The sequence below is a fragment of the Macrosteles quadrilineatus genome, unplaced genomic scaffold (assembly GCF_028750875.1).
Source record: "Macrosteles quadrilineatus isolate MER2022 unplaced genomic scaffold, UCM_ALF_1.0 Scaffold_8__2_contigs__length_117827958, whole genome shotgun sequence".
Lineage (NCBI taxonomy): Eukaryota > Metazoa > Arthropoda > Insecta > Hemiptera > Cicadellidae > Macrosteles > Macrosteles quadrilineatus.
In genome coordinates, this window is record NW_026542601.1 from 67,079,002 (window position 1) to 67,367,359 (window position 288,358).

The 288,358-nt window shown below is 34.2% G+C and overlaps 6 protein-coding genes and 1 long non-coding RNA gene across 9 annotated transcripts; 5 read left to right on the forward strand and 2 right to left on the reverse strand.

Moving 5' to 3' along the window:
- Positions 1–1,247: 1,247 nt before the first annotated feature.
- On the forward strand, positions 1,248–8,723 carry LOC129000956 (E3 ubiquitin-protein ligase siah-1-like). The gene is made up of 3 exons (XM_054428053.1): positions 1,248–1,555; positions 4,905–5,093; positions 7,270–8,723. Exons 1-3 carry the CDS (start codon positions 1,541–1,543, stop codon positions 8,038–8,040), a joined length of 975 nt encoding a protein of 324 aa, XP_054284028.1. The 5' UTR covers positions 1,248–1,540; the 3' UTR covers positions 8,041–8,723.
- Positions 8,724–21,936: 13,213 nt separating this feature from the next.
- Positions 21,937–154,361, forward strand: LOC128999692 (cardioacceleratory peptide receptor-like). The gene is made up of 7 exons (XM_054426319.1): positions 21,937–22,023; positions 109,893–110,028; positions 113,277–113,380; positions 134,343–134,436; positions 151,253–151,510; positions 152,067–152,162; positions 152,666–154,361. Exons 1-7 carry the CDS (start codon positions 21,949–21,951, stop codon positions 152,842–152,844), a joined length of 942 nt encoding a protein of 313 aa, XP_054282294.1. The 5' UTR covers positions 21,937–21,948; the 3' UTR covers positions 152,845–154,361.
- Positions 154,362–155,022: 661 nt separating this feature from the next.
- Positions 155,023–208,620, reverse strand: LOC128999268 (retinoic acid receptor RXR-alpha-B-like). Of its 3 annotated transcripts, none has more exons than XM_054425665.1 (9): positions 208,246–208,620; positions 170,156–170,279; positions 167,289–167,435; positions 164,293–164,458; positions 162,904–163,056; positions 162,260–162,371; positions 161,309–161,533; positions 159,582–159,766; positions 155,023–158,452 (listed from the first exon to the last, which is right to left on the reverse strand). In XM_054425665.1, the coding sequence occupies exons 1-9, from the start codon at positions 208,268–208,270 to the stop codon at positions 158,378–158,380; spliced, it is 1,212 nt and encodes a 403-aa protein (XP_054281640.1). In that variant the 5' UTR covers positions 208,271–208,620; the 3' UTR covers positions 155,023–158,377. The 3 variants fall into 3 exon arrangements, with proteins under 3 accessions (XP_054281640.1, XP_054281639.1, XP_054281638.1); XM_054425664.1 differs by lacking the exon at positions 208,246–208,620 and adding an exon at positions 200,852–201,006 and having other exon boundaries at positions 162,904–163,044; XM_054425663.1 differs by lacking the exon at positions 208,246–208,620 and adding an exon at positions 200,852–201,006.
- An 18,406-nt stretch (positions 208,621–227,026) lies between these two features.
- LOC129000445 (uncharacterized) lies at positions 227,027–248,107 on the forward strand. Its single transcript, XM_054427409.1, has 13 exons — positions 227,027–227,063; positions 227,284–227,412; positions 227,861–228,022; positions 230,306–230,541; positions 230,828–230,946; positions 231,383–232,301; positions 235,053–235,275; positions 237,812–237,864; positions 238,805–238,996; positions 242,397–242,483; positions 243,869–244,128; positions 244,443–244,586; positions 245,413–248,107. The coding sequence occupies exons 2-13, from the start codon at positions 227,294–227,296 to the stop codon at positions 245,548–245,550; spliced, it is 2,652 nt and encodes an 883-aa protein (XP_054283384.1). The 5' UTR covers positions 227,027–227,063; positions 227,284–227,293; the 3' UTR covers positions 245,551–248,107.
- A 6,117-nt stretch (positions 248,108–254,224) lies between these two features.
- On the reverse strand, positions 254,225–255,351 carry LOC128999646 (uncharacterized). The gene is made up of 2 exons (XM_054426258.1): positions 255,040–255,351; positions 254,225–254,383 (listed from the first exon to the last, which is right to left on the reverse strand). The coding sequence occupies exons 1-2, from the start codon at positions 255,320–255,322 to the stop codon at positions 254,232–254,234; spliced, it is 435 nt and encodes a 144-aa protein (XP_054282233.1). The 5' UTR covers positions 255,323–255,351; the 3' UTR covers positions 254,225–254,231.
- A 2,919-nt stretch (positions 255,352–258,270) lies between these two features.
- LOC129001793 (uncharacterized) lies at positions 258,271–260,014 on the forward strand. The gene is made up of 2 exons (XR_008491495.1): positions 258,271–258,550; positions 259,868–260,014. It is a non-coding gene; the product is annotated as an uncharacterized LOC129001793 (long non-coding RNA).
- Positions 260,015–270,084: 10,070 nt separating this feature from the next.
- LOC129000168 (G-patch domain and KOW motifs-containing protein-like) lies at positions 270,085–278,236 on the forward strand. Its single transcript, XM_054427107.1, has 2 exons — positions 270,085–271,819; positions 278,036–278,236. Exon 1 carries the CDS (start codon positions 270,253–270,255, stop codon positions 271,795–271,797), a length of 1,545 nt encoding a protein of 514 aa, XP_054283082.1. The 5' UTR covers positions 270,085–270,252; the 3' UTR covers positions 271,798–271,819; positions 278,036–278,236.
- Positions 278,237–288,358: the final 10,122 nt, after the last annotated feature.

The window sequence follows — 288,358 nt, forward strand, 5'->3', positions numbered from 1 at the left end:
TTCAGTACAGTACAGTGTGCAGTTCATTACACACGTATTGAACGATAGGCCTATGCATATATATGTATTTATTATTTATACATTAGCATGTTTTGACCAATTTTTGTTCGGCAGGAAGTTCTCAATATCCAGAGTTTTCAATTCAGTATCAGTTAAAATACTACGGTTAGGCCTAATACACTTCACTTTCTTTAAAACTGATTCTTGAGTTTGTTTTCTTTGAGCCAACCGCTTGCGGTTCTCGGCTCCACTTCCACTAGGGTTTTTATGAATTTTTTCACTGTTTATAGGCCTACTTGTATCAACACTTCTATTCATTTATTCCTGGTTCACTAACTGCAGTGTGAATGTCAACACTGACTAGTGACTGTCTCAGGTTAGGTTGTGTTGATTTGACGACTGTGCAGGAGGCACAAGCACAACAGGACAACCTACTGGCGCCCATAGATATAATTGCGGGCGCCGCGCGGTTAGTTGTAGGGGTAGGTGTCGCGATGATTGGTGGGAGGGAGAGTGGTAGGGGCACGTCACCAGCTGTAGTCTACAGGCCTACCACCCTACCTTTGAAAGTGAATAGTGAGTGTGTCCTGTTCATACTGCTGCCTCCCTTTCCCTGAATACACAAAGGCATAATCTGAAGAAGTATTTTCAATTTTGTTGTATTTATTTACTTTTACAGTAACTGGGAAAATCACTTAACTACAAGTTAAAATCACCCATTTTATTTTTGAAGTCCAGGCCGATCAAAACCAATTTTTTTTAGTGCAGGCGGTGGTTGGGGGCGCCACCCAACCATCGGCGCCCCTGGGCATATGCCCAGTCTGCCCGTTTATAAAAGTGGGCCTGATTTATATACTGTAACATCATCCGGCGAACTGAGACCAAACACCTAGTACAGACAGCACAAAATCAATAAATAAATAAGTATTTCTTTCTTATGACATGACTAATAATCTCAATGATATGGCATATTTGCTTATGATAACTCCTATCAGTTTTGTTTGCAGTTGTCAGATTTGGTGGAGTTTGGAAAAGTGCTTTGGAGAGCCGTGTATCAGCGTTATAATGTTATAGCTCAGTGGTATCAGCATCAGCCGGTCACCGCCTTCTTGACTATCACAACACAATGACTACGATTACCATTGACGATTGACGAATGATGACATAGGCATAGGCAACATTTTCAAAACACTGAACACTGAAAACAGCTATACCATAGATAAAACATAAAGTCTATGGCTATACCTACAAAATTGCCTCTTTTCGACTCTGCTAAAGATAATGTAGGAAGTCAAGTACCTACAAAATTAGTCAAGCGGTTTACTTGTTAGTTTCTAGTTCCGTGTTATTAGGTATACCATTTTAACTTTAACAACTAAAAGGTAGTGAGAAGTATAGCTGATTTGCGTATGCTAGAAGTGTTAAAACTATTTTTTTATTCACAAACACTTTCATCACGTTCTTTTGAGTCTGAAGATTTTCGACATTCTGTTATTTTCAAAGCAGTAAGTTTAGCAGGGGAATCGTGGATGGATACAAAATGAGTGAACATAGGGTTAGTATCATTACACTTTATTCAGAGCATGTTATCATAGATAAAACATACTCCTATCTTAACTTTTACTCTTTGTCAGTAATTTGTAATTAATGTTCATTGATTTAAAATAAGTTAGGCTAGTCCCTACTTAGTTTCAACTTTTTATACATATGACAAAAGTTAGTAGCCTAATGCAGTGTGGTTTTTTTCTAAAATCTTATAGACCTATTAGCCAAATAAAAGTGGCATAAACCATACAATTGTTAAAATCTTAAAGATTAAGCTTACAATCTGATTTGTTTATTTTAGAGACCTAGGTTTCAACGATGTAATGTTATCATCAGTCCTTTTCTACTAACGCTCACCGGTGAGTGCTGGCATCATCAAGATTCCATTCAATTCCTGCGCAGCAGCACAACGGGAAGAACGGGTGCCGTACTTACTTCTGGCAAGCTTAGAAATCTACTTTTTCTCGTGTGTTTTTCCCTCCAATTGTCAATACAATGGGACCGGCTACCGTTCCAAGCAGTGCTGCTATCTGTGGGTGTTTTAAGGAAGTACGTTGACCCTCGTCGTAATGCATCACATCACTGCGCGTTATTTGCTACTCGTCAGACCGAAATATTTGTCTGTCAAACGGGTTCGCTTGACGCTGCGCCGCACTGGGGCTAGCCTGCCATTTGGCGGGCCGCAGCAAACGTTTTTAAAACTGTTACTCTTTCATCTCTTACTTGAGATATTGTCGAATTGATAAACATTACACAAACTTTGGACAAAAACCCAGATAAAAAAGAACTTCTCTCTACATAAAATTGTGCCAAAGCCGTCACTTACCAACCTGGTACTAGGCTGGGTTACAGGGTGTCTACCAGTCGGGAATTCCGGGAAATTCGGGAAAAAGTCGGGGATTTTGAAAGGTCGGGAAATGTCGTGAAAAAGTCATGAATTTCGGCCGAAAGTCGGGAATAATCTAACCTTTCAAAATTATGGATGAACGGGTCCCAAAACTTTAAAAAAAATTCTGGATCCTATATTCCTGATCATTGGGACGGGATTACATTTGAGGGGTGTGGGATGAATCGAAAATGCATCGGAATTCCAATTTGATTCAGTGATGATCAAAATAACGATTTGAATTATGGGCATTCAGTATCCATTCGTTATTGAATCAGTATCCAAAAACGTTTTTGAATCAGCATCCATACATTATGGAATCAGTATCTATATATGGTATTGAATCAGTATCCATACGTTATTGAATCAGTATCCAAAAACGTTTTTGAATCAGTATCCATACGTTATTGAGTCAGTATCTATATACGGTATTGAATCAGTATCCATATACGTTTTTGAATCAGTATCCATACGTTATTGAATCAGTATCCAAATACGTTTTTGAATCAGTATCCATACGTTATTGAATCAGTATCTATATACGGTATTGAATCAGTATCCATATACGTTTTTGAATCAGTATCCATACATTTTTGAGTCAGTATCTATATACGTTATTGAATCAGTATCCAAATACATTTTTGAATCAGTACGTTTTTGAATCAGTATCCATACGTTATTGAATCAGTATCTATATACGGTATTGAATCAGTATCCATATACGTTTTTGAATCAGTATCCATACATTTTTGAGTCAGTATCTATATACGTTATCGAATCAGTATCCAAATACATTTTTGAATCAGTATCCATACGTTTTTTAATCAGAATCCATACGTTTTTGAATCAGTATCCCTATACGTTATTGGATCATTATCCAAATACCTTTTTGAATCAGTGTCCATACGTTATTGAATCAGTATCCGTATACGTAGTTGACTGTTACATTGATAGTGTTACTTTGACTATCAGTATCCATATAACTTATTGACATTATTCAAATGATTGACATTAATTATATAAGTTATTCACTGAGGCATTGCTTAGCCATACAAGTTATTGCCATCCACGTACATGGCATACACTGAGACATTGCTTAGCCATACAGGTTATTGCCATCCACGTATATGGCATACACTGAGACATTGCTTAGCCATACAAGTTATTGCCATCCACGTACATGGCATACACTGAGACATTGCTTAGCCATACAAGTTATTGCCATCCACGTACATGGCATACACTGAGACATTGCTTAGCCATACGGGTTAAAATTACCATCCAAGTACATGGCATACACTGAGACATTGCTTAGCCATACGGGTTATTACCATCCAAGTACATGGCATACACTGAGACATTGCTTCGCCATACAGGTTATTGCCATCCAAGTACATGGCATACACTGAGACATTGTTTCGCTATACCGGTTATTGCCATACAAGAAGTTATGTATACCTTGTAGTTCTGATTCTATCCTCTTATTTTATCAATGTAAACCAATTGAAAGAGTCAGTATTTAAATCTTACAGAGGGTTTTATTTGTTTACACCCAAACATATCTTTATTTATAAAAACAATAAAATAAAATAGGTAACATGCTTAACAACATGATGCTGCAAGTAAAAATTATGAAATAGGCAAGAAGCTCACTGATATTTCCAGAAATACTGGTTCTTCTAATGTATGATTTAAAACAGATATTTTACTCCACTGAAGAGTATGAATAGAAAAATTCCTTGTTGCTTCGAATCGAGTAACATCAACATTTTTTTTAATCGAATAGTTGCTTTGAATTGAAATGTTTTGCTGCTTCACACACCCCTACATTTAATACAGGATTTTCTCGGCATGTGATTTGTTTCGATCGTCAGTGATTTCGCTGCGTCGCGAGTGACCGCGAGACGGAAAAAGGTGTAGTAACATGGAGAATGGACCGAGTTTTTGGTCGGGATTTATATAAAAATAGTAATGAAAAGTCGGGAAAAAGTCGGGAATTCCATTTGAGAAATCTGGTAGACACCCTGGGGTAAGTTAGGTACAGTTCTGAAACAATTTTATAGTTGCAACTTTGGAATTTTATCTATATAATTAATACGCTACATGAAACTTTGTCAGTTGAACTCCTCCGCCATTTCTTAACCGATTTTATCCATTGACGTCTCATTGGAAAGAGCGTGTCGCGTAAATTTGCAAACTGGCCTTACATTTTTGAAAAAGTCCCTTGGGCTCTGCCCCAGTGGCTTTTAAAGTTCCCATGTTATCCTTATGAAGAACATAATTGTTTAAATTTTGATCAGCTGTATTTAGGCCTATAATTTAATTCCTGTTCTTTGCAATTGCTCGATTTCGAGCAATGTGTTTACTAGTAGTTATTTAGTTTGTCTTACTACTTCATTCCTCTGAAGCCTATTAGCTTAGATCTAACACCTCCTTCATCTCGAATGTTATGCTTAAGTTTACTTTAAACCAGGTACCGGTGCAAGTTCCTCCGAGACCACATTTTTCCCGAGGAGGTGGAAGAGGACGTCAACCACCCAAGAGTTCCGGATGTAGACCACCTCCCAATGTTCATAATTCATCTTCAGTGCAGCCACCATCTACAACGATTGGACGACACAAAGAGCCCCGGCCTCCCAAAATTGTGACCAACTCTCCACCTGTAAGTGTGTAATTTGACTCGACGTTCTGTACCCACGAGCACATTAAGCGTCCACATGCACAGAAGGCCTTGGAACAGTTCCTGGGATAACAGCTATTTGTGTAATAGCTTCACTGTATATCTTTATTGGACCTGTTTAGATAGCTGTTTCTTTCAGCAGTTGCAGTTGCGAACTCTGCATTGACTGCATTATGATTTTGTAAAGGTAAAGGTGTTTATTCTTTACTGTTTGTTTACTTTTGACTTGAGCTGCTTAAGTGCTGTGAGTGTGCTGAAGCTGATTTGTTATTAGGTATTGACAATTAAATGTATTGCATGCATGAATTATTTATGAAGTTTTAAATGTTCACTCAAACCTATATTTTTCGGATTCCTCAAGAGTGATTATTAATAGGTTAGGTTGAGTTGTGTGTGAATTTGTTAGATTGCAGTTTTGGTAGTGGTAGGTCTAGGTTAATTTTAATTAAGTTAGTTGGGCCTTTCAGTTGATTTTAGTTATAATTTATTGCCTTTGAAAAAGTTAAATTAATAACTTATCTATTTATAAGAGTAGGCCCAAGTTTACCTTAGACCCACCACTACCAACACCAAAACTGCAATCTAACAAATTCACACACAAACCCAACCCAACGTAACCTAACCTCTCTTCTTGAGGATTCCGAAAAATACAGTTTAAGTGAACATTTAAAACTTCATAAATAATTCATGCACGCAAAACATTTAATTGTCAATACCTAATAACAAATCAGCTTCAGCACACTCACAACATTTTAATTTTCATAATCATAACACATTTTCAAGCAGCTCAAGTCAAAAGCAAACAAACAGTAAATAATAAACACCTTTACTTTTACAAAATCTTAATGCAGTCAATGCAGAGTTCGCAACTTCAACTGCTGAAAGAAACAGCTATCTAAACAGGTCCAATAAAGATATACAGTGAAGCTATTACACAAATAGCTGTTATCCCAGGAACTGTTCCACGGCCTTCTGTGCATGTGGAAGCTGAGGTGCTCGTGGGTACAGAACGTTGAGTTGTAATTTGTGCAGATTTTACACAGGTACTTCTGTAAATGTATAACTTAGTTTAGTTAGACCAGCAAAACAAAATATAAGCTACCTCCTGTTGTAGCTGTGAGAATTGTTTTGTAAACTAATTCGGGTTTACATGTGACTGCATTTCACATGACTTTTTACACTCTAAAAATAAATGTTGAAGCAGGCTGTAATAAGCCAAGAGCGTATGTTGGAGCATTGGCTCATCGTATTGAATAGATTATAACTTGAAGATATATTTATATTAGACAAGCCTGATCAGTAAGCAAATAGACCTTGGGAAATTGAATATGAAAACAAACTTATTAATATAGCCTAAGTGAAAGCTGTCCTCATCAATGACCTGGAATCCCCAATTTTACAAGCCTAGGTATTTTTATGGGAAATTATCGATAAGCTTAAGACAAGTTTACAAAGTGAACCAATCAGAGATCTGAAACATACAAAATTCACACATTTGATAGCTGTTGCGAAGAGCCACAGGACCATGGTTTGCATGTAGCACGTGCCATGATCTCAAAAGATGTGTGCGCCCCCTTCCCTTCATTGGCAGAGATTTTTTCTCTTCCTCCAAAAAAACTGAAACTTCTTCCGCTTCTGGGCCGAGCCTACTGAGCCGATTTACTAAATCTGCCGAGACACGTCACACAACACGATGTTTTGGAACACTATAGCGACAGTATTACTAAGCAACCATCACTAACACGCTCCAAGCGCAGACAGTAATTGTTTTAGCATAGCCTATGGCGTTTAGTTTAAGCTGCAAAGTAGTAGAAGTTGTAGAGGTTTAGCAATAATGAAAGGAGTTGTAGCAGCCTGAGTATTGCAAATATCAATAAAGTTACTCTCCTGTGACAAACGTTGACAAGTTCTTGTTGATGTGGAGTCATCAAGTAAAGAGCTACTTGAGCTGGTGGTAGGAGATGTTGTTTAACCAACAAGGTTGGAAGTCAAATTGATGAGAACCCAAACCAATAGGTAAACTAAACTGTTTGAAAATTATTCTACTTTGAATTTTGTATTTGGAGCACTAACCTTGTAAAGCTAGAATACACCACTGAGATTATCACAACAATGTCTTAAAGCTATACAATTTTATGAATTGACCTATCTGTTGCAGAATCTGTACGATAGCTCTGAGCTTCTGGAGGCATTGAAAGGGATCCAGCAAACAGCCCAGTGCTGCTCATGCCACAAACTATTGGTGTCTGCCAGGAGCTGTGCCAGCGGCCATGGCATTTGCTCTAACTGCAGGAACAAATGCCACAAAGTGTGTCCGCTATGCGACTCCTTCATTCCGAACTGCAAACCTGTCATGCTCAACAGCATAATCAAATTGCTCCCGAGAAAATGCAACTACAGTAACAAAGGTTGTGAACACATGGCCCTAGCTAGTGACCAGGACCACGAGATGTTTTGTCGTTTCCGTAACGTTTCTTGCCGCTTCCCATCTTGTGGTACAAAGTGCATGGCCAAAGATTTGCTTCGTCATCTGGAGGATACGCATGGTAAGAATATTATACGAACAGCTTCCCACAACAGCATTATGATAGGTTTTGATGCCAGTATTGAAAGAAAAGGTTTTGCAGCTATTGTCGCATTCAACAATATTATCTGGCAGCATACAAAGTGTGGAAGAAATCGGGTGCTCCAGTTGTATCAGTACGTTCCAATGGAAAAACCGAAAGTGAAGTTTTCGGTAACTGTCAATTTTTATACCCCTGAACGTAGTTTTTCTGCCAAAACACCTATTCACATTGACAAGTTTGACCCAGAGCATTTGTTTAAAGATAAAGAAACGTTCTGTCTACCTAAAACATTCGCAGCTTCTTTCAGTCAGTTCTATGCTGGAGTAAACTACAATTTCAAAATAATCAAGGAGGATTTGTAAATCTATAAATGCACAAAACTGGTGAAACCTCGTGTAAGCTCTGTTAAGTCGCAAGCAGTCTCTTCATTATTATCTTACAACTTTAACATTAACAGACCAGTTAAAAAGTACAGTCATGTTATCTTGCCCCTTACTCTGGCAAAAAGGTTATGCACTAAAAAAATAATATAGGCTAATAATAGCATCTTGTAAGATTGTTACCTTCGATTTCATAGTATGGTTAGTAATAAAAGGTGCAGTCATGTTATCTTGCGCCTTACTCTGGCAAAAAAGCTATGCAGTCTAGGTATAGGCTAATAATAACATATTGTAAGATTGTTACCGGTAGGTACCTTTGATTTCATCATATGGTTTTATTATCTTTAATTTTGTGGAACAAGTTTTCAACCAAGAAACTTGTGATGCAACTGTGCTTGTGTCGATTCACTGTTAAGTAGGTAATGTTTAGTGGTTTACAATCAACTGTTTAATTTATCTCTAGAGATTAATGTTCATAAAACCAAAATAGAAGTTTCTCTTTTGTGCTGTGTCATTGAATTTTCAAAAAAGAAATGATGATATTAGGTATAGTGTTAAGGGTATTCATTGTGTTCGTTTTTATGTAGGATTAAGCAAAATGAATACTACTTTGTAAAGAGAACCTTTTTTATAATGTTACATGTGTGAATCTTATTTCAATAAAGTTAAACGTACATAGCCTGAAAGCCTTATTTTGGAAGCAACCATTTTCAATATTACATATTTGAAGCTTATTTTAATAAACTTCAAAGTACCTAAAAGCTTGTTGAGCGCATTGAACTGCAGTGTTACAATGATCACAATTTATAGTTCTACAATTCTTAAAAAAGAACTCTGAAAGAATAATTTGAGCCGCATTGTTTGAATCACTTGGCTCCAACTCAACCACATTCCTTTTTGATTTACTCGTCCCAGCCTCTAGTCACACCTGATTAAAATTGGCAAACCTACAACTATAAAAGTGTTCTGCTCATTTTAAAATGTTATTTAATAATTTCTTGATCAGCATTGTATGTGTTATTCAATTTTTTTTGTTATTAAATAAAAAATCTGTATAGTAAGACTTAAGACATATTTACACTAATACTGTTAACTCCCAATACGGTATATACATAAAAGATGGTAAGTGGAGATCAATTTAGATTGGACAATCATCATCTATCAGACCTAATAAGCGAATGACGTCCAATCGTAATCGATTACCACTTACCATCTTTTATGTATATCTACCGTCTTGTGAGTTAACAGTATAAGTGTAAATTTATGTTTGAAAAGTTTTTAGATGTATTTTTGTTTACTTACTGAAAATTTTATTCTAAATTGTCATACAAAAATAATTAATAGTTAACTATGTGGATTCTAAGCCAAGCTTCAATTCACTCATGAACCTAGAAGTAAAGCGTCTAGGGAGTATGTTTAATCAAAGTTTCTATTGTAACACTTAACAATATTTGGTCCTTGAAATAAAATCCCAAAAGTGTGGACTTACGACAGTTTGAAATCAAGATTACAGCTGTCCTTGGTAATCATAAATTATCTGATATACATGTAAATGAAAAAAATTTGAAAACAATATTTTATGAATTCTATCATTATAGCACTCGCAATATAGATTAATTAAAAATATGGTTCTCTAACAGGTTTTCAATACTCACTTAAAATTTAAAATTTAAATTAATTTAAATTAAAATTTACACATTGATACAATCCCAATAGGCGTAATTAACAATCTTCTTAAATCCAATAGACAATCTTCTTTCACGTAATTTGAAGCAAAACCACCAGGTTGATCTGAGTTGTACTTTGCTTTTATGAATTTCTATTTGCAACCAAATTATTTATTAGTATAACTGGATAAAAAACATTGCCACATCAACATAGGGTAGGTATTGAATCACATTTAGGATTTTTCTTAGCTTATGCTTATTAAAGAGAATCAGAGAATGTCTGAATGTCTGTTCAGAGAAACCAGAAATTATGAAACAGCCGAAAACGGAGGAACGCAGGACCAGGTAGCTGCTGTGTGGACAAAGAAAATATAACTATTTCCTCTGAATCTCTTCTCTAAAACTACGGTAAATTTTTGCCAGCATCAGATGTTGTCTCGACAATAATCCGTGATCGTGGTACAATCTAGATCTTGGCAAAAGTTTGATCATATCCCGCGATCGAGTCAAAATTAAGAGCATCTTTCATTCACATGACTTCAAAGACATCATCATAGTCAACTGTGATCACAGTAATATCTATATGTTCTCCCGCAGACGAAAAGACACCATTATCGCTTCTGTGATGTGGCAATATGTTGACACTCCCCAGCGGTCACGAAGGCCAAAGACATTACCATCGCCTCACATGATCAGGGTAAATCAAATCAAAATCAACTTTATTAGGCTACTACAAAATTTACAGTTTCATAAAATATTAAGAATACTTAAAAAAGTAGCCTACTGCGTAAGACATACACACTCACCTGTAGTCGTGAAGACATCATCATCAGCTCTTTAGATTGTGGTTTTTAAAATCTCTATATTTCCCAGCGGTCGGGAAAGAAATCACCATCTCATCTCGTGATCGTGCCAATAACTTGACCACCCCCAGTGCCGGATTTACCACTAGGCCGATTAGGCCGCGGCCTAGGGCCGCAAGCAAAAGGGGGCCGCAGAGGATTGGGAAAAACATTTTTTAGATAAAATTAATAAAAAATAATTTATTTTAAACCATCAGTTTGCCGCGATCACAGGTGACCATAATGATGTCTCCGCGGACCGAGGGAGACGTTCATGATTTAGCCGCGGCCGCGGGTGACGGGAATGTGTCCTTATGATCGCAGCCCGCTGGAGACGTTCACGAATTAAATGCTGTATCGAGTTGTCAATGATGATGTCCCCGTGATTGCGGCCCGTGTGCGGGAGATGTTCACGATTTCGCCGCGGTCACAAGTGTCGATGATAATGTCCCCGTGATTGCGGCCCACGGGAGATGTTTTTTTTTTCATTCTTTATTTTGTAATTTCATTAAGAATAATACAATGGCGTCATGTTAACAATTTCGCCGCGGCTGGGGGTGTCAATGTGGATGTTCCCGTGGTGGCTTACCGAGCGGGATGTTTAAGATTTCGGCACGGCCGCGGGTGACAATGATGAAGTCGTCATGATCGCAGTCAACGGGAGAGGTTTTTTAACACGACTTTGCCGCGATCGCAAGTTTCAATTATGATGTCCCCGTGATTGCGGCCCGCGGGAGATGTTCACGATAAATATGATGGCTTTGACTTGGTTTAGGAGAGATGTCCACGATTTCATCCAGGATCACGGGTGTCGATGATGATGTCCCCTTGATGTATAGGAGATAGTCACTATTACTTCCGCGATCGCAAGGAATTTTCACCTCAGGGGGAGGGCCGCTCAAGTAATTTGGCCTAGGGCCACAAGTACAGTTCAGCCGTCTATCTGTGCGCGCGGGCCGGTGGTCAGGTTGCATGGCGGGAGGGTGGGAGGGGGCTCTTTTCTAAAAACATTGGTTACCCCAAAACGGCAACGGGAAGTTGAGGCAGCCCAAACTGGCCTGAAGGTGTAATTTTGTTAGTGACGCTTCCGTGTACGACCTAGTACAATTTTGAATTATGTAAATTTTACTTAGGAAATACGAGGTCATGGTCCTATATTATTAACAGTGACATAGCAATCATTTCTGTTTTTGTTACATTCCAATTGGACATATTATGCGGTTTTTACAGCAACAATAAACGGTAAACTATTCACATTACATATTTTCTCAATTGTTAGTTTTAACGATGTCAATAAGGATATTACCTTATTAAAATGTTGAAAAAAGGAATAACCCAGCACAAGTTTGTGTTTATTAACAACACACCAATCGCTATGATGTTTGAAAATATATTCTAGAGCAGTGTTAAAATTGGTCATGTTATGGTGAATCCGTAATATTTACCATATTAAATAATTTATAAAAACTTTTTTGTTATTCTTATTAACTTGACCTTTAGCTATACAAACATGGAATAACAAGGCAGCACAGTTTTAGTAAAATTAAAATATTTTTATGAGGTACCAAAGCCCTTCTAAAGTGCATATTAAAGGTGAATATGAATGAAGTTCGAGTGCAAAATTAGTTGTGAATTACTATTGGGTTGGTGGAAATGAGCGAACAATGCCCTCAGTCGCCCCTACCGTAGGTTTTCTGCAAGGATAGTAGCGAAGGGCTCGCGCGCACAGATAGACGGCTGAACTGTACCCTAAATCCGGCACTGAACCCCCAGTCACAAAGACATCACCATCACGTCTGTGATCATGGCAGTATCTTTACATTCTTCCCGGTCGTAAAGAAATCATCATCACCTCCCGTGATCGTGGCAATGTCTCGACTTTTTCCTGCGGTCACGGAGACACCATAGTTGCCTTCCATAATCAGGACAAAATCTTCTCATTCCCCTGTGGTCGGGGATACATCATAATCGTATCCCACAATCGTGACAAAATTAAGAACTTCTCTTGCGATCACGAAGACATCATGTTGTTGCGACAAACAATGTTAATCATGTATAAAAAAATTCTATAAGGGTTAATGGGACATTCATTTAACAAAATGATTGTTAGGGTTATTTAAAAAAAACCTTTATAAATTATCAATGACGGTAATTGTGAAAAAATCCCCTCAAAAATCCCAGTGATGTGAGTACGCTGCTGTCAACCCCTCTGGGCACCCTTGGGTCATCAATACTTAAAGTTATCTTACTAAATTATGCCAAAAATGCATTTTAAATTAGACAATAATTTCTTATTGGACAGAAGGAAGCTATAATTTTATCTTCATGGTTGGGTAAGTCTATATTTAATGTATAAAAAATTATGATAAATACAGTTTATTGAATGATAAAAAATCTAGAATATTACTCGACTCCAGAGTTTAAAGTTTACTTTGGTTCTTTCTAAACGATATAATCGGATGTATAAAAAAATAAACATGCACAGGATATCTTCAAAAAACAATTGCTTCCCCCTAATATTTTGATTAAAAATATAGCAATTTAATCATTGTTAATCACATTTAACTTTCTTTCCCAATATAGTATGTAGAAAGTATAGTTACCTCAAGTTTGAGTTTTTTTTTTAGGGTGTTTTCGAGTTTGTTTAATATATAAAATGTATAAATCTGTTTTGGATCACCCTGAACCCAAAAAGTGGTTTTTGAAGTGATATCTGTCCGTGTGTGTGTCCATTATGTATGGATGTGTACAGAGCTATATACCACACCTGTAGTCCGAGTTTGATGTAATTAGGTATGTAGTGTAGGTACTAATCCATGGTATCTTCAGGTATTTTTTAATTTAAATTTTTTTTATGGTGATTTTCCCAGAAACCCCTATAAAATAATGAAAAGTCCCAATTTTCTCAAAAACGGCCAAAACAATTTTGATTTAATTTTAGAATGTTATAATCCTTTTAATTCTAAACAAAATGGCACAACTCCCATTTTTGTAAAATTCAAAAGTTATTGTAACTTATGTTATTTCCCCATAAAACCCATATAATAAAAAATACCCCCGCCGCAGCAAACCTGCAGACTAAGCGAATTTCTATTTGCCTGATTGGATTTACACTAAAATGTCTCCTTAAAAATATCACATTTATCCCTATTTAGAATCAGTTTAACACATACTTAGGTTTGCTGCAACAGGGAGGGTAAAAGTGTTTTTTATGTAAAATGTTAATAGTTAGTAAGAAATAAAAATATTTTCCAAATTTGGGCAAAATATTTTAATAAACAAGCAAACTACAACAGTTTACTTATTCTCCATATGAATAACATGGGAATTTTAAATTTTAAATTTTTTGTAATTTTCTCCGTAACCATTAGGCGCATTATAATGCTTCAATATACTAAATTATTTGTTTTTTAAGCCCTACAAAATAGTTTAGAAAGAAATTGCAAAATTTGATGTTTTTTGGGTCAAAAATCAAAAAAACCCTTTTTTACCCCATAAACCCCCGTTCCCATGGTCCGATTATGCTGGTTCGCGAACTCGTTTGAATAAACGTAAGTTTACACGTTTGTACCAAATTCATCAAAATCGGATCATTTTTGCTCGAGTTATCGCGCTAACGGACACATATATATATATATAAATATATATATAGATATATAAATATATATATAGATATATATATATATATATATATATATGAATTTGAACGGATGGTATTTTTGGCCTCTAGGGACATCAAAACGAAAAAAAAATCGGTCCCGGGTCCAGGTCTTACCATGAGTACTACGGTAATAGCTTATTCCCTATATGGGAAATTCGCTAAAATCAATATCTTTAAAATTTGTCTGTTGTGGTTCTTATAATTCTTAACAAAATAGTACAAACTGCTAAAAAAACACATTTCATTTCAAAAGCATTGCAACTTTTGTGATTTTCCCTGTAAAAATCACAGTGAACATGAACAAGAACAACGCTTGTGAACAACGTTTGGATGGGAGTAACTGTGATTTTTAACTGTTAACTGTGATTGCTGGGGCCCATTTCATAATAAACTACAAGTTACAAGTTACAACTTGTAACTTGTTATTTCCATTAGATTTGCATTGGGCAATCAGCTGATTTACTAATAATATTAGTTTGTACTTTATTATGAAATGGGCCCCAGATGACGTTTATTTAATTATTGTTACATCTATAATATTAAAACGAAACAGTGTTTTTTTATTCCACGATTTTGAATCAACCACTCGACGGATTTTCATGATTTTTGTGTTGAAAGAAAGATAATTTTGAGAACTAGGGAATGTCGAAGCCATAATTTTAGTTTAGGGTCCCAGTTTTTTAGAAATTAAGTTTTAATTTTCAAAAAGTCTAGCAGCCGACGCTAAGATTCTAAACTATAGTCTGTCTAAAATAATTGTGCGGTTGGAATTCAACATATGATTTCCCTATCATGGCAAATCTCCCACTCATTTACCCTTTTCTACACTGAAATCCCCGTAGCAATCATCTGTTTTATATTGCAGACAGGTTTTTTAGGAAGCATTTGTTTATTATGATTGAACTACACATATAATAAAACTATAAGATTTATTTTAACAATGAATAATCTACGTATCAATTTTTATTTCACTAGTTATAATGTAAGTTTTGTTATAATATAATATACATAATCCTGGACAAACATTTATGCTTTTGATGGATTGTTTAAAATACATTTTCAGTTCTGGTAATTTAACTAGGTCTATACATTATTAAATTGGTTAATATCGTGGTGAACTGGTTTCAAAATTCTAAAGCGATTCTTCACTTCTTGATTTAGTTATTATTTTAATACCGTCGGTAATAGGGACTTTGTTAATGTCTCTAGCGAAGCCATAAGGTCAGATCAGGATGAAAACCATTGGGTTATCCAGTTTATGCCTGAATAATCAGTGTACAACATTAAACTCGCTAGGTAAATGACAAGTGGGAGCATTCAATTTTCTTTTACTGAGGATAAACTAACATAACAAATTGATCATACTTGAATGAACGAGTTATGTTTGGAGATACACACAAATTAAACCATTTGTATGTAACAGCTATATTAAAGTTTTTGAATTTTTGATTGTTTACTAATTGTATAAATATTTCAAATCCTTAATAATAAAAGGCCAATATGCCTTAGTACACACCAAATAGAAAACAAAACTCGTAAAAACATTTAAATTTAATTTGATTTTTAAAACATATATTAAACCACAAAATGAACACAATGATGTACATTTAACAAATGTTAGTTGTAATGTGGACGTTAACTAAGTACTGGAGACGTTCCATTACATCATTCACTCTCATAACTGGAAAATAGATATTCACCATCATCTTCGCTTAAGCCATCAGAGTCAGTGTCATCCTGCAGATTTATAATAAATGTTTTTTTTTTATAATTGTACACTCTAAAAATTGTGTTTTTAGTTTGAACTATAATGTCTTGGCACCTTTTGGCCATTTATAATTAACACTAATCAGTTAAACACAGACTGAATAATATTAAACTGCACAAAATACCATCAGAATAATCACAATGTTGTTTACTACTAAAATGTAAACAAAGTGACAACTGTTGTAAAATTATAAACAGTATGTATCAGCTGTAGGCTAATATGTTGTGGTGGCAGGGGCCAGGGAGAAAACAGGGTAAAACAAATTTGTCCTTCAACCGCACATTAAATTCAGACAGAGTATAGCTATTGGCATAAAATAATTTGCTTAACATAACAGCTGTAAACATTAAGCTTTTGTGTCACAAATTCAGCATTTGGATAAAAATGTAAAGACATACTTAGGGTTGACTTATTTATACTATGTGTAATGCTAATCATTGATACGTTAAATTCTTATGTAAGAGGACGACAGATGAATTAAATATACATAGTAAAATACTAGGATGTTCAAATTATTTTTTAAAGCAATCTTTGTAACCTTCGATTTGTTTTAGAGCAATATAATTTGTTTTAACTAACAGCTGGTTAAATATAAACTATGGGACTATGATGTTATTTTATTTACTCTTATTTTGTCATTGATTATAGGAAATAAGTAAGATTAGTAGAGATAATTATAGCCTACTACAGTTTAAACCACGGTTTTAACCAACATTAATTAAACCACAGTACAAATCGAGGCTCTGTACACGAGTCTTAATAAAAAAGGATAAATGCAAATTATTTTTCTGCTACACTTTTCAAGGAAAGATTAGAAAAATAACAAGGTTTACATGTTTTAATTCTTCATGGTAGCTTTTTGTTTACAATTAATGTTTGTCTGCTTTAACTTTGTTTGGATTAGGCCCGGAAATATTGATGTCATAAAAAAGAAGATAAAGAATAATCAGGAATCACGATTTTAAATTACCACCACAACGTCAGCCGGGTTTTATACATAGATAAACAGATGGATGACATAGATTGAACACAACGTCAACATTGACCTAGGATACTGCAATTAGACAAACCATCCTTTTATGAAATCGTGTTCAGTTGTGGTTACGTTTGGGGGCGCCTATATCAGCGCCCCCAAACGTGAAAATATCACTTTTATTTCAATGAATATATTGTAGTTTAAATTAACTAATATGGGAAATTACGATGTACATTTATTCAATGAGGAGAGGATGGGCAATTATCAAGGATAGAACTGATAACGGTATGGATAATAAACATTGACAATTACGTCATTAACTTTACTACCGTGTTTACTTTTTATATTCCTGCTACATATGACCAGATCTTTTTTCAAATGAATGTTATTTGAGCCAAACAGCTGTTTCAAAACAAACTTTTATTGTTTTTACTTTTCTTTGTTTACGCTTATTTATTTAGCAATTAATGCAGTGAAATTGATATAAAGGATAGGTGTGACGATTAGTTTTGATGTTAGGACACCAAAGTTAAATTATGTGTACTGTGAATTTTATTGGATATTATCGTTTTATTTTAGGTTTTTTCTATTCAGACCTACTGGAAATTATGTATAGTAGTTGTATTGTGGTGATATGGAAGAAGCAGGTATGCTATGGGAGGTGGTATCGTTGACTAGGTCTATACACTTCTCAATTGACTATTACTCTCTCTACTGTAGACTACTTATAATCAGTGTGCGTCTGTGCGAATTGGCTGCAAATCTCACTTCATCGCTTTTCACATCGTAAAAATTGCAGAATTGCTATTTTATTGTAAAATTATCGGATTTAAAATGCATATCGGATAGGCCTATGATGGAATAAAACATATTTGGTCACACAACATTTGATGACAAGATGATTTTTCACATTAAAACTGCAAGAAACTTTGTCTTTATATGTGTAAACTAACCGATCTGAATTGTACACGATTTTAACTGACTACTGAATTCCCGTACGTAGGACGGGCTTATACCTCGTCTATAATATTAAAACGAAAGTGTGTTTTTTTATTTCACGATTCTGAATCAACCACTCGATGGATTTTCATGATTTTTGTGTTGAAAGAAAGATAATTTTGAGAACTAGGGAATGTCGAAGCCATAATTTTAGTTTAGGGTCCCAGTTTTTTAGAAATTAAGTTTTAATTTTTAAAAAGTCTAGCAGCCGACGCTAGCAATTTAATGTATTTTCAATGCTGGTTTAACTAACAGCTGGTTTATAACTGTCATTGAAATGTTTATGTTACGAGTTGTTTGTTTACAAAAATATTGTTCGTTTGTGTTTGCCTACATACTATTTCACTTTAAAATGTAGGTAGTTTTCCTATACCTTGAAGGATCTGCGTTATCAGGAAATGTGTTATTTTGAACTAAACATCTCAAACACTTTCGTTTAATCAAGTTTTGTCGTAAATGCAATCTGTGTAAGTATTTAGTTTATGCATTCCAAATTTCAACTCATATTTGGGAAATATTTGTTCAGCAGTTTATCGCTTAATTGTTTAAGATATAAGTGGTTTACGTGTTAATACTTCTTTTTCTGTATGTTTGAATGTGAGTATGTCGGCATACTAACATTTTTGTTAGTAATTAAAGTGTCAATCGGTGTAGTAGGTATCTATAAAACTGTTAAATATACTGCAGGGTGCAGCAGAAACAAAAGTCGACTCATACCATACAAACTATCCCCGTAGTACTGGATGATTCAGAAACTTGGGCACTGACCAAAGAACCGAAAAACCTTAATGCTGGGTTAGATAATAAAGTGCAGAAAAAATATACAGACCAGTTCAAGATAACGGCCCTGAGGTCGAAATAAAAAAAGAAAAGAGATCTAAGAGAAATGTGTTAACACACAAATATAGGGATGCTTTCCAGAAGTAGGTAAAGCTTGGATGGACAGGCTCTGCATAAACTTTTAAAAAGTATATTCCAAGGAGCACCACACGATAGACGGGAAATATCAAGTTATGAAATGCATACTCAGACTGGGATCTAAATTTTGAAGAGGCAGGTGATAGAAGAGAATCCTCATAAAAGTTTCAGTGGTCACGGAGGTAAGATAAGGTGTACGGTAAGTACATAAGTAGTACACTACAGTATGCAATTAGAGGTGGCATGTAGCTACTCTACTTAAAACCAGTGTGAATCGGTCACCAATCTCACTTCCAAGATTTTTCAAATCGACACAAATGCTGTTTTGTGGTAAAATTATCGGATTTAAAATGCATATTGCCATATTTTAGGTCTGTATTCGAATGGAATAAATAGGTGGTTACGTTACATTTGTTTATGGTGATCTTACCCATTAAAACTGAGAGAATTTGTGTCTATGAAACCATTGACTAACTATGTAAACTAGATGTTATGAATTAGGTATTCCGTTTTAGTTGACAACTCGATTCCCGTACGTAGGACGGGCCACCAGCTCGTAACTATTAAACATAATTTTTGTTTATGCTCATCAAGGAGAAGTACATTACATTTCCCATAATCTAATGTCTATACCAAAACCTAGTGATAATTAATACATTTTAACAATGAATGTCACAAAATAAGTGTGAGAACCAACTCAGGCAGGACCTTGGGTGACGTATTTGAGGAGAGAACAGTTAATATAACCCAGTTCCGCATTACAAATGAGCCTGTGGTCGGCTAAATATACCCACCCATTAAGCCTGATTCACTGTCACTTATTTCGGACGGATCTGCCCGCCTCGGCGACTCGTAGCAATTCCTCATCCCTCTAACAGTCTCGGGATGAAATTCGTCAGATTCATCCCGCGAAATCTGTGTTTTATGACAGTTTGATCTACAGGGAAACTAATGAAAAAGGCACAGCGTTGGCAAGACGAATTCTTTATAAAAAATGCAATATTGTTCGTGTGTGTTCTGTTAGGATGAACATGGAACCTTAATACACAGTTTATAAATAAATCTAATCTCTATTAATCATTAAGTGACAAGAGTTACAATAGATTTCGTAAAAAAATAAAAATACCATACAAATAACTCAAAACATGACTAGGCTTACAGCATGAATGACATTGAATATTCATTTCAAAGGTTTCCAGACAGTAAATAAAAGTTAAACATTCTATTCAAAGGTTTACAGACTAATAACAAAGAATCAGTTCAAACGATCACACTAATTGACAAGGATTTAATTTTGTAACTAAGTTAACTTTAAATAAATCAATGCACAAGTAAACTGATGTATATTTAATTATGACCAATTTTAGTATACAAAATTTATTACCTAGAACCAAAACAATTCAATGCGGTAATTTTTCAAATCGAACTTATCGTTTAAACTCCTATTTGAACTGCAGTACTGCAGACTTATCGTTCAAATTCCAATCTATATATCTAATTCCGTAAGCCCAAAATTTTACAATGAAATTGCGAGCTAACAGGAGGCCGTAGAAAACTGGGAGAGGTGTCATTTTAAAGGTCTGGGCATGAAATTTTGGGGAAAATTATTCATTTTTCTTAATCGTGCACCAAAAAGTTGCTACGGAACAAAATAATTCACATTTAAATAGCATGGGAATCTAGGTCATGTCTGCTTTGTTTACTTTAAAACATGTGGTTTAACTTTATTTAAAGCATATGGTAATATGTAGTACGTAATATCAATACTGTAAGATGTGTACTGTTTATAAAGCTGAAATAAACTTTTTCCCAAATTTAAGGGTCTGGATTTAATGAAGTACGATTGGTTGTGTAGGTATATCTGAAATAAGTGTAAAGATAGAAATATTTTCTGGAGTAGGCAAAGGGATCATATTTTTCATGCCAAAAATTAAACTAATATATACAGCTCCTAATATGCCGTTTAAGTTTACAAGGATTCAATGCCTATAGTAAATAGCTTTCACTATTATTATACATAAAGTGCAAGGCCAAACCTTCACAAAAGTTTGGCATTTATTTGAAAAAAACCAGTGTTAACATACACAAATGTTAAGCGATCATTCAAGGTAGGGTAACCCATGAGACTAATACATGTAATTTATACAAAATAGTTACTAGAATATACATATAGGGGCTATTGCCCCTACAAGCCACTAGTAAATTGTATTTCACAAAATCAATACAATTTCTTTAGTTAGGCCTATAAAACAAAAAAATTCAAATCATTTAAATTATTGAGTTTTTAGATTTGAAATGAACAGCTATATGCGTTTTAGGTCTCGAAAATTAATCGTGACTAGTCCAAACTTGGTTAGTTCGCGTAGAGACGTGTGTCTACACTCCAAACTTGGTTAGTTCGCGTAGAGACGTGTGTCTACACTCCAAACTTGGTTAGTTCGCGTAGAGACGTGTGTCTACACTCCAAACTTAACTGCGCTAGTGTGCGTTGTGACACGTGGTTACTGAACAAACTTCTCTAGTTTGCGTCGTGACGCGTGTCTACGGTCCAAACTTGGCTAGTTTGCACCGCGACGCGTGTCTACGGTCCAAACTTGGCTAGTTTGCACCGCGACGCGTGTCTACGGTCCAAACTTGGCTAGTTTGCGCCGCGACGCGTGTCTACAGTCCAAACTTGGCTAGTTTGCGCCGCGACGCGTGTCTACGGTCCAAACTTGGCTAGTTTGCGCCGTGACGCGTGTCTACGGTCCAAACTTGGCTAGTTTGCGCCGCGACGCGTGTCTACAGTCCAAACTTGGCCAGTTTGCGTCGTGACGCGTGTCTACAGTCCAAACTTGGCTAGTTTGCGCCGCGACGCGTGTCTACAGTCCAAACTTGGCTAGTTTGCGTCGTGACACGTGTCTACAGTCCAAACTTGGCTAGTTTGCACCGCGACGCGTGTCTACAGTCCAAACTTGGCTAGTTTGCGCCGCGACGCGTGTCTATAGTCCGACGCACGCAACGCAGTGTCGCGGCGCGTCGTCTGTTCTCAGTCCGCGTCGCGACGCGCGCTCGTCGTCATGGGTCGCAACTGCTCCGGCTGGGTCTGCGTCAACGACAACGAAACTGACATAAATTCCTTCTACTTCTATGAGGTTGGTTGAACTGTAAAATACAGAACCATACTTGTTTCTTACATTCTCAATCAATTATTCTTTTCTACTATATAAATAATTTATATTTATATTTTTGTAAATACAATTAGTTTGGACAGGTACAAACATTTTAGCTCTATAATGAATTGTAAAGGTATGCTGCATTAATATTTAATTTTCAAAATTGTTTAGCGAAATTATGAACGTGCAATATTTTTCCTGAAACATGTTGAGTAATGAAGTATATAATTTAAACCTACAGTCGTTTAACACTAGGGTATTTACGGAAAACGCTGTCTACATTTCTACGTTTCTTTTGATTGGGATTTGAATGAAATGGTGATTTTCCACCGTCGATTAACGGAGCAAGTACCGTATTAATACTGTAACATAAAACTCGAGCAGTATGATTGCAGTTTCAAAATGTTTATTAAATGTAAATAAGCAGCCACGGATGGAATCTTATGTCAAATCCATACATCGTCTCTTTTAGAAATTTTTATTAGCCTTACTGTCTTTACTTTTTTTATTTGCAAGTTAATAAACGAATAAATTATTCGGAATAAAAAAAAAACTTAAATGTTAATTGTTACTTAACAACTGGTTTAAAAATATAATAATACTTGTAATAATAATAAATTAGACCTATCTGTTGAAGGTTAGCTGTTGTACACATTTTTGTATGGAAAGTAATTTGCAAACCTATAATCGTTGCTCCAAACAATTTGAGTTAGACAACTTTTCGCCTGTTGAAGGTGGTTTTTAGTTTAACCTTTGACTATTACAATGGTTTAGCGATCAAAACTTATTGTGATATAACCAAATCAAAATTGATCTAAAAATATTAAAAAGGAATATATGAAAAAGTCTAAATAAAATAGCTTAAATATGAAGTCATGATTTATTTTTTGTGCAATGCATTTTTATAAATTACAGCATTGTTAATGAATACTAGTAACTTTAAACGAAAATAAATCAGTGGAGTATAGCGTCAAAACACGTATCCTAACAAACAGGGTTCATAACAAAAAAATTTACTTTTTAAAAGTATCTTACTAATATTATAAATCTGAAAGTTTGTGAGTTTGTGTGTGTGTTTGTGTGTGTGTGTGTGTTGCTCAATCACGCATTAACTACTGGACGGATTGGGCTGAAATTTGGCATGATGATAGCTCACATTCCCGATTAACATTAAAGCATATTATTATCCCAAAAATCCTTTCGGGCTCCGCCCCAGTGGCTCTGTAGTTCCCCATGTTAACCTTAAAGGAATCAATGAATCTTAACAGCTGTTTCAATTAAACAAGTTGGTTCTGTTCTATGATGTTCAATAGCATAAAAGTTACAAGGATTACCAACAGGGTGCAGCACTATTTTTTTTTTTATTTATGACAACAGCTAATTTCCAACCAAAAGGTGAGTGAGCGTAGCGAACGAACTTCAACTAGGACGTGAATGAGCCATGCGAATACTTATGAAGTTAAACGGGGCAAAGCCCGCGGGTACAGCTAGTACAGAATAAACATATTTCTTGGTAATTTGTTATCTATCAGAATTGAATTTTGTAAGACGTTATTTTTTAGCATTATTATATTTAATATACTGTTATAATTTTCAAATTGCTTCCGCTGACGCTCTTTTATTCTACGAAATTCTACAATTCTATAACGAGACATGTATACTACAATAGTCAGTATTGTACAAGCAGGTTTACAGATGTTCTATCAAAGAATACACCATTTTGGGATACAGTAAACTGAATCTGAAATAACCTTGAAAATGACACGGTTTTTAAAACAAACTATAAGGAATACAAAGTTAAAATTGGCACAAGTCTTAATATATAACACTAAAATTATAAAATGCGATTCTATTAATTCATGCACATCTGGGAACCATCAATGCTGGTGGTATGTAAATGACCTATCAGCTAGTCGTGAATTATTTTTATTTAACTATGGATATACGCCATATCATTATAACAACAAAAGCTTTAATTAAAAAAGTATTAGTACTGTAACCACATCGATTGATGATAGTTATCCTCGTTATAAAAGAAAAAATAAATAAGAAATATTATAACAAACGCCTTCAGAAAAAGATTTAAAACATGGGAAGTGCATGAAGCATTGACATAGCATTGTCTTTCTTCTAACGGATAAGCACTAGAAGAGTAAACAAACAAAGCGATGATTCTCGATCCAACAATTAGATATCAAATCAACCTAATGAAGTGAATAAGGAAAAGAAAAAAGGTTTGAATCAACGTTTGAATATTTCAAGCAACATTTCAAAATTTCAAAAATGAAGGGAATTGGATTGTTTATTGGTTATAGAGGAACATTATCAAAATTTGTTGTGAACTTTTGGAAACAATATGATTTGGACAGATCCTTTTTGAAAATTATTATCCATGAAACATTTAGAGGTTCTTGAACTATAATGAGAAATAATTTATATGGCAAACATCAAAATTAATCAGTCCTATAGGTGTTATAATCCTTCAATATTATAAGTGTTTTTTTCTGTGTCATTGGCAACCTAATTTTTTTAGGCAGTCGTGTTCATTTTTATAAATTAATTTTTTTTTCTCTACAGTATTACATTATTTTACAGTAACCATTAGATTCATAGCTTATACGTTCACCAAAGAGTTAGATAGACTAGACGATAAGATTTATTTGTGTATTTTGTTTAAACAAATATAGTTTTACAACATATTAGCATCTACCTTTTTGTACCATATTAAATCAACGTTTCTACATCAAAATCTGTTTTACATGATATTTGTTGCGTATAAATTTCCAAATGTTTTATTTACTACCCAAAAATTTACATATGAAAAACTGATTCCACAAGATATTTCTCAGCTATCAACAAAATAGTTTGATACTTAACTAAATTATATCAAAAGTTGTATTGAGCTTACACTATGACGGTAATCGGAGTACTTCAACTTGCTTCGACTTAACCACTTGGTCTGCCAATGAAGTTTAAATGGTCTGTTCCCATCCCTTCTTCATTTATATCTTTGGTTATGAGATTGGTAAACTTGTCAATTAAATGGCCACACTCTTAGTTAACAAACAATTTTCGGAATTTTCTTAATTCAATGGAACATATACATTGTGCACAGTTAAGTACCGTATGCTGATATAGGTAAAATTCATCACACAGCAAATATGGTTAAATAATAATTGTTGATAAAAAAATAATATTATTTGATAAACATAATAACAACAAAAAATTATACCAGTCTACGACTGTATCATGACAAAAACCAATATGGTACAACGGTTTTATTGTGACTACGCTAATAGTTTCTGACAAAAACTTATTTGTATTTTACCATCTATCTTTAATGTGTTACCCCCAGCTTTTTGTAATTCAAACCATCACCTCCCAAAGGACGGCTTGTCTAAGACGTTTTCTTTCGAGTATTAGATATAAAAGAGACAATTTAAAGTAAATAAAAACCAATTTGTAGTTAATTCAGGTAAAAGTTAAAATATTTGTTGCAGAGAAACAATCAACTAAAAAAAACCAATACGTATCTGGATAAGCTTTGGAATTAATTCAGTTTTTAAATGTAGGCCTATTTTTGAAAAAAAGTTGAACCACGCACACCAAAAGTAAATTGTTAAAAGAGTCTATAAGATTCGATCTCGCTATCTACTAGTAGGCTCTCGTGGGAATTCGAAAATGTCCTGTTTTAAGGAATCCTTTCTCCTGAGACCACTCTTTTCTTGTGAAGCCTGAAACAAAACAACATTTATCTATTTTTCTCGCAAATGTTCATGAAATTACAAAGCAAAGAGTAAATTTAATGTATTTAACGCTACTGTTTTAATTTACAGAAATACAGCAGTAAAACCAACCAATTAACTATTAACCTAAACAAATAAGTTTTAACGATTGAGATAGGACATTTTTAAGTCCATTAGGAAAGTTTTTGCCTGAATTAATCATCCGTATTCAAATAAGATGCTGAATGACTGCATAAATAAAACCTAACGACTCTACAATAGTTGAAGATTTATTCTAAGGCAGGTGGGTATAATCACTGCTACGTTCAAATGCAATTTAGACTACTTTGTCCACAAAACGTTTCCATCTAATTTTTGTCACAATCAATGTTTACATACTTATATTAAATGTAAAAAAATATTCCGAATTCAGGGTCAAATTGATCCAAAGTAAAAAAAATGGAGTGAAAAGAAGATGAACCCGTTTACAGAGGGTGCATATTAAAGTATAAGTTTAAAAATTATAAATAATTAATTTTATGATTCTGGATCATCAAAATGAAGATAAATTTACATTTAATGTTTAACTTAAATAAAACAGTGTCACAGTACCTAAATAAATCACGTATAATATTAGCTCAACCACTAACTATAAAACCGCATCAAAGAAGTCGTTTCATAAATGGAACATAAATATGACGTTTGAAGCAACGCAGACTCCAGACGCTCCAGACAAATGCAATTCCTACGAATTAAGTTTACGGTTGACCGTGTTTAGACTTGATAACCGACTTGATGAACATTACTAAAAATTATAAACTTTATCGTACTTGTTACTCATATGGTAGGAGCTGAGAAAGTTGAGCTTTATACAAAGAACATCTACGACGGTTAAAAATCCGAAAAAATATCTTTGTACAAGTCTTCTTTCGCTACTTCCCAATCAGTAATCTGCTTCATGCCAGGGAACGCACTTTTGGATATCTCTTTAGTATCAGACGGTACAAAAGGAGGTGCTACTTTCCTGTTTAGGAGAGCAAGCCAGTTTATCTCTCCAAACCAAGGGTGGTTCTTCACGTCTTCTACGCCAGATTTCAAATTCCCAATCCTTTTTGTAACATCGCTTTGCAGCAGGTTTTCAATCAAGTGTTTCAAATCTTTATCGAAATCTTTTGGCATGTCGTACTTCACAATAATAATGTTTGTGTAGGTGGCGTGTTCGTTGATGCCCAAGAACGGGGTTTTACCGCAGGACATTTCATACATGAAGACTCCCAAGGCCCACCAATCCACACCCATCCCGTAACCTTGACCCAATATGATTTCAGGTGCTATATAGTCAGGAGTTCCACAAAATGTGTAAGTCCTCTGAGGAACTAATTTTGACAAACCGAAGTCTGTTAGTTTGATGTACCCGAAATGATCCAGCAAGATGTTCTCAGGCTTAAGGTCTCTATAGATGATTCCACATTTGTGCAAATACTCGAAAGTTAAGATTACTTGAGCAGCGTAAAACTTGGATTCATTATCACTGAATTTGCCACATTGAGTCATCCGGACGAAGAGTTCTCCGCCGCTGATGAAGGGAAGGAAGAAGTAAATGTTCGAATTGTCCTGGGAGAAGTTCAGCAAGCTGATGGTGAAAGGACAATTGAGGCTCTGGAGAATTAGCTTCTCGTTCAAAGCCTTCTTGACATAGTTTCGCTCCACTAGGTTCTTCTTGCTCAGCACTTTCATGGCGTAGAACGTTCCAAACTGCCTGTACCTCACGAGAAGCACAGTTCCGAAAGCGCCAGCGCCAATCTGGTAGAGAAATGTAAAGTGCTCTACTTGCAGTTGGCGAGGAAACGGGTTGGAGAAGTAGTGCGCAAACCTTTTTGATTCATCAGTCAAGTATTCCTTGTAGTCCTGAATGTCCAAGGGGCCGTACAGGGGAAGCTTCTTCCGACTGAGGGCGTCAACATCTGGCTGTATCAACGGCATTTTGCTTGTTGTTCATCTCAACTCCTGTTTACCAACGAACTCAACCTAACGGTGAATTTTGAAACAAGAGTTTAGTCTGCCAAAAATCTAGTTGACTTATTCTATAAACATAAATAAACGAAAATGTGCTTTTAAAAAATGACACTAATCATATGTTTGTATATAATACCAACATGACAGAAATTAAATGTTTATACCAATACGAAACGAAATCATTATACTAACAAATTATTATAACCTACCAGAATATTTGTGAATTCCTATAAATTATTTTGGTGTACGATCTATGTTGGAAGGTTTGTAAATCTTTACTCATTTTAAGATAGTTTTGAACTCTCAAACCTCCGATTAAATTTAACCGATGCAATGCAGCTTGTAAAATCTATTATATTATTAGAGTGATACAATCAAATTTTATGTAAACGGTTAAGGTCATTTACCAAATAAAAATATAGGCATATGGCACATCAAAATGAAGCTTAGAGTGTGTAGATTTGCCGAAAAGTATTGAATGGACGAATTACCTAAGGGCTCTGCCCCACAGGACGGTTTCCAAAGGGCCTGGCATGCTTCCATTGTTTAAATGATTTAATTTAATTTAGTTAATGAAACAGCTGGTCAGTACAATGAACTGGCATTTGTTTATTTACTCGAAAAAGATGTTTGTGACGCTTGATGTAGATTGAGGAGGGTTATATTTGGTTTTAAAGTTAGGTAGTATACGTTTTGTAAAGTATTGTTCAAAGTTTAATTTTTTAATTTATATAGTAAGCTACATGTGAAGAAGCTTGACTAAAATTGAAGGATTATGGTAAAACATGTCATTCATGATGCATCAATATGAAGAAATTGATGCTAATGCTACACTAAGGTATGTTGTCATATTCTTATGGATCTATTAGCATCAAAAGTAGGGGTTTGAAAGTAAGTAGTTTTACGCTTCTAAATCAGTTTATATTTTCAAGCTAAATCATAGAGTTGCTGTATTTTAAAACACATCAGCACCACTTTAATAGCTCTAGGTCACATTTTCTTCCCTTTGCAAAGCACGGGTATAGCAGCTTGTAATGAAATAATTTGATACCACTTATGACTCCGGTTGGCATTGTTGGTCGAATTAATGTGGACTAGATATTTATATTATTTTTGTATGGCCCTAAGAGTGTCCTAGGGAATCAATTAATATCCATATCATAAATCAAATATATGCCTACTCCCTTTTACATTTAATACAATTAAGGATAACCCAAAAAAAGATGGTAGGGCGTCTTTTTGTTGTGAATATGAAGAGGGTTAATAATATGATGTAGCCTATGATAAGAAGTGCACTTACAGTATGTAAACTCATAAAAAAAACAGTGAAGCAATAATATTAATATTGTTTTCATTCAAATTATAATTGTTTTTTTTTTCTCAGGTGTCTTAGTCAATTTCACATAATTACCCTACTACTAAATATGCTTAAAACTTTGTTACTATACCGACCACATCAAATATCGACTTCCAAATAAGATTTTATTTAGTTTAAATAACAAAATCTCATTAACCTAACCTAACCTAACCACCCTTAGGTTAGGTTAGGTTAAGTTATAAGTTATTATAGGTTAAGTTAGGTGTGATCGGTAATAATACCAAAGTACCAAAAAGTTCTATAAAGGGTATCCAAATAACTGACACAATAACCATAAAAACTATCACTGATCACAAAAATTAATTTAAAAGACTATTTGAATTGATTTTCTAGAAAATCTCTGCATTTGACTGATGATGGCCAAGTTGAATAAGACAGGCCCTGGACCTCGTCTACGGTCTAATACTTGAAACCTTGTAAATTGGTTCTCTTCCAGATTGAAATTCCAAGAGCAGTTTTTCATTGTATGGATGCCAATAAAAGATTATTCAACTGTAGTTTTGAAAATTAGTTTGACATAAGATTGGGTGCAATCCCCGATCCTTTTCAATTATTACGCTAACAAGAAATGCCATGAAAAGAAAGGATGCTATGGTTGATTTATGCTATAGTTTATGCTATGGTTCACGGAAACGATAAGATAGATACTGAGATAGATTTTCAAACTCGTGCTGTACTTTGGAAAGTTCAAAGGAGAAGAGTACTGTACTTTTGAACAAAATAATTATCTGAAAAACCAAGAATTTATTAATGTTTCAATTACTGAGTCAAATGTTAATCAAAACAAAAAAAATTAACTTTTTATAAATAGGAATTGAACGCATACCAATTAATTTAAAATGGTGTGAGTAAATGTGAGCTATAATACAAAGAAATGCCCTTACCACGGCAAACCTGCAAACTAGGCGAATTGCTATTTACCTGATTGGACTTTAACACAATTATTCCCCTAAAATAACAGATTATTTCCTATTAAAATAACCTTAGTTTTACTTAGTTTATACTTAGGTTTGCTGCTACATACAATACAGGGCAATTATTACAAATATAAATTTGATTTGGTAAAGTCGACTGAGAAATAACTAGTAGTACGCTTATTCTGCGCGTAACGGGATGAGTGAACATGAGCGCAGTAATGAAAGAGTCCACCCACACCAAGCCTACTTACCGGTGTCACTGGTGAACACAATGTTATTTGTATGGGCAAATCAGCCAAATCTTAGTCAACAACAATCCTAACTTCTCATCCATTAATTAACCAAAGTCATTGGTAATATACGTAATGGATTTCCAACAGTTATCGATAGGAGGTAAATCCATCGTTCCTGTACAACATGTCTTTTGATTAAATGAAGCCCATTTCCATATTAGTTATGAGGCCTATCATAAACAAAACTAAGCCAAACTGAACTAATCTAACTTAACATAATTGCCAAAGCACGATGTAAGGAATCTCCTAAAAAATATCGTATGGCTTACTATGATGATTGAAAACAACGATATCGTAATTATATCATCTAAAAATGATTAAAAATCCAATATATGTTTATCTAACTAATGAAGGGTCCCCACACTCCCGACTGCTCACCTTGACTACTTCCATCACCACTTCCTACGTCGTGGACCTGTTTCCCTCCCTTCCTTTAGCATTTTATTATTGCAGATCCATTAATCTAACTGTTACAAAGGGTTCCCACACTCCGGACTGCTCACCTTGACTAATTCCTTCACCACTTCCTACGTCGTGGACCTGTTTCTCTCCCTTCCTATGGCATTTTAGTATTGCAGGTACATTAACCTAACTGTCACAAAGGGTCCCCACACTCCGGACTGCTCGCCTTGACTACTTCCATCACCACTTCCTACGTCGTGGACATGTTTCCCTCCCTTCCTATGGCATTTTAGTATTGCAAGTACATTAATCTAACTGTCACAACGGGTTCCCACACTCCGGACTGCTCACCTTGACTACTTCCTTCACCACTTCCTACGTCGTGGACCTGTTTCCCTCCCTTCCTTTAGCATTTTACTATGGCAGATCCATTAATCTAACTGTCACAAAGGGTTCCCACACTCCGGACTGCTCGCCTTGACTACTTCCATCACCACTTCCTACGTCGTGGACATGTTTACCTCCCTTCCTATGGCATTTTAGTATTGCAGGTACATTAACCTAACTGTCACAAAAGGTCCCCACACTCCGGACTGCTCGCCTTGACTACTTCCATCACCTACTTCCTACGTCGTGGACATGTTTCCCTCCCTTCCTATGACATTTTAGTATTGCAGGTACATTAACCTAACTGTCACAAAGGGTCCCCACACTCAGGACTGCTCACCTTGACTACTTCCATCACCACTTCCTACGTCGTGGACATGTTTCCCTCCCTTCCTATGACATTTTAGTATTTCAGGTACATTAACCTAACTGTCACAAAGGGTCCCAACACTCCGGACTGCTCACCTTGACTACTTCCATCACCACTTCCTACGTCGTGGACATGTTTCCCTCCCTTCCTATGACATTTTAGTATTGCAGGTACATTAACCTAACTGTCACAAAGGGTTCCCACGCTCCGGAATGGTCGCCTCGACTACTTCCTTCACCACTTCCTATGTCGTGGACCTGTTTCTCTCCCTTCCCATTGCGTTTTTAGAATTGTAGATCCATTATTATAACTGTCACAAAGGCTTTCCACACTCCGGACTGCTCGCCTTGACTACTTCCATCACCTACTTCCTACGTCGTGGACATGTTTCCCTCCCTTCCTATGACATTTTAGTATTGCAGGTACATTAACCTAACTGTCACAAAGGGTCCCCACACTCAGGACTGCTCACCTTGACTACTTCCATCACCACTTCCTACGTCGTGGACATGTTTCCCTCCCTTCCTATGACATTTTAGTATTTCAGGTACATTAACCTAACTGTCACAAAGGGTCCCAACACTCCGGACTGCTCACCTTGACTACTTCCATCACCACTTCCTACGTCGTGGACATGTTTCCCTCCCTTCCTATGACATTTTAGTATTGCAGGTACATTAACCTAACTGTCACAAAGGGTTCCCACGCTCCGGAATGGTCGCCTCGACTACTTCCTTCACCACTTCCTATGTCGTGGACCTGTTTCTCTCCCTTCCCATTGCGTTTTTAGAATTGTAGATCCATTATTATAACTGTCACAAAGGCTTTCCACACTCCGGAGCGCTCGCCTTGACTACTGCCTTCACTACTTCCTACATCGTAGACCTGTTTCCTTCTCTTTCCATAGCATTTAAGTATTACAGATATATTAATTTAACAGTCACAAACGATTTCCACATTCCGCTCTGCTCACCTTTCTGCTTCCTTTACCACTCTCTACGTCGTGGACCTGTTCCCCCCCCCCCCCCCTTCGCATAGCAGTTTAGTATAACCACAGAAAACGTACTACGTTTTCTGTGGTATAACTAACATCTTTGAATATTTAATATTCAATGCCAACATTAAATTGAATACTGTAAAAAGCTGCTTTGTTCTAAATATATACATATATATTTTTAATTTAAAGGTGAATTTTAATACTGAATATAAACGGTATATAGCTGCCGATTAATATTGTAAAGTTCAATTTATTATTCAGAAAGTTGTGAAATGTAATTAACTTAAACAACATTATTCTGAAACCTGTGAAATTATAATTATATATATTCATAGACGTCAAACTGTTTACTCCATGAATGAAATAGCTTAGAGTAAAAGTCGTTCTCTCTGTCTTAAGTAGACAACAAAATTGTTGGTCGCAAAACGTAAACAAATAAGAAGAAGAAGAAGGTAGCTCCTAATGTTATTCTTATGGGACAAATTTAAAAATGTTTCTAAAGGTTGTTATAATTACTACTGAACGGAATCGTCTAGAATTTTAATGAGGTCTTCCCACTGGTGTCATAATTATTTGTGCAAAATTTGAACGCTATAAGTGCAACGGTTCTTGAGTTTTTGGTGCGAACACACTCACAGACAACTTTTCTCCGACTCCGCTATACACGATACATAGATTCGTTCACTTCGTTCACTCATCTATTATAAAAATGTCACAGTGCTGTGCAAACCTCCGTATCAGTGTTTTTCCTACACAAAGTTTAATAAGGTTATATCGGAAGACGCACTACAAAGATTTCAAGAAAAGACTACAATAATTTATTGTAAATTGTGTATAAATAAATAAATAAAAGGTAATATCTTTAACTAGATTCATTTATATTGTTATTCGTTATCCAAGCACATCCACATCCGGAAGATCAAGCGAGTGAACCAAGATTAAAAGTAAGTGAAGCATGTAATACAGTCGCTTCCTGTGTCTACATGCACATCTCAGTTTTTAATGTCTTACATACTGAATTGAAATAATCCACTCGATTGGATGTTAGTTGGTTATTATTGTGATTACAAATCTTTTTGATTCTATAGATTGTTACTATTTCAGTATATTTTTGCGAACTATTTTTGGTTTTACAATTTAGGCTTATCAATACTGTTTTAATGTGGGACAGCTATCAATATCTTGAATTAACAATGATTATAGTTTGATGTATATATGCTCCTTAAAACAAGCCTACTTTACAAAGAACCACATAATATTTCAAGTAAACTATTTAAGAGAAGGGTTTCTTGGGTTTTAATTCATATTTGCTATTACCATATGGATTTAATAAAATAATTGTACAAAATTCACAAGAAAGTCACAAAGTATTTAAATAAATCAATCAAGATCATTATACGTTTCAAACCATATTGTACGTATGGAACGATCCAAGATGAAGCTTTTTCTTTTGGCACAGTGAGATCTGACTCGACAATTTCTGACATGGGTCCGAATTATTCTACTCATTTTGGGTAGAATGTAGTTTGAGTTTTGGCGAATCTTCATGTAGGCTACTTCTATTTTTCTTATAATACAAATTTAAATAATGTTTTGTTCCAGTAATTTGAAATGAAGGAAGAGATTGATAACTTTCATAGAAAATAAACAAATTAAAATAATTGTAAATTTCTAGTTTTATAACAATGGAATCATTTGTTTTTGAACTGTTGCCAACGTAATGCATAGAAATAAAATATTTCTAAATTCAAAACTATTTAAAAAAAACTTTATGTACAATAGGTACGCATCATCCAAAATACTCCAAAACACTCACAGGCCCGCATGCCCAATTATAGTAATGTTAAACCTACCTGCACCTGTTTTTAGGTTATCTATGGATAAACTATCTACTTATGCATGTTGATTTACATTATTCTACTTAACTGTTACCGTGTTGACCTACTCAATTTGACTTTAGTTGTATAAATTTAAACATGCGTCTGTACTAAATTCTTCAACTGTTGACTGACATAGTGAGGCCTAAGTAGTTATTCCTTAATCGATAACTATTTTTGGTACTTTCCTGTTAAAGGGAACATTCATTATTATCGATGATTTTTTCTCGATATATCGATATTTTTATTTTCCGATCCATTGCAAATTGACAACAACTAACCGATCTTGTTTAGGCTAAAATATTCTAAGCTAACCTAACATAACCAACCAAACTTGCTGGACCATTAAAAATTCCGTTTGGGTTTGATAATAGAAAAGGCAAGTTAAACACGTAATTTTTTAATGTTATAGCAAGTTTGGTTAGTTATGTTAGGTTATTTTTTTTAGAACAGTTTCATTTAATTATTGTCTGTTGATACTGAACAATATTTATCGCGTAGTTGTCAGCTGATATGTTTCAATTAGTTAATATCGATATATCGAGAAAAAATCATCGATAATAATGAATGTTCCCTTTAACAGGAAAGTACCCTATTTTTAAACATATCATGGCTCTATATTAAAATATGTATTCATCATTAGATTTCAGAAGTGCAGTCACTTACCATAATTATAACAATGTTGATTATATCATTCTGTAGATTATGAATTAACAGCTTAATACATGTCAGGATCTAAATCCGTTGGCTGCTCACATACGTTGATGATGATTATTATAGTACAATATATAATGTACCGTATCGTATAAATTTTATAGTAATGGTTAACTAATTGTTTAATAGACAATGAATACTCAGTGATTATAACATATGTTTATACAATTGTTTCATAACATATGTTAACAAGTAATATTAATTTTCTGCAGGATATTACAACTTGTAAAAGCTCAGAAACATTGGGCCTTTCCCAAGCGAAAGCGTCGTGCGGAAAAAGTCGTAAATTCTGATTGCCAAAACTAACCTATATGAGGGGAACGACCTGAGCCTACAATCATATGTTTCTCATTGTTGTCTTAACCGAAAGTAAAAAAAATATTGTAAAAGATTACAAAGGAAAGATTTTAAGATTTTACAATATTTTTTGTTGTTCATCAAAATGAATTAAAACATTCGAGTAGTATCCAATCTAATTGAGAGGTTAAAAATACCTTATATGAATCGTGAGAGGTTAAAAATACCTTACACGAACCGCATTGATATTAATTAGAAGGTAGGCTTAATATATGAACTTATTGGATTGCACAACATCAACTTCTCAGTGTGATGTGTCGTTTAATCAGTCGCAATTGAAGAAAACTGCCAATGCCTGGTGAGCAATTGACCTACCTCAACAAAGACTATTCTAGGAAAAACAATTTGTTGATATATGTTTCTACATTACACATATTACTGTATAGTTTGTGTTATTTACGTTTATGGTTAGACAAATAAATTAACTTATTTTGTGGCTATGTGATTATGATGATTACGTTAAAATAAGAGTTCAAAAAGTTTCTTAATCACGTGCTAAAATATTTTGGATTAAATTACAAATTAACTTCTAAAGCTGGAGATACATTTTACAGAAAAAAATATTTTCTTCTAAAAACAAATCCGATTTTTTTTTAGATCTGCAGTGAGATTACAAGATGATCCCCAAACACGGGATTATTACATAGCTTAGGATTGGTTTTTCTATTTTTGGAATTGTTCGCAACAGAAATTAATTGTTTATTACTTTAATTCTTTTAGTAGCTTCACTTAAATTTACCATATATTGTAAGCAATAATCAATGACTAGAAGCTAATCCTGTATTATCTATCGATCTCTATGCTGTAGTAATAATATAGATCGCTATTATCCAGAATAGTTTACATTTAGGCAAAACTGCTGATTACCAAAACACAATTTTGCTAAAAGTGTTGTTCAAAAGATAATCCTACGATTTTATAGCCAAAAAGAGTTTGTAGGAACAATGGGTTTGCTAGTTCCCCTGGAGAAATAGCCAACGAGGAGTTGACCAATTGTTAGGTTGCAATTGTCATTTCACCAACAACACTTGTATGTAATGGTCAGCCACCTCGGAGAATGTGTGGTTGCGGCTATGAACTGTTGTGACTTGAAGTCGTTGGAAGAACATCTAGCTGTTTCTTACAGTATACAGCTTCCCTTCTGTTATAACAGTACAAAACAATTACTCCAAACATTTTGAAGGATATGTAGCACATATTATTCATCGAACCAATGTTATAAGCCCAGCAAAGTATAGCATATATTAAAAAAATCTTTTGGTGGAACTCTTTTATTCACAGATTTTTTCGCATGAGAGATCATACATTTTATAGAATAGTTTTTTGTATAACTGTGGCTCGCGCGTAAACATTTCTCTCGTGTGCAGTATTACACATTATATTTTCCTACAGTTATCATCTATATAAATAATACCCCCGCCGCAGCAAACCTGCAGACTAAGCGAATTTCCATTTCCCTGAATGGATTTACACTAAAATGTCTCCTTAAAATTATCACATTTATTCCCTATTTAAATAGAATCAGTTTAAAACATACTTAGGTTTGCTGCAACAGGGAGGGTAAAAGTGTTTTTTATGTAAAATGTTAATAGTTAGTAAGAAATAAAAACATTTTCCAAATTTGTGCAAAATATGTTTATAAACAAGCAAACTACAACAGTTTACTTATTCTCCATAAGAATAACATGGGAATTTTAAATTTACAATTTTTTTGAATTTTCTCCGTAACCGTTAGGCGCATTATAACGCTTCGATATACTAAATTATTTGTTTTTTTAAGCTCTACAAAATAGTTTCAAAAGAAATTGCAAAATTTTATGTTTTTTGGGTCAAAAATGGGAAAAACCCATTTTTTCCCCATAAAAGCCCCCATAAACCCCCGTTCCCATGGTCCGATCATGCTGGTTCGCGAACTCGTTCGAATAAACGTAGGTTTACACGTTTGTACCAAATTTCATCAAAATCGGATCATTTTTGCTCGAGTTATCGCGCTAACGGACACATATATATATATATATATATATATATATATATATATATATATATATATATATATATATATATATATATATAAATATATATATATATATATGAATTTGAACGGATGGTGTTTTTGACCTCTAGGGACCTCAAAACGAAAAAAAAAATCGGTCCCGGGTCCAGGTCTTACCGTGAGTACTACGGTAATAGCTTATTCCCTATATGGGAAATTCGCTAAAATTAGAGTTTTGTCTGTACTTTGCTCAGAATTATATACTTTTAGGTTATTTTTACGTGTTATACATTAAAGAAGCAGAAACGAGTCTTATCTCTATTTCTGTCTGTCTGTCTGTCTGTCTGTCTTTCCCTTTGTCTGTAACACTCAAGATGGCATTTTACGCAATCTTCTCCGTGAAAACCAGAGTACCTATCAAGATCCAAGTCATTTTAATGTATTCACTGGATTGGCGAGAGTGTCTTTAGTGATTTAAATATAGCCTCACTACTTAGTAAATAAAATTACGGACGTTCAAAAATGCAGTTTTGTGCGATTTTTGTCAAATTTTCGTTCAATTTTTATCACATAATCGTCTATGAAATAACGAACAGCTGTTCGGATCAAGATTATTTTTCTAGCTGTTGTTTACAAATACCGCAACCATTTCGAATCACGTTTTGAAAGCAAATCCCAACCAAGTGAGATTAAACACGTTTTTCTTACATAACGGATTTAATTAATCGCAAGTGCAATAATATAGTCTAATAGTGTAACCGTAAATGAAATTAAATAACTAGACATCGTCCAAATCGGAACCAGAAATTCTTTGAGTATAAAATGTTTCTTGAGTTTTGACAACCAGAAAGAAGGCCTTGAATCAGTGTTGTATAGGGCTGGACACTGAAATGATCGTCGCCAATAGCTTACAAAAAAGGTTTCCACTCATTGACGGCACTTCAATGGCGGTTGTGTAAAGTGTAAAGTAAAAAATCACAACTGCAGTGGATGATTGTAATAGAGGTTTAACAGAGGAAGTGCTAAACTCGCTTTTCCAATGTGTCACTTTCTGTTTCTACTCACCGTGTGATGCAATCGCTGGACCATACAGCCAATAGGCCCATAGCTCATAGCTTGGGTACGTAAGCCTACATATTTATTCATAACAACTTTTTTGACGACGATCCTTGATACCGGTACTTTTCCATAGAATACATGGCCTACCTACTTAAGAAATATAATTACAAATGACCAAAAACCTAACATTGTGTGATTTTCGTCACATTTCCTTCTAATGTTAATAGATATACTAATCATTGTTTAGAGAATGCGTAATCTATTAAATAACAAAAAGTTGTTTGGGTAAGGTTGTTTTTTTTTTCAAACTGACACCGATAAGTTTACGCTATAACTTTTTACGAGAAAATCCAAAAGCAAGAGATCAATAACCTCGGGACTAGATATTAATGTATTTAATTGGTCGGATGTACTATAGTTCTTAGGTAGGTTCTTACGTAGGTACTGGTTCTTTTCCTTTTTAGAACCGTTGGTAGCTGCTAGAATCATTTTTACGTAGGTACCAACACATCACTGTAGTTTACAAATTAGTTATCGTTGGTGTTGCACCTTATTTATTAGAGCCGTCCGTATTCAATTTAAGTGATGTCTTAACTCTGTATAAGTTTTGCTTTTTCTGTCTGGATTCCAAATCTTAGCTTACCCGGTATGCTAAGAAAATGATAACCTATTTGAGTAGGCTAAAACATTTGTTGGGCAAACCATCATGAATTGTTTACGCCTTTATATTGTTTATGTATCAATAGTTCGTGGCCTTTTTTGGATTGTTGTGTGTATGTCTGTTGGTAACGCATTAATGTCCTTATTTCTCAGTGTTTCACGGAATGGACAAGAGCACCTTTGATACTGAAAATGTCAACCGGAATAAAGTGTTAAATGAGGATGGGTGAGGTTGAGGTAGTACTTTAAATACGTTTAAGTTAACCGATGTGGAAAGTAACTTTCAATTATAGGCCTACTTTAGGGCTACGCTTCATGGATCTATAAAACATTTTTTAGTTTAATCATTGGACATATGGACCATAACGAACCGGGTGACATTTAATTGCAAAGCATTTATTTTGGCTTGAACTGTCAGATACTGTATTTGCGAAGGTTTATATATAATAGTTTTGCGAGCATATCTGCAAATATGCAAACTAACTGCTGTTCTTAATCTTAATATAAGAAGGTTTCAACTGACTACTAAAAGATCCCCGTGCGTAGAACGGGCACACAGCTAGTAAAGCATATAATTTAATAATTAGTCTTTCAAACATTATACAACATGTTTTTGGGTTAGGTTAAATTCAAGCGTTGAACGCAATGGGAAACGCTGCACCAGCTGATCGTCATTGTAGTATCTTTAAGTGTTGCCAACTTATTTTCAAGCGTACACGTATTACGTGCCTAATAAAAGTATACTATTTTGTGTTGTTTGGTTGGAATACTGGAGTTCGGAAAAATGAGTGTGTCAAAGAAATGAGTGTGGCAAAAGTAAGTTAAATCAGTGCAAGTAAACCCACTTTGTAACTGTAGGAAAATATAGATTTTAACTCAACTACAGGGTTACGACATTACCTATGAATGGCAACCTCTACTTTGTGCTGAACCCCTTTACGGTAGCGATTAACGGGATTATGTACTCGGGCCCTATGAAAGAAGACTTTCGCTCTAACCAGTACATTTTAATGTTTATGTTTAACATATTTAGGGGCAAATGTTTAAACTCAAAAGCAAATCGAAAACGCATGGACAATTATAAATCAATGTTTCGGAACAAACCATAATACTGTAGTTGCAAACAAAAAAAGCAATACAAACTTTAAACCAAACACACAACATATAAAGTAATGTTTAATGTCTATGGACTCCATATTTGTTTTGTCTGTAAACACGACTGCTACAACACTTAGTTTCCAGAATATAACAAGTTACTGTTTTTGCTGGAGTTGGTTGTTGAAAGTTTGATTGAGTTACAGAGTGAATTTACAACTGAGGAATTCTAAGTGGAAGCTTCCATATCTCAATGACAAACTGCCATCGAAATAACCAGGCTAACAATCTAACCATGTAACTGTACGGTTCGGCTAGTTCACACTTTTATGGCTACATTGCTACGTTATATGCTAGTCTATTATGAGTTTTTATGATGAAGGTTTTGTTCAAGATTAGTCCTGTTACAACAAATGGTCTTACTACGCGGATGCTCAGTTTCTTTATTGAATTTTTATCCTAAACGATTAGTTACAATAAAATAATTGAAACTGTCAAAATAAAAAATACAGAATAAAATGTACATTGTTTTCACTCTTTGTATAATTAACTTCTTATTTATCGAGTGCTTAACGTTGATGCTACAAGGAACAAAAAACATTAATTTATTGAGTAAAGAAGCATTCTACGTTTAGATCATTCTTGTTGACGTATGATATGAGACAACTTATGAGTAACCCATAGCGTAGAATACATAGTGTTGAATGCTAAATTATTTGTATTTTTAAGCGTTATTGAATGATAAAAACTTATGAACTTTTTTGTTGTTGTGGATGGTAAAAAAGAAAACTCCGCAAGAAAGAAATAATGTGAATTTCAAAGATTTCTGCAGTTTGTCTAGGTCATAATGAAAGACAATGGAAGGATAACTATTGTGGATTGCTATTTTTTACGAAATCTGGCTGAGAATGAACGGATGAAAGCACTTATCGCAACATCAGAAGAATTAAGACAGCTTAAGTGTCCTTATCTTTCGAAACGCCCCTTAGAGATCCATTGTTAGTATTTATTATCATTAGGCCGCCCAAAATCGTTATCTCTTAGAATTAACTTATTTGGACCAAAACAGGCTAAACTTTGATGTGATTTTTTTAGAATTTTCAAAAAATACAAATATCCTCCTGCCTTATGAATCAAAATAAGTCAGTATACGGTTCTAAATTTATTTTTAGAAAATAGTATAAATGACAAAATTAGAAAATTTGGCAAATGTGTCTCCGATCACGATTTGAAACGAAAATTAAAACCCTTCTATTCAATAAATTTACCCCTTTTCTGGGTATCAAAGAGAACCATGAATTAGTATTCGCATTATAATTCAAGTTTTGACGATCCTTCATAAAATTCTCTATATATTTAGTGGAAAATTGTGTTTTGAAATAAGCTTTTATTTTAATTCAAAATAACCTTTTACATATTTTACTAATAGGTTGAAGCTAGAGCAGTTACCTATGTATAACAATGTCTCATATTCTAAGAATACCACCGTAAAACCCTTCAACATTTTTTTGTGTATACAGCTTATTTTAATGCATGTTCTTCTCATAATTTCCTATCAAGTCGTTGTTATTTTACTTTCACTACAAATCTAGTTAACTGTAAATTAAATGAAACTGAACAGTGGTTTACAATTAAAATTCCAATATAAACGCAATGCTGTTTAACAGAGTAGCAATTTCCATAGCAAAGTTTAATCTCACATCTTGTAAGTTAAAATACCGAACATTTATCAATATCAGAAAGAAATATTGTGTTTCAAACAACAACCAACCCTCATCGCAAAACTTGACCAATATCATGGACGGCTGACTTCAATATGTTCCCTGGAATCTACATCTATTGTACTTCTCAATGATTATAAATAGCACTGATGTTTCAATAATAGGATTTGATATGTTATGATGTTGGATATTTGACTTAAATAGTCATAAAATGGAAAAGTGGAATTCTTATTTTTAATCATATTTATGATCGAACGAATAGTGTTTTTGGCCTCTGGGGACGATAAAATGAAAAAAGTATATCGGTCCCGGGCCACCTACGGTAATAGCTACTTCCCTATAGGGAAATTCGCTAATAAAAACGTTTTCTAATTGCATTTACATTCTAAAACCATCATAAATTACAAGGTTTTCAAAAATAAATGTTAAAACAATACTTAAAAATTGCAAATTGGAAAAAATGTAGAATTCATATTTTTTATGTCACAAGAAAATAGTTTAAATTATCATTTTAATGTAATATGACAAGACGAACAAAACACCTTTAAAACACGGTTAGTATAGTATCTTTGACTATAGTATGTAGCTCTTTACAACACCTCCACATACAGTATAAACAAACGTTAAAAAGTATGCCTTTATAAGGACATTCTTTGGAATTTTTTGTTAAATTCTTCATCAAAAACTAAATAAACCTTTTTGGGAAAATGGGTACCGGTAGTTGAATGTTTTGTAGAGAATGAAATTAAATGGAGATTATAAGAGGAGAAAAAAAATGAACACACTTTTGGGATAGGAGAACAAGCACTGTTTTATTTACTTTTTGATACACAACATGTGTTAGCAATAGAGAATAATTTAATTTTTAAGAACACATGTTAGTTGCAAGGAAAAGAGATGTACATTAAATAAAACATAGAGTGTTAAATAATATGAATGGTTAAAGTTTACTGAACAGTAGTATAAAATGGAAACTTATCATTACCACACCACCACATTCATATAAACAAACATTAAAAGATACGCCTATATGAGGACATTCTTTGAAATTGTTTGCTAAAATTTTCATCAAAAAATATATTAAACCTTTTCGGGAATGTGGGAAGTATTGAATAGAAATTGATCACAAAACTTAGCATTCGTGGAAAACTAGACTTCTAAGTACTAAATGTCCTCATATTTATGTTCAGCTTTAATTTTTATCTTACAAAATTATATAGCTAACTCATTTGATTAAATTGGAAAATATAAAAATTGCAAAGTAAATAAAACGTTGTATGATAGAACACATTATAGAAGTAAGCATGATTCTGAACAGTTGATTAAGCGTTTGTTTTAAAACAGTGTATACCTTGTTTTCTATTTTGAAAACAACTTTTGATATATTTGGCCCGTCTTTGAACAAAACCTTCCATTTACTGATGGAAATGATTTGTTCTGTCTGAAAACTTATATCGGATTCACTTTCACAAACATTCATTTACTTATTTGTTGTAGATTGTAAAAAACCTTTAAGTGAAATCTTTGTTTTTACATTAAAAAAGACACGATTGAAACAGTTTAGTAGTTAACAGATTTTAAATAACTTTAATTAATCCTGATAGGCTAAAAAAATGACGAAAGTAAAATAATTCATTTAACTTTTCCGTCCAAATTGCCACGATAAAATCCAAGAAAATGTATAAATTAGTTCAATTTTAATGCAAGTGTTATGTAGTGAAAAGACACAGTTAAAAGTAAAACAAAAACAGAAGACAGACTTGTGTATGTAGTATATAAAGCTATTTTTTATTCAAAGTTTTTCATTATTGGAAATTTAAGAGTGTTAAAAGTTTAATGAAATGTCATAATCCGAGGTATCTAATTTTCTACTACAACTGTTCAATACATTTCTGACAGTAAATCTCATCGATATTTGTCATTTGTCCCCTATTCGTTCAGTTCCAAAATGCTTCTATCTCTCATCAGTTATTTAGGCCCTTTTGGACTGGCAAACCAAGAGTGTTAAAAGTTTAATGAAATGTCATAATCCGAGGTATCTAATTTTCTACTACACCTGTTATTGAACTATATGGCCTTAGTCATTAACAAAACTACAAGATCGTGCAGCTCATCGTACACTACTGTAGTATGTAGTACTGTAGTAGTGCTGTATTGACATTTCTGGCGGTAAATCTCATCGATATTTGTCATTTGTCCCCTATTCGTTCAGTTCCAAAATATTGCTACTCCCATCAGTTATTGAAGCCTTTTCGGACTGACAAACCAGGTAAAACTAGATGAGCACAACAATATTTTCTTGAATCTATCCATGTTTCTTAAATCATCACTGTGTGTCTTGGCTGGATGATGGAGGGCCAAGGGTTATTGATCCTGTAGTTTTGCATTTTACTGTCTCAATAAAATGAATCAATTCGTCGCCACGGGCCAGATTACTGCGATCATCTGTTGGCTTTACACTCAAATAAATATATTTTATTGAGCTAAAATTGACAATAAACATTGCGTTAGCTAAGTCATGGTACAAACATTCAGTGTTAAAATGATTCAGTTTTTCTTTATTACTGCTTATCGTACATTTATAGTGATCTCTCACGATGGTTTTTTTTTGTATTTTTAGTGTTTAAGTGTTTCTTAGCAAACAGGGTCGATTTAGTATCTATATAGTCTATAATATAGACTATAGATAATAGGCTTAGTGCGTGGACATTTACTTTTGAATAACTATAGATTGGAAACAGAAGTCATCCAAAACATTTAGATCAATCCATTGAGCTCTTAGATTGTTCATTGAATTAACAATGCATATTTTTGTCTCCTAATGTTAGCAACAAAATAATTCAAATTCGAATCCAACAAACTATTTTTGGACATAAACACACAGGATAAGTATATGGATAAGTAAAGTAACAATTATGTTATTCAGTTATGGGTCAAAGACCACCACAAAGCTTTGGGTTTGCCTGTGTAGAAAAAACAATTTGCATTGCCTTCCGCTATACCATTTGTTATAAGTAACGAAGCAACTGATTTCGTATGATGCCTCCTTAAAAGTTAGTTTTCGAAGGCCCAAAACTGGACGCAGCTGTCTTTGATAATTGGGCTTTTATAAATGATCCTAGTAAATAATGAAACAGCTGGTCTTCAGTAACAAAGCTACACAAGGCCTCTCACATCACTTTACTCTGATCTTTCACTCGTATTAGGGTTAAAATATGCACCTAAATTCGTGCCCCCATTTCAAAAAAATGATAATATATAATCTCGTGACAAAAAAACTGTATTTTAAACTTATACGAGAGGTCGTCCAGTGGTCGAAACTCGACCAAAAATATGTAATGTACTCACTTATCTATTTTCACCCCACACTGTAAATAAAACATGTGATTGGAGTTTCCTCCATTTGTTTTGATTTTCTGTTTATATTTCGTTGTTATTTCGTAACCAGCATAGCAACGCATAAGATCCATGTTAATTTTTTCAAATTTTTAAACTCATTTTTTGTGCTTATCTTTGAGCCTATTTAAATTTATAAAGGGATTCTGCACACCTACAGGAAAATAGCTTTCCAACGGTATGCGTAGATTTTCCCTACGATGCACACGAGCTGAGAAAAAAGGTTTTAAAGAAACATGCTTGCCTATTAATATATAGATAGATACACAAAAATATATATAAAATGAGACACTGGTACGTATCTTGTAATCTTGTATTGCCTGTCAATCCATTCAGTATCACTCTAAGTATTCAAAGGAATGACTCAAGTGATTTTTGAGTCACTAAAATGTGACTTGAGTCATTGATCCCAGGTTATGGCGAGTCACCATACTCATATAACAAGACACATCGTCGGGTGCTTCCTCTCTATTTATATTCAGCAAAACAATTCACGTCATATTTAATGTGCTCATAAATTTGGAGACCAATCCCATCAGGTCGAGGTTTACGATTTGAAGCTCATTTGAAAAGATCTATTGTCGTGAAGAATTGACTTAACAGAGGACTTCTATCTCATGTTAAAATTTGATAACGGTTTATTGTGAATCTTTTTGGGAAGATAAAATATTGAATCGGAAAAATCTGGTGTTTTGTGTAGAAATCGAAATCCAATACAATGATTATTATCTTGTGTTTTTGCTTTTCTGTTGGAAATGGTGTAAGCTTAGGTAATTTAAAGGATTGACGAAATTGAGTAGTAAAACGAAAGTTTTAAGACGGTTTAGGATAAAAAAAATTGATTTCATCATCAGGGGGTGGACTTGGAAGAAAATTAGGTTAACTTATTAGTACCGGGAAATTCAGTATCCAAAACAATAAGTATTTGAGGAGTAAAAATAACTGTCAAGTTTAATACGCGATCACAACAGTTAAAGTCAAGGACTTGAGGTATCTCTGAACCTGAAGAAGGAGTAAGATTCCAGATAGCGAAACGTTATAATCATGGTTTTAATGAATTTACCGTCCCCTGAAAGTTCTTGCGGGGTTAACGATTTTGATTCAATCTTTGTTTCCCATGCTAGATAAAAAGAAATAGTTTATTTTTTCATACCTTACAAATCGTAAAACGATCAAGAATAACCTCAAGATTGGCTTTAGCTAATCAAAACAATAGAAAATCTACTTGTATATCTGTGTATATTTAATCTCCCATAAAACGACGTAAACAAACTCTAGCTCAACTACGTAGCACGATTGCTGGTCACTTGTATGACCTGTAAACTCAAATAAAATGTTATAGTTGTAGAACAACTGGAGATTGGAGCTGTGGTACATCAGTCATAGTCACCCCAACACTCGAGGGTCCATTTACTGATCAAACATGGCTGATCCTGCCCAGATCAACTTACCAGGACCAATTAATCAATATGATCAAACCTGGTTCTTACACAGACTGTTATATGATCATTAAAGGATTTACTTAGAAAAATTCAACTAAAAAGGTAAAATTCATCTGATTTGATTATACTTTATTCAGTAAGGGGTTTTCTATTACACCCTTTTTTAAGCTGTCTTACTTTTAACCCATTTTCACAGTTGAGGTGTCATTTTAAAGCTTATGAACCATCGCACCTGCAAATGGTAATGAAAAATGTAGTTTTTTAGGAATTCCCCCCCCCCTTGGGTTTCAAATATTTATAGAGACCAATTTCAAAGATCCAGTGTTGGTGAGTCAGATTTCTTTACAGTTTATAAGAAATTTCTTTCAGACGAAACAGTTTATAAAAATAGATTTTAAATAGGCTACTATTTTTATAATTTTAACCTGATTAAGGAAGGTAAATCACTCTTCAATCTTATCAGTTTGAATCTAAATCTTTCAAAATTAAATGGGTAAATTGTATAACTTTGTACCTTTAGTTTTGAATCCTTAAATAGGGCAATTCGTGCATGGGTAATAATGCAAACAGTCAAATAATAAAGTGTTGAAACCTAAATCTCATGTTTAAGACGTCAACTATTTGCTCATAAGAATGGTTCATTGTCACTACCTTTAAATGCTCTAACTCTGTTGTTTTAAACGAGCTATTTGTCTATTTCAATTTAAGTTAAGTAAGTATTTATTCAATGTAAAGTGCCAATGGCACACAAACTTTGGCAAAACAATTTAGTATAGTACTTGAATTGAACCAAGTTCTAAAAAATCTTATTTGAAACAGAATCTAATGGACTAAATTAGAACGAGAGATATGGTTCAGTAATAGATCAAATAGCTACTGTAAGCCCTCCCTTCCTGTGTATAAGACAATCAGACCAGAACGGTGTATGTAGACTTCGACTAGATTTGTGCATTGTAAAATCTTTGGTTGTATAATTTTTTTTGGGATTTGTGACAAACAAATTTTTTCTTTAGTTTTATAAGTAGCTTAAATTAAGCAACACGAAATTGTACTACTAGTAAGTATACCTGTTTAAATTGTATAAATTATGTATGTATTTTTTAGGGTCTATATATTTTAGTATATAGTCTATACGTTAATGCATAACTTAACCAAGCAAAAGAATTGGTTACAAACTCCTGAATTATACCCAAGCATAAAATCGATTTTTTTCTACCTCACCAAACTTTGTTGAAACTTGGAGGTGGTACGGAGTAAGCAAAACAGTCAAATCCTGTATCACTCTCAACTTAAAATTATTAATAAAAAAAAAAATCGAAATTTTTAATAGATAAATTTGGTTTTCCTTTATCGCTTAAATACTTAATAAAAACCATTGCAAGTAGTCGATTCACTTTTTTAACCATCTCTATATCGACATACTAATAGGATTAGCTTTAATTTTAATTTAAGTGGTCTGGTAGACTTAAAATATGTTGTTTATACAGCTAATAGATAAAACAAATGATCAATAAGTTACATTACAAAGAACAAAATAACGTAAACGATAATGCTTGAATAAAAAAAAACTAAAACACTTTTTTAAAATAACATAAAAAGTATTAACACTAATCATAAATTGGCAATACCTATAGAAAATACTACGCTTGACTTCATCAGCATAACACTTTTTAAAATCAATAATTGCCATAGATCAAACAATTCAAAATCTTACTCAACATTGTGAGGCAAATACTGAACAATAATTATATTTAATACGACCATTCATTGTCGGATCATTCCAAAGGCGTTCTCGTGGAAGATTTGATTCTTCTCCAAGACGAGCAGAAGCGAGAAGTAGTTGGATAGGTCCAGATCTCCAAACTCAACGCAATCAAAAGACGCGTAAACCCGGGATCTCCTCGATATGTTTATTTTATGATAGCATTTAACTGCCGAGACGAGATGTGTCGTGCGTCGAACATACGAAAATCCTGATTAACTCCAGTTTACATTATCCTTTTGAATGAGGATGGAAATGTTATTTAAAGTAACATTTTGGATTAGTATTTCAAAAGTACATATTATTATTATCAATGGTCATAACTATTTTAATGCACCTAAATGGTCTGGTTAACATATACAATACATGAACGAGTTGTGGATATTTATAGGCATGCACTGTGGATGAGATACTCAATGGTGTGGACTATCCACAGTATTATCCTGATAATTAGACCAATTCGTTAATACCAAGGAAACATATGATTAAGATTCCACCATAAACTGTAGGTCCCTTAGCTGCCATTAGCTATGGGTTATTAGTTAACAGCTGTGTTAAGGAACATGTCAGCCTTAGTCACTAACAAAACTACAAGATCGCACCACTCATCCTACAACTCATCCTTCACTCAAATTTGGGTTAAAATACGCACATAGTGGCGTCTCCATCTTAAATGATTGATAATTGATTATTTTGCTGGTAACATAAAACCCTTTCGGACCTAAAACACTATTCTAATTAATTTTCCCGAGACAGCAATACCAATACTTAATTAAGTATGAAAGATAAATCTAAATTTCTTTAAAAATTTATCGTTGGCAAAACTGTTTTGGAAAATCATATAATTGGGGAAGTTCAAGATAAAATTGAATTAATAATGAGAAACTAAAACAAAAATCTGAAAAAAACTGATCCACTTAAAATTCTAAAATACTGAAACAATCTTATTCCACCTACTAATGCAGTCATGTGTACCATTTTTTTAAGTAGCCTACTAAACACGAATGTCTGGCTTATCACAGCTATTTAAATACTAACAATACCGTATTGTCCTTTCTTTTAACCAACAGCTGTCAATATTGATCCTAATTCACTCATATGTAATCTTCCCCAACTCACTTCTCAAATGCCAAGGCGGCAATGGTGAGATACTCCAGTCTTGGCCAAGTTATTTATCTTGTTGTTCTCGGTTTTGTATTTTACTGCATCAATAAAATGAGTCGATGTCGGCGTTAGAGACGGCGCTGCAGTAACAATACTGACTGACTTTATACGCACTTTTATTGAATTCACTTCATATTTCACTGTCGTCAGAAACATGGTTTATGAGTGAATCTCTTTGTATTTTGTGAAGAGGTTTTGATGAGATTGGATACTGTTTGAATGTGGTTAATTTGTTATTTCTTTCTCTATAGCTAAGGGGAGGTCCCACTGAAAATTGTAAAAAATCTCGAAAAAGTGGAATTTAGTTTTTTGTACTCAAATTTTATTTAGATCTTCCTCTATAAGAAAATCACAACAACTTGGTGTAAACCAGTTGATGTGTCTGGCTTGGGTGGAAGTTGACGAAATTACAGTACATTGTATAGTTAATTGCACACAACACCTGTTTTGCTACTCTTAACATTAGTATAGAGGAGGAGGACACGTTTTTTTCTTTTATTTTGGTTAAAAATGGGCATATCGTGTTACAATATATATATGTTAACAGCAATGGCAAGATACATATAACAAAAAAATTAATTAGAAGAAAGTAGAAAAAACTATGAGTTAGTTTACAAAAAATGCTAAGGCTCAAAATGTATTAGAGATACGCAGTCAAACTTTGCATGCTTGCTCTTTACATATACAGAGACAAAGTTATGCATGGGCGTTCAATTATTTAAAGTATATTTTATCATTTTATTTTTTCATATTATGGAAAACATTAAATATTTTTTTTTATTTTTGAAAAAAAAACTAAAGAGATAATATAAGAAGAGATCAATTCAAACCAATGGATAACTTTGTTTGCAATTGTATATTCTTTAAAATGACACTTCAATCATGTTTCTACTGTCTATAGTTACAAAGCCTTAGCGATTCTAGTGAAAGCCTGCAAGTTTCGTAAAAAGTGGGAGGGGGAGGGTTGGTGGTTGACAAGTGTTAAAAAAGGGTTACATTGTTTCAAGTAGAGTTGATATAGATAATAAAGATTAATTTTTTCTCAAAATAATACCTAGCTAAGAATTTAGAATTTTCAGTGGAACCTCCCCTTAAATTGTGGTTTTTTTTTAATTTAAGGTGTGAAATAATGGTAAAATTCAATTACTTTTCACTAAGGTATATTTATAGTTTCACAATAAAATCGCATGTATACAATGTAAGAATATTTTTAGAAACATTAGACTAAGGAAGAATAACTAATAAATTAACAAATGTGATGTCTTCAATGTTGTTGGTTCATTCAACTAAATGTTTCATAAACATATCTTATTTGATAAATAGATAACTAACTAATAGACGTTTGACAAAACTAATAAACTAAGATGAAACAACATACGAAACTAACATAGTAGTTAGTTTGTAGTTAACTTATTACTTTATTAGTTCCACTTAGTTTGGATGTAACATCAATTTGTTAGTTCAATTCTTAAAACGTCCTATTAATAAACAGAAACTATGAAAAAATATGGCTTATTTACTTATTTATGACTTTTTACTTAATTATCGAATTCTAGAAAACATTGTCTCACTTGTACAACGAATTGAAGAATAAATTTTTGCTAGCAACAAAACTGTTCAACATTTCTTTGCAGACAGACTATCGACTAGAATGTGATTCAACTGTTTAATACCGAGATATAAATTGAACCCGGCAAAAGAATCCAATAATCCCTATGCTAATGTGGCTCAGCAATATCTGAGCGACTTTTGTTTCTATTCGTTGGCTAAGTTGTAGCATTGTTGACTAGTTAATGGTTGTAGATACTAGAAAATACCAGGAAAACAGCTATATCATATTTATATACATTTAAAAAATTGTGTAATTTTTTCGTGATTTTGCGAATAGTTACAGTAGAAATGTAATTAATTTCTTTTAGAATAAATCAATACATGTTTTATTCGTAGTACCTTTGTTGTATATTGCCATTATTACGTTGCCACAAAATTTGAAATAAATGAATTAACAACTTACAATCCAGAACAATTTCATTACTTGGTTCTTATGATTTTTTATCACAAACCCTAAGCAAGTATATAGAAAATAACGGGTATTCATATAATATCCATATTAATTTGAGATGGGGACGCCACCTTGGTGCGTTATAACCCAATATGAGTGAAGGATGGGTGTAGAATGGTGTGATGCTTTGTGTAGCTTTGTTAACTAAATAAGATCAGCTGTTTAATTAGCCAGGACCAATTGTTAAAAGCCCCAATGACAGCTGGGCCCAGTTCCAAACCTTCAAAAAGCTATACACTTTTTTCAGGATTGAACCGATGAAATTTATTACCAAATTTAAAAGGTACTGAAATCATCAAATAAAAACGATAAGCATTAAACTCATAAAAAAATGGAAATTGAAAAAAAATATTTAAATAAAATAAAATAGTGATTTAGGTTACTGTGAAAAGGCGAAGCTGATTATTCCCGTTTGATCTTTGGTTTGTATTTTTCTTGCTAAAATAGCGCGAAAGTGAGCCTATTTACTTAGCAATTAACGTATAGTGCCATTGAAATAATCTTTTTAAGTTTATAATTTAAATAAGTTTATATTTTACTTTAGATCACAATTAATAATCTACTAATTAACGTATTGATTGTAATCAGTTAACGTAAGATAGTAAATAGTAAGGTACAAGTGATGATTTAGTAACTAGCAGCATTGAACTAGGAACCACGATAAAATTTTGTGTTCTAAACTCAATACTCAAGATAAGGTCATCTGAACCTCAGTCGCGTACCGATATTAAATGGATTGGAAAAGGCTTTCCTTTATTTTCCATTTGACGAATTTCCATTTAGGTGATGAACGTCAGCATTTCGATACTTTTTTACCTTTAAAAATTTATCAACACTATGCAATTGCATAGTACATAATTACATAATAATTACATGAACAAGAATCGCCAAATTTGCATCCGTTTGTAGTATCTCATGTTTGTACAGGCTCATGAAGTTAAGGTGAGAATGGTTATCAAGTCATGTTTGTCCTACAAATATGAGAAAAACCCTAGGCAGTCAAGATATTAATCAATGAAACTATAAATACGATTTCTACTTAATTTATTAAATGATTTTAAGTATCGTTAAATTAGAATTCAGAGATTATTTTGCCATAGTAATTATCCAAAATATAGAGCTTCCTTCAATTCTTGTCTTTTAGGTTTTCCTATTTTTGTTAGGTGATGGTATCAGCAACTAGATGTGTTCATTTCACTTATAATGAGGTACTTCTTAAGAATAATAATTCATGTGAAATCGAAATCGTAATATTAAAATTTTTCTAGCAAACAATAAGGCAATCGGAAATAATTTCTCCCAGTTCAAGAAGAAGGACAAGAATGTAAGAAAACAGGATTGAAGCGATTGAAGTAACAATGAATTCCAAGTTAGATAGGTCCGGGTGATCTCGGACGCATGAAGAGAAAGGATCTCCATTCCATCCATATGTTTATTTTACAGCCCGCATTTACTACGCTATCTGGAGAAATTGAAAATATTATGAGTTGTAATAACTTTCAACTTCTGTACAAGGTTCACAATTCGGGTTTACGGTGAAGAAGTAATCTCTATGTTATACCCTCCCTATGTGTTAGGGTATAATACAGTGTTGTAGTTGTTTACCTATTTTCGAGGTTTAGAAAGTCGTATTTTTACTCCTCTATAGGACAATGTGAACAAAAGAAATACTTTAACTAAATATGACTAAATATGAAATATGAACTAGTATTAAAGTAAGTGTGGCTTTTAACACAGAAGCCTCAATCACTGGGTTCTTTTGCATATGGACTAAACCATTGATTGAATACCTGGTTGGAGTTAAGGTTATATTTCCTGTTATAAATTTAAAGAAAAAAAAGCAAAGCTTGTCGACAATCGAACTACATTTTATCTGAAATTTAATTTATTTCTCACCTTCAAGTGAAATGGAGTCAAATCTTCTCTAAGATAAGAGAGATAGGGAAGGATCAGAACATTTCATCACTAGCACCTGAAGTGAATCTTTTTGACCCGAGGTCAAGTTTTACGATCAAGGCGAAGCCGAAGTCGGAAAATGAGCGAGGTTTAAAAAGACACTTTTTTAAGAGCTAGGATTATACTAGGACGCTGGTGTCCGAGAGGCCAGCGTCCGGGACGCTAGCGGGGCATTAAATCAAATGGGGGCGATTATACTATGGATGCTAGCGTCGGATGCTAAAAAAAGCCACCGAAAGCTCGAAGTTATTACCGTAGGTGGCTTGGTAAAACCTAGGCCCGGGACCAATTTACTTTTTCATTTTGATGTCCCCAGAGGCCAAAAACATCATCCGTTCGTATAGATTTAAATATTATATATATATATGTCTGTTAATGAGCTTAAAACAAATAATTTAGTACCTATATTTAAGTGTTTTGTACTGTTATTAGTTATGGAGAAAATTAAAAAAGAGTATATTAAAAATTGCCATGTTTTTCTTATAGGAAATGTTGTTAAGTGTTGGAATTTGCTTGTGTATGGATATATTTCGATTAAACTTGGCCAATTTGTTTTATACTAAGCTAATAATACAGTATTTTACTCAAAAACACACTTTATTAGCCCCCTTCAAGCATAAAACCTTGGTACTCGTTAAACCTAATGTTATTTAATGCTACAAAAAGTGACTAAACATTGAAATAAAATGGCAATCCGAGAGGCTAGCATCCCACCCTTCACCTTAAAACCAAATTTCTTCAAAATAGAACAAAAATACTCCAGTTATCGCGTTTACAGACATATATATATATATAATATTTAAATCTATACCAACGGATGGTGTTTTTGGCCTCTGGGGACATCAAAATGAAAAAGTAAATCGGTCCCAGGCCTAGGTCTTACCATGCCACCTACGGTAATAACTTCGAGCTTTCGGTGGCTTTTTTTAGCATCCGACGCTAGCATCCATAGTATAATCGCCCACATTTGATTTAATGCCCCGCTAGCGTCCCGGACGCTGGCCTCTCGGACGCCAGCGTCCTAGTATAATCCTTGCCTTACGATTGTGTTACAGTACATTGATTATACATACCATCGATATGTCGAGCGATTGGCAACAATTAATAGCCTTACCTAAAAATCAATCGATAAATAATTTTAATCAATATGAATGCCACAATCGAAATTTACAACTATTTACAACAGCCGATTTTTACCCCCTTGGGACTAAAAATTATGTTTACTCCCTAGAGAGTAAAAATACTTCTCTAGACCCGCAACGCATCCATTAAAAGCAGATGTTTTTGCTGCAGTATGACGAAAAAAATATTATTGCAACAAAAATTAAAACATTAAACAAAACCCGAACTACAATCTTCTGAGGATACGTTATACCGATTGATAGAATGACTTTCTAACAATTTCTAGTATTGGACTTTGCTGCAGTCAAGTGGGAGTTACTATTTACTTGTAAGACTATCAATGACCTCCAATGACTCAGTCAGGTCCGTTTATCAAAGGTTAAGCTGAGAAAATCCGAGTCGTCGGGTAGTCGTAAAAGCAATAAAGCGGTGTAACCCGAGCTCTAATTGGTCCGTTTACAAGATTCTTATCTGTGATCTCAGTTTCCCAAACGTCTAAAATATACTGGGTATAACCATGGATATTAGCCAATTGTATTTACATTGTTTTGAAACTGAATTAATTATTAATTCCGATTTTTAATTTAAAGAATTTTAATTTGAATGTTACGCAATTGTGTAAAAATGTTTACACTTTTAAACTAATTTGATGAATAAAGGAGGACGTGGATATACAGGTAGCATTTATCAAGTTTATTAGTACTAGCTCAGAGTAATAGTCATGAACTGGTGAAGTTGGTGAGTCGGTGGCTCAGTCGGTATCGTCACGGACTCTCGGGCCCAAGGCAGCGATGTCGTGGGTTCGGATCCTGGTCACTGTCGCAAACATTGGCTCACTCCTTGCTTTGCTGGATAAGTTCCACGCATGGGCAGTTAGTCTATGTGGACGGGCAAATGCAAAGTTAAAAGAGGCCGCGATTTAAAAAAAAGTTTAAAATTTAGTAAGTTTCAATCTACAAATTTACGTATATGACGGTTTAACTACATGAGTTTAATAATAATGATATAATAATTTAGGCTATATTTTAAATTTCACATCCCCAACGGTGTGATAACAGTTTGCATTACAAGATCTTTTTCCACGAATTTTGATTGAAGTGATCTGAAGAAAAATTTAAATTTTAAAACAGCATAGCTTAATAAAGGTTAATAAAGGTAATCCAACTCCAACTAGATTCAAACTTGGACGTAAAAGAAGCCCGAAAAGTTCCAAACAAGAAAATACTGCGGCAGGTTGGTCCGTAAATTGTGTTGTTAAATAACTTCCTGAACAGAAACTACATCCCAACATGTGCTGTAAGAGCGGAAGTTAAGCAATTCTTTACTTTAATTTTTTTTCATCATTTTTATAAAGAGGACTATAATCTAATTTTCGCTTATATTAATTACTAAAATATGAACAAAATACTGTTCAAATGTATTTCAGTGTGTAAAAACTATAGAAAACAACATTTTAGTACTGTTTTGTGAGCTGAAAATATACTTATGAATCATTTTTGCATTACCAAAATATAAACATAACACTGTTTAATAAACATATAAATAGAATAACATTTTGTTATATGTACGTATATGTACAGTTGAAATTCCCAAAACCCATTGATCTTCAACACATAAAGTTAAGTTTTAACTTAAAGCTGGTAGGGAAAAGCAAAAAACTCCATACGTGATTAAATGTTTACTAGTGAGAGTATTTTTCTTCATTTTCCTCAGAGTACAATACAATCTTGAACTGATTATTAACCGAATCATTGTCAATAAATTGACATTTGAAATAAGTTCCAAAACTCAATGACGTAATAAATTACCATTTTATAAAATGATAGTGAACGAGTAATCAATAAGTCACACTAACCTTCTTTTAATCTATCCATATTTGATATAAAACCTTCATACTACAATTTTTGATGGGAACGCTGCAGGGGGAAATGTAACCATTGGAGGAATGTAAGTGAAATATAAGCAAAGAATAAAAATGTAGAACATAGATGCTCCGTGTAGATTTGTTGGTAACAGCTAAATTTTCTTCTAAATATAGGCCTAAGTAAACTATAAGGATATGATGATTTAAAATCATGTTTAAAACTTAAATTTACGTTTATTTTCCAATCCCCTACATAAAGCCTGGTAAAACATGTTAATGATGTTTGCAATCACCGCATGTGATGGCATGTCAGTTAAACAGATAACGACATTCACCACAACACGGAAAGGGAGGATGTCAACCCATCGATCCTAACTACTTCATTAAATGTTTGTGTACTTTAAGCTAATACAATTTAACTGTTTTTATTACATACTGGGGCTGTACCCGTGCTTCACAACGGAAAAATTCCGTTTCGAAGGATGGCTGTCCCATTATCATAACATATCTTGATAGCCTAGTTAATACTATCTCTTGGTCGATACAGCAAGGATTATAGAAACTTTTTTTACTTCCATAATCAACAATATAGTTTTAGAAAAATAATCAATGACAAAGTTTATTAAATAGACCTACCACATATAGTTGTGTAAAATATTATATTTAATTTGTTTCGATCAGCTGTCTGAAATTGTGAAATAGGCTTTATTGACAGTTCTGATTGTTTACATTGAAATGTCAACGCAAAGGTAAACATTGTGAATTTCCTCATGCTTCCATGGAGATAAATTAATATTTACTTTTTAAAACCAACCTCACCTCAAAATTTTGGATATCCAAGGGCTCCTACACCGAGAGGAACCCAGAGAAGTGAATAGGCCTAAGACATTCATGAGATAATGTATGTTAAGACATATTTCAAATTTAAGATATGTGGACCATCTTCGTGCTTAATTTTGGCTGTATCGTTTTAGTATTTTAGTCGTGGTAGCTGCACAGACAGATAGACAGATAGACAGACAGACACCACCTCAATTGTATAATAGTATAGATATATTATGAAGCTTTTGTCAATTAACTTATATTTACAGCTATGTTGTGTTAAGAACATGTTTTATTCCTTCTTTTATATTATTTAAAATTTTAGTGAATTACATATAGGTAAGTAGCTATTACAATGGTTCCATAGTCCGGGGTCGATTTACTTTTTATTTTGACGTCCCCAGAGGCCAAAAACACTAATCGTTCAAAATGTTAAGTGCCTGTGTCTGTGAACTCGATTTACTCGAGTCATTTTAGTCCGATTTTAATGAAATTTTGGTTTAAGGTATGGGCAGTGTGAATAAACTAGAATGAGTTCGCGAACCAGCATGATTGGACCACGAGAACTGGGATTAACGGGGTAAAAATTAATTTTCCCCTTTTAACACTCAAAAGTAAAAAAAATGTATTTCTTCCTCACATATGTTGAAGAGCTTAAAAACAAATAATTTAGTAAATTAGAGTGCTTTATACGGTTATTGATCACGGAGAAAATTTAAAAAGTTGTAAATTAAGATTTCCTTGTTATTATTATGGAGGATAGTAAGTAAACTGAAGTAATTTGCTTGTTTATGCAATTATTTGGTTGTTTATGTTAATACTAGCTGTGTACCCGTTCTACGCACGGGGACCTTATAATATTCAGTTGAAACCTTCTTATATAACGAACAGCAGTTGGTTTGCATATTTTAAGATATGCTGGCCAAACTATTATACATAGCTTCATTTTATGTTGTTTTTTGTTGTTCCGGATCGGTATGACAATCAATAAAAGGTTAAATTACCTCTGTGTCTGCCGGTCGATCCTATAACGGTAGGCTTACTTTTATTTTTACTATCTGATCTCGTTTGCATGGCTCAATCACGTCCTGGTTGAAGTTCGTTCGCTACGCTCACTCACCTGTATGTTGGAGCTCGTTCGCTGCGCTCACTTTCCTTCAGGTTAGCTCGTTCGCTACGCTCACTTGCCTTCAGGTTAGCTCGTTCGCTACGCTCACTCGCCTCCAGGTTGCAAATTAGCTGTTGTCATAAATGTAAAAGAAATAATAGTGCTAGTGCTGCACCCTGTTGGTAATCCTTGTAACTTTAATGCTATTGAACATCACAGAACAGAACCAACTTGTTTAATTGAAACAGCTGTTAAGATTCAATAATTTCATTTCTCATAAGGTTAACATGGGCTTCCAGAAATTCCACGTCAAAAATCGACAAAAACTTGATTTTCAAGGGTTTACTGTTAAATATCTAACTGTCTCATATTCGATGAAATACGTCTAAAACCATCTCATATATGTATAGTATTTGGAAAATAAGTTTCAGGCGGGACAGTGCTATAGTTATTGAGGAGTAGTTGTAATAAAGTGCGTATTTTAGCGTTACCAAGAGAATGACAGATAGACAGACAGACAGACAGACAGACAGACAGACAGAAATTGAGATAAGGTTTGATTCGGTTTCTCTGACCTATGAAATGTAAAAATAACCAAAAAGTTCATTATTCTAAGCAATGTACAGACAAAACTCTAATTTTATTTATATAGATTGAGATCAAACTTGGAAAATTAATTTATTTATTAAATACTGAGCTGCTAATATTTTGCTAAAAAAACAAATTTCATTACCCTCCGTAACAAAATCTAGGTTAAACGTAATCTATATATTTAATACGCTAGGCATACTTTACTTTACTTTTTACTTTTATTTGAAATGGCGACCATACAAAGTAGGTATTTTAAGCCAAGTATGAATGGAGATTAGTATTTTTTTCATAATTGTTTTGGAGCGGTGGTGCTACCGATCACCATGTCCAAGGTGTCGTTAGAAAGGTCTTAGCATGTATTTTTGCCATCAAACAAAAAAAACTTTGGAATTACATCAGGGCTCTGCCCCAGTGGCCTTCAAGGTTCCTACGTTATTCTTAGGGAGAAAATGTTTGTTTACATTTGAACAGATGAATACTGGAAATTGACACTTATATTAATTTTGAAACAGCTGGTTATACTAAAAATGGAGACATGTGCTATAAGGATTTATTAGATTACTTGAACAGAGTTTATTTACCCAAAACCAAATATAACCAAAAAACGTTCAACATAATTGAGCTTTTATTGATTTTGTATATAAAGACGTAAGTGTTAATTATGCACATTATTTCTGGAAGTTATTCTGAAACGTAAGATGTTTGTCTATTATTTTTAACCATCTACACTATTTGCTGCGTATTAGATGCGAATGACAAAAACAACTCCTCCAGGGTAGTGTTTGATGCCGTAAAGTCTGCCACAATTTGGTGATCTTTTTTGAACTGTAACAAGCTAGAGAATAGTTGACTGAGCAAGATGTCTGGATTGAGAATGGTGTAGTGGATCAACGTGTCGTGCTCGTCTTTTACAACGTTGTCAGGGAACAAGAGATCAAAGTCCCGCTTGAGTAACTCAACGTCCTCCGGATTGTGTTCTCCCAGTTTTAGAAGTACGGAGAAACCATTGCCAAACCTGGTCTTGAGGTACTCCACGTTCCCGATGCACTTCATCCTCCCTGCTACCATTATTGTGAGCCTGGTACATAGAGCTTCACACTCGTCCATGCTGTGTGACGTCAGCACTATTGCTTGCCCTTGCTCCTGCAAGCCCTTTATGACGGTCCATAGCTTCCTCCTTGACGCCGGATCAACACCGGTGGTTGGTTCGTCCAGAAACACGACTTCTGGCGACCCTATCAGTGCCATCGCCGTGCCTAACTTGCGTTTGGTCCCTCCAGAGTATGAACCGCATCGCTTCTCTGCGTGTTCGAGGATTCCCATCATGCCTAGCCAGGTCTCCACAGCGTTCTTTGTTTCCGACGACGGAATACCTCGTATCTTCGCAATAATCTGCAGGATCTCCCGACCAGTAAGGGAAGGCAAAATGGCATCATGCTGGGGACAGTATCCGACTGACGTCATGTACTGCCTTCTGTCTGTCTTTATACTGAACGAATTAGCGAACGCGTCTCCTCTGTCTGGGATGACTTCTGCAGTCAGCATTTTGAATGTTGTAGATTTTCCCGCTCCGTTCACTCCTAATAGGCCAAAGCATTCCCCTTTTAATACTAAGAAGCTTACTTTATCCACGGCTTTTGGTCCTCGTGAATACTTCTTTTCCAAACCTTCAACTCGCAACGGCGTATCTTTGTTCTCGTACTTGTGAGCTTCTACTCTTAGAGTTTCCCGCTTAACGTCTTCATCTGCATCGGTTGGTGGAGAAAGGTCAGCCTCCCCACATGTAAGTATCATTCTGATATTACTTATCAGTCCACAGGTTACCAACAAAACAATTAAAGGATAAATTAGAGATGCACATAAAAGGAAAATGAGGTATAAAAGGATTCCAGATTGATCATCCTTATTTGGCATTCTTAACACATCAGATACGTCTTTAGGACACAGTTCGTCTTTGCACACTCTGCAAAATTCTTCAAGTACAATTGCCTTCAATATGAATCTTAGACACAATAGTGTAGCCGAAACTGGATTTAAGCAAAGAACGCTCACAACCAGAATAAAAATGGGGAGGCCAAACAGCATTAATATCCCAGTACTCACTAGTAACGCTGGAAACACCCCCAAGCAAATCATTAGAACGTTGTATATGGCGAGACTTGACCCTTGGCTGTCAAAAACGAAAGAATATAAATACATCAGAGGGATCGCAGCTAATCCTTGAAGGAGGAACACTAAGAAAAGTAAACAAAACCATGTGAAACGCATTAATGTAATCCTCGGCCCGAATATTGAAAATATTATCAAAATCAAAATTGCCGAGGTAAAATACACACAAAAATCAAATGTCCAGTTTACAAACCAATAGACTGTTGGAGAGAGACCCGCTAGAAACTGTTGATGTTTAAACCCTGTTGTTCTGTCTTCGATGATAAAACTTAACAGCTCACTCAGTAAAATAGTAAATCCTATTGATAAAAGTATTAGGTAAGGGTATATTATCAGGATCTCCAAGGCAACCTCATTAGTCTTTTCCTTATTGCAAATTTTTGTCTCCGTATTGACGTAAGGATAATTGACAGCTTGAATTAGTCCACTTCTGTTTGTTTTGTTCTGCAATAAAATGTTCGAGAGAAAGTTGATAGCGATTGCAGGAGCGTGTTGTTTCCTTCCAGCGTGATGTCTTATGACGACAAATCCGTCTGTAAATGTTAATGCAAATAAAACTTTCCGAACGTATTCATAATTGTTCTCGGTAGTTTCTTTGGACAAATAATCGTCAAGTGCAGATGTGTCTGAGAAGACCATAACTTTTCCAGACAAAGATTGGGCTATTTTTACACCAATATCAACCATGCCTTTGAAACGTTGATTATCGTACGCCAACAGAACTAAGGAGTTTGGGTATAACCTCAGATTAATTAGTAGTTCTTTTTGTTTTTCATATGTGTATCGTTCTATCTGAGTAAATACTGCAAAGGATATTAGAACGAACAAAATAAAACACAGTTTAAAAAGAAAAGAAAATATGTGTCTTTTAACATAGATAATTCTTTTTTCGTATAGAGCACTGATCTGTTGACGAATAAGGTCGATCCCCTGCAGTCTCTCATGTTCGTCCATTTTAAATGTTTTGGACACGGACTGTTCGGATTTTTCCGTGTTCAAAACGTCTCCCATTGGCAAGGAAGCTACCTTTAGAAACACATCCTCCAAAGAAGCGCACGTTACTGTTATAGCTGTAATATGTAAACTACTTTTTTGTTTCTCCAATGCGGTGAACAAGGCTGGAAATTTATCGACATTTTCCTCTTTGGTGATATAATTCACTTGAATTTTTGACACGACCTTAACATGGGTATTCGGGATGTTTTGTTTAACCACATTAGAGATGTTATGGACATGTGCTTTGTGTGATTTTAATACGTGGATTTGATAGCCTGTGCCGAAGAGTTTCTTTAGGAATAACGAGGTTCCGCAGCAAACAACTCTGCCACGGTCCATGATCGCTATCCGGTCTCCCAACACATCAGCTTCCTCCATGAAATGAGTAGTGATCAACACAGTTCTCTCCCCTCTCATCCTTAGAATTATGTCCCAGAGCGACCGCCTGGTCTGTGGGTCGAGTCCGGAAGTAGGTTCGTCTAAGATTACCACCTTCGGATTTCCTGCGAGAGCTATTGCAAGGCACAATCTTCGCTGCATGCCTCCTGAAAGTTTGGAACCCCAAGTTTCAGCTTTATCTAACATACTCAGACTGTATAACAGACTCTTGCCACTTTTTTTAGATCCCAAGTATGACATACCCTTTAGCATTCCAAAAAACATTAAATGTTCTAAGATAGTTAGTTTTGAAAAGTATAAGTTTTTTTGAGGACACAGACCGAGGTTTTCTCTGAATTTACTTTTGTTTACTGTTATGTTTTCACCCTCAAACATGATCACCCCTTTGGAAGCAGCTGTCATCCCTGTGATCATAGACATTGTGGTTGTTTTCCCTGCCCCATTGTGTCCTAGAAGGACCATTATTTCCCCCTGGTAAATGTCCAAATCCACTTTGTCCACAGCGACAGTTTTGTTATAAATCCCAAATGTTTTGCGCAATCCACGAAGCGCAATACCAGTCTTAACGTTTTCCCCAACAGGTTCGAAGTTTTCCGGGGATTCGTGTACTATTTCACTATAATCTAAGACATCTTTCTCCGATAAACGTTCTCTTATCCATTTGTACACAAAGTTATACGACTTTGGTACACCGTAAGGCCCTGGGTATATAGCGTCTAAATATATGAGTAACATTGTGTGCAACATTGTACTTACAATAAACGAAACCATCGAACCTCCCACTGATGTCTTGAACTTTGTATATCCTTGAGTAAATACACAACTCCACGTCCATTTTTCACCGTACATTTGGAATGACACCAGCGAACTCAGTGCCCAGCAAAGGTTCGGTATAGGAAATAAACTCAAGATTAGCTCCACGAACGAAGTAATGTTCTCTGGTTTATTAATGACCATGATAAATAACAGTAGGTGCAACACAAACCATCCTACTAAGCTAGCGGTTAGAGCCACATTAGTTTTGTAGAACAGACAACTAACAGCAAAAAGCACCACGATGAGGTTAATAGTGAACAGCAAAAACAAAATAAACACAACCAACCCACCAGCACTAATGAAAATTGGTTTCCAAGCCGTCATAATGAGGGTAACTACTAGAATTACCGGCAGTTGAACCATCATACCGTAGATAAACCAATGAAACCAGATCATCCAAGAATCTACTCCCATTATCTTAGTCAGCTCTTTGGTACCACATTCCTTCTCTTCGACCACATCTTTGATCACTGACACCAAAAGGAACAAATAAGCAAACACTAAGAACACAAATAAAACGTTTGTCACAATGAAAAGATCTTGTTCCTTTGATGGAAGAGGGCTAAAGAACAACTCTAACCGGTTTGAAACACTTGCGTTTTGGAGTATTGCTTGGTCCAAGACAATTTGAGTACCTAAGAAGACTGGTGCGTAAGGATAATTCCTTGTGGAAATATCATTGTCTATTGTATTTGTCACCATTTTTGGATCAGTTGTTCTTATTTTGTATCTGTAAATGTCTCTTGGAGGATCTATTGAAGAAAATACAATGCCTATATCTCTTTCAAATAAATCAGATGAATAATTTACAGATCTACTCCTCAGCCACTGGTCGAGTTCACTTTCAGTGGTCTTGGACTCTTTTCTGATTGATATTGGACCAAGGTTCTTGATTTGCTGGACCACGTTTTCAATGATCCCACGCGAGATATTGTTCTGTGGAGCGTAGGCGACTTCAAGATGTGTGAGACGGGCAAAGAAGAAAGAATAATGTGATTTTAAGGAGATCTCATTACTTTTAACCTGGTTTCCGGATGACACCATATCCTCAATGTAAATTAAAATGATCATCATTAATATAGGGATGGCTAGTTCTAACAAAGACACGATCCAACCTCGTCTTCGTAGTATTTGACACTTCCAGCAAAGAACTACTAACCTTTTACAAAATGTTGTCATTTTAAAAATGTATTTTTGATTTTGAAATTTACAATCTCATACTAGTTTTATAAATACAAACAACAAAAACAAAATAAAGCTTAACCACAATCATCTGTTAATAGTTTCAAGCTATGGAAAACGTATGATGACTTTTTGGTCTCGGTACTTTGGTTTAAGCATAGATTAAATAGTAAGGAGTCTCTCAGCTTTACAATTCTTGTGGATCGTTCATAAATTGAATTACGTTTCTGTCATGTTTATTCAGCTTTCATGTCATTTGACTAATTAGAAAGTGTTAGTTCTGAGCCATATAGCATAGTAAATCCTATGCTAAAATAACATAAAGCACAAAACGAAACGGGCTTCCGATTGTACAATAGGAAGAGAAGTTTATTTGCACTGCGTGTCAATGGATTTAACTAATTACAATTTATAATTCGAGTTGTCTATCAAGTTAAATGGAAATGAAGTTAAATTCTTATACAAATTATGCTTTATCTAGGCCTAGATTTGGAAAAAAATACTTGATTTATTCAAACCCTATGACTATATCGTGACTAATGTATAAAACTATTATGCACTACATGCATCCTTCATATAGTGTGACACAAGAAATTCTTAGGGTTCTGTTGCAGAAAACGTGTATTTGTTTTTGTAAAAGGTGGTACACGTATAGTAGATAAATAATTGTTGAAATCTGAAACATTTGATTGTTTTAAATATACTCGATGAGGATTGTGCTAATCTGTGCGGAATGATTCATAAATTATGCAATACAAACTGTGAAGTGCTCATTCACTTGGCTGCCCACGCTTTTTAACTTTCAGATATTTGGTTCGTTTTCCTTTCTGTTCTGGAACCAGTAGGCTGAAGAAATATTAATGAGATGTTCCTCTCGCGCACCATTGTACACTCCACTGTAGAATTATCACTGAAAGAAAACTACTTCTGATTTCATAGAATATAACTATAATAACATTTTATAATTTCTTAAGATGAATATTGTGGTGAGTCTAAATTTCCAGTTTAACCATCTAACGGTTTAACGATTTAGGGTACATCACTGGACTGCTTACATTAAATTCTTTCTCAATCCAGAAAATGAGTTAAATGATGTTTCTTATACCTTTAGCATTACACTATGATACATTAATACTCTTCTAAAACGCATAAAATATAATGTTTATCCCAAACCTTAGAATTTCGAGTCAAGTAATTACATCTTATATAATACCAAAAGTAGCTTACAATTAAACCTTCGTGCCAAATACTTAATGGAATGTTATTTAAGGCGGAGTTAAGCTGCTAAGAGTAATATTTTCTCTGTCATTAACAGAAAATGAGAAAGTGCAGCGATGCAAAATGATCGTAACGAAGTACCGAAATAACTCGCCCTCATTTATCAACCTTATCATAATTGTTCATCACCTAAAGTAGGAACTGTTGAAAACTTTCCACAGAGCAGAAAAGTCGCTCCATGTAGAATGTTTACTGAAATAAAAGATTAAAATAGTGACACCCTAATGTATTAACCGTACAATACGTCAATTGTATCGTGGAAGGTAACTGATAAATTATTATGATTTCTTCAATTTTAAAAATTTACTTTTCATCCGGCTACTACATTAACATTTAGTTAGAGTGCCATAACAATAATGCCTTTGAACACGGATTATAAATTAAGACGATAGTAAAAATTGTTATTAATGCACTGTCAAACGGTTATCAAATCTTCGTCCGAATTAAAATGAAATAATGAAATGAACGATTGAAATGTAATCTATATTCTAAGCGTTATGTGCAAGAGGTTAGATGTGATTTCAACCCGAAGTGCATTGTGCAAGATGTGATCAGTGCATTGTGCAAGATGTGATCTCTGCTAGAAGTGCAATATGCAAGATGTAATCTTTGATAGGAGTGCAATATGCTAGTTGTAATCCCTGGTAAGAGTGCAATATACAAGATGTAATCTCTGATAGGAGTGTAATATACGAGATGTAATCCCTGATAGGAGTGCGATATGCAATATATTATAGTCCCTGATAGGAGTGTAATATGCAATATGTAATCCCTGTTAGGAGTTCATTCTGCAAGATGTAATCCCTGCTAGGAGTGTAATGTGCAAGTTGTGATCCCTAATAGGAGTGTAATATACAAGATTTAATCCCGGCTAGGAGTGCATTGTGCAATATGTGATTGCTGTCCGTATAGTGTAATGTGCAAGATTCTATCCCTGCGAGAAGTGCATTGTGCAATAGGTGATTGCTGTCCGTATAGTTTAATGTGCAAGATGTAATCCCTGCGAGAAGTGCATTGTGCAAGATGTGATTGCTGTCCTAGGTGCAACATTGGTTCGATTGTCCCGGGCAACAAGCCAATCCTGCCCTAGTCCCGTTAATTGGAACAAGAGTAATGCTGTAGAATACCCAATCCAACCCCAGTCTTAGTTGGGTACTTTTAAAGGAACACTCAGTCTAACAAATAAAAAAAATTTCTTTAATGCAACTGGTATAATATTTTCATCTAACCCATAACCCTAATTTATTTATAATACGTAACGTTTTTTTTAAGATTTGGTGTGTTAGTATCAAAACATAGATGAGTGTAGTTATAATTTACACATTGTAATATAAAGGGTCCTGCTTTGTTCCAAATGTTTTTTTAAATAATTTTGTAGACGGATTCTAGTAAGTTAAATTTGACATTTCAGTTTCTATTTTATCTTATTTTACTACAATCTAAAAATGCGGTTAACAAATTTGTGCATTTTAAAACTTCAGTTTTAGCCTATCTTGACATAGATTTCCACGGTAAAATCAAAGCTTGGACCATTTATATGAGCACGTCCACTACACATGTTGTTGGGTGTAGAGTCCACCAGAATAATGATAAGGAGCGAGGCTTCCGACAGTAAAATTATAGATTTGCATGATTTATGAATAAAAAAATATTAGATTTTTACCAAGCATAATGCTGTCAACTGACGTGCTTTGACATCACTGTTATTATGTCAGAACTGTGCACTTATATTCGCAATGCAAGATCTGCTACTGCGATTAGCAGGACAATTTTAAGTGTTGAGGCAAACCAAACTCTCAGTGAACGAATATTACTATCATGCAATTTGCTCATGTTTAGTGTTACTCCCTTTTAGGGTGTTTAAATTAAACATATCCATATCAATCATAACAAAGATCGACTAAAAGTGAAATATTGGCCTTTACACGACAAATTTCAAAATTTATTTTGTTAAAGTGTTACAGTACACAGTAGTGTGTTACAGTAGTGTTACAAGTGTCACAGGGAATTAATTGTCGTCAAACTGATAGATATGGGCGCTGTTGTCAAGCGAGGGAATATTAAGGCGAATCTTGAGATTGCGCAGCTGTTTTGCTACTGTTTTGCAACAGTAGTTTTCATAACCAATCTTCTCCCACATGTCAAAGAAAACAAAATAAACATAAACATTTAATCGACCCAAAATTTCTCGTAGTCTAAATTCAAGTAAACAATTCACCACGATGGTTGTGATAGTGGACGCTTGCAGAAGAGAGAGTGATTTCCAAGAGGCGAGGCCATGGTGGGAGCCACCTTACGTCGTCTATGGCTTCAGCAACCCAGCGGTCAAGTACAGACTGGAACTGTTGATGGGGTCCTATGTGGTCCGCGCCACAGATAAAACCTATATGTTGACACTGGGCCATCGGATGCGGGAAGACTTCGAAGATACAGTGCGCAAAAGGATCAAAGACAGAGCTCAGGCAGAAGTGGATCGTGAAAAAGTGTTGATTCTGGAGGGAAGGATGCCACCTGAGAAAGCGCCTAAGGAGTTATCCAACCACCCTGTCTTCAGGATAACTCTCCTGGCTAAACGAATGATCGAGGAAAAGAAACTCAAGGAGGAAATGGCAAAGAGGCCAAAGAAGTTGAAGATATTCGACTACAGTTTACTGGATGGAATGGAAGAAGAGGTCGTAGAAGATACGGAAATGACCAGCTGCATCGACGAGGAGGAAAGTGACGAAGAGCGGATGAGAAAATTAGCAGACATGGAGGAGTATTTGGCGGAAGAAGAGGTTTTTACGGACGAAGATTATTTAAGGATTAAGTATGAAGATCCTTTAGTTGAAGAGTTGATGCAAGTGGAGGCTGTGGATGATATGTATGAAGTGGCTGAGGAGATAGTTGGACAGCTGACTGGCAAGAGATGTGGTGGACTGGTTAAGTCATAAGGTAATGACTGATGTAACATAGCTTAGGTATTAAAATTCGTAAAACATATTTAGACTTTGTTTAATAAGTTACTTAAAAGTATGCTCGATTTGAATCTTAAACAACAGGTAGGTTTAAATCAATTAATAGATAGAAATTAACACAGATCCTCTTCTGTAATAGGAGGTGACATGCTTGTTTGAAATGGCGATTTCATTCAACATGAGATAACTGTAAATGTAGTAATCCCGAGACGGAATGACTGAGAACGTTAAACAAATTTTCTGCACAACTTTACAAACGGTTAGTGTACATTTGTTTAGTTACATCAACATTAAAACTCTAGACTCTAGATAATGCTCTGAAAATAATTCTGCTCATTAAATTCTGTTCTCGTGAATTTGTCCTACTATTTAAACACCTACAAGGCAATAGTGTTGGTTCTGTCAGTGGGATGGCTTTAGGCCTATAGAGCATGGATTTACCAATAATGCAATTGCGTAGGTTGAAAGTGAATTAGATAAAGTCATAATGAAATTACATATAGGCTAGGCACTTTTTAAATTCAAGCGTGAGTTTAATTGTAGTCAATTATTTGAGATAGTTTTTTTTATTTATATTTTTAATAATTAAAATCTCGTATCTCAAGTTGCTGAAAAGTCATCCTCAGAAACAACATATTTTGAACCGCTCCCGTTCACGAGAATAAGATATGAAACTATTTAGAGCATCACGAAATTTACGCCTGATAAAAGTTTATCCTGACAAAACTACGGTGCCATAACTTTTAAACTTTGTGAGCCGCTTAATCCAAATGTATATAGAAAGGGGGCGGGGGCAGCGTCTGGGAAAATGGAAGGGTTTCTGAAAAAGAATCAAGGCCGCAAACCCTCCCCTTGATTAAGACAATTCAATTCCCCAAAGATATTGAACTCCCACGCTATTGACTTAAATACAATAACTTCAACAAGCTTACTTGTACTATAGTCAAAATATAGATATTTACTATTTAATTTTAATTTGATATTGACTATCTTCCAATATACTGAGGATAGTTTTGTATTTGATTATAAACTAAACTTTAACTTAGATTTATGGCTTTTTGTAGTCATATTATGAGACAGGATTAGATTTTTCATGTATAAGAATTCATAAACACATTAGGATTGGCGGACAAAGTCACATTTTGAGTTATTTCTTTCAAAACCCCATCTTTTATCACTAGAAATATTTCTAACGCATTTTATAGTTCCTTTGCCAATTTTTGCAAAACTTTAATAACCACAAGACTTGGTTCATATCATGCAGTACATCCATTATAAACTAGGTTCTCGTTTACTAAAATAGCTGTTCATACTGAACTTCGTATTAAATAACAATATATCTTGCTTAGACTACCTAAGCTGTGCCTTTGAAGGCAAGACTTAGCTGGATTGGGCTGACGTTGGTTTTAAGTGCTTTAAACTCAATTTATCAGATGTGGTAGTGATATATAATTTGTCGTGGTAAACTAATTAACTTAATTAATTGGTTTTCGACTAATGTTATGGTATTTTTATTGGTTACGGTGAAACAGATAGTTATGTTATCATATAGGTTTCGAAATATAAAAAACCCCTGATAGAAACTAAACTGCTGATTAGGCCAATGTTGTTAATAGCGTGAGTAATTCTATAGACACTTATTTATATTAATCTGTTTACGAGTGTAATATAACAACAAATCGAGCTTACGCTTAATATTATTCGGTTATCCTATAGTTATTTTTCTTGCGTTTTGTTGTTTCATATCGCTGTTTTTCACTAACTTATTTACTCAAAAAGTTAAGTTGTCACGCAGAAATTATGAACTTTATACTATTAAAAATTGTAAATCCAATGAATAAATAAATAAACGATCTCTAAGGGTTGTCTTAAATTAAGTGTTATATAGGTTTTTGGGATTTCCAATAATTTTCATGGGTTGTTTTTTATACGGTTCTAGATTCATTAGATTTATTCATTTACTTGGCTTTTTTAAAAAAAACTTTCAAAACTTTTTAGTTATCCTCATTACTTTATAAGTTAATTTATGCATTCAGTTTACAGTTACATTGTCTCATTAAATTTGTTGGAAGTGACTTTAAAACATGGTTTTGGATTCCTCAAAGTGCAAATATTCAAACTACGTGTGTTTCATTCAATGCGAACCCACTTGAAAGAAATACATTAGACTCGGAGCTACTGAAAAACAGACCAGTCATGAGGCTTCGTGCGTTGATTTGTAATGTGAGTTTGTTCGGTGTCTACAATGTAAGCTGGAGATATGTTTTACTAAAATGTCTCTTCCAGGCGTTTACTGCAGTGACGTATTGAAGGATTTAGTCTATTGTTATAACAATGGCGTTTCCTTTTAGGCAGATTATCAAATGGAGACAGCTGGTTTTATCCTGAAGATTGGGGACAAATCGGTGTCTTCTGACACTATTCATATATATTTTATCGTAGAATGTAGATGTTTACAGGAGATAAATATCAATAAAAGGTGTTAAAATGATCGAATTGTTCATTAATTGTTTTTTCTCACGCTTAGAATTTATCCTTGTAAATATACACTCCTCAAGTTTTTAATACCTTACCAATTATTAAAAGAAATAATATATTTCATCACTATGATCTAAAGAGACTCGTTTCAGTCCAAGCTTGAGTTTAAAAAAACAGCAAGACCAAAAATACACTTTTGTTCCTTGTGTGAACTATATTTTTTTGTCATATTGCAACATTCTTTAAGCTAAATAATTCACAAAACGTGAATTTTGTACATTCTTTTTATAAATTAGCTCCTAAAATAGTTCCCTTCTTGTTTTGCTATTTGACGTTACAATATCAATTATTTCGCCAACACTAACACATTCAATTATGATTTTTTTCAAATGCCGATCAAAGGGGTACCGAACGTATTTTTGCAAAATACATTATGACACGAAGAAAATAGTAAATAAATAGTAAATAGCAAGAAAATAGTATATATTATGGTGGGGATTTTCTTCAAAGATTGACATACGATGATTAATCATCTATAAAGAAAACCTCTCAATATATTTCCATATAAGATTGCCAAAAGACTGTTTAATAGTTAGTATATAAACAGTCATATGTTTTTCAATTGTTTTGTTAAAATCAGTAATTAGTTTAGTGTGTTGTTTTGTTGAATGAAATAAAGAAGATGGTTTTGCTAACATTTATTTTGTTATTTTTTAATGTTTGATATTAAGCAATCGTCCGTGATATCAAAGTAATTGAATCACGCATAGCCACAACTTCAATATCAGGAAACTAAATGGAAACGGATGAATGTTAAAATGTTATTATTCTCGACTCCAGCTGATCATTTTTCACTCGTAAGAAATAAGGACTAGTTTAGCTTCCCAATGCATGAAAACAGCAATTTTTGATGAAGTATGACCTGATTGGGCAGTTATGTATTATAATTTCCTCCGCGTACACTAACACACATTCATATTTCAATTACTGAAATTCGTTTATTAATTCGTCTGAATGTGCGTGAGATATAGTCCAGGACCTGACTAGGGTTCTGTGTGCATGTCGTGTATAGTGAATTTTGCTTTTGCATTTCAATATAGGTGTCTTAGGAAGTGTTTTCCACTCGGGTGTCAAGTTCGCACCTGGTACGTTTTCGAGCTATGACGTCATCAAAATGGCGGCCATTGATTTTTTTAAATCGTATATTTCGCAAACTATTTGTCGGATCGGAATGAACTTTTTTTTGTTTGAAAGATAATTTTAAATGCTATCTGTTTTACATTTACACATTTGTTGTATGTTTAGTACATTCTTCGTAATTTTGCAAAAACCTGTATTTTTAAATATTTTTGAGTTATTTTTGTTTGTAACGTTTTATTGATACAATGTATCAAAAACCACCAATGAAAGAAGTTGTAGAACATTTAAAAATCTTTTCAAAAATACCAAATTCGATATGTTTTACTCAAAAGATTACGCCAAGAAACTAGATAAATCTCATAAAAACACCTATTTTGGCGCAAAAACGCCTATTAGTCCGGCATCTAGGGCAGTTCGCAAGTCTTATAAAGACAGTTTCGCCATTCAATGTTGATGTATGTGTCTAAATAAGTGTTTTCAACTCGGGTGTCACGTCTGCACCCATTGCAGTTTCCGGTTATGACGTCATTAAAATGGCGGAAAGGGCTATATTAAAAATAACGATATTTTACATACCATGTATCGAATCGGAATGAACCTTTTTTTGTTTGAAAGATAAGTTTACATGCTATCTTTCTTACATTTACACTTTTGTTTTATGTTTAGTACATATTTCGTAATTTTGCAAAAACCTATATTTTTAAACATTTTTGTGTTATTTTTGTCGATAACGTTTTATTGATACAATATATCAGAAATAACTTAAAGACAAAGTTGTAGCACGTTAAAAGAGCTTTACAAAAGTACCAAATTCGATATGCTTTACTCAAAAGATCACGTCAAGAAACTAGAAAATCGTACAAAACAACCTAATTTTGCGCAAAAACGCATACAAATCCGACATCGATGGCTGTGTACGAGTCATATATAGACAGTTTTACCATTCAATGTTGATGTATGTGTCTAAAGAAGTGTTTTTAACTCGGGTGTCACGTCTGGACCCACTGCAGTTTCCGGTTATGATGTCTTTTGTAAACATATTTATATTTTAATTAAATTCTTAAATTTCATTCATGCTCATATTTTTAAAATTCGTATTAGGCCCATTTAAAACAATTATATTAATCCGAAGTAAATCAAATATTACAATTTTCTAATACAAAGAGACATGTTGAATGGCACCGACGAGTCTACAAGTATCATATTCAAGGTCCCGGGCAATGGACGCACAACCTGACGTCTACAGTGAACTGCTGATCGAAGTGGCAGCCAATCACAGCATTGAGCACCAAAGGGATCATCTATGATTGGACACTGTAGGCGTGGTTAATTAGAATGATGGGAAATCTCAAAAAAAAGGAAGGGACAGGAGGAGCAAGATGGGATGAGTCTGGAAGAAGATTTGCGAGGCTTAGGACGGGGTCGGATCGAGCAGGCCCCAAATTATATCAGGATTGGTAACATCTGCCACCTGAATACGTCCTAGGCCAAACTACTTCACCTACTCAGCCCACGCCGAGAGAAGAGGTTCCAGGGGGTCGTCATCCACCATCGAGGACCAGGATCAACCACCGAGTCATCTGCCAACGGAGACAAGGGGAGGCCTGGACATCACGAGACGTCACCTCGGGGAATTCATCTACCCTCAAGATCTTCTCCTCGGTATGTCAAAATTCAATTATAATTCCCAGGACAACAAATTTTAGAAGAAAGAAGATAAATTTAAATTATATAAAAAAGGGCCTAAGTTAAGTAACTACAATTCATTCAAACTAAACCTAACTAAAAATAAAATTGAAAACCTAAATAAATTGATGATATAAAACAAAATAAACAATTATAAATAAATAATTTACTGCTAAACAAAACAACAACAATATAGCCTTAAAGGTTATACCTGTAAAATAATGTATTTAATATAATTAAGTTCTCATTTAGTATTTCGTTTTCAAACTACTATTTTTGATACTTTGCTAAATTGTGAATAGTCTTTGTTTGCAAAGTGTATTAATTTTATAGAATTTCATATTAGGATTGTGTATTAAGTTTTGTGAACTGGACTTTGGCCAAATGGCAAAGATGTAGATTAATAACATTTATGAATATCCATATATTTATATAAAAGGGTTTAATTAATTAAGAAAGAGTCATTTTACATTGGTATTATATCTATCACTTTTAATCTTATATGTGTTCAATTCTCTTATCTTGATACTGGGGCCCCAAAAATGTTTAATTCCTTTGGTTAATACGTAATTTGGTTTATTGATCATCATATATATATATATATATATATAATGTGTTTTAAAGGGTTACATACATTAGACTAAATAATTAAATAAAATTTAGTAACTCATACAATGGTGTCAGTTCAATCAGTTCCTGAGTATTCTCACATATACCAAGCGAGTATACTGAGCTTAGTTGTAGTCATTTTGTATTTTTCACATTTAAAGTAAAAGAAAACCTTCAACAGTTTACATGGTGGAGGCTGCCGATTTGATTTAATTATCAACAATGATTGGACTGGCACAGATGACTTATGCATGATAAAATAAGTGTTGTATGATTAATATGTTTTAAGAGAGAGACAATTGCACAATAGCATAGTATTAATTTTTGAATTAGCAATGCGACAAAACCGTTTATATACTTAGATTAAGTTAGGACTTTGTCAGGTTATCTATAAACAAGATATAAAATACCTTAGGGAATTTATAAACGATCAAATAGGCAATTAACACAAACCGTTGATAGCAAAATATAAATACAGTAATAACATAAAAAATACACATTTTGTTTTAATTAAATTGCAGTCAAGTAACTAATCATATATAACATACTCTGTTTAGGAATTTTTAAACATAAAAAATGAAATGCCATTAACAGAAGTTGATCTACCCCCAGACATATATAGGGTTAAAAAGGAGCAATTACAGATTATTTTGTCAAAATTTAACATAAAATATAGGGATGAGGACCTTGTAGCGGAATTGAGACCCATTGTAGCTGACCTTAAAGCTTTTGTAAAAAATAATTGGTCTGAAGAGAAAAAGTTTATTTTGAAGAAACTTTTAAGTAAAAGATGTCTTTCGGAAGCTGAACTGTTAAAACACCCTTTATTGAATCGCATTCACAAATTCATCAGTGATAGGGAAAACTTGTATGACACACCAGCTAGTGACAGTGAGGAGGACGAAAATTACGAGGACATTGACATAGCATCAGAGGACTTAGGAGAGATCCAATTAGCCGGCACATCTTTAAACGTACATTTACCACAACCCTTAAACAATACGGTTTGTTATGTAAATCAGCCACCATTAACAAACAACATGACACAACCCAAAGAAAATTTACCATTAATTTCTGCTGGTACATACCACGGTCTAGTCACGGAAAACCCAAGCGATTTCATAGACAAATATGAAATCGCAGCGCAATCAAACAATTGGCAGGAAACGTCAAAATTAAATTTATTCCCAGCCCACTTAGCGGGAACTGCACTCACTTGGTACCAACACTACACGAAAGGGAGATTAATTAATAGTTGGGATGAACTTAAAAACACCTTTATAAGTACATTTACACCCGTTGCGCAAGCACAAACACTTCAAAACATTTTGGATAAAAAAGTACAAGGGCAGGATCAGCCGGTGCTGACGTATTACTTAGAAGTACTAACACTATGTAAACGGCATGACCCCGAAATGTCAGAGAAAAGGATAGCTCAATACATTATACAAGGTCTACGACCTGAATTTTGTGACAGGGTTTTGTCCGAAACGTGTGAAACATTAGAACAACTAGAACAAAGCTTAAGAAAAATTGAACTACAACTTCAAATCAAATTAGTTAATAGGGAAAAGTACAATAGAGCAGAAAGAGAGGGATTAATTCGAGGGGACACTGACAGTAGGGAACAAATAAACAATTTACAAGAAGAGATTAGGTCCTTAACTCAAATAGTATCCAACATGACTATGGCAGGAACACCACGAAGACAAGTACAACCAGACTTTTATCCACAAATACAGCAACAACAAAGATCATTTCCCAACAACAATGGAAGAGAACACAGCTTCAGAAGTTCAGCGATCTACAGACCTAGACAACAACATGGAACGCCTGCAGAGTGGAATCCGCAACACAACGTACACAGAGGAGCAAATCAGCTGTTCCAGAGTTCACGGAGTTCACCGACTACCTCCGTTCATAGACAGCCAGCGCCACACTACTACAACTACGGGACACATCAACCACCAACTACATACATGAGAAGAGATAATGTATATTGTAGTATCTGCAGAAGGAACAACCACAAAACCCAGGACTGCAGATACAGGAACCACAACGATAGGAATAACAGTTCACCTACAACAACTAGGTACTGCGACCACTGTAGAATGACTAATCACAGCAGAGAACAATGTTTTAGACTAAATCCCACCCACAATAGGCCAAAAAACGCGTAAAATGGGGAGTTCCTTATACTAACTACACAAGGCAACCTCCCCAGCCGTTTAGCATAAAACCTACACACAGTAACACATACAAACAGTTGTATATAACCAATTATGATAGTGAATTTCCCACCTTAAATGAAGCTAGATATAGGAAAAAGTATAAACGTAGATGTTTTACTCAACCTACGGGACAGGAAAATAACTATGGATTTTCCAGAGTAACTGTACATAATACAAACTTTTGTAAATATCAGACAAGGAAGATACGAGACCATAGTAATGGTTTCTCTTCACCAAAACCTAGAAAACCCCATGAGCAGAAGACTAATGAAGACAGGAATGTAGAAGAAGAACTGACTTCAAGAGAAGAGCAGGAAGACAGGAAAGTTGAAGAAAAAGAGCTAATAGAAGAAGATAAGAAGAACATTTGCATAGAGCTAAATGAACAAGAAACCAAACACATGATCCATAGCTGTGATATTTCCCTATAGTACAGGCAAAATAGATTAAAATTCACCAAAAAAACAAAAAAAATAGTTCAGGGATGAAACTTTGGTTTTAACTTCGTTTTACCAATAGAAGTCAAGATCCGATGAGTCCCTAACAGTCCCGATGGGGGAACATGGTTTTTAGGGGGTGGGGAGGGGGAATTTTTATATAATTCATTACTCACGATTTGAAGTCATTTAGGGAGTCGTTTTTAAGGTTTGTACACACGGTGAATCGATAGGAACCATATTTAGGTTGATAGAACCACCTCCATAAGAGATTTAGCATATTGGTACATGTTTAGTTGTTATTTTTTCTAAGAGGGGTAGGGGGAATTTTAAATAATTTATGATTTTTGACTTATGACTTGTTGGGTGTCGTTTCCAATGGATTTCTACATGCCAAATAGAATGGAACCACTATTTTGTCGATATAACTACATTATTAACAGATTTGGAGCGCTATCTGACTGAAATAAAATAAATGTTTGTGCACAAAATTAATATTATTCAATATTTAAACATAAAACTTAAAACTATTATCTAAACATCAAGTATTTATTGAATGAGTTTATTTTTACAATAAATTCAATTTTCCCCATTATAAATAATACCCCCCCGCAGCAAACCTGCAGACCAAGCGAATTTCCATTTATCTGGCAGGATTTCTACTAAAATTTGTCCTTAAAACTGTCAGATTTATTTCCTATTTAATTAACATTATTTTAAATTAATAATTAGGTTTGCTGCTACAGGAACGTAATGGGGATTGTTTTTATTAAAATGTTGATAACTTAGTATGAAATAAACAAAATTGCTAAGTTTGGTTTAAATATATCCACAAACAAGTTTATTTATCTACAACAGTTTATTTATTTTCCATTAGAATAACATGAGAATTACTGGTAACATGCAGTATCATGTTACATTTAAATTTTTGTCACAATTGACTTTTTAAATTTTTTAAATTTAAATTTTTTTTATTATCTCCTTAACCGTTAGGCGTACAACAAGGCATATACTAAATTATTAAATCTTTTAAGCTCTAGAAAGTGGTTTTGAAAGAAATTGTGAAATTCTTTGTTGATGGGGTCAAAAATGGCGAAACCCAATTTTCTCCCCACAAAAGTCTCCATAAACCCATACTACATTGTAATACATTGACATTAAATCAAGGTTTAAACCATGTTTTATGATTTAAAGTTCAAGTAAATATCTATTAACCTTTGCGTAGCCCCTACAAAGTTTGTATATATGTTTTATATGTTTTGTACATATGTATACTGTTTTTATATCCTTCAGCAAGTCAAAGGAACATTCTAAGTTACAACGAGGTTTTTAGCGAATTTCCCATATAGTGAATAAACTATTACCGTAGGTTTCATGGTAAGACCCGGGACCAATTTACATTTTTGTTTTGAGGTCCCCAGAAGTCAAAAACACCATCCTTTCAAATTCATATACATATGTGTCCGTTTAGCGTGATAACTCGAGCACAAATTATCCAATTTTGATGTCATTTGGTACAAACGTGTAAACCTAAATTTATTCTAACGAGTTTGCGAACCAGCATGATTGGACTATGGGAACAGGGGTTTATGGGGATTTTTATGGGGAGAAAATTGGGTTTTCCCATTTTGACCTCATCAACAAAGAATTTCACAATTTCTTTCCAAACCACTTTCTAGAGCTTAAAAGGTTAAATAGTTTATTATATGGCCTGGTTGTACGCCTAACGGTTCAAATCAAATCAAATCAAATGATCTTTATTCACTTTATACATTTTACATACCTACATGAATAGTGTCAACGCATACAAAATTGGTTATACAACTTAATCTAAAAGACTTAACAATACAATTTTACAGTACAATTATTTTAGAATGTATAGCTAATTCATTTTTGATTTAGAAACTCATCTATACTATAAGGAGCCAGATTAATTAAGAATGATTTTAATTTCTTTAAAAAATTGGGTTTGTTTTGATCTTTTTTTAGTATGGCAGGCAAACTTCTTATGAATAAATTGTCGATATACGAAGGTTTCATTTTTGAAAGTTTCAGCCGATGATGACTTTTTACAGTAAGATTTTTCCACCTTGTGTTGTATTTATTGGATACTTCAGTGTTTTTATCTTTATAAACGTGCTGAATAGTTTTAAAAATATACAAACCATACACTGTAAAAATTTTCATTCCATCATTACATTGAAAAAAAATTACTTTAATTTTTTTTTATTAAATAAGGTTCTTTTTATTTACGTTTCATTTATTTACTTTCCGTAAAAATTAAAGTAATATTTCACCGACTTCTTATCCTTAAGGATTCTTATCCTTTAAGGTTAAGGAGATAATTAAAAAAAATGTAAATTTAAAATTCCCATGTTATTCTAATGAAAAATAAATAAACTGTTGTAGTTCGCTTGTTTGTGGATATATTTAAATTTAAACCAAACTTGGCAATTTTGTTTATTTTATACTAAGCTATCAACATTTTAATAAAAACAACCCCTATTACCTCCCCTGTAGCAGCAAACCTAATGACTCATTAAAATTAATGTTATTTAAATAGAAAATAAATAGTAATCCTGTCAGGTAAATGAAAATTTGCTTGTTCTGCAGGTTTGCTGCGAGGGGGTATTTTATTATAATAGGAAAAATTAAATTTATTGTAAAAATAAACTCATTCAATTAATACTTGATGTTAAGTTAGTTGTTTTATTTTTTATGTTTAAATATTAAATAATTAATTTTGTGCACAAACATTTATTTTATTTAAGATAGCACTCCAAATCTGTTAACAATGTAGTTATATCGACAAAATAGTGGTTCCATTCTATTTGGCATGTAGAAATCCATTGGAAACGACACCCAACAAGTCATAAGTCAAAAATCATAAATTATTTAAAATTCCCCCTACCCCTCTTAGAAAAAATAACAACTAAACATGTACCAATATGCTAAATCTCTTATGGAGGTGGTTCTATCAACCTAAATATGGTTCCTATCGATTCACCGTGTATACAAACCTTAAAAACGACTTCCTAAATGACTTCAAATCGTGAATAATGAATTATATAAAAATTCCCCCTCCCCACCCCCTAAAAACCATGTTCCCCCATCGGGACTGTTAGGGACTCATCGGATCTTGACTTCTATTGGTAAAACGAAGTTAAAACCAAAGTTTCATCCATGAACTAATTTTTTCATTTTTATTTAGTATTTTTCCTGTACTACTAGTCTCAGACGGAAGGATACACAAGCCAAGGAAAAAGGAGAATTTAGGGAGAAGAGAACTACATGATACTCTTTTTAAGATACAACAGACGGAAGATAAGAGACTAGCAGTGTTAACACTTAATGCTAGGTTAATCCAAAATCCTAACAAAGTAATTAACTGTATTGTAGACACAGGCTCAAATATAAGTTTGATTAACTTGTTAACGGGAAATAAAATTGAGACCGAAAAGCTACCAACTGTAGTTTCAGCAAACGACTCTCCTATAAATATTATAGGAACAACAGAGATTGCGTTAGAAATAGACAACATAATTATCAGAGACAAATTTTATGTAACACCTGATACCAACAGTGAAATAATCTTAGGTAATAAATTCCTAAATAAAAACCGAGTTGAACTAAACTTTGACTCCAAAGAAATCATCATGAACTTAGGTGGATATAAGCATAGGATAAAAATGCAAAAACAGTGGTTAATTCAAATTGAATCTATTAACACTAATGCAATAGTTCCTAAAAGTAAAATAACTGACATTAGAACTGAAGAGGATATGGTGATTGCACCTCATCAACATAGGAAAATTAAATTAAATGTTGAAGTAAATGACAAAACATATTTTGAGTCAGAAAAATCTTTAAAGGAAAAAAAGAAATGTCACGCATATTTAATTGATAAAGATAATGATGGTAATAGATATATAAACCTATACAATGCATCAAACTTTCCCAAACACATTAATGCAAACACTCTACTTGGCTACCTCACTGAGGAAATAAATACTAAAGTTACGTGTGCTAAAATAAAACATGAATCCCAAACGGATCCCAATAAACGGCAATTATTTGATAAAGATGGTATACCGTTTAACATATCACCCCATCTCACGGTAGAACAGCACAATAAAGTAATAGACTTATTACAAAATTATAAGACAATGTTCACTACAAAAATTGAAGATTTAGAACCAGCTAATTTGCCACCAGTAGCTTTAGAAACAGTTCCCAATTACAAAGCGGTAAACTCACCCCCATATAAACAAAGTACTCAAGAAAGACACGAACTTAACCAACTTTTGGACCAACTACTAAAAGCGGACATTTTAGAGGAATGTCCCGACTACTATGAAAACTCTTCACCCGTATTTATTACAAGAAATAAAGATAAATCGCCAAGACTTGTAGGAGATATGCGTAAAGTTAATAACATATTAAAGAACTGCGTATATCCAACTCCATCAGTTAACCTAGTCTTAAATTGCCTAAACAAAGCCAACACATTTACAAAATTAGATCTCAAAGGAGCATTTCATCAATTGTTAGTAAGAGAAGAGGATCGAAATTTACTAGCTATAAAAACTCAAGACAGGCTTTTAAGATATCAAAGATTGACAATGGGACTTAAAGTTTCAACAGCTTTATTCAGTAAGGCATTACTGGCATTATTAAACAAACACTTGTACAACAAAGTTATAGCTTATATAGATGATGTGATAGTTTATGGGACAACTTTCGATCAAGAAATAGAGAATTTAGCAACTATTTTAGAAATTTTACATAAGGCAAATTTAAAGCTTAACACACAAAAATGCAAGTTTTTATTTGAAAAGGTAGACATATTAGGATATACCGTGTCTAAAGAAGGAATTTTACCGCAAGAATCTACGGTTAAAGCCATCCAGGAATTTAAAAGGCCAGACTGCATAAGACGCGTACGTCAATTTCTAGGAGCGTCATCATTCTTTAGGAAACATATTAAGAACTATGCTCAAATAACGTTACCCCTTACAGAACTAATAAAACAATCAAATCAAAATTTGCCTTTTGAATGGAAAGATGATTGCGAAAAAGCTTTCAATGAAATCAAAAAAATTTTAACAAATCCACCAATCCTTTCACATTTTAGGGAAGATTGGGAAACAGTAATATTTGTTGACAGCTCATTGTTTGCACTTGGTGCTTGCATGCTACAAATTAACCCTGAAAATAATCAAATGCATCCTATTGCATATCTATCCAGAAAATACACTGACACTGAGAAGAGGTACACTAACGCGGAAAGAGAAATGCTAGCTCTAAGTTACGCGGTTAACTACTGGAGAGAATTCACTTTAGGTAGACAAACTACAGTTTTCACCGACTGTCAAGCACTCATACATTACAAAAATTTCAAGAACACTTCTTCACGCCTAAATCGTTTAGCTCTTTCTTTGGTCGATTACGACATCATTGTAAAATATAAACAAGGAACTTCAAATTTATTAGCAGACAGTCTTTCAAGAAACCCACCCGAGGAAATAGTAGATCAGGGATTAATTGAACTAACTTTAAATACACAAGAAATTAAAACCGAAAACTTTGAAGAACTTCAAGCAAAAGATCCCTATTTAAAACAAATTAAGTTAGCTAAAATATCACCAGATTCAGTTCCCAAGAAAATAAGACATGAATCCAGGAAGTATGTAGAGCGAGATAACATATTGTATTACAAGCATTTTAACGGAAGTAACACTGAACATTTATTAGCAATACCCCAGGAGAAGGTTAACGACATATTGAAAACTTTTCATGATAACATTTTCTCAGGAGGACATTTTTCAAATTTCAAAACTGCAAAGAAAATCAAATCTCGTTATTATTGGCCTAACATGAATCAAGACATTGAACACTACACAAAAACATGTGAACAATGTCAGTTAAGGCGATCTCCCACGTATAAGCAATATGGTAAATTAAATCCCCAAATACCTCCAATAACACCATTTGAAAGGATTATTATAGACTTTTTAGGGCCAATAACGCAAAGTCATGGATACAAATACATTTTAATCATTACAGACCCTACCACTAGAATGGTTTACACGCGTGCAACACGAGCCGCGGATTGTAAAACCGTAGCTAAAGTACTGCTAGATCTGTTTTGTTTATATGGTGTGCCAAAAATCATAACCCACGACCAGGGAACACACTTCATGGGACAAGTTCTTAAACAGTTGTTACAAAGTTTAGGGATTGAGCAAAAAGCTAGCCCGCCCTATGCACAAAGAGTTCAAGGTTTAACCGAAAGAGCCAATTTAGTTATTAAAACAGCAATTTCCCACTACATTGAGGAAAATCCACACAATTGGTCCGACATTTTGAAGTATGTTACATTTGCCTATAATACTACCATAAACAAGAGCACAGGTTACACGCCCTTTTACTTAAACTTTGCACGGGAAGCTAGACATCCATCTGATTACATCTATACACACGAAGATCAGGACACGGACATCATAAAAGAAATCAAACTAATTCACAAAATTAGGACAGAGGTTCCCAAAATCTTAGAAAAGGCCCAAAATAAGCAAAAATCTTTCTTTGATCAAAATAAAAGAGATTTAGAGCCAGGGGATGAGATATTAATTAAATATCCTACTGATCACACAAAGAAATATAGCAAATTTCAAAACTGTTTCAAGGGGCCATATCACATTACCGGGAAGATAAATGATTTGACCTACATGGTAGCTCTAGAAAAAAGAGGTAGATTGTGTGAAGAGCCAGTGCATGTACAAAATATTAAGCCGTTTCATAGAAGATAAATACAAATTATTAACGTTTAACCCTCACTAGCATCTTTATTAAGCTTGTAAATAATCATCATGTTAGGAGAGAAAGGAAAATATTATTTAATTTGCAATAAATTCTGAAGAGTATTATAATTCACAGCGTCATATTTAATAACGACACATATAAAAATGTTTAATTAAGTCATAAATAGAAGTTACTGTTCAAGAATTTATAAATAAAATACGTGACATTACGAGAGGAATGCATTTATCAACTCATAGCAATTATAAAACAATCAGCATAAACGAGAAGAACAATAGCCTACCCATCGTGTGAATATCCAATTGATACACAAGAAACAACACAGCAAGAAACACGAAACCAGAGACACAAACAATAAGAAATCAAATAACGCACATAACTTCACACGCGACGCGGAACAAACATCTCACTGAGTTCTCAAGCTTGGACGACAAAGACAGCAGCTTCATGACTCCAGCAGAAAGATGATATCAAGCAGACTCAGCATCTAGGTGCATTGCCTTTGTACGCAATCTCATTCAAACATTGTGAGATTGTATCTTTTCCGAGTAAAAAAACTTAACATCACCACTTCTATATGAAATAGATCAAAAATATTCTCCAATTTATATTCGAACTAAAGATACTATAAAATTCAAAATAATTTTATGACTATTACATCTTGCGAAGATATCTAGTCTAAGCGCGCAGTCTAGATGCTTCATGACATTTAATAGGGTATAAAAAGAAAGAGTGATTAATTACAGATATAAACAATCAAACATACAAATGGAAAGCTGTTCAATACACAAATACAATTAATTAATATGTTAATTTACACCAAGCTTTTAAGTAACATCTACTCGTATTAAGAAAATGGAAATTATCAAACAACAAACTTGATCTACTTATTAGCACAAATTTACACAATGAGTACTGATAGGATCTCCTCTCGATCGTAATTTTAATTATGGAATATATGGTTCTTATTCAATCCATTACAATTCAAATCATGTAAACCAGTGGAGCAACAAGAGGCTACACAACAGGCTGACACCGCACGGTAGCACAATCCAATGGACGATGCGAAGACATCTTCGAGTAACTGGGGCACTAAAGATAATTTTTCGGGGACGAAAAATTTTCCCGAGCAGGGGAGTGTAAACATATTTATATTTTAATTAAATTCTTAAATTTCATTCATGCTCATATTTTTAAAATTCGTATTAGGCCCATTTAAAACAATTATATTAATCCGAAGTAAATCAAATATTACAATTTTCTAATACAAAGAGACATGTTGAATGGCACCGACGAGTCTACAAGTATCATATTCAAGGTCCCGGGCAATGGACGCACAACCTGACGTCTACAGTGAACTGCTGATCGAAGTGGCAGCCAATCACAGCATTGAGCACCAAAGGGATCATCTATGATTGGACACTGTAGGCGTGGTTAATTAGAATGATGGGAAATCTCAAAAAAAAGGAAGGGACAGGAGGAGCAAGATTGGATGAGTCTGGAAGAAGATTTGCGAGGCTTAGGACGGGGTCGGATCGAGCAGGCCCCAAATTATATCAGGATTGGTAACATCTGCCACCTGAATACGTCCTAGGCCAAACTACTTCACCTACTCAGCCCACGCCGAGAGAAGAGGTTCCAGGGGGTCGTCATCCACCATCGAGGACCAGGATCAACCACCGAGTCATCTGCCAACGGAGACAAGGGGAGGCCTGGACATCACGAGACGTCACCTCGGGGAATTCATCTACCCTCAAGATCTTCTCCTCGGTATGTCAAAATTCAATTATAATTCCCAGGACAACAAATTTTAGAAGAAAGAAGATAAATTTAAATTATATAAAAAAGGGCCTAAGTTAAGTAACTACAATTCATTCAAACTAAACCTAACTAAAAATAAAATTGAAAACCTAAATAAATTGATGATATAAAACAAAATAAACAATTATAAATAAATAATTTACTGCTAAACAAAACAACAACAATATAGCCTTAAAGGTTATACCTGTAAAATAATGTATTTAATATAATTAAGTTCTCATTTAGTATTTCGTTTTCAAACTACTATTTTTGATACTTTGCTAAATTGTGAATAGTCTTTGTTTGCAAAGTGTATTAATTTTATAGAATTTCATATTAGGATTGTGTATTAAGTTTTGTGAACTGGACTTTGGCCAAATGGCAAAGATGTAGATTAATAACATTTATGAATATCCATATATTTATATAAAAGGGTTTAATTAATTAAGAAAGAGTCATTTTACATTGGTATTATATCTATCACTTTTAATCTTATATGTGTTCAATTCTCTTATCTTGATACTGGGGCCCCAAAAATGTTTAATTCCTTTGGTTAATACGTAATTTGGTTTATTGATCATCATATATATATAATGTGTTTTAAAGGGTTACATACATTAGACTAAATAATTAAATAAAATTTAGTAACTCATACAATGGTGTCAGTTCAATCAGTTCCTGAGTATTCTCACATATACCAAGCGAGTATACTGAGCTTAGTTGTAGTCATTTTGTATTTTTCACATTTAAAGTAAAAGAAAACCTTCAACAGTTTACACTTTAAAATTGCTACATGTTACGATTTCACCAGCTATTTTACTTAAAATAAGACCATTACCCTCTTTTAAGCAAATAAAAGCACAACAAATCAATGTAATTAGTCCATAGGAATGTTTCCACTATATAAATACCCCCGGTGCAGCAATCCTGCAAAAATTAACATTGTTTGAGTTGTTAATACAATGTTAATTTAAAAGATTAATTGAAAATCAATCCAGGCAAATGGAAATTCACTTAGTCGACAGGATTGCTGCACCGGGGGTATTTATATAGTGGAAACATTCCTATGGACTAATTACATTGATTTGTTGTGCTTTTATTTGCTTAAAAGAGGGTAATGGTCTTATTTTAAGTAAAATAGCTGGTGAAATCGTAACATGTAGCAATTTTAAAGACATCATAACCGGAAACTGCAGTGGGTCCAGACGTGACACCCGAGTTAAAAACACTTCTTTAGACACATACATCAACATTGAATGGTAAAACTGTCTATATATGACTCGTACACAGCCATCGATGTCGGATTTGTATGCGTTTTTGCGCAAAATTAGGTTGTTTTGTACGATTTTCTAGTTTCTTGACGTGATCTTTTGAGTAAAGCATATCGAATTTGGTACTTTTGTAAAGCTCTTTTAACGTGCTACAACTTTGTCTTTAAGTTATTTCTGATATATTGTATCAATAAAACGTTATCGACAAAAATAACACAAAAATGTTTAAAAATATAGGTTTTTGCAAAATTACGAAATATGTACTAAACATAAAACAAAAGTGTAAATGTAAGAAAGATAGCATGTAAACTTATCTTTCAAACAAAAAAAAAGTTCACTCCGATCCGATACATGGTATGTAAAATATCGTTATTTTTAATATAGCCCTTTCCGCCATTTTAATGACGTCATAACCGGAAACTGCAATGGGTGCAGACGTGACACCCGAGTTGAAAACACTTATTTAGACACATACATCAACATTGAATGGCGAAACTGTCTTTATAAGACTTGCGAACTGCCCTAGATGCCGGACTAATAGGCGTTTTTGCGCCAAAATAGGTGTTTTTATGAGATTTATCTAGTTTCTCGGCGTAATCTTTTGAGTAAAACATACCGAATTTGGTATTTTTGTAAAGCTTTTTAAATGTTCTACAACTTTTTTCATTGGTGGTTTTTGATAAATTGTATCAATAAAACGTTACAAACAAAAATAACTCAAAAATATTTAAAAATACAGGTTTTTGCAAAATTACGAAGAATGTACTAAACATACAACAAATGTGTAAACGTAAAACAGATAGCATTTAAAATTATCTTTCAAACAAAAAAAAGTTCATTCCGATCCGACAAATAGTTTGCGAAATATACGATTTAAAAAAATCAATGGCCGCCATTTTGATGACGTCATAGTTCGAAAACGTACCAGGTGCGAACTTGACACCCGAGTGGAAAACACTTCCTAAGACACCTATATTGAAATGCAAAAGCAAAATTCTCTATACACGACATGCACACAGAACCCTAGTCAGGTGGATAGGTTCATCCGGGTGGGTCCCACTTCTATACCTGCCTCCTTTTGGTAAACCCTGATGGCCTGGCAGTGATGTTGGGTCTGACGGGCAAACGAAGTAGATCGGGTGCTGGGTCCGAGCCCGCCAGGGGTATCTGGGGATCTATCGCTCTGGTTATCTCTGGTTTCCCAGCAATGGGTAAGGCCTCGATCGGGCAGCGGTGTAAATGGGAGGTTGGGGTTCCCCCCGTCAGCGTGCTGATGGTCCCCTTCCTCCTGGCTATTGATGGCGGGTTCTGCCTGTCAGGGATTAGATAGGTCCCGAGTGTTGCTTGCACTAAATGCGTCGGGGCGCTCTACTATGGACCTCTAGGTTCCGACCTAGTGGAACCCAGGTGGAGTGACGCTTAAACAAGCAGCCGGAATCCCTGGTTAGGATTGAGGGGCAACCCTCTTTCCGAAGGGTCTGCTTCGGCAGCCGGCGAGCCTGATGACCTTAAGTCATCCGCCCATGATGTGCTAAAGGTTGATGCGTAAGCTTCGGCCTACATCATGGGGCCCGGGTATGTCCTGAAGGATAGGTACCGGGTAAGCAGTCAGGGGGCTTCGGCTCTCATGACAACAAATGTAAATGTAAATGTAATGTAAATGTAAATGTAGAACCCTAGTCAGGTCCTGGACTAATATGTGTTTCAGTGAAATTCAATCAAACAAAATTATGAACGCGAACCAATTTTTATAAACTTTTATATTTAATGACACTGTGGCATAATTGTCAATTGGGACTAATTTCTTACGCTAAACAGTGGACGAACGTTACCTACTAGATAGAATATAGACTAGACTCACTCTTATGTAGTCGTATCACAGGTTAGTGCAGTAATAGATGTGTCAAACCTATAACAATGTACAGCTGAAATCATTGACTCTATTTGATTCTTCCCCACCATAAGGGAAAATTACTACTTTAGTCCAACAATGAGTGTATTGAAAACAATGTTTATTGCTGCAGTGTGGCGAATAAAACTATTTTACTTTAAAAGCATTGAGGAACAATTATTGACGTTGTCAGGGAGTGTCAGACAACATTTACTGTGCAGAAGTGTGAGAGGCAGATTGTGTTTCTATAGTAGTTAATGGCTTTGTTACTATGTTAAGGTGCAAAACAAGTACAGAATAAGTCCTATTTCCAAATGTTTTGTTTTTTAAATAAGCCTTTTTTGCTTAGCCACGTCAACGTTTCATCCATATTTGGACGCGTAAAACTATAAATATAAACTTTATGGCTAGTTATTTATCCCTAAGCTATATATCCTTTGGATATTACAATCTAGAAGGATAATAAATGTATTGTTTCAATAGGATATTGTATAAATTGTACAGCTTATTGCAATATTGGACATATTTATCCAAGTTAAACCAATGGAAATCTGTTTAGATTAACCATAACTAAAAAAACCAGATTAAATCTAATATTAATTAATACAATTGTTACAATAAGATTTTTTTTTCATTTTGCTTGCAAGGGTAAAAAAAGTTTTCAGATTTCAAAACTATGCTACCAAAATAACTACACACCTTTTTTTATTGTAAAAACGTTATCGGTGTTCATAAGTTATTCTAACATTGAATGAACATAATTTTATCTTGATGGAGATTTTACGAAGTAATTTTCTTTGTAAAAGAACGTTCGGTTATGTATCGCGTTAACAGATAAACGTCAAAATCAAGTAAATAAAACACTGTATGGGTTGGTCAGCTAGATTTCGCACTGGAAAAAAGTTTGAAAGGATAAGGAACCCAAGTAACAGCCGTCCAAACGAGGCCATCCACAGTCGCCCCATTCACAAAAAGTATCGTTGCCTTTGTGGCTGGGCATTGCCCGAAGTCGTTTCACCGCTTTGTTCTCTAGGCAAATCCTTTTCTCCAAAAAACTGGAATCGACCCAATTCAAGAACATTGGGAACAATAAATGCTAATAAGGGAGAAAAATTAATATGTAAATGTAACTAAAAATAATACATCCGTTGATTTTTCACATTGTCCGTTAACATATAAACTGTTTTATCAGTAACAGAAATATTAAATATGTAAGTAAGCTCACTGTATGAATACGATTTGTTACTATGTCGGATAACAATCATGATCGTTTTAATGTTATTTTTCATGGTCCATTTAATTGAAACCCTATTATTTTGGATAACAATATCAAAACTTTTGGTAAGTTGCTAAATAATTCTTACAACGACTTTCTTAAAGGCAATCTTGGAATAGTTGACAACAATAACGTTTTTATGATGAATCTCATAGGTTATTTGGGAACGAGATTTGAATTACTATCATCTTGAAATTCTTGAAACATTTCCAGTTGTCATTGTAAGTTGTTAGTTTGAAGGTAATATCATAATAAGATGGCAATGCAGGTTAGAAGTAAACCTTTTTCCAGATCCAAATAACATAAGACTGAGTTTGTACAGTATTGCATATATTTATTGCGGTGTTTTGCATACTAATACAATTTATAGGCCTATCAATAAAATATAGTTTCTGGTTAATATGATTCAACCGTAAATCGGAAAGGTCATTTCTAGACCTTAGTCACTAACAAGACTACAAGATCACGCCACACATCCTCAGACATTCATACTTGGCTTAAAATACCTACTTTGTATGGTCGCCAATGAAAAGAATTCAAAGTGTAGACAAGAATGATCCTAGTACATTACCTCAAATAGTTCGGTTTACAAACTAATTTTTGACCGTTGTCAACTAGGTAAAGTTACGTTGTGTTACAATAGTATACGTATTAGTCTGCACTGTCTAATATTAACCAATTCAACTATTTCAACTTACCTTTCTATCTATTGACAATTTTTGCGTCATTTTTGCACACTCCACATAAATTACAAACATCTAATATCTACTAAATGTGAACAAATTATAAGTTTCTATTGGTAATATGAAAGGAAGAGGTTGAAAGTTTCAACAACTCTTGCTAAAGACCACAGATGGACGATCTGTTGGCGTTGTGCCCAGGAGTCTGCTAACTGCACTTAGCCGTGCACTTTGTTGCAGAGTTAGTTCCAGAAACTTGTATAAAGGGTTCATTAAACTCTCCCACTGGTCTCATTGTGTTAATTAGATTACAATTCATTTGGCTCCGATGTTTTTCTTTCAAAGATTGAAGCAAATTCAACTGTGGGTGTTAGACTGTAAAGTGGCGTTAGATTTGTTGAGCTGAAGATACTAAGGTAGAAGATTTACTAAACCATTAATGTAAGAAATTCTATTTTTGTTCAGCTCTAAACTTTAAAGATTTTTCTAAATTTTTAAAATTTAAAATTTTTTAACTTGAAAATTTTTAATTTTTTTATCTTTCAAACCTTTTTTAATTTTTCTATCTTTTAGTTTATTTTTTATTTTTAACTTTTATGAGTTTAAAAGCTATAATGTTTTGTGTTTTGTGTATTTGTCAGTCAAATACACTGTCACCTTAATGTATTACACAATGATGAGTTGTAAAATTTCAAATACGCAAGAGTGGGTGGCATGTACCATACATATTACGTTATTCATAAAACTTCAACTATAGAAGTAGAAAAGATATATCTGAACAACTTCTTCATAAAACTGACGTTTGTTGTACTCAGTGATTTTTCAGTCAAGATAGACGTTTCACTTTAAGAGTAGTAGGAGAAATTCTTTTTAATCACTTGCATTTATTAGAATAGTTTTGAGGCCAAACATACAATTAAAGGTCTTTTGTAGATCGATTAATTTCCACCCAGATTATACCATAGAGACTTTGTTTATGTTTTCGTAATGGAATTTTTTTAATTCATGTAATTATTAAAATTCTGTTCTTCACTAAGTAATTTTATTAAATTTTTTAATTCAAATATGTATAAAATATCTGTTATGTAATGTAATAATTGGATTTTTAAAAATTTGGTTTTTAGTGCATACAAATTTAACGTCCAACATATTTGACTTTTGATTTTGTGGTCAACTCATAAATGGACCAGAACCCAATTTAATTTGTTTGCCTAATTAATAACTCTAATAATTTATTTGACAACGTACAGATAAACAGTAGTTGAAAATAAATCGGTAAATACTGTGATATCGAATATTCTCTCAGTAATATCAAGCAGAAACGTTCTAAAAGCAACGTCAATCGTATATTACACCAACATTGCACCAATACATGGGTTCTGACCAATATATGGACTTGCACCGACATTAGATCTGACAGTTGACCACTTCTCAGAAGGAACTTACATCTGGTATTGACACCTGTCTGAACCTCATGTGTAGGATATCTACCTCACCTTCGTCTCATGTGATGTGAGGTCTCAAAATAGTCAGTTGGGATACTTTTTATCGAAGAATAGTAGTTTACGCAACGATTGCGTTAAGTGAGTCTTTACGACACGAGTAGAAAATTTAAGGCACGAGCCTTGGCGAGTGCCTTAAAAACTTCTACGAGTGTCGTAAAGACTATTAACGCGAGTTGCGTACACTACTTTACCTACGACCGTTTTTTAATTACTATCAATCTGGATTTAATTACTAACAATCACTACTGATAATTTTTTAGAGAGGTTATGTTTTCGTGTACTGTCATTGCCACTGAAAGTGATGCAACGACTTGTTGTATAATCAGCTGATTTCCTGTAATTACGTGTTTGTTAAACTTTGTTAAATATTACATTGCTAGCAGCATTCTTACCATAAATAATATTGTATCAGGTACAATTCGGCAAATATTTCATTTATTTTTGGACTTCAACCAACTTAATTAAGAATACGCGAGTATCAACATGAACAAGTCGGATCAACAATTAAATTGATCAGCTGATTAGTTGACGTTCGAAGCATTACAATTTTAATTCTTTTCTCTCAATACTTGAACCTCATTGGTCCGTTACCTGTGTGGATATGAGAAAACTATGCGGATATGAAATGAAACTATGCGGATATGAAAGTAAACAGCTGTAAAGTGAAACTTTTCAATTCTAAGAACTGGACTGAAATGGCTACTTTAAAAAACGGTCGTAGGTAAATTACTTTTTCCTACAGTCACCCAACAAAGTTGGCTTCCTTGTACTGTTTATATTACAGAAAGCTGCTAATTGCTGCATATTTATACTTTGTCGTACGGTTTATACTTTGCCGTACATCAGGATTCCAACGAAACAACACAAAACAGCGTGGTTCTATTATGCACGTAATCCGTGTACGCTTGGAAATAGGTTGGCAACACTTAAAGATAATAATACTATGAGCAGCTGATTGGCTGTTATAACTACGATTTAACCTGTCATTTCGTGTTTATAGTTTCGGCATTTCTGAACTTACTGGACTTTTCTTTTAAACGTTTTTAAAACATTCCTACGATCTTAATAAACATGAAAATACCTTTAAAGCATTTTTTTTAGGCGCGGAAACCACTTGAAATTACAAAAACATACGTAACTATATTCTCAAAACGCGGAGCACATTTCTTACCGAGGAAAAATAGCGGAGTGATACGGACCACGGGTACTACTTTCTCTAGGGCACCATTTGTGTTGCCAGTTGAACCTAAAAACGTGTTGTATAGTGTTTGAAAGACTAATTATTTATATGCTTTATAGTGACTATAGGAAAAATATAATGTGTAACACGAGTGAAAAGGCCTTTGCTGCACTCGAGATCATTCCGCATTGCTCTCGTATGCAGCAAAGTGCCACTTTCACCACTAGTTACACAAATAACTATTTCTATAGAACATTTTGTACAGATTTTTCTTTGAATGAAGCAAATAGATAATAGTGGTTCATTAATTTGAAGCAAAATTGAAGGTTGAGTATAGATATTTTTGCGTAACTAATGCAATCATTGACTATAGATAACTTGGGTACCTGCGTTACTGGGTGTATACAGTGATCACTTAAAAATCTAAAGGAACTGTAATTAGTGTAATTTGAGTTACGCTAACTACTATTCCAAAGGATAACTAATTAAGTTTGAAAGTAAAATGGACCTATCCTACGCTTGTACATCTTATAAAGTGTTTTGACTATAGTTTCGGAAGGCAAGCGAATTCCTAACGTTTCAGGGGGTTTAAATCACATTAATTTACCTACTTACCATATCTAATTTACCTTATATTTCACATAGATTAAATAACGTAAAAACATTGTAAATAAAATAAAAATACATTAAAACTAAACACGAGTATTTATCTGACCGAAGCCTCCAAGCTAGTCTGGAAAAATCAAAATACGATCGCTCAAAACCAAAAGGTTTAGAACTGAGAAAGGTCAGTAGCTTTTTGGTGGTTTCTAGCCTTACTTTACTACTCTTAACCTCAGTGGTTCTTCAGTGGTTGCCATAATTGTTATCATAACGAACACAACTAAACTGTTTAGTTATTTCATACCGGATAACAGAAAAATGTCCGTTGAATGAAATTGTGAGAAAAGGAGAAAAATAGAATGAGAGTTAGGAGGGATTACATTGTCGTCTCGCACCCTACTCTGTGACGGAAATAAAACGTACTCCATGGCGTCACTACACGATGACGTCATGTCTAAACCTCCAACACCTCACGTAATGTCTAACACAATGTCAACTAAATAAAAAACCTATTAAACATTATTGTTGTTTCTCAACATTATATTGTTTTAGTATTTAATCCAATCAATTTTTTCATTGATTGGCCTATAAACCGATCTTGTGCTTTAGAGTATAAATTACGAGTAAATCATTATATTGATAATAATAAAAGGCTCTATTGAATCTATATATTGAAAATATAGTGTGATATTAGTTTCAAACTGTTCAAAATATCACTTGAAGCATATTTTGATACCACATAACATTAGATGGATGTAAAGGCTAAGTATTTTCAATTTATATTGTTTAAACAAGTTGTATATAATTTTATATTTCGTACTTAAAAAAGTTTTATGTAACCAATTTTCTATTCACGCCGTGGTTATACAATTACTTTTAAACTTGTAGAATACATCCTTAAAATAACAAATTTTCTGTTAACATAATGCATTACGTTTTATCATTAAGACGTGTACAAAATAATGTGGATAAGTGGTCTAAACTAGGTATTCTTTCCATTATTGCGTAATAGTCTATTTTCCCATGTCGGGATAAGTGGAAACGCTTAAAAAGCCATTCGCTGGTGTTCCAACCCTAATTTGTACTATAAAAGGCTAATCCGTTCGAAATATACACAAAAAACGTTATAATAAATTATTCAATTCATTAGACTAACAGATTTGCAGACTGAAAATATTTGAACAACGTGGGTCGGTGTTTTCTGGTAAAAATATTTGCCCAAAACAAGTCTATCTGTAACCGCAATCAGATGGCGAGTAAAATATCCCTCGTATAAATTCGAGAACGTATGTCTCTTTGCTTTGTAAATCATCTTTACTGCCCTCCTGCCTACTCTCAAATCTCGACTTGAATAAGTATTTCAACACATCCTTACTTTAAAAAGAATTTCTGTTAGTTTAAAATGGACGTATTTTAGGCATTTAGTCTTATTTGACTACCTGAGGTTTGGTAGTTGTTTCGGATCTTATTTTTATAAGAATTTTATTAAATATCTAGCATGTTTCTGATAATTTTTCAAATTAAATTTCTTATTTAACATTTCGAATCATAATGTTCAAAAATATACTTACACTTTGACAATATATAGGTGTAATGAGGAGTAACATTTTTTAACAAAAAATATTCCTCTGATATTGTAAATACTTGTGATTTTTTTGTTTTTAAAAACTCAACTATAATGTGTTTACAGTTTTATTTGTTTGAAATCAAAGCTTTTCTTCGTTTATTAATATATTTGTTGTGTAAAAGCATATTTTGATTGCCATCAAGGTGAATTTGTTTATTTATTTGTACTAGAGGTCGTTCAGTGGTCGAAACTCGACCAAAATATGTAATGTATAGACTTCTCTACTTTCACCCCATACTGTAAATAAAACATGTGATTGGAGTTTCTTCCATTTTTGTTTTGATTTTCTGTTTATATTCGTCACTAGCATGGCAACCCATAAGATCAATGTTAATTTTTACAAAATTTTTAATTAATTTGTGTGCTTATTTTTGAGCCTATTTTAATTTATAAAGGAATTCTGCACATCTACAGGAAAATATCTTTCTAACAGTATGCGTAGATTTCCCTGCGATGCACACTAGCTGAGAAAAAAGGGTTTAAAGAAACATGCTTGCCTACTAATATATAGATTTGTGTTATATTTAAAACCTTAAACTCTTACAAAAGTAAGACGTTTATAATTGAAATCAGCTATTTTAAATTAGGATTTTCAACCTAAACCTCATCATCTGATGGATGGATGGAAGTCTAATACGTGGATAATTAAATATATCTATATATTTGATTGCAACATCATCTAATTAATCATTAAAATACAACGTGTGGCTCCAAGGAGATTTATATTAGATGGTTGTAGAAGTATAAGGCAGGATATCGTTTGTATCTTGGCACCTTCCCAGCGAAGTCAAGACGCCGTGACGATCGGAAATATTTTACATGAGAATAGTCCAGAATAAAGCAGTCTTACCACCTTCCTGGCAAACGAAAGCATTTGAATATGTTTACAAATTGTTGTCAGATAAGTATATTTTACAGAAAAAAATTCCAATTGGTATATTGAAAAAGTAAATCATCATGAATAAACGACAAATTAATCCTTGACAAAATATCTGACGCGAATAGTTTTAAGCGAAACATTACTTGAGACAGAAATATACATTGACTTTTTTATTTATTACTACTAAAATAAAGTTTCATAGCGTCGGTTTATTTTGATAGTAAAATACATAAAGTAGATAATACTAATATGGGCGGACTAAATTCTCTGTTAGAACAACATAACCTATATATTAATAGGCAAGTATGTTTCTTTCAAACCACAACACAGGGAAAATTTACGCATACTGTTAGAATGCATTTTTCTACAGATGAGCAGAATCTCTTTGTGAATTGAAATAGGCTTAAAAATAAGCACAAAGAAATGAATTTTAAATATGAAAAAGATTAACATGGGCCTTATGGGTTGTCATGCTGGTGACGAAATAACAAAGAAATATAAACAGAAAATAAAAAAAAAATAAAAAAATTCCGATCTTGTGTTTTATTTACAGTGTGGGGTGAAAACAGAGAAGCCTGTTTATTACATATTTTTGGTCGAGTTTTCAAACACTGGACGACCTCTAGTTGTTATTATTGTATAATTAAATTAGATATATTCATTTAAGATACTCAATCAGATAAATCTCTGTATTTTAATTAAAACTTACCAAACTTACCAAACTTTCCTCAAAGTTGATTTAAAATCTTTAAATGTTCTCGGTACATTTTAGCACAATACTACTTCCTAAATATTATGAAATAATATTTATGAGGACCAAAGATTCATTACTATTCCTTAATAATAAATAAAAAAAATGAAATACCTGGGTAGCTAAGTGCTTATAAGTAAAAGCACTTACAGCTTATAAGTAAAAGCAATTTAACCATCTGTAGGTCGACAGTTCGATTCTGGGAAACGTCAGAAGTTTTTTGGTGGTTCGAAACTGCACCAACCTGCCCTTGACCATTGGGCTTTTATAAAGGGGTCCTGGTTATGAAAAGCTAGCTGCTCTTAGCCCGTAACAAAGCTACACTAACATCTCACTAAGCATTCATTAATATAAAGGAAGATTAGTAAGGTAAACTATTCCTTGTTATCGTATCCATTTCATAATTTTGTAGTTTTTGCATGTTTTAGTAAAAAGGTACACATATAGCCAAATTAGTATTTCGTATTTGATTGATGACCATTATTCTTTTATTTTTAATTTGATTTATATACAAAAGTACAAATCAAACCGAAAAAAAACGGCAAATTAAATGCATCAATTGTGCACTGTACATTTAATTCAAACTTTGCTGAAGTTTTTAATTTACCGATGTTTCTACTACGGTTGACCAATGGAGGGTCAGTTTTGTAGGCAGGCACATTATAACTGGCCACTTAAAAATAAACAAACATCTAGTCCGAGTTTAACCAAATGAATGACTCTCTATTTTATACCACCGCTTATTTATAGATCTCGGACACATTTTTTACAAGGCAGAAGTAATGAATTCCATGTGTATCTACACCTACTCCGTCTAGTTCTGTTTGTATTTTCGTTTCTGACTAAATGTTGGCATTCCGCGCGTTCTACAAATTTATAGATCAGTTGTTGAGGATTTAATTTTTTGAGGTAATACATTTCAGTTTTATACGTTTATTCTTAACTAGATATTTTTTACTGTTTTTAGCGAATTTCCCTATAGGGAAGTAGCTATTACCGTAGGTCTCATGGTAACACTTAGGCCCGGGACCGATTTACTTTTTCATATTGATGTCCCCAGAGGCCAAAAACACCATTCGTTCAAATTTTTATATATGTATATATATATATATGTGTCCGTAAACACGATAACTTGAGTAATTTTTATCCGATTTTGATGAAATTTGGTTTAAAGGTGTAAGGCGGAATAAACTTGAATGAGTTCGCGATCCAGCATGATCGGACCAGGGTCAGGAACAGGGTTTTATGGGGTAAAAATTGGTTTTTCTCACTTTTGACCCTCAAAACACAAAATTTCCCATTTTTCCTCTAAACCTTCTTAAAGAGCTTAAAAAAAAAACAAACAATTCAGTATATCAAAGTGTTTTGTACGGTTATTGGTTACGGAGAAAACTAAAAAAATGGTCAATTTAAAATTCCCATGTTATTCTTATGGAGAATATTGTAAAATGTTGTAGTTTGCTTGTTTATGGATATCTTTTGATCAAACTTGGCAAATATATTCATTTTATACTAAGCAATAATTATTTTACTTAAAACACACACTTTATTAGTTTCCTTGTAGCAGCAAACCGAGGTACTCGTTAAACCTAATGTTATTTAAATAGATCAATTGAAAATCAATTCAGCCAAATGGAAATTCGCTAAGACGGCAGGTTTGCTGCGGCAGAAGTATTTTTAATTGTTCATATGATAATTATTTTTTTTTATTGGTTTCTTGTTTTATTATTTACATTGATATGCAATGTTTAGTTATATTTGTTTTTTTACAAAGTATTAATAACGTCAAAAAATTTTCTTCACATTTAGACTACCTTAAACTAGGCTACATTCAGTTACAGGTAAAGTCGATATTTTTGTGACCTGTATAATTTTCAATTACTTTGCTATTTTTTTTATCGTGCTATAGTTGTAAACTAATATGCATATGTATATACCATATATATTATGGATGATGTAATAACATCTCTATAATCTACAAAAAATTGCATTTATTTTGTGTAATGCAATCGCATTATTACTTGAAGTATGCAACTAATGCTGAATTTTTCACTTTAAGAGTATTTTAACTGCCATTAAACGTACTTAGTATTAATTTTTTTTTATTACAATGTTAAATATATGTACAAAGGTTCATCAATTTATTTCGTAATCTTCTTTATTCTTTAGTTTAAAATAAAGAATGAACTATTGTTTAACTCAAGAGATTACGTAAAACTTAAGTAACCAACGTGAAAGGATACGATCGTCGGGTTTTTTATATACTGTACTACTCTGCTGTCTCGTCCTTAGATATATGATATACTTAAGCCTTTGATGTCTTATATTTAATAAAAAAACTTGGGTTTTGAGCGAAATTCAAAACAACGATTAAAACTTATAACATTTATTTTTAACTTAAACGTCACCTTTTTAATATAAATCTTTCATCCATCTTAAGACATTTGCAAAATGCAAAACCTGGTGACAGAGCAAGACAATGTTTCTAGGACGAACAAAATCAAACGGAGCAGAATGCCATTAGATGTAATACAAGTAACATAGAGCCCAGGTCGGCGCCAAGATGTACTCTAGTGTTCAGATATGCACGATGCAGTCGTGTATGCATTTGTATGCAAACTAAAATGCAGGATTTCCTACAATGGCATACAAAACTAAAATTGTAATATAGGAACGAAAATTGCAAAACCAGGCGTTTAATGCGTAGAAATTTGAAATAAAACTGAAAGCAAACTATAAAGTTAAATGGGGCGAATTTTGTTATCTGACAACATAACAAATATTAAATACTGCACTGTATTTGTGCCTGCTCTTGCCGTCTGCTGAATTTTTATTTCAGGATTAGTGTTGCCTACAGTATCATTTTGAGGCTCCTGATTGGCTGAGGGAACATCATTACCGCGACGATACGGTTGATGCCATCGGCCTCGGTGGGGTAATGGATAGAGTGCTGGGCTGATGATCCGAAGGCCCCGGGTTCGAATTCCTCCCGTAGCTCTATTTTTTGTATTGGATTTTTTTCATTATCAACAAGTTTGGTTGGTTTGGTTAGGTTATGACGGTTTAATTTTATAATTAAACATTATGAAATTGAATTTGACCCATTTATAGTTTCATTTTATGAACAGAAATATTTTTTTCGGTTAAACCTTCATTTGATTTTTTATTATAAGCAAGTATGGTTAGTTTGGTTAGGTTATGATAGTTTAATTTTAGAATAAAAAAATTATAAAATAGGATTTGAGGCATTTATAATTTTATTTTATGAACAGAACTATTTTTTCGATTAACAAACCTTCATTAGATTTTTTCATCGTCAGCACGTTTGGTTGGTTAGGTTAGGTTATGACGGTTTAATTTCATAATAAAAAAATATAAAATTGAATTTGTGGCATTTATAATTTTATTCTATGAACAAAAATAATTTTTCAATTACTAAACCTTCGTTATAGTCAATCAGAAGCCTCTAAATGACACTGTTGGCAAAATTAATCCTGAAAAACAAATTGTGCTTCCCGTCTGGTCAGAACAGCTGATTTACCCTCAATATCTCAATGACATAATAAATCAATGAACACCTTATATTTTATTTAATATTTCATTTTCCATTCATCTATTTCCAGGATTTTAATATATAAATTGTTCACTGTTAAAAATTACAGAAAATCAAGCTTTTTGAACAATGATATGGATTGATAAAAACACATTGACAAAGTATTGTATTGTTGAAATAGTGTTTATAACTTAACTTGTGGCAAAGAATATTGATCCTAGTATGTCTTGATCGAGTAAAAAACTTATAAAAGTTGTTTTATCGTTTTAATAAACCTCAGTAAACACTCGCCAATTGAAAAACAAATACCATAATACAATTTAACTTTTTAGAGACAATAACCATAATTAAATTTCTAAACACTTATGCTGTGATATTTACATAAGAACCTTTTCATAACCACAAGTCACAATAGTTGCTCTATTTGTGTCTAATTTAGACATAAGAGGTCAACATTTACACCACAAGCATTTCACATCTGGTCTTCATATAGTTTATGATTGTAGCTGATTTTAACTGTGATACATGAACCAACCAGTGGTTCTTGTCGTCCTAAATTCGGGTTTTGGAAATGAACATGTCTCTTAAACAAGCCCAAGAAGACACTATGGCTTGGTTTGAAGTGACTTATGTGTGTGGATATTTTGACCTTAGTTTATATAGTAATGCATTATGTGATCCACTATCCTTATTTTAGTCAATGTCTACTTTATTTTCCGATGGTTGAAAAGTAATTCCTAGTTAAATATTACCAAACAGTCATTTATATTCAAATAATTTCAAGGGTTTCCTTAGTCCATACTATTCTATTTAGTGTTTAACTTTTTATTATTCTAGAGGTTAAATATATTGTTGCCAATGTAATTCTTGGTCTTCTGAACGGCGACCGGTAAATGATAAAAGAAAATGCTCGCATTGCACACAAAGGTCCATTTACAAGTGATATACTAGTGTGTGTAACATGTGGTATGCGGTGAGTTAGGGTGAATAACTGCGGATTTGGGCAAGGTCCTGGCCCAATATCTTACGGCCGTAATTCTAGGCCAATAAATTGTTACAATTACTCAAGGCGAAATTATTTATTAGGGTGGTGGTTTATATAATGTACTACATAAATCTATATTGATTCGTAGACTACTATATTACCCCTTATATTATTTTATAATTTAATTCGTAACAAATATTGAAATTTTCGGTTGCTAATACAAATTTTCTTTAACTATAGTGACGAATCTAAAAAGTAGTTTTTATTGTTTGAAATTAATTTAGGAATTTATCCTCAGTAGTCTTCTCAAAAATGTTGTTAGTATAGTATCTAAAATGATATGAAAGTCATAATTTTATTTTGTATCAACAGCATTTGCGTAAAGGCAAATCATTGAATGATGATCTATATTCGCATTATATTGGAAGGGGTTTTACAAGACATTCCTGTTAGTCTTTAATATTCAAATAGCTACTGAACATTTTAATCACATTTTACCTGTTTCTTTTATCCTCAGACATGCAATTTTTACTGTTAATATGATAAGGGACTTATTAGTCTCTCTTTCTATTTCATTAGATTCTAGCTCATTATTAATAGATACCACATTGATTTTTGAACACTTGATAAATGATCTTAAGAAAATTAAGATCTTAAGAGGCTTTTGTTCAAGCAATGAGAAGTTCATTAATAAAATATTTTTATAAAGTCCGTTATCAGCAAATATTAAGTAACGGTGTTTTATCCAGACTAAACCAGTAAATAGCAAAAACTATTGAACAAATTAAGGGAAAACGCCAAAAATACTAAATAAGATTCTTGATATTCCTGCTCAAGATACATAAATATCCGGTTCCAATTGTCGGAAACTAAGATAGTATTGTTGCAGTCCTTATGTTCTCCAAGGGATAGCAATATTAAACTATACCATGTTACTAGCAGACTGCCATGTGTAGCCGATGTTATCTTTCTAGTTCTGTGTCCAGTATACCAAATCAGATATTGTTGTTCAAACATACCTACATTATAAATAGTTAATTTTTTTAATTTAATATCAGTAAAAAAGCTATGGAAGTATTTTTTTATAAAGAAAACCTTAAAAAAAGTTATATAAAGTATAATAAATCAGAGTAGCAATACTTATAACTTAGAAAATCAATATTTTGTTCATATGTTCACTAAGTCATAACTGTAATGTTGAAGGATTGAACACAAGGAAGAATAAAATCCGCAAATATATTTCAACTCTCATTTTGAATTGTGGGACAAGATGAGTTGAGTTGATAAAAGTGATAAAACGGGGTGAGTTACCCTCTCACTTCATTAAGATTAGTTTATATCTCTGTTTTCTGGCAAATATTGCAAGTCGTATAAAGTATTCTTGTCAAAAACTTCAGTTTTTTATATAAAATAATATACATATACTTACTATGTACCAAATATGCTACTTAGATGTTCATTATAATTTAATTTCAACCAAAGTGATGTCAAAAATCCTAGAAAAATACAAGTACATTGATATTGTAGCATTTTATATTTTGTATTTTTTGTCACAGCTGATGACCGACTTACCCTGGCCAATCAAATTGTCTCCTTTCCTTACAGGATCTTGCAAACTATTTAAATTTCTGTTTTAATTGACAAAATTGAATTGACATGATATTTCATGATTGAGCAGAGCTAAAAAAATACTAACATGAATTTGTTTATGAACTGTGACAAAAAATACAAAATATAAAATGCAACAATATAAAAAAAATTTCCATGTCTTAAAAACGAGTTTTATGATAAAAATTGACTATTTTTACAATGTGAAACGTATATTTAGAAAATTTAGATCATTTTAAAAAGATCAAGCATTGTGTATGCTGTACAATAAATACCACTCCAATATAGATGAGTTAAATAGCTCAAAAAACATATTTTGATTATTTCAAACCATATTAAATAGTAAATAATAGGATTTTTACTAGAAAATGTGGTATACAGTATAACGCTTGATAATCTAAAATAAAAGTGTGTCTGGATTTTAATCACTTATTATTTTCAACCTATAACAATTGCATTTATGTAGTGTATTCAGAAGTATTTAAGTGCTAAAAGCCATTGTTAGCCCTTTAAGAATGTGAAGGTGATTCCGTTGCAGAATGGGGAACTGTTATTTTGGTAAAACCCTAATACTATAAACCTTTACTATTATACTTGAAAATTTAACAACAAAAACACTATGATGGCCAGTGACAATTTTATTATTGGTTCTAATATTAATGCAACTGTAGTAAAATAAATCTATTTCATTCCCTGTCTTTATAATTTTAATTCCAAGTAAAGAATAGACCCTATGTTTAGGCTTACACACAGATAAAATATAATAGTGACGATCTAATCACTGTGTTGGACATACATGTTGGACATGCAATAATTAATTCAAATAGACTATATTAGTTTTTCAACTGGTCATGATGTATTAAAAGTTTATTTGGAAACTCCCAGAAATAATCATTCAATGACCAACAGTCTTGAGTCATATGGCTTTTAATATGGAGTACTTCAAAGCATAAAATATTTCTATTGTGTTAGCGGCCTAAGATATATTTTTTGTTTTGGCTAGAACGAATAGTTAATGATATTCTATAAACTATCAGGTTATGAAATTACCATATAATAACAACAAATATCTGTTATATTTGATAATTAGTAACACATTATATAATCTAATTTGATAATCTAAAAAGGGCTTAATTAGCTAATTTATAAAAACTGTAAGCAGTGGCTTTCATGATAGAAGTTCTCGACTTGAATCACTGGACCGGCTGCTCTCCTATAAGAAATGTTTGGAAAATCAATCAAGAGAATAGGTTTGATTACAAATAGTTCAACTAAAGTTGTCGAGTGAACAAATTATGAATAGCTAGGTTAATTAAGGGCAGACTCATAACGACTAAATTGTTTACCAAACTGTAATTGATTCAGATAGCTCAATAAAGTATCACAAATTATTTTTCCTACAGTCACCTGACAAAGCATGCTTCCTTGCACTGATTTGCACTTATTATAGCACGCAAAGTAGCTAATTGCCGCATTTACTTACTTTTGCCACACTCATTTTACTTTGTCGCACTCTATTATTCCTTTAACAGACTACGATTAGCTGGTGCGGCGTTTCACTGACTTTGAGTATGGACACTACGACTAAGATTGATACTACTGTTCCGTGTTAAAATTCTATTGTTGTTCACACTTGAATTTAACCTAACCTAAAACGTGTTGTTGAGTGTTTGAAAGACTTATTATTTATATACTATATAGTAACTGTAGGAAATAACTAGTCTGTAAGCAGTGTGAATCCCTTGTGCCCACAACACAAAATAAACAATAGGCAACGCTATTTTGTACATTTAAAATCATTGTTATCTCAAAACCAAACGTTTAGGAAACCTTGGAATGATTTAGGCCCACTTACCTCCACGAATTGCGAGTGTAATGGCGGAATTATACGACTATTACCAATTCAAACTGAGACACACTGCGGTGACGGTAGTTATAACCAGATAGAATTGATCAATTATTTATTTCAGTTATGTTGGCTAACCTTAGTTACGTAATGGATTAGAGTTTTGTTTAAGCTACAAAGAAACATTTGATTACAGTATGATACTTAAATAGATACAAAGACATTTGATTCAAAAACAGGATCAATACTTATTTTGGGTTACGTTTAGTGGTTGTAGTGCTCGCCTAGTAATCTAAAGGTCACCAGTTCAATCATCAGAAAAGTGTTTAGCTTTTTGTTGGTTCGAAACTGGACTCAGCTTTCCTTGATCATTGGGCTTTCAATAAATGGTCCGCACTACTGAAACAGCTGATCTTAGTCAGTAACAAAGCTACACAAAGCATCTCACTCCATTTACACTCATACTTCACTCTAGTTTGGGCTCAAATACTCACATCGGTGACGTCCCCATCTTAAATGAATATGAATATGCATGTCATACCTTTTAAAAATATTTCTAGATACAGTATTATTTTCAATTTTTACTCCTCACTAAAACAGTATTGCCATCGAAGAAACCCTACTTTTTAGAAGAACAACCTGTAATTTTGTTTCTATATAAGTATTAAAACGGGAATGCTTATAAATAAAACGCTTCACCCTGTTTGACTTCACAAGTATTAGGTACTTAAGAAATAAAATTATAAACGTCCAAAAACCCAACGTTGTGTGATTTTTGTCACATTTCCTTATAATGTTAATATATATACCAGCAACCATTGTTTAGAGAATACGTAATCTATTAAATAACAGAACGTTATGTTGTATAAGGGTTTTTTTTTTCAAACTGACACCGGTAAGTTTACATTAAGAGTTGTGTACAAATAAAGCAATTAATGGGAAATAACTTTGATTGCCGATAACTTTTTTACGAGAAAATCCAAAACCAAGAGATCAATAACCTTGATTAACGCATATAATTGGTCGGCTGTACTACAGTTCTTAACTATAAACGTTGGTTTTTGGTACGGTACTGGTTCTTTTCCTTTTAACCTTTAGTAGCAGCAAGAATCATTTTTACGTACCAACACATTACAGTAATTTACAAATTAGTTATCGTTGGTGTTGCACCTTATTTATTACAGGCGTAGGCCTATTCAATTTAATTGATGTCTTAACTGTATAATTTTTGCTTTTTCTGTCTGGATTCCAAAATGTTATGCTAAGAAAACTATAACGCATTTTAGTAAAACATTTATTCAGCAAACCATCATGAATTGTTCAAACACTTTGAACGTTGTTTATGTATCAATAGTTCGTGGCCTATTTTGGTAATTTTTATTACAAATTACCAATCTAAATCGTCTATAGTAGGCCTACTGTACTTCATTTCATATAGCAAACCGATTCTGATAGCATTTCGACAGAATTTCGAGTCATCTCCGGTCCAAGCAAATATAAATTGTTATGATCAAATTTTATGGCATTAACAAAGATTTCAAGTACTAATTTTATATGTACCTTTTTATGCTTAAAGCGTAGCAGATTCCCTAATTAAGTTCGGTATTTTTGTGTGTATGTATGATGGTAACGCATTAATGTCCTTGTTTCTCAATGTTTCACGGAAAGGATAAGAGCGCCTTGATAATGAAAATGTCAACCCGAATAAAGTGTTAAATTAAGAGGTTGAGGTAGTACCGTAAATACTTTTAACCATTATGTTATAGTCCTTTAAATTCTGAACAAAATTGTACAAATCCCATTTCCGTATATTTACTCTCACCGCTTACACATGATAAAGGTTGTTGACAAACTTATGGGAGAAAGTATGTGTCAGAATGCTGATACCGTTTATTTAGTTTAATCATTGGATATAACATATGGACCAACAAGATCCGAGTGACATTTAATTGCGAAGCATTAGTTTTGGCTTGAAACTGTCAGATACTGTATTTGCGAAGGAATAGTTTTGTCAGCATATCTGAAAGTATGCAAACCAACTGCTGTGCTTTATATAAGAAGGTTTTAACTGACTATATGATAAGATCCCCGTGCGTAGAACGGGCACACATCTAGTAAGGTAATAAATTGAAAGAATAACATACAAATAAGTACAGCTGAGGTATTTTTAACATTATGTATATGAAAATTTCCCTTTAGAAAGGAATTACGGCCTTAAAGGGCAATTGTTGAAATAATGGATAGTTTTGGGCAAGGTTTCTCGTCATGACGATAATTTTAAGTACAGTACAGTATATGGTTTATGGGTGTATGACTTGCAGTTTTCTCAAAAGTTCATGGGTACTTTGGGATTTATATATAGATTTTTAATAGGTAAAATTATTTCGTTTGATTTATGTTAAGATTTATGTAGCTCAAAAATTACGAAACATGTCTTACACACCTAAATAAAATAACATAGATTGCTAAGGAAGAACAAGAGTTGCATGCACTAGTTTTACCTATGTTATTCTATTTACTCACAACATCCAGACGAGACACAAGACTATTGTGTAGAGTTTAAGGGGTTACTCGTAACATCCCAAATTGAATCTTAGGTTTATCAACATGCGGTACGATAAGAGAATAAACAATAAACACGGACTTTTATAGCTCACTTATAGCAGACGGCTGGTCAGTTTAGCCTAGGATAAACAATTAAGGGTTTTCTCATTGCGCCAGATATAAAGCTAAAATTACCCTTAGCTTACATCGCAGTCTGTTTTCTTGGTTGAACGAGTAGTTTTTCTAATAAACTATAATCTTTCATCTATCAAATTATTACATTTTGACTTTATTATATTTCCAAAGATACAAAACAATGTAAGCACAAAACATGTATACAAAGAAAATAAAAACGTAAAATAACTATTCTTTGAAATGAATGTCTTTTATGGTGACCTTATTATTATAACTATATGAATCACGTCTTACATATTTCTTATGATTACTTTTTCATTTTTAAATATTGTAAAAAAATGTTTATTAAAATGCAAGCTGTAAAGGTATCAGATATTGTCTAAGATATAACTACAGCCGAGTAGTGCATTTTTGTAAATAAATAAATAAATACTTTACCAAAACAATGTTTAAAAAACAATGGTTTCAAATGTTAGTATAAGTTTATCACCATAATAAGTTAATATATAGTTACCAAGCCTAACTGTTAATCAAAACTCTTCTGAGCGTCCAATAAACGTTAACAAGTTCAAATAAGGCGACTGTTAATTATTCTATTGTCCTCAGTTTCTAATTGAAGAAATAAACGATTAAGTGAATTTCTTTGAAGTGAAGAGTAAATCAAGTAGAACTTTCAGCAATTCAAAATGTGGTTGGGTATTGTAAAATAAATTTAGTAGTGTATACAAATTATCTAATATATTTGTTCTATAAAATTATAGGGAGGAATTACCTTATAGTATGTCTCTTGTAAATGTCCTACAATTTGAATTCAAGCCCTCTTATGTAGACCATTTAGACAAACTTTTCTCCTAGATATTCTGACCACACCAGAGCGATAGCCCCGACACCAGAGGATGTTCAAGATGTATAATTAATACTAGAGGTCGTAAAGTGGTCGAAAACTCGACCAAAAATATGTAATGTACATACTGTTTTATTTTCACAAATAAAACATGTGATTGGAATTTCTTCTGTTTTGATTTTCTGTTTATATTACGTCACTAGCCTATGTATTTTTTTATTTCTTATCAATTTTTTGTGTTTACTTTTTACCCTATTTTCATTTATAAAAGGATTCTGCAAATCTACAGGAAAATATCTTTCCAACAAAATGCGTAGATTTTCCCTGCGATGCACACGAGCTGAAACATAATAGCCTTTTAATAGGATGGTAACAATATGTTTTGCCTATGTGTTTAACAAACTTGTTATATGTTTCAGACGGAGCAGTTCGTGATACTATGGTTGTTGTTCGCGCTGATAGTTCTGGGAAACTCAGCAGTGATCGTGGCGTTGCAGTGTGGCAATCGCAAGAAGTCGAGGATGAACTTCTTCATCATGCAACTGGCAGTGGCAGGCAAGTCTTCCAAAACGTTTCCTACACTTTCGTTTAAGAAAGGTAGCATTTTTTTCATTGTGTGAATTCTACATTCTATCGACAGTAAATTTTATATTTTATAAATTCCTGATTTGCTATCATGTTGTTACCATCAGTAACTACTACAAACAAGGTAAATATAGTAGCTAGTCAAGTAAATTGATCTTGCAACACACAATTGCTCGCATGTTTTAATCGAAAGTCCTTCTAAGCTTAGTTAAGAATGCCAGGGTGCAGAATATGGTGAATATAGAGTTTAAAATGGAACAGGTTGTCTGTGAATAAAATTTAAAAAAAGATGTATGATTATAATTTAAAAACATTAACCTTTTTAAGTTTCACAAAATAATTCCACGTTTTTTCACTGTACTTCAGATAGAGTATTATTGTAGTCTTCACAATAGATTTTATATGTCAAGGGTCCAAGAAATGTTGTTTACAGTAATAGTTACTTTTCCTTAAAAAAAGTTGTGAAAAATAAACTTCTTGTAACTAGTACTTTGCACCCATATCTTAAATTCCAATTTTATAACGCTTCATACCACAAATCCTACGGCATTAGTGGTGACATCAAAAACAAGAAATATGAAAACCCAACTTGTAAGTCAACTTATCTGCCAAAACCAACATCGAGATGACCCTGCGCTCCATTAATCATCCAAAGTCTTTGTAAAGAAACAGGAGCCACGGAGTCTGAGGTTATCAATACATAGCAAATACAAAGAATACAGCCAAAATACATTCAACTCACGGGTGTATTGTATTTCAAATGTATTTCGATCGGACTCGGTTCTATTTGTAGTCAATTCGTCCGTGACTCCACTGTCTAGAGTATAGACTGTCGATTTGTCGGATAAAATACAGTTTGTGTAAGTCGGTGCAGTCTCTGTACATGTATTGGAAATGTGATCAGACTTGAAGAAGTAAAAGTGATCAAGGTTCGGATTTGTACAGACAAAACTTGCCAAGTTGTTGTTCATTAGATGCAGATTATCGGATGTAGAGTTACTGATTGCTTTGATAATTTGTATGTTTTTGCTTATTTTTACATGATATAAGTTATGAAAAAGGTTCATAAGGTTTGAAATAATATAATTAAATGTATATAACAATATTGTATATTTCGTACCTAGGGCCGAAAATTTTGGTCCGTGGTACGAGCAATATTTTTCACCACACTATAACCTATTACCACTATCCACAACAATACTAATGCACACTGATAGTCAACACAACTGCAACTTTAAGGTTTTGTGAAGAAATTATTTGAAGAATCAGCAAAAAAAATAATAAATAGTTGCTAGACAGTAATGACAATAAAACAGTTCTATTGCAATGCTGATACTGATTGTGTATTTAATATGCATTCATGTTTTATGAAAGCAAGCGGACAGCTGATTTTGCGGCCCTAGGGATGTAAAAACCTGCTCGGTCTCCAAATAACTATGACAGCTGGCATGGCCAGCAAAACGTAACTTTCAGCCACCAATTAACGTATGTAAAACAGCTAAAAACATCATAATTTGGTGATAAATATTGTTTTCACCACACTATCATGTTTTTGGCTGTATTACATACGTTAATTGGTGGCCGAAAGTTACGTTTTGCTGGCGATGCCAGCTGTCCATAATTTGGGGACCGAGCAGGTTTTTACAGGCCGGGGCCGCAAAATCAGCTGTCCGCTTACTTACTTAAAACATGAATGCATTTTAAATACACAATCAAAATCCATAGCATTGAAATAGAATTGTGTTATTGTCACCGTTGCCTAGCAACTATTTATTTTTATTTTTGCTGATTCCTCAAATTATTTCTTCACATAACCTTAAAGTTGTAGTTGTGTTGACTATCAGTGTGCATTATTATAGTGGTGAATAGTGGTAATAGGGTAAAGTGTGGTGAAAAATAGTGTTCGTACCACGGACCGAAATGGTTTTGCAGCTCTCGATCGATTTAAGTTCTCGACTTCGTCTCGAACTTAAAAACTATCTCGAGCCGGCAAAACCTCATTTTCGGCCCTAGGTACGAAATATACTATTATGTTTCAACACGTACGTAATAGTATTGCGATAAATCAATAATGATTGATAGACTAGATGGCCAAATAGAATGTACGTACATTCAGCTCCTCACTTTAAAACATTTTCGACCTTCTTCTTAATGGACATTTTAATACCTTAAGCTAATGAATGCGAAACAAATTTTAAATGCACAATCAAATCCACACTATACTCTTTACTGTTTCATACTTTGTTAAAATGTATAAAATTGTGGATATAAAAAATTGTGATGTCGAGAGTAGCCTACACATTCTTTTGGGAAATATATCATTATTGTTATTTTTTTCTTTTCAATAAATCCTGACCTAGAAGAAGATTTCGAGACAAAAAATAGTTGCTCTTTGTTTGAGACTCAAAACACTTTGACCTTTCCTTTTGATTATCTTCACCCTTAACGCCGTATCCTGTTTGAAACGAAGATCCAATCAGCGTCCGGTGGAGCTTAACTTGTTTACAGTGCTTAAGTCTAACTTTCATGTTAATCTCAAACTTGCTGTTATATCTATGTTAAAATTGCTCTACTATTTTAAAAAATTATAATTATTTCAATCACGTCGACTAAAAAGCAACATAATGCTTATCCGATAGGTGGTTTGGTTGAATGATTGTTTTTTGAGTGGGAAGATTTATGTAAATCGGTGTTTTGGCCATAAATATAACGTCGTACATACAACGTTACGTTGAAATACTGTCCGGGTACAAGGGGGGGGGGTATGTTTGTGAATATGTATACATTTACATGTTAATTGGTACACCAAAATTTAACAGAAAATTAGGTACTAAGGCTTCGAAGGTCACTGACACCAACACTAACACTAAAACTTGATCTTCAGGGTTCGACTGCGCCACAGTTAGCTTGATGACTTATAGCTTTCTGCAACGAGGATTGTCATAGTTTATGTCTGTGACGCGGTCAAACCCTAATTTATCTGGATATGTTCGTAAGTACATAAATATGCGCATTGATATATTCCTAGGTACGTGGATATGTTGGTACGAGGATATGTGTTGCATATGGTGCTCTCCGAATTTTAAACGTGATTATTATGGAGAATTGTATGCTATAGTATATGTTTTCCTTTATTTTTATTGATTTGGTCTATAATCCAAAAAATTAGATACCGTATAATTACAATAGTTTACAAACAACACGTGTTCTGTTGCCAGATCTGCTGGTAGGAGTGCTGAGTGTGTTGACGGACATAGTATGGCGGAGCACGGTGGCATGGAACGCTGGCAACATTGCCTGCAAAGTGATACGATTTTCGCAGGTGAGTAGAGGTACCAACTGATTAAAACTAAAATTTCTACTTACACTTATACATATTGTAGCGAGTCAACATTTTAACCTCAAAATATTTGTGCATCACCTACAATAAACTTCTAACCAAGACTTGATTCCGTAGTACGGACCTTGAGAAAGGAATTACAAAGGTTAATTGCGTGGACAAAAATGCGTGAACATTTTTAGTATCAAAATTTTTACCCTAAAGAATTTTTTTAAGTCGCGTTGAAAAGCTTGAAATCCAGATAAATATCTGGTGTTTGAAATCGTAGATTTGATGGACGTCATTAACTATCGCAATGAAAGAAACTACTCAAAGTACCATTCAAAATAAGAAAATCCATTTTTAACAAAAGAATGTTTTCTTATTACCAAATTATAATTTTAAAAATCGTACGTAATACATTCAGAGACCGTCAATGTTAAAGGATAAACTTAAAACTCAGACAACCTGTGAGTATGAATAATAGTAAATTCTCGGTGGTGTGAGTAATAAAAAAAAAACATTTTGTGAATATGTCTTCAAGAAATCTAAGTTCTGTTAAGCAGTAACCACCTTTTTGCCCATCACGATGGGAAATGTTTGCAATAACTTGCTAAATAACCTCGACTCACAATGAACATAAAACATAAACTTAATTGTAACTAAATGTGATAATTCAAAGAAAAATACTTTGTCTCTGAGCCATCTCGAGTGTCATCATTGTTAATTTTCGTCTCAGATATTTTTTGGCGCGTTTCCAGCCACCATAACTCTAGCGGGGGTGATAAAATCTTTCAAAACACATGAAAACATCTTGTGACTTTGAAATATTTATTTCTTTTAGCATAATTTTTGGCATTTTCCATCTCGTCATGAATCAAACTTGACATAGTAGTGTTACTGTCGTTTTCTTATAAGTGAGGCATAGATTTTATTTTAGTATCATAATCTACAATAAATATATACATGCTTTAAATAGGGTCATTGAGATCATAGTTTTTTTTAACTTACTTTGAATACTGAAGTTTAATACTCTAACAAACATGTGACCTATTTTAATTAGAAAAGGCAATTCAATTTAATATGCAATATGCAATTAAATGTTAATATTGACTATAGAATATCATAAATATTATGTTCTTGTTATTTACATGTTTAGTCTGGTGTTTATAATGTAAGTAGATCCATGCGAATACAATATAACACATCTCCCAACACACTTAATGATAACGTTTAAAACATAAATAATATTCTATAATACATTAGGAAACTATTGGAAGTCAAAGAATAAGAAACATATCCCCGATAAGTTTCAGCAGATTCTTAGTGAACTTGTTAATCTATTTTCACCCTTTCTTTAAATAATACCAAACTTTTATTAGATTGTACAAAAATAATATCTTAAACGCGAGTGCTAAAATTTAGTTAAAATGCAATGACACAAATAAAATACTATTAATAAATGTGTTTGACTACTGCGATCAGTAGGCATGGCGTGTGGGTTTGTAATTCATTGGTCTTCAGTGTTACCCTTATAGCATTCTTGTTATCTGTTAGCGATAACGTTGTCACATTCATATCAACACCAACACCTCACTAAACGGTCAACAATAAGTCTTAGGGTTCGTGCTTGTAGCCTATAGTGTTACAATGACTTTATTGTGGCAATTAAAAACATAAACTTCTGTTATCTTACGGTTTAACTGTAGGTTTCGACAATAGTATACTTCCTCATAAGAAGATTGAACATCCCCAGTTCAGCTTGAAACCAACCAATTGGAATAAAATTGCATAAGATCGAAATAAGGGTGCTCATTTTTTATAGTAATTTTAATTGCAAAAACATTTAAAATTAATTGTAGAAACTTTCACACTATCGCTTTCATACAGTTTTAAGAGTTAAAAAGATAGGCTGGTGGTTAATAATGAGTGAAATCTCAGAGTAATAAAACAAAATTTGTTTTTTTTAGTACTTTTGTTTGTTACAAAACTAAAACAAATTATTGTTTTGTTTTAAAAACAAAAATTTTGTTTTATTACTCTGAGGTAAAATTAATTAGATTCATAAATTTTTAATCAAACTGGTATCCATAAATCGCTATGTTTTTTTTCATTCACGATTTTGTTGTTGTTATTTTGTTGTTATTATGTTGATCCTCCTTTACATCCTGATGAATCAGAATTAAATGAGACTTGAGGGTATTTTTACATATGTATTTACTATAACTGTAGAGTTTACGTTTGTATAGTGACCGAACGCCTGGTATAAGTATATATAAAGTTAATTCACCTGCTTAAGTTCATCATCAGTGATCTTTAGTAAATAATAATTCAATAAATAAAGTCTGCTGAATAATAGTAAATTTTGTAGTATCATCAACATGAGAATTTTCTTTTGTGTATTGTGTACGAGAGTCTCTGAAACAATTTAATGTTGGGAAAATTACATCAACTATCTACCTAACCACACTCGAATTCGAGCAACAACTACCCTACAAATAAAACAAACATTGACCATCAAGAAACTTGTTAACATGGAGGACGATGTTTGGCACTTTGCCGCAAACAATTATGGTACAGGCGAAAACAAGCGACAAAACTCGTTAAATAACAAACAGATTACGAACCGCGTTTGATTCATTACCTTTTCCATTATTTTCCTCGAGAGCGTAAACAACTGAGCTCGTTTAGTTTATAATTTTTGTTTAGTCAGTGGTTAGAATTTTGTGTTTCAATGGTCTAGAAAGCGTGAATTAACATTATGTTTGACAAAAGACAAAAGAATACTGATTTTCTTTTATATTGCGGTCAGTATAATGATCGAAAGTATCTTTAGAATCCATTGAACATAAAATTATTACAATAACGTTTCTTATTTTTTAGATTCCTAGAATGTCGATGTTTAAATAAATGGCTCTGTCGTTAGAATGTTTAAATAAATGAATAGCGAGTGCAATATAAACTAACAAAACAGGCTCCATTTAACTAATCCATCGATATTTATTTCTTACGAACTGGATATTGGAGTAGCTCGTCTCTAAACTCAAAATTACCTTTTCAATCCGATATATTCTTTACCATTAGCGTAAAGAGTGTATTGTAAGTTCTGGAATTAAATACGAATAGTAAAATGTTGAGTACACCAATTTAAATTTTTTATTTAAAAAAAGTAGATATAATACTTGTTTTTATTCCTCTAGGATCTAGCCAGGAATTCCTTTCCACATTACTTCAGATAAGTTCCAAAGGGTATTATAACTTGGATAAAATCCATTGGTAATTGGAGGGATTTGAACCAGGGGCTTCGGGGACCGAAGTCCCGCGCTATACTACTTGACAAGCTCCCTCGCCCTAGTTTCTGTGTACTGAGATTCCCCGAAATTCAACTCTGATCCAAATTAATGTCTATATCAAAGTCGAGAAATTTTTTCAATTTTTTAACGTCCCACGTTTTCTAGTCCACAACATTTTTCACTAAACATTGCCTACCACAGTACTTCTGATCGTGCAGCTAAGTGTAGAATATTTTAATTAAACATTGTCCAAGGCACCGTTTTACGACATAAAATAAGCGGTCTGACTGAAGTTGCAGCTAATATGCTAGTATTTACTGCACATACAGTAGGTAATCTTAGCTGCATGCAGTCTTATCAAGGGTTTTAAAAGTAGTTTTCTATATTGTGTCATAAAAGATAACTTTGTGAGTTGAGAGGAAAGTGGTAGGGGCCTACATGATGATAGTGTACTTTTAAATCTACTGTCTAGGTTTGATATCTCATAGTTTTCCAAAACATCAACATGAATCCTATATTTATATATATATTTGTATTTTCCGTATTTTATTGGTTTTTGTTTTTTACTTGGGAGGAGTAGTTTTACCTGATTCTTTTTCATTATTGAACAAAAACTATAAAATTTACCGTTTAGAAAAAAAAAATCATTAGGCTATAATACAATTATTTAATGTTTGGGAAACTGTACGGTAAATCTTATTACAATACTACTATGAAAAATCAACGTTTAACAATAACTACCTACTTCTTCAGAGGAATAAACAGCAAAATCTATTCCGAAATCAAAACAAACAAAGTACGTGAAGAAAAATACTGCAGTTTATTTCCAAAAATATTTAATGAGATACCAACATTATATTAGGTGGGGAAGTGTAAATAAATACATGTACGTTTACTAGTAGACTGCATGAGGTAATGTAGGATGTTCAACATCGACAGAGTGATGTCTAATGTATGCTAACAGTGATGGCGGCCATTTAGTTCACGTTGCACATCATTAGGAACATTTTATCAACTCACACGTTCGCCAATGTTGCGATATTTGAATATTAACACCTAAACTCATCTAGTTTGTTCTTCAACGTAATCTGTGAAGTAAAACTTTTACCTATGTTATATGACGTAACTTTCAAGGTTTATCGCAAAGTATAAAAATTATAATTTGAGAAGGTTGTTTTGATTGAATTATCTAATTAAAAGCATATTACAATTTCATGTGAATTTCAAAGTAAGTATAAAACATGTTAATTAAAGACGCGATTTTGCATTGATTAAACACGTTTACAAACTACAGTATTTAATACAAAGTCTCCCTCTACGTGCTAACGTGGCGTACATTACGTTCAGTATTTAATCCTAATGAGTTCTTTAAACTATTTTACCAAACATTAATGAGATTCAGTAGTGCCAACCTACACAGATGTTTACGTAAATCAACAGTTGGTCTGGTTTGGAGTTTTGTAGCTAATGGCCTAAGTAGAAACGCCAGTTTTACATGATGTAGTATGCAGTTTAAAAACCGAGTTGATTAGAGCCAAGCAACCAAATAGTTTTAACTGTTCTCGTCTTAAAAACATGATATTTTTTATAATTACTTAAACACTAAACATTTACAATAATTACAATACTTCACTAAATATATTTTAAAGGTTTCTTTTAAATATTCTATTCTGTGTCGTAACTACTGAAAATACATATTGTGTTTACAACAGCTCTAAGTAAACTGTCTTGTATATTTTATTATATGGTTTACGAGCAAACCTTACTCTTTAGAGGTCAAATTATCTGCCACTGTTAAATATATGAATATTAAATAAATAAATGAATATTATGCATAACTAGCTGTTACCCACCGGCTTCGCCCCATTTGACTTCATAAGTATTGATAAAACTATTGATTGGTTAAGTTAAGCTGTAATAAACAAAACAGAATACAGTAATTAGAAAAAATAATTACACCTCATTTAAATAAGGCAATACATTGAAAGAATAACAAACAAATAAGTACAGATGATTACGAACATTTATATACAAATAATAAACATAAACAAGTATATGATTTATGGGGGTGTGACTTGTGGTTTTCTCAAAATTTCATGGGTACTTTGGGATTTATGTATGGATTCAGAGCCCCTAACACATGCTGTAATTGTTTTTATTTCACGTTTAAAAACAAACACAGAAGATTACTACTTAGACATAATGTTCTTGTGCAACCTAACGGAACTAACTCTGCACCATAACCAGGTATTTCCACCATTTCCAACATTATGCTATTTTTACCCCGAGCATTGTTAGAGTGTAGCATCGCTAGTAGGAGGAATGTTGAGCGTGTAGTTTGTCCGCGTGGAGCCCAGCCAAGACAGGCTTCACACATTTAACATCTCGTTAAAGTCTTTACATCTCTATATCACTCACACTCACACACGCGGTTTATGGCTCATTGTATTGCCAGTGTTGCAGTTGTTATGTGTGTGATTGAGGTATCTGCTAGAAACTTATTGTTACGAGGTTTGCAGTTCAAATCAGTTTACAGGTCCTTTTTGATTAAATCATAACCACGACAAACAAAAACTAAACTAATTTTTGAAACAACGATTTCCATTTGTAAATTATTCTTACAAATCTTCGGTTTTATTCACTTTAATTGCATAAAGAGATTGGAATTTTTCACTTGCCTAAGTTAATATACTATTTTGGTATACTATTCTGAAACGGGAGTTCGGCTGGTCAAGTTGGTATAATGTGTCATTACTATATTTCGGATCCAAGTTCAAACCCAATTAATCACCAATGGTTTAACCACGTGTTAATAATGTGTTCGGGTGTTTCCGAACCCTCCTTATGCTGTAGCTCCACCTAATCTAAAACTAAAAAATTACAGGCCTATCAGACAAGAATGAATTTCACTGCATTACTTCCCTAAATTGTAATTTTAATTTAGTCCTGTATACTATCAGTTGACATTTTAACGCATCTTTCATAATACTTTCGTAGTCGTAGTTACTTAACTTTATAAAGGTATTTCTGATCTAAACTATATGGTAAAATAATTATAATATACAGAAATTCACTATCAACTAAAAAAACACTTCAGAAAATCACCGGCTAATATATTTTTTTCTAAAGTGTACAATCTCTATATCAATCCCGCTTTATACATCCAATGACAATAAGGGACATCATATTTTTAATAAGCTTTATATTTGTTATAATTAGCAAATTTATAAAATCCAAACCATGCAATTTAAGTTATTACAAAAACCAAGGATTCGTTTGAATAATGTACAAATGAGAATTATTGTTTCAAATAGTATATAAGACAATGTTTTTCCTTATTTATACCATTTTTCGTTTCAATCAACAACTATCATAAAATAATCAAACATATTGTGACTTTATCAATGCCAACTTAGGAAAACTTGCCACGATTATTGACACCTCGGTGAGGAACGATTAGACACCTGCATCAACTCAGAAAGTGAATTAAATAGGATTAAAACTATATAAGCCAAGTGTTAAGCGGTTTCACAATACTAACATTTAATTACGATAAATAAGAATTAAGTCAATCCACCGACACCGAGTACAGCCCGGTTAGCTACACTGCCACAGTTGCGAAGTAATGATAGAGTCAGATGCAAGTGGCAGATTTAAGACCTTGTTATTTAAGCTCTGTTTCTTATCAGCTCCGCCCTCGCAAAACACGAGATATTGGACAAAGGCAGGGTGAATGGCTTGTATCATCGTTATTGTTCTGTTACTTGCCTCAATTTGCTTGGATTTCTGAATTGAGTAGCATTAGGGGTGTCAAATTTGGTTAATTGGGGTAGTGCTATGAGCGTTAAACCTGATTTTCTATGAGTTAACCAGTTAATAATATACATTTAAGTACATTATAGCCATATAGCTTAGGTCCAACATTCTAACAAGTACATCGTTCGACACTTTAAAACATGTTGTCATTATAAGTAGTTAGGTCTAAAATATAAGTTTAAAAACCCAGTTTTAACTAACATAGGTTGATTCATTCAAATTAGGAAGAATTGAAATTTTTTAAATCAATATTATAAATAATTCACGTTTTTTGGCTATTCATTAATAGAAGAGGCTAATCTCACTCTGAAAATAAAATTGATATTGTTAGCAAACCTATTTTTATTCAGACCAAGATGTTATCTAAGGCAATTAATTGAATTATTTCTACTATGTATTCATATTAGTTTCGATTGTATTCCATCATCTATACAAACTGTTATAACCATGCGGCCATGTCGAGCCAGATGGTCCCCCACTACTGTTAGTTACTGGTTTACTTAGCATAACTGTAACCAATGCTGCATGTTACACTTTTAATTTGCACACATAAAACACACTGGCTTGCAAATTGTAGTTCTAATTGTGTAATTTACAATTTTTGGTTTTAATCTCTTTTAACATATAACGTACATGTAACAGTCTTTGTTGAATTATTTTCTCTACATTACAAGTTTAATATCTTTCTTCTTTATTTTTTTTTCATTTTCTTCTTTGATGCTAATTTTATATGGTAGCCCTATTTTCAAGGTTCTTTTACAAGTCTCACGTGACGTTTTTCATAAAGTTTGAGTGATAAATAACCCAATCGCAAAATCGATCTTAACATTTTACGTATCTTGAAAACGTTATACAGTAGGTTTTTTTTTATTATTTTACAGTATAATATTGTTGTAGCTTAATGCAAATGAAAGCGAATGGAAATATTGATGAAGCTATGAAAATAATGGTACAAAGCCAAAAGAACGCCTACAGAAAATAGTTTTCGTTATAAATATGCCAATGATTTAATAATTAATCAGTAAATATACCTTAAGTGATTCAATGTTCTTTGTCTTGAGAGGTGCAGTTTGATATTTTTAAGCACTGTATGTTTCTTTTTTATTTAATGCATGTATCTTTTATCTGGAAAATAATGATATATGCTTTCGTATATAGGTTATAGTTTTATAACACTTATCAAAATGTTACTAAATACAAATCTACGTTTTCCCTTAAATTAAAAAAATAAAAAATACCATTGTATGAAAACGGTATTTCTGAACAAAATAATTAACATAACCATATGTTTACGATTCTAATAATATAGCTCACTTTGTGAAAATTAAGATCTTGGAATTTTAATTGTTTACTCCATCTAACCATACTATTGTTCAATGTTCTTGTTTTGTTGTCCCATTTGACATCCACTCGCGGATTTCTGCCTTGCTAAACATGCGACATCATCTTTCATATAAAGTACTGCTCTTGTTGGGTTGATCCATCTTCATTATGTTCATTATCTGCTATTTATAGGGTTGTAAATATTGTCTTCTGTGCCGCGGCGAACACGTGGTCCTCTTGTGGAAGGGTTGGGTCATTTAGTTAGACGGTTAAGATCCGACTTGAATATAATTCAGATCAGTTTCTCGTTCATATGTAAATACTTTATTAATGCTAAGGATATTGTTATCTGATTTGATGGCTGTATGTATGAAATGATTATGTTAAATTATTTTAGATTAGAATTTAAAATTTGCCTTTTCGTCAGTGATTCATAGTAGTGTGATTTATATGTTTAGGTCTATGAATGATTTTCTAAATAATGATATTTAAAATAATGGTGTGAAAACATTGGTGTACTATTTGGATTGCTAAAGTGACCAAACTTTCAAAATCAAATGTGGGATAAGGCATAGGACTCTTACAAGCTGCAAGCTATAATTCCGGTTAAAATTGCATTATTTTGTATTACAAACAAATTTTAATTAAGTGTTTAATCATATGACTTTCAAAGGCGATAATTGGATTTCAAATGTATATTATGTCACCCAATATGTTCCCAATTAACTGATGTGACTAAACCTCTAAAACCTAACTTAAAAATGCAATTTTTAGAGTAAAGTTTTACTCGATACAAATCTCTTCCTAAATATTCTGATTTAAACTATCGAGTAGTCTTGCATTTTTCCCTCGCTTTTCGCAGCCAGCGGCCAGGAGGTTTACGATCAGTGAGGCTATTGAGTGAAATGGCGGGAGTCCAACGAAGCCTATTGTTTCCTACTAGTGGGTGATCGACCCGAATCCAAGAAAGTTGTAACTAACTAGACTGTAACTGTGTGGTTAAATTTGTAAATGTGTAAAAATTATACTCTATAGTTTGGTAAAGCATAGTTAAACTACTTTAATACTGTTGCGTTCAAGAGTGATTTTACTCACTTTTGATTAACTGTTTATTTTAGTTGTGTACATATGAAAAAAACACTTTTCAAGTTAACTTAAAAAGTAAAAAGGAGTTGAGTAAAACTTGTCCGTAAATAATTTATACTATAATGCACATAACGAAGGAAATCACTTTATGGATTTTTAACAACATTAAGTTGTTTACCTGATTTTTGAGTCCTATTATGATGTTTCAATGTTTTTTTTACTATTTACTAGTACTACAAGATTTATTTTATATCTAATATGTATAAATCTAATAATATGTCAACTCAATCACATCCACTGCTATGGATCTCTCTTAGATTATTTTAAAGCTTACTTACTATAAAGTAACAATGTCCTACACCATTTCCAACAACTATAAATTGATTCAATTGTTAGTATTTCTCATCAGAGAATGTTTTTCCAAATTTGATGTTAACATATTATCACTGCGTTGTAAGGTTGCTTACTATAACTGCTTGTGTAAGCAGCTATTCCATTTTACTTTAGAGACTAACAACATGAAACATGTCAGTCAAAAATTTTATATGTAAGACATAAAATATACTGTGAAACAACAGTTTTCCTTAATGTATGGGTAATGAAGTCCCCGACAACCGCTCGAATGGAGTTCAGGTCGCATGTGGTTTGTCAATTTCCTTTCATCATTTACAATAACTACCAACAAGCAACTACGTCTGTTTTCTTATAAACAGTTTTTTGCATGTCTGGAATAAATAAAGCAATTTTTCCGCGTCTTCGTCTCTCATATTATGAGGCGTAAGGTTCAGCTGAACAAAAATACTTGACTATTATTTGGTAGATTTATTTTGGTGAGGGTAAAACCTACTTTCAAAATTTCCAAATTAGTCTATTTCGTATATTACATATCTTTATTGAATATTCAAACAAAATATGGTACAGGGAAATCGTTTCAACTTTATTGACTGTGAATTTAAAACTAAGTTATAGACAGGTCCGTTTTAGGAAGCTAAAAAGTTGAAACTTCATTTTATGCTTTAGGGGATTTTTTTTAAAGAAACACAATTGATATGAAAAAGAAACACAATATATTTAAAGGAACACCAATATGTTCCCGAAAAAATGCACGTTCATCCAATTATTTATGATTTATTTGTCCTGTACTTCTATCAAAACTTATCGTTATTAAAAGAGTATAAACACACACACACACACACATTCACACATTCACATTTTCACGTTCACATTTTTCTAACTTTTGATTTGTAATATCACACATTAAATAGCGAGTAGAAATTAAATGCCCTTATCGCAGCAAACTTGCAAATTCCATTTGCCTGATTCGGTTTTTATTTAAATATTTCCTTACAAATATCAAATCAATTCCCTATTTTAAAACCATTAAGTTTAATGAGTACTTTGGTTTAGTGCTATAGGTTTACAGCAAAATTGTTTACTATTATGTGGGTCGTATATATTGTTTGTGAGATTGAAACCTACTTTTAAAATAACTAAATTAGTTCATATATCACATGTTTTGAATACTTAAACAAAATATGAAAAAGAGCAATTACATTTATCTTATTTTTAGACCAATTATTTGTTAATGTTTTAATAAATTGATCAACTTTTTTTATTAAGCTCTATGCAGGTCCCTTTTAAATTTAAAAGTTTGAAATTCATATATTAATAAGTTCACATATTCATATTCTCATATTCATGTTCAGTTAATAATTCATATTCTAAGTGAAATTAGAAACAAAATTTCATGTAAAACTCCGTATGCTATAAGTTTTATATTATTGTTTCTTTAGTGGAATGAAGTGAAACAACTAATGGTGTGTATCTGAAATATTACCGAAACAATCGATTTGTGTTCATACAGATAATTTCTTCTTTCAAACCATATAGAGTAAGGTTTGCTCTCAAGTGATCATTGAATCAATAAAACATATTTATAATTTGTTATGTAACATTCCTCTTTAAACAGTGATGAGAGGATTAACTATAGGAGTTTTAGAGTGGAATTAGTATGCAATCAGAAGAAACTTTGCTCTTTTTGATACAATAAAAATTTTTTTGGCTGATGACACAGTAGTCTCTATAATAAAACCTAGGTGTTGCTGTGTGAATTTGCGTATAGACCATTAAAAAACGTCTTCTAGAACATTCAAAAGTAAAAATCTCTTTTAAAGAGCAGTTATTAAATCAGTGAGAAGGTCGTAATCTAGTTAGCTAGTTAACTCGTCGCTTGTTTTCGCAGACTGCACCATAATTGTTTGCGGCAAACTGCCAAATATTGGTCGATACGAGCTGCAATCGGACTGCTTGACTGGTGTTAATTGTTTTGTTGGCAATATTGTTTTTTGGAACACTTTGGGCTTTATTGGTTATCAAATATAGGTAAACTGAGAAATTAGACGTGTTGTATTCAAGAAAATAAGGTTTTCAATCAAAGAACACCTGTAAAAATAATCTTGCAATTTTTCATTGAAAAATTATGTTTTGTTTTTCAGGAGTATTTAACAAATTATTATCTATGTGCAGTAGATATTGTATACCTATGCTCAATAGTGAGCGAAATGTATAAAGAAGTACTGTGTTGTGATAGTGTGTTTATTACTTACATGATTATGCTTTTGTTTTTAAATAGTGGTGTCTTGGAAAGAAATGTATGTGATGACTCGAAATCAATAGATAAAACTTAATTTGAATTTATTCTATTTAAGACTTTGGAGTGCCCATTTAAAACAATTGTTCCTGGTATTGTAAACAACGTTAATTAGGAGTTTGAGTGATGTGTAAATCTCAAATCCTAAAACTAAATAAATAGAACATGAAATAAATAAGTAAATAAACAAAATCTATCTCCATCCACAGGGTCAAAATCAAGCATTGTGTACAAATTGTTATCAACAGGTTCCATTTACATTTACATATATTTGGTAAATAACTGTTTTGAAGTTACCCAAGGGCATAAATCTTTATACTGACGACTAGAAGTGAAGATAACAGTGAATGGCAGTATTTTTGTGCTCAGTAAATCATTTCTGTACCTTACTCTGTATAATCTACTTTTTAAAATATATGTTTTCCTCTTCCTGATAATATGCTTATGAAAAAAAATCCTAACATATGAAGCACTCTATTTCGTAAAACCCATAGAGTTTAAAAAATACAAATCTCTCATTTTAGTAACGTTTTAACTAAATCGGCCTCTAGCTTGCTACTGAAATGTGAATGTCTCATATTAGGACAAGTTTCAACAAAATATTTTCATGTTCATCGAATTACGACGTTTGGAAAGATTATCTCAAATAAAATGAGCAGTTACATGGAAAATGGCATAAAATAACTTATATTTAAAGTAAAGTATGTTGTCACGTTTTAAATGTAGAACTATAAAACACTTAAACAAGGCTCGCGGAGATGTTCCGGTTTCTCATAAAGCTCATTTTGTTCAGAGAAATGTGACAAGCATTTCTCAGTTTCATTGCTGAGTACTTCAGTGCAATTATTCAATTCCTTAGAACGGTTTATTATCATTCGTGATAAGTTAAGTCAATTTGTTTAGCCAAATTATGTTACACGGTCCTTTATAGTAAAATATGAATCAAAGAACTAATAATACAAATTATATATTCAAAATAATTTATCATATTTAAGTTAATTTGTGTAGGAGGTAGGAGTAATTTGTAAAGGAAACAGAACTAAGCTTTAAATAATTTTAAGGAATCAAAAGTTATTTATATTTAAATCAAAAGGCTAAAGAAGGGTATTAAAACAGATGTATTAAATTACACAGTATAACAGGGTGTAACTCCATACAAAATCTACTTGAATATATATAACTAACGTAGTCATAGACTTTATTTTGTACATTTTTATAATTGTATATACTTATAAATGAGCAGTCAACATAAACAGATAACATCATAATAGAGGCCAACTGCAAGAAATTACCATGAGGTCCTAAGATCACCTCAATAAAGAAGGATTTTCATTAATTTATTAATTTATAATAAAATGATGGTTTTGGCCATGAAATTCAACGATACAATTTAAATTTTTACAAAATCAATGTTTTTTTAAACTGTATTATTTTGATACTTAGATAAACATTTTCTTGAGGCTAACTGCCCTCAAACGTGTACCTAGGAATTTTGGATGTTTTTCATATACAGTATTGGGAATGCTTCTTGGAATCAGTTGACATCGGAATCGTTATAGTTAATTTGGATTCTTAATATTTACGCTTAACCATATTATGTTTTTTTCCAACATCTAACTTACTACTTACTACATACTTACTACATTGAGGAATTCATATAAAGATAGATTATATTTATTCAATTGACGTAATACTTCTTTTCTTGCAAGGTCTATATTTACTAACTTTTTAAAATTAATCCTAAGTTGTTGTTATACTTTAAGAAGGCAATTTCCCAATTCTCGTATTGTGAGAGGGCGTATATGATAAGAAGCAGATCTCAAATAACAAGACCCTAAATCTGCCACCCACGCCTGAATGTGTTATTTGCATCCTCAAATCAGAAATGTACTTGGGATTAGATAACAGAAATAGCTATCGTTACAAAGGAAAACACATTTTGGCGTCTTAACAGAATTTTTGAAATTTTTTATTAATATGCCCAAGTCGCCAACTAAACATGCTGTATTAGAATTAGTCTAGCAAGATACAAATAAAACTACTAAATAAAACGTACGACCCTCTTGGGACAGTTAGGAAGTACGAAGTGCCTCTAATAAACTACATATAACTTGTATACTGTATAGTAGCTAGTTATATAACTAGTTGATGGAATAACTACAGTAGAGAATAATATACCCAATTTTGAGAATAATTGGTGTAAGTGCCGGAAAATCACTTTTAGTACAATTTATGAATGGTACTTTACTTCACAACCTGTGTGATCTGTTCGCAATTTTACAGCCAACAATAAAAACGCCTTATTTAAATTACCAGAGCTCACCCCGTGGTCGAAAACTCGACCAAAAACATGAATTGTGCAACCTTCTCTATTTTCACTGATTGCCCGATGTTTTGTCTATCAAAATAAATATTTTATTTTTCATTATGACGTTGCGATGCGTTGCCAGACGTCATACTGGGAGCCGTTACTACAGTGGACGACGGCCAAACTCTAACAGCGTATTTTCCATCTCGTTAAGCAATGCCTGGTTTGTACATCACTCTGGACCAGTAAGTAGCTTGCTACAATCTGTATAATTACACACACATATAAACACACACACTCGCTACGGATACGTGTGAGTAAATGACAACTTCACTGCCAACGACTAAAAATCGTTGTCGTAGCTGCGCGTACGACTTTATTCTCACTTTACGTGTGATCCGTGCATTGATTCTTCTAAAAGTGCAACAGCAAGATATAGCTGTAATGTTATAGGGTATATTTTATCTTATTTGCAGAAGGCCTATCATGCCTTTATCCGTCTGTATGGGCCAACATTGTTTTGATTAATTACTAAAACAAAGGCTAAAACAAACTGTAAATCAACTAGAGAATAAGAGAAACCCGTCAGTCCAATCAGTCTAACGAACCACACCTAAAAAGGTTTTAAATTACACTCTAAAGTCTACTTGGATTTTCCAAAGTCAAATGAAACAGTCGAGAAATTAGAGGTGTTTTAAAATCAACCTAAAACCGACCAATGTTCAGACAGAATAGTATTTATCCATCTCATACCCAAAACGTCTGCTCAAAGACTGCAGTACAACACACCACTCCATAGTACAAACATTGACTTTGTAAACCGGGTCATAAAAACCGAACCCTCTTTTATCCATTGACGTTTGCCAATTGGTTTACCATCTTAGCCAAAAGTAAATAGACCTGACGACTGACGAAATATATGTGGAGGTTAAATAAAGCAGAGTCAACAACGCATGACGAGCTGGCAAATGAGCACGTGTCTTAAGAATTGGGTTAATTTCTCAAAGGACTAGACAATGGTAAAGCTGGCTCATCGCCATCGTATTGATGGAGATTTAACTGGCTTATAATACCTACTGATTACCACTGCTGAAACAAGAAATATTTTCTAGACTTGTAAAATTGGTGTATTATAATTTCTCCGTGACTTAAATTTCCCACCTACTAAATAGGAGGTACAATGCAGAATGGATGACACTTACAATTTAAAATTTTCTTATTAATAAAAATATTACAATTTAAGTATATTTTTAATTATTTTTATTTCCTTTAATTGGTACTAAACGAAATATTTTCTTCTGTGTATATATTTATGTTATAATAAAGTCCGTCCTGAAATACTTCCCTTATTTGCTTTCCAAAGTTCCCACGCTCTGTTGAGCTATTTTTTGCAACAGTAATTTTTCATTCGAGTAATAAATTGTAAAAATTTTAAAAGTAGTACCATGTTATACTGTGCTAATTTAGACAGCATAGTCGTAATACGTATTAGATTTTTGAACAACATGGCTGTAGAACTACATCTAAATCTACAAATCAAATTATTGTTCCTATTTTATATTTTGTACACTTATTCAATAACAAAAAACTGATAATATTGCCGAGAAATACTAGTGGTGATATATTTACTGAAAGTCTACGATTAGTTTACACTCTTTAATTTCTACAAATGTAACAAAGAGGCTGTCCAAAAAAATCTTGGTAATTTCGTCCTCCAGTTGTTTAAATATTTGTAAATCAACCTAGTTTTTGCTAAATTTCAATTTGACTTTAAGTATTGAACCTTCACGCTCTAAATATAATATTTAAATCTTATTTTCAGCGTTTAAAAACTTCCCCATTTCTCATGTTATTCTAATAGTTTTCTATCAATTCGAAATAACAGTTTACAAATACTAATTTGATCTTTATTTTTATATTATAATTATTTTATTTTATGTTTATACAAACGGAAAACTTGAACAAAAACTTTAGGACTATATTTAAAATGCATCTAGAATACTTTGGTGTAATAGTGTAAGATGCAGGGGAAGGATGTGGCAGTGATATAGACTCGAAGTCTTTTGATTTATTTCGTTGGCTGAACTGTTACATTATACGTCTAGGGCTGTCTGGTGAGGAAAAAATATCGCGACTTTCAATGGGAATGGGATCCACCAAGATTTGGAACATTCCTTACGGTTTGTATATGAAAGGCTTTACAGAAAACATTTATTTTATATAACAGCAAAACACGTTTGAGTCTATATTTGTTTCTAAATACTACAGTATTACGATCATATTGATTTTTCAATTTACTTTATAAATAGTTGTTTTGTACCCAAATCAACTTTATTCCTATAATAATTAAAGCTTAGAAATTAAAGTGTTTACGGGGTAGTTAAAAAGCTGCTCCATAGAGAAACTATTTGGCTATCATGTTTTATAATATCCAGACAATAAGAGACTTAACTATAGTAGATCATTGGGATTTAATACATTTCGTTTGGTTCAGAATGTGGGGAGTTCAGAGATGATTCTCCAGGCCAGAGATATATATCTCATTTATATTTTCTAGATATGTCGACTGAATTGGGATCCGAACCACAGGGGCAACTCGGAGTTGTCATACAGCTCAAAACATTGATGACTGCAAATGAATCCTTGTTGACTAGCAATTAGACCAACTATGTCTATGTATCTTTTAGCGTATTTCCCAAATAGGGAATGAGCTAGCGTAGATCTCATGGTAAGGTCCATTTTTCTGTTTCGTTTTGATGATATCAGTTAATTCATATTTGTGTGGTTTGCACGATAACTCGAGTAAAATTCATCCGAATTTTATGAAAAAAGTGCATACGTTAAACCTACATTTATTGAACCAGTTTGATCAAACTCTGACAGCAGAGTTTTATGGGAAGAAATAGTTGTATTACCCATTTTGACCTCAAAAAATAATTTTCTATTTCCAACCAAACTATTTTGTAGAGCTTAAAAAACAACTAATTAGTATATTCAAGCGTTACAGTACTTTTAATGGAAACAGAAAATTTTCAAAAAACTGTAAATATTAAAATTTTTATGTTATTTTTACGGAGAAGAAATATACTTTTGCAGTTTGCTTGTTTAAAGTAGAGATATTTTGATCAATTTTGCAAGTTTTGTTTATCTTTATCCTGAGATATTAACATTTGAAAAGTAGTTCTTTAGGCGTAGTACCCTCCGTTTGGCAGCAAATATGAGTACTCATAAAACTTTGTTACTTAAAAAAGGAATAAATCTGACAATTTTTAGGAAATATTCTAGTGAAAATTCAACTAGGCAATTGGAAATTCGCTTGCAGATTTGTAGCGACGGGGGTATAAATAAATTATCGTGAAAAAAAACAGCCCAGTCTCAGTGATATGATTGGCCATTTAATTCATTCAACACTTTCACTGTCTTAAAATACACACTTATGCACAGGAGTCGAGTCAAATCAATTATTTATAGTCTTAAACCCCCCCAAAAAAGTAAATGTTTATATCACTCTTTGTTGTCCAGACGATAAACAAAGTTTGTTTAGTAGATTGTAGCTTCCCTACAAAGACTGTAATGCGGTTTAAAGGAGAAAAATAATGTACAAACAACATCGTTTATGGTGCTTTTAGATAATGTTCTGTGTGACAAAGAAAACCACTTAATGCGTAATAAATTTAATGTAAACAAACCCCATCGGAGTAACTAAGCTATGTTTCTAACCTTAAATTATCATAAAAGGTTCTAATGACATATCTTTATTCTAATAATTTATTTTTACATTTTATAAAAAAAGATGACAAAGTTAATATATTTTTAATTGATTTTTAGCCATTGTACACTTTTACTTTTTACTTTATGTTTCACATTCATGTCTCTGTATGTAAGAGTTTATTTTGTATACGATTACACATTTTTATCTAAGGACTGAGAGGCACATTAAAATTATAAAAATTAAATTAACTGTTACACTTCTTAGTAAGACATAACTTTTTTTAATAAATAATATAGGCTAGCCTAAATAAATAAACCAACAATTGATTTTATTGTGTGCTGGGTCTCAAACAACAAGGCCATCTTATTTTTTAGTATACAATGCCTTAGATAACATTTTCCAGTTTATTAGGTTGATGGACATTTTTTCAATTGTATGGAGTTTAGTGAAATCACATGTTTATTCGTGTTCTTACTTTCTTAGGATTTTAAATTGGACACCTAAGATGGCGTCTCGTGCTCTAACCGACTATAACACTAACATAATCGTGACTAGCCAATTAATCTATTATGATAAACATTAAACTGTTTGTTAATATGGCTGGATTAAGTATCGACGCAATTGACATCTGCATGGCTAAAGTCAAGATTGCAGCTCTTTTACGCAGAATACTGATATAAATTTCCATGACATATTGATTAGGCTTTCATTAGGCTTTCAAATATATGACGAAGCACACACCACCGGCGGTTCTTGATACGGAAAATCAAACGAAATATTTGTCAACGTTCCCTCACAAGGGAGTCTTGTTTCTTTGTTCACTTTTTTCTCTTGTCTGCGGCGACTTGATTTATGGTCTGAAACACATTGATGTTATTGTTGAAAATATCTGGCAGCACCAAAACAATGGAACAGAGAAAAATGTTGTTCTTTGGTTTCCATTGTTTGGTGAAAAATGCCTTATTGGTTTGTAAGATAAAATGAAACTCATCGATTTTCAAACTAAGTAATTGAACAGTGGTCGAGACAAGTTTTGAAATGTATGGAAATGATGAGTGTGAAAATTCAAAGAGTCAAAAAAGAACAATAAAAATGAAATCTTTTGATTGGAATAAAAAAAATATAGTGAAATGTTGAAGGGTTTATTAATACAACAAAATAATCAATCTATAGAAGACCGCACGGAAACGGGTTTCAGAGGTTCCATGGAATTACTGTAATTAATTACATCACCACTTTTACAATTACTTTTAGTCATTTACGTATGTGTGTAAAGTAATTGCGGTTCGCTTAACGTAAAACTTCGTCTGTTTTCAGTGCTACAATTGTGAACCTAAATAAATTTTAATTTGGTTACTGACATGAACACAGTTTAAACTATGGCCAGGTGTTACATAAAAATAATCACCATTTTTAAGCTTATTTAATGGGATGTGTAAAATATTAAGATCAGCAGAAGGTCTTTTTGGTGTTTATAAAGATTTCCTATTTCAGCTCGAATCAATAAATCTGGTTGTTATTTAAAATACTATTATACAATATATTTTACTATTCATATTCATTGATTTCGTTTCGTGCCCAACTGTTATGCGTGTTAGTCCAAAATTATTTTTATTTTTAAAAAATACTAGTTTAAATTACTATATTTAAATGTATTCAACTTAAATGAATCTGTTTGATCTTTATTCAGTAGATCTGTCAACCAAAATTTACGCGTACAGTAGTCGTGTTCGGCCACCGAAACGCAGAACACGCAGTTACACTCCAGTGATCTTCATACTAAATCTTTAGTCTTTGATGTTGAATGTATCATCGCTTTGTATTCTTCTGCTACTCTAAAGTCACTAAACTTGTGTATAATTTATTATTTCTCCATTAGTTTTAGTGTACGTTTGTGTAAAGGATTATTTCTGGTTTAGCTGGCATTATTACTATAGGTGGAATAAACAATCGCATTAAAAAATAATAGGTGTCACAAGTAACAAAATATTGTATTGCAACAACCAAAACGTTGGTATCACTTGTTCGTCGGAAATAAATAAATAAAATCTTATGTAAATTTAGGATATACCAACGCCAACTACCGCATGTGCCTGTGGGGGTATCTTTCAATGAACGTTTAGTATATCAAAAGTAAAAAATCTTTACTTTGGCTGAGATCAAAATATACTTACTTTAAAGAATATTTTCCCTGAATGTTTTTATATCAACCCTCACTATAATATCACCCCCATACTGTTTTTATTTGAAGCTAGATTTGATGTGATGTGACACCCGACAATAGAGTGTGCTGATGTAAGAAAACGAGAAACAAGAAAACGAACATAATATTTTTGTTTATAACACAACCTTACTTGTTGGTGTTATTCTCTAAGTTTGAGTGAAAGATGGCTGAAAAAGCTATAAGAATAAACTATAGGTTATAAGCTGTTGAATAAAAAAATAAATAAAATATAGAAAAGAAAAACAAGAATAAAACAGCGAAAATCCAAACCATTTCAAACAATACAAAAACGATATAATAGACCTACTCTAAAAAATTAAATAACAATAATAATTTAACAATGAAACAACCATATGATAATATCGATTAATAAAAATGCATAAATTGTAACAATTAACAAACTAATAAATTGCAACAATAAATATGCTGATCTACTGTAAGAGTTAAGTAATTGGAAATTTTAACCTGTACCCGTTCCTTTATATCCTAACAATGAAGTTATTATAGCGAACAGCTGATATGCTGCTTAAACATATGTTTTGTATGTTGACAGGCGGTGGTGACGTATTCCTCAACATATGTTCTGGTGGCCCTCAGCATAGACAGGTACTACGCCATCATGTATCCTATGAACTTCTCCGGCAGCTGTGAGTATAGTACAGTCATAAATAGTAAAAAACTTTTATAACTTTTGAAATTGTCAGTTCTCTCTATCTAAAGTTGTTTCATTATTCGAAACCTTGTGTAATCATACTTAATACTACTTCTCATTGAAATTATTTACTTATGTTCCATTGAGTAGTACAGTAAATTGACGTAAACACCAGGTTTGATTAAATATAAATATAAGTAGATATAAATTTGTTTAACATTTTAATTTGATAGCATATTACGTAAAGGAAAATTAGGAATCTTAAACAAATCTTAGCTCTTGTAGATAATTTACAATAAAGTACACTAAACTTCTAAATTTGTATGTAGGTTATAAAAATTCAAGAGATGTTTTTTTACAATACTTCAAAATGTTTTGAAAATTATTGTATGTATTTCTTACTGAAGAGTTTGTTAGAAAGGATAATAGATATTTTGTGTATTAAGAGTCTAATGACTGTTTGTGCTCGGAATACACACAAGAGTTTTCAAACCATTATAATTAACTTATAATAACACACATATTACCTTTTTTATGTATATAAAATGGCAGTTAGGTTATGATTGTTTTTTGTATTGTCATTTTATTTGCTTACCGGTTGTTAACTAACGTACCTGATTCTCGGCTGTGGTTGGTGTAGAAACGCCAACATTGAAATCAGCTGATTATCGAGAGACAATTATCCATTCCCGCCCTAGAGCGGCAATGAGCTATTTTGCGTACTGTTTACAGGTATGGCGATCAGATCATTTCCATGCAGTGGTAGTAACATTGTGTATCCTATTATATTAGTTGTGTGTGTTACTTTGCTAGCCTAGTGTTAACCTTCCTCTTAGTTTCGTGGGTGAGGGATTCGACCCAGTTTATTCATAAACATTTGCCGAGTTTCCTTAAAGCGTTAGTGTCCCCTCTTACAAAATACCACTGGCAAACAAAACTAAAAATAACACTAATCGAAGCTGGAATACTGGTCGTTCAACGCAATATTCGTCTCTTTTCTCATTTCAAAATAATTGATTCCAAAACACACATAGTGCCATACAAACGACAATATATATGAAGTTGGCAATGATAACAAAGACTTAATTAGACCAACAACTAATTTCATAACCATTTTAGGAGTTAAGTTTCCTGTTACCTGACCTAAAGAACGATTCTACAGGAGAGAAAGCACAGATATGAGGTCGGTTATCGTGGACAGGTGCGTTTGATGTGACGTGAGCCTCCGTTCACATGTTGCTATCTCTGTTACTGTTACTGCTTCTACAAACTAGGTTTCATAATGTGTTAGAGCTTAAGTGCTACGTCGGAACATGCTTCTTCAAATAATACACAATTAGCACAGTCGTTTAAATCACACAGTTCTGCACAAAGCGGCATAATAGAGCAACGCCCCTTAAATATCCCTAGTGAGTTTATTATATTCTGGGAGTTTGAGAGACTAGACTAACAACCAAGTAGACAACGGAATAATTTGTTATAGTCATTCATATATGTATTTCCAATAGTTTGATTTGTTAAGATTATTCTTACACATCTATCCCTTTATCTTGAAGTCAACAAACTCTAAATACATTTTACACCTAAGTATTGTAGGCACCCGTCATTCCCTACAATTAGGTAGGCTTTTGGATGTAACTTCTCTAACTGAATTTATAAGCTTTATTGTTGTATGTTTAAGTGATTACAGATTGCCTTGTTTTAATTTAAATGCGTATAACCTTTATTGGACATTGATTTAAGAAGGTTAGCTTAGGTTTGATAAAAAAAAAACTGTTGGCACCATTTATATTTCATGTTCAAAATGTTGTTTAGTTTCCGGATTTCTATGTTGTACATACAAGTACCTGATTCGAGGCACTTCAGCGACAAAGTACCTAATGCAGATATTTAAAAAAATCTATGCATTCATTATATTACTTAATAAACTTAACAAAAAGCTCTTTTTAAGACACAAAAACACTCACAAAAATCGTATGGTAAGTTGATAATTTTTTTAGGGATTCAAGTAAGTAACATAATTTAGTCCTACTTGTTCTATACAATTCAAAATTAAAATCATTGACCGTTGTAAGAAGTACATTTGAACGAGAAATTTCTTCACTTTCACTTCGCCAAACAACTTACATTTCAACTCTTTGTTTAAAACTTTCTGCGTAAATGTATTCCAGTCTTACGCAATTTCATACTTCTCAGAAAGTTAAAATTCATTGTGAACTCTGGCATGAAATAACTTGAAGAAATGTTTAGTAACGCAACACGTTTTAGTAATTAAAATTATTGATACTTTTCTCATACTCGTCTAACGTATAAAAATCTACCATATGCTATAAAACCTAAAATAGTTATGTTCTTCATCAATAAGAAACCCGTTTATACATGCCCCATTTATTTGATTAAATCACAGATTTTAAGATAGTTTATAAATTTCAAAAGTTTCAACGCCAGTGAAAAGTCAGGCCTAACTGTCCAGAGGATTTAGTTGTTATTCCGGAAAAGGAAAGAAGTTTGGATATAACATCAGCTAAAGCATATCGACAGCCGAGTATCGGAGAGAGTGATTTTGTTGATATGTATTGGAAAAACAAGCGCATAAACCTATACAGGCTTGGCACACGCACTGCATTCGGTATATCGAATATCGATTGTTGCTTTTGGTCATATCGATTGTTACATAACTTAAATTGATTGATTAGAACTTGATTCAATTACGAAGATTCATCCTCAATTGTTTCTAACATGGTTAAAAACTAAGTAGAAAATTATCAAAATAATAAAACATTGGTTAAATAAGTGTTACAAGTGACGTGGGATGTATGTTATAATGATTATTTCAATACTGCAAGTAAACTTAATGTCAAAGCTTAAGATCTGAGGAATAGATAAATGTGTATTATGTAGCCTACGGTAAAATTTGCTATAATGACAAAAGTAAAATATTTTTACTATGTTATGGAGAATGTTTCAGTGCGCTTTTCTATTTTGTTACAGCGCCACATCAAAAACAGTTTTTTTTACTATATCGTTAAGCTTTCTTTGCAATAATTTAAAAGTTAGTAAAAAACAATAATATACTAGCTTTAACACATTTATTTCATTTTCTTTTTTATTTTATTTATTTAAGCGTTACCATACATAAATATTCCTCAAAGATGTCTTCACCTTATCCATGATTTCAGTTTTGTGTCTTCTCGAATCACCTAACATATATAAGAGGTTATTTTACCTTGATTACGTCTTTTGATTATGATACCTCTTCTAAGGGTGGATTCACTCTTAGAGTGTGTATAAGAATCACAAGACGAAATAAAGGTAAATTAACCTCTTATTTTTCATCTATTTATTGTGTATTACCTACACAAAGGGAAGATGTTTAATTTGTGACAACATACAGTGAAATATGACGTGTTAATGGTTACTTAATTATTTTTTTTAAAGGTTATTTTCCCAGCTAAAATTAAACTTATTTCTTAAAGAAATCTAAATTGAGGATAAAATATGACGAGCGTTGGAGGAAACGCGTAAACATGTAATAGATGAGTGAACGAAGTGAACGAATCTATGTATCGTGTATAGCGGAGTCGGAGAAAAGTTGTCCGCTGGAGTATGTGTGTGTGTGTGTTCGCACCTAAAACTCAAAAACCGTTGCACTTATAGCGTTCAAATTTTGCACAAATAGTTATGACACCAGTGTAAAGACACCATTAAAATTCTAGACGATTCCGCTCAGTAGTAATTATAAAATACTTAAAAAACATTTTTAAATTTGTCCCATAAGAATAACATTAGGAGCTACCTTCTTCTTCTTTTTATTTGTTTACGTTTTGCGACCAACAATTTTGTTGTCTACTTAAGACAGAGAGAACGACTTTTACTCTAAGCTCTTTCATTCATGGAGTAAACAGTTTGGCGTCTATGAATATATATCATTATAATTTCACAGCTTTCAGAATAATGTTATTTAAGCTAATTAAATCTCACAACTTTCATAATAATAAATTGAACTTAACAATATTAGTCGGCAGTTATATACCGTTTATGTTCAGTATTAAAATTTCGCCTTTTAATTAAAAGTATATAGGTATGTATGTATTTAGAACAAAGAAGCTTTTTACATTATTCAATTTAATGTTGGCATTGAATATTAAATATTCAAAAATGTTGGTATATTTTTATACTAAAATGCTATGCGAAGGGGGGGGGGAACAGGTCCCCGACGTAGAGAGTAGTAAAGAAAGCGGAAAGGTGAGCAGTGAAAAGAAAGGAGTACGGAAACCCTTTATGACTGTTAAATTAACGCATCTGTGCTATGGAAAGATAGGGAAACAGGTCTACGATGTAGGAAGTAGTGAAGGAAATAGTGAAGGAAGTAGTCAAGGCGAGCGCTGCGGAGTGTGGGGGGCCTTTATGACAGTTATAATAATGTATCTGCAATTCTAAAAATGCTATGGGAAGGGAGAGAAACAGGTCCACGATGTAGGAAGTGGTGAAGGAAGTAGTCAAAGTGAGCAGTCCGGAGTGTGGGAACCCTTTGTGGCAGTTAGATTAATGTATCGGCTATAATAAAATGCTATAGGAAGGGAGGGAAACAGGTCCACGACGTAAGAAGCGGTAAAGGAAGTAGTCAAGGCGAGCAGTCCGGAGTGTAGAAACCCTTTGTGGCAGTTAGATTAATATAACTGCAATTCTAAATTCCAATAGGAAGGGAAGGAAACAGGTCCACGACGTCGGAAGCGGTGATGGAAGTAGTCAAGGCGAACAGTCCGGAGTGTAGAAACCCTTTGTGACAGTTAGATTAATATACCTGCAATACTAAAATGCTATAATAAGGGAGGGAAACAGGTCCACGACGTAGGAAGTGGTAATGGAAGTAGTCGAGGCGAGCATTCTGAAGTGTAGAAACCCTTTGTGGCAGTTAGATTAGTGTAACTGCGATTCTAAAATTTTATGGGAAGGGAGGGAAACAGGTCCATGACGTAGGAAGCGGTGATGGAAGTAGTCAAGGCGAGCAGTCCGGAGTGTAGAAACACTTTGTGACAGTTAGATTAATATACCTGCAATTCGAAAATGCTATGGGAAGGGAGGGAAACAGGTCCACGACGTAGGAAGTGGTAATAGAAGTAGTCGAGGCGAGCATTCTGGAGTGTAGAAACCCTTTGTGGCAGTTATATTAGTGTAACTGCAATTCTAAAATGCTATGGGAAGGGAGGGAAACAGGTCCATGACGTAGGAAGCGGTGATGGAAGTAGTCAAGGCGAGCAGTCCGGAGTGTAGAAACCCTTTGTGACAGTTAGATTAATATACCTGCAATACTAAAATGCTATAGGAATGGAGGGAAACAGGTCCACGACGTAGGAAGTGGTGAAGGAAGTAGTCAATGTGAGCAGTCCGGAGTGTGGGAAGCCTTTGTGACAATTAGAATAATGTATCTGCAATTCTAAAAATGCTATGGGAAGGGAGGGAAACAGGTTCACGACACTTAGGAAGTAGTGAAGGAAGTAGTCAAGGCGAGCATTCCAGAGTGTGGGAACCCTTTGTGGAAGTTAGATTAATGTATCTGCCATAATGAAATGCTATTGGAAGGGAGGGAAACAGGTCCACGACGTAGGAAGCGGTGATGGAAGTAGTCAAGGCGAGCAGTCCGGAGTGTAGAAACCCTTTGTGACAGTTAGATTAATATAACTGCAATACTAAAATGCTATAGGAAGGAAGGGAAACAGGTCCACGACGTAGGAAGTGGTAATGGAAGTAGTCGAGGCGAGCATTCTGGAGTGTAGAAACCCTTTGTGACAGTTAGATTAGTGTATCTGCAATTCTAAAATGCTATAGGAAGGGAGGAAAACAGGTCCACGACGTAGGAAGTGGTAATTGAAGTAGTCGAGGCGAGCATTCTGGAGTGTAGAAACCCTTTGTGAAAGTTAGATTAGTGTAACTGCAATTCTAAAATGCTATCGGAAGGGAGGGAAATAGGTCCACGACGAAGGAAGCGGTGATGGAAGTAGTCAAGGCGAGCAGTCCGGAGAGAAGAAACCCTTTGTGACAGTTAGATTAATATTCCTGCAATACTAAAATGCTATAGGAAGGGAGGGAAACAGGTCCACGATGTAGGAAGTGGTAATGGAAGTAGTCGAGGCGAGCAGTCCGGAGTGTAGAAACCCTTTTGACAGTTAGATTAATATACCTGCAATACTAAAATGCTATAGGAAGGGAGGGAAACAGGTCCACGACGTAGGAAGTGGTAATGGAAGTAGTCGAGGCGAGCATTCTGGAGTGTAAAAACCCTTTGTGAAAGTTAGATTAATGTAACTGCAATTCTAAAATGCTATGGGAAGGGAGGGAAACAGGTCTACGACGTAGGAAGCGGTGAAGGATGTAGTCAAGGTGAGCAGTCCGGAGTGTGGGAACCCTTTGTGAAAGTTAAATTAATCTATTTGAAATTCTAAAATGCTCTAGGAAGGGAGGGAAACAAATCCACGACGTAGGAAGTGGTGAAGGATGTAATCAAGGTGAACAGTCCGGAGTGTGGGAACCCTTTGTGAAAGTTTAATTAATCTATTTGAAATTCTAAAATGCTATAGGAAGGAAGGGAAACAGGTCAATGACGTAATAAGTGGTGAAGGAAATAGTCGAGGCGAGCATTCCGGAGTGTAGAAACCCTTTGTGATAATTAGAATAATGTACAGTATCTGCAATTCTAAAAATGCTATGGGAAGGGAGGGAAACAGGTCCACGACGTAGGAAGTGGTGAAGGGAGTAGTCGAGGCGAGGAGTCCGGAGTGTGGGAACCCTTTGTGACAGTTAGATTAATGTATCTGCAATAATAAAATGCTATGAGAAGAGAGGGAAACAGGTCCACGACGTAGGAAGTGGTAAAGGAAGTAGTGAAGGTGAACAGTCCAGAGTGTGGGGACTCTTTGTGACAGTTAGATTAACGTATCTGCAATAATAAAATGCTATGAGAAGAGAGGGAAACAGGAAATACGTTACGTATATTACCAATGACTTTGGTTAATTAATGGACGAGAAGTTAGGATTGTTGTTGACTGAGATTTGTTTTTTTTAAGAGGTTGGTCCAGCCTCTTTTAACCTCGCCCGTGCGTGGATCGTTTAGAGCAAAGCAATTGGTGAGCCGGTACAGTACAAAGGTGAACTGTACTGATAAAATTTAGTGGCAGTGACCAGGATCTGAACTCACGACATCGCTGCCTTGGGTCCGAAGTTCGCGTGACGCTACCGACTTGAGTCACCGACTCATCATTATTTGCCCCGACTCATGGGTTGATTTGCCCATACAAATAACATTATTGTGTACACCAGTGACACCGGTAAGTATGCTAGGTATGGGTAAACTCTTTCATTATTGCGCTCATGTTCACTCATCCTGTTACGCGCAGAATAAGCGTACTACTAGTAATAAATCGTCGATAGTTGGATTGGATGTTTCTCTTTTTGTAACATCTCACCAACCAGCTACAGTTTAACTGAGAATTCACGCGGGTATAACATTACACAATATAATACATGTATTCATTCAAACACATGAATTTGTTGTATCTGCTATATATATTCTGTGCTCTCTGATAAAGCTATAAGACTACAATATTATAGTATTTTTACCAAGAAAAAGTCGATGAGTTTACACTTTTTTCAATGAAAGAAAAAATTGTATGCAAAATTTCGTACTCTATATATTTCTTTATACTAAACAAATACTAAACAAATGTATAAATAATCTTCTTTATACTAAACAAATGTATAAATAATCTTCTTTATACTAAACAAATGTATAAATAACTAAACATTTTGAAATAAACTATTGAATTTTCATGGCGAATAAGGTGAATAAATACACTGCTGTAGTTAACTTAAATTTGAATTTTTTTAAATTTCATAATAAACCTATCAACATTTCAATAAAAACACTCCTTCCCTGTAGCAGTGATCCTAAGTACTCATTAAAATTATTTTTATTTCAATAAGAAATTAATCTAACAATTTCACTGAAATACTTTAGTAGAAATCCAGCCGGGTAAATGGAAATTCGATTAGTCTGCAGGTTTGCTGTTGCGGGGGCATTCTTATTCCTTAAATGGGAAAATTTTCTAAAACTAAGATAGAAATAAAATTTAGAGAGTAGCACATTCTGTGAGTCTCTCATTCGACGATGTTCTATTTCGATTTGAAATTTGGAACAGCTCGTTTATACGTCTCCCTTTAAAATGAGTGGTTGAAATACAATATTTTAAAACAATATAATATTAATGCTTATGTTGCTCCGATTCATTTAAGATTTTCGCCACGTTTGGGTTCATTGTCAACCCCATGACGTCACCAACTGAAGCCCAACCGAGACAACTCTGTGTTGGACGCGGAAGTAGCTTAGTTGTCTTAGTTGGCTCAGTTGGCTCGGTTCCCACATTACGTTGGAATATTGTAAACACGATAACTGATTATCGGATGTTTACAGAAAGTCCACGTGGCTCCCTCCCTCTACGTCACACCCCTTCTACCAACCCCCCCCCCACCCCCACCAACACTACCATAGGGAGGGGAAACATCCCAAACATCGCAAAGTATAGGCTCCGCGATCCAGAGTCAAACCAAAGTTTATGATCGAATAGTTAAACAAGGTTTGAGTGAGGTATTTTTTTTACATAAGCTTCCGTGTGAATTGAAATAAATTTGATATAATTAAATATGACTGTTTTACAGAACTTAAGGTCTTGACATTTTCCATCAAATTTACGAACAACTCTCTTCACAAATCGTCTGGAAGTCGTTATTTTTACAGGCGTAACGCCATTATAAACCCACTTAACAAGAAGTGTTCTGTAGATACTGTTAAAAGTTTAATTATCCAGCCTTTTACGTTTCCAAAACTTAGTTACTTAGTTGGATATTTTTAATTTGAATGAAAAATAGGTGGTTTATGTAAACGTTCATTTTTCAATTTATTACAAACAGATTTTATCTTTTGCGTTTAGTACATAGCGAAAATAAGTTTAAATAAACTGAAATATAACATTTAAATGAATTAACACCGTCTCATGTATTAAGACTGTAGAATAGTATTCTATACGTATACATGTTTGAATAGTCTAATACACACATTATGTGTACGTTTATGATAGGATATCTTGATGTTATTACTTTATGGGTAACTTTGGTTGAATCATTAAAACTGTCCATGTTAAATATTCTTTTTTAAATTATGTCATCTTATCTTTATGGGTTACGTTTCTACACATGTGCACAATTGCATGTACGTTGATATTAGTGGGGGAGATTTTACTTTCATGAGAATAGTAAAATCACAAACACCTTAGGGTAATGCTAGTACCTTTTACTATATGGTACCACGTCTGAACGTACCATTAGTGTTACACACCTCACGTTAATAATATAAACTTGATAATGTACATTATGCTCTTAAATAAAATATGAAGCATACTCACTTGCCAGGTGTTATGAATATGCAGTATATGATAAAAATCCAAAATATGGAAAAATCTAATATCTACCAATTTATTTCAATGTAGTGACAGATAATGTATAAAATGCGTATACAACGAAGATAGAATATGATATAAATGTGTGGAAGAGAGAGGGGAAGTGTTTTAGAGGTTATCTATTGGAAAAACAAGAGCATAAACTGTGCGAATATTCGGTACACGTGGCTAATATTGTGTCAATGCCAGCTTTGGCGACCTAGCCGCTACACAGATATATATGTTTATCTGTTTATTGTCACAAATAATAGTAGACTGATGTTAGGTAACTAAAATATAGGTGTTTCAGAACTGTTTAAACAATTTTTGTTCATAAATTGTTTACTTAATTCGTACATTTGAATTCAAGTCAAAATTGATGAATAAATATGTTGAAACTTGAATGTCTTTAAGAAAACATAATAAATACAGTAGTGGTTGGTTTTAATTTTTTCTTTCACGGTTAAACATCTCTATCTATCTATATACTTAATACAGTAAGGGTTTTCTCTGTTAAATTTTCCCTTTTAATCCGTCCTGCTTAACCGATTTTTCAGGTGTAGTTTTAAAGCTTATGAACTAATGCATCTGTGAATCACAATTAAAAAAGGAATTGTCTTTACCCCCTACACTAATAAATGGCCTTCTCTCCCTCACGAGTTTATTTCTAGAGTCCATTTTCAAAGATCCTATTAGGCTCACCAACTTTTCATCAAACGATTAAAATTTGAATTGAATTTGAACAAATGTTCCTTCAGTTTAATGTTTTACCACAGTCAGATTGTAAACAATAGACTAAACAGTTTATGGAAATGTATTTGAAAAAGGCTACTTTTTTGACAACTGTGGCCTGATTGAGGTAGATAAATAACTGTATAGTGTGGATCTAAAATCAAAATCAACAAATTTATTGTAAATTAGTAGGTAGTTCTTTTCACCTAATTGTTCAAAACAAACATAATTTTGAATAGGTAAATATGTATTACACTGGATTAATTTTTCCTCGGAAAAAATTTTGCACCCTGTTAAACTGCACAATTTTTGCACTGTTCCGTTGTAAAAATTAATGTAAGTTATACTTCAATCTTTGCTATTGATTCGCAAGATTAAATTTACTGTTATAGGATTACATCTTTATATTACATCGTTTGTTTGGTTTATTGGTTTACATGAGTTTTAATGTACTTTTGAGGTTACTGTTGATGTTATAAAACTATCTATTGCAATATCAGCTCCAATTTATACTTGCACAACCCCATTGTATGATTGCTTCAAGTTTATAAACTATCCTAAAATTAACTCAACTCTGTTCCAAAGCGTTTATTAAAATAATATTCTCTATTTATTTACAAGTAATGTTTACTAAGCATATATATATATGAGAAGTCTACTTCTACTTCAATATCTATAATACGTCATTATATTAGTTTTATGTTTGCTACATTATTCTAAAGGAGTTAGAAGTTGAATGCAATTCAGGTGTAAAATATTGGCTGATCTCCAAACTTTGAATACAAAAGACAATTTCGAGAATACTAAGTCTAGACTATAGCGTCTACATCTTTAATAAATATCGCACTTGTCGAAATTATTACTGTGAGGAAAAATACAACCACTTTTACATCGTTGGTTTTCATGAAATAAATGAAAAATACGTGACCCTACGTTTTAGTTTTCTGTTTTATACAAATATTGATTTAAGGTAGAAATGTTGTTATAGTTCTGTTAGTTTTAATAGTTAATTCGTAAACATTCCAGTGTGTTAACCGTTTGACATCTTATCTCATAAATAAGACATTTTGCATTTGTAATGAGTTTTATGGTATGATAAGTTTTAAGTAAATTAATCTTGATCTCAATTTTCAATTTTGGCCTTTTATGGTTGTTATTAGTCTACTGTCAATAAAATGTTTGACATGAAAAATATACTCTTGATCGTCAAAAAATTACCGATGGTTTTAATATGCTTTATTTCAAAGTAATCAGGAATGGAGTGGTTTATGTAAATAATCAACACAAAATATGAAATGCAAAACTTTCTGGAGTAGGCCTACCTTGTTTTCAAAAGTTAGATTATTTTGAAGGTGAATTTTTGTGAATAAGTTAGACTACGAATATCTGTATTATAAAAGTTGTAGGCCTACTGTTTTAGGAACTAAGATACATTTTGCATGTTCCATTTGAACATTTTCCATCGCATTAGTAAACCTATATTTTCAGCCAATTGTAGCTTTGACTATTGATACAAACTAGTCAACCCATGTTAAAGTTGTCGCCAGTTTTTTTTCAATATTGTCATAGCAGATAACTTCTTGATCAGCATTATACGTGTTATTAAATTTCAAAATTAAATAAAAGAAACGTCTTATAACACTTAAAACATATATTTACGCTTATACTGTTACTCACAAGACGGTAAATATACAAAAAAGATGGTAAGTGGTGATCGATTTCGATTGGAAATATCGTAATTCGATGGCAAATATATGTTTTAAGTGTTATAAGACGTTTTTTATTTACTTTCCGTCATAGTAGATGTGAGCCACCAACAGATTGTGATGATCTAAATTACTAATTTCTGTCGACCTTTTTTTACCAAGTCAATTTAATGGAATGACTTATTGTGAGCTATATCATAGACAAAAAGAATTAAATGTAGATCGTCATCAGCTGTGCTGCGGTTAATGATTGGAGCTAGCATTTTGTTAGAAACCGTAAAACTATAGGTACCTAATAATCAATTATCCATCCACTGAGATGGGGACGCCACCTATATGCGTACGGTATTTTTAACCCAAATATGAGTGAAGGATGAGTGTAGACTGGTGTGTGATGACCTGTGTAGCTTTGTTACTGACTAAGATCAGCTGTGTAATTGTTTAGGATCATCTATAAAGCCCAATGATCAGGAACAGCTGGGTCCAGTTTCGAACCATCAAAAAGCAACTGACTTTTCTCAGGATCGAACAAGCGACATTTAGATTAGGCGAGCACTATAACCCCTCAGCTACCCAGCCGGAAATCAGTTAATTCAATTTCTAAACGACAATCTCCCTGGAGGAAAGTTTACTTGTAAGCAGCAGCAGATGTGGGTGGCTAAATGACAAATTGCAAAACGTCAAAAGCGCCGCTGAGCGTCAGACCGCGAACTCTGGTGACAGTTGTTGGGAATTAATCATCGATGTACATTACACGTAGGGGAGGTCTGTATCTCATTGGCCGTGCATCGTGTGAGTACCCCTGACTTGTGCCAACGACTCTCGCACCGTTTATTGCAAGTTCAGGATTGTAAATATAGCAAGTTGTGTGTACAACATGTGTATAAAAAGTGTGGAAAAAGTTCAACAGTTGTTTTGAATGCAAACTCAACAAATAGTTTTTTATTAAAACCGTAAACTAATTAAACGTTCTTGAATATTTTGTTAACTCTTAAAAAACTTTTATCTTTGTCGTTCTGGTCTCTGTGGTGAGCTGAAAGGGAAGTAAAGTACCTCTATACTACTATAAGGCTATGTGAAGTTGACAAAAAAATCATATATAACTATTTAAAACAAAGATTTCTGTGTATTTTTGATTACTGGCGTGTTTAGAGTGCTCGGAGTTAACAATTCAGTACTTTACATCCAATGTTATCCTAAGGGAGATCAATTAATTACGTAGATTTCTATACAAAATTGTATACACTTTTAACATGATAACAAGACAACAATATTTTTATTCCTTGCATAATGAAACTATTAGCTATATGGATCAGCTGTCGCCAATTTTTTTACTAAAAACCAAACTAATGTAGTTGTGTGAGCCAGTCACAGATTGCTCTAGTGTCTAAAACTCTATTTTGTACCTTATGTTTTGTTACTGACATAATGACATAATAGCTCATAATCAGTTTGACTTGGTAAAAACCATCGTGTAATCGGCAGAAATCAGTAATTTATATCAGTGCAATCTGTAGGTGGCTCACATAAACTAAGACAAATTTGATAAAAAAACCAGGCGACAACTTAAACATGGGGATGAAATGTCTAGTTTATTAGTTTCATCACGTGTTCAATTTAACCTTGGTAATTTAATCGTTGTATCTACGAATAGGCTACACATTTTGTGCTTACTGTATATTATAAACATTTTTCAACACTCAATTAACCACTCGGGATTCGCTATTGCTGATACCGAGCATTGTATCTCGTCCCAAAAATCCCTAAAATGTACCTTATTGGCTAAAGAGTTAAATTTTACTTTTACTAAAAGAAGCGTGAATGCTCACATATTTATGTACCCATCCTGTACAGTTTGTGACAAACTAAAAGATCCACATCTTATAAAGCGCAAAGTTATGTTTAGTGATAAGTTTGACAAATGAGGAGAGGTCGAGACATTTGTCCTGAGCTTCGGGAAATGCCTCGATCTGTCAGGCTCTGACTCTAGGCCGCTCCTGGTCCTGATATGTCCTCTGATGTATCTGGGAACAAATTATGCGTTTTGGGTTATACTCTTAAAGTAATAAGTTTAGGAAGTTACCTCTTTAGTGATAAGATTAAAAAAAGGTGTTAAACCCCTGATTTATGAAAACCAAGTGGTTACACTGCAGAGGCTGATACAGAGGGGGGGGGCGAAGGGAACGACCAACCCCCCCTCGGAAATTCATATATATTTTATATATTTTTTGACTGCATGTAATACAGTAGTGCGTACACATTGTGTAAAGCAATTTGTCACACTAACTTTGGACTAAGAAATTGTATAAAACTGCCATTTTGGAGACTTAGTTAACACAATTTTTTACAGGGGGGTAAACCCCCCCCTGAACCCCATAGATACCCCAGTTCACCCCCACTTGTGACTGATCTAGATCCGCCACTGTTACACTGAAACATGTAGCCTACTCCGTATTTTATGTGGAGGCTAAAATGTCCAATTAATGATTTGCCCCTTTTTCCAGTATTAAATTATCTGGCATCGATTGAAAGTTCTAAAACAAACAAACATATTTTTCAATTTTCTTTTAATAAGACATAGTGAGTTTGATAGTCAGTGGTTTATTTTAGCTTATTTTTCATTTTTAGCATTTTATATCAGTTCTAAAATAAGATTAAGAATAATAAAACAAGGAATGATAGACTGCCGACCAACAATCTCCTTTTGACACTAAAATCAGTTGCATTTTTGGTAGCCTCTCAATGATTAATGATAGTCAGTGGTTTATTTTAGCTTATTTTTCATTTTTAGCATTTTATATCAGTTCTAAAATAAGATTAAGAATAATAAAACAAGGAACGATAGACTGCCGACCAACAATCTCCTTTTGACACTAAAATCAGTTGCATTTTTGGTAGCCTCTCAATGATTAATAAGTAGGCGTAATTTAGAAGACTTTCAGTAGTTAGGTATTCTCAATAATAAGGTATCACTAATTTCCAGAGATGTACATTAATATACAGGGTGAGTTTTAAATGAGTTCCCCCACCTACTTTTTTCTACATTTCTTAAGATATCAACTCCGGACTACGTCAGATCATTGTAGAGTATAGTAAGTACTTCATTTTGACTGGGTATACATTTTTGGCCGCCATCTTGGATCCGCCATATTGGATACAAATTTTTTTTTTTCAAATGTAAAGGTAGGGTTGTGACCCATCGTTTTAAACTAATTTCTTATGCTGAATACGATGCTGCAATCCGTTTAAAAAAATCTTGACCCATTCTAAAGTTATGAGAACTTTTTATAACATTATTTTTAGCCCATTTTAACATTGTGCATTTAGAAACTAAGAACATAATCGCAAAATAGTGCTAGATAAAGATTTATGTATTATGTGGTGTATACATATCTTTATCTAGCACTATTTTGCGAAAATTGTTGGTGTAAGATAGAGAATGCTATGTTTGTTCTGAATTAAAATATGGTGCAAAGAATTTCAAGTTTAGGGCAAAAACATCTTGTTTGTCCAATGTTAATAAAAACTTAAGTGTCAGTATAAATCGTTTTAAAGTGGAATAAAATAAAGAATCGTAAACTAATGCCAAACAGCGGTTTTATGAGATCCATCGGAGGAAATGAAATTGTGACTTCCGACTTCATCACAGTTGTCGTAAACTTGTCTGTTCCTGGAATTTGCAAACAACGTGTCTTAAAACTGTAAGTTTAACATTTTTTGGAATATTTGGTAAATGTGTGTTTTAGACTCAAAGTGCTTTGGTTTGACAATTTTAAAATATATATATTGCTAATTTAATGAGTTGTAGTCAACTCCTTTATTATGTAATCCTCCTTGAATGGAAAGGTACTAATGTTGACAATGGGGGTATGTTTTGCTTGGGTATCCAAGCAATTACTACAAATTATCAAGTGTGCCCTTTTGAACACTTTTTGGCCAGAGGTAGGAAGTACAGTACCGGAGATGGTTATAGGATGTACCTGTAACAATAGGGAAGTTTATAAAGTTGATGATGAACTATATCCGTGTTTATCATGTTCAGAAACATTTCCATTCGACAACCACCAATCTCAACAATCCAAACCACCATCTCAATCTAAGAGGTTAAAACTTGTACCCCAAATACGCTTGGTCTATGGAAAACTGATGGTTAGAAAGAGCCATCTAAGAGATGTTTAAAGTACACATGCAAGTACAGTCAATCGACCTCAACCAATGGCCAAGCAGATCGGAGAGATTAGTGGGAAGGAAGGACACAACAAACGTTGTTGTCTTGCTCTGAATAATCTGCTACAACTGAGGGGATAAATTCAACGTCATGATGGTTGTCCCAGTAGGGTAGGTAAGCGGGCCAACAACATCAATTGTTGAAAAAGACAGACGTGGCCACATGAAAACCAGGTCTTCGGGCATCCAAAGGCAGCTGTTAAAATGCAGGAGGAATACATAAGGGTTTGTTTACAACAGTGAGCCTGCGTAATTTTGGCGATGAACTGATTGGGAGACAATGAACGAGGCTGATGACTCCTGCAGGTGTTGGTATCGTAAAGAGTGACTTCTTGGAGGTTGTTTTTACCTGGAACCTTGGCCACATGATGGATTGTGTTTTATTAGATTTACCTTGGTTTTTGCCTGAGTTATTGAAGATAACATGTTTATTTAACCCTCAGTATTTCTGCAGATTGAGTTCATCCCACTTTATGAAATGTCCTAATTATTCCTTTATCATGAAGTCATCAGATTCTAGGAAACTATTAGGACTCTGGGAAGACCCACGGGGGGAAGGTCAAACATCACGAGAGAACAAACAATCCAACATATTGTGTTTTTACACTCTTCTTCTTGGTAAGGTTTACTAATACGGTACTGATATGTTGTGTTCTAGGGAGGAGGGCCAGATTGCTGGTTGTGGGTGCCTGGACACTGGCTCTGGTGCTGTCTGTCCCCATCGGAGTGTTGTACCACGTACGTCCAGTGCAGGGCAGACCTCAGTGTTGGATTGAGTTCAGTGAGCCCTGGCAGTGGCAGTTGTATATGACTCTGGTCGCTACTGCTGTGTTTGTAGCTCCTGCCTTCATCATATCCATCTGCTACGCTCTCATCGTCACGACTATCTGGGCCAAGAGTAAACTGTATACTCACAGTGAGTATCTAAAGTGTTATCATGTTTTTTTCAAGAGGTTGGTGCTCTTTACTTTACATTTGCCACATGGGCCACAAAGGCCTGTCATTGGCCATATCAAGGGTGAGTCGTTACAATACAAGGGTGAACTGTACTAATAGAAACAAGTGGAATGTACCATGATCCTAACCAATGGCATCGCTGCCTTAGGCCCAAAGTCTGTGGCGCGGTTTCCTTTACACTACCAATCACGGATTGGTCCCCTTAATACCCTGACAGTTCATGGAAATTGTTGATGGTCCATAAAAATAACAAACCTGTTTAATGTGGTGACTTGGTTGATGTAACAACCAAACCCTGGCCTTCAAACTGTCAACCAAAATTAACTTAGTCTCAGGTTGTATGGTTATACTTTCAATTTTAAAAAAATCAAACCGTTTAATGCACAATTCAGATGGTATGGTGATGCATATCAGTAGCGATTGGTTTTGATGGAACTCATTATATAAATTTATAGGCACAAATATATCATTACGGTAACTATAAATAAAATTAGTAACAACTCAAATTTTTCCAGAGCCAACACTGGATGACACGAGGAGAGCAAGTTCTCGAGGAATCATTCCACAAGCGAAAGTGAAGACTGTCAAAATGACTTTTATTATTGTTCTAGGTGAGAAAATTGTTTTCTAAAATGATATAGGCTTATGTTTGGATTTATAGTTTAGTGGAACTAAATCTTACCAAAACTCCTTTAAAGTAAGATGGAATTAGATGCGGAATGAACTGCTATACCGGTATTCTTTGTTTTGATTCTCAATATTCTCATTAATCTTTGAACATAAACTAGAAGGTATGCTTCCATGGAGAAAAATCCTGTCCTTGGGCTTAACCATAAACAAAAATAATTAAATATAGACTATCAGCCGTGCTGTGGTTACCATAGGTTCTGGCGCACACCACTGGGAGCACCATGTAGTTACGTAGCGTGTACGCTATATTTAATTCTTTTTGTCTATGGTTTAACTGAATTGTTCAAACTTGGATTGCTTCGACTTGTCCAAAACTTAGCTAGTATTTTGGTCAGTTCAGTCGTCTCCTGAAGACTAAGAAAACACCTCCTGAACTTATTAACTAAGATTACGCATTTTTTAACATGATATGAAATTGTTTCAGTTTTTGTGTTATGTTGGAGTCCCTACATAGTGTTTGACCTGCTGCAAGTATACGGCTACATTCCACGTACACAGAGCAACATCGCGTTGGCAACACTGATCCAGAGTCTGGCTCCGCTAAACAGTGCTGCCAACCCTATAATCTACTGTATGTTCAGTGCGAGCAAAGCCACCAGATAAATAATCAGTCTCAATCTCAACCACTCTAATATTACTGTACGACTCTCAATGACCCGACACTTATGGGACCAGGAGGGTATTCGATTTTAACATTTTGGAAACCTAAAAATAATACTAAATTAAAACCAATAAGTTGAGAAGTCAACATATGAAGCTTTTTGTACTTCTCGACAATTGGAAGTTTTTAAATTAATCAGTTGGTCCATTCTTTAAAAAATCAATATTTATTAAATACAACAACTATTTGATTTCACTTATTGACTCTCTCATCAAAAGAGAACAGCTTTATCTCGTAGGCCTGAATAACTTTAAACTCCTTAATTGCCAGAAAATACGTATTGTCATAAAAATACATTGGTACATCAGTAATTACATCAATATTTATACAGTTACAGTTTCCTAGTTTATGGTATTTAAACTGTAAATCAAAATCAATGGCAGTACAGGTTGCAGTCTTAAATTGTTTAACACTGTAAAAAAAAATTGTTCGTTAAAAAGTACATATGCTTAATTCTAAAACATTTTTTCATGGAGGTCCATGTACAAACCTTCAATATAAATTAAATCGAGCCTATCCGTATTATGCTGATAAAGTCAAGTACTGTATATTAAGTTAAATTGGTATACAACCAAAGCACAGGAGTTTATCAGTACAAATTAATTGTATCTGTAGTCAAGTAAAAAAATGTGGAAATGACTGCAAAGACAGACAGAAGACAGAGTTTGTCTTCTGTCTGTAAGCAATTGAAATTCCAGTATTGTGTTGTAAGATATTAACCGAGCACTCGTTCATGGCACCGTTAGTTTTCCGAGAGTGTCAGATTATCGAGGGTCAGCTGTACACTTACGTATACTATTCTTATAAAGCCAACAGTGGCGCTAACGTTAGGGATTTAAGCACTCGTCTATTATAATGTCCTTTATGTACGGTTACTTGATTTGAAACTTTAGTATATTGTATATGTGATATTTTTTAGACTTCTATTAAACAATAAGATTTAGACTTGGATTGAAAGTGAAATTTTGTAGTCACTATGGCTTCATGTTCCTATGTGAATGTCGACCTTCACTCCAGTAATCAATATTCTGATAAAAAAACCAACTAGATAATTCAATTTTTCATTGTTAATATTATGTTTTCCAGATAGAACAATTTAAAGAAATATAATATTTTTACACTTTTTCTTACAGAGTTATGGGGAAAGTTTGTAACAGTATATTTTGTATCAGTTGGACTACATTACTTACCGATACTGTTATTTACTGAACAAATACAGTTTGAGTTTGGGTTAATGTGAAATGTTTCATTATTAAATGTTCACATTACATTGTAAGGTGTTACAAGAACAAAACCTGATACATGTGTTTAATAAGAATAATTGAATCAGTTATTTTAATTTCCATCTAAAAAAACACAGAGGTTGAACTAAGGCTCTTAAGTACTACAGTATTTATCAGTCGATATTTTACATTACAGCCACTGCCAGAGAAAATATTTTGGAATGTGATTTACACAATAAAATAGACAATATTGTAAATATGTAATGTAATGTATTTATTACCATGTTGTTTGTATACCGAATAAGCTTAATGTTGTTAAATGTATTTATGATAATTCGTATCACAATATAAAGCAAAATGAAAAAAAATTGTCAACAAAATTTTAATTTTCTTTCCTTTTTTCCTCTTTGCGTTTAGTGGTGAGAATTCAGATAAGGCAAATGCATGGTTTTAATCTGCCTTTAGCTTTCCAAGCTTACAAATCTGACAACTCTCAACCCACACCAGGGATGGTCCAATTATGGTAAACCCTTTACCAGGGATGGTCCAAATATGGTAAACCCTTACCAATTCAGCATAAACAGACTTGAGCAGTGGTGGATTACCTAAAGTAGTTTGTAGTTTACTGTTTTAGCTTGGTTTAGTTCCATTTAGAAACATATTCACCATTGTTAAGTGAATTTTTGTTTGTGTAGACTAGACTTTAAACCGTTCTAGATAGGCTTCTGTAATTTGAATAAATAATTAATATATGCCAGACTATATTAAGTAATCAATAAGAAACTCTGTGTAAAGAAAGTGATTCCAGTATATCATCAAACGAAAACCTTCACAGAAAAAAGAATCTAGATCTTCATCCATATTTGATTTCCTAACGAGGGGCAAATCAAAAACATGTTATGGGCAAATATTTATTATTGCATAAAACTACAATAATTTATCGAAATAACAGATTCCTTGTTAATAAATCGTTGTAATCAGTCCAAATGGAATGTAATAAGAGAGCGCACTAACTAAAATATTTACAAATCATACCTTAAATCTACTGTTTAACTGAAATATACATATTATATAACAATATTCATTATAATAAAGGTTCTATATACAAATCTAATAACAACCATAGAGGGATTAGTATACAAAACATTCAACCTTAAACATAATAGGACAAACCTCTGTTGTAAAATACAATGTAATACATGATAATAATACATTCTCCAATCAACATCAGATAAAAACTATGAAAGCATTAATTTACATTTGAAGCATAATGTAACAGTTTCAGAATAACAACTTTGTGAAATAGAATAAAATAATGAGACTTAACAAATTTATCTAAAACGGGCATAATACAATTGACTTTTGTGAAGTAGACATTCCATCTATATGAACCAGATGTTACAAATTTTTTATATATAAAAAAAAAAAAACATAGCTAAATGAGCCAGTCACAGATTGCGCTAGAGTCTAAAATTCTATTTTCTACCTTATTTTTTGTTACTGAGTTGGTTGGCGTGACATAAAAAATGTTTTAGCTTACAATAAGTCATCCTACTAGTTTGATTTAGTTAAAAATGTATGTGCTTGACAGAAATGAATTACTTTACATCAGCGTAATCGTCAGTGGTTCTATACATCAACTACGACCATTTAGATTTTTTTAACTAGCGACAACTTTAACACAGATGATGGAATGTCTAGTTTCATCAATAGTCAAAGATATTACTTCAATTTAACAGCTGTAATAAATGTGTATATCCGTATGACTTTGTACATAACAAAAGCGGTAACTTACAATGCTTGTACAAGAGATTTGTTTGCTGCAACTAATCTGCAGACTAAGCAAATTTACAGCCATTTTCTTAGCACTTGTCAAAACAAGTACACAGTGAAAGGGATTTTAAACTTATATCCACACAGTTATCCCTTAATAGTATTGGCTCAATGAGTACTTAGGTTTGCTGCTACAAAGAACACAAATAATTTGTTGCTTGGATTAAACTTCTAGTCAAACAAAAAACATAAGTCAAAGAATAAGTACCAGTAACCTTATACAAACAGTGTATTAGCTAGCAATTAATTAAATCGTATTAAACTAATGGGGGTGAAATGGGAAACAACCTACTCAGTTACTAGAGGCGTAATATAAAGTGTAGGCCAACTACACTAAATTTTTATAAGTTAATTTGAATAACGGATTGACTCAATTTGCTAACAGGGAGGATAGTCGTGTGATACAGAAAAGTTCCCCAACTACTCTTTCCCTACTCTGACTCAATACATAGATCAAATTAGATCTAACAACATTTTCTATCAAAGCGATGGTGGTGGGGAAAGGGTTCTAATACGCACAATTGGGTACAATTTCAGCAGACTGTAAAGTACAAGCATTGACTATTGGATACTGAAGTTGTATTAATAGTCAAAGGTAAAAGCTAACTTGAGAAGTAGTAAGCCACAAAAATTGAATAGGGGTTTAACACAAGATTGAACTATTGGTTATTTAGGTAAAACCCCTTTAAAAATGAGTATAAATAAAAAAAAATTCATCCAAACCAAAACAGCTTGTCATTTCAAGAGGGAAAACTTGTTGATTTTTGTACGTGTGGCTATAAGTTAAACCATTGTTAATGACTGGTTAAAACTTTACACTAAATCTAACAAAATAAATACAATGCTCTGAATACAGAACAGGTATCACGGAATCACCAGTTGAAAATAAAAAATTAGTAATTCATTAAACAAATTATTTGTCACAGAATTATAAAAAAAGGTTTAAAATGAACAACCTATAAATCTATGAAAGGAGTAACGTATTAGTCAGTTAAAGCAATAAAGATGAAATAATCAAGTACGACTCAAAATCCAGAACCTAGTTGGTCAACAAGCTTTGGATAAACGATGATTTAATAAAACAATAACAGAACAGTACACATATTTAAACTACAAAACTTTATGTAATTACAAAATAAACATACTAAAAACAGAAAAGGAAGAACAAAGAGATCATGGACAATTTGCTTGTAAAACATAAAAGATGATTTTTGCAGATAAACTTTTCACTCAAGCACAACACCAATATCTCAAAAAGCATTAGGCCAACTAAGGACACAAATATTTTGAAGATCATAAAAATGTAAAAAAAAAATGAATCATTTCTTTACAGTTCAGCCATTCAAAGAACCACTTGGCAATCAAACTTAAACTAGGGTTAAGGTTGCAAACTTTAATAACAACTTAATTCTGATCAAAGCACATTTTCTTTAATATTTATTATTTCGGCCTCAAAGTCAAACTATGGCTTCCTAACAATCAACAACATATACTCTAACATAATTTCAGTACCGTAGTGATAATAATGGACTTAAGTCAAAAACATTTGAAGATAATAAAATACACCCAAAAAAGGTTTTTCACCACACTATGATGTTTTTAGCTGTTTTACATACATTAATTGGTAGCTGAAAGTTACGTTTTGCTGGCCATGCCAGCTATCATCGTTATTTGCGGACCGAACAGGTTTTAACATCCCTAGGGCCGCAAAATCAGCTGCCCGCTTACTTTCTTCAAACATGAATGCATATTAAATACAGAGTCAGTATCCATAGCATTGCAATAGAATTTTTTTATTGTTACCGCTGCCTAGCAACTATTTATTATTATTTTTGCTGATTTCTCAAATTATTTCTTCACATAACCTTTTTTTAAGTTGTAGTTGTGTTGACTATCAGTGTGCATTATTATTATGGTGAATAGTGGTAATAGGGTATAGTGTGGTGAAAAATTGCGTTTGTACCATGGACCGCAATGGTTTTGCAGCTCTTGATCGTTTTCAGTTCTCGACTTAGTCTCGAACTTAAAAACTATCTCGAGCCGGCAAAACCTCATTTTCGGCCCTAGGTACGAAATATACTATTACTGAAAAAACTTTTAGTCCTTCGGATTGTAAAAACTACAAGAACATTCTTATCAATAAAATTGTTCTACCTAGTAACAGAAAAACATTTAACTATGCAGAACCTATTGCATTGTGAGTGCAAGTGAATTAATTTAATGATAAAACTATTATATAAAATAACAGAAGCACCAACTATTTGTTTGAAGAATATTCGTAGAAGGAATACTACAAACAACAGAACTTCAAACACGATAACAACTCTTAATTCTGCTAATATTACTTTCTCTTTAGATCCACATGGAAAGAAAAATACTTACGATAACACTTATACTACACTTATAATAAAATTTACGTTTAATCAAGTCGTGAATCCGATGGACTTTCCAGCATTTCCATCAGAAAGGTGTCGATGGGAGCATCACCAATGAGCTGCAAATAGAAAATAACAGGTGAATCTCACACAAACCCAATATATTCAGGATCATAACAATATAAGAACATGAACTTTTCAACAATAAACAATGAATATCTGAATAACACAAGCAAAAAGGTTGAGTAACCATGAAAAATGTTAAACATTATTTTATTAACACCCCTAGTTTGAATAATGAATTTTAAAACCCCATCTTACCTAAACCCAAGGCTAAAAGCTCCCTTAAAATGTTCTGATCCATTCTAAACATCTTACATCATACCCTAACTTTACCCCTTGTGTAATCGATAGAAACAAAGTCACTGGGACATTAAAGTACAGTAGAAACCCTCATATCCGACCCAGACAGGACCGGGAAAGGGTGGATATTGGGAGGAGCACAGCAACTTTCATAACAAGTAAAAAAATTATTTATTTTTAACAAAGATTACAACATATAACAATGAATACTATCGGGCGAAGCTCAGGTCAGGTCGAGCCAGATGCATATTTCGCAACCAACGTGAAGGATTTGTGAAGATGCGTTGTTGAAAATGGACTATATTTACCGTGATTGTGGTTGACGATGAGGTTTCCAAGACCACAGAAGATGTTCAAGATCTTGCCATAAATAGCATGTCCTTGATCTCACCGTAACCGTGGAAGGTATTTACAATTTCTCCATTACCGTGAAAGCTGTTTACAGTTTGCTGTTATTGTGGAAGATGTTTGTGATTTTAGCATGAAAGATAGTCATGATTTCACCTTGATTGCAGGCCATGTTCTCAATCTCGATATTAGCAGGGAATATCGATTTTATTGTGGCTGAAGATGTTCACAATGTCACTGTGACTGCAGAAAATTTATCTTGATTTTAACGTAACCACCCTGTAGGTCTAATAACCCGAGGAGTCAGTTATGAGGGGTTATACTGTGTCATTAAAAGCCAAATAAATGACATGACATGACCATCAATGGTTTCCTAAAATGTTTTAAAAACTTGCACACATAAAAGAAAATAAATTTACGAAAGGCACTTAAACATTTATAATAAAGAACATGTGATCACATCACTTAATTGTACAAGATAGAAGAACCAATCATCCAGTCATATAAACACAACCAATTCGTGTTTCTGGCACTTACCTGGTAAAAGAACAAGTGCTCTAGGCACTTAAGGCTGATTGAGCGCAGAGCTGGTAACCTGAGCAGCAGTTTGGCGAATCTACCAGGCTCCTCGGGATGTCGTAGTCTTGTGTACTCCTCCAGTGTAGCGTACACCTTCTCTCTCAGTGCCTCTACCTCAGACTGGGACTTGAGTCCTCTCACACCTGCAATGTCAAGGACCTCAGTTGCACAACTGTTTGACAAAGATTTAGCCAAATACATTCAGTATTGAATCCACTGCGTGTAGCGTTAGCACACTGACAGTGGGGTAATGTTGGTGATGAGCATTATGTAATGACGGTGGATGATGTGATATGGTACTGTGAGACTAATTTAAGTGTGCTGATTCTGCTACCAAATTATTTACATGAAAGACGTGTTGGGGACCAGAGGACGGAGATCTTTTACCCAGACCGGAAGCTTGCATAGCCAGCTTTGATTTATGCTATTACAACTAATTTATTAAAACTATCCTTCCAAAACTTGTGACCTAGAAAATGACTATGAATGAAATGATTGGTTGGTGATTGAACTACTTAAATCAGAAATAACTACGAATTTACTGAGAACTATGGAATCCTTCTGGGGAAAACGTGTTACCCTATTCATGTTGAAAATGGTCTGAGGCTGAAGGCCTCGGACCGTGGTTATTTAATTCCTACATAATATCCAATGTCGGGGCGACCGTTGCAGGTCTCCCCCTTTACCTTGCTAACTAGCCTGACATTATTACTTAATTTCTCTATATAATTATTCTAGGACTCAGCCATTTGGTGAAGGTTCCTGGAGGGGCAGATTTTGAGAGCTGTTTTCTTGAAGCTGGATGACAAAGAGGGAAGAGAATTGGAAAAGGTAGGTGGGGGAAGGCGTTCGCTTGCTCGCGGTGGGCTGACAAGTTCATCATACAACCCTGCCACGCAAAGCGCTGACACTATAAGAAATATAGCGTGCTGCTATGTGTCACATGCGTACTGTTATAGTTTAAAACTATTACCGTTAAATCTCTAAAATCCGGCTTTGCACTAGTCCAGAATGTCCAGAACTCTCCCAGTATTATATTTTGATTTTTTTATCCATTCACACCATTTTTCATAACACTGATTGTCAATAATTTCTAGTCCTGTTGCTTCACTTTGCTGTTGTGTATATTAAAGATTATGTCAAAATTAAAATGCACAAGTGGCTTGATCCTAGCCGAACCTAACTTTAAAGTTCCAGTGAAGTTCACAATTTTGCTGTGATTGCAAAGGAATAAAATGATGTCTCCAAGAGAGAGGGAGGTGATCACATTTCATTTGTGATCACTGGAGAGGATGAAGATGTCTTCAAGACATAGGGAGATGACCACAATTTTCCTGTGATCTCGAGAGGATATGATAATGTCTCCATGACAGAGGGTGATTATCACAGTTTTGCTATAATCACAAAGAAGGATGATGATGCCTCTGAGACTAAGAGGGATGTTCTTGATTTCACTTTAATCACGACGGACGATAATATCTATGCAACCGAGGGGAAAATGTTAATGATTGCCATGTTCACTTGAAATTAAATTTTTGTTATTTCCCCATTTCCCTTATTGCCAACAATAACTGTTTCACTAATCTAGCGCTAATTAGTTATAATGTGGGTTCAGATTAGTGGGAATCCACTGTACTCTTTTCTAAATCCCGACATCAACCATTTCTAAAGCACTCTCTACTTACTAGGATTGAAAAGGATGATAGAGCGAAGACACCCGAGCTCTGTCTTGTCCATGTTCATCTCCCTCATCTTGGCCACTAGTTCAGTGAGTACCCTGTCAAAGATATTGCCTACACCAGCCTGCTGGGCAGAGTTGCGGTGAACTGTCAGACCAGTGGCCAGAACGATGCCGTCCCTCACCTCTACTGAGCGATGTGAGAACGCAGCTATCAACAGTTCATTCCATCCTACAACAGACATACGGGTTCATCTCTTGCGATCCTTCAAACCCTGACACTGCCAATGATCAACACAGCTGATCCTAAGTTTGTTTTTGAATTAAGTTTTGTGACAATCCTTAGTTTAAAACTATTTCCTATAATTAAATTAAGACACCAAAAACAAATGTTCTACAGATACCGTTAGTAGTATAGTAGGATAGTAAAATCATACGTATACAACAGTCAAGGATACTTCAATTTGTTTAAATGTATTGCAGGTATAAAGGAACACCGCTAGAAGTGCCATGGGCAATTGTTAATATACTAAGGCCAGCAGATGTTGCCATCGATCAACCAAATCCCTGGTACTTTCAAACACACATCTTTTGGTGACAATGGCAGCAAAGACTGTATATGTAGAACAAGTGAATCACTTTGACTTGCTTTTTTGTGACATGAGACAATTGTAATAAGATCGCTAGTGTCGCTGGTGATTGCTGCAGCTCTGGAGACAATTATTACTATTTGCTGAATAATTTATCAATTTAACATTGGGGCATTCATTTGTAGATCAGAGACAAAAATAGTATACAATCTGTATTTCAAGTATTTTATGGTAAGAATTTTGTATGAATCCAACTAAGCATAGTTGATACCACAATATTCAGTGGACTTTAAATGAATTACATCACCTGACAATTATTTGTGATTAGAGGAAGCTAGGTTAAGATAGACGTGTAAGACTTGACTCACCGGTCCTGAGCAGCAGCACTTGGTCGTCCAGAGGCAGCGATGTGAAGTGAGGAATGTGTTTGGCCCACTCTACTAGCTGAAACAGCTGCTTGTCTGTGGCGTGGCAAATGTTCTGCAAAGCAGTATGCAACACATTGTAGGATCAACCGAAACATTAAGTAACACTCCTTAATTCTACAATAGTGATGTTTGAAATTGTGTTAACATGAAATTGGATACCGAAGTAGACATCCCATCTATGAATACTGGTGTATTCAGTGTGTCTCAAAAAGAAATAAGCCTCTTAATGAGTAGGCTATTAACATTTAAATTGAGAAACAATTATAAACAAAGACCATAAGTGAGCAAGTATTTAAGTGGTTGGATTTAAAAAATTGTTTAACTTGAAATAGACTAACGATCCAATTTTGAGAGCATGAGAATATGCATCAAATTTCATTCTTACTTCTTACAAATGCTTTAAAATCTTGTTTAGTACACTAAATAACTACACTCTGCGATTTTCTTTATTGTGTATATTTGTTTTGTTTGGAATCAGAATCATATTCAAAATTGAGAAAAGAAACCGTCTTTTGGTATCAGGATTGAGAACATGCGATAACTACTAGTTTATAACTAAGAGTTACTTGTACAGTACAACTCACGTCAACTTCCAGCTGGACCTGGTTCTTGCACTCCACTCGTTTCTCCGCCTCCAGTATCCTCTCCACAGGCATATCAGTGTGCATGCTGCTGGTCGACTCCACCTCATTCTGGTCTCTCTCCTTGGTCCGTTGTCTCTCCTCCTGACGATCAAGCTTTATGTTAGTTCAACAAACAGACTATAAGTAGAGCATAAGGTGCAAAGAAAAGTTTTGGCATCGTGTCCCATTGTCTCAACGTCAAGTTGTCTCCTCGTAAAGTTAACTTGACACAGATAAGAAAGGGAACAACTTGACGTTGAAACAACTTAATGCAGACAAAAAGGGGACGATTTGGCAGTAGCACACCTTTCAAGCTGTCATCTCCACTTTGTAAGGCTGCGTGAAGTCAAAGAATTTAAATTCTATATTTAGGGTATGAACCAAGTCGACATTGAGTTGTAAAAGTTACAAATTGAAACGTTAAATGAACAGTCTTGACGGTGGCATACCTGTTAGGGAGTTTTGAAGGTGACAGCTTGATGGCGTCCAAGTGTTTCATAGAAACTATACTTAGTACGACACTAACCACTATGTGTGCACATATCTTGATTTACTTGTCACTAATATTCCTCTAACTGCCCAGCTAGATGTCACATGACTGGTCGCACCACAATAACGTAATCACTTACTATCAGCTGTCAGGACGAGTCTTTGTGTTATAGTGTGCTAAATGTCTTTCAATAAACAGCTGATGTTTATCAAGAGGAATGTTTAGAACTTGTTTAATAAAAACCACAAATTTGATTAGTTTTAATTTTTTTACATTTTAAACAATCCTTCTTTAGATAACAATCCACCCTCAAGGATATCACAGACCCTCTGACGAAAACCCCTAAATAAAATCTAACATTACAAACTTCCCTAAAAGTCCTCTATCGTACAAGGCAAAATTATGCATTTAAGATTTTAGTGGGAAAATTGGAGTACACTTTTGTTTTCTGTAACATCACGTGATAATAAATTTGTTTAGAACACTAAAATAATCCACTTACTAATACAAAAAGAAACATAAAAAAAAGAATCCCCACAATCCCCACAACACAAACTCAGTCAAACATCTTATTAGGCCTAACTCTTTGATTTCAAAACCTGGAAAACATATTGTCAGCACCTAAACTTTAACGCCTCTTTGAGTAGATTTATGACCTTCTGAAGGTTCACAAACAAAATGTCTCTATGAGGCCTATATTTAACGCAATGATATCTTCAACACATAACCTGTTTCATTGCTTTGACTCTAAGTGCATGTACTGAAGGGACATACATGTTCTTCATAATGAACCTATATATTCACCAAAGATTCATGACTCATTATCAAGATCACATCACTATATTTAGATTGTACCGTACCTGCACAGCTTCCCTCTTCATGCCCATGGAGAGACACTTCTGGTAGCGACAGTACTGACATCTGTTCCTCTGTCTCTTGTCTATCAAACAACTCTTCTCCTCCCTACAAGCGTAGGTCAGGTCCTTGCGAACTGTCCTCTTGAAGAAGCCCTTGCAGCCTTCACAACTGAGGACATAACACACAGTCAATAACTACATCGGTTACAATGTCTCTAAATGTAAAGAGTCCGCTTACAATTCAGAACCATTCATTCAGTATTGTGTACCCTATATAGCCTATTTTATTCCAAAATTCGCTAGTATTGCACAGAAGATTGAGTTTTAAACTCCTTTTAACTGCACCCTGTTAAACCGAAACCACCATAAAAATTCAAATTAATATGGGAATTAAATAGACTATGTGAATTGTCCACTGTGGCACAAGTTGGTCCAGCTTGGCCAATAGAATGTAATGGAGCAGACGACATCATCAATCTAATACCATGATATAGAAAAATTTGGAAAACAATTGTTAATTAATTATAAAACTAAAATTAAAATATGTGGTGAATACAGTTGTACATTTTCAGATGGCAGCCCCAGTTAAAGTGCCATACAAAATACTGTCGTAGACCTTTTTTGAATACGCACAGCCTTTCAATTTCTACCATTGACAGAAAAAATAGTTTATCCAAAACAGCATTGCCTCCTTTATTTCCGTTAGTCGGGGGTTTACTGTGTAGCAACAAGTATTATATAGCAAAAAAGGACATATTGAGTTTTTTCCCCTTTTAACAGCGATCACCCAAATGAATTTGGTATGAAATGGAAACTACTAAACTACACCTTCTTCAAGTTTCGCCCTTAAGGATCTACTCAATAAGCTTTCATGACAGCTGATTTCATGGTAAATGAAAAATCAATTATTCACTGGATACCTTTTTTATGTCACTGAACGGTGAACATAAGTTCAAAGAAATAAATAGTGGAGGAAAATTATCACAATGTTATATTTCTGAACTTGAACCAGACAATTGATCTGTGGAAGTCTTATCTTTCGGCTGTGGCAACCTGAGATAAACAAAAATACCCCCACCGCAGCAAACCTGCCGACTAAGCGAATTTCCATTTGTCTGAATTGATTTTCAGTTAAATATATTTTAATAAAATTAGGTTTAATGAGTACCTAGGTTTGCTGCTACAAGGAAACTAATAAAGTGTGTTTTTGAGTAAAATATTGATAGCTTAGTACAAAATAAATAAATTTGCCAAGTTTGATCAAAATATATCCACAAACAAGCAAACTACAACATTTGACAATATTTTCCATAAGAATAACATGGGAATTTTAAATTTACAATTTTTTTAATTTTCTCCGTTACTAATAATTGAACAAAAATACTTTTATATACTAAATTATTTGTTTTTTTAAGCTCTTTAATAAGGTCTAAAGATAAATCGGGAAATTTTGTGTTTTGAGGGTCAAAAGTGAGAAAAACCAATTTTTACCCCATAAAACCCCCCGTAAAGCCCCGTTCCCATGGTCCGATCGTGCTGGATCGCGAACTCATTCAAGTTTATCCCGCTTTACACCTTTAAACCAAATTTCATCAAAATCGGACAAAAATTACTCAAGTTATCGTGTTCACGGACGTATATATATAAGTCTATATATATATATATATATATATATAAAAATTTGAACGAATGGTGTTTTTGGCCTCTGGGGACATCAAAATGAAAAAGTAAATCGGTCCCGGGTCTAGGTCTTACCGTGCCACCTACGGTAATAGCTACTTCCCTATAGGGAAATTCGCTAATAGCTACTTCCCTATAGGGAAATTCGCTAAAACAACCCACATTTTAGCAACTAGCATTACTAAATTTAATTTTATGAGTTCTCTCTAGTGCAACACATTGCAAATAGCATTTGAGAAATCATCATTGGACATTTAAGAAGTTATCAATGTTAATGACAAACGTGATGAGTTTTTTACACAATTACATAACATTTTTGGATGCAACAAGCTATGTTTAACCAGGTGATGCATTACGAGTGGCTAGGTTGACGTGTTAACGTGGTCAAGTGTTGAGCAACCGATATAACCTTGACATTGGCATTGAACAAGACCTTGCCAGAGCGTAGTTCCTTCCTCTCCCTTTAACTACAATAGCCTCAACAACATACTCATGCATTCATTCAAACTTTACCTACGACTTGGCCAAACATTTTCGTGGAACATTTGATTTGATTAATCAACCTTAATGTTTTTCAGATGATATTTTCAATGACTACTGTTGTATTTCACTGCAACACAGTGCATTTTTATTGTTTAGGGCCTAGCCTCAAAAACTACACTTTTAAGTATGGTTATATTATAATTCATGGCAATGAACATATTTTTAATTTACGGGGCAGCATTTTTTAGTATAAAACAAAGCAAGGCCCCACTAGAAAACAGGCCATGCTGCAGCGCGGGCAGCGCAACACTACGTCACAGTGGTGGATAGTTGTACTAAACTCTTACCATTAAAATCTTACAAACAACCAGCTTGTTTATTTACCAAAAACATATGGGAATGGTGATGGCAATGAATTTATCAATGAAATCTATCCACTAGTGTGACGTCATGGATCCTGCAGCATGGCCTGCTTTTTCTAGTGGGGGCTTGAACACAGACAACTTCTTTGGTATTGACCCTCTTATTTTTTTCACACATGACAGTAACCAATTGATTTGCGCTACATGATAAATTGATTTTAAAAACAAATGTTATGGAATGAATATAATTTAACTTTAGACCAAAAATAATTCAGACAGATAAGGTATTATCCACCATTTTATGAACCAAATGATTACTTGTGGATACCATTAATCTAAAAAAGCGAGTTTTAAAGAAGCTACAAATTCCAGAGAATCAAAAGTAATTACCCAGATCCAAATCTACAAAGCATGTTGATTTTGCTCTTAAACTTTACCTAACTTATAGTAATGTAACAATGGTGCGGTAATTACCTGTAAACCCCATAGTGTTTTCCACTGGCTCTGTCGCCACAGATAGAACACAAGTGTTTGGAGCCTGACAGTGGATGGTTGGGAGGGTAAGGTGAGTTGGCAGCACTGGAGTTGTTAAGAATACTACTCGGACCCATCTGGAAACCTCTGAAACATACCATCATCAGACAGGTTAGTTGTATGACACACAGTACAATTCTACAATGAACTTGATAAATTTTGTTTCGTCATCATCACAGTTTTACTAAATATCATTAAGATGAAATCGGACCACAATTGCTAAAGATATTGTGTTAGTGTTCAAGGACCCATATATACTTCAAAACTACAACAATAGTGTTTTCGGCTTCTGGAGACATACAAATAAAAAAGTAAATTGGACCATGGCCTAGGTGATAACTTTCTTTTTAAGGTAGGCCTAATCACTTCTTCCCAATTAAATCGCTAAACACAAAAAATGTTAAACATATTTCTGAAGGACAGACGTCCGACACATACTTGAAGTAACAATATCAAATGATTGTCTGTAGTATTTCATTATAGAAAAACTTTACTAATCCAGCATTGGGGGTCCGCGGAATTGGCTAACTCTGGAACTCGCTAACCCCATGTTAAACGCCCTATCTTCAAATTTGGTCGATGATAGGAACTCGCTAACTTGTTGAGCCAGGTTAGCGAATCCCGTCCTCGTACGGAAGTCGCTAACGCGGTCCCTCGGCGGAACTCCCTAACTCCCAATCAGAAGCCTCGCACGCCGTCCAATGGGAGCCAAGCACGAAGATTTATTACATGAATAGGGCCAGTTTGGCAGAGTTTTTGGACGATTACCTAAGGTTAGACATTCCAGAATATCACAGTACAATTTCGCCAAATGGTCTGTACATCTAATAATAGTCTTTTGATTTCCGCTATTTCAGCTATAATTGCAATAGTGACCATTTTAGAGGGTGTTCAGTAACTCGGCATTTTTGGCATCCATATCCATTATAGAGTTTTATCAAGTTAAAAAAATAATAACAAAATAAAAAACTTCCACAGAACGTACACCACCATTGCTCCCATAACAAGTCATCCAAACCCCCATATTGCATGAATTGGCTATGTTAAAAATAAAAATACTACACAGCACAAATCATGTAATCCTAAGCAACATAAATATTAAACTTAATAGGAAAATATCAAACCAGTTGTAAGTTGTAAGCAACCAGGATTCTTGTACTTTTTGCCAAAGACCTTGGGCAAAATACCTATGGTACATGAGATAGCAATATCATAGGAGGTATTGATCTGATATGTACATAACCTACATATCCTATCACAACTACTTCTTTGTTTGGTTTGCACAACTGCTATCAACCCACTTTTCATGATTCACATAAACATTGAACAATATAGGAATTTAAAAACATTTTAACACTGTTTAACATTAAATGAACTGAGGAATTGCAAACTTAAAAAAATGTATTTGACTTTCATTTTAGCTGAGGGATGTGAATCAAAGAATAATTAAAACTAGTGTACATGTTGCTCGAATTCGAGCAATTGCAAAGTATTGCAGGAGTTATTTCAAAACGAATTGCACAGGTCATATTTACAATGAGTTTAAAAGAGTCAACTCAAAGATTACCGGTGTGTAACTCATGGAGAATATATAACGGTAATAAACATTTCCTGTAAATATTTGATCATATTTCATAACCTGGTATTGCTTTTTAATGTTTTCTACAACATTTCCTGACTTATAGCCAAATAAGATTGTCCATGTTTATCTTTTTTATTGATAAACCTAAAGCATTCCGGTTGGTTTTCTCCTTCTCAAAATGCCTCGCTGTACATGCAATACAGGTCATTGATAGAGGGCCAATTGAGAACGAAAAGTCGTTTTGGGGTAGTGTTAGTGCGCATTGTTAACCTAATAGTTGAGATTGTCCAGGGTCAGGTGCTGACTGTGTTGAGTTAAGCCACTGTTCTGTAGCTGCGGTCGTTATCACGATTAGACTACGCCTCCTGTCTATGTTTTGTTGTCGTCGCGTCGGAGGAATTTAAAAGAAAGAAACAAATTATAGCTACACAAAACCACGATAAATGCACAAATTTAAGATACAGCCATACTAACACGATCCGTCTTGGGGGTTATGTTTACACAAACTCAATGTACTGCAATAATATCATACAGCTGATCAAAATGTAAACAATTATGTTCTCCATAAGGATAACATGGGAACTTTCGAAGCCACTGGGGCAGAGCCCAAGGGACTTTTTCAAAAATGTAAGGCCAGTTTGCAAATCTACGCGACACACGGAAGTGTCACTAATCGGATTATAAAGGGTCGGGCGGGACCGGCCGATAATGACCCTGCCCGTCCGTCTGGGCTGCCTCAACTTAGGGTGGCGAGACCTATAATTGCTGCATTTACTTACTTTTATCACACTCATTTTACTTTGCCGCACTCCAGTTTTCCAGCCAAAGAACACAAACCAGTTTGCTTTTATGAGGCATGTAATATGTGTAAACTTTAAAATAAGTTGGCAACACTTTATGATGCTACAACTACGATCAGCTGGTGCATTGAGTATTGATACTATGACTTAACCTGTTGTTTTGTGTTAAATTTCTATTTTTGTTCAAACGCTTAGATTTAGCCTAACCTAAAACTTCTTGTTTAGTGTTTGAAAGACTAACTATTTATATGCTTTATTGTAGGAAAAATACAATGTGAATCCTTTAGTTAGTATGTAGCAAGACTACAAGATCGTGCCACTCGTCCTACACTCATCTCCATTCATACTTGGCTTAAAATACCTACATTGTATGGTAGCCATTTCAATTAAAAGTCTGTTAAATATGTCTAATGTTTAAAGCTTACCCAGGACTATGAGGTCCTCCTGGACTGAACCCCCCTCCACACAGTATCCTTTTGTCTGGCTTCATATCTAGGGGTGACTGAGGTCCTACTGAAGTCAGGGAGATGTTGCTGTCCAAACTGAGACCTGTAACAGACAACAAACACAATCAGTACATCACAAAAACATAATAATACTACTAAGTACCTAGAAACATCAACACCACAATAACTAAAGTGAGGGAGGTAATAGACTAGTGAAAGTAAGAAAAGTAAAGTAATATTAGCCTTTTGAGCTTACACCCCCTACAAGTAACCTACAACGTTAGAACTTTTCAGGTGTAATAACTCCACTGGCATCATTATTTAAGAACAGTGTAGAAGGGGTATTGAGAGGCCACTGTGGTGAAATCACGGTAAAGTTCTAAGTATGAATATTATTGTATGTCAAAATTGTTTGGATAGGTGTGCCAGCAATAATTCATTGTATAGTCAACTAGACGAGGGTGTGATTATTTTGTAAGTTTTAACACATACATTCTAAATGATTTACATTAAATAATAGCTCAGGGTTGGTACTGTACTTCACTCTATTTCAAATAAATTTCTAAAATGTAACCTTATTGAAAAAGATTCATAGCTATACAGCTATTGATAGTCTTAATAATAAGTTTCTCTAGATATCTGAAATAGTACAGTTTAATGACCACTCTAAATATAATAGAATAAACACAGAAAATGGCTAAAATTGAATAGCCAAATAACTGCAATACTGTATCGTACTTCCTGATAAGTTTATCATCATTTTAGTTCATTTAAGTATTAATTCTTATTCTTATTCTTATTCTTATATATTAATCATTATGAATTTATAGCATGTAACATTTCCATAATGTTTGTCTTGTTATTTACAGGTTACTTTAGTAATGTTATATTATGATGTAAAGAGAAAACAATTCTTTTGTAAACTACTTGTCCTCCGTTGATATAATCTAAGAGCAAAACAAACACATTAAAATTAACCCAAAAACACTGAAGAAAAATTTTGTCAACATCAACACTCAGCATTGCTGAAATTGACCCACACAAGTCTTTTGATTTTACAAGTTGAGAATAATATTCACTGCATTCATAGTCAATATGATTTATCAAGAACCACTAAACAATCCATCACTGACTACCAACTACACATTACAAGATAGATTGAATGCTTACAAAATCCAGCACAGTCCCGTATAATGTGCGGCCTGTAAGATTTATTTGTCCGAACCCAAACCATGGCTGCTGTAGAGGTGACACGGGACTGAATAAGTGAGTGTTTTAATGTATGAATAAGTACAGTGGGACAGAGAATGATGAACGAGCAACCAGCTGGCCTAGTTAGGCTGTCACGTGCCTTCAATGCTGACTGGGCGCTGGGAAAATCTGCGACGATAATCAAAACCTAGCGCACTGTCAGCTTCAATTTGGGTCTAGAATTTGTTTAGAATGAGATATACTATCACTAAGTATCAGGCTGTTCCCTTAGAAAAAATGGAAAAACTCCAACACTATGAAAACACCAAAATGTATAACTTATCTTACGATTTTAAATTTTACAGACACATAACAATATTAAATCACCATACCATGACTTTAAGACTGAGTTGTAGTATTATGTTTTAGAGACAACTTTTCAAAACCTATACATATCATTCAATTCACTAAGTAAGTAGCTCATTGTGTGTCCACATTTTAGTATGTGTATAAAAGAGTGGATGATGTATATAGTGTTGTTACTGTCTGAGATCAGCTGTACTCAGGATCATTATGGAAAGCTTGTCAAAAGACACCTATGTCCAGTTTCACTCCATTCAAAAAGCTTCTGACTTAACTCAATCAAACTAAAGACTTTTTAAGTGCTTCGCACAACAACCACTCGGCTGAATAGACTAAGACAACATTGAGATGAAAGGTGTTACTAGTAAAATGTTTAGGTAATCAAGAGTTTCGCAACTCCAGTAGGAATGATGGGCACTACGCCAACATGATGGCTCAATGAGCCAACTCCTCTCTGGGCAGTTGAACACAACCTTGGCAGATACAACATGGCCGCCCTGTCCACCGTCTACTATATACACTGTATACTATATAAAATGTAATTACAAATAGATAAACCTATCAAGATAACTGAGGAAATAAAGATGGGATTAATTTATGAGTTTCAGTTTAAAGAAAACCTTCTTTCAAGTAAACAAAAGATATCAATATAAACTGAATAATTTTCGAAGTAGTTAGTTTGTGTGGACATTGACAAGTTAGATTTTTTTATTAAAAGAAAACCGTGACTGTCTAATCTACTCATAGAATAATCCGACCTTTATTACTGGACATTAGGGTACTTGAACTTCAACCTGTTTTGTGCTATGATCCCTTCATCAACACAATATTTGCCACCTTTTCATAGACAATATAGATTATTAGCCATAACCATAACATTTCTGATAACCAGAACTTTTTAAACTGTAAACAAAGGTAGTTGGCAAGTCGGTCATTTTAACTGCAATATTAACAGGTTAGCAAGCTGTGTAGTTCCACAATCTAAAAACACATATTTAACACTCCCCTTAAAATAATTTCTGTATTTAAAATGTTTGAATAACCAAACAGGATAGTTGTTGTGAAATTTACATCATATTTGGGTCGACTCCATCATTATTTGTGAGCGCAATACGAGAACGTTTCTGGAAAAGCACCTAAAATTTGTTAAGAGTGGTATACGTATAACAGTATAACATTGATTTGTAACATTTACAATATAAAAACTACTGTATGTACTGTATCCATAGTACATTATAACAAATAAACAAAGTTACGAGTTATGTAGAGTAATAATTATGTAAAATATTTGTTTAAAGGTAATCCAATGTAATTCAACTAGTTTCAGCTACTGAACAATCTTTAGTCTGTTCAAGGACATAATCAAGCAACTGGGCTTGTACAGTATTTTGGAGCTGGAAGTGGCTGTCTATTACACCAAACACTAATTGTTTGGAGACATTGGTCAATACATCAAATGTTGTACGAGGTTATGTCAGTATAATCTGCTTCTTATCAGCCACTAACTAACTGCTACTATCTACTATCTAGAACTATGTTGTTTATGTGTGTTATCAGTCATTATTGTGGCAGGTTCACATAAACCACAAGCAACTGTTTACATTTCTTTCTGAACTACTAAACTGAGTACAAACAAACACATAGAAAATAATTAACAAAATATTTGTTTTAAGATGTACTTCAAATAAAATATTTGTCTAAAAAGTTTTGTGCAAAATCAAGTTTTACCATAAATTAATTATGGTTATAGTTTTATACTAGTTTGAAACTAGGCCTACCCAGGTAAAAATTTAATTATTATCACTACATTATAGCTACTAATTATACTCCATTCACATTTGCACTTGAATATAATATTAATAATATAAATCAGATTCATTTTAGTAGAATTACCAGTTCATGATCATCGCTGTTTAGGGGGGGGGGGGGGGGGACAAAATAATACTGTAGAATCAATTTATTAAGAAATGTGATTATACAAAAAACGTAAATCATAAATTTTAAATACATTTAGACTGCTCATACATCTCAAAACTATCCACTTCTTCCTAAGTAAAGTTAAAATTAAACAATTAGGTTTTTAACTTAACAGAAACTACATCATTTTATTATCATTTTTTTAACTGCCAAAAACAAATGTAAAACGTTCTAGATAGGCCTAGTCCTAAAAAAAACATTCAATTAAAACCAACTGTATACCAAATTTTTATTCCATCAACTATGCTCAAAAACGCTTGAATCTTTAACCAATATGTGACTTTACATTTGTTAGGTGTTCATCTCACTATAAAGGGACCAAGAGACGCTACAGACAGTTGTATGTTTGTGTGTTAGTGTTAGTGTTGGTGGAAGGGTCAAGAGCGTAAGTCCGTCTTGTTTTTGTCCGTCTCAGTATTTACAGCGTCTGTGGCCTTGACAGTGGAGCATTGCTTCGCTGAATCCATCTGCCTTCTTCACCACTTCACGTTTAGTTTGGTTAAACACATCTGATGTTCTACTATTTGACACTTATTGAACCTGGTTCGAAATTTTCCCTTTTGGATATGTCAATGATAATCGATTATCAATTGAGATGGGAACGCTACCTAGGTGCGTATTTTAACCCAAATATGAGTGAAGGATGAGCGTAGAATGTTGTGAGATGATCTTTGTAGCTTCGTTACTGATCAGCTGTTTCATTAGCCAGAATCATTGATTTGAAGTCCAATGATCAGGAGCAGCTGGGTCCAGTTTCGAACCATCAAAAAGCTACTGACTTTTCAATCAGAAGACGTGATTTGGTTACTCTTTATAAGCTCGAGGACAATACATGTTTTGAACCTGTAACGATGTATTATCGTAATTATCATAACGATGTAGCATTGTAGGGTTTATATAAATAAGCAATAAGAAACCTATTTATTTATCATGGTTACAGGTTATAGTTTTAAGAAAAGGGAAACTATTGAGAAGCTAATAGTTCTTGGATAGGGAAGAACGTGGTTCAATTTTTTACAATTTATGTAAAACAAACTAAAAAGATTATTTCCTATATTTTAAATAAAATCACAACACTAAAACAATAAAACATTTAAAACAGTGACAAAAAAACATACGAATTTAAAAATAACTAAATATAAACACAATGAGGTTAAGTTATCAAATTAATTTGAGCTTTATCAACCAGTCAAATACTTATTTCAATACCAACAATATAATCAATTTCTATCACACATTTAGTTTCTGTAGTAAAGCTAAGTTATTTTGCGTTGTTAAATATGATACTATATATAAAGAATATATTGCATATTGTATTAATAAAGTCTATGGTTATTCTTCTACAACAAATGTCTTAGGTTTATTTGCTTATATATTTTTATTTTTGTAGTTTCAAAGTTTTATAGTAACCTGCATATTGTATTGATTTTAGATGGTACTTATATGTACATTTAAGTATGAGCCAAATCTAAATACTCGTATCCAAATACTCGTAAGATTTAAATTACCTTTTACCGCTTATAAACTAAACCTCCGATCACTTAAATTAGTTCCAATTCACAAATGACTCATACGGCGTCAGTGAACGACATATGTGACCTACATTGACATTATGTACACTGCACACGGTGAGCAGAATGGGATAATTAGGTCAAACGGTATTTTATTAGTTAAATCAGGTAATGTTAAACTACTTCAGGTCATAGGAGGACCTCTATAGAATTGACATACTGTAATTTAATTTCAGGCAAATGAGATCCGTTATATGCCCCCGAAACTAATTTTTCTCAATTACAGTACACTTCCATATCTTTGTGAAACTTTTTGTAGGTGATAAATAATGAAAAATACAACATTTCGAAATAGCCACCAATAATAGAAATAATATAATAAAATAAAAACTTGATTATAGCCCATCCTAATTACTTCTCCAAGACAATTTTCAGTAGTCCTAATTAAACTACACCTATTATATACAGCTTAACGCAACAAAAAACATTGATCAGAACATTGGATCATCACATGATAGCGGGACAGATGGTAGATGGATATCGTTGACATACGACAAACGGCTCACAACAACGCTAGAGGTAAAAGGATTGTCCTGCATCTGGAAATACGATTTACCTTTATTTAGGCTATTTTTAGAGTGGAGAAGAACATTCCAGATTGAAAGAACAATTTGTCTTGGCCTAAGATAAATGGCTGCAGTTAATGCTATTTGGCTATAATTTTTGTAGTAAGTGAAATGATAATGGGCAAGTAATTCAAAGAAACGTAAGTCTGACAAAGTTACTTATCTGTGGTTGTAGTTGTAACACTATCTGTTTTCATAATCGAGACAAAGCTCGTTTAATCTAATTCCAGTTGTGAATATGATACAGAAAAACAAAGTGATTTAATCAATAAACAACTGTCAAATGGTGTCCAATGTTAAGTTGAACAAAGTTGTACTATTGTAGTTTTTTCTCAACTAGGAAGCTCAAAGAAAATCACTAATTCTTAAATTTTTTGTTCACAGTTAGATCCAACTATGCAACCTAGTGCATTTAATACTTTGCTCACTAATTAGTGGAAAAGAGAAAAAAACCTTTTCAAGAAATACAAACTTTGACAATGTATTAAAGTAGTGAATGTATTGCTGTAAAACCTAACGTCGTCAAGGGTCTTACGTCTTGGCAGTTTCCATAGGTACGGGAATCAATACAAAGAAACCGTAAAGAGAAATATTGTGAACATTCCTCTTTCACTTGTAATTGCAAAGAATCACGTTTTTTATTTCTTCTCAAACTTTAAATATAACTGCAATACAACACCTGCATATACAAATGTTAAATATAATAGCCTGTAAATAATTGATGTCTTTATGCATATTAGAAGAGTCGAACTATGGACAATCGTAACCATTATTATTCCAGGGGGTTCTTGTATTTGCACTGCTTTAAAAAATTGTGCATTACCGAACATTAATGCAATATATTATTTTAGTTACAGTGATATCACGTTGGTTATCACTAAAGTGTGATAAAAAGGTTAACGAATGACTGTATGCAATTTTTAACCTAAACTTTTTATAATTGCGTATATTTAAGTTTTCATTTCATCTTGTTACACAACGGGTTTCCACAAGTCAAGCTCAGAGTTGAACGGGAAACACTCAAGGATAACCAGGACAGCACAACCAGCATTCCTTACAAACGAATAATTCTTCACTTTGGTTACTATTCAATCTCTCAGACCATTGTTTCCTGATTCAAAATCAAACTCTAAAATCACAATGAAATTCTCATGTAGGTACATTTTGTTATTCTGACTTTTGCGTGTCTTCTTCAACCTTCATTAATCTGCCTCGTAGAGTATATTAATATTTATTTACCGACTTAGAAATTGAAATCGCCGACTGCTTTAGATTATAACGGCGATCCTCAATGGGGAGGCTGGTCTTAGTGGTGAGAGAGCGGAACTTAGTACCTGGAGAAAAGTGGTTCAAATCCCGCCGATCCCCCATACCGTTTACTTATACAATAGGCCTAATGCCGTACCTTGGAGGAACCCTTCCCCCCATTAAGCTGTAGTCAACCCATCTAACAAATAAATATGGTCTCAGACATATACCTTCTCTGCATCAGAAACCTCCACAAAAAGCCAATTACTAAACTTGCCTTAAAATTACCGCAACCGAAGTAACCAAAAACTTTATACAAACGTGCACAATTGTAAAATATCTCCTTTTTGAAGCACAACACTGAGTTAGGTGGGTTGAATATAAGAGTAGACAGTGAGAAATGGCATATCGATATCAGCTGGTGAAAGACCCGAGTTGAAAGGCAAGTTCAATGTCGCCTCAGTCAGCCCAAGGTGAACATAAAGGGCAACTCCGGGTAGTCGGGTGGTTGACACAGACAACTAGTTGGTTGTATAAGAGAAAACTGTATTTTATGAACGTTTTATAGCTTCAAAGCCCAAGAAAAAGGCTGCCATGTTGTCCAGAAAATAAAACCATTCAATAACTCAGCTGGTGGCTGCACCATGTCCTCAAATTTTGCGTTTTTTCTTATCTCTATGTATTTTAGACCAATACAGTAGAACCATGAAAACAAATCTCTAACGGGGATTATCAAATAAGACTCCTTAATCAAGGTTGAGTTTTTATCCAGGTTTGCAATAACACTAGTGGCTTGTAGGGGCAATAGCCCCTATATACAGTATATGTAATATATTCTAATAATTATTTTGTACAAATTATTTGTCTCATGGGTTACCGTACCCTACCTTGAATTATCGTTTAAATTTTTTGTATATTATAATAATGTATAACAGTTATCACATACCTGCATAATTCATTTTTATGTCTGCTCTGTTTAGGATAAAAATTCAAAAGGACTCTTCATGTGGTGGGTTTGTAACATAAATTTTCTACTCATAATACAGCAAAAGAACATTTTCAATAATCTTCACTATTAATTAAATATATATACATTTTTTTGAATATAGACAAATTCACTTAGAAAAACACAACACATAGAGATAATGTCATCTTCCAAATTGTAAAATACTAATTCTGTAACAAAATCTCTCTGAAAACAACATTTGTTGTGTAGTATCCATTTTGGTCCATTCCTTGGTCTTTATTTGGTTCTATTTCTATTTTAACGTCATCTGGCCGCTTTACCCGGCTAAAAGCAACATAAAGTTGACCATGGGTAAACACTGTTTTTTTTTTTTTTTCAAATAAATTCCAACTTTTGGGAAGGTTTGGCCTTGCGCTTTATTTATATAGTAATGGTGAAAGATAATCGCAATGGGAATTGAATCCTTTGTAAATTTAAAGGGCATATTAGGATCTGTAGATATTAGTTTTATTTTTGGCATGAAAAATATGTTCCCTTTCCCTAATCCAGTAATTACTACTAACTTTACACTTTTTTCAGACATACCCAACACAACCAATCGTACTCCATTAACTAATCCAGACCCTATTTGTTATGAGCATCACTATTGAACCAACTTTTAAAACTAATTTGTGTAGTGGCATTCCAGATGGTGTAATTGAATTTATAAACTCAATTGGTATGTTCAACCTCTCTGTAGGGTCTTCTGAAACTACTTCATAATTACTGTAGTAGATTTTTAATACTTCTTCATTTAAATTATCACATTGTTCATTTAAAGGACATACAATTATTTGATTGGAGTAGTTTTGAATATTTTCTGGATTTATTGAGTTGCCATAAACAATTGCACAATCAGAGAGAACAAAGTTATCTGGAATGTCAATTGCCGGTGTTGCCCTGTTGCTCTCTAAGATTCCATTACCTAATATAAGCGTAGAAGCCAATCACAAAATGCTGTTTCATTTTCGTTTGCACGCATGTTTACTTTCAAATGATCTATAGTTACATACAATACATATATTACATACTACCTTTAACTATTAATACAACTTCTGTAGCCAGTAGTCAATGATATTACCATATGCTTTAAATAAATCTAAACCACATGTTTTAAAGTAAACAAATCGGACATGACCTGGATTCCCATGCTATTTAAATGTGATTGATTTTATCCTGTAATAACCTTTTGGTGCATAAGTAAGAAAAATGAGTATTTTTCCCCAAAACTTCATGCCCAGACCTTTAAAATGAGACCTCTCCCAGCTTTCTACGGCCTCCAGTTCGCTCACAATTTCATTGTAAAATTTTGGGCTTACTTAATTAGATATATAGATTGGGTAACATTGAAATTTAATTATTTTAAAATGCCTTGTTATCAAGGTTCCGCTGTAATTTTTTTAACATTAACCCTGGTGATGGATTGTGTTTTCATCTTCAAAGTTTAAACCTAGGTAGAAGGAGCATGGCTATGAAGGCGATAAACAACTTAAAATGAGCGAAAAACATTTAAAAACAAATAAAGTTAGTATAGTCATTTAAGTTATGCATCAACTTTTCACCTAGCAAGTACTATTGTTTGTTCTTGTATCTATTTTAAATGATAACTGCCTTTTGTATAATGTCTATGACATAATAGTATATTTCATCAACTACTATAAAACTCATTAACATCTAAATTGGGATTATACAACTGAACAAAGTGAGACAAACGACAAACCAGAATCAAACCAATCAACTAATTGACGAGATTCCTAGTTTTCCACTTGAGTGTTTGTCTGCCGTCGCTGTCTGAACAGTTGCAGATTGGAAATCTGGTTTTATCCAATTGGGAAACCCCATTATCATACTCGTGTTTGTGTACAATATTGCCAGTGTTTTGTGTTAAATATAAACAATAACATTTACTCTTGCTAATAGGTCAGATCATCAGTTGGATTGGATGACTAAAAGCGTATTAGTTGTACTAGAAAAATACATGGATCGAAGGTAAAACAATAATTAATCATATTCTGATACTGGTGCTCTGGTAGAACTAAACAGTGGCATGGTCGTGTGTTTGTGTAGATTTATGGATACAAACTCCTTACAAATCAATTGAAAACTCCAAAACAACAATATGACAGAGGAAATAAAATTACTAAACGCTACATCAAGAAAATGTGGAAGATGGACTCATTATTCAACCTACCCTAAAAGAAGCTGGATAGAGAAGTAGTGAAAATGTCAACCTTTGTACTCAAAATTATACTTGGCAATATCACCTGAGGAGGACGCAGCAGTTGGAAATTATCTACAAAATTAAATCTACTCTAGTGCAAATTTCATCAGTGTGTGAAACTCTCCACTCTCGTAACTTTCGCATCTCTATTACATCTAGAAAATGTCTGTTACCGTTAACAACAAAACCTACTTCACTCGAAACATTTAACACATTCGAGGTGTCAAAAGTACAAGGTTCAATGGTTTAATATTTGTACTTTGCATTCCCAACAGGCTTGAAATCAACAATGTTTAACAAATAGAGAAAAGAGTCAACCCAACATCAAAAACAAAGATGTTTCAACCGATACTCGTCTATAAATGATGTAACTTCTATCTAAAGGAAGGTATCGGTGACTTAGAAACAGCACTGAACGAAATCCATCGTTTTCTTGATAGTATCAGATGAAATCAGCATTATACGTCACTGACACATTTGTGAAGATTACTGAATGGTGTGTATTGAACGGATAAATTGCCACTTTTGTAACCAAGATCGGCTGGTTCTTTAAGTTAGCCCGTAAACAAGATCAGCGAACGTCAAAGACAGCCGGTTTCCAACCATCAAAAAATCTACTGACCTTTATAGTATCGAACCGGCAACCTTCTGATTAGAATGCGAGCCCTATAACCCCTATAACTCAGCTACCGAGATCAGCTCATACTAGCTATAATTTTATCCCATATGAGTCTCATTACTACTGGCGGAACCAGAGACTTGGTGACAGGTTCTTTGTCCCAACACAAAAGTATCCATTATTTGATCAATTAAAAATTAATGTAAATAGGGACACCACCTAGCTGCGTATTATAAATATGAGTGAAGAATGAGTGTACAGAGAGGAGTGATTATCTTTTTAGCTTTGTTGCTGACTTAAGACACAGAAAACATAATGTATGTTTTCTGTGCTTAAGATCAGCTGTTTCATTGCTTGATGATGGGGACAGCTGGGTCAAGTTTCGGACCATCAAAAAGTTACTGAATTTTCTCATAATCGAACCGGTGACCTTTCGATTGTCAGACAAGCACTATAACCACTCAGCAGCACAAAAAACAATTATATAAAATTTAACCGTTCTTTAGCGTTGAGACAAAATGTCACTGGATGCCTTCAACCAAACCAGCACACCTCTATTCGCCAACGTCTCCAGAAGAACTACCCGTTGGCAGGAAGCTCCCCGCTCCGCATGGAGTGCCAGAGTGCCAGCCAAATGACCTTGGCACTTTCGCCGCACGCTATTGGTCCCCTCAAGGTCACCCCGCTCCAATGCCACGATGCGCGCTCACTAGGCGGCTAGGCGCCCCTGTCTCTGCCTCTGCCACTCGCTCCCCTACACTTGGCAGAGCTGACAGCCGCCGCGCCGCAGACGCTATTTTTATCAATTTGTCAAGGGAGTTCACTCTCTCAGCACGATTCTCGCCGCTTCTTTGCCGACCTCGGGATTCGTTGTGGTAATTCTCAGTGGAACACGTGGAGAAACCGAGATGCTGTGCAGACAGATAGAGTAGTGGATCATTTTGTTATTTGTTGTGGAATAGACAGTAAACAAAAAATATAAACGTTGGAGTATTGGTTATGTAGCTCACCTAGAAATTAGAATAAAACCGACCAATCTGGAGAAATAAGTGATGGTTCAAAAACGGATCTAGTTATAGGTATATGTAACTACTTACCCCAAATACTTCTGACCATTGACTATATATTTACTATTCAGTATGTTTAGTCAATGGTCTGACTAAAGAAACAGCTGGGCTTAGTCTATTAAAGCTACACTAAGACTCATTCCACACTTATATTCAGCTTAGAACGCTAACAATTAATTGGTTGATTGACATACTAGGCCTATAAGATTCTCTCATCCTTTAGTAGCCAAAGTACAATTGGAGTAATTTTTCAGGTGACGAGTGTAGGTAAAACTTCAGACGATGAGGAAAGGATAAAACAGCGTTTTTAAGTAAATGGAGATAATTTGGAAGGGTTCAAAAACAAATTGACTGATGACCACAAATCATAACTAAAGCAGTGTTTATCTTTGAAACATTTTCTTTGGAAGTATCCGTGTGTTTATTGATGGGAAAGTAACACTACTTTGAAAACCATGGTTCCAGACAACAGCCGTCGGTGTAATATAGACTTTGACAGGTGCCATTACACCTGTTGTTTTTCAAGTTCACTCTCAAAGACAGTTGCGAGAAGCCGACTGGACAAACAGGTTTCGTTTCTTCGCAGGAAAACTCCAACAGTCGTCAAGTAAACCACAATAATAACTACTGTATCGTCATACACACAGTTACTAGCAACTACAGTATTCCTAAACGGTAATATCAATCAAGATCGCGAACTCATTCTTAATAAATTGAATGGAAAATCTATACTTGCCAGTGAATAATTCCTTACCAAACAGTTTTTTGCACAAACCTCAAATATTAAATCTTCTCCTCTACCACTGATTTATTGAACAAACGACACCTTTCAAATTCAATTTTAATCATTAATAAGGGTTGAAACTGTTAAATCAGTAAATAGACTTAGATTTATTTCCTACACTGCAAAATATTTCGCTGCTAATCATTTGTAAAACAGTCTTCAAGTGCCGATTTGTAGTAAGTAGTGTTTCTGACGCAATAAAGACATAATGATTCACGAACGATTCATTGTGTATGTTACCAGCTGGATATAATAATGCTTGCATTAGAACGCTTACGCATTTTATAGTTTTAAGCAAAGCATTAACTTGAGTAATGGTTTTATTTGTTTTGACTAGGCATTGCATATAATACATAGGCATTATATATTTGTAAAAAAATACAAAATATTTTGTGTTCAGTTAGGTCAGGTTAGATTAGTTTGGCTAATGCTAAAAAGCAAGGAAAAACAAGAAAAAAATCCTACAACAATAGCATTTTTAGCTGTTTGTATAACGCTCTCCACACGGTGTTAAACGCTATTAAAACAAGCTCTCGAATCTCGATTCTATCCAAAATAAAACACAAGACATCATCTTGTTTCACAGATTCAACGTAATACAACACTTTGTTTGTTTATCTCATAAACAGGGTCGAATTTCCACGATTAGTGAATATTTCGTTCCACACACACATTTGTTTAAACGATTTTTGTCAACTATTGAAGTGTAACTTAACCTGTTGTTTAGCCAACAACCGTAGCAAGTTTGGGATTCTTTCTTAAACGACAAACGACACTGTAACTACTGTATACTGAAAACCCCAAGCATTTCACCTCTCGTTAATGTCATGGAGTTTAATATATTCATAAGGTGTTCGCTTGGATTTTCATAAAAAATTTAGCCTATTAATTATAACCCAAGTTTTTGTATAACGAAAGAGTTTGCTGTCTCACCATGCAAATGGCTATGGTCACAGAAAACATACTACTATAGTAGTATGTTTTCTGTGCTATGGTGTAAGACCTCGAAGAGTTAGTAAATTAATAATCATACGAAAGGAGTTCTCTGTAGTTGCGCAAAACATGTTTTATATATCTTATAGCCTCTAAACATGTATATTGTAGTGCTTAGCAGAACCTTCTTGGTTTAGCTTTAATAGTTACAAGCTGCTATACCCGTGCGTTGAATCAGGAAGAAATTGTGACCCAGAGAGATTAAAGGGGTGCTGATGTGTGTTTTAAAAAACAACAACTCTATGATTTAGTATGAAAATATAAACTGATTTAAAAGTGTCAACCTACTTACTTTCAAACCCCTACTTTTAATGTTAATGGATCCAAAAGAATATGACAACATACCTTAGTGTAGCAATACTGTTTCATATTGATGCTTCATGAATGACATGTTTTACCATAATTCCTCAATTTTAGTCAAGCCTCTTTATACATAGCTTACTATATAAATTGCAAATTGAAACTTTGAGCAATACTTTACAAAAGGTATACAACCTTTCTTTAAAACCAAACATAACCCTCCTCAATCTACGTAAAGCGCCACAAACATATTTTTCGAGTAAATAAACAAACACCAGTTCATTGTACTGGCCAGCTGTTTCATTACCTAAATTAAATTAAATCATCTAAACTTTAGAAGCATGCCAAGCGTAGCCCTTTGAAAATCAGCCTGTGGGGCAGAGCCCTTAGGAAATTCATCCATATCAATACTTTTCGGCAAATCTACATACTCTAAGCTTCATTTTAATGTGACATATGCCTATATTTTTATTTGGTAAATGGCCTTAACCGTTTACATAAAATTTGATTGTATCACTTTAATAATATAATAGATTAGTTAAGATAGTAGAGGAAGATATTGTTCAATAAATGTTTTTCGCGGTGTTTTATTCGAGGACACTTTTTTTTGTCTTATTAGGAACTGCAGTAATTGTCGGTTGTTCACAAATAATATTTTTTTCAATTCTAAATCAGCCACAACTTTAAAATCAGAATGCAAAGTCTTACCGCGGCAGTGTACTCAAATGCAAATATAATACCAACCTAAAGGTCAGAAATGACAATTAACTGAACAGAAAAGTAGATGTTAGCAATGCTAGATAGATCAATCAGACGATATGTATGTTCCATCAACCTACACAGCGTACATTGGTCAGTTGTATAAATGCATTATAAGTATCTAACTATTCTAATTACTCTACGATTGATGCTGTACATTACGTTTATACAATGGCTGTATGCTGTGTACCGTCAATGGGCGGAGATGGGAATTTTATGCACATAACTCATGAGGCGCAATTGTTTCATGCAAGCATAATCATTTATAATTGTAAAATAAACAATCGGTTTATAAGTTTATTGTTATTGTTGATTTCGTAATTTAGTTTAAATACAATACGAGCTAAACAATATGATATTGCATCTGCTTGTGTTTCAGTACAAGCTACTGATTTTTCTTCAGTAGCTATAATAAAATAATCAAACAAACTAATAAACTATTTAAATCCGCTTCATTAATTTGTCTTACTCCATGACAACAGTTCATGTTGATGTGACACAACTAAGTATAACAATAAATAACACTAACTGTAGTTTTTTCACCACTTGGACCTAAGTGACACTTTCTAACGACAAAAACTAAGCCGAGGTTCGTCATCGTAAAATAATTCAGTATAGGGGATCAATATGAGTTACTGTAGCCCATCAATGCAAGCATTAAAAATAGCCATATATGCAGTATGACGAACAGCAATTTATCCCAGTTAGAGCCACAACCACCGAGACTTGTCAAAACTAATAGATCACTTTTGACACCTGTCACCGCAACCGCAACCGCTGTAACTAGGGTAATTTCACCTAAGATTAGGCCAACCTTGAGTTAGAGTTGAGCGGGGAAGGTTGTGGGGAGTCAAATGAGTTAAGAGAGGTCAAAAACACAATCGCTACAAGGTCAATCGTGGGAACCCACGACTGGCACGAGCAGATCCGCTAAATAAACATACTACCTGTGTTAGAACATCACCAACAAATATTTCCAAAAGATTGTCAAAATTTCAAAAAGATAATTCAAAGAAAGCTATTCCTCTTCGGTACACAATATCGGCCAGTTTAACCTGTCAGGGAATACGACTGAAGAGAATAATTTGTTAGAGTCCGTTCACGAATCTAAATCGGTAACTCCATCCTTGCTTTTTAAGCTTTGAAAGACGAAATTTGAGTTTTATAATCGAAAGGGGAATGCAATAATATCCAAAAACAATGTCCAGGTATTATTTAATATTAAAGAATATTTGTATTTCACTTAACATTATAAATAAAATTGTGGGTTTTAAACAGATGAAAACAGGTTGTTCAGGCTACTTTAGTCCGGCCTTGTTAAGATTAAAGATTTTTATATGCACACGACACCCATTTCCCATCCTTCAAGGTTATAACATTTAATTTGTATGTTGCACCACTGGGCCTGCTTCTGATTCGTCACTCGTCAGACCTCTTTTAACAAAATGGATTTGAGGATGAGTTTAGATATGAATTAGCTAATTGTTCGAGAAATACTTGAACTACAAAGATAATATTTGTAAGTAGGTGAACGATTATCTATTGGGATATAAGCTTTTACAGTCGGTCGGTGAGCATTCGTTTAAGTACTTTTAGCGAATTTCCCATATAGGGAATAAGCTATTACCGTAGTACTCATGGTAAGACCTGGACCCGGGACCGATTTTTTTTCGTTTTGAGGTCCCTAGAGGCCAAAAACACCATCCGTTCAAATTCATATATATATATATATATATATATATATATATATGTCCGTTAGCGCGATAACTCGAGAAAAAATGATCCGATTTTGATGAAATTTGGTACAAACGTGTAAACCTACGTTTATTCGAACGAGTTCGCGAACCAGCATGATCGGACCATGGGAACAGGGGTTTATGGGGGCTTTTATGGGATAAAAATGGGTTTTTCCTATTTTTGACCCAAAAAACATAAAATTTTGAAATTTCTTTCCAAACTATTTTGTAGAGCTTAAAAAAACAAATAATTTAGTATATTGAAGCGTTATAATGCGCCTAATGGTTACGGATAAAATTCCAAAAAATTGTTAATTTAAAATTCCCATGTTATTCTTATGGAGAATAAGTAAACCGTTGTAGTGTGCTTGTTTATTAACATATTTTGTCCAAATTTGGAAAATGTTTTTATTTCTTACTAACTATTAATATTTTACATAAAAAAACACTTTTACCCTCCCTGTTGCAGCAAACCTAAGTATGTGTTAAACTGATTCTATTTAAATAGGGAATAAATGTGATATTTTTAAGGAGTCATTTTAGTCTAAATCCAATCAGGAAATTCGCTTAGTCTGCAGGTTTGCTGCGGCGGGGGTATTTTCTACTACTATTTTTATAAAACAGTCTTCCTGTATTACGTCCTTTTAAATATCCAATTATGTTTGAAAATAGTAAACTAGGTACGTACGTGTTTTCCAAAAGTCATGCATTTTATCAGGATACTGAATAATACATCAAATTACAGTACTGCAATTTAAAAACTTTACTGCTTATACAAGGCATATACATAAATATACTGATTCTATTGCTGCGGGGGTGTTTTACTTTTATTTGCCTTAAACACACTTGTTTTAATAAATAAACCCCAAACTAAAAGGAGAGTGTAAATCGATTGAAATTTGTTTATCACTACAGAGAGAGATATAGAAGGGAACTTGATTTTCGACAATTCTATTCTCGGTCTGATATGCTCACAGTGGAAATATTGAAAATCTTAAAATAGACGAGTAAAGTGTTCTGTTTGTTTGAGATATTACAAGGTTGAGCAAGGTTATGTATGAAAACATTCTCAGCTGTGTGTACAAGCCTACCGTTGGTTTGTTCGGAAGCCTACAAACAGTCCAAACTCGCAACAAATGTTTCACTTGATACAAGTTAGTAATTAGGGTTCAAGTTCGTAGAAATTATTTTAGTTAAATACGCCTTTATTCTTGTGGTAAAACTTTTAAGTGACCGTTTAAACTCAATATTGTTCATTTAACATAATAAATGTGTTGCAGTAGCCTACATAGTTTTGGGAAGTTCATCTAGAGCATTAATTATACGCATGCATTAGGTCAGGTCGACTACTACGGAGAGTCTAACTTAATCTAAAAAGTAAACAAATGCTCACATCTTAAAAATATGTTTGCTGTTTTGGTTAAGTTCAACAGCAATCGGCCATATAATTATGACGTCTCTTTTGGAAACCTATAAGACATATTTTAATGGAACTTTGTAAAATTTATTAACACTAAATACACACCTATCACCCAAGGTATTTTCACAAAATTTGAATTCAATTCATATTTTACATACCTTATACAACAAAGGGTTTCTCTGTATCATATTTTTTCACCCGTCCTACTTAACAGATTTGTACGAATTGGAGTTTCATTTCAAAGCTTATAATCGAGGGGAAGGACGAATGGTAACTGAAGTGTCATTTAATTTAGGGCTTCACCCCAAACAGAAAACTGTGCCATGGAATAAGCCTATCTCGCCAAACTGGTCAATAGGAATAATATCTAATTCATCAAACACATTTTTCCTTAGCCATTTCCATAATGTATATTTTAAAAAGAAACCCAAGCAAACTGGCGTTTCTCTAGGATGATTAACATTGCCTATCAACAAGTGCTACCAACCAGTCAACCAGTCCAGTCCTACCTCACACATACCACTTTAGCCAGTAGTGTAGGTTGCTCCGCCTCAGGCGGTGGTTAACATTTGAATTAATTGTGCGACCGGTCCGCGACTGCGCGCCGCCGGACCTTATCTGGCCACATACTGGGCATGCGCTGCTACAACGCACCTCCGAGCTGCGTACTACCATGCGCAGTAGTCAGCCACCTTCCTTTACAGCGCACCACTATGCTGCGTACTACTATGCGCAGTAGTCAACAACTTTATCTGGCCACATACTGGGCATGCGCTGCTACAACGCACCACCGACCTGCGTACTACCATGCGCAGTAGTCAACAACTTTATCTGGCCACATACTGGGCATGCGCTGCTACAACGCACCACCAAGCTGCGTACTACCATGCGCAGTAGTCAGCCACTTTATCTGGCCACATACTGGACATGCGCTGCTACAACGCACCACTGAGCTGCGTACTACCATGCGCAGTAGTCAACAACTTTATCTGGCCACATACTGGGCATGAGCTGCTACAACGCACCACTGAGCAACGCTGAGCGCAACGCTTCCCGCTATTTCTAAAGTTTATGAAAAAGTAATCTATAATCAACTAGTAAATTTTTTTGAAAAGAATTGCCTTTTTGAAGAATGTCAACATGGTTTCCGCAGTGGTAGATCTGTAATAACAGCTGCCACAAAGTTTGTTGAATCTATTATTGATAGTTTGGACAGTAAATTGAAAGTGGTAGGATTATTTATGGATTTAAGTAAAGCCTTTGATTCAATATCACATGACCTTTTACTTTCAAAGCTAAGCAAATTAGGGATAAAGAACAATGCATTAAAGTTACTGAAGTCTTACCTTTCCAACAGAAAACAGTTTGTAGAATTAATTCACCAAAACAACAAAAACTATAAAATTCATTACCGATCCTCTATTAGAGATGTGAAATTTGGAGTGCCTCAGGGGTCCATCTTAGGCCCTTTATTATTCATTTGTTACTTTAGAGACTTTCCCCAACTCAGTGACTTGAGTGAACTTTGCCTATATGCCGATGATACTAATTTGAAAATCACTGCAAAATCAAATGATGAAATTGAACTTAAGGCAAATTCCGATATAGCAGTTTTAAATAATTTTTTTAATTCGAATAATTTGCTTCTTAATCCAGATAAGACAAATTTCATTAGTTTTCAAACTCGAGAATTAGGTGATCAAAATAAACCAATCATCAGACTCGAGAACACAGAAATTCTAAGTATGGACAACATGAAATTCTTGGGATTGGTAATTGATAAAAATCTGAAATGGAACAGTCACGTTGAAAAGTTACTTGCCAAAATCACATCGGGATTATTTGCTTTATCTAGATTGAAACCCTTTTGTGAAAAACAAACTTTAAAAGTTATATATTTTTCATATATCCACTCAAGTATATCTTTTGGGATTTCACTTTATGGTGCAACTAGTGATTACAATTTGAATTCTATTCTAAAAAAGCAAATAAAAGCTATTAGAATTATCTGCAATTTAGATTTTGAAACTTCTGTTAATAAAGAACATTTTAAATCGGAAAATATAATGACAATTTACGGAATGTACGTTTATGAAACAATTTTATCAGTAAAGGACAGACTTCATGATTTGGAACGAGTTGGGGATAGTCATAATTATTTCACCAGAAATCGGGAAAACCTTGCAATTGGCCACCATAGTCTAAAACTTTTTGAGAAAAAACCCATGTATGCGGGATCAAAATTTTATAATAATCTCCCAATTGAAATTAAATCAGAGACTTCCAAAACAATATTTAAAAATAAATTAAAGAGATTTCTCATCAGCAAGGCTATTTTTTCTTTTGAAGAGTTGAATAGTCTTTGAAGTCAAAAACAAATTCAATTTATGTATTTTTTGTTTAGACTTAAAAAAAAAATTAAGTTTGTAAAATTTTGTTTTTATTTTATTATGTTAGAAATGTATTTCATAACTATTAGGCCTAAAGAACTGTTGACACTATTCAATGTATTATGTACAGGAAATGAATAAAGTGGTTTTGAATTGAATTGAATTGAATTGAGCTGCGTACTACCATGCGCAGTAGTCAGCCACTTTATCTGGCCACATACTGGGCATGCGCTGCTACAACGCACCACCGAGCTGCGTACTACCATGCGCAGTAGTCAACAACTTTATCTGGCCACATACTGGGCATGCGCTGCTACAACGCACCACCGAGCTGCGTACTACCATGCGCAGTAGTCAACAACTTTATCTGGCCACATACTGGGTATGCGCTGCTACAACGCACCACCGAGCTGCGTACTACCATGCGCAGTAGTCAACAACTTTATCTGGCCACATACTGGGCATGCGCTGCTACAACGCACCACCGAGCTGCGTACTACCATGCGCAGTAGTCAACAACTTTATCTGGCCACATACTGGGCATGCGCTGCTACAACGCACCACCGAGCTGCGTACTACCATGCGCAGTAGTCAACAACTTTATCTGGCCACATACTGGGCATGCGCTGCTACAACGCACCACCGAGCTGCGTACTACCATGCGCAGTAGTCAACAACTTTATCTGGCCACATACTGGGCATGAGCTGCTACAACGCACCACCGAGCTGCGTACTACCATGCACAGTAGTCAACAACTTTATCTGGCCACATACTGGGCATGCGCTGCTACAACGCACCACCAAGCTGCGTACTACCATGCGCAGTAGTCAGCCACTTTATCTGGCCACATACTGGGCATGCGCTGCTACAACGCACCACCGAGCTGCGTACTACCATGCGCAGTAGTCAACAACTTTATCTGGCCACATACTGGGCATGAGCTGCTACAACGCACCACCGAGCTGCGTACTACCATGCGCAGTAGTCAACAACTTTATCTGGCCACATACTGGGCATGCGCTGCTACAACGCACCACCAAGCTGCGTACTACCATGCGCAGTAGTCAGCCACTTTATCTGGCCACATACTGGGCATGCGCTGCTACAACGCACCACCGAGCTGCGTACTACCATGCGCAGTAGTCAGCCACTTTATCTGGCCACATACTGGGCATGCGCTGCTACAACGCACTATGTGCTGCGTACTACCATGCGCAGTAGTCAACCACCTTATCTGGCCACATACTGGGCATGCGCTGCTACAACGCACCACCGAGCTGCGCACTACCATGCGCAGTAGTCAACCACCTTATCTGGCCACATACTAGGCATGCGCTGCTACAACGCACCACCGAGCTGCGTACTACCATGCGCATCTCACATGTACCTTTCTATACCTTATTTTCCGACTCATAATGTGTTATAATTAACTTTAAGTCAATAAATTCACTGTAAATTCCCCAATATAAGAAATATGCCTATGTATTATAGTTTTTCATAATAAACGATAACAGTAACTATCGATTTCATATGAGAATAGAGAGCATTTTATCGTGATCAAGTGAGCAAACCACTAAGCCACATTAATTCACGGCCGCCTCGGTCGAATGCATTGGTGAAGGCCTTGGACTGGCGTCGCTTCCTCCCTTGGCTATTGTTGGAGACTGGCAATTATTATATTCTTTCATTTACAGTTTTTGCAAAAATGTGGAAAGAGTACCACTCTCTACAAAGGAACTAAATAGCTGTGAATTCGATTAAAAACAAGTTTGAGTACAACAATAGTAGTGGGGCTATTTTTTTTTTTAATTATTACACAACATATCCAGTTTTGAAGCTTTTTAACCGTCGAAATCGAATACTATCATACAATTTTAACTAATTATTTTTCGTTTTGATTTATATGCTACTAGACCATGTATTTGACGATTGAGATGTGCATTGTATAATTTGTACCCAATTCATGAATAAAATATGTCTATGTCAATGTCTAAATGCAGTTGTCAGACAAGTATTACATGGAATATGTATAAAACGAATTGTATATATAGATTTCAATAGTGTGTGTCCTTTGTGTGTTTTATAAAAGTTAAGTTATTTCGTAATGCTTGAATAATGGTTGTATCTATTGTATCAAACAACTATTCAATTCACTACTAAAACTGTATGTAAAGCGGTAAAATTGCAGTATGTGATAAAAACATTCCATTAACCAAACCTGTTACAGAATGTGCACACTAACATTTTACATCACGGGCAAAAACAAGTCGGATGTAATTTTGTCGTCTGATAAAATCTCCGACGCTGCAATTAGACAGCAAAAATTGCGAACAAACATTATTCAAATTACTTTAACGACGCGATTTACCACGGTATTCCTGGCTTTGTAATTAAGGACGTGTGAGTTTTAATGGACAAATCAGCATAATCGACGTCATGAGCAAAATATTGTAGTAATTACAACAAAATGTACCTTTAGTAAAATAGCGGTAGTTTTATGTTTCTATGCGATATCGTACTACTTCTCGACGACATTAGCTAAGTAAATGTGCTACTTTAGCAGTTGCGAAGTAAAATTCCGACACTATCGAAGTGCGTTAAACCAGGTTCTCATGATGGGCGACTCAGCACTCGCCAAGACCGACTCATTTCTCGTTCCGCTGGTCTGACTCTGTAGACTGCAGCGATTTAATGAACAACTCGGTAATCACTTCCTCCTAAACCTTCAATTTTGACCACCAAACCACAAGTTTGTTGCCAGCAAGGATGTAGCCAATGTTCCGCTGTAGCACACTTTGACATTTTTTTCTAGTAACTCTACTCTAGCGTACATTTAGAAAATGTCCGGGAACTGAAAATATTCCTGGTGAATATCGTATTGCTAGGCGACTGTTAAGAACACGTTTCCTAGAATTACATCAATAGAGTCTGGTTCAATCCAGGTATCAAGTTAGCGAATAGTCTACCACGAGAGTGCTCAGTCAGGTGTTAACTGACTGGGATTAACAGCTGATTTAACAAAAGATCATATGACTTAGCTGGAACGTCACTTGCACTTTGACAAAACATGGAATAGCAAATAAACTACAAAGGATATTTGTATTTCTTTTTTACTAGCAAAAATGTGTATGATAATTTACGTCAGCGCAAATAGCAATCGAGAAAACCATATTAATTATCCATACAACTTTCAAAATACCTAATTTGTATGTTATTTCGTGCAGTTGATGTACTAAGGAAATCGAAATAAATGTCTTACACTAAAGTTTTCAATTCATAAGAAATCTTTCAACGATATAAATGAGTTTGAAACCGTTGGATGGATTTACATAGTTTTAAACAAAATATAAGACAATTGGCCCCCAATAAGTGCATAAAATGCCCTCAATTATTACCTACTTCAATGAGTTTACCTATGTAATCAATTGCTGATTGTAGCCAATCTGTCATGCAACAACATCGTCACGAAAACATAATGAGAGACGTTAAACCGTTGTACGAAATAATGACACATCAAATACTAACGATACAAGCTTTACCATTGATTATATACAGTGTATAGTGTATAATCAATGCCTAAACGGAATAATCACAAGTACAGATTATGTTTAGTTATCAAATAGCGACCACCTCCATTGTAATCAAATTACTATATGTTCATACTGCAATTGGCGAGATTAAGTTTATTCTTTGCAGGCGAAAGTTCAACAATCCAAATGTAAAATCTCAAAAAACAAAAAAAAAATATTGTGTCTACTATTTCGAAGAGTGAAACCCTGGTAAATACCACTGGTATTCAATCGTTTCCTTTTATCGTGTAACAGACAAAAGACAAGTGACTGACGACAGTAGAGAAGGTAATGTCGAGATTATCATTACATAAACGCCAGTCAGTGAGGTGTGAGGTGTGCCTGGCAATAAACAGGGCGGCATTATACAGCTGCATGGCAATAGGCGAGCCTGCCAGTCCTGCCACCGCTGACTACTTGGCACGTGTAGTGGTGGTTTATGGGATAGTTTACAGCTATGTAACCTTACCAGCAGTTGTAGCTATTAGCTAAGTTAGTAATGGACATACTGGTTAGTGGTTTGACATTTAATTTAGATACACTGCACTACAGCGGACACCTCATTGCGTGTCCAGTTTCAGATCAAAATAAAAATTAATGTTTAATTAAGCCCCCTCTGTGTTTATTGTCATCGTTTGAAGTAATTATTTACCTAGGAACACCCCTTTAACAATCGTATGCAAATTCAGACGAAAGAATACTATACATATTATGTTCATAAACACTACAAAAGTCCATAAATAAAAGAAGCTTAAAATACTACTGATCAGTATAAAATTCTATATACGTTAATAACAGATTAATCATACAATGCAAGGAGATTAACACCGTACGAGAATGCTTAACGATAAATTAATCTACTCCAAAAACGCAACAGTTAAACAAATTTACAAAACACAGTTGGTAATGAGACAAAAAACTATTGGTTACAGCAAAGCATTGTTTAACAGCAGCTATCATATGAAAAACTAAGCGAGGACATAGGACATAGGACATAGGGGTTCCAGAGTGGCAACTTCGACTATACAGTAAGTAGAAAAGATATGCCTAAAACAGGATATGGGTAGGATATACTACAGTAAACGAAGTCAGATAGATTTTATGGTTACTTCTTTCCCGACTTAGAAATCGAATTGTAAATTTAAAGAGTTAGGTAGTTTGCCGTAATGAATGAAAATAACTCATCGTCCAAAGAAGTAACTTTACAGACCTGCATGCAAAAATCAACCTGCATCACAAGGAATACTTGATTCTGATTCAGTTATCTTAAATTCCGTTTGTGGCGAGTCCTAAGCTTTAATTTATTTGTCCGTGAACAGTAAGACTTCATTAATTACACGAAACCACGCGATCGTAAGAATAATACGACTGAGAAAGGAATTAACGTAGAATCGTGCTTTACCTTTGAGATATTTGCTCTAAAAGATTTTGTTTTCAACATAGCCTTTTCGCAGCAAAATGAATTACCACAGTATATTGTAACAATAGATGGAATACGGTTTAAAATATATTTACGTTTCGTAAATGAATAGATTTACCTTTCTAGATTCCTAATAGAGACCAGAACCTTAGATATCTGATCCCCTTTTCAAATATACAGTAATATGTGTTCGTTTATAATACGGAAAAAGTATTATTTTTCAAGATACGTAATAGTATATGCCTACATCACAATGTTGCAATTATATTTGTCCTTTCTATTTTCACAATCTGCACTTTTATTTTTGGAAGTAAAGAAATCAAGCCCTGTCACTAGCACAACTTAAGAATAGTAATAAATAAATATATTTTTAAATTTACAATATTTCCACCATAACATTATTTATAACATTATTTTTGGTAACTTCCTGTTTTAGCGAATTTCCCATATAGGGAATAAGCTATTACCGTAGGTCTCATGGTAAGACCTAGACCCGGGACCGATTTACTTTTTCGTTTTGAGGTCCCCAGAGGCCAAAAACACCATCCGTTCAAATTCATATATATATATATATATATATATATATATATATTTATATATGTGTCCGTTAGCGCGATAACTCGAGCAAAATTGATCCGATTTTGATGAAATTTGGTACAAACGTGTAAACCTACATTTATTCGAACGAGTTCGCGAACCAGCATAATCGGACCATGGGATCAGGGGTTTATGGGGGGTTTTATGGGGTAAAAATGGGTTTTTCTCATTTTTGACCCTAAAAACTTTAAATTTCTAAATTTCTCTCTAGACCAATTTGAAGAGCTAAAAAAAACAAATAATTTAGTATATTGAAGTTTTTTTGAATGTTCATTGACTACGGATAAAATTAAAAAAATTGTAAATTTAGAATTCCCATGTTATTCTTATGGAGAATAAATAAAACTGTTCTAGTTTGCTTGTTTATGGATATATTTTAATCAAATTTGGCAATTTGGCTTATTTCATACTAAGCTATCAATATTTCAATTGAAAAAACACACCTCAACATCTTCCCCGTAGCAGCAAACCTAACTACTCACTAAAATTAATGTGATTTAAATAGGAAATAAATCTAAAAATTTATAGGGAATATTTTAGTAGAAATCAAGCCGGGTAAATGGAAATTCGCTTAGTATGCAGGTTTGCTGCGACGGGGGTATTTTATATTTACTGTATTAGATTAAAGAAAAATATACTGAATTTAAAAACTAATTTATGTTTAAAAATGCAAACCAATGAAACCAATGAATGAATAGTGTAATCAGGGACTAATTACTATACAAGTTTAATAAACTATATGCGTACCTTCTTCACGGTTATCTTGATGTATCTCGATAAATATCAGGCTACATTATATAGGGAAACCAAACCCGAAAGGCTAGAAAGGTAGTGGTTAATTCAAGAGGTAGATAAATAATTTAAAGATTCGTTTTATGAATATATCACGTTTTAAAACTTTTAGTACTACATGTACCTGCTTTTGATCATGGGGCTAACATGGCATCTTGGGGAAACATTCTGCTAATTAATTTACACTGTCAAGTAATTTATTTTGACACTTATTAATTAGTTGCTTCACCCTTCCTCATTCGTCAAATCAACGTCCAACAAGCTCTACTACACAATTCGTTAACTTAAAGAGAGTCTCTTATTTTTCAAAGTAACACGAACAATACCAACACGACCCGTTTACACAATGACAGTATAAAACACTAGTGGAGAGGAGATGGAGGTTTGTGTTAAAAGCTAATGGACTAATGGTTTTCTCAATGGCGCAATGAAGGTCACACATTACATGGCGACCTGATACCCATACCTCGACTACACAATAAAGTTGAAAATAACAACTAGGCCTACAATTACTTTTCCTGATAGTATATATACTTATACATACTATATTTCCGTATACTGTATTTCGAATTCGCGTATATTATACACATACTAATTTTCACAATATTTTTGCTCATTATCGTAGGTACAAATTTTTATCATTATACAAACTGCTATCATTGTTTTTATTCAAGGTAAAACGGAAACAATTTAGTTTATTTATTAATTCCGGCTTTATGAATCCATCAAACTAACATCAGTCGGTTGCAAAAAATAACGAAAAATAACATAACTTAAGTTCCGGAGAGAGGAGGATGGTGCTACCGTAATTCTACATTAAATTCACACAATCTCATTAAATGAAATATTTAATAATTTAATTGGTACGAAACAAATATCAGAAAATTTATAACTTTCAGATACAGTAGTAATGTATTAGTATATTGACATGTAGCACGTTTAACTTTTTTTCAAAATATTATTTATAAAAGTTATTTTTAATAACCCAAACACGACAAAACTCTGATATCCCTTGCAACTGAAATTGTTTGATATCCACTGCATTAAGTTAATTTATTGTGATAGCAAGAATATTACTTTATTTGAGAGGTTTTTTTACCTCTAAAAAATTTAAATTGTTGTAAAATATGTTTTTACTAATTGCTGGAATCCAGTTTATTTCTCGAATAGCACTCCATACCACAGAAAAATACGGGTACTTTCCCCATAATATTTTTAATGTATAAAATAACTCTGATGATTGTAATGTATAAGATTACCAATACTGAGTAGGCTTGATCACATTAAGTGGGGTAATCAGTGGTTGACTGAGATAGAGGTATGTCTAGGTGCGGCACCGGTGTCCACGGTTGATTAGATCGTTGCAATAAGAGCTAACAAAGGTCAACCCGACTAGGAAGTAGTTTACTCTCGTGCCAAGGTCAAACACCCCCCCCCCCTCCCCCACACAGCTGTTCAACAATCAGATTGACACCTCCCCCACACACTTAACACTGCACTCGTAGAGCAAATTGTCTACAATGGTTTAACTAGAACTAGATTGTTATCATTATCATTACTAATACTCGCCGTGTTTAAGCTGAATTATGAATTCAAGGTGATAGTAGAGGAGATATAGGGTTTATGGTGGAATTAAGTTCTAATTGATGACGGTAGTTCATCGATTGTCTACCGAAAAACCTCATTATTACTGTATAACCTTTACATCTAAAGTAATACAAAATATTATTTAAAACATCGTATGGTTATTTGATACACGATTGACGACCAATAACTAATATTATTAGAGAATTGTATGTTGACCGGGATGTTAATCAAGAGCTTCTAGTTAACTGAGAACAACTTATGGTTAATTGAAAACTGCTGGTAAAACGAGAACTGATGGTTGATCCGATACTGTGGTTTTTTGTTAATTTAAAATTGTCACTTTAACAAAAAATCAATTGGTATTCTCAAGAAACCTAATAATGTTTTTATTTCAACTTTGTGTACGAACAATTTGTAAGACATCTAAACAAATGCATAGCTAGTTTGGAGAGTCATTATTATTGTTCATAATTTATCAATCAGCGTGTAAAACTCGCAAACAATTGATTTCAATCCAATAAATAACCAGGTTGTTTAGATTTATTAAATAATTTAAATATACGTAATTTATGACTTAATCTGGTATTTTTGTAAATTTTGAATAAGTGGGTCTTATCAAACATATCCCATCATTCTTCAATTGATGTTATTTTTGTAGGAGCTGGTTTATGGTGTATGATCGTTGCAATGGCACAACTATAGCAAATGCCATAGCATCTGGCCGAGGGTGCTCTACGGTCTACGATATAATGCAGCATTTTTGTATGACCCTTCCTACACTTACATTTTGAATTATTAATCAACAAAGTCAAAACAAATCTGTCCCCGGTCAACATCCCCACGTCCAAAATGTTGATCCAACAGTTGCTCATTCAGAAGTGGTTTTCAAAGAATTTGTGCTACGCGTAGGCGGCGCGGCCTTGGAAAATAACAAGCAAAGTCAAGTTCACAGCTCACGCTTTTGTACAGCGATTAATTATTGCATCCCTCCCCTCCCCCACCACTCACTACCTCCCCCGCTCTCGTATGCACCACTGATGCAACACAATTGCCGGATATTCCGCAACGGACGGCAAGTGTTGATATCTTCAAATGTTTGTCACATCGCTGCCGAGAACTAGTGGCGCTATCTTGATATGAGACGGTGTGATAAAAACACCTAGGCCTAACATAGAATACATGAACACTACATGGACTACATAAAGAAATGTTCACTGGCGCTACATAATGAATCGTGCGTGTAAAATCCCAAATTAATTAGTTAAACTATAATTATTTTATGGGATTTCATTTTACTGTCTTTTATATCCTAAATAATTTTATTATTTAATGTGTTTATTTATTTGTATATCTCTTTAATTTTATATTTTATACTGTAAAACAATGACAGAAACTAATGTTTGAAACAAATTGAAATAGTTTTGAACGTGCTTTTATCCCCCAACGAGTCATGCAATTTTTTATCAATTATAGAACAGTTATTATTACACAAGATACGGGGTTTACTCTGAATGTAAAGCTTTATTTCTCAAGATCTTGAAAATATTACATTCCAACCTGTGGAACTAGGATAATTGTTGAAGCTAACAAATTATTATAAAATGTATGTCCGCATGTAATAGTTTAATTTGTACACATAGACTATGGACCCATTAAGGTTATTACTATAATCAAATCAAAATATTATTTATTTCACCAAAATATTTACAAATTACACAATTATAACTCCGTACAAAAATGTTTTCAATATTGTTTAACTTTTTAAATAATATAACAAAGAAGAAAAATATTCCTGTATGTGGAGAACAGAGACGTTATATCTTATCATATTTTTGAAAAATTTAAAATAATGCCTTTTTTAATGGTTAATGTTTGTTTGCCTATGCTTATGTTTAAATATTAAAATTGTAATTGCGACTTGAGAAAACGAAATTTTTCCCCTTAAAAAACAAGAGTGTAGTGAACATCACAAAACGATAAGAATGTACATTTAGTTTCATAGATAAAAAGCTTCATAAATAATGACACAAATTAATTTGATTGACTCTTAAAAGTGGTTTTATATGAAATCAATTTAAAATTACTTTGAATCTCCAAATCATTACACTCTTTAGACGCGCCTATTTTTTTTAACAAGCTAAACAATTTTTTATCAATTAAATGGTTAATGAAATGTATAAATAAATTTACAAGTTCAACAAGGACAATATGGGCCTATAATAATTTTATTTTATTCACTAGCGCTTTCAGAAACTAGGTTTCCATCTTCAGGCACTAGTACACTGGTACAAAAAGTAAATATTTACTTGATAATTAAATTGTTATTTTATAAACTTTTTTAAAATTGTACGGATACTTCAAAACTAATTTTATTAATACCACTCTGAACCTTTTAACTGTGTACTCATCCATCGCGTCTACAATATTTTTATTTTTAAAAATTATCCTAACAAAATTTGTTACGCAAATATTTTTATACTACAAAACTTAAAATTTACCTCTGCCCCAGTGGTGGGCGGCGCTCTGTATTATCGCAGCTACAGACATCATTGGTTTCTCTTTCTTGATCATGTTTACATTTACCGTCTTTACCGGCTCCGCGGATCACATAGTCTATCGCACTGACCCACTAACCGGCACCCACTGACACACTTACCGACGACGGCGGCCGACGACGACCGAGCCGAGTCGAACATTGCCGAGCGACGCCGAACACTGCCGAACATGGCGTCACGACCTTGGTCACGCCGCGACACCCGCATCGATTATGACGACATATCAAGGGTGAGGTCATCGCTTAGGTGATGGGGATGTATTTATCACCACCCGCACCTACTATAATCGGATGCTTCGCTTGAAAAATTATTGGTTTACTAAAAATAAAATATAGAGAACTAAAATTAAAATCGACCAATTAACCAAACTACAACTACTGATTACAAGAAATATGACATTAATTTTTACTATATAAAGGGTTACGTCAATAAAAATATTATATTAATTTTTATGAAGACTATACAGAAAATGGATTTATTTAGCTAATAGGGAATTCTACAAACATGCTTTATGGCACATTAACAAGCTCTGCAATTCTTGTTCAAAACAACATTTCTGTTGGAAACATAGAAGAAAAACGTCTGAAGACAAATTATTTTGTAACAAAAACTAGCTTTCTTTGGAATGTTCTAAACTTAAAACATGTTTTGTACACCCTGGTAGGTATAGGCCTAACCTTTTTTTAAGACTTGTGGGTCAGAAGGCTTTTTAAAAATATAGTATAAGCACTGATTATGATAAGTACCTAGAATCAATGTTTTTTTTTTCAGTTTCATCGCAATTATAATCTTACTTAATAGTGTCACAGATTTAAGAATGTACTCTTCATTCTGTAATAGTAAAAAAATTCCCTCGCCGCAGCAAACCTGCAGACTTAGCGAATTTCCATTTGCCTGATTGGATTTACACTAAAATGTCTCCTTAAAAATATCAACAGGGAGGGTAAAAAAGTGTGTTTTTAAATGCAAAATGTTAAAAGGTAATGTAGTTTAATAAAAAATCAATGTATTTTCCAAATGTTATCAACATATGTTCATAAACAAGCAAACTACAACAGTTGACTCATTCTCCATAAGAATAACATGGGAATTTTAAAATTACAATTTTTTTGAATTTTCTCCGTAACCATTAGGCGCATAATAACGAGCGCTTCAATATCCTAATTATTTGTTTTTTTAAGCTCTACAAAATGGTTTAGAAAGAAATTGTGAAATTTTGTGTTTTTAGGGTCAAAAATGGAAAAACCTATTTTTACCCCATAAAACCCCCCATAAATCCCCGTTCCCATAGTATCATGCTGGTTCGCGAACTCATTCAGGTTTATCCCGCTTTAAACCTTTAAACCAAATTTCATCAAAATTGGACAAAAATTACTCAAGTTATCGCGTTCACGGACACATATATATACAGTATATAAATCTATATAAATTTGAACGAATGGTGTTTTTGGCCTCTGGGGACATCAAAATGAAAAAGTAAATCGGTCCCGGGCCTAGGTCTTACCATGCCACCTACGGTAATAGCTACTTCCCTATAGGGAAATTCGCTAATAAATCTTAGATCTTCCCTTTGCTAAAGAGATAAGTTATATTAAAGTACAGTTTTAAATGGGGTTCTTTTGTGGAATATTGTGTGTTTGGAAAACTTTTATTTTATTTTTGTGCTAAATGTTGTTTAAATTCATGTAGGATATATTTTTTCTTCAAAGGTAAAGTCTCAACCAGAAAAGACGGTTGTTTATCAACCAGAACAGCCGGTTGTTTATCAACTATATTGTTTTAAAATTGTCATGTTTATGTATGTCAATAACCTTCTTGTACAATAAAGCATTTTTTTCATTTCATTTCATTTCACAAACGTGTTGTGGAAACATGTCCCAAACACCGGTCATGAGCTGGACTGTACCTTAACTGAAGTCATACCGTTAAAAATTGCTCTACCGATTGAGTTAGATTGTTTCAACAGCCCAGATTAAGGCGCTTATAATAATACAGAATAAGATATGCCTAGATAGATTATGGAGCTGAATTCTTTGTAGTTTTGATGCGATTAAGATGTTATAGATTGTGTCAATTAAGAATGTGCAGTGTATTATTATGCTAGTGGTATTAAATTAATCTGAGATTAAAAACGTGTTGTACAGTGTTTGAGAGACTAATTATTTATATGATTTATAGTAACTGTAGGAAAGTATAATGTGTAACATGAGTGCAAATTGCCTTTGCTGTATGTAAGCATTTCTCTCATGTGCAGCAAAGTACCACTTCGCCCACTAGTTACACAAACAACTATTGTGTCCATGCACATTGTGATTGCCACTTTAATTTACACTATTGCCTATAGTATTTAAAAACACTCAATAGCCTAAATGGCATTTAACGACATATCCTATCATAATAGCAGGTTGGCTGAGTAGATAAAATGCTCGCCTAGTAACCAGGAGGGTCAGTTCAATCCTGATTCACAAATAAGGTCAGAAGATTAATTATTAATATTGAACTCCGCTGTCCGTTGTGATTTAGATAAATACTGGCTCAAGAGCCAGCTGATCTAAGTTACATCCCATTCACTCGTCACTCATTATTGTCTCATCCCATACATCTTAACATTCGGCGTTTTGGCATTAGAAAAGCTACTTGATTTAAAATATTTGTTATGAAAAAAAGACAAAAATGATTCCTCAGTCCCTAATATGATGCAAAGTCTATACACAGGTGGCCGTAGTAAAGGTATTTGAAAGGCACATTCATGTCCTCATTAAAAGTGAAAGTAGACATTTGATGTCCGATGTATGGCTATAAACAGGTTGGTACTGCTATACATACCTACATCCGGTCAATTGTGGACCAATACTATGGTAGATATGAAGCAACAATTACATAGCAATAACAAGTTAGAGTATTTGTACAAGGTGTACAGTAGACCCCCTCTTATCCGACCTTGCATTAACTGATAATTGGATTACCCATTCTCGCTCGTAGAATATTGCAGTTTGTTTTAACTGACCTTGTTTTGAGAGCAGTTCGGTTTAACCGCTGATTTTTAGGAATCTCGGAATTTCTGCTCCCACAATTGGCAATGGGAACAATACGCTAAACTCAACAGACCTTAAATAAACTTTCCGTCTCATAACGGAATGGTTGCTTGTATCTTTAATTTTTTGTTTTAAAATACTATATTAAGGTAGATTTGAAGGATCAATTGATATTACTATATTACAAAGGGTGTTAAAATATGAATTTGTATTGCCTCTTGCCTACGACAATAATTTTTCAACTGAATGTACTTAACTTTAGGCTACTGGGTTTTGGGTTTAATGTGTGACTTATCGTTAGTCAATGAGTAGCACTTCATTTTTTGAGTTTTTAGGGGTTGCCTGTTTTAATCTACCTTTGGAGTTAGGCTATCCGACCTAGGACCGGTCCCGTTAGGGTCAGTTAAGAGGGGGTCTACTGTACATAGAATAGAATATACTTTATTTCCATACATAGGCCTATACAATAACTCTGCTACGCCGGTGGCAAGCCTGGGACCTATTTTGCAATTGTGGTAGGGAAGAGAAGTCGGAGGAGTAACAACCCCGGTAAAAAAACCAGGGTCCATCTGGCTCCGGATGGTAGCGCCCTGTTAGGACCCCAACCTAGGGCTACAGGAGAAAACTGGCCAATGGCTCTAACAGGGGAAGAAAGCAATATGGTGAAGGAGGCAGAATAGCCTAGACCCCACTGCCTTGTGGAAGGTGGAAACCCTAAAGGCTACGGGAGAACGCCCAGACAGAAAACCCGGTAGACTGAGATCATAGAAAGAAGGCTCCCTTCATCAGGATCGGAGATAGCTAAATAACCTGCTTTCTCTAAAATTCAAACTATTAGGCCTACTGAAACCGCTACAAATGAAACAAACCGGACAGACAAAATGGCTCAGTCTTTTCGCATGAAAATACGGTCAAGAATTGGGATATAGAATGTTAGAGCAATGAGAGTGACAAACCAGAGCCCAGTAGGCCTAAATGAGTCCTTCGAGGAAAGAAAGTTTGGCTGGATTGGCCATATGCTAAGAAGGCCAAGCTACACCAATAGTCACCAAGCCCTCGAGTGGAACCCTCCGGGAAATTGGAAAAGAGACACCCGCGAAGAGGTCGGTCGACAAAGAAATCAAGGAAGAGGGAAAAAAAACTGGGGTGTAAATCAAGCTGATGGGGAGTAGAATCAAGAATAATGGAAGGTGTTTGTGGCGGCTCTACGATCCCCATGGGATAACAGGAATTAAGTCAAGTAGCCTAGGCATACAATGGTTCGATTTCAAAACTGGACCTAGCTGTTCCTGATCATTGGGCTTTAAATATGCCTAAATGATTCTGTCTGGCGAATTAAAAAGCTGATCTTAGGCAGAAATAAAGCTAGGCTACACAGATCATCTCATACCATTCTACAATCATCCTTTACTCATATTTGTGTTAAAATACATGCTCATAGGGAGTGTCCCCATCTCAATGATTGATTGCCAAATTGGGATAGGTACAAAAAGTAACCATGTAGCCTATTGGTAAAACAAAAAACATAACTTTGTCTGCATACAACTCTATAGTGAACGTACAAAAAAAATCACATTAAAAACTACATGTAGCCTATTGAGGTTTATGTTGCATGTTTTCAATCATGTAGCATAGGCTATATATAACTATGACTGCTGGAAACTTATGTTAGCCCAATTTATCTTCGATAATCATATCATATAAAGATTTTATCCATGCTTCATATTAGGCTCAGAGGCCTAGTAATAACGTAGGTACAAAAGGAAAAACAATAACAACCAAAGTAGGCCTAACCTGAAGTTAATCCAATCAGATTACATTTTTTACAGTAGCCAGAGATTTGATTTGCAAAAAAGCGACCATTTATTTGAATCTTAAAAAGAACAAATTTTAAGTTGCCGTAAATTTTAAAAACTAGTGCACATGTTTCTTAAATTCGAGCAATTGCAAAGTATTATAGGCGTTATATTTCAAAACAAATAACAGTCACAATTTCCGATGACTTAAAAGAGTCAACTCAAAGATAATGTACCGTAATCAATCACTCCACTCTAGTTATACAGTTAGGCCCTGGAAACTGGAAACAAACTCACTCTGAAAACGAACGCTCACTCCACTTAGGTTGTCAAAACTGAAAACGAACTCACTCTGAAAACAAATGCTCTTGTGTGTAGCCTATCATGTGTACGGTTACTATGAAAAGCTGTAATTAATACAAATTTCAGTATTTGTCTGTTAAAGTAGCCTAAACAAAATTTTTTCACAAGAAATACATTGGGATTTTGATGACCTGTGGGGCAAAGCCCGAAGACTTTTATTACCGGTAACATACAGGAATTAATTAAAGGGTTGTCTAAACAAAAAAAAAACATGGCTACTTAATTTTGACACATCATTTGTAAAAATCTGTCCATTCTTATCGGAGGAGGAGTACCGGTAGTGTTTCGTAGATCGCCTTCACGTATTATATATAAGGATTATAAGTTAAGTTATGCGATAGGCCTAGATGAATTCTTAAGAAATAAAACAAAAACCTAGATATGGCACATGCGAAGAAACCCTCTGCAAGTTGGCCAACCTCGCATCTCAGATTGAAGTGAAGGGAAGGGTTCGCTGTAAACATTGTTTTGGGCAAATCCATGAACAAGGCGTGTCAATTAGAGTCAGATAACTTAACTTATGACTGGCAACACCACTTTGGTGGTTAGGTATTTTTTGGACAAAATCTTAACATGCGGAGCTAACTTAAACTTAAACAAACTTAACTTTAAATAACTAAAGGCCCGAAACAAGTAACTTACCGATGTTTATTTTGCATCACAGGAATGTAAACAGCTAACAGCTTTCCTTTCCTTCAAGGGTTAAGAAAACCTAGGCAGGCACCGCTAGAACTTGGGACTCGCCCAAACCACCATCCAAACCACTCAATGCACTTAAGTTTGTAGGCTGATATGTTTTCTCATTTTATACACACTTTACTTAGTAATCCACTCAACAAAAACTTATTGTAGCCTACTGTAACTTAGCTTAAAAAGTTATGTTAACTTATTTTGGCATTCAGCTTTCAGCATGAAAAAAAAAACGGTACGTTAACCCTCCCAGTGTTACTTGACGAAAATTCGACAAGCAGCACACTTTGTGTAGTGTTACTTGTCGATTTTTCGACACGCAGACATCGTTTACGGCGAAGGCTCTATGAGTGACTGAATCGGATTGAACTGGATCGAGTTAGGTATCGTTCTTTCCGTAATATTCTAAGCTTTCTCCAGAGGTCTGTCTCAGCGCTGTATGTTCTGTGAGCCGATCGTAATTGTAGCAGACAGCTGACGTGCGTGTATTTGTAAACAGCTAGGTTACCCTCGGACCGATGACTGATGTGTTTTATTACGTTTATCATTGTTTTAGTGTTAAAAATCAAAAGTAGTGATATACGTGGTGCATTATAAGAAGATTTAAGTGGTTTTGAAGTGCTGGTTGATGATCCTGAAGAAGTAGGTAGTGATATTGATGTAAATTATCAGCCAGATTCCTAGCTATGGTTAGGCTATGCATTCTTAGCTAAACGCTATGTACTGAAATCTGTTTTTTGCCCATAACTTATTTATTTGCAAATCTACTTCCTTATATTATTATATATTTGTAATCCTCATAAAATTTAGAACAAAGTGGCTATTTTCAAATATTTATAGGCCTATAATTTATACAATTTCATTGAGCGCAAACTTATTTTTTTTTTTAGGCTAATTTTCGAAATTATATTTTTTTTACCTAAAAAAATTTTTTTTTGAAAAAATGTTCCTTATGTTTTATATATAATATTGAAGCCCATGATTTTCCAAACAAAATGGTATATATAGAACATTAGAATTAACATTGTTTTAAGCTTCTCAGATCCGTTTTAATAAAACCTTGCAAATGCGCCAAAAATAGGTGGACATTAAGGCCTAAACTATGGACACTTGGAGGGTTAAGTAGCCATTTAAAATAAATTTACACCTCAATCAATAAAAAAATTTAACTTTTAGTTTCGTAGCAAGGCTAGCAGTAAGTTAGCCCTAAGTTTAGGATGCCTAACTTATGTCTTTATGTTGAGGTAACTTAGGCTAAGCTTTTAGGCGTTCTCATATTTATTAGTAGCCTAAGTTAGACCTAACTAAACAATAGAGATAATAGGTTAGTTCTATGCAATAACATCATGCTTGGGCTAGTCTAGACTTATGTGTGTAAATCAAGTGGTAGGCCTATAGGCCTAAAACTTATTGGAGCTTAACCTTAAAAGAACAAAATGTAGAACACACATACCTCGATCAGATGCGTCCATTTCCATTAGGCTGGTTTTTAAATTTCAAAATGATGACGGGATAACACAATACTACAATATTACTAATATTTAAATCCACACAACGTTTACTTCTATCGGTATAACATCAGCACTTGGCCCACTTTCTATTCGAGAGAAAACATGGCTGAGCAGTAACACAACTATTATTCAAGGTCGATGAACTGAATTGGTGCTCGGTTTCAATTGAAGACAACGACTTTTCCTAACCTATAATGCAAATGCAACAGGATTAAATTTATAAAAACACTAGGCCTAAATTGAAAAACTTTCGGTATATAAACAAACGTAGATTTAAACGAATCAATAGATTAGTTTAATGCATCAATACAGACGGTTTTCCATTCCACAAACAAACAACAATTAATATGGTTCCATGGTTGCATGGTTCAGTTCAGTTCAGTTCAGATATTTGATCAATCCAATCCAAATCCAACTCGCAACAAAATAATATCTAATTATAAACTCTTACCATAGATTAAACATACTTCTATCTACATTCCAGAAGTAGGAGACATGAAATAGATTGTTTTCAAATTCTACAGCGATGATTTTTCATGGCAAATACCGCAAATTCCCCATATAAAATTATGAATCATAATCATAATTATAATAATAATTATAATCATAATTATAATAATAATTATAATTATATCATAATTATAAAATTATGAATCATAATCTGAACGGCATGTAAAGATTCTAATCTAAAAGTTATAAGGCATATTCTCCAGGCATCATGGTTCATTAATAACGTATAGTGCTTCCAGGGACAGTCAAACCAGTGACTTAGTCAGATTCCAAAGTATATGGCACCCTTGGCGAATAGTACTGTGCCGTACCCCCAAGGGGGGTCTGGGGGGTCAACCCCCTCGCCCTCATCCAAAGAGATGAAGGTCTGGTATTTTGCAATTAATTTTAGAAGATAACTTCTTGATTAGCATTGTACGTGTTATTAAATTCACGGAAAGTAAATAAAAAGAAACGTCTTATAACACTTAAAACATATATTTACGCTTATACTGTTACTCACAAAACGGCCATTCAACTATTGGGTCTGATGCTGCGATTGGAGTGTCCCCACTTACCATCTTTTTTTATTTACCGTCTTGTAAATAACAGGATACGCGTAAATATATGTTTTAAGTGTTATAAGACGTTTCTTTTATTTACTTTCCGTATTTTATTTTTTAAGAGGTTGGCGGCCTCTTTCAACCTTGCATTTGCCCGTCCACTAGACTATACAGATCTGTGCGTGGAACGTATCCAGCAAAGCAAGGGGTGAGCCGATTCAGAACGAACACACGAAGGTGAACTGTACTGATAAATTTTAGTGGCAGTGACCAGGATTCGAACCCACGACATCACTGCCTTGGGCCCGAAGTCCGTGATGCTACCAACTGAGCCTTCGACTCACCAAAGCATATTTTAGAAGCAAATTGTAAGTTTTGCGTGTTTTAGCAAGTTGGAATACCAAAACTAAAAATGTGTTTTTATCAATTGTTATACCTTATTTATCATAGAACAGAACAGTATCGGTTAAAATTGGGATGTGGAAAGCGAAAAGAGACCTCTTGTCGGCGACGCAAAATTTTCAGTACCACCGATATAGGCCCTAAGTAAATAAGGTCGAAAATATCGAAATTCGGGTTTTTATCGATTGTTATACCTCATATTTATCATAGAACAGGACAGTATTGGTTAAAATATCGAATTGAAGACGTAAAAGGTCGAAATAAATCATTTTGTTAGCCTCTGCACGGTCTGAGAAAAGGTACCTCTTGTCGCTCAATGTTATTTCACCATAAAAACAAGAGGTCCCATTTCTAATATTCACTTTATAAACAGACTTTAGTCCAAAAAATTAATTGTCCTGCATTCTAGACAAAATTAAGAGAACTACAACAAAGTTCATAGTGTACGGAGAACAAAATATCTCACAAATTTTGCGGTCCCGAAAAGAGGTACCTTTTCTTGTCTTAATTATGGAGAAATAACATAGGGCCGACAAGAGGTCCCTTTTCTGAAATGCGATTTTTACGACATGCTTAAATAAAACAATTATTTAAATGAAAACTACTTGGAGTTAAGACAAAAATTGGTTTTTGCCTCAAAAGAGGACATTATAAGCTTTCTTTTGATACCAAAATCGTTTCATAAATACGATAAAAACTGTTTTTATGCGTATTTGAAATCTTCAAAATGGTTTTTCTCAAAATTACCCTTTTTCCTTACCGACATATCAAAGTCTTATAACTTAAAAAAAAATCGTAGATACATGGGACTTGCACCAAGTGATTCGGAATTTAATAAGGAATTCAAATATATATATAACTCAAAATCGAAAATTCCCGACAAGAGGTCCCTATTCGCTTTCCACATCACATATCGAATTGAAGACTTAAAAGGTCGAATAAAATCATTTTTCCTACAGTTACCTAACAATGTACATGTTCTCTCACTGATTTGAGAAAGCAAAGTGGCCAATTCGCTCATCAGTGAGACAATGTTAACATTGTCTCACTCTAATTACTTTGTCTCACTCCAGATTTGCAACGTGAAGGCACGAAATAGTGAGCGCGTAACATGCAGGCAACGTCGTATGCGCGCGAACTACGTTGGCAGCACTGGCTGTAAATCAGCTGGTCAGCTGTTGTGGGGACGCGCCAAGGTCCGCGGCCAACAAGGTCTACGACCACCAGCCTGACCTACGATTGGTGGTGCGAAATGTCCGAGCTGAACCAGTTCCGTGACGGGTGAAGGGGATGTAGTCGTGTTTGCTGCCGGTAGACCTTGTTGCCAGTGGCCAACGCATCCGTTAGGCTGGTGCGGTCAGGACAAAGTCTCCTTTATATAACTAATATGCATTTGTTTATTGATACTATCATTATTATAGTATTTAAATGTGATAAGGTTTTAATTACTAATACTAAAGTAACCCGTGCTATATATTTGTATAGCATTTTTGCTACTAAAATAAATAAATCTAGTTTCTGCTTATTTTCTTAGAATAAAAAAAATCCTTTTGTATTTTTTGAACATAATTATACGAAACCCTCCTATAGTAGGTGAATAGTTTACTTTAATCTTTGTAATGTTAAATAAATATTTTAAAATCAGAACGATAATTAAACTTTAGGCCAGAACGATATCATAATTAAGTTTCATTTTTTAAAAAGGCGACTTAAATTTTTGAGAAATGCTACTGTATTAATTTTAATAATCTTACTACACTTACATTAACAATTTAGTTTGATGTTACAAGGAAATTTAATGTAAAAATAAAGCTTGTTATACATAGCCGGCACTTATTGTATTGTTATGGCTGAGTACCACACGAAACAACGCCTGCAAAAACTAGTATAATTTTTGCAAACTCCGCCGTATTGCGGGATGACAGGAACGCCTTTTCCATTAATTAAATCAATGGATTGTTAATCTTTGCTGCTTTTAATAATATTTTATTTATGCGCCACTATGTTGCAGTTTTGTAAAATTTCTCAAAACAACACCATATTTTCAGTAATTAGATAGTACTAGAGAACCCGTGCGGCTCAATGACCCGTATAGTATGAAACATAACGCAGAGGAAAACATTACGCTTAAATTCGAGTAGTTTAAGTTACATCTTAGAGTTGTTTGAAAACTTTAGAAGATAATTTTAAATATCTCTATTTGCGTCGTTAAGGCTCACCTACATTATTTCTGGTCTCAGTTTTAACTGATGACTTCTAATGAATGCTAAACGATCTGCTTCAATTCGAGGTAGCATGTTGCAACAAAGTTTTTCCAGCATCGAGAATTTAATAAAACCTTACCCTGCCCTACTGATAATAACTATCCAAACATCAGACAAAAACACCTTGGTAAGTTTAGATATAATATGTTCAGCCGAAGTGTTATAAAGACTAGTTACCCACGGGCTTCACCCCGTTTGACTTCTTAAGTAATAATAAAACTATTGATTGGTTAAGTTAAGCTGAAATAAGCAAAACAGAATACAGTAATACAAAAAAATCACACCTGGTTTTAAATAAAAAAGGTAATAAGTTGAAAGAATAACAAACAAATAAGTACTGTTGAGGTATTTTTATTATATAAGATGAATTACGACCTTAAAGGGCAATTTATGAAATAATGGATTGTTATGTGTGAGGTTTCTCGTCATGACAAACATTTTAAGTATATGGTTTGTGGGGGTGTGACTTGTAGCTTTCTCAAAAGCTCATGGGCTTTATATATGGATTGCATTGAAGTTGATGCAATCCATATAAATAACATACTTCTCTTCGCTTCGCTTCGCTCCGCTCAATAAATCAGTAGATAAGTAATTTCAATTTATGCTATTGCTACAATTGAAATTTACAACTGGTTACAGCAGCTGATTTTTATTCCTTAACCCTAGCAGTGGCCAATGCTAGAAGTGGGAAATCGCCAACCTATTTTTCGGTTTGCAGGCCTTTAAGAAAAAATCTGAAGAAATTACAAATATAGAGCAAACCTACTATTATGCATGTCTATTTAATTCAGAAGAACCAGGGGAGTCTTAATATACAATTGAAAATTGCATTTGACATAGTATCTTTTTTTTAAATTAAAAGATTCATCGTTACATTGTTTACCACGCAAAAAGAATGTTTACTATTAAATAATAATGGTGCTGCACCTTGTTGGAAACCTTATAACTTTTAATGCTATTGTATATTATAGAACCAATTTGTAAAGTTGAAACAGATTACTAAATTCTTTAATTCCTTTTAAATATGAATACTCATAAGGTTAACATGGGGAACTGCAGAGCCACTGGGGTGGTGTCCGAAAGGAATTTTGAGATAAGAATAGTCCTATATGTTAATCGGGAATGTTAGCTATCATCATGCCAAATTTCAGCACAATCCGTACAGTAGTTATCGCGTGATTGAGCTACACAAAAACACAAACTTTCAGATTTATAATATTAGTAAGATGGTTCTCCACAACTATTGAAGATACGTTCCAAATAGGTTCTCAAACATCTGCTAATAATCTGTTGTGTTTACAGAAGGGCTAATTGCTACTAAAATATTTATTCCGCACGAAATGCGATATAGTACTTCTTTTTTTATGTATAGGAAACTTTGGTATTTCTTTTATCAATTTATACGTATAAAATGCAAAGCCCTCACTTACTCACTCATCACTAATTCTTCTACTTACCATTTACCTAGAAGAAATTTGGTACACTGATTATTTAGGTATTAATTAAGAAAACTAAGTAGTTTTTTTTCTGATCTGACATTCGGGCTCCGCCCCAGTGGCTCTGGAGTTTCCCATAAACGTTGTGATACACAATAAGAAAAGTCAAATACCAAATTGTTGGGGTAGGCTATTGTGCGATTAGGTATTTTAATTTTTAAGTACATAATTCATCAACTTATTGAAGCTATTTTTCACAATTTTTCAATACAAAAATTAACGTTTGTTGTTTTTTTCCTCAAAAATAATGTCTGGGAAACGGGGTAGCGTGTTTCCGGTACGGCAATCAATCGTTTGATTGATACTCATGAAGTTAAACGGAGCGAAGCCCGTGGTTAACAGGTGAAATTAAATTAAACTTCATACCCATTATAATGTCTAGATAAATACGAATTACCTAATACCATTGACTATTAGTCAAAGCTAATACATAATAAAATTTTGGGTTGAAGATGTTATTGTTTATGTTATAAATATTGATCACATATAATTGACTAAACTGTTAGTAACTATGTTAACTTCCGAATATGTTTAAGTCGTAGGTCCATGCATATTGTTACCACCGAGGATTTTGGTTGTTTTCTCAGAATGTGCGGAGAACATGAATTTCCCCACTGCGCTGGATACGGAGAAATACATAGTCTACAGTTTACAACAAAAGCGCCTGCATCTCATTGGTCTTAGGGTTGGGGAGGGTCTAACCGTTAGACCAATGAGATTACTTCTAATCCTTTGCTATTAATGGTATATAACTTCACTAAATTATGAAATCTGCCAGTTCTGTTCGTGACACCTACGATGTACGTTCGGAAAGTGATAGGAAAGTGGAAGGGAATTAAGTGGGTCAGTGATGACGGTTTTATTTTTAAATTCAAAAGACATTTTAAAAAAGGTAATTACGTTTCAATGATATGTAACACTAAAAATTGTTCGGGCTCGTGTGTAGTGGGGTTTGATGCAACGTGGGAAAGCGGCCCAGAAATTGGACGAATTGAGAAAGGGAAACCACACACCCCGGGCTTAGTGTGCCGTGATGAATTTTTTTTTTTTAAACAGCAGCTGAGGTATAATATTTTGAAGAGAGCCGAGAAGGAAAACAAGGAGCTGTCAATAATATTTCAAGAAGAAATAAACAAGTAAGTTTTTCCTTTATTTAACTTGTACAGTATTATGTTTGTAATATTTTGAGCTTAGGATTTAGAAGCATTATTTTTTTCCCGTTAAATATTTTTTAAGGTGATTATTTGATGAAACTAAAAAAACTGGAAACTCGCTTAATCTGTAGGTCTTCTGTGACGGAGCAATTAAAAACTCATACAGTATTTCTTAAATAAAGTGAGAAATAATTTACAAATAAAAATACTTTTTAAAAATGGCACGTTTTTAACGCACTAAAAAGTAGAAAATAATTTATAAATATGTTTAGAACATAGATTACTTGTAAGATTTAAAACAAAAAACGTAGGGTGCATGCTAATTTACAATTAACTTATTGAACTATTATGATCTATTGCCCCACGTATTTCGTCTTAAATCCAAAAAGTATTTATTCTCTCAACATATTTATAAATTATTTTCTTCTGTTTAGTCTTTAATGTGTAAACATTTTAAATCTATTTTATACTAGCTGTGTGCCCAAACTATATACGCACGGGGATCTTATAGCAGTCAGTTAAAACCTTTTTATACAACGAACAGAAGTTGGTTTGCATATAATTTTCAGATATGCTGGTAAAACTATTACCAGCACGTTGCTTTGAAAACGTGATCGGAAATGTTTGCGGTATTTGTAAACAACATTTAATGTAAAAATATGTTATGCACTCTATCTCTCTATTTTGTATGTGTGAAGCGTTATTATACGCCTAATGGTTACGGAGAAAATTACAAAAAAAAAATTAAATTTAAAATTGTCAAGTTATTCTTATGATGAATAAGTAAACTGTTGTAGTTTGCTTGTTTATGAATATATCTATTCTATATATAATTCAGTTTTAAAAATCTTTGTACAACTAAATCTAGAGTTCTACTGAACCGAATTCATTAATTAATGGGTCGTTGGAAAGCTTAATTCGTGTAGATTTACAAATAGTTATGAAAGTTTGTGTTTGTTATGATTTATGGTGAGAAATACATTGAAAACGGTGTTTTTCACACTTTTTATTTGCTTGAGACTTTATGCGGCCTTTTTTGAGTGTTTCCAAGAAGATTATGGTATCAATTTGTAGGAAATTTTATTTTCTTTCAGAATATCACCTTACACTTTGGTCGATTTCCTCACCATTTAAAAGTTATTTGCAAAAATGTTAAGCAACCTCCGACCTCCGAAGTTATAGTAATGAGAAAATACTGAGTTAGGGATATTTTTTTAACTTTGTACAACTAAATCTAGACTTATACTGGGCCGATTTTGTTAATTAATAGGTCCATTGGAAAGCCCAACTCATGTAGATTAGCAAATAATTATGAAAGTGTGATTTTATTAAATCTTTGTGGTAAAAAAGTAAAAATAACACAAATACATTATAAACTGTTTTTTCAAGTTTCTATTTGTAGCCAGCTTTTGGCTACCTTTATTAAGTATTTTCAATAAATGCATAGTAGTTATGTGTAGTAAATGTTATTCTCTTTCAGAATATCACATCCACTTTTGTCGATTTCCCCTCCATTTAAAAGTTATTGGCAATAAGCTAAGTGATCTCCAAATTTATAGTGGTCAGAACATACTGAATTAGATGTATTTTTGTTAAATTTTGTACAGCTAAATCTAGACACTTTTGTCGATTTCCCCTCCATTTAAAAGTTATTGGCAATAAGCTAAGTGATCTCCAAATTTATAGTGGTCAGAAAGTACTGAATTAGATATATTTTTGTTAAATTTTGTACAGCTAAATCTAGACTTCTACCAGGCCGATTTTGTTACTTAATGGGTCGTTGAAAATCCTAATTTGTGTAGATTTGCAAATAGTTATAAAAATTTATTTTATTAGATATTTGAGGTTAAAAAATAAAAATATACAATAATACATTTAAAACTCATTTTGTTCCAAGTTTATATTTCCAAGTTTATATTTGTAGCCAACTTTAGGCTGCCTTTATTGAGTATTTTCAAGAAATGCATGGAAGTATTTTGTAGGAAATTGTATTCTCTTTCAGAATATCACCTTCCACTTTGGTCGACTTCCTCGCCATTTCAAAGTTATTTGCAAAAACGTTAAGCAACCTCAAAATTTATAGTTGTGAGAAAATACTGAATTAATGATGTTGTTGTTAAAATTTATACAATTAAATCTACAGTTCTACTGAACTGATTTCATTAATTAACAGGTCATTGGAAAGCCTAATTTGTGTAAATTTGCAAACAATTATAATAGTTTGATTTTTTAAAAGATTTACTACTAGTAGGTGAAACCCGTCAAAGTCGACAGTCACTGTTGAGGTTGCAAGCAAGATCGTTTGACTATAAATCGATGATAAATAACTCAATTTTTCTGAAAAATATGTGTTGAAGATATAATGAAACCTATATTTTCTGATTGAGCGATACAGTATCTTGAACTTAACTGATTAAGACTATCAATATCTCAAGTGACAGCCTTTGAAGTATTTTAAGACCAAGACATATTAAATAACTGAAATAAAAATAGGGTTACGTATCATTGATTGCAGATAAGTACTAAAACGATTATAATTATTGTTGATTCGTGATTCAGCAGAGAGCTAACCCGACTCGGAAAAGGAAAACCAATAAATTGTATAGATGGCAATAATTGGTTTACCAGTATGAATAATCTAATCATACGATACATGTGTTAATAATTCAAAAGCTTATTGTTATATCGTTATCTAATTGATTTTTCTTTTATTTAATGTTGTTAACAATTTGGATTTGTGTTTAAAGTGTGTTTCTTATGTAAAGTGTGTGATTCTAATGTTATGTGCTTAATCTGTACCGTTTATATTAGTGAGAAACTGGTGTATGGATTTAATAACCATTATTTTACTAGAGACCGTTGTATTTAACCACAACGGGCACTATTGCTAGTTTTGAATAAATTTGGAAAATGTTTAGTATATCTTGCTAAACTATTAACATAATACCCCCGCCACAGCAAACCTGCAGACTAAGCAAATTTCAACTTGTCTGATTACATTTTTACTATAGCCTAATCCTACTAATATTATAAATGAGAAAGTTTGGATGTATGGATGTATGGATGTATGGATGTATGTTTGTGACAAGTGAACGCGAAAAATACTGGTCGGATTGGGCTGAAATTTGGCATGATGATAGCTCACATTCCCGATTAACATATAGGCATATTCTTATTTCAAAAATCCTTTCGGGCTCCGCCCCAGTGGCTCTGGAGTTTCCCATGTTAACCTTATGAGAAATGGAATTATTGAATCTTAACAGCTGTTTCAATTAAACAAGTTGGTTCTGTTCTATGATGTTCAATAGCATTAAAGTTACAAGGATTACCAACAGGGTGCAGCACTATTATTTCTTTTACATTTACATAATTTATGACAACAGCTAATTTGCAACCAAAAGGTGAGTGAGCGTAGCGAACGAACTTCAACCTGGAGGCGAGTTAGCGTAGCGAACGAGCTAACCTGAAGGCAAGTGAGCGCAGCGAACGAGCTCCAACCTAAAGGTGAGTGAGCGTAGCGAACGAGCTCCAACCTAAAGGTGAGTGAGCGTAGCGAACGAGCTCCAACCTAAAGGTGAGTGAGCGTAGCGAACGAGCTCCAACCTAAAGGGGAGTGAGCGTAGCGAACAAACTTCAACCAGGACGTGATTGAGCCATGCGAACGAGATAATCTTGAAAATTAAGAAGTTAAACGGGGCAAAGCCCGCGGGTTACAGCTAGTATTTCCATAAATTAGACATATTTATTCCCTATTTAAATAACATTAGATTTAACGAGTGCTTAGGTTTGTGCTACGGGGAAGGTAAAAAGTGTTTTTGACCATACGTCAATAGTATAGGATGAAATAAATAAATTTGCCAAATTCTATCAATATATATCCATAAACAAGTAAACTACAACAATTTTCATTTTCTCCATAAGAATAATATGGGGATTTTAAATTACACTATTTTTGAATTTTCTCCGTGACCGTTAGGCATACAACAGCGCTTCAATATACTAAATTATTTATTTTTAAGCTCTACAAAACTGTTAGAAAAGAAATTGCAAAATTATTTGTTTTCAAAGGTCAAAAATGGGAAAACCCCCTTTTCCCCCCATAAAACCCCCCATAAACCCCCGTTCCCATCGTCTGATTAAATCATTAAATCACCCGAGAATCGTCATTAAATTTTCTATCAAAACACGTATAATATAGTACAGCTAAACCGTTTCAAAAGTTTTTAAATTTGACTCAATTAACAAATTTTAAAAAATCAATAAAAAGGGCGCTACAACTCGCTTAAGATAATTTTTGATCAAGTCGTGTTAAAAACTGTCAAATAGTATGAAAAACATCTCCACATTTTAAGCTAAAGCTTTAAAAAAAGTTTAAAAAATGATATGCAATATGTGACATGTAATGTAAGCCGTAACAACCGGAAAAATATTTAAATTCCCCAAATTTATCCACAAATTGAGATATAACGTAAAATGTTCTCCTTAAGAATAGCATTATAAGCCATTTACTGCTGACGTTAGTATCTCCATTAGTTACACACCGGTAATCTTTGAGTTGACACTTTTAAACTTTTAAAATGGTTAGTTGAAGTTTGAAAATAGTTTGAGACATTTCATATCATAATAAGTGTCATAAAATGTCCATTACTTATTTGATCAGTTATCAGATAAAAACCATTATAGGTTAAATGCAATTTTCTCTATATAGTAATACAATTAGTACAACTACGGTCACTAAGAACGGTGGTAAATAAATATTTTAAAGTTAGAATTTGATTATAGTTTTTATAAATATAAACTATAAACAATCAAGTGGTGCAATAAACAACGTGCAAACCAGCAATAATTTCCATTTGGGCTTGGAATATATACTAACAATATTATAAGGTAATATTTATTGTTTGAATTATAAAAATCAACAGTTGCATATGGTAGGGACTTAAACGTGAGGTCTGTCAATAAAGCACATCTGTCTGATATAAGTTTTTTTGCGTAAACTTAAGCTCTAAATTAGGACACTAAACGAATTCATTTTTATTTGAACCATTTCTATCCACCACCGTCGATATTATTTAGCTACAACTGCAGCGACCCTTGTCGCGGCTGTAGCTACCTGCCGCCGAGAGAAAGCTCGCATCCCAACACAACAGTCTTTGTTTAGGTTTCAAGGAACTCCAACTCTTGATTCTCTTGTTCTGTTAAAATATTTTTGCAATGCTGGACCCTCTGGTCATCGAACCGTAATTTATTGCGTTTGCCAATACAGTATTTGGAAACACCACCAACGAAGCCCCAAACAACATCTGTTTTGTCTCAAATATTAGGAACTAGGTATTTGCATTGGACGGGTTGCTTATAATATTTAAGTCATCAAGACATCTATTATTTTGTTTGATATTTTAGTTTTTACTTAATAGGCAACACCAACAATAGTCAACACTGATTTAATGAGTCACAAATTTATGGGAGGCTAAAACAAATGGACGGTATAAAAACTGGCACATACTTTTTTTAATAATACTTTACTTTCTTATTACATGGCGACCATACAAAGTAGGTAATTTAAGCCAAGTATGAATGGAGATGAGTGTAGGATGAGTGGCGCGATCTTGTAGTCTTGTTAGTGACTAAGGCCGACATTCCTTAGACACAGCTGTTAATTAAGAGCCCAAACAGCTAAAGGCAACTAAGGGACCTACAGTTTATATAGTGGAATCCGAACCACATTTTTGCCTTGGTATATACGAATTGGTCTAATTATCAGGATATTACTGCGGATAGTCGTATAATAATCGTCACATAATCAACTAGGCTAATAGTAGTTTTTTTATGTTCATCAGAAACAAATCTAGCGTTAAGTTTGGTCAATGGGATGCCTTTACTTTACACTAGTTTTGTTTAACATTTACAAAAGGAACATAAACTTAGATATAATAACTGGGTCGGTGTGCTTATTTAGCGGTATCCACCAAGAATTAAACTTAAATCAACACCTTTATTTGCCTTTTCAGAATTGACGAAGACAATTTCCAATATTTCAATCAGGGAAGCCTTTTTTTCTTCATCAACCAAAAGACCAAAGCTACATTAGTAAGAAAATATTTACAAATATTCACAAACATGTTTGCTGTCTTTAGCAGAGTTAAACCTCTGAAGTAATTCAAATTATTTTTTGGAAATAACATCAACAAAGGCAAACAAAGACAAAAAACAAACTACAGTATTTTGTACACAAAAGATATGTTGTAATGGGATATCCATCCTGACACATGAATAATTTGATTCTGAGTTTGTTTATAGTAGACTGTTATTTTGTAATATTACATTTTAATTTTAACAAAGTAATTTAATTTGTTACCGAAATAGAAGTCAACGGACCCTGATGGACAAAGACTTTATTTGGATTACCGGGAGGTCCCTACAACACTTGGAGAGGGTATGATGCCGATGCCTCTAGCAGAAGTTATGCTTCAAGAAGAAGAGTTGCGAAGATGCTTGAACCTTCCCCTTGAGGCGTGTGAACCAGCAGAGGAAGGCAGGTCAACGTGTCGCTTCTGCGGTATTATGCAGCCCACGAGACTTTGCACCCCCTGTGGGCACCCAGTGTTGTGTAGTGGGTGTTTGAGGGCATTTGTCTCCCAACAATTGTTCTCTATTAATGGAGACGGTGCTCGAGTAAGAGTACATATAACGTGCCCGGCATGCCATGCCATTGTGGGCAAAATAGTTAGGGTTTGTTTTTTTAAATTAAATGAATTGAAGTTTGTACATATTTTACTGTACACAATTATAATCTGGCTGCTTCCTTAATCTATTTCATTTTTATTATCTTATTATTTATTATTCTTATTTTCTTGCATTTGCTTTGTATTGATTTTGTACATATTGTATTTTTTATATTAAGTTTTTTTACGCGGAAAGTCTAATATCCTAGAAACTTATTGTCTTGCATTTGTTTTGTATTGATTTTTTTCAAATTGTTTTGCTTTATATTCAATTGTTTAAACAGGTGGAAAGTCCAATGTCATAGAAAGAAATTGTTTTACGTCTCTTTTGTATTTATTGTGTATATAAATTGTACAGTTTCATAATAAAGTGCGTATAGAAATTTTCCTCCGATTTTAATATTTAATACTTTATTATATACCTTTCCCTAGAAACCTAACAAAAATCTTAGGATTGGCGTAATGTGGTTGTGCGAAAAGCCGTGGATCGATTAATAATTATGAAACAAATTGTATTGCATTTAATCTGTTTGGTATTGAACGAGATTTATATTTTAGTACCTTGTATATTTATGTTAAGTAAAAGCTGTGTTCAAGTGGACCTGATGCATGTTGAAATTAATTCATTCATAATTGATGTATTTTAGTGAATGATTCTTATAAGCGGCAAGGTAAGACTTGGTTACGGGACCATTATAGAATGTATTTTGGGATCTTAAAAAAAATATAACATTTACAGACTAAATATGAACATAAATTTAAACGACTAGTGTTTGTTACTTTTATGGACCCTAAAATGAAAAACTTGAAACTTGTTCCCCACTAGTTCTCACTGTAACGCCTACGGTAATAGCTTCTTGCTTATAGAGAAATTCACTACATTTTTGATGTTAAATACCAACAACAAAACAACAAATTTCAACCTTTATGGCCTTTATAGAAACGTTTATAGATTTTAAACCTAGTCAGTTCAGTATATGACACCGACATTTTGGTTTTAATTAATTTAAAATCTTGTGTAGGTTGGTTGATATGAGAAATACTTACTAAATTTTCGAACGACATTTTCACATGATTTCTCTTCATCTCCCTTATTTACACAAAATATTTTTTCTTTTATGATATTTTATATTTCAATCTCGAATTTTGAAATCTTCTACTTATTATATTTAAATGAATAATTTTTAGGCCAACCTTTTTCTAATTAAATCACAAATCTTATCTTTCCATCCGTAATTAACTTAATCTCTATGAAATAACCCTTTATATGTGTATTTGATCCTTGGACCGTGATTAAAGGGACATACTGTAAGATTTATTAAATGGGGCTACAGCGTAAATGACATCACTTTATAATGTAAAGTAATAGTTTTCGAATTAAATAATGACGTAGAAGAGATTAAATGATCAATACCAGCTGAACCCGGCAGACGTTGTCTTGCCTTTTGCTATTTATATAATTAAAGTACCGAGTAATAAAACCCAAATTATTTCCAGGAATATTACGAAAATGTGTATGTTATTAAAAAAAGCAAAAAAATATTCATTAGCAGAAAGAAACTTACCATTAATTTACATAGCATGTTTTAAATTTTACTTTCATATGTTTTGTAGTAAACAAATATAACTAAAACCCTTTCAAAATCCTTGACAGGGGTGATGCACCCTGTTGGTAAACCTATTAAATTTTTAATTCTATTGAACATCACACAATCAAATTGTTTAGTTGAAACAGGTGTTAAGATTCTTTAATTATTTATTTTAAAAAAGTATGCAATATTTATCTAATTGTACCTGATACAGTATTTATGGTAAGAATGCGGCTAGCAGGACCTATTCACTGAAAAGGTTATATTATTTAACGAAGTTTTACAAACACGTAATTACATGAAATCAGCTGATTATACAATTAGTCGTTGCTTCACTTTCAATGGCAATGACAATAAAATAAAACTCTTTAAGAAGTTATGAGTAGTTAAGGTATTGATTGTTTGTAATAAAAACCAGATTGTAAAAAAAAACGGTCGTAGGTGAAGTAGTGTACGCAACTCACGTGTTAATAGTCTTTACGACACTCGTAGAATTTTTTAAGTTTTTAAATTTTCTACTCGTGTCGTTAAGACTAACTTAACGCAACCGTTGCGTAAACTACTAGTTCTTCATAAGAATAACATGGGGACTTTAAAAGCCACTGGGTCAGAGACCAAGGGCATTTTCAAATGTGTAAGGCCAGTTTGCAAATCTACGTGGCACGCTCTTTCAAATGAGACGTTAATGGTCGAAATAGGCTAAGAATTGGCGGAGGAGTTCAAAAGACAAATTTCCTGTTGGCGTATTAATTATATAGATGTACTAGCTGAGTACCCGTCCTTCGTACGGGGTTGGCATATAAGTATAAAAAATGCTTATTGCAGTTATACTTAAAGCTTTGCGTTTGAATTGTGGGAGGGCACAGTTTGATAAAATTTGCTTCTTTAAATTTACATTACTCTATAGTTACACATATATCATAGCTATAACGTTCTACCACTTCACCTAAACAATAGAGAAAAATAAATATTATAACTTTTTAATGCTTTTGCGTATCATAGAACCAACTTTTTTTTAATTCCATTTAATTATGAATACTCATAAGGTTAACATGGGGAACTGCAGAGCCACTGGGGCGGAGCCCGAAAGGATTTTTGAGATAAGAATATGTCTATATGTTAATCGGGAATGTGAGCTATCATCTTGCCAAATTTCAGCCCAATCCATCCAGTAGTTAATGCTTGATTGAACTTCAAACAAACAAACAAACACACAAACTTTCACATTTTTTAATATTAGTAAGATTATAGATAGATATAAGAAGATAAACATAACATGTACTAACAATAAGTAATCGTGGAATAGATATGAAAATTCAATAATTATTTCCCGTGGCCAAGCAAGTGTATTTGTACAATTACTACTATAGGTGAAGGAGAAAACGGCCTCATTAGTCAGCCCGCAATACAGCACTGCTTTGGTAAAGTATCCTACATTTTGCAGGCGTAGTTACGAGTGAAGTAGTCTCCAGTTGTCCGCCGCACCTTTTGGTTAGGTCGGCAGAACCAAACTATGCGACTCGGAGGCAGGTGGGAGGGATTGTTGGTCTCGTGCCCCGCCGGCCGCAGACCTTGCGGAAACTAGCGCGGGGGATATTGACAGCGGTGGTCCTAGGTATGACTCCAGCTGTTGTACTGTTGTATTTTGTCACTTCACGTTAAATGTTATATTAAAAAGTTCATTTCTGTGTAAAAATTGGTTATGTTTCTTCACCAATTTATTTGTTTTATGGTAACTGTAGGAAAAGTATAATGTGCAACTCGAGTTCAAAGTACAATTGCCTCACTCGAGAAACCATTCCTCACTCTCCTACGGCTCGTGAGTAAGGATTTCTCTCGAGTAAGTCAATTGCTCACTTTTCTCACTAGTTGCACAATAGTTATTTGTGCACAATAGTTATTTGTGCAACTAGTGAGAAAAGTGAGCAATTGACTCACTCGAGAGAAATCCTTACTCACGAGCCGTAGGCTATTCGCTTTCCACACCACGAATAATTATACATTTTTGTTCTGTTGTTTGCAACTGAGGATCAGTTATCAATGCAAAATTTGAAACCCGATTCCATCTATAGATTAATTACCCCCCCCCCCCCTTGAAATTATCTTTTTATTAACAGAATACTGATATTATAAAATATAAGATTACGGTAGAGGAAGGTTATCTAAGCTAGTTTTAATACTAAAAAATACTTCAGATACCTACTTAGGAACATTATGTACAACATTTCCAAACCCTTATAACCAGTGCCATGATATATGATGCAAATATTGTTGGTGTTTCAGTGGTAAAATAAAAAGAGAGCTGTTTGTTTGGATGAATCTGACCGGATAGATTAGTATGTTTAATCTATGACTGAACTAAACTGACTGGACTTTAAGTTGGATGGAGTTTGAAGTTGAATTGAAACGAAACTGAAAGTGAGACTAGTGAGAGTGAGATGAGATAAGGAATTTGTTTTTGTTGTTTAAAGTTTAAACCATTGACTATATATACCTACAGGTTTAAACCAAACGAGTTTGTTTTGTTTGATTTAAAATTATGAGTTTGGTTTGGATAACCTAGAAATTGTAAACTAGGTTTAGATAGTATCTTCTTATTAGTTCTTAGTATTTCAAGTGCCTGAGGGATAAATTTGTCGTAATAGGTAAATTATCTATATACACTGTATTCTAAATGTTTTCAATGGACTGACACACTAGAGCCTAGGCTCTATGATGGGGAGGAATGTCTACAAACAAAAAGATGGTCTAAGGCCTCAAGCACAGACAATATAATACTTTAATGTTAAAGTATTTATTATAAGGTTTATTCCATTGTCTGTGCCTCAAGGGTTTGGCATCTGATAGGAATCTCACTAACGTAACTAAATTAAAGAAAATTCTAGTGTTCCTGTTTAGGCTTTTACTTTTAGGCCCACTAAGTTACCTAGACGGTAAAAATTTGGTAATGTCCATTGACCACCATGATAAAGGATAGTCAAACTAAAGATAAGTAAGAAACAGAGGATACATTCAATGGTACTTAGTTTTAAGTAGGCCTAGTGTCTAGCACAATTGCTGGTGTCCAAAGCAAATTTTATTGGTTGTTCCATTCTGCTCTACTTTGTCCCCTTGCCATCACACACAACAGCACTCTAGCCTAATGAAGATGTGTGCTACGGTACAAATGCTGTAAGGTAGAAATATGCTATGTGGCCCGCCTTTTGGGCTCTTCCTGGTTCGGTACATTTCTGCCCCCAAAGCACAAGGTTGTCCACTCTTGCTTGTATCCTCTGTATCTTACTTCTCTGTGGCCAACACAATCCCTTAGTCTCAAAGAAGAAAGGCTATGACAATTTATAAGTTTGAGTCCATTTCAAGTACCTAGTCCTAGTTACCTAGGTTTACTATTGGCCTAGACCTACCTAGGTTTCAGTTAGGGCCTACTTTTGGCCTAGCCTTGCCAAAATATAAATAAGCCAATAAAATTAAGAGTCTATTAAGTGAGGGCTTTTTGAAAGATCTTAAGTTACTGCAGAACAAGTGTAAGGCACATTTACACTGGAGTTTTGTTTTAAGAAATGTTATCTAAGTTACTTTTAAACTTGCGTTATTAACATTTTGTTTTGACTTGTAACTTGTTTAATTCATTAACATTTTACTACTTAAACATCCAAGCTTCCACGTCAGCTCCCACGACAATGCCAAGTGTGAGCACTGAGCAGGATTTGTTTCTTGCTGATGCTGCCTGTTTGATTTTGGCGAAGCTGAGGAAACCAAGAATATTTTAGGTTAAGCCTTCTCGTAAGGCAAGAACTATAAGTGGAAGTAGCATGTTGCAAGATTTAAATTATAGTTAGCGGCAAGTGGGATGTACAATAAGCTACGTTCTAGTTCTAGGACCATTAGTCCACCCCTCTTATAATACAATATTGTAAGTTACTATCGAATTTTAAACATACGTATGGCCTAATGTTCTAGTGTAAGTTTAGACCAAGTTCTAAATGCTTGTGGCCTATCCTGATTAAACTTCAGTGTCAATTTCTGAAGGAAATACACGCTATTGCATTTTTTCACCGCCTTTCTATTTGACCCTCAGGTGAAAGGAATAGATTTTCCTAAATAAAAATGTTAAGATTTAACAAAACAATAATTTTCACTTCACTGCATAAAATTCAACTGTTAATTTTACATAGGCTTGCCTTCATTATAGACGAGCAGCCAAGGGTACAAAATAAAGGTAGACCTACAGATTCTTTGATTTTGATATCTTATCTATTTCCCTCTGCCTAACATAATCAACTTAACTTGGTTTTCAGATTGATCGTTATGAAGAATGACAGTGAAACAGTGGATAAACTTTCATCATCACCCAAATTTGCAAAGACAGCCCGAGAGTGGATCCTTGCTTCAGCATTATACGATGGAATCGAAGATGAGGACATAAGGTTTCAGTACAATTATTTACTTGACAAATTAAGGTTTTAAGTTAAATATAAGTTGGCTTATTTACTTTCATTTCGTTACCATCCTTAATTAATCATTTCATTCATTTTTAATGTCAGGTTTTTAGTTAATCATTAGTGAGTTGGTAGCGTCACAGACTTCGGGCCCAAGGCAGCTATGTCGTGGGTTCGGATCCTGGTCACTGCCGAAAACATTTTATCAGTTCACATCACCTCAGTACTGTACTGGCTCACTTCTTGCTTTGCTGTATACGATCCACAGACGGGCGGTTATTCTACGTGTACGGGCAAATGCAAGGTTAAAAGAGGTCCCCAACCTTGATTTATTGTAAAGAGGCTTAAGGACTCTAGCCTATTGATCAATGGACTCATTTTGCTATTGAAATTGAAGCTAGTATTAGGCCTACTAAAATTTATATTGCTTTTAAAGACAAATTGAGATGCTAGTCTCGGAGAGAGGTGCCAACCCAAATGTTCTACTACCCGAGTACGGGATCTCTCCGTTTCACCTAGTGGTGGCTAATGAGAGCACGACATTTGCTGTAAGAGCCACGGACCTTTGCCTTCAACATGGTGCGGACCCTAATGTCAGGTAGTGTTATTTTCTCTTGCAATTAGTCTGTACCACTAAATATTAATGTTGATAGGCGATAGTAACGATACTATGGTTTGGACTGTTCCCTTAAAACATCAGGAAACCCTAAAGGCGTAGACATGGATCCATAAAATAGGCCTGAAAATACAACGTTTAAAAATAAGTGCAGTGGAACCTCTTTAATCCAAACCCCCGTAATCCGAACATCCACTAATCCGAACCCCTCATTGCTGTACTCTATACACAGGACAGCAGTTCTTTACTGTATACTGTATTTCATTTACAGTACTGTTTATTCACCATGTTTACTACTGTATTAAATAAACACTGTATTTTACTTTATAAAACATTTTTTCACTTTTCCCAAAATAATGTTGAACAATTTTAGCCATGTTTTAGCTATTGTTATGTAAAAAAACAACAATATGTTCTGTAATCCGAACTATTCAATAGTCCGAACTACCCCTGGTCCTAATTATTTCGGATTAAAGAGGTTCTACTGTAAATTAATTCTGTATTGTTAGAGGTAGATATACTAATACTAGCTGTAACCCGCGGGCTTTGCCCCGTTTCACTTCTTAATTTTCAAGATGATCTCGTTCGCATGGCTCAATCATGTCCTGGTTGAAGTTCGTTCGCTACGCTCACTCACCTTTAGGTTGGAGCTCGTTCGCTACGCTCACTCATCTTTAGGTTGGAGCTCGTTCGCTGCGCTCACTTGCCTTCAGGTTAGCTCGTTCGCTACGCTCACTTGCCTCGAGGTTGAAGTTCGTTCGCTACGCTCACTCACCTTTTGGTTACAAATTAGCTGTTGTCATAAATGTAAAAGAAATAATGGTGCTGCACCCTGTTGGTAATCCTTGTAACTTTAATGCTATTGAACATCATAGAACAGAACCAACTTGTTTAATTGAAACAGCTGTTAAGATTCATTAATTCCATTTAAATATAAGTACTCATAAGATTAACATGGGAAATTCCAGAGCCACTGGGGCGGAGCCCGAGAGTCCGATCAGAATAAAAACCACTTAGTTTTCCTATTTAATGCCTAAAGAATCAGTGTACCAAATTTCAGCCTCCTAGGTAAATGGGAAGTGGGAGAATTAGTGATGAGTGAGTGAGTGAGTGAGTGAGTCAGTCAGTGAGGGCTTTGCCTTTTATATATATAGATATTACTAGCTGTAACCCGCGGGCTTTGCCCCGTTTAACTTCTTAATTTTCAAGATTATCTCGTTCGCATGGCTCAATCACGTCCTGGTTGAAGTTTGTTCGCTAGGCTCACTCACCTTTAGGTTGGAGCTTGCTCGCTACGCTCACTCACCTTTAGGTTGGAGCTCGTTCGCTGCGCTCACCTGCCTTCAGGTTAGCTCGTTCGCTACGCTAACTCGCCTCCAGGTTGAAGTTCGTTCGCTACGCTCACTCACCTTTTGGTTGCAAATTAGCTGTTGTCATAAATGTAAAAGAAATAATAGTGCTGCACCCTGTTGGTAATCCTTGTAACTTTAATGCTATTGAACATCATAGAACAGAACCAACTTGTTTAATTGAAACAGCTGTTAAGATTCAATAATTCCATTTCTCATAAGGTTAACATGGGAAACTCCAGAGCCACTGGGGCGGAGCCCGAAAGGATTTTTGAAATGAGAATATGCCTATATGTTAATCGGGAATGTGAGCTATCATCATGCCAAATTTCAGCCCAATCCGACCAGTATTTTTCGCGTTCACTTGTCACAAACATACATCCATACATCCATACATCCATACATCCAAACTTTCTCATTTATAATATTAGTAGGATTTCAATATCTTAAACCATAGTGTTTTTTAGCCTAAAAAAGTATATATAAAAACTAAATATGCTGTTAAATGTTGTATGGCCTAATCAAATCATTGGATCATGTGAAGAAACAGGTTAAAAATTTAGGATAAGTATTCTTTAGAAGTATTTGCTCATTTATACAGAATTTTATCTTTTTAAATTCAATTTTACAATAAATATGTACCAGAAATAAATTGTTTTGGATTTCAAATTGCCACTTCACCTAGTAAGAAAATGGTGAGGATATATAGGCAAAACAAAACTGATTTTTTCTGTAATTTTCTTATGTTTTTGTAACAATTCTTTGTACCATTAAGTAGCAACAAACATTTTAGTAGGCAATACAAATTATAATTATAATAAAATGATATAACACATACCATATTATACAAAAATGGACTGTAAAAGTTAAGTTTTTGATTCCATTATGACATTAATAAAGCTTTTTTATGATTTAGATCAGAAGACGGGTTGACACCAGTCCATCTGGCAGCTATGTGGGGATGTGTGGAAGTGTTACATCTGCTATTGGCTAGCGGAGGCAACCCTTGGCTAGTGGACGACCTCGGACTAAACGCCTTCCACTACGCAATACAAGAGAAACAACACAAGTGCTACCAACTGCTCAAAACTCTATGTAACTCTCAGCCTAAACAGTCCGGATGTCAAAAGTCACCGTACCATTTGAATCTCAGTGAGTAAAACAATTGACCATGAATAGATTTGATTTTGTTTTTGATAGGAACAGCAAGTTAACCTGTAGGCCTACAGTGGCAAATCTTCTTAATAGGAAATATATGTAAACATACACAAAATTAAAATATTTATTTTCATTGCCCAATTAGTCAATCACAAAAAAAGGATGAATGATAGATATGGTGCAAAAGTCAATGTTAACTTCTTCAAATGTACAAGTTATAAACAGGTAATACAACCTAACTTACTTCTGCTTGGGATTAAATATTGAAATTGTATTCCAGAGCGAGTAATTCTCTACAAAAATGATCTACAGATTGTGTACGAAGCTTCACCTTCAAGCGCTCAGAAATCTACGTCAACTCAGACCTCACCCAATGCTCCAAGACAGGCTTCAATTGAGGCATGTTAAAAAAACTATTTTGAACTAGGCTAATAATTTTAGAGCTTATTTTTGGATTGAATAAGATTTTTTCTGTTACTATGGTGGACTTTTTCTTACTAAGATGGAAAGGAAGTCATTGAGTAACAATTTTCCTACCTCTCTTACAATGCAGTTTTATAAATCATTTTTAAGTTTGAGAGTTTTAGTTTTAGTTTCAATTGGTAATACTTTTTTGAACACAAATATCCATTTTCTGTAACCACTTTTTAGTTTTTAATTGCTCAGCTACTGCAGTGTTAAATAAAACATGTAATTTAACAATTTCTCTTAGATTAATTTAAAATCTTCCTGTAAACAAAACATACTATTTACTACTTACCATATTATTTAAATTTGTAGACACAATCAACATTCTTTTTGATAGTTTACGTCTAAATGGCCTGATTTTTTTCAGGGAATCACAAATGGTCTGAAAGAAAAGAACTGCTCTTCCAAAACAGAGTTCGTTGAAAAAGATGGAATTTTCCAACATCATGATTCACCTGTTACCTCAAAGCTCAAATCAATAATTGAAACTCACAGAAGAAACTCGACACTTTTTGAATATTCACCTTCCAATGAGAGAAAAAGCAGTTTGAGCAGCGGAGTGGACTCATGGAAGTGTACGGATCAAAGTGACGTAGTCATGACCTGTTATTCTGAACTGGTCAGTAAATTGAACGAAAGCAACAGAATAAGACAATCACTAAAAGAGAGTGATGGTAATGACTTGTTGAAAAAAATAACCCAACGTAAAGTTCCATGTGCAACTCCTAAACCTTATACAGCTCCACCTCGGACTTCTAACTCCACTTGCGACTCATCTTTCTGTGACAAATCCAACCAGTACGATGTGCCCCAAAATGAAATAGCTTTTGTACAGGATAGTACGAAAGCAAACTCTACTTTGGATGATGGAAATTCTCAGTTGAACGAGTCTTCTCCTAGTATAGGATTCATACTAGACAACTTAAGTGATTTGTGCAATCAAGACAACAGTTTGTTTTCTGACATTGCTTCCGACATTGACGCATTCACAACTCCTGTACAAAATGATGTAGAGAACATGACGGAAGATGAAGTGATTGTTATAAGTTCAACTGAGAATACTTTAAATGACTCGGTTTACCCTTTTGTATCCTGTGAAAACACGGCGGCAAGAGAATCAAACGAAGAGTTTGTTACCTGTAGAAATTCAGAGTCTTTTTTAGAGGGAATCAAAAACAAACAGGAACCACCAGCAATTGTGGATGCCTTAAACAATTATTTTGAAAAAAATCCGAGATCTTCGACAAATTCAGAAGTGTTTAAAACAAGCACACCAGAGAAACCAGGTTAGTAGTTTAAATATTGATTGGGTAAGAATTAAGGCTTAGATAAGTCTGCCAGGTACTATTGGCAATTTATGATACTCCTAAACTACAATGGCAAAGTTATGACATAAATCTACCTTCTGTCTGTAATATTTTTCTTGCATTGTTATATCTAAACCTCAATTGATCTTGCCAGGAAATCTATTCAATGCATTGTTTGTGACTGACTACTCATATGCCATGTCATCATCCATTACATATTGTATTTATTTAGGATATAAAGCCATTTTGAAACAACATTATACCAGGGACATATTTCCGAATAGGCGGACTAGGCGCCCGCCTAGGGCGGCAAATTTTAGGGGTGGCAATATTTTTAGGGTAAAAAAATATAAAAAACGAAGTTTTAATCTAAAAAAAAATAGCAAATAATTTTGGGAACGGCAAAATAGCCATTTCAAATATTTTGATTAAGTATACAACTATTTCAGAACGCATCCAAGTCAAACAAACGTCAATAGTTTATTACACAGCTGTGTAGAGTTGTCCGTGCGTTCAAAATGTTGTTATGCCCTATTGGTCTGGCGGACACGCTCGCCGCGGGAGCGGGTCGCCGTGCCAGCCGCTATGTAGTGACAAACGTAGAAAACACTCCCTTCTGTTGACTTCATACACCACTACGCAGCGGCAGCTCTACAGCTGAAAGATTCTTTTGCTAGGTTAAAATCAAGAAGGAAAGTGTGAACTAAATACTTCCCACTGTACCAAACTTAACTAATTTAAAATTGTATATTATTCTTTCAGTATTAGTACGTAATTTTTCTTTGCGATTCATGTGCTTTTGGAAGAAATAAAAAGTATAAGAAAACATATTTCTTTAATTTCAAATCAAAGCCAATAGCACGTCTCTCAAGTGGATCTGACTAATAGTGTTCAATGAAAAGCGTTATAAGAACCATTGTATACAGACGATTTTGTGTGCCGTTTCAAGCCACAAAATGGGATTGTAAAAATACTGATTAGATAAAAAAAGTTGCATTCCGTGTAGGCCTATCCAAGTCAGAATGTTTTGCAAAAAAAAGGCACTAAAAAGTCCGTTAAAAGGGGTCGAAATAGTATATTTCGTACCTAGGGCCGAAAATGAGGTTTCGTCGGCTCGAGATAGTTTTTAGGTTCGAGACGAAGTCAACTTAAAACGATCGAGATCTGCAAAACCATTTCGGTCCGTGGTACGAACGCTATTTTCCACCACACTATACCTAAATTGCACCTTAATTCACCACAATAAAGATGCACACTGATAGTCAACATAACTAGAACTTTAAGGTTATGTGAAGAAATAATTTGAGGAATCAGCAAAAGTTAAAATAAATAGTTGCTAGGCAGCGGTGAAAATAAAACAATTCTATTGCAATCCTATGGATACTGATTGTGTATTTAATATGCATTCATGTTTTAAAAAGTAAGCGATCAGCTGATTTTGCTGCCCTAGGGATGTAAGAACCTGCTCGGTCCCCAAATGACGATGACTTTAAATCGTCATTTGGACTTTAAATCGTAACTTTCAGCCACCAATTAGAATTAACGCATGTAAAACAGCTAAAAACATCATAGTGTGGTGAAAAGTTATTAAATTTGTTGATGCAGCATGCAATATTACCAATTATTTTTCCACAAAACCAGCTGACAGGGCATGTATTGGCCATTGGGGTGATATTAGTAAGGTCGGGTAGTGCGTTGAAAAGTGGGAGCAGGAGGGGCGGCGGCAAACTTTGTTGCCTAGAGGCGGCAGATACTTAAATACGTCTCTGCATTATACGTTAGATGTCTGTAAAAAAAAAAACGATTTAAACAATTTATAAATATGATTTTCCGTGAATAGTGTCTCCATCAAGCTCTTGCCGCAGCCAAGAGAGCTAGTTCATATCTGAGTCCAACGTCATGATCCTTACTTCATCCACGAGTCACACTACTATTTTACTATTCTTTTCCCACCCTCATGGTATGATTAGTCTCGTCATAGTGTTAAACAATTTTTGTTATAGAAAATTGACCCTCTCGCCAAGGGGTTTTATGACGGGTTTTATGTTTTAAGCGCACTTAAGGCCTTAAAACAACGCAACTGCACTCAATTTGCACTCCACTGATTGCACAATAGATGCAACCGTAGTTGTAAAACAGTCACACCGTGTGCGGACAGAAGTTTTTTTCAGTTGCAAACTGGTTCCAGACGCAACTGGTTTGCAACAGTCGTTGTAAAACAGTCACACCGTGTGCGCTGGGCCTTAACGAGATGGATAGGGGTTGACACTATTAGACTAAGGATCACGGTCAGCCCTGGAAGTCTGAAATATGTTGGTCACCAAGCAAAGTTTCTTCAAATTCAATCTCTATCTTGAAAAACTGATAAAAACCCGCAGCCAGTTCCGATTGTGCAATTTTGTATGACATGTGAAACTAAGCCACTTATGCACATAACTTGTTCCACATTTTATATTTTATATCTAATTTAATATATAAATATAAATGACTGGAAGAAAGATGGTTAGCTATATTCCTTTTGCAAAATATAATTTTGACAAATAATGCATAACCTGATTCCCTTACTTAATTTGTTTTCCAACATAGACTTACACTTATGAACTAATTTTCGTACTGTATATGGTTCCATACTTTTATCTAGAGTTGTCTAAAATCATTACTACACAATAAAATTCAATACTTATTAAAATTATAATCCGATGCAAATTATTGATTATGTCAATCTTCCAGCTCGTGGAAGCAAAGAAAACACCTTCCTATCAGCGTTGGATGATCCGAACACTGGTGGTGGAAAGTGTGACGGAGCCGTGGCTAGGAAGCTATCCTGGGTGGAGGCTCAAGTTGTCTCTTCCGATGAGGAACCTTACATCAGTATATCTGAGGAGTATGAGTACACTGACTTAGACGAGGGAGTTGTTCTTATAGAGAAACGCTACTTGACTAAAGACATCAGGTGAGAGTTGTGGAAGAATGTTTACTGAAATACATCAAACAATCTGCTTTGATATAATGCTCAGTAACTAGAAGGTTGTTGATAGACATTCTAGAGAAAAGATATTAATTAGCTTTTTGATGGTTTAAAACTACTCCTATTCTAGTATGTCGGCCTTATACAAATCTTAACTTATCTAGAAACTACTAAAGAATTTTTTCCCTGTAAGATTTAAGGGAGAGAGAATGCAATCAGCTGATTCTGATTGCATGTTAAATTGTAAGGTTACGGAGTCCTTACTCGGTAGGCCTAAGGTAATTTATGGTGTTTTCATCTAGGACCGCTAAACATTCCTCATTTACTTTAGTAAATTTTGGATTTAGGAAACAACATGTGAACCTTTAATTAGGACTAAAATGTGTATTTTTTTGAATGTCATGTTTTTAGGCGAGGTTTATTATATTGATCAGCTTGTGGGCTTCACACCACGGCGTTTCGCAGGACGTTATTTCTGGTCCCGCAAAACGTAGGAGTAAATCCAAGGACAATTTTTTTAATGTGTGTGTATAATGTGTATGTCTTCGTTGTGTTACATTTTGACGAGTCCTGGTAACAAATTAAGGTGATTGAAGCCGACTAGCTGGTCAACAAAATGTATAGTGTGAACTGTCTCTTTTTAAAGTCCTGTTAAAAACCTGTTAATGACTAAAAGTGTTGCAAATATAAACACTTAATCACAATAGTGTTAACACTGCCAAACATCATTTTAAAAATTGATGTATTTTCCTCTGAAAATCACACACAATTTGTTTACCTTAATTTTTAATCTCAAGTGTGCATTTATATCATGAATAATGAATATGATTACATACAGTTTTTATTTTTTCCATTCTTCATTTCATGACAAACATAACATAAAATTTGAATATTTAATGAATATCTAACCTATCTATTTTTAATTTCTATAATCATTCTATATTCGAAATATAAATTTAGCAGACATTTTTTAGGTACTGTAGTTGTTAGGTTAGTTTTAGATATGATGAATTATCTAAAATTTGTAATGTTGGTGACTAACAGTAGGTCTGTTCAGTACAGAATGCAAAACTTAATATTGGATTGCAATGAGTCATGTTTAGTATCGAGTATCAACATTAGCTTTGGAGGTCAGCTGATCTTACTATCTGTGTGGCACTTCATTATCAGTTTGTGTACTGTACATCACTTTGTGATCAATTAGTTGAGCTGTATATCTGCTGCTGGGTTTGATTCTAGTAAAATAATAACATAGCTTAGTGATTTGGTATCAAACCAGATAATTAACCTAGGTAAGAACACAATAGAAGTCCTTTTCAGTAATCATTGTTACTAAAATCTTCTAGTTTTCATTTTTGGGTTTATTTGGAGATTGTTTTTATAATGGATATGTTCACGCCTTACAGTGGTTTTTACACTTTGCTGTCTTAGACTTATTTTGTTGGAAAATATTTGTTTAAATAATCTCTTACTCTTTTGTAGAAAAATTGTCTTTTTAAATATAAATGTTATAAATGTTTACATAAAAGTTTGATGTTAGCTTTTCAATGACAATTTATTTTTTAAAGGAAAACCAATTGGCTAGTAACAATTTTTTTTTAGAAATAGTGTTTAGCTATCTTACCTTACAAAACGAAAGTCCAGGGACTAATAGAAACATAATAAAAGAGCAAAAGGCATAACAGTGATATTTCATCCTGGTGTAGGCCTTCTTTAGAGAGGAGTCCCTGGACTCTAATTTTAAGTAAGCTAAGGCCAGGCACACACAGGCAATTTTGAGTCGCGCAACAGTTGTCCGACTAATCGGGGGACTGTTGCGCAACCCACTCGGAAACTCTGAAGTCTAGCGACAGTTGAGCTGGAGTGCGCACACAGGCAACTTGTTAGTCGTGAATCTAGTCTTGAGACGTGTCGGACATACATTCGTTACAGCGTTCCACATGGATTTCAATGGTACAGCCGTAGTATGTGCTTTGTTGCTGAAGTTTCACGCGCGAAAGAAAAAGAGAAGATACTGGGTTCATCCCATATAATCCGATATAAAGGTGGCCTCGTCTCAACTTCATCAATTAATTGTTCGACATCCTCATCACGCACACTCATACTTGTAATTTTCTACAAACTTCACACAACAAGAGAGCAAACACTAGTGACAGTTCTGGCCACGAGTAGTTGAACTCCTGGGGTGAGACTGAGCGACACAGCGACAATTTAGTTGCATGTGTGCGCATCTACACTTGTTTCAATGGATACCAAACCTGGAGCAACAGTCCCGCAACAATTCAGTCGCAGAGCAGTTGCTGGCAAAATGGGTCCGGGAACATCGGTTGCAACAGTTGCGCGACTGTCCCTAGACTGTTTCCTTGGTGTGGGCACTCCAATTTAAAACCATGTTGAACATTTTAGTCGGGCAACTGTTGCGCGACTCAAAATCGCCTGTGTGCGCCTGGCCTAACTGAAAGAGGCTTTTTTCAATTATGTCTTTTATCCTCCAAATGTTATCATGTTTTTCTCTTTTCAGTATGTCAGCTTCAGGACCTGATGGTAAAGGTGCAAGAGAAAGCTCTAGTAGTGGTGAGTTATTGTATGGTTTAGGAAATTTTGTGATTTTTTTTGTCAGTTTGATTGTTGAAAATTTTTAACTAAAAAATGTAAGTTATATCTTAAACCGTATAGGCTACAATGCACTATTTAGTAGTAGAGGAGATTGTTTAGTAGTAGTTTACGCAACGATTGTGTAAAGATAGTGTTAACGACACGAGTAGAAATTTAACTAGGCTACTACAAGCGTTGGCGAGTGCCTTTAAAGCTTCCTTGTTAAGACTATTTACACGACTTGCGTACACTACTTTATCTATGACCGATTTTTAATTTCTAACAATCATTACGTATAACTTCTAAGAGAAGTTATGTTTTTGTTTATAACCTCTCATTGCCACTGACAGTGATGCAAAGAAAAATAGTATCAAACACTAATTGCACCGATCATTAACAATTAAATTGGTAAACAGCTCATTAGTCAAAGAATTAAAATTTTACTTCTTTTCTCTCAATCCCTGAGCCTCATTGGTCCGTCACTCGTGTTGTAAGTAAAACAATGCGGTTAAGTAAGTAAACAATGCTGTTAAGTGGATCTTCTTAATTGTAATAACTGAACTGAAACGGCTAGTTTTAAAAACGGTCGTAGGTAAAATATTCAAAGCACACTTCTGATTGGGTGGTGGGCTTAAAATCATGCCAATCAGTAAATACTTCTTTCAAGTAAAACTTAAGCTAGCTTATCTGAAAATTAGAGTCCAGGGGCTAATTGATACTGTAGGCCTACACAAATTAAAAATGACAAACATAACAGTGATGACACTGATATTTCTTCGCCTTAATTTAGGACCTCTTTTTAATCATTAATTTTCTGTAATGGGCCTATCTTTAACAACAGTGCCCAACAAGTCTAGCAGTTGACAGTAATTATAAGTTCTGTTGTAATATCAAACACAACAATGATGCTATATTTCAGAGTGTGAATCGGTGTCGACACTGTCAGGGTCGGAAGGAGCGTACGAGACGGATGACTTGCGGCGAGCCCTCGTGCAGCATGGGTTTGTCCCTGGACCAATCACAGGCAACACAAAGCGTGTGTATCTGCGCAAGCTCAAGCGTTGCCGACGCAAGCCTCAGTCACAACCTTCAGCTGACTCTAGTCTACCAGGTATGGGACATTGTCCCGTTATGTGATTGCAACTGTGAAATAAACTGTATGCTGTCATGTCGTGCTGTTTGATTTGTGTTGAGTGTATTTAAATAGGCAAAAGTAAACAAAAGTCTTGTTATAGGACAGCAGTGACAAGTTCATGTTAAATTTGAAATCTCTTAAGTTTATTTTAGAACTTGTTAGAGTTTTCCTCATTTCTAATAAAGCAAGGGAGGGAATGAATTGGCTAATTCAAATCTAGTTAAGGCTTCCTTTAATTTTTTTTACGTCATTGTATCATGCGTAATTTACCAAATCTTGTAAAAAACTATTAACTGAATCATATTTAGTAGTATTAAACTTAAAAATAAAATAAATATGAAAAACCTGATGATATTAATTTTTAGTAGTGAAAGAGTTAAATATGGTTAAGAGATAAAAAATAAACATAATACACTGTAAACACATAATAAGTTGTTCTTGTCATATACTACTAAGTGTTGAAGGTTACAAAATGAAAATATGAATAAAAGATCTTCCTCCACAAAATACAAATGTTATGGTTTCAAGAGGATGTCTTTCTAGGATGTGATTTAGTCTTAGTCAATTAATTGACCTAAAACCCATCTTAAGTTATTATTTTTACTTAAAATAAGTAGTTGAAGCAACTCACTAGGTGAGGTAGCATTGTCACAACTGAACGCTGCTTGTATCCTAGTCACTCCCGTGTTCTTGTATCTACTTCGCCACTTGTCTCGTGGGCCTTATTGACAGCCAGCGTTTTTCTTCAATTGGTACTTACGTATCATACCGACCACACTGATCGACTTCCAAATAAGATTTTAATTAGTTTAAATAACAAAATCTTAACCTAACCTAAAACATAGTCCACCCTAGGTTAGGTTATAATTGTAAGGTGTGGTCAGTATAATACCTAAGTACCCTTTCATTAATTGAGAGAAGATTGAAGAAGAGAACAGTAATTGATAAACAAACGCGAAAAAATTGATCGAAAAAATAGTAAAGGATCAAATGGTTTCCTATCTTCAAACAAATGGCATCCTCAGCGAGCGTCAGTACGGGTTTCGTAGAGATAAAAATATTTCAGATGCCTTGTTTGATATAAATAGAGAACTTAATCGCGCTATCTCTGATAAAAATCACCCAATGTTAATATTCCTTGACCTTAAAAAAGCCTTTGATTCTGTTGATCGTGCAAAATTATTAATCAAAATGGAATTACTGGGAATAAGAGGCAACGCTCTCAACTGGTTTAAAAGTTATCTTTCAAATAGAACACAGTATGTTTCTATATGTGGTGTGAATAGCAGTAGAATGCCTGTAGACTACGGGGTGGTCCAAGGTTCAACTCTCGGGCCAATTTTATTCTTATTATATATAAATAACATCTCTAAACTAACCATATTTGGTAATATGTTTTTATTTGCTGACGATACCTTAATTTTCCTTCAGGGAAAGACTTGGCCCGAGGTCCGAGATAAGGCTATGCATGATCTTATGATTGTAAAAAGATGGTTGAATCAAAACATTCTTTCGTTAAATGTATCTAAGACCAAATTTATGCCAATTTCTATAAATAAAAGTACTGAATTTAATTTAACTGATTTAATTATTCATAATTGTAATAACTATCAAAGTACTACATGTTTATGCGAAAGCATTGAAAAGGTAGACTCGTACAAATACTTGGGTGTATTTTTTGACGAGCGTTTGAAATGGAATATTCATGTAACTTATCTCAGGAACAAAATTAGGAAATATATTTTTGCTTTTAAACAGATGAATGAAATACTTTCAATAAAAGAATTAAAAATGGCATACTTTGCGTATGTCCAGTCGTTGCTTTCTTTTGGTATCATTGCATGGGGTGGATGTTATAAAAGTATTCTGGAACCTTTAAACGTTGCTCAAAAAACTATATTAAAAGTGGGGTTTGGTAAATGTAAACGATACCCGACTGACGCTCTGTTTGAGGAATTGTCCATTCTCACTATTCGAAAGTTATTCATTAAAAGCTTATTAATAAACATTTTTAAAATTCACACTAATATATTTCAAGGAATAACTCACTCTCACAGTACCCGTTATTCTTCACGAGTAGGTATCTCATCACTTCATTTAAACTATACTTTCTCTAAAACGAACTCTTTCTATATTTCTAATATACTCTATCGAAATATCTGTAAATATTTTACCAATGATAATCTTTTCGAATCACCTTCAATTAATGTGTTCAAACTAAGAATCAAACAATTTCTCTTCAGGCTTGGTATAGACGAGGCCGACGTTATCATCACAGCTGATTACCGGCGTGTTTGACCCGACCCTTGCCCCCTCCACCCTGAGTCAGCATAAATCCTTAGGTATAGGTCTAGATCCCCCCTGATCATAACTGTATTTATTCTAGTTTATCATTATATTTTAACGCATTTATAAATCTCTTTCCCTAAACTAATAACTCTTAAGCAACAGTCATTCATTTATTAATCTCTTTTGTATAATAATTCCATTATGATTTGGTAACCTACTGATAATTATTAAATAGCAACCCAGCAGACGCACAGGCAGCACCTGCCTATGTCTGCTGAATTTCATAAAATCGTCAAATTAATTATTACAGAAATGTTCTTTTTTATTCTTAGCCTTAGTTTATATTTTGTAATTGTGATTATATTTTGTATTAAAAAGTTTGTTTCTTTCTGTATACATTATGTGGAAATAAACGTATATTTCATTCATTCATTCATTCATTTCATTCATTCATTCATTCATTTCATTCATTCATTCATTCATTCATTCATGTATCTCAAAACCCCTGGGCTCTACAGTTTTTACTTAATTCAGTGAAATAGTCCTGTTCTAGGTAAAACCATAAATAAAACAAACTCCCTTAGTAGATTTTTCAATCTTATGGAACAGCTGAAGCCAATTTTATTGTTGGTTCTGTACATCCAACTGTAGATTTTGTGTTTTGTTTACAATTTGTTTCTTGTTATTTCAGTCATTTAAAACCTCATTAGACCAAATAAAACTATATAATTATAAACAATAACTGGTCTCCTAGTTATATAACCAAACAGTGAGACACAAATAATGAGAAACTTACCCTAAAAGAATAGAAACAAATTTTTGTCCACCCCAGCGATCAGAATGGACATAGCCTATATGAACTGAAAACAAGCTTCAAAATTTACAATGGGATGAGGAGTCTACTTGTGTTGCTTAGTCTATGATAAAACTCTCAAGTTAGCCACAGTATTTTCCTAACAACCAATTCCAAATAATCTCTAAATTGACCACTTGTCTGGTCCTAAAATCCAATTCTTTTCATGTTCCCATGGTCACATTCGATCCTATACCTCAGGTTGATGCCTGTTAACGGTTGTGTGGTTTGCAGCGTTCAGCACTGAGCTGCTCAAGACATTGGCTCAGCCGTGCGAACACTTGCTGGCCGAGTGGTCTCACCTCGAGGATTCCATGACTGGTAATAAACAAATTTACACAACTACAATTATACTCTCCGAATTAACATGAATGTATAAATACCAGGGCACATCTTTTGTTGGTTGGATAAATGGAACTTTCCACATCCTCATTAAAGAAAATAAGTTTTATCTTTATCTGTTTGAGTTGATCCGTCACAGAAGTAGGATACAGAGGAAACAAGCTTATGGGACAACCATGCACCTTTAGCTCCGGTAGGTTGGGACGGAGATGTACTAGTATCGAACAAGGAATAGCCTGAACGGTACTGGCCATCTAGCATATTTGTACAGCAGTTGTAGTGAACAGAGTCTTCGTACCGTGTGAGTGCTATAGTATGTGATGGCAAAGGGGGGAGGAGAGCGGAGTGGGACGAGGAATAGAATTTGCTCTAGACACCAGCGACTGGTAGGGACACCACTAAAGTGTAAGATTGAATTTATCTTCTGTTTCTTACTTCTCTGTGGCTTAGTTAGTTGACAATTTCAGTACCGATACACAACACAGGATCTAAAATTGGAGGGGGATTGATTGAAGTATTATAACTAACATGTGTTCTGAAATCAAAATATAAAAAAAAACGAGGCTTATAAGAAAAAGAAAGGCAAAACAAGAAGTTTGTCATTAGATTAATTATTAAATAATTGTACTGAACTCAAAAAGGTTGTGTATTTCTAATTTAACAAAAACTCAATCAAAATATAAAACAATAACACAAAACATATGTAGAACAATTACCATTTATTTGGTTTTCTTCTAATCCTTTCACTTCTTGTTTTGCCTTTCTTTTTCTTATAAGCCTTGTTTTTTTAATATTTTTATTTCAGAACACATGTTAGTTATAATACTTGAATCAATCCCATATAACATCCAATATAATTTTGGAAAGATGGTTTAAGCTCTGGTTTTAAAGATTTTGGGGTGGATAGGATAAACAGCTGGCTTACCCTTATTGCAAAAACAGCTACAAGTACAGTCCTCAACAGCTTGTTAGCCTTTTCTATTGTCTTTACCAGTTCTAGATTCTATATTATCTGTGCTAATTTGTAATTTTACGAGTAAGTGAAGCCTGCTGATCAACCTATCTAGTGAAAAATTCTTGATAATCAAAATTAACTTGGTATTTGTTTTGAAAATTTACAATAGGTTCAACAATTCCTCTACAAAGGTGTTGCATTCCACTGTGTTCTGCCTCATTAATCCCTGGTATTCATAGCAAAGAGTAAGAATAGAATATTGGTTTTATTACCTATCTAATTCATTTTTTGTAAGGTCCACATAGTTTTTTCCCGTAAAACATGTTTAGAAGATCCTTACAGAATGCCCTGTCAAGATTGTAAAAAATTAGCTCTAATTGCTTCAACAGTTTTGTCCTTATCTGTTCAGCCTCCTTCACCTGTGCTCGACGTCCGTGGCGTGAAGGACAAGCAAAGACATCATTCACCTACCTACTACTAGATCCTCGGGTCTCACACAACCTGCCTGCCCGTGCGGCCACTGACCCTACCCTCACACACACACTCTGGGGAGAGTTCCTGCGTAGCGTGTTCTACGTGGGGAAGGGGAAGAGATCTCGTCCATACTCTCATCTGTACCAAGCAGTGGCTGCATGGCAGCAGAAGGAGTACAAGGGCTCTTGTAAAAAGGTGAGTTAATGACTTTCCATTTCAAAGGAACGGGGCAAAAGTCATTCCTGACCTATTTTCGAGACAAAGGTTGTAGTCAGAAAATTAAAGACAATCTTGCCAAGATCATGGAATACGATTGAGTTATCTAAGATATAGGGCTGCACTCTGAATTTTGACCAATGTGTACATTCACCTTTAACAATGTTAAGAGGTGAAATTCACAAATTTGTACACATATTTAAAATAAAACCAAACACAACATTTTAACCGCCTCTTAGGTTGGTCATAAGATAACAAATTGTAAATTGGCCTGATTAGCCCACTTTTTACAGATTCAACGAATCTTAGACATTTGGAGGTCCGGAGATGGTGTGATCTGTCTTCATATCTTCTTGAACGTAATTCGTGTAGAGGCCTTCACCCGTGAAGCTGCTATGATCTGTGCCTTGACGCTCCCACAGCTCACCAACGAACAGGTGAGGATTGATGTTTTAGTTGTTGGAAATTAAATATCTGGAATCATTAAAATCCATTGCCATAGGCCCAGAACTGCATTAATGACAATGGGTTTTACAGTTACCAGTCAGCAGTTCAATATTGGTAAGACCCAAATAACTCAATAACTTATTCGGCAAAATTGACAATAAGCCTACAAATTAGCCAAGCAAGAATACTGTAACATGTTGAAACTAAATACATGATATGTCTTGAATCAAATATAATATAACAATAAAACTAAAATTTATTGAGACTGTCCGTTAGCAACATAATTTATGATTGGTCACTGTAGTACCATTTTCTCATAATATAAGTGAGGAATTTAAAGTGTTATTAGCAGGCATTCTGTGTCTGATATTGACTTTGTTTGATGGGGAAGAGCATTGAAAACTTTAAAAGCAGTGATATGTTTTTAAAAGAAGCTGATTGAATGTGATAGTATTTGTATAAGGTAGTTAGTTATTAAGAGCCAATTTATATGAGCGGGCAGTTAGTCTGAAAATGAGAAAGATTTTACTCTAAAAAGTGAGTTACTCTCAGATTTGTATAAGGAAAAATCTAAATGTCTGATGATCTAACACATCCTACAAAACGTGTCCTAGGTGAGGTCATTGATAATTCTAATAGCATAAAAAACAGTAGAATCAAATTAAAAATTCAATGTCAAATGGCCACCATTGGTTCTGTTCAGCACTACAAATTTATATACTATATTACTTACTTTTGAACACATTCTTTTCCCTAATCTAAGTCTGAAGATCTTTGTAATCCTTACTTCTCTTTATCTAGCCTCATTGTTTGTAGGTTGGGAAGTTCTACGGTTCAGCCGCAAGTTGGAATGAGAGACTCAAACGTCGGCTTGGCTGTGTTTTGTTGCATCGAGCGTTTAAAGTTTTCTTGGCGGAAGGCGAGAGACAACTTCGACCAGCTGATATAGACTAAGACTTTATTAGAACCTAAGGCGTTCATCTTTTACTACCATTAGTTTTTACAGTAAAATAAGGAGAAGAAGTTATCTAAAAAAATGTGAACAGCCATGATGTTTTTGCAAATTGGAAATATAGAGAAGCTTACAATTTTTAGAGGTGAAACAAACTACACCTACACATTCATAAAAACGTTTTAGGAATACGAATGGTGACACCATGAGGAATATTACCTAATTCTTCGTCTGGTTTTCCTAACTATGAAACATACTAGTTTCTATACTTTTTTGGATAATTTTAGTTGAAATATAGGCTATGCAATTTGATGGGTGCATTTTCAGTTTTGGTTCCCATCGGTTTTGTGTGATTTAAAGTGTTTTTTATAACCTGTATGCCTCATATCTGTTGGTATATAAATATAAAGTTAAGTGGTCTCCACCCAGAAACAGATAATTACATTATCAAACCTTGACAAAATTGAAATATTTGTAAAGCTTTTCTACTTACGACACCTATTAAAAATTAAGTGTTTTTAGTAACTAGTAAACATAAAATTGTAGCCCTATAGCGTTTAATAGATGTCAAACATTCTACTGAATAATTATAGTCAAAAGATTTAATCTCCGCTCAGTATTATGTTGAACTATTGAATAGTTTTTAAGACTGATATCAAACTATGAAAATAGTTTAACTGTCTCTTAGTTTAAAGTTAGGATTTTTTAGTGTGCTAACAAGACATGGATGCCATACAGAAAATTAATCGATGAAAATTGAGGTGAATTTGTTAAGCTAGAGGAATTAATTAAAGGTTCTTAGTTCTCTAGTTGAGTGAAAATTTAAAAACGTACGTTTTCATGTCCCTGGCCTTTTACTTCGTAGATACTGGATTTGTAGTTTATTATTATGTAATTTAATATTTTTTGGGACGGGGGCAACATGTTACACACATTTATTTGGTTTTAAATAGGTTCTAGGTATTTTTTTCGTATTTTTAAAGTCTCGAAATTCACGACCATGACGTGTCCCTAGGGTACATTTTCCAATTTTCACGCTGTTTTTAGACTAATTATTCATGCCGAAATATATAAAGCCATATTTTAAAGTCATCAATGGTTATTAAACTTACAAAAAAGGAGCATATTATAATTTTATTGTCATTGCAAACTGACTACCATGACAAAATAAGTCTGTCCCTCGATTTGGCGTCACGACCATTTGGGAAAAATTTTCAACTTTGGAGCACGACAGTGGCAAGCCTGGCGTCGATGGAGTCAGTTGGTTTTAGAGACTAGTTCGGGGTGTACGTCAGGATTGTAGTGCCGGTCGTTTCGATATGAAAGGAGGAATTACAAGATTAATAAAGGAAAGATTGTGTTTTTTGTAATTTTGGTGTGTCCATGACCGTACGTAGTCATTCGATGAAGTAGACATGGTGTTAATTTTTGTTTATAAGATATTTCAATTGCTAGATTAACCTAGAAGTCCACTTTGTATCCTCGAACATGAGGTGCAGGGCTACCGCCAGAACAGAGCCAAATAACATGTAATTTCACGACCAAAGTTTCACGACCATCGCAGGTTTTTTCACGACCAATCCAGCCTTATGGATTATAGTGTGTTTGGTCGTGACAATAACTTTAATATAATTGTAATTTGAACAGTTTAGTTCAATTGAAACACATATTTTTATTATAACTAACAGTATAATTGAAGGATTGTTTAGAAATATTTAGATTATTTCAGAAAATTCACGACCGTACCGCTTGTCCCTGACCACCACGTTTATGATTTCTATCATAAAAATTTCAAAAATTAAAATATCGTCATATTTCAATGTTTTATACACAAAAGAAGCACACCTCTATACAAACATAACGATTTTTCGGGTCTCAGGTAAGTTTTTTCGGAGTTATACAAACTTAAAAAGATTTTATTGGCTTTTTTTCAATTTTTTGAGTTTTTTTATTTTTTCTAGAAAGACCAAATATACCAAAAGCTCAGTGACCTTTTTATTGTATAATGGTCATAAAAGTAAATTAGTTTATAGCAAAACATAGTTATAAAAATAATATTAACTATTTTTAATATTCATTTAAGCGTCTGTTATGGTCGTGACAGGATTTTGTGTTTTTCCACTAAAGATGCTCTATTAAAAAAAAACTACCAACGATATTGCGTTACCATGGACATTTTATGAAACTTCAAATGTTAATGAAATAAAAATAATAATAAAAGTTTTGAAAAAAAGGGAAAAAAATTTGCAAAGTGCTTTTCCTGAAAACGTACGTTTTTAAATTTTCACTCAGTTGCATTTTAAAAGAAATTGCTAAGTACTTTCCTCTTTAGTTTTCTTCCTTTATGGTCTTGACTCTGTATAGTTTACTATATACATTTGAACTAAGAGCACAGTAACTGTTATTTGCTCATTCATTACCTTTGATAGCTACTTAAATGCTATAGATATATTTATATATAAAAAAGACGTATTATATTTATATTGTTGAGATTTCAGATTCTTTATATCTGAGTTATATTCTGTAAGTATTTGTGACCAAAGACATCTTTCAAATACACGAAGCTTTCAATCTACTTGTTGATTATTTAACCACCCCCCCCCCCTCCCATTTCAAAATAAAGGTATCAGCAATCTGACACACACTTTCTCCCATTAGCTTGGTTTTCTGGTAATAGCTAGCACTTAATGAGGGAAAAACACAAGGAATATTGTTTAGCCTAAGCAAGAAAGTACTTGAGGGTAACACAGTAAAGTTGTTGGGATTCACTTTGGACTCTGAACTTGGGTGGAGTGATCACATCGATGCCCTTTGCGTAAAACTTAGTAGAGCAACTCATCTGCTTAGGAGGCTCATGTGTGAAGTTCCCCTTAATTTTGTGAGACTTGATTTCTTCTCTTTTTTCCAGTCCCACATTTTTAATGGGATAAGGCTCTGGGGTCACTCCCCTCATGTTCGGAGAATCCTGATAAGGCAAAAAAAGGCAGTGCGAGTGATATGTGGGCCACACTATCATGCACACTGTACATTTGCGGATTATTACAGTCATTAATGTGTATATTTATCAATGTCTAATTGCCATCACGTCTGAGGAGTCTAGCTTTGTTTTAAACAAGGAGGTACACACACATGACACAAGAAGCTACAATAGCATACATCTGACTAGTCATAGTCTAAGTTTGCCTCAGAAATGTTTTCCTTTTTCAGGTATAAAGTTTTTTAACAGCCTACCGCTTGAAGTACGGTCCTTCAATAGATAGAAATATGCAATTTGCGGGAATCATCTATTGACGTAGGGGGGCCAGTTTTTTTTTAATTCAACGTTACATTCACATTCCCCCCCTTTCCCCCCTGCCCCCAACTTAATTTTTTTTTTAATAGCAAGCTACCCCTTGTGACATATCAAACGAAAGAGCATGAAAAAAGAAAATGTTTGGTTTCATTTGATAACAAGGGGTACCTTGCTATTAAAAAAGTTATGGGTAGGGGAAAAGGGGGGGGATTATCTCACAAATTCATGAGCCGATTTTCAATTTTTTTCACCAAACATTTTCTTTTTTCATGCTCTTTCATTTGCTATGTCACAAGGGGTAGCTTGCTATTAAAAAAAATTAAGTTCCGGGGAGGGAGGGGGGGAATATCTCACAAATTTATCAACCAATTTTCATTTTTTTGTCATCAAACATTTCCTTTTTTCATGCTCTTTCATTTGATATGTCACAAGGGGTACCTTGCTATTTAAAAAAAAATTAAGTTGGGGGCAGGGGGGGGATGTGAATGTAACGTTGAATTTAAAAAAAAACTGGCCCCCCTACGTCAATAGATGATTCCCGCAAATTGCATATTTCTATCTATTGTGGTTTTTACATAAATAAAGATGCAAGTTAAAAAAAAAACACCCTGTATTAGTACTGTAGGTATACACGCTACAGAAGGAGAAGGTACCTCCCTCGAAACTTTACTACTGAGTATGTCAGTCAATAATAGTGTAAATGATTCTTCACTGGTGTACTTGTGTTAAAATACACACCCTGCAAGTGCTATCGCTGGCTTAGAGTTGATTGATTGTCGTTGATTAATTTAGAACCTGCAATTTATTTGAACCTCTGACTGACTCTAAATCAGAATACGACTTTTGCATTGTTATATGCTGTTAAAATGGGAGAAGTTACTACAAGTTAAAATACCTACAGTCTAATATCTTTACCAACCTAATATTCTTAACATTGTTCGTTTCTCTGCTCATTTGTAGGTGTAGCCTAAACAAGAATAACATTAGGTACTTTATGTGTTTTTTTTATTAATTTAAGATAAATTTGTTTAGATTTATACCACATTGACAACAAAATAAATAATTTATATATAGGTATTCTTTTCTTTTCTGTTGCTAGAGCGTAATATGGTAATATGTTTTGTAGCTTAATCAAACCGAACCAAAACAGAAAACGCCTAACATCCATTAACCATTCAGTGATTAACCTCAGTAAAAAAAAAACAATTAAACAATACTGCATCTGACGTACAGTACCGTAGTTCAGGATAGGAAATCCCCCGAAACGGCACACGGAAGATTTCTCAGGTGCCGTTTGACGTCACTAACTGCTGACGTCACTTTGAGGGAACACCAATACCGCAACGGGAGCGCGGCAGTGGTCCGAAAGTCAGTACTCCGAAAGGCACTGGTCCGAAAGAAATTACATGGTCAGGCACTGCTTCGAATGGTATAAGTTCGAAAGGCACTGGTTCGAAAGTCACAACTCCGAAAGTCACTAGTCAGAAACATTTTGTGCATCCAGGCACTGGTCCGAAACAATATGTGCATCCAGGCACTGCTCCGAAAGTTATAACACCGAAAGTCACTAGTCAGAAAAGAATGCAGGGGTCAGGCGCTGGTCCGAAAGAATGTGCGTGGTCAGGCACTGCTTCGAAACGTGGTTCCCCCTCGCAGCGAATGGGAGGAGCTATACAGGTGTGGAGTGAGAGCAGCCTCCCGCCCCCCTACCTCTTGACACGCCCCTACTTTTTTTGGCGCGGCGACGACAGTGTCGGTTAGTCACTTCTCACTTCACTCAATCACTCTACGTTACCACCAGGACTAGGGGGAGTTGACATCGGGGATACTCCCCAGGATATATTTTCCTTAACAATCGCTAATGTTTTTAGTGAAGGAATTATTCCATATAAAAAAGTGTAACAACCTTGATAAAATTGTACTTAAGGGTGCGCTCTACATCAGCTCGTATTTCTCAATACGTAGTTGCTTAACACCGATGTTCCTATAGCTACCATTGCATTGAACAGCGCCATGAAGAGCGCTTGCAATCCTTTCGAATCTGGGTCATTACTTCGTCCTTAAACCTTTTAATAAACTAACTGCAGATTCTTGTTTTTCTCTAAAAATTATTTGTATGTGTTAAAGCTTATCATTGAAAAACACGTAGCCTACGGAATTTTAACATTTTTACCAATCTTTGAGTCCAAAATAAGCTGAAAACCTACAATAACATTGACGAAATATATGACACCAAGATCTTAGTTCACCAAAAAATAGTTCTGTTCTAAAATAAAATCATTATAAATTATTATAAAATCAAACTGTCATATAACCTAACCAAACTTGCTGATAAAGGAAAAATCGAATGAAGGTTTACTAATAGAAAAATCATTCTGTTCATAGAATAAAATTATAAATTCCTTAAATTCCAACAAAAGATGTACGGTTAAGAAGTATTCTAAGCTAAATCTTTGATTAAAAGTTATAGAAAACAGCGTGAATCGAACCGGCAACCATAAAATCATCAGCCAGGTATGCTATCCACTACGCCACCGAGGCTCATAGCCGTGCTCCGTATCGTTGCGGTAACGGTGTTCCCCCAAGAAAGAGACTGATGTCACACCCATACAGCACACTTTCTCCTCAGGACATCCCACGGGTAATGCGAACAGGATATGCAAGATATCCCATAGTAGTCCTATGGTCAACCTGGGATAGCCCAGGATATCCGCAGGAATGCGTAATGTCCCCGCCCGGGGATGCTCGATCGATACTCCCAAAAGATTATAGTGATGCACCCTGTTGGTAAACCTTATAACTTTTTATTGCTATTGCATGTCATAGAACCAACTTATTAGTTAAGTGGCAAAGTAGTAAGTGGCTCTCTTCAAGCCGCTTACTACTGATCCAGGCATTGCTGCTACCTTTGGGTGTTTCAGGGTACTACGTCCAATCTCCGGGTAACGTAGTACAATCACCGCTGCTCTTTTTTTATTCATCAGATTGAAATATTTCAATGCCAATTGCGTTCGCTACGGTGCCGCACCGGCACACATTTCACCTGCATGTGTGTAAGTTGATTTATGCTTTTGATTCGGCTGTAGATAATTATTAAAAGAAATAATTAAGAGAACTGTTCCCGGTTGGGTGTATATCGTAAATGCAAATGCAATTATCTGCTTGCAATATTGAGTGGGCAAGCATTTTAATCCATTCCGAAGTCAATGCTACATCTGTGCAGGAGGATCATAAGTCAAGTGTTAAATGTAGGGTCTGACTTACGGGAAGTATAAGTGAGGCAACGATGGCGTCATAGTTTAGTTCAAAATTCCTCCGTGAACAGTGTTGTAGTAGAGAACACAGCGCGTAATTTTTACTTCACTATTAGTCAATTATAAAATTAAGAAAACTTATAAAATTAAGCTTAAATTTTTTCTGTTATTGAATTGAACTGTCATAACCTAACCAAAATAACCAAACGTGCTGATAATGAAAAAATCTAATAAAGGTTTACTAATCTAAAAATTAGTTTTGTTCATAAAATAAAATTATAAACGTCTAAAATTCAATTTTATATATTTTTAATTATGAAATTAAACTGTCATAACTTAACCAATCCAACCAAACTTGCTGATATGAAAACTAATTTTAATAAAATGTTGGTGCTGCCAGCGGGATTCGAACCCGGCACCTGCAGATTTACTGCCCGAAATGTTATCCACTACACCACCGAGGCCGATGGATGGAGTCCGTATCGTTGCGGCAATAGTGTTCCCATTACCGCGTATTCCCGTATTAAAAATACTGGCGGACAGTACGAAAATGTACAATAGATTATGATTAATAACAATACTGTTGGTATGGCGCTTAAATGCCACCTACAAGTCCACCTAACACTTCCAAGAGGGTCGTGGCATTACCACGTAGATAAACTCCATTTGTTATTGGTGGGATTTGAACCCGTGCTATAAGACTCCGGAGCCCCAGGTCTTACCATTAGACCATCTCGCTCCCCAGTAGACATCTAACTAAACATTTTAATAAAATGTTATCCTGGATGTTTTTCTTAACTAAAAAAATTACAAGCGTAATTTATCATCAAAGGCTTCTTTGTAATTAAGAGTTATAAAACTAAACCATACTGTCACAAACCTAATGCAATTTAAAAGGTTTTGCATGTACTACATGAAACACGTAGCCTACATTTTTACGGGAGGCCTTCTTTTAGGCAACCTTTCATCTAGGTACCATTTCACTTAAATCACATATCAAGTTGGTACCGACAACTCAAATCGGTCAGCTAGGTCCCGGCCCCTCCCTTCTGGGGAAAGGGCGTGGCTTCGCCGTGGTCACGTGTTTCGCGGTGCGGTCGCTTACCCTCTACACTTCTGAAAATTCCCGCGACTTCTTTGAATTACCTCTACTCCACCCAAATTTCAGCCTTCCTTCGTCTCGTTTCGTGTTCTGGTCGCACAATTTGTTTTTCAGGATTCACTTTGCCAACCGGGTCATTTGGAGGCTTCTGATTGGCTGGAGGTTTTGACGTCACTGTCTCGAAGTCGTCTGTTGTTGTTGTAGTCTCGATTCGGGCAAAATATCACAAAAGGAGCGAGCGACTAATGACGTCGTCATCGATGATACTTAGTGCAAATGCTATAGCTCTGCTTCTATGGGTATTCACATAAAATAAATAGGTACCTGTTGAAGTAGAGAGTTTTAGCTTGAAATAATTATTAGCATACAATAAAATGGATAATTTAGGTTATCAATGGGAGCTAAAAAGCAAGTTCAAACGTCTTTATGTTGATGATGATCCATAGTCAACTTAAGCAAATTTATTTCACAGTTAAATTAAATTTTATATAATTGCCAATAATAAATCAGTGTAGTTTAAATCTACTGTAAAAAATCTTGCTTCAAATATTTAAGTTAGTCTTACAAATGAAGAATTTTAGTAGTGGTTCTGAGTAACATTAGGCCTACTATCTGATAGACTTTACTTAGTATTGTAAAACATGTTATTTGATCAAGCAGGTACATGTATCCAGACATAAAAAGATTTGCATCTATTATTGAGTTCGGTAGTTAAAGTTACTGGGTTGAATAGGTATAGTATTGGTGTATTGTTAAACAATCAATGAATGAAAATCTTTATGAAACTGTTTCCCTGCTGAACAACATGGTGAACAAGTATTTTTTAAGTTTTTTTTGTATATAAGGAATGTTTTTCTTGTAAATTAATGTTGAAAAGGAATTATGTGATGGTCACTTTATGTGTTAGGGCTATTCTCAATTAATTTACCCTATGGTTTGATATTTCGATAATTCGACACTCCGTCCACAAAGTGTCAAACTATCAAGGTTTTACTGTACAACTATAACAAAACCACAAAAAAATAAAATTTAGTTCTAATGTTTTTTTGACGACGAATGATTCCTGTCCACAGATTCTTGGAGAGAGTGAGGGACTTTGCCTGGTCGACTATTCTTTTTTTTTGAGTAGCCATGTTCGGAAGTGAAGTTAACCTTGGCAGGTCTTCCACTCTGTAGACATCTTCGCCCTGAAAAATATGTCATTGACTGTAGGTTAAGCGAATCCTAACAAGATATACACAGGCCACATGATTAGATTATGCCATACTTGTAGATTAAGCCATAAAACCATATGATTTGATCAATAAGATTTATTATTAATATTTGTCGACATTACCTACTGTTGAAAACACACAAAATACAAAACATGTTCAAAGTAGAAAAATGATGAAAAGTTTAAAATGAGAAAATTTTCTTTATTTTTCATGACGTTTGCTAGTCAAGAGCTTCCTTTCAAGTTCAATTCTTCAAATCTTGTTAAGGGGGGTCAAATATCTCTTACAATTAATTTTCCCACAAAACACGTCCAAAATGGGAAAAAATTAAAATGAGAAAACTACATCCCAAATTAAGAATTGTGTATTTCTTTTACGTTTTCTCGTCAAGAGCCCTAAGTATAAGTCTGAGAGGTGTCCGATATCGGGACGTGACAAACAATTAGAATGTCAGTGTCCCATCCAGCTTTATTTAAGTAGATGTTGAGTCTTTAACACAATTTTCAGTTCAGTATTAGTTTTGCTTAAACCAGTCTATCGATAGGCTTTTGGTTAGGTTAGGTTTGGTAAGTTTCGTTTTAGTTTCCAGAAATCTTACCTTACAGCCTCACATTTTCCAGAAAACTCACCTTTGGTAGTAAACTTCCTTCTTGCTACAGCAGTAGGCTGCACCGGAATGGTTGTCTTGTACTTCTTGCATGTCAGTGGCGAGTATGTAGGCTTTCCAAATTGATGAAAGGCTGACAGTAATGAAGATTCATTTTTCATATTTTTTAAAGCAGAGTGAAAGGAAGATAGCGCTTTAGAAAATAGGTTTGGATTTTTTAGGGCTCTTAATGTTATTAAATCAGATATTTCTTCAACTTGTTTCCCTACTTCTATACTGCAAGGGACCTCTCCAGTATCTTCCATAATAATACCAGCAGGTTTGAAGTTGGAGGGTGAACCTTCTTCTGGGAGTTCACAAGTAGGAGATGAGGTGGTTGATGGTAAATCAACACAATCTTTTGTTGACAAAGGTGCATACCAATCATGGGTATCTGGTTGGTACCTGTTGCTATAAAGTGAAAAAAACACTTCTCCTTTTCTGTGGTAGGGACAATGTTACCAGAAGAAACATTGCACGTAACTGCAACAAAATGCTGGTGTTTGCAGGGAGCGCCGTTTCTTCCTATTTCACATGTGCAAACACCAACATCGATATTTACTTCATAAGAGTGGTCAGTATCCATGTTTTTCACTGTAAAAAGACTTGAATTTCCAGTTAATATTTTGAGAGATTTTAATTTTCCTTCTTTCGGTACATATCGTGTTTGGGGAACAGATTGATACCTTCCACAAACGATATCAAATATCTTCTGTTTATAAAAATCAGGTAAGGTGAAACAAAGATAGCTTAAAAGCTGAGTAAGGTTGAATGCTCTTGTTCTACATAACACCTTGTCTTTTAGCACACCCATTGCTCTTTCCACAATGTTATTTGTGTGGTTTCCTCGACTTGCAGGTCTATTAGCATGTACCCATTTTTCTGTATACCCACACATTTTTTTAACGTATGCTTGAAACAGAGGGTATTTGCTAGCCACACTTCCATCCAGAGCTGAGATAGACCTTGACAAGTCTTCATCATTTTTGGAAATTAAAATTATACAATATAAAACAACACATATTAGAATATATAACTTTAATCGCAGTCAACCTATTGTATGCACGGCCAGGGGCCCATTTCATAATAAACTACAAGTTACAAGTTACAACTTGTAACTTGTAATTTCCATTAGATTTGCATTGGGCGATCAGCTGATTTACTAATAATATTAGTTTGTACTTTATTATGAAATGGACCCCAGGAGCGTATTAACAATCGCGTGCACGGCTTGAGGAACTGACATATCTGCGTCGAGTCCCCCTTTGTGGTGGGGGAAGGTTGCTGAGACGGCACGCTTTTTATCTCAAATCTCCTATCTACCCGGTGTTCCAGTTGTGTTATATAGTTCGATGGGTTACATGGTACACATTAAATTCATAATGATTTGCCTATTCCGGTAGACTGGCTTTTTCGTAGGACTACGCTTCATTGCTCTTTACAATTTCAAGAGATCTATTGTTCAAGGCGTCAATGGGCAACTAACCTAAGTTTATCGCCATTCTACCGCATTATAACCCACCCTACAGGGCCCGGATTTTGTAGGTAGCAAATGCGCAACTAACCTACCGCCAGGGCAACGGCCATCAAAACATTTTTATATGTGATAATAAACCTTGTAGGTTAGTCTAAACTTAGTTGATACTACTAACAAAATAACTTAGCCATCTTAAAGGCATCAAGTAATTAAGTAGGCCCATTTTATTGGTCGTTGAATAATCACTGATTACTATAGACTTCGTCTGAGACACATTAACTCACGGTATATAGGCTACTTGATCAATAGCGATATAGGCCTATTATCACAGTCACATTTTTTATGCATAGCCTATCAAATATATAGGCTCTATCACGGACGTTAAAATAAATAATAAGTATAGTTGTGCAGTTAAATAGATCAGGGGTAATAGTACTTGTTGTAATATGTAGTTCTACTTCATCAAATCCATTTCAATGCATCAAGCAAAAGAGCTGTAACCCCATGAATAGCCTAGGCTAGTCTAATAATATTTTAAGACATTTTTATTTTATGATATTAAAAACATTAGGCTACACTAAGCTAATGAAATCTTCCCATAAACTTAGCCTACTCGGCTTTTAATTTTTGCTTCGATTTTGACTGCCCTACCCGTCAATGAGGTTAAGGGTATTAGGCCTAACCTATACAAAATCCTGCCTTAATCTGAATGGGAAAACATTATTATTTGCAGATGATACAACGATGCTGTCCAGAACCTTTAGGATTATTACAGTTGTGTGGCATTTGGATCATTGCCGGCCAATCTTAAAGGATCTTAAGCTACGTTTCCATTCCTGAAAATTTGTGCCGGCACAAATCTCCGAATTTGTAGGAATGGAAACATCCTGGCTCAAGTCGCAGCACAAATTTGTGCCCGCCGACTGCGCGACAAAACATGTGCCCGAGCCGCGGGCACATGTGCCTGCAACTCGCGCATGCGCAGGTCCTCCAAACTACCGCATGCTCATAAATGACAGGTAATCATAACCTCAAATTTCGTTGAGTCCGTTGGAGGAAATTTTCAAAGCCACTTTGTACGCGCAAATCTCTCATCAATTGATTAAATGCACCTTCCAATGCTCTTTTAGCCAAAAAAAACTTTTTATCCACTATCTAGGTAGTTTTCTTCTAAGTTCATTGTATGCACCAGCCATAAATAAAAAAGCAGAGGCTGTTATGTCATCCATGGTGATTTGTAGAACACAATATAATCAAAATCAGCCACCGAACCTCACCGCATCACAATAAAAGAGAACACTGCCTTGTCTGCCAGTTGTAGTCGCGGGACTTGTGCCTGGAATGGAAACGGCATGACAAACTACGTGCGACATGTGCCTCGTCATGATCTCGACATGTGCCTCGACTTGTGCCTGCGACTTGTAGGAATGGAAATGTAGCTTAAGGGTACTCACGGCGTAGTGCTTGATATCCTGACCCTAGAAAAGATGACGTGCAGTCAGTGGTGGATCTAGAACAGTTACAAGGAGGGGGGGACCAGGGTTTCTGAGAGGTTCGGGGGTACCCCCTCCCTCCCCAAAAATTTGTTTAAACTAAGTCTTCAAAAATGGCAGTTTTATACCATTTATTTGCCCTAAGTTAGTGTGACAAATTATTTTACGCAATTTGTATGCACTACTGTATTACATGCAGTCAAAAATATATGACATATATTTCCTGCCCCCCCCCTCTGGATCCGCCACTGGGGTGCAGGAGTACTATACCAGAAGAGCACAAAATATAGACTTTTCCTGCTGTCGTCTCAAACGTACCTAGAATAGCTATCCTCGTTCTACTATTAACTACAACTCATAACTGCCTACTCATTTGCAGGAGATGGATGCACCCTCCTTCAGAAGGCGCTGAAAGGAATACTAATTATAGGCCGCTGTACTCCGTAAAAGAACTTAAGGAAGAGCACCTAGTGAGATAAGTGTATGTCTGCCATATCATCCGTTAAACAGCCAGATTTTTGAAGGTATAGTTTATTGTAAATATTATATATAGAGTTATTTATTAAATCACTTAATAATTTACTAGCTTCTGTGCCCGTTCTTCACAACGGGAAGTTGAACTATACCGCCTAATCCAAACAGTTGTTAAGTAGTCCGAATTTATGAACAAAAGCCACCAAATGTTGGCCTACTGTATAAAAACAATTATGACCAACATTGTAATTGCCCTACTGTTTACGTTAAAATATATCAATAAAATAATATTCATTTTCATATTTGAGTTGTTTTGTCTCAAGATCAATTAACCAACTATAAAAGGTATAAAATTACCTCAGTACTGCCAGATTGATCCTGTTTAGTCCTTATAGATTACGGGTTTTAAGGACCTAAGTCCTCATCATGAGATCTTGTACAAGAACATTTAACACTGTAACTTCGAAAGGGTCATCAAGAGTTTAAATGCGAAACTTGGACATATACTATTTACAGTCAGACGTTTTATGAACAAAACGAGTAGGCTTACTGACAAAAACTTACAATGTCCAACCCCAACCTTGTGCGCACAGTTGCAGATGAGGGTCATACTGCGATGCGGAAGATGGTTTGGCAGTGGACTTTGTATAGCTCGGCTTCTTGTTCATCAGCTGTTCTTGTTTTTTTATTAGAGTATCATACAGAGCGTTAGACTGTAAACTGATTTTGTCGTTTAATAATGTGTTAGCTTGAATTTTGATTGTTTTATAAATTTCAAATTCTTTTAAAGCATCCATTCCTGTATATTGCTTTTACAATCAAAATAAACTATGCCATGGCTCGGTCCCCAGGTACTTATTTCAATTCAGGAAATTAAAGCCTTTACAACTATTATTCAACAAAAACTTCTTTGCACTAACTTGATCAGGGAAATATAGGCCTAGACAAAATATAAAAGGTTTAATTTACCTGTTGCTGATCCTGTTAAAACTGTTAACAGGGGCAGGCCAAGACCATAAAGCACTTCATCCAAAAATAAAATTATTGCGCACCCCATACAGTTGTTTTCTTGAAGTTACAAGTTAAGGTGTTCTTCTAGCAAGAAGAATAACTCTTGGTAATGTAGCAAGAGGTTAACATGTGTCTTTAACAAGCAATGAAAGCCCCTCAAAGATCGAGTTTGTGTCGCACGTTTGTAGGCGGAATAAACCAGTTAAAAACTTTTAGTTAAGGGTACCTATGGTAATTTATTGTAAAATAAGACCTTTTTATTTGAAACTACCAACTACACCAACCCGCATAATTTGGCACCCCTGAGTATTTTAAAATTGTGACTTTCTTTACCAAGATTAAAATGTTTGTTTCAGGAAGAAAGATCTAGCCCCAGCTCTGGACAAAAATATTATGGAGAAGGTTGGCCGCTGTACAGGGCAGCTATAGTTATTATTATATGTTGCCTTTTATTGTTATATACTGTTTTTATACTTTACCAATAAACCTTATATTTATCTATAGCAGTTAATTTTGTTAAAATTCTTACCAGTAAACTTCTCTGTAATTTGTAAAGAAAACATGTAAAAATGATTATATATTTTATTTTGATCTTCCAACTATTTTGACAGTTTTATAGATAAAATATTCTTTTTTTTTTAGATATATTTTTTTATTGTTCTTGTTCGTACATGTCTCAGATAACTATACATAAAGATAAAATTATATTTATATTTATATTATATATGCGAGTGCCAATCTTAAGAAGCAAAGTTAATATATAGCTAGTAAAATAAAATAATTTTGGTATTTATTGACTAATGAGTGTACTGTAAAAATAAAATAAGTAATTCAAAAGTTGAATCAAAAACTCTATTTAGCCAACCCAATAAAATCACTCAAGAATTTTCCTCTGAATAAATTTTTGAACTTCATAGTCTAGAGGTGTTAGGTTAATGAAACATAAGACTGCTTAAGGGTGTTGCTCAACGTGTAATGAACAAAATTAAATTAAGAAAAACAACAAAAGTAAAGCAAAAGAAAACTTTGAAAAGGCAAAGATCAACAATAATAAGATAAATAAATTTACAACGTTATAATTTACAAGAAAAGAAAATCAATTAAAAATTTAAAAGAATGAGTTACTGACAAACTATATGACTTGTTTGTTTTACAAAACTTTAGTTATATATTTTATTCTTTTTACATACTGTTTATTGTCCCAGAAGCACACGCACCGATACACACACTCCGAAACTCTCGATCTTCTTGGTCCAGTGGCCCGTGGTGAACTCCTCGATTTGTTTCTTCAGGTCCTCCAGCTCCAGCTGAGAGACTCCTCACCCCTCCATTTTCTTCATTAGCCCTTCTCATTGGCTGATTGGGTGTTTGACTTATAGGTTAACGATGTTTCTTGGAAGTCAGCCCTACCGGTCATCGCCTAGCTCACGTCAGCTGGGAAAGGAATTTGTAAATCGATACTCATGCTACTGTTCAACTCTCTTCACACCAACTGGTCGACTATAGTCCTCGCCACCCTAAGTTGAGGCAGCCAAAGGCCGCACTAGATATACGCCGTGCGGCCTTGGGCTGCCTCAACTTAGGGTGGCGAGGACTATAAGTGTAATGTAAACAGAGTATCTGCTTAGATGAGCACCGTGGGTACGGGGTTAATCCCCTTTCTTACAATGTAAATCTATGTTGTAAACTTCTTGACATACGAGAACTACTTTAAGGACAATTTATATAAGGCGTACGCTCATTCTTCCCGTATTGGGGGCCTAAGACATTGAAAAAGGCTGTGCTGGTAAAAGCGACCAGAATACACAGTAAGACCCTAGTTGTTGCCGCACATAAAAATTATACTGGATATATAGCAGGTATGGATACAAAAATCATGGATGCTCAAACAGTGTCTTGCACAGCAGATCATTTTGAGAATGCCAGAGGTCTTGGCACAGATGTGCTGAATGTCTGGCCCAAAGCCTAAACGCACATGGCAAGTCAATAAGAATCTGGGAAATAGTCAATATCCAGAGAATTTTGTTAATGCCAACAATTTTTAACTTATTCTTGGTGGAATCAACCATTATCTTTGGTCAAGTCTTAGCTAAGACATCATTAAGAGACTGAGACGGTGGTGTCATCCTGTAATTCAGCTACTAGGAGGTCACGAGTTGTGGATATTTATAGGCATGTACTGTGGATGTGATACTTCGTGGTTTGAATTAACGCCCTTACTACGACTATCCGCAGTACATCCTGATAATTAGACCAATTTTTTTATACCAAGGAAAAATGTGGTTCGGATTCTACTATAAACTGTAGGTCCCTATAGTTTCCATTAGCCCAAAGTATGGGCTATTAATTGACAGCTGTGTCTAAGGAATATGTCAGCCTTAGTCACTAACAAGGATACAAAATCGTGCCACTCATCCATCCTACACTCAACTCCATGCATACTTGTACTTGGCTTAAAATACCTACTTTGTATGGTTGCCATTTCAAATTAAAGTATTAAGCCTAAGGCAAAATTACTCATAATCATAGAGGGAAGCAACTTTCCACAAACAGATTTATATCGTCAGCGAACTAAGAGATCTTGATAACTCTCTTGATGCCTTTAAAGAATATGTACAACTAAAAATATCTGTAAATTTCTTTTGATGTTTTCATTATAAATATGCAATGCAATACAACAAAGTAACTTTTGAACATTAAAAATAGCTGTTAACAACAAATTTTTCGATAAAACTCTTTACAAAAATCTGAAGGGCAGGTCCAGAATTGATGGCCTCTCAAGTCCGTAAATTGCATCTGTGATGTTGTTTAGTAAGTTCAACGCTAAATGATTATCATAGTTAACTTAACTTATCCAATCAATAGTGTTATTTACTTATGAAGTCAAACGGAACGGGGTGAAGCCCGTGGATAACAGCTAGCTGTCTAGTTGATATAAAACAGGTTTTTGAAAATAAATCGATTGATGCTTTAAATGCAAATGTTAGGCATTTATTTTATGAGTTATTTAACTTTTCATACAACAGATCTATGGAACATAACAATAAATTATTCTCTTTAGCGCTCCTTTAGCGAAGCACGGGTATGGCGGCTAGCTATAGTACGCTCTATTTCGCAACGGGTACACAAGTTCAGAATACATTTAATTGTTTGATGTAATAATTAAGTCAATAGCCCAAAAGTAAACACATCCAATTTATTGTGCATCCTATGTTCAATTGTGTTTTGGATTTTGTCACATAACCTGAAAACCAGTCAAACGGTTACATGGAAATTGTGGGAAATTTCGCTCTACAAGTGCCTGCTGCATCCCTGCATTTATCCCACTGAGCTAGATTTATCCAACAGTGTTGTCATATTGAGGGAGTAACACTAAATTCAGGGGCGTAATCTCGCTGGATAAAATTAAAAGTCTGCAGCAACCCCTATTTCAAATTTTAAAGACAGCTTTGTCTGGAGCTCCGTTCATATATACAGTATTCTACTACTGTATTTAACTTATGGATTTTATTTTGTACCTTTCATATGTGTTATATTTAGCTAATAATCTTAACATATAAAAGTAAAAGCCCTCACTCAAAAGTAATTGCCCTCACTCAATGATTCATTACTAATCCAACTTCCAGACTAGCTAGAACGGTGAAATTTTGGTGTACTGATTCTTCAGGCATTAAATAGGAAAACTAAGTAGTTTTTATCCTGATCTGACTTTTGGGTTCCACCCAAGTGGTTCTGGAGTTTCCTTAACCTTATAAGTATCTATATTATTAAAAGACTTTGTTGGATTTTGTGTGCAGCAAACTGACCCATAAGTTTGAATGTTTATAGGCATATTGGGTATCTATATATTAAATATAGATACCCAATATATTTAATAGGCAAACACGAATTTTGTGACGTATCCGTTTTGAAGCTGCTATGCATCCGATCACCACGTAGATAAATGCTTTCCATTGACCTACCTTTATTGATTGGCATATCACTGACAAATGATCACTATAATGTATCTCAAAACATATATAAGACCTAGAATAATAAAATTTTGCATTGGGACGACAATCCATGTATATGGTGTAGATGTACAAAGTTGGGGGTTTTGCAAAGTTCTAAATTCAAGGGTGGTTTAGGGGATTAAATCTATTTAAGAAGAAATTCGAGTATGCAAGATATTATATTTTGGTCTGTAACTTATAAGCTACAATGCTTGGATCTTAAATCTTATGGAAGATCGGTAGTGTAGAATTAAATTATCCACAACTTTTGTATTTCAAGAGTGTTTTTCTATCTCAAACATATTTCGAGTAAAATAGGTTTACATTCAAATAAACTGTGAAAATTTGCTTGTTCCGCCACCTAAAAACTAGTCAGTGTCCGTACGTTTAACCATATGATTACCAATCTTTTATTTTATTAAATAGCATTATTTATTGTGTAATAATAATGCATAAATCATTAAAAGCTGTTAAAAACCTATCAAGTGTACTATCGCAAGTATAGCTACCGACATTATTACATTTTAGGAGCTTGCTCCCGTAAACATTTGAAATCTTCTATTCTAAAGCTTCAATTCAGTATAGGTTGTTATCATTAACCGGAACTGCTACACAATTTGTTGTAAAACGGTGATAGTTTTCGTTAAACGTTAATAGAGTCAAATCTTCTTATATTTAAAAATAAATTTAACCGATTTTCATGATTGAGGTCTCAAATTGAAGGTGTGCACAGATTTCACTCTAAGCATCAGCATATATATTGATCTACTGTATTACTCGTCCAAAAAACATATATTTAACTTTTTCGAATTCTTACTTCAATTTAAAAGATGCATTTCACCAGTTATAATTATATAATCCTACATATTTTGGTCTAAGAACCTTCAGTGAAATGCCGGCTTTCCATTTAAGCTATTAATTAGTTATCCAAATCGGACGGACTACAAGCAATAATTGCAATGTGAACAACCAACATATAAATTATTTTTTTATAAGGGTTTTCTATGATTAAAAATCAATAGGTCCACTATTGTTTATGTTTTTTCATGTTTTTGACGCAAAATAGTAAGTTAATTAAAGGTTTTAATTTGAGCTATTTATCGTTTGAATCAGTTAAGATCAAGATACTCAATAAAAATTTATAAATTTGATTATTGCTCGAATATGATTTTCATTTCAACGTTGTAGAGTAGCATGGGCCCTCTAGTAATTATTAAATGTACAGAAGGGACAACAAAATTCAAGAATAATATCAAATCAAGAGCATGCCGAGACAGTAACGGGGAACATTATATATACAGTATATCACTAAATAAAATAATGTTTTTGTGTTACTTTTAATCCTACTTTAGACTATCTGAAATACTTTTCAATAAAGTTAGAGAAAACTAACTGTACCATTGGAAAATTTGGCTTGGAGTATGATTATGAATGAAAGGAGATATGAATACTTTAGTATTTTTGGTAAAAACATCATTCAGTTGTTCCATTTCGGTAGTTCCGTTCCGTAGCGAAGTCAGTGACAACTTCAGCAGGCTTATAGTAAAGAATAAAAGACGAAAAAGTATGTCGGGCGATGCCAACGGCAACCCCGAGCTAGTTAATTAATAAAATCTGACCCGTTAATACTGTAGATTTAGTTACAAGAGAAAGTAGCCTAGCAGTGACCCAGGGGCATGGAGAGAAACAGGTTCGCAAGATGATGGACTTAAGTTCTAACTAGATATTTTATACATATAATTTCCTTCGGCATTTATACTGCCTACTTTGTAGCCGTAAATATCGGAATTACCCACATTACCCTTGTATGGGAATGTTTATTGCTCCAGACTTTTGGGTTGGCAGCACTGTTCACCCCATAACAACTACTCCCTCCCCCAGAAACCTTGCTGCCAATGAGAGCAGTCGATGCCCCCACCACAAGAGCAAGAGGGCGTTCATTACCTCACCAAATTGAAAAGTAACCAACCTGACCGATTTCAATATCGGGCAGGTAGGTCCCTTCACCAGTTTGAAAGGTTACCTACTTGAAGGGATCCCATTTTTACCTGGTTATATATTACAATTTAACTTACAATTTAATTGACAGTTCGTATATCTGTAGGTCACAAGTTGACGTACTATACCTTGTTTTTTTGTTTTTTTTTCCCTGCCGAAAAGGCGGTCTGGGTTTTTTTACCCATGAGACCTCAATGTTCTCTGTGGTTGTCCGTTGGTAAACACAATCTTATTTTCCAGATAATTCAATGGTGAATAGATTTTGTTAGTAAGAAACATAGATGTGGTATATCGTGGTGTATGTTGTTTTTGTTAATTAAAAGTAGGATTCGGGATTCTAAAGATTTGACGGATTTCATGAAATGGAAGGTTAAGGTGACTCTTCTCTGCTTGGGGCCGATCAAGCAATGTCCTAACCCGAAACAAGGTTGGCCACGGATGAAGCACCCAAAGGATTGAGAAAACATATATGTACTTGTTGAGCTGTGTTTTGTGTTCTATGTTTTGTGATATGGGTTTGCATGTTTTTATATTCTTTTCTTTATTGCTTTTAAGTATTTGTTTATTTCAGCGTGGATTTTTTCATCTGCAATTTTCATTGTGTCGGTTAGGTTCTTTGAAAAATTGTTGCTGTATTCTTTGGTCTTTTTAAGATATTTTTCTCTATCGAAGTCATATTGAGGACATTGTAAAATGAGATGGTCCAGAGTTTCATTTGTTCCCATTGAGCATTTTAAACATAGCGGTGTAAAATAACATTTTATTCTGTATAAACAATAATTTACATTAGCATGTCCAAATCTTATTCTACATATATTTATAATTTCATTTCTGTTCATGTTTGTCGATTTGAACCATGGATTTCTGAGAAATGATATATTGATTTTTTTGTACCATTGAGCTTTGTATGTTGTTATTAATTTATGATTCATAATGTCATCGTCTCTTTTTCTTTGAAATGATTTAAGGTCGTCAATTGTGACGTAGAATTCTTGTTGAATTTCGTTGTTTATTGCAGCTTTTGCTAATTCGTCAACCACCTCATTGCCCCTTATGCCTACATGTCCAGGTATCCATTGTATGGTATATCTATTGGAGTTATTATTAATAATTTCTTTTATTATGTTTAAAACCATGTCCTTGTAATTTGAGTCACCATGAATTGCATGCTCAATGTTCCTTACAACTGATTGGCAATCAGTGCAAATAACAATTTCTTTGTTATTGAAAATTCGTGTATATTCTATAGCTTTATACACCGCATAAATTTCCGCAAAGTAACTGGAAGTTTTATCATTTAATTTGAAGTTTAGCCTAGTATTGCTACATGGTACATATAAAGCCGAGCCTATACCTTCGCTAGTCTTTGACCCATCTGTGTAAATAAAGATATCCTTATGTTTATAGGTTATGTTAAGCATTTCGTTCCATTCTTGTATTAAGATGTTGTTACTAACTTTCTTATCTATAGGCTTATTATTTATCATTGTATTGCATTCTAATTTGAGTTGTATCAGTTCTATTGGTAGTGGTAGTTCGTGTATCATTGTAAATTCAATATATTGGTTATGTATCGGGTTTAAAGAGTTTGCTGTGTCCATTGCCCTTATATACAAAGGTATTTTCTTTTTACCCCAGAAGGAATAGCTGTTTGTGAGCAGCATTAAATACGATAAATTTTCAAAGCTAGGATGGTTCGTATGTGTTAATATTTTGTACACTACCTTGTTTATGTTTAACTGTAGCTCTAGTTAGCGCCTATAATCGACGATAGTGTAAATGGCTTACTGCAGGCAGGAAAATGATTTTTCTGTACAGTAATTAGTGACCGATAGTACAAAGAAATAATATCATGTGGATCACGTTCCCTTTTTTATATGGTGTATTACATGCACTTGTTGTCAGTTAGCGTCCATAATCAATGGCAGTACAAAGGGGTTTATGAAGAAATCAAACATATTCCCGTATTAAAATTACTGGCGGACAGAACGACAATGTACTATATATTATAATTAATTACTATACTGTTGGTATAACACTTAAATGGCCGGACAAGTCAACCCAACACTTCGACTTTCTAGATGGTGGCGTGTTGTCGGGGTAGCATCTTGACGACAGCCCCTTACTATTAGAAGAGAGTGTCAAATTTTGTTCTATCTTCTCAGTTTTCTAATTATAATTCACTTTATTAATTTACTTTACACGTTTACTTTAACATTCGAATGTTGTAATTAATTGTTTGAGGACTTACAACTATTTATGTTTTACATATGTTAAGGGAGTTGAATTTTGATTGAATAGGCCTACCTACATTTTAAAATGTATTTAGATGGGTTTACTTCATTTTCTTGAAGCAGTAGCAATCGCTTTACTCATTGAAACTAGCATCCAATTAAGTTTCATTTGAGGATTCAAAGTAGTCTATAATGAATTAAACTTGTAATATTTATTTTGACATTTGGTTAGGTATTATGTTATGGTGTCTCTCATTTGCTATCTTATGTTTCCAGTTATTAGTCTTTAAAAGGAATTAAACGTAGGCGACCAACCGAAATAAAAAGACTTATTCATCATCAATATTATTCATACTGTGTTGTATAATCTAATTCCTACGGGAATAAATGAAATGCTAGGCTCCTCCCTATAGGTAACGTGTAAGTTTTTCTTTTCAATCAGGTGCATTAAACAATAATGTATCGTTATCTTAAAAAACAAACGAACAAGATCTAATAAACAGTAATCAATACCAACACTTGGATATAATTTTAGCAAGTTTCCCTAAAGAGAATAAGTTATTACCGTAGCATTCTAATAATAGGATATTGCTAATCTTAGGTAATTTGGTGTTTTTGGATAGGCCACTTTGATTTCAATTAAGAAGCTAAAAAAATATAGCAATGTTAACTTCGCATATCAGATGGAATGAGCTATAGAACTGGCATAATTAAATTTAGATACTACTATATGGATAGGAAAACTAACAGTACCTAATTAAAATAAAGGGTATGTTTACGAAAAAATCTACTTTACTTGTTATTATTGTGTCTAAACAAAATATCATTTAAAATCATGTAAAATATCATTTATTTCCACATAGCTTTCTGCATTTAACTATAAAGTTTTTTTAATTACTTTAAAACTGGTGCCTAACTATAGGTACATTAAAATTCACTATTTATTTTTCCAGAAAACATACAAGATTTTTTAAACGGATAAATATATACTGACGAAGATTAAAGGATTAGTTTGGCTTACATAGGATTTTTTAACTTTCTGCAAATAGTAATATATATTATAATTAAATATATAATTAATAATATATTGCATAACATCATTAAACGACTAATCTATTACTATCAGTGTTCAAAGGAGGCTCGGGATTGGAAGAAATCGCTCCGATGTTTCGTTCCGATTTCAATTCCGCTGTCCCGATTCCAGACAGACGACGCAAGGCGTTATATTCGGACCTCGGCTATATTCGTTATGGTTCGGAAGCGCTCGGGATGGCGTGGTGGTGCTGGATTATTCCTCCAGATAAGGTCTCGTCAATGACCGTGGCATTCTGACTCCGCCCAACACTGACACACCCCTCCTTCCCCTACAACGGGGGTCCGCCTTCGGTTCTTGCTCCTCCCTCAACCAATGTTGGAGCCCAGGCGTTACTTCGAAAGGCAGTGGTCAGAAAATAATGCATTGCTAAGGCACTGGTTCGAAACAATCTGCACGCTAAGGCACTGCTCCGAAAGACAGTGGTCCGAGAGGCAGTGGTTCGAAAATAATACAAAGATGAGGCACTGGTCCGACAGATTTAGCATGGTCAGGCACTGCTCCGAAAGGCAGTACTCAAAAAGGAAGTAGTCCGAAAATGATTTTCGAACCAGTGCCTTTCGGAGCACTGCCTTTCGGACCACTGCATGGATCTCCTACTATAAATACTATAAATATACCATGTTGAGCCATCGGCCTCGGTGGTGTAGTGGATAGCGTGGCGGGCTGATAATTCGAATGTATCGGGTTCGAATCCCGCCAGAAATTCTAACTTTTTGTTAAAAATTTTTTTCATATCAGCAAGTTTGGTTGGTTTGGTTAGGTTAAGACAGTTTAATTTTATAATTTAAAAATTATAAAATTGAATTTTAGGCATTTATAATTTTATTTTATGAACAAAACTATTTTTTAGATTAGTAAACCTTCATTCGATTTTTCCAATATCAGCACGTTTGGTTAGTTTGGTTAGGTTATGATAGTTTAATTTAATAATAGAACATATAAAAGCAGTTAGTGACGCCAGCAGTTAGTGACGTCAAACGGCACCTGAGAAATCTTCCGTGTGCCCCACCGGGAAATCCCCCATACCTGTAAATAAAATCGAACAACGTGGCTGCATGGTCGTACGCAAACTAGCCTTCCAAAGCGAATTTATTATTCATCCGATCCGATTCTTTCCATCCAGTCATTCCACTCCAGTCAGTGAATCCGTCCGTGTTTTGTTTTTGTTTTGGTGGCTGAGGCTGGTTTGCTGGTTATTTGTTATTTGGTTATCTTCTTGTTATTGTTTGTGATTTGTATTTTGTGGTGATACATTGACCATTGACATAAGCTTTCGCTATTGTCAAAATTATCATTAAAATGTGGTTCTATTAGGGTTTTTAATTGCATCGGAATGTTTGCTAACAATTATTAATAGCTTAAATTTAGATATTTAAGGTTAGTGATCAAGTAGGCCTACATAGCCTACTATAAATTCAATTATGAGTGATCTGGGTAAGAAAATATCATTTGGTTTTAGTAAGCTCGCCAAAAAGACAGCTATTGTTCCCACTAATTTAAATAAGAACAAACAAGATGATGAAGTCAATAAAGTAGAGTTTATCGATTGCCTGGAAGGAAAATCTATCAAATTGAGGGATCCAGTAAAAGAAGAAACTGGACCATTAGTTATCCCACTTACAAGACCAAAGAGAGACAACAAATCAATTCAAGAGGTAGGCCTGGATGTCAATAAAGTTAATGGAAAAAGCTTAGATAAAGAGATTGAAAACATTTCTGTGACACCATCCAGTGAAAAGGATAATCAAGAAACTGTGGGTGTTGATAAATCCAAAGATATATGTTCTAACGATGGTCAAAATAAACAAGAAACTTTAGACGAAATTGCAGCTAGAGAAATACTTGAAGAATTAAATCGAAAGAAGTCAGAAGATGAGGAGAGACGTGTTTTCAGTGTTCCTTTGACAAGTAATGCACCTTCAGGAGAGAAAGAATCAACTTTAGAAGATTATGACAATGTCCCTGTTAATGATTTTGGATTGGCTATGCTTAGAGGTATGGGCTGGGCCCCTGGAAAGGGTATTGGGAAGAATGAAAAACTTGTTGCTCCCACTTTGCCTACCCTACGTCCTAAAGGAATGGGTTTAGGGGCGGACAAAATTATAAAATCAGCTGAAAAGAAAAGTTCAAACGAAGACTTAAAAATGGTTAAAGGTAGTTTTATTCGTATAATAGCTGGACACGATAAAGATGCGTATGGTCAAATAGAGGGACTGGATGATGAATCTGGAAGATTGATCGTAAAACTTGCCTTAAAAAATACTACTGTCTCTTTGAATGAATTCATGGTTCAGTTGGTTGATTCAAATGAGTTTAAGAAAAACTCAAAAGTGATAAATGTTAGTAAATATGAAGAATATAAAAAAGACGAAGCCAAAATAGAAATGAAATCACATGATAGCAAACGTGCCAAAGAAATAATATCAATAGAAAATAAATCTTCTAAATCTGAGAGTAAAAATAAATCTTCTGGAATGACCCGTTCAAGTTCATGTGAAAGTGAAGAGTATAGTAAAGTGAGAGTTTCTTCTAATAAGCATTCAACTGACAAGTATAAGCAAAGTCAAAGTAGACGTTCAAGGAGTCCTCATGACAGAAGTAGACTAAAAGTAAAATCACACGACTCATCCAAATATAAAGTTAGCTCAAATCACCCTATCAAAATTTCAACTGATGAGGTTACAAAACACAGGTCTTATTCATCAGATAGTTCCAGCAGTGCTAGTAGTTACAGGCAAACCTACAAACAGAAATCCAGTTCGTCCAAGCGGAAAAGTTCAGCTAGAGATAGATCTCTGAGTAGACAGAGGTCTAGTTCCAACTCATCTACTTCTGATAGTTCAGCGCATTATGCAAGAAAGAAGGCTACCAAGCATAAAAAGAAAAAGTCAAATTCACATAAATACCGATCAAGAAGTAGGTCTCGTTCACCAAGAAAACAAAAACATAAAAAAGGAAAAAGATAGGCTAGTGCTACGGACTCTTAAGGTTTGTATTGCTGATTAGGCCTATAGTTTTTAACAATATAACTTAAGTTAGCTTAGGTTATTTTTGGAACACTTACAAAATTGAACTAAAGCAGTCTGGGATTTTTAACCCTCCGAGTGTCCCTTGTTTTGGCCTTAATGTCTGCCTATTTTTTGCCCATTTGCAAGGTTTTATTAAAACGGACCTGAGAAGCTTGAAAACAATGTTAATTATACTGTTCAATATACCATTTTGTTTGGAAAATCATGGGCTTCAATATTATACATAAAACATAAAGAACATTTGTTTCAAAAAAATTTTTAGGTAAAAAAATAGGCCTATTTTGGAAAAAAAAAAAAAAAAAAAAGTTCGCGCTCAATGAAATTGTATAAATTATAGGCCTATATTTTAAAATAGCCACTTTGTTCTAAATTTTATGAGGATTACCGGTACAAATATATAATAATATAAGGAAGTAGATTTGCAAATAAATAAGTTATGGGCAAAAAACAGATTTCAGTGTACATAGCGTTTAGCTAAGAATGCATAGCCTAACCATAGCTAGGAATCTGGCTGATAATTTACATCAATATCACTACCTACTTCTTCAGGATCATCAACCAGCCCTTCAAAAACACTTAAATCTTCTTATAATGCACTACGTAGGATCACTACCTACTTTTGATTTTTAACACTAAAACAATGATAAACGTAATAAAACACATCAGTCATCGGTGCGAGGTTAACCAAGCTGTTTACAAATACGCACGTCAGCTGTCTGCTACAATATTTTCGGAACTAAAATGAAAAGCACTTAGAGACAGACCTCCGGAGAAAGCTCTGAATCTGTCAAATAAAACTATACATTACTCAATCCAGTTCAATCCGATTTTGTCAGTCAAAGAGCCATCGCCATAAACAGTGTTTTTGAGTCGATGCATCGACACAAAACACTACACAAAGTGTGTTATGTGTCGATGCATCGACAAATAACACTCGGAGAGTTAAATGCAGATTTTGTAGGTAGGCCCAGGTAGCCTAACCCTATTTAACCTAGAGGCCAAAATCAAGGCATGTGCAAAACCAATGGCAAAACACTAATTATAATTATTAGACCTAGGCCTAGTTGTATGAGAACAGAAAAAGGTTGCTTTTCATGAGTCTTGAAATTGTTGTTTAAAAGATTTTTTTCTTAGAAAGTTAAAAAAGTTATGGAAAAGTGTTAACAAAGAGATAGAAAACATTTTTTGAAAAAAACCTTTTTTTGAAATTTTGTCAACAATTTCTCGTAATTTTTGAAATTCTTCTGAGATCTTGGGAAATCATTGTCCTCTTCGATCGCAGCAAAATCATGATCACAAAAGGAATATAGGCTAGCCTAAAATAATAATTAAATTATCCTCATGACAAAATTGTGAGCGTCCCCTGTGGTTGTGTTGAAATCTTCAGCTATTGCGAAGCAATTGTTAATGTTCTCGGACGAAATAGTGAGCATCTTGAACTATCCTTGAGACATAGACAGTGTTCCCTGCGGTTGTTGTAAAATCGTGAAGACCTCCCCCATTTGTGGGGACATCATCATCGTTATCTGTGTCTAAATGTAGTTGCAATTTCATATTGCGCATTCTTCACAGATGCATTCGGAGATTGGGAATATGCCTATAAAAGCTCAGCTTGAATATTATACGTTATAACTCTATTAGATTATCAGCCAAAATTAAATTACTAATAGAAAAAACCTTCTTATAAAGACCCAAGTGAGCCCCTTCACAAACCGAGGCCCCCGGCAACTGCAGTGTCCGCCGTTAGTGAAATACGGCCCTGGTTCTGATCACTGAGTGTGTCATACTCACTTACAATTTATTTAAAGCTTCAAATCAAATAAATAAAGCATTTCCCTCTTTAAATGTCTGAGTAGGAGTAGAGACTGTTAACATAAAGAAAAATGAACAAAAGCCTAATGTTAGATGTTACCTACTATTTACATAATTTGACAAACTAAGCTTTAGCTCTCTGATCGCAGGTCACATTTTGGTTTCAAATTTCCCTCCAAACTAGTCAAGATTGAGGTCCTCATGGTAGCACAGGTCTTGTCATAATTTTTCAGTGTCGGTACCGTTAGCGATTTTGATGATGATTCATTAGGTTTGCTAATTTACAAGGCATGTTTATTAAGTAAGTAACATTTTTAAATTTCTCCATTCCAGCGCTGCAATTGGCACTTTGGACATTTGTGCTGTGCTATGTGTATCTATTGGCAAGCCTGCGCTATTCACCTTAGGATTTGGCAACAATCGGCCGTGTTTACATCCGGTTTTGAGCATTCAAAATGGTGCCGCCAATTGAGATTGCCGCCGACTGTGAAGTGCGTTTTGTAATTATAGAATTTTAAGTGCTTAGGATGTGAAAGCCATTGAAATTCATCGACAGATAAGTGAAGTGTATGGCGAGACCATTATGAGTGACGGAATGGTACGCAAATGGGTAAGGGCATTTAAAGACGGCCGCACGAACGTTCATGATGAGCAACGCACTGGGCAGCTATCTGTCATTACTGATGAATTGGTGCGTAAAGTCGATGAAAAAGTTAGAGAGAACAGTCGGCTTATGATCTCATCATTATCTGAGGAGTTTCCTTTACTCATAATGTGCTCGTCATACACTTCACTAATTTAATGATGAACTTCAATAGCTTTCACACCTTTAGCACTTAAAAATCTAACTACGGCGCTCACAGTTGGCGGCAGTCTCAATTGGCGGAACCATTTTGAATTCTCAAAACCGGATGTAAACATGGCTCATAGTTGCCAAATGTCTGGCGCAGACTTGCCAATAGATGCACATTCACAGCACAAATGGCCAAAATGCCAATCACAGTGCTGGAACGGAGATAATTAAAAACGGTACTTACTTAAAAAACATGCCTCATATGATTGGATAAGGTTGTTTATCCAGCCTAACCAAACCTAACCTTTAATGTGCCTAGTCTGGCAAAGTTACATACAACTGCAATTGGTTTTCCTTGATAATTGAGCTTTTAATAAAAGGTCCTGGCTAAAATAACTAGCCTAAGTGAGTATCAAAACCAATTGGGACCCCATTCATTTGACACACGCACACTTCTCTCCTCTTTGACTTAAAATACACAGACTGGTTGGCACCATATTATTTCAATCTAATCAAGTACCGAACCTTCATTTGTTTGTATATTGAATAATTTATTTTTAATATGATAGATGAGTGAACGAAGTGAACGAATCTATGTATCGTGTAGAGCGGAGTCGGAGAAAAGTTGTCCGCTGGAGTATGTGTGTGTGTGTGTGTGTGTGTTCGCACCTAAAACTCAAGAACCGTTGCACTTATAGCGTTCAAATTTTGCACAAATAGTTATGACACCAGTGTAAAGACGCCATTAAAATTCTAGACGATTCCTCTCAGTAGTAATTATAAAATACTTAAAAAACATTTTTAAATTTGTCCCATAAGAATAACATTAGGAGCTACCTTCTTCTTCTTTTTATTTGTTTACGTTTTGCGACCAACAATTTTGTTGTCTACTTAAGACAGAGAGAACGACTTTTACTCTAAGCTCTTTCATTCATGGAGTAAACAGTTTGGCGTCTATGAATATATATCATTATAATTTCACAGCTTTCAGAATAATGTTATTTAAGCTAATTAAATCTCACAACTTTCATAATAATAAATTGAACTTAACAATATTAGTCGGCAGTTATATACCGTTTATGTTCAGTAGTAAAATTTCGCTTTTTAATTCAAAGTATAAAGGTATGTATGTATTTAGAACAAAGCAGCTTTATACATTATTCAATTTAATGTTGGCATTAAATATTAAATATTAAATATTAATATATTTTTATGCTAAAATGCTATGTGAAGGGGGGGGGGAACAGGTCCCCGACGTAGAGAGTAGTAAATAAAACGGAAAGGTGAGCAGTGAAAAGAAAGGAGTACGGAAACCCTTTATGACTGTTAAATTAACGTATCTGTAATACTTAAATGCTATGGAAAGTAGAAACCCTTTGTGGAAGTTAGATTAGTGTAACTGCAATTCTAAAATGCAATGGGAAGGGAGGGAAACAGGTCCATGACGTAGGAAGCGGTGATGGAAGTAGTCAAGACGAGCAGTCCGGAGTGTAGAAACCCTTTGTGACAGTTAGATTAATATACCTGCAATACTAAAATGCTATAGGAAGGGAGGGAAACAGGTCCAGGACGTTGGAAGTGGTAATGGAAGTAGTCGAGGTGAGCATTCTGGAGTGTAGAAACCCTTTGTGACAGTTAGTTTAATATACCTGCAATACTAAAATGCTATAGGAAGGGAGGGAAACAGGTCCACGACGTAGGAAGTGGTAATGGAAGTAGTCAATGTGAGCAGTCCGGAGTGTCGGAAGCCTTTGTGACAATTAGAATAATGTATCTGCAATTCTAAAAATGCTATGGGAAGGGAGGGAAACAGGTTCACGACACTTAGGAAGTAGTGAAGGAAGTAGTCAAGGCGAGCATTCCGGAGTGTGGGAACCCTTTGTGGCAGTTAGATTAATATATCTGCCATAATGAAATGCTATAGGAAGGGAGGGAAACAGGTCCACGACGTAGGAAGCGGTAAAGGAAGTAGTCAAGGCGAGAAGTCCGGAGTGTAGAAACCCTTTGTGACAGTTAGATTAATATACCTGCAATACTAAAATGCTATAGGAAGGGAGGGAAACAGGTCCACGATGTAGGAAGTGGTAATGGAAGTAGTTGAGGCGAGCAGTCCGGAGTGTAGAAACCCTTTTGACAGTTAGATTAATATACCTGCAATACTAAAATGCTATAGGAAGGGAGGGAAACAGGTCCACGACGTAGGAAGTGGTAATGGAAGTAGTCGAGGCGAGCATTCTGGAGTGTAAAAACCCTTTGTGATAGTTAGATTAATGTAACTGCAATTCTAAAATGCTATGGGAAGGGAGGGAAACAGGTCCACGACGTAGGAAGCGGTGAAGGATGTAGTCAAGGTGAGCAGTCCGGAGTGTGGGAACCCTTTGTGAAAGTTAAATTAATCTATTTGAAATTCTAAAATGCTGTAGGAAGGGAGGGAAATAGGTCCACGACGTAGGAAGTGGTGAAGGATGTAGTCAAGGTGAACAGTCCGGAGTGTGGGAACCCTTTGTGAAAGTTAAATTAATCTATTTGAAATTCTAAAATGCTATAGGAAGGGAGGGAAACAGGTCTACGACGTAGGAAGTGGTGAAGGAAATAGTTGAGGCGAGGATTCCGGAGTGTAGAAACCCTTTGTGATAATTAGAATAATGTACAGTATCTGCAATTCTAAAAATGCTATGGGAAGGGAGGGAAAAAGGTCCACGACGTAGGAAGTGGTGAAGGGAGTAGTCGAGGCGAGGAGTCCGGAGTGTGGGCACCCTTTGTGACAGTTAGATTAATGTATCTGCAATAATAAAATGCTACGAGAAGAGAGGGAAACAGGTCCACGACGTAGGAAGTGGTAAAGGAAGTAGTCAAGGTGAACAGTCCAGAGTGTGGGAACTCTTTGTGACAGTTATATTAATGTATCTGCAATAATAAAATGCTATGAGAAGAGAGGGAAACAGGAAATACGTTACGTATATTACCAATGACTTTGGTTAATTAATGGACGAGTAGTTAGGATTGTTGTTGACTGAGATTTGGTTTTTTAAGAGGTTGGTCCAGCCTCTTTTAACCTCGCCCGTGCGTGGATCGTTTACAGCAAAGCAATTGGTGAGCCGGTACAGTACAAAGGTGAACTGTACTGATAAAATTTAGTGGCAGTGACCAGGATCCGAACTCACGACATCGCTGCCTTGGGCCCGAAGTTCGCGTGACGCTACCGACTTGAGTCACCGACTCACCATTATTTGCCCCGACTCATGGGTCGATTTTCCCATACAAATAACATTATTGTGTACACCAGTGACACCGGTAAGTGTGCTAGGTGTGGGTAAACTCTTTCATTATTGCGCTCATGTTCACTCATCCTGTTACGTGCAGAATAAGCGTACTACTAGTTATTTACAAAGTACAATGTTGTAAAGTTAGTAGGAGACTGAACAAAACAAAATTTATTAAAACCGGTATTTTAGTATAAAGAAAGGAGGGTACTTATAAAATTGCCTGATTTGAACCTTTTTGAAATTGTTAATTTACTGCACTTATTTAGTCTATTGATGAACTAACAAAATATTTGGCTTGTTCTAGATACCATACTCTCATTGCAACAGGAATCAGGAGTCGTTGCTGCCCTTCTGATGAACCTCATCTTCAGAAGAACAGGTTTCTTAAAGTCATGTAATGTAGGTACTTATTTATAATCTTACACAAAAATGAATGTATTTTACCTATTGCCTAGAATTGCATTTTATCTTGTTCTTTTAGAACACTTGATATAAAGTATGTTTTGTAAACACAATTATGTTAAAAATAAATAGTTCATGTATAATTTTTTATCACCTATGATTTTGATTTCTTTATTCCTGAAGGTAGCCTCCATAGATGTGAGGGCAGTGGCATAAAACTGTATGCATTGACTGTTTACATCCATCATTAAATAATATACCAAAAGAACATTTTAGCGAATTTCCCTATATGGAAGTAGCCATCACTGTAGGTCTCATGGTAAGACATGGGCTCAGGATCGATTAACTTTTTCATTTTAATGTCCCCAGAGGCCAAAAACGCCATTCATTCAAATTTTTATATAGGTATGTATATAGGCCTATGTCCGTGAACAATATAATAACTTGAGTAATTTTTGTCCGATTTTTGTGAAATTCAGCTTGAAGGTGTAAGGCGGAATAAACTTGAATGAGTTTGCAAACCAGCATGATTGGACTTTGGGAACGGTGTGGGAAAATGGTTTCTCTCATTTTTGATTCTCAAAACCCAAAATTTCCCAATTTCGCTAGACATTTTTAAAGAGCTTAAAAAACAAATAATTTAGTATATCAAAGCTTTACCTACAACAGTTTATTAATATGTTTGCAAAACTTCATTACTTATAACACTCTTTCTGTTACTCTTTCAGGGAATAGGTTCTGCTAGCAGCTTTCTTACCATAAGTAGCCTACTGTTTCAGGTACAAATTCTACATATTTTGTTAGAAATACTGAATTAATTTATTGGATCAGTTTATTTTCAACATTTAGACCAAAACAAACAAAATTTAAGTACCTCTTATTATTATCAGTGAAGGATAACCAATAAAAAGTTAGGCTAAGGAAAGAATGTGTAAGTTTCCGGTGCGAGAAATCTGTAGATCAACAGTCGAATCGGTTGTAACCAGCTGATAAATTGGCATTGAAGCATTCAACATCCAAAGACATAACAATGATGATCACTGCAACAAATTTGAGCCTGACATAACAACTGTACTTTCCTTAACACGTTCGCTACTGCAATAGTACGAAATCTTTCATTCACATGGACCAGCGACAGACATATGCGACGGCCGGTTTCCACCCATAGACTGCTGTCACATTAAAATAGACTGCCTTCGCATATTTGCGTCGGCGTTCTAATGTTATTAAAATGCTTATATCTTTGTAACGGTCTATTTGAAGACACTGAATTCCCTGCAGTGGTCTACAGAGATGTCTGACGCACAACTGCGCTAGGTCTGTGAATATGATGATTGGTGACGTCATATGATAGTTGGAAAAACTGGTCTTTACTTTTCTGCATCACTGTATGTATGTATGCAGTATGTATGCTGCATTATCCTCTATGTAGCTTTGATATTTGTTCAGTTATAAACTGTTCTTGAATAATCTGTTTTTTTTACTTACTTTCACCTTAATACCTCCTTTTTGTCTTTTACCCACAATGTGGGATTGACAGCGTCACTTTACATGATTACTACTAATACAAAAAAACAATATTTACAACTATTTACACACTTCCGGCAGGCTACAGGCTTCTTAAATCATCCCCTAAATACTCAGAAATATCGTAATAGGCCCGGCTCTTGATGAAAGTGGTTAACACTGCCTCAAATGTTCTCAAGTCCAACAACTGGATATGTCGTGGCAGCTTATTGAACAGACTTATGGCTGACACACTATAACTAGCCTGGGTCCTAGATAGTCGCACCCTGGGTACATCAAGCTGATGGCGCTGCCTGGTGTTATACTGGTGGACGTCAACACGAGTGGTGAAGGTTGTTATATTAGCCCTAACGTGCACCAGACAGAGAAGTATCTAGTGGCCAACTACAGTAAGCACACCAAGTCGTGCAAAGAGGGGTTTGCCATGAGCACGATACTCACTCCCAGTAATAATCCTTACTGCACGCTTCTGGAGCCCAAGTACTTCAACAACCTTTGGCGAGTGTCCCCAGAGAAGAAGACCATAGCTGACATGGCAGTGAAAGAGGGCATGGTACACCATCACCAAATATGCCTCCGTTACACAAAATTTAAGCTTGAAGAGGAGGAAACAGATCCGTGAGAGTCTGTTGGTGGTCTGGTCTATGTGATGTGTCCAGCTGAACTTCCCATCAAGAACAAATCCAAGCAATTTGACTGGATCTTGAACACCAGGCTGATCTCTGGAGAGGCTGCAGATGATGTGCTGCGTCTTATCCTCGTTTAGTTGGAAGCGGTTTGCCAGAAACCAGGCAGTTGTATCTTCAAGACGCTGTCTGGAGATGGCCAAAGCTTGATCGATGTTCGTACCAGCTGACAGGAGAGAAGTGTCGTCTGCAAACATGAGGGTAGTGCCAAGGTTGTCGAGATCGGTGATCATGATGAGAAAAAGGGTAGGCCCAAGCACTGAACCCTGGGGAACACCAAAATCAACTGGCAAAGTGCCGGAGACAGCTCCACCGACTGCAACGACCTGCGAGCGCCGTTCGAGGTAAGTACTCAGGATGGCAAGAGCGGCATCCGTGATCCCATAGAAGTGGAGTTTCCTTTTCAAGATGGAGTGGGAGACACAATCAAATGCTCTACTGATATCACAGAGAGTGAGAGAGAGAGCTTGGTGGTTTTCAAATGCATTTTCCACGCTTGCAACAACTTTTGCAACAGCATCAACGGTTGACCTGCCCTTACGGAAGCTAAACTGCATATTCGAGAAGAGGTCAAGTCCCTCAAAAAATGCTTCAAGCTGGGGTTTTATGGTGGCTTCTACCACCTTTCCGAAGACAGGTGTTATGGAGATGGGCCGATAGCTATTAACACCTCAAAACACAAACAAAAATGAACCGTCGCATATATGCGACGTTCCGTCTATTTCAAGAAAACTATGATAATTTTCACTATTGTCTTCTCTGTAGACCGGGCGTCGCAAATATGCAACATTACACAAGGTTATAAAAAATAGAAAAAAACTAGAATAAATTATTTACAAACTCGATTGTAGCGTATCACAATGTAAATGATCACTGTTTTACAGGTTTTCACCCGTGGTCTGTGTGTACTGTTATCCAAGTGACAGCCGGTCTAAGTGTAAGATTCAAATGTATAGCTCGGTCTGTGGCAATGACCGCAGCGTCGCATATATGCGACGCTCAATAGCGAATGTGTTAAGGGCTTCAACCCCCTTGTGTTCCACTTTCAAAGATTCACTGTTGCTGACAAACTTTCCTTAAAACGGTTTAAATACAAATTATAATCCATCAGCTGATCCATCAGTTGAAAATTTATCCACACTCAGATTGTAAACAAAGAGACATAACAAAACAGTTTATGCAAAAGGCTTTTAAATAAATTACTTTTTTGATAGTTAAAACCTGTTTAGTACCTGATTGTAACTACTAGTGCTCAATGCAAGTGTAGTGGAATTGTAACTTTGTCCCAAAGATGGATCACTGATCACATTTCCATCAGTATTTTTACCATGTAGTGATTTCCTGAAGTCCAAGATTTTACTGTGAACAATTAAAAAACCCCACAATGTAAGATGCTTTAAATCAAACTTAAAAAGATAAAGTGTTCTTGGGGAATGGTTCCTTAGGGGAACAGTTTAAATATTTTTTGTCAAGAAATAATATTAATGGTTGCAAAGTTGAACACTCACTAAAAGCAATAATTCGTCAAAGAAGAAAATACTACGGGCAGGTAAGGAAGTTTTCTTTCCGAATTAGTTTTTACTCCAGAAGTGTTTATTCAAGTAAAGTTCAAAAGTTGCAGAGATGTTTAAATTTTCCATTTAATTTGTTTTAGTACCTGCCCGGTATTTTATCGTATGACTAACTCTTTAGTGTTATATTGTTGGATCAATATTCTTATAACCAATTACTTTAAATAACGAAGTATGCATGTTTTTAAGTACAGTTAAAAACTTAACAATGTCAGCCCACTTAAAAGATTTTGCTTAGACCAAACCATCATCAGAGCTTTGTATACTGAAGCATTGTTGTAATAAGGTTTCGAAGAAAATTCCAAAACAATTACCATAGAGGGCTCTGTCAAAAGTCCATGGCTGCTGAAAAACTTTAAATGATTTTGAATGTGAATTGTACAGCTGATTCTTGGTAGAATTTTGAACTAAATTAAAAAGTAAACATGAGCTGAAAACGGTTGAAAAAAGGCTTGTTTATTTTGAGCGCCTTGGCTGGAAAAAATTAGGAAATGTTTTTTATAATGGTCATTACTAAAAATTTATTTTCAACTAGCTTTGTGCCCGTTCTACGCACGGGAATCTTATAATAGTCAGTTGAAACCTTCTTATATAAAGAACAGCAGTTGGTTTGCATATCATTTTCAGATATGCTGGTAAATCTATTATCTATCAACCTAATATAATGACATATAAAGTTAGCAAAACTTATAGGTACAGTAAGACATCAATTAAATTGAATACTACTGTAATAAATAAGGTGCAACACTAACGATAACTAATTTGTAAATAGTGATGTGTTGGTACGTAAAAATGATTCTTATTGATACCACCAGTTCTAAGGAAAAGTACAAGTAGAAAAAACCAACATTTACAGTTAAGAACACTATAGTGCATACGACCAATTAAGTGAGTAATGAAGTCCCCAGGTTATTGAACTCTTTTTTTTGATTTTCTGTTAAAAAGTTATCCGAAATCAAAGTGATTTCCAATTAATTGCATTATTTGTAAACAACTTTTAATGTAAACATTTTGGTGACAGTTTGAACCAAATAACCTCATCCAAACAACTTTTTGTTATTTAATAAATGACATATTCTCTAAAAGATGTTTGGCATATGTAGTTAATATAAGAAGGAAATGTGAAACTATCACACAATGTTGTGTTTTTGAAAGTTTTTAATTAGATTTCCTAAGTAGGAAGGCCATGTATTCTAGGGAAAAGTACCGGTATCAAGGATCGTCGTCGAATGTTGTTATGCATAATTGGGTAGGCCTATGTACCCAAGATACAGTCTATGGGCCTATTGGCTGTATGGTACAGCGATAGCAGCACATAGCGGTGAGTAGAAACCGAAAGTGACACATTGGAAAAGCGAGTTTAGCATCATCCGTAAACCTCTGTTACAATCACCCACTGCAGTTATGATTTTCCACTTTACACTTTCCACAACCACTATTGAAACACCGTCAATGAGTGGAAACCTAGTTAGTAAAGTAAGCTATTGGCGACGATGATTTAATAAATGTAAGTTTCCTAGCCCTATACAACACTGTTTCAAGGTCTTTTTCCCGGTTATCAAAACTTCAGAGCAATTTTATACACAAAGAATCTCTAATTTCATTTTACACATTATTGAACTTGCGATTAATTAAATCCTTTATGTAAGGAAATTAGTTTTTAATCTCACCTGGTTTCGATTTTGCTTTCAAAACGTGATCGGATGTTTGCAGTATTTTTAAACAACATTTAATGTAAACATATCAGTGACAACTATAAAAAATAATCTTAATCCGAACAGCTGTTTGTTATTTCATACTGTGTTCATAATGTGATAAAAATTGGCCGAAAACTTGTCAAAAATCGCACAAAACTACATTTTCTGAACGTCCGTAATTTTATTTACAAAGTAGTGAGGCCATATTTTAATGCCTAAAGACAATCTCGCCAATCCAGTGAATACATTAAAATGATTTGGATCTTGATAGGTACTCTCGTTTTTCAGGAGAAGGCCGCGTAAAATGGCTCTTGGGCCGTGACAGACAGGAAGACAGACAGACAGACAGAGATTTAGATGATACTTGTTTCGGTTTCTTTAATGTATAAAACATAAAAATAACCTAAAAGTTTATGATTCTGTGCAATATAAAGACATAATTCTAATTTTATTTATATAGATGGATTAATGTTTGAATCAATTAAGTAGTTGAGCCATAGATGTACCACTCTTTATACTTTAACAAAACTTTTCAGAATACAAAACATCAACTTTCTTGACTGTTGCTTTAGTGAACTGTAAATTATGTTACTTTTTGATTTTTTAGCTCGTGAATTTAACCATATAAATTATACAAAATAACTTTAACATTAAATAGTTTTTTTTAAACTTTGGCATTAAAAAAGACGACCTACCCTGCTTCCTCGATGAACAATATACTAGTTTCATTTGATAGCCTCTGGATATTCATTACCTACCTATTGCACCCTTCTGTTTCAAATTCTGCAGGCACCCATGATTGTTTTTTAATAGACTGCTTTTATTGGTGATTTTTTTTCAAAGTGATTAAGGTAGGTAAATCATTCTTTGTGGTTTAGGAATCTGGTTGACAGGGACAAATTTCATTTGTTGAACATTAGTGGTGGTTTTATTAACCTAATAACTTGGTTATAGAACATAATCTTTTAAAGGTAAACTGGTATCACCAAATTCCTAATTTGCGTGACCCTCCTAGTTAGATTATTTAGGTATTGTTTTTAATTGTATGCAAATAGCATTTACCATCCAGCGGAATAGCCAAATGTAGTGACTAAATGGTAAACAACAGTTCTGATGTAGTGCACTATAGAATAAATTACTGGATAGCAATAATCCAAAGTCCCACAAGATGCATTTACATGTGCAGTTAACTGGTACAAATGTGAAATACTTTATATTTGTGAGTTATTTGTCATAATATACTTATAGTTCTCTATAACGGTCTATAACGTATATGAATATTATAAGCTGTAAATTATGTAATATCAGTTGTGATAAAAAAAAATAGAAATAATGAACACATTTGTTGTGTTTGATAAGACATTAGGACAGAAATGTAAAAAGTGGATAAACAAAAGAGACAATGAAATCATTACCGTATTGTTTGTTTGAGGTAAGTTCCATTTCAGAGCTCAAACAAAGTTCAAGAATGCTATAACAAAGAGAAACGCCAAAGACAACGGAATTCCTCTTGCGATCTTCAAAATAAAGTTTTCTTCAAAGATATTACAAAGAAACTAGGTTTCAACTGGCTCACACAATCTTTCCTGTTGCAACTGGTTTCACATTCTTGATAGTGTTAAGAACAAGTGCACAGTGTATATTTTAAGACCTACCCACCGAAGATAGGCAAACAACTATTTTATTTTAAAGCACCGGTAAAGGCTACCATATTTGATACTAAGTGATGTGATTTGATGAAGATTTAGTATCATCCCTTTTCTATGTTGATAAGGTAATAGGATAAATAAATTAAAAAGGGAATTTGATAAAAACGAATGAGATTAGAAGTGGATATTTTTTATCCTAAATCTCATTAACACTCGCTTTTCGTATAATAAAGTAGGTATATTTAATATTTATATTCTACGTTTATAAATCATTGATTAGTTATCAGCTCTTTTATTTTGTTCTAAGAACTATTTCCTTGGCTCGGCAGTTACCCCAACTGCTTAGTTGTATGAGTTCCTTCAAATACCCACAGAAAACATATTACTGTAACCCTCGCTCACAAGTAGAAAACTATTATCCTGTGATAAGTTTGGCAAACACAACGATAAGCCTCGCAACAATGTAAGAGTCAATTTATCAGCAAGACATCCCCGCCTAAATCTGAGCACTGGGGCTCTATAATTTGATATAGTTTACATTTTCATTTTATATATTTAAATATGTCTAATGTTTTGATGATGGGAGCGAGCTGATCTAGTGGTACAGCGCAGAACCTCAGTCCCCGAGATTTTGCGTTCAAATCCCGCCAATTGCCAATATATATCTTAGTGATAATGCCACAACCTTCTAGACGTAGCCTAAAGTAAGGTGTAAAATGGTTCTTGGCTAGCCTACGTCATTGGATGTGAAGGTGGGTTGTAAAAAATCAATGTTAAACTCGTTTTGAGTTCAGTTGGATTAACTATTATTAAAATTGAAATACAATTTCTAAACAGGGTGACTTATCCACGCTTCCTTAAAATTTATATTGAAAAAATGTTGAAGTACCTTAACAATATATACATTTGATCATAAACGATTAAAATAATTTATTTTAAATTTGCTTCAAATTTATTCCACACGTGTTTTTTTTATTCGTGCCAATTAATTTAAAGCTTTGAAAAGTGTTCTCAGTTTGTCCTCCCGCGTCAACTTTGTCAATTTAAACTTTGAATCTCTTTACAAAGTGCTTAAGCAAATCGTATAACAAGTTAAATACTGCTTGTGCCCAAAACTTGATGAGTCTTAAACCCTGTTTAAAGCGCTACCACTACAGATTTGAAGCGAAACTTTGACTGGGTTTAATTTGCATTGACATTTTCGGTTCAAAAAATCCTGAATATATTTTTGTATGAAATAATTTTAGAGTAGGCCTTTAAGTGATGATTTAAATGTAATATAACAAAGGTGTATAGGCAGTTGTTTATTTACATAAATATATGAATTGGTTTATTTACATAAATATATTCTACAAATTGGACAACAAACAAGCTAATATTCAAAATTTCAAGCAAAGATGGTTTTCTTTTCTCATTTCCTCAACTTTTTAACCAACAGATTTCCTTTTCCTACAGTTACCTGACAAAGTGGGATTCCTTGCACTGATTATAGCACGCAAAGTATCTAATTGCTGCATTTACTTACTTTTGCCGCACTCCAGTATTCCAACTAAACAGCACAAAACATTGTACTTTTATTAGGCATCTAATACATGTACGCTTGAAAATAATTTAGCAACTCTTAAAGATACCATGACTACGAATAGCTGGGGCAGCGTTTCCCAATTTGTTCAACGCTTGGATTTTACCTAAACTAAAAACGTGTTGCATAGTGTTTAAGACTTATTATTTATATGCTTTACAGTAACTGTAGGAAAAATAAAATGTGTAACGCGAGTGCAAAGTACCTTTGCTGCACTCGAGAAACAATCCACACTCGCCTGCAGCTTGCGTAAAAATTTCTCTCATGTTCATCAAATTGCCACTTTGCACACTAGTTACATAAATAACTATTGTGCTATTGGATCAAATTTAAAATCAAGTTGTTTCTTTAAAATTTCAACCTGCTGCGAAGGGCATTAGTCGGTTTTACAAGTTTCTGTTAGGTTACCATTGGAAAAAATATTCTATAATACATTAATGTATAGGGTTTCTCAGCTGACTGATCTTTATTCGAACGAATATTCATAACCACAGTAAAACCATAGATGTAACAACAGTAAAGCAGATACATTTGCAGTGCTGTTGTTGTAGAGTAGTATCATTGACTATTGGATACTCAAGTAGACTTCCCATCTATATGGACGAGCTGTAGCCAATTTTCTATCAAAAAAGAATGTAGCTTAAACAAGTTGAATACTTGCTAATAACTCAAAACCTTAGTTAGATTATTGAATTAAAATCATACCAATCTAAATATGGAGCTGAAATAATGCAGATAACATTCCTCATTAGAAACCAACCAAACAATATTACTTACTGCAATGATACATTCATTGATAAATAGTTAGAGTTTGTCGTCATGTATCTTAAAACAAACTATCATAACCAGCAAGTATGATGTTTTTCAAAACATAGAACTTCGCAATGTTTTTACTTTTTCAATATTTGTTTGCAATATTTTTGCAAACCATTGTGTAGTATAGAGCGTAAAAATAACAAATAGTGTAGTACAATAAAGCGTTGTTGTACAATTAATGGTCACAGAAAAAATTTCAAACTGTATTTTTTTAATTCCTGTGGTCCTGTGTTTTATTAGGTACCTTCCCTATAAAATATCTATGTGCCCATTAAACCTAGAGTTAATTTAAAATAGAATAAATATAGCCTTTTTGTTAGGAAATATTAAACCAATTGCATTATATTGTTTTACGCATTACAATATTTCCCCTCGCTATCAAATAATTGAGCGGAGCGAGCGAAGCTCTTATACGTCGACTCTTATGCATTTCGTAATACGCAAACTCCTCCTAGACGGCTGAATCAATCGTTTTCAAATTTTGCATGGTGATAAAGACCATATCGGTGAGTGCCAACATCTATATGGCGTTAACAAATTCTCTCAGGAATCCGCCCCACTGGGTCTCAAAGTTTCAATGTAATCCTTATGGAAGCAGTATTTGACACATAAACAAAGACATATGATCAGCGGTTAACTTTTGAAAACAGTACATAAAGAAATAGCTGATAGCATTGTTCCACAGATATTAGAACAG

Bases quoted from the DNA above. Each gene is read 5' to 3' on its own strand.
- LOC129000956 (XM_054428053.1), top strand. The intron at 5,094-7,269 runs GTAAGTGTGTAA...TATCTGTTGCAG, and splicing joins TTGTGACCAACTCTCCACCT to AATCTGTACGATAGCTCTGA.
- LOC129000445 (XM_054427409.1), top strand. From the start codon at position 227,294: ATGAAGAATGACAGTGAAACAGTGGATAAACTTTCATCATCACCCAAA. The intron at 230,947-231,382 runs GCATGTTAAAAA...GATTTTTTTCAG, and splicing joins CAAGACAGGCTTCAATTGAG to GGAATCACAAATGGTCTGAA. The intron at 238,997-242,396 runs GTATGGGACATT...TGTGGTTTGCAG, and splicing joins AGCTGACTCTAGTCTACCAG to CGTTCAGCACTGAGCTGCTC.
- LOC128999692 (XM_054426319.1), top strand. From the start codon at position 21,949: ATGGGTCGCAACTGCTCCGGCTGGGTCTGCGTCAACGACAACGAAACT. The intron at 110,029-113,276 runs GCAAGTCTTCCA...TTCTGTTGCCAG, and splicing joins CATGCAACTGGCAGTGGCAG to ATCTGCTGGTAGGAGTGCTG. The intron at 134,437-151,252 runs GTGAGTATAGTA...GTTGTGTTCTAG, and splicing joins TATGAACTTCTCCGGCAGCT to GGAGGAGGGCCAGATTGCTG.
- LOC129000168 (XM_054427107.1), top strand. From the start codon at position 270,253: ATGAGTGATCTGGGTAAGAAAATATCATTTGGTTTTAGTAAGCTCGCC.
- LOC128999268 (XM_054425663.1), bottom strand. From the start codon at position 200,924: ATGATCAAGAAAGAGAAACCAATGATGTCTGTAGCTGCGATAATACAG. The intron at 167,436-170,155 runs GTAAGCTTTAAA...GGTATGTTTCAG, and splicing joins GGAGGACCTCATAGTCCTGG to AGGTTTCCAGATGGGTCCGA. The intron at 163,057-164,292 runs GTACGGTACAAT...ACTAACATAAAG, and splicing joins TGAAGAGGGAAGCTGTGCAG to CTTGATCGTCAGGAGGAGAG.
- LOC128999646 (XM_054426258.1), bottom strand. From the start codon at position 255,322: ATGGAAGATACTGGAGAGGTCCCTTGCAGTATAGAAGTAGGGAAACAA. The intron at 254,384-255,039 runs GTGAGTTTTCTG...CATATTTTTCAG, and splicing joins AAGGAAGTTTACTACCAAAG to GGCGAAGATGTCTACAGAGT.